This window comes from Neodiprion pinetum, chromosome 4 (genome assembly GCF_021155775.2).
Source record: "Neodiprion pinetum isolate iyNeoPine1 chromosome 4, iyNeoPine1.2, whole genome shotgun sequence".
Classification (NCBI taxonomy): domain Eukaryota; kingdom Metazoa; phylum Arthropoda; class Insecta; order Hymenoptera; family Diprionidae; genus Neodiprion; species Neodiprion pinetum.
Genome location: NC_060235.2, coordinates 1,379,170 through 1,610,647, shown reverse-complemented (window position 1 = coordinate 1,610,647; position 231,478 = coordinate 1,379,170). Strand labels below are relative to the sequence as shown.

The 231,478-nt window shown below is 42.7% G+C and overlaps 5 protein-coding genes and 1 non-coding gene across 10 annotated transcripts; 4 read left to right on the top strand and 2 right to left on the bottom strand.

Annotated features, from left to right (window-relative positions):
• The first annotated feature begins 7,036 nt into the window (after positions 1–7,036).
• LOC124215934 (uncharacterized) lies at positions 7,037–62,234 on the top strand. 4 transcript variants are annotated; one of them, XM_069135212.1, is made up of 11 exons: positions 7,037–7,302; positions 17,125–18,270; positions 38,016–38,194; positions 39,773–39,962; positions 42,072–42,693; positions 43,373–44,279; positions 45,810–46,099; positions 51,011–51,320; positions 54,775–55,087; positions 59,126–59,335; positions 59,416–62,234. In XM_069135212.1, exons 2-11 carry the CDS (start codon positions 17,455–17,457, stop codon positions 60,052–60,054), a joined length of 4,476 nt encoding a protein of 1,491 aa, XP_068991313.1. In that variant the 5' UTR covers positions 7,037–7,302; positions 17,125–17,454; the 3' UTR covers positions 60,055–62,234. The 4 variants fall into 4 exon arrangements, with proteins under 4 accessions (XP_068991313.1, XP_068991314.1, XP_068991312.1 ...); XM_069135213.1 differs by lacking the exon at positions 7,037–7,302 and adding an exon at positions 16,489–16,689 and having other exon boundaries at positions 17,133–18,270; XM_069135211.1 differs by lacking the exon at positions 7,037–7,302 and having other exon boundaries at positions 16,713–18,270.
• A 2,260-nt stretch (positions 62,235–64,494) lies between these two features.
• Positions 64,495–68,857, bottom strand: ZnT86D (zinc transporter 86D). 2 transcript variants are annotated; one of them, XM_046619872.2, is made up of 2 exons: positions 68,643–68,857; positions 64,495–67,745 (listed from the first exon to the last, which is right to left on the bottom strand). In XM_046619872.2, exon 2 carries the CDS (start codon positions 67,721–67,723, stop codon positions 66,671–66,673), a length of 1,053 nt encoding a protein of 350 aa, XP_046475828.1. In that variant the 5' UTR covers positions 67,724–67,745; positions 68,643–68,857; the 3' UTR covers positions 64,495–66,670. The 2 variants fall into 2 exon arrangements, with proteins under 2 accessions (XP_046475828.1, XP_046475827.1); XM_046619871.2 differs by having other exon boundaries at positions 68,647–68,857.
• Positions 68,858–69,308: 451 nt separating this feature from the next.
• On the top strand, positions 69,309–70,794 carry RpS25 (ribosomal protein S25). The gene is made up of 3 exons (XM_046619873.2): positions 69,309–69,452; positions 70,035–70,127; positions 70,466–70,794. Exons 1-3 carry the CDS (start codon positions 69,450–69,452, stop codon positions 70,727–70,729), a joined length of 360 nt encoding a protein of 119 aa, XP_046475829.1. The 5' UTR covers positions 69,309–69,449; the 3' UTR covers positions 70,730–70,794.
• On the top strand, positions 70,308–70,378 carry LOC124218338 (small nucleolar RNA SNORD57). The gene has a single exon (XR_006883039.1). It is a non-coding gene; the product is annotated as a small nucleolar RNA SNORD57 (small nucleolar RNA).
• Positions 70,795–72,605: 1,811 nt separating the features above from the next.
• Tssk (Testis-specific serine/threonine kinase) lies at positions 72,606–75,316 on the top strand. The gene is made up of 3 exons (XM_046622627.1): positions 72,606–72,689; positions 73,280–74,119; positions 75,131–75,316. The coding sequence occupies exons 1-3, from the start codon at positions 72,606–72,608 to the stop codon at positions 75,314–75,316; spliced, it is 1,110 nt and encodes a 369-aa protein (XP_046478583.1).
• A 20,106-nt stretch (positions 75,317–95,422) lies between these two features.
• LOC124217987 (uncharacterized) lies at positions 95,423–173,535 on the bottom strand. The gene is made up of 7 exons (XM_046624267.2): positions 172,479–173,535; positions 134,222–134,466; positions 132,760–132,986; positions 131,609–131,910; positions 131,238–131,515; positions 98,166–98,699; positions 95,423–97,133 (listed from the first exon to the last, which is right to left on the bottom strand). The coding sequence occupies exons 1-6, from the start codon at positions 172,531–172,533 to the stop codon at positions 98,445–98,447; spliced, it is 1,362 nt and encodes a 453-aa protein (XP_046480223.1). The 5' UTR covers positions 172,534–173,535; the 3' UTR covers positions 95,423–97,133; positions 98,166–98,444.
• Positions 173,536–231,478: the final 57,943 nt, after the last annotated feature.

Below are 231,478 nucleotides of genomic sequence, written 5' to 3'. Positions count from 1 at the left end.
AAACTTGAGCACGAAAGGAAATTGAATTTTGCGCAGGTATACGGATTCGCTGCCCTGCTCGATTAACGCTGACAATATCCTATACGTAGGTATATATCCGTCTCTATGTGTCGGTTATCAAAGGCTGAAGAACTCCGCCAAGCTGCTGTTTATTATACTTGTATGAAGCAAGCATGTTTTATTCGGGTTTCATGCTTTCCGTACGCAGTTTTCGTTTTTACGACCGTAGAGACAGTCTGCTGATGCGCATGCGCGGAGGTGTTGAAAGCGGTCCTTTCCGTACTCCGCGCATGCGCCGTCGGGAACAAGTCCGACATTACGTGACCCTAACCTCAATTTCGCGCATCGTGAAAAACGCGTAACATACTCGCGTTATGTAAAGAATCGTGTTTACCACTGAAATTGAACCGAAGTTAGACTTATATTTCACTCCGATTACGAAAGAAATCATTCCTGTACAAGCATTTCAATGAAATTCGAATCAGATTATGCAATAAATTTCCGCGCGTTGAAAATCTACAAAATATCACATTTTTGAAAATCCCATGCCGTAGCTCGATTCCATTTTCCGATCCATCGGCATTCTCACCCTCGGACGAAACTTCATAACGACGGTGTGAAACCGAGCTCAAGGACATATCGCCTTCCGAAATAATTGTATAATCTATCGAAGGATCCGCCCGACGTAGCCAGAGGCGAGAAAAGTTACGGGACGCGTCGTCGCGCGATTCGGTTGATCTATTCACAGTGCGAGGGTGGCATTTTACCCCCAGCATTGCGGGGGGTGAATCCCGGAGAGCCTCGGTCGCTGGCGTCTCTCGCTTCGTACGTGATGAGACTCCGGTCTCCGTAGCTCCATGCCGAACACGCGGACGACTTCCGGTGCGGAACACCTTCCCCGCGAAACCCCTCAACGGCCTCCGGATCCGGACTCGGGTGGCTCTACCCTGGGGAGCATTCGCCCAGCGAATCGTCGGCTGTTCCGCTAAACTCTGTGTTTAGGGTCGGCGTGTATACGTATAAGCTCCGAGTCACAAGTGCCGGGGTAATTGAAACGCTCACGCGATTCCGTAGTATGCTAAATAAATTGATGGTTAATCGTTGCAATAATCTTTGAAACGTCGTTGATATAACAAAAAAATATCCAGCAAAAAGTAACTGTTTAGTGTAGGTATACTTATAATATCCAATTATAAATTTATCGAATATTTTTTGATTGTAATAAATAATCAATATACACATATGAAATTTTCTCTCTGCGATGGCGACTTCTTTGTTTTTTCAGTCCATTTTCAACAAATTTTGTGCACCTATTTTACATACTTAAACGCAGACTTTTCTAATCCTGAGACACGGTTGCATAATTTGTTTATGTTGCATGTATATGTACGGCACTGAATAGCGAAGGGGCGAAAGTTGTGCGATAAAATTTGTCTTAATTTTATGGCAGGTTCCATATTTTGGCAGCCCTTTGGGCGCAGCCCTTGCCACGCGATGGGCATAAATACTAATTACCAACAAGTTTGCCACCTGCCGTTGGAAAATCCGCGAGGTAATTGAGCCTGAGACCCGACCCTCGAATTCGCGGCTAAGGATCATCCCTAGCAAGCCTCGAGAATAATATCCGACCTGGCTGGCTCCCGCGAGATCGCAGAGAGACAAACGGGGCGACATCGGCTTTAGTTAATCTTCGTTTGGACCGGTGGTTCTGTTACAGGGGCGAGAAATGACCCCGCGGGTCGAAAAATGGTCGACATTGACGTTCACCATCCGAATATCGCACGGTGTTTTTTTAAATTAATGTGATTCGTGTGAGGTGGAAATCGATGCATTTTGGTATTATTTCGATCACGGGCTTTATAATCTAATTAAATATCAAAAAATTGAGTACATTTCGTTTACTTCACTACAAGATAACTTGTACTTTGTTAGGAAAACTTTTTTTTTTTAAGGAAGAAATTCTCTGAAACGGAGCTCCTACTTCTTTCAATAGTCAACTAAATGTTGTTGTTTGTTGATAAAAAATGAATGTCAATGCAATCGTGAAAATTTAAATATTCGACGATACCGAAAACGTAGCGAAGAAAAAGGGGATCAATAAACTGCTGGGAATATAATCTTCTTATGGAAAGGGGGGTGAGGGTGAGAATGTGCGCCGTGCCAAAAGATCAGTAATCACTTGGTGAAATCGAACGAATCTGTTGGATTTTTAACTATTTTGAAACAATTCGAAATGCAAAATCAGCATAATAATATCTTGGTAGTTATTTAGTGATTTTTATTCTCCTTGGATTCTTTGTAAAAATTGAAGTTTCGCAAACAGTCGATGCACGATTATCTCTCAACGAAGAATCGTCGAAAAAGTATCGACCCTTGCCACTGCACGAACCCCTTCTCGACTCGAAGAAAACTGTGTAATATCTATTCTGCTTACCTGCCGACGAAGCGCACGAAATTTACTCGTTAGCTACGATAGGCGGTGCAGTGAGTCGAGGAGGTGGATTTCCGGAGAAGGAACAACTCGGCAAACAGGCAGGCAAATAATCCCATACCTCACCAGGCACAAGAACTCTCGAAGTATACCTCGAATTGTGGGGTGTGCGGGCAATAACCGTGAGAAAAGAAAAGAAAATCGCAACTGAAATTACGAGAGGGAAAATAAGGGGGAATTTCCAGCGTGTATGAGCCAATCAGCAAACTGCGCAACCCTCTCCCGCAGATGTGTCGGAAACAATTTGCGCCCCCCCGGCCATTCACCGCGGACAAGAACAACGTGGTCAGCATCCCAGATCGAGGGACTGTGCCAATCCTGAATTTCTGCGAGGATAACTCATTTACTTCCACTAAGGAAACGGTGCCGGATACCGAGCTGCGATCAGCTGGGAACAGAATTTCAACTCCACAGGTATAAAGGCACTTTTGTCCGTCTCAAAATCGGTTTAAAGAATTCTGATACTCGTTTCAAAAGGCGATGGGAAAACTCGATTTATACAAAGCTCTCTTTTCTTTTGCTGTGCGGTATGAAATATGTCTGATATTTCTTGGCCAATATTTGATAGTAACAATATTTGACACTTTTTGGTAGTTTACAATGCTGGGAACAACGATAAACGCAGGTTAATTGGCTCGGAGCGATAAAAGCTCGCTTTAAGAAAGGCGAGGATGTTTGATAGCAAGGATAGCGAGGAGAGGATCGGGCACCGCATATCGCATATCCTGCAGACAGTGACTAAATCGAGGCAGGCGGTGCATGGGGAGAGTTGCAAGTAAGGCCAAACCGCAAGCTCTGCTAATTAAGTCTGGCTCTGGCACACCGGGTTTATATATCAAGTCTAAAACCGCCGGGTGTGCACCGATGAAATTTGTTTGTTGCAGTGGTAACCGCGGTAATTAGCCGGGAACAAAGCACAACTCGTTGCAGTTGCAGGAAGGGATGAAAATTCCGGGACCAATGCATCTGAGTGTAATTAACGTTACAATGATGCATTAAGGAAAATCAAGCTCTTTGTGGAATCGCGTTTTGTTCGAGACAACTGACATACCAGAGACTTTAGGCTGCATCGCGACTAAACCAGCTGCGGTTTGTTCGTTCACTCGGTCATCCGATCTCCGTGGTTTCAATTCTACCGCCCCCGCTCAAAGCTCACTGTTATAGTTTCTCTCCAGCCAGTTGATGTATTCAGACCGAATTCAAACGCGGTGCCGTTTCATTCCTGACTGACTAACCCTCTTTGTTCTCGCTCCTTGATTGGTATCGAAGCGACCTGCAGGTAGCCGGCAGCGAATTTCACCTTGTTGTACCTAATTAGGATCATGAGAAGAGCGACTGATCAATGAGAAAGTGGAATTAATTTAAGACGGTTGAACCGTTGCTGGTTAATTGTCGAGACTTAAAAATTATTTCCCAAACCATTTCAATTCGATTTCGGCTACTTTGCCAATTTCGAGATCCTGTTTGGTCGGTGTTGAGAACAGACGGTGGATGACTGATGACGAATGACGCTGGAGTTTGGCTTTGACTGAGGAACAATCGGTGTGGGGACGGCTCACAACGATCGTCGACGAACTGGGTTGGGAATAGAGAGAACGAGGGAGTTGGAGAGGGTGAAAGGGAGGCTGGAGGTTCCCGCTGTGGCTTCAATTACTTATCAGCATCTCACGCGGATGACAGATCGCCTCAACCGATGTGATACAAACGTGAAAGTGTGAGGGAAACGGGAATCGAATCCGCATTAGGGACGGAGGGGAGGTTCAGAAGAGCGGGAACAGCTGGGATTCAAATCGCGATCAGAGTGGATAAATGATCGGGAAAATTCTCCCCGATTTCAACACGAATTAAGCGAATGTGCGTATCATACTTACGTCTGGCACAGGTGCAACAGTTTTGGGAGAAAAAGAGTAGCGAAATACGATGAAGAAGGAATGGCGAATTACTCCGTGGAACGGGTGTACAAAAAATTGAAAATCATTTTCTTCACTCAGCGATGTGTTGGAGTATATCGAAAAATATTGAACACGTATTTCTCATCACGTTCTAATTTCTCTATTTAAGGGGTAGAAGACAGCCTTGAACTTCACCCCCAATAAATAAGGGACGCAATTTATCGTCTGTTGATGATCAACGATGTTAATCGGTTTTATCAAAAAAATCATGGTCATTATCGAGAACTTTTACAATACCGATTTTTGGGGTCAAACTTTAAGGGCGCTTCTTTCCCTTTAACGGCTCAGTTGGCACGTGAAAAAAAATACCTGTCCAATCGTTTTTGATGTACAACAACATATCCCAAAATCAGTAAAATCGATGATGTACACTTCGAGTGCTTTCCACGCGAGTTGATCGCCCCTGTTTTTCTACTAGGCGTAGAATCATGGGCGACGGGTTTTTGCTACCGAAAATATCCGTCGAAAGGATAGTCCGTGACCCGTGGAAGATGTCGGAGGGCAGAGATCACGGGACGAGCTATCGTCTCGCAAAATCTGGGATGTCACCCACGGGACGAGGGGGATACATGGACATGAAATCAAATCGAACCACATGGTCGAGGTCTCGGGTGATCGGAGCGGAAAAACAGGAGCACATAGGAGGAGAAATAGAGATCAGTGGGACTTGGTTATTTCCCTGCATCGCGAGAATTCTCAACCCGCCCCCCTTATTGTCCCCGGCGTTAAAACCGACGCCGCTCGCGTGCTTCGCCGAGGTTATTAGACGTCCGGGTGTCGTTCCGGTAAAAAAGTGTCCCGGCACCTGGACCCGGGGTCTCGTTCCACGAGTTGATGGCCGTTGTTCGGCCATCGTGCAAGAGTCCGAGCCCCACTTCGTCGAATTGACTCTTACTTTTTATTATTCAAACTTTGCCACCCCGAAACCCTCCTCTCGTACCGCTTGTCAAATATTTATCGAGGTCGAATTCCGGCCAAAAATATACTATACGCACATAGGCTTGACCTTGAAATAAAGAGTTGCGCCACTATTTGATGTACCAAATCAGAACTCGTGTTCCACGCTTCAAACGGTGACATCCACGCGTCCTGATCAATGGACCTGGAAACTTATTCAGGATCACTCCGACCGGTGAACCTCGTTCACGGAATTCTTCCTTCGAAATCTCTCGCTGCTTTTTTTACGTATTTTGATACCGATTCAAAAACGGCCCCTTCGAATTCACCGGTTCACCGAGGAAAGAGCTTGGAACTGGATCGTTGATTTCGCCATTCAGACCGATTCCCGCAGTCTGCACCGTCACAGCTGCATTCGCCCGGAGGGCAGCGGCCTTTGGTGCTCTCTTGGTGTGTACCCTGGATGCTCCACGCTTCAGCCTCGCCGCTGACAATGGCTTCGAGATTGTCGAGGGCTCTTTGTGGCGAGGTGCACGACTGGTCTTGGCAGTCCTCCTCGCCTAGACCCCCGTCTCTGAAGATGAATTCCGGAGAATTTTCCGACTGCGGCAGGGCGTCAAGACAGCAAACGCTTCCTTCTTCCTCTCTCCGCCTAGCTATGATACAATTTCACGGCTAGGTGGGATCGCCGGCAATAAAACCACCCCGGCCGTGAATCCTTGACAAAACTCAACAGCACCCATACCCATCTTCGTAATTGGAGCTTGTTTCGCGGACTTTTTGCAAGGTGTTCCGTTACGGATCACAAAGTTCTCGGACCGCTGTTGCAAGCATCCGTACTCGCCGTTCAACCGACGAGCAAACTTTCTTACAGCCTATTTATAAACGTCCGTCGATTTCGCCACGTCTGCAATTAAGTTCAAAGGGGTAGCGATAAAAACTTCACCACCGACGATCGTTTCCTCTGGTTGTCGATTCGTTTCTCCTTATCTTTTTTTTTAACTTCACCCCATCGCCGGTATCCGCCAGTTATTGTATTCGCGAGTCGTCACGCCTCTGGAAGTCCGAGAAACGCGAATCGCGATAGGTGCTGTAAATCAGGAACCAGACGGACCGTGAGTCCTGGACGACGCGTACACCCCCAAGCCTGGTCATGGGACCCGGAGAAGGATCCACGGCACATCCGCACCATCAGCTCGGAGATTGGATTGAATCGTAGAAGGGCGAGAGCGGAGCGTCCGCCCTCGCGAATCAATTTGGTTGTGGCAGGTCATGCATCAAAACGCGAACCCGACACGACATTACCGCCGCCCTTGTCCAGACCACGGACTTCCCACATCAACCAGCCCATTTCCTGCATCCCTCGAGCTTGAGCCGGCGATGCGGAATCGACGGAATTCGGGGGCGAATCCAGCGATCGGTGTTTTCGAACTTGACACCCCATTGCGGATGGCTGCGATGACGTACATCCATACCCATAAATGTAATCCGAGAGACAATGCAGCGTTCGGATATGTCAGACGGTGCTGGCAACTTGTATTGTCCAGGACTACTGGTCTCCGGGTTGGCATTCCGCCTCCGGGACGCGTGCGTCGTGTCGGGTTGCTGTAGCAACCGTTGGGGATGAATCTGGCGACGCCGGGCGTCGCGTCGCGGGCGGGGCTGTTAGACTCTCAGTGCGCCTTGCGACGCCGGACTTGTTGGTACCGCGTTGGCGGTGGTCAGCCTGGGAGAATAGACTTGTTTTCGAAACGAATACTTCGAGACAAACTTTCTCGCTGGGTGAGAAAAGTCGCGTTAAAGTGCTTCGGTTCTGTGAAGTGCTGAGAATAGTACAATATCGAACTTATCGCGCGACGGAGGAATATACTTAGTTGAATGTACAGAAACGCGAAGTAAGGGAGACAACCGAGCGCGTCGCGATGAAAAGCGACGAACAATGAATTATCGTTTATTGCAATAGTAAGGACACGTCGTCGCTCCTTTATTCCTCGATGTGCGGACCATCAATCCTGAAACACATTTTGCACGTAGTCCGACCGGCTGGTTCCACGACCTCGCTATTCTCAACTTCCTCGTTTCTTCCAATATCTGTTCTTCGTTACACCTTGTAGGGAGAATTTTTTTTTTTTTTCTTCTCTTTTCTTGTTCAAAAAACTTGTTGTATTAATTTTTACTCGACGGGTACAATGCGACGCGGTACGACAGGGACGATCAACGACGGTTGAATCGTCGTTCCCGAAACGCACGAGCCAACAGGTTACTCACGCATTAACTCTGCCGAAATACACCGTCCCACGGTAAAAGTTCTGGCTTTAATTATAAGGGCGGAGAAGAACGGCTCGTTTCGGATTAACCCTCGTCCTTATCCCTTTTTACCACACGGCGCCATGCGCCCTAATTATAACCGATTTATTCACCTCCGATTTACTTTACTTTCCTGCATCTCACTGTCAAGATTTACCTGAAAATAATACACAACTAAAACCATTTTCGCACGAAATATAAGCAAGTGATAGTAAATGAAGAGACGGGTCGCGAAACAGTCCGTTTTTGACTTTTCATCCGAAATTAAGCTCCCGGAATTTTCAACACCCGTTAAGCTGGGTGCTTAGTTTAACCAACCGTGGTTTAATTAATTGAAAATACACGATGGGCGATCCCATCACCCTCTCGGCTCGACAATATTCGCGGCTTGTTGTTGGCGACTCCTAAGCCCCGTTCGTTTTCCTTTTTGATTTACCTTTATTCCCTATATTTTAAGTGCGCTTTTTTACCATTTCTTTCTTCTCACCCTCATTTTTCGCTTGAAGCAGCTGCTACAGCCGATGGTGGATGCCTGTCGTTTTCCCGTAAGTCCGGGGTAATTACAGGTTCATATTTTACGCGCGAATTACGATCTCTGGACAGCGGTTAACCGCATCGGCGTTAATGGGCAAAAATTTGTACAAACAGCTGCAAGCGTGCGATCGTATTACACGAAAACTGCAGTTTCGCACTTTATATCCTAGGCACTTTACGTTTTTTTTTTTTTTTTTTTTTTTTCATTTCCGATCCGTTCTACGTGTGTCGCCGCAGCGTTATTGTGAGCAAAATTTCCCTGCGGCGATGTTACGTTAAAATACGTACCTACGTCGGGAAAATGCAACAGAAGTAAAAAATATAAAATATAAAAGGAAAGAAAGAACAGAGTAAAACCGAAGAAGAATAATGAAATAAAGAGGAGGGGAAAATAAACAGGAATAAAAATCTGGTAAAATGTGGTCAGAGATATCGAAGAATTTTATACATTGTGGACATAACCGCGCGCATCTATGTATATATTTTATATACATATTATACGTATAGGTACAGGTATATCAGGATGTACAGGCATTCATAATATTTTCCAGAAACATTTCAAGCGAAAAATTTCGCTGGAGGATTTTTTTTCACAGCAACCGCGTCTTGTCGGTATATTTTTCCTATTTTACAAAAACAAAAAGTACGTGTCCATATTTTCTCACAATTTTTGATTCAAATTTTCGATTTTCCATGATATTAAAAAATACTCTCACGTGTTGCGTGCTACGGCAAGTACCGATGTAAATAATAATAATAATAATAATAATAATAGTATTATTAACAGAACGATAAGAACGCGAGCGTTGTTCAAACTGTACGGAAAATTGATTTATTAGTACAAATGGCAAAAATTCTATAGATAAAAAATGAAATATTGAACGTCGGGGTTGTTTATTTTGATATTTTTTTTCACCGATCGTTCATCGCGTGAAATTTTCATAATTAGCATAGTAACGGAGACGATTGTAAGGGAAGAGCGTTGATAATAATAACAGTTATTAATATTCGTATAATAAGAATGAAATAGCGGTAATTAAGAGACGGTCCTCTTGAATCGAAACTACCTAACCCAACGCTATCTCCACCCTCTCGTATAACTGCGCCTTTATGTGTGTATATACATATATATATATATATATATATTTACATATTTCCCTCTGTCTCGTTGTGAATAATGGGTTTTAAGGATTGGCCGCGAGAACTAAGAGAATTTATCGCGTGCTAGAGACGGATGCACCCGCTGCAGACATAAATGCATTTAAACAATTACGCTGCATCTGCTAGGAACGGAATTAATGCCTTTTGTGATATTCGTTCAACGACGTAATGATATTATTAGAAAATCCTTGAAAAGTTCGGTATATATTAATTACGGAAGTTGATTAAAGTCGATGTATTATACTCTTTTCGCTATATACAATCAGAATAAAATACTCCCTTTAATTATTTTCAATTACTCAACTTTGCGAGAGCGATCGAATTACAGCGGCGTAAGGTCGTTAAGGTATGATTCGAAAAAATTAGATCTCAAACTCTCGGGACACGTGAATAAGTAAGAAAAGAAAAGAGAAAATGAAAAATATATATATATATATATATATACTATATATAAGGCAAAATGAGAAAGGAGAGGGAAAATATTGCGCGACAAGATCGTGTCTCGCATTTAAGACGAGCCTGTCACTCTCTGGTAAAAGTCAAGCGGAAATTCTCTGCCGTTGAAGAAGAGCGATGAATTTAATATTAATTTATCCGGTTGTACCAACTCCGTCAGCCTCCGAGACGTCGGTGAATTTTCTTCCTCTTGCCAATTTCAGCGCAAAGCCTTCGCCCCTAAATGCCAATTCATTCCTTTGCTGCAAAATTCATGGTATGTAAGGGTACGATTAAAGAGCTCCGACTTGCGAATCGCTAATTGTTATACGTATAAGTAAAATGAATTTTACGGATTAAAAATTGTCGCCGAATCTCCTTAATTTTTTTCTTCATTCACTCTTCGCTCCTCTTTTCGCCGTATGCTCAGTAATGATCGCGATCGAAACATCTCCTTCAGCTCGGGCAACGATTAAGCGGTGAAACGAAATGAAAAAAAAAAAAAAAAAAATCTAAAAAAACCGTCCCAAGTGCCCGATTTTGCCCGGGGGAAAAGATAAATAATCTCGTGTCTGCGGTGTTGTGTGCACGCGAAAAGGGACCGAGGGGTGGGAATCGGTATGCTCGACGGGATAACTTCCGTCTCAGCGAAATATCCGTCGTATCCGGGACGCCGGGGCGTCGCGACGTGCACAAAGGGCGCGGATTCGAGCCAGAGTTATAGGTGTGTTGTATACATGTATATACCTAGGCGTATTTCAACCCTGGGAAAACTTTCATACAAGATCCTTAGGGGTGGCGTGGGACGAGTTCCTCGGACTGCAGAGACTGGATTCGATGCAGGGCGGCAAGAATTTACCCTCCGTGACGTGGGTAACTGACCCCGAGAAATCAACCTTCGGCTAAAGAGAAATAATGGCGTAAACACGTATATATATATGTGTATATATATAAGTCGGAAATTTTCCTCCCCAAGTCCATTTTGCTCTCCAGCTTTCAACGGATGACCAGGAAAGTATTACGAAACTTTTCGCTTATCGTTCATCAACCCTTGTGCTTATATTTTTTGGTTCAGTTCCCGTAGACGTTAAAAAAATTAAAAAACATATATATATATATCCAGCCCAGAGATGGATTCGATAGTGAAAGGTGAATGAAACGAATGAATTTTCGCACCCTCGGAGAGTTGGAATAAGAAAATGGGGTCCAGGAGAGCGATTACAGGAATAAGAAAAAAGGGATGAAATTAATTAGTGAAATTAACCGTTTGCGAGGGCTGGAAAAATTAACGTAAGGGGGCTACTCGATTTTCGGTTAAATTCGTTTCCGTGTGAAATTAGCAGCGAGTCCGCTTGTTGGATGTACCCGGCATCGAGGGTATCGAAAATCGAATCTCCGTACTATAAACATTCACCTTAACCCGCGTCAACCCCTGTCTGCTCGAAGCGAAGGTCTCCTACCCTCTTGCCGGCTATAGACGTCACTCCAAATCGCTCGTTTCGAGCTGTTTGAAAGCGACAATGACACATTAATCTCACTGCCATTCTGCCGGACAACGATCGCTTCGCTCATTTTTTCATTATCGCACAGGTCGATAAGAGAGAAATTTTTTTCTAGAGTTTTCATTGCGATAAATAAATTTCGATTCTATACATCGGGTGATAAACCAATACCTTTATTTGTTAATTATAAACTCGAAATTCGTGTTAACCGGTGTTATCGTTACCACTGCTATTACGTTCATTCTTTCCATAATTCTCCCCTCGTTTCGATTGTTATTCACACGTATTGTCTTCGCCACCCTGCATTGAATTCAGAATGTTTTCCTCTCGCGATTTCAATTAACACCTCAAATCCATTATGCATGTCTATATGTATGCGAGTGAACTCTGCATACGCGCGAGTTTCACCGCATTAAATAATATCTCGATGGCTGCACCGGGCGGCGGTTAAATTGGGGCTTAAATACCGGTCGCAAAACAACGGAGCTTTTGTCTAGCATCGTGGTGACCAGCTGTTTGCCAAACCGGATGATTGAGGAACTTTTTTAGTTTAATTTGCGCCCACATAAAGGAGCCAACTCCACGTGCCTCCGACTTTAATAACACCCCGTGTGCTTTATTCTATTTTCCTCGACCGTGAAACGTCGAACAATTTGTCCGAGAATCCATCCGAGGATTTCGATCCGAAAAATCCTCCAAATTTTCGACGCGCGATGTTCTAAACTCAAAAATGAAACGAAGAAAGGAAAAAAAAAAATATCAACGACGCAGTTTTCAACACGATTTACAAAGAAATGGACCAATTGTACGGAAATTAAATAATTGTCGGAACAAAATAAGTAATAAAGGAAAAGAAAGATTAGAGAGACGGAAAAATGTGAAGCTAGTTCAGCCGTGATGAGATATGGAAGTGAATGGCTCCGGTTTTCCGTTTTCAGCAGCAGTCGTGAAAGAAGCCTTGAAGTGCGCTCTGGTTGATTGCGAAATTACTGTGGCGAAGTGAAAGAATTTTCAAATTGTTCGTAGCGGGGAAATTTTGTCTAAACTCTTTGAGACCATCTGGTATCAACACAGTTAACGAAGAAATATTCATTAACGCGCGACGTTTTCTAATTTATTATAAAATAATTGCTCCGTATTACTCAAGCAGCCCGATAGCTGAGTCAACGAATTAGCCTCGTTCAATTCAACTCACGATCTGCAGAGTTGATTCGGGAACGATGAATTTTTTCCTTTTAATCAATCGATAATTGCGATACGAAATAAATCGTTCACGAAAGTTTCAACGGAAGAAGTGACAGAAATTTATACAATATTTGTTTAATTATGTAAAAAAATTTGAAAAAGCTCAATCATCTCAAAAAAGGAAAGTTGGAAGCCTCTTTACAACGGATGGAAAATTATATTAAAACGAAGATGATTAATTCCGTGTCCCGTTTTCGAAGATTATAAATTCCGAGGATCCAAGAAATACGAGGCTCGTGATCTAGATCCGTTCGCCGTTCGTGCAGCGCTTCGCTCTCAGCCGTCAAAAGTTTGAAAGTCTCGAAACTCACGGGGCTCGTTACAACCTCGGCTAATTATCTCTCCCTCTCTCTCTCTCTCTCTCTCTCTCTCTCTCTCTCTCTCTCTCTCTCTCTCTCTCTCTCTCTCTCTCTCTCTCTCTCTCTCTCTCTCGGAAGATTAGTAATTGCAAGTAAGTGAGCAACGGGGGAACAGGTACAAATTACGCAGCAATCTGGTCGAATTATCGTGCCGAACAAAAACTCGGCTCACTCGAACACGTCCGTGACTTTCTCAGATCATCCTTGTGAATTTTCAAACAGCGAGTTCTTTTTCTCTCTGTTAAAAACAGCGTCAACCGTCAATAATTTTCCACCCCACCTTAATTCTCTCCCTTTTCTTCGCGTAATATTTGACTTTCTGCCCCCGACGTTTTCAGAAATATACACATATACAATATATATATATATATAAATAATACCGCGACAATTGTGTGATGAACCGAAATCGGGGTTTTTCTCAGTTTCAGGGAAGCTTCTCGCCCCCATTGGGATTTCAAACATCCAAAACGAATTTGAATAATTTCGCCCTTCCGTAGCTTCACGATTTACGGTTCCGGTTTTTTTTTTTGGTTCTTTTTTTTTTGTTTTTTTTTTTCGACACGCTTCTTCCTCCCCTCGTCACCCGTATACGCTACACCTTTGAATTTCTCCTTTACTTCCACCCTCTCCACCCCCTCTCACTTTTTTCCGAATTACCGCAGGTGCGCGCCTCTTCTCCTCGCCTCGGCGTAATGTTATAGGCTTCTTGCATATTTCATCTCGGAAGGGAAAAGTGTCACGAGAAAAGTGGAAAGACAAGAGAGCGAGCTTGTCCCGGCTTCTTTTTCTTCCTATTATTGTTATTATTATTATTCTTCTTCTTCTTCTTCTTCTTCTTTCTCCTCGTCCCCTTTTATTCGCTTATTTCGCCCCAGCGAGCATTTGTTTTCGCGTTATAGAGACTCGATGGAAAGTTTTTCGTCTCGCGGGTTCTTCTTTCTTTTTTTTGCAAAATAAAATGAAAAGTAAAAAAATCTCGAGTCGCAAAATTCCTTCGGTAGAAACGCGTATAATTTTGAATGAATAAACGATGTTATTATACACGCGTAATATATTTATTATTATTGTTATTATTATACCTCCGCGGAAAGAGGAAAATTTCTCGAAAAGGAGTGTAATTTTCACGGAGCGTGACGCCTTCCAATGACCGCAAAAACTTTACTGCGAATAATAAGGAAACTCACGGCTCCGTCGCTTGTACAACGATAAGCGGCACGAACATGCGGAATTTCACTCAATGCGACCATGCTCGCCCTTTATTACAACGGATAATTAAATTCGGTCTACGTTTTGGCCGCGGCTTTATTTAACGCGTGCGAGAGATCGGCGGATAGCGGGAAAAGGGTTGAGAGAAAGTGCCAAAACTCGAGTACATTAAACGCGAGAATGGCGGGTTGAAACTGAACTTTAAAAATTTTAATCTCTGATCAGTAATTAATTGATGAGGGTTACGTGATTCCAATGATTTGATCAAGGTAGCAATTTATTGGTTTCAACGGGGTTGGGGTTGAAATTACGAATTTTGAAAGTTCCGGAAGCGTCTAATTGCGAATTAATTTTATGGCGAAACTTGAAGTAAAGGAATCATACTTTGAAGAAACAATAAAGATTCGTATGGTCGGAAATCAGACGGCTTAAAATTCCGCAATGCAAGATTCCAAAAATTCAAATTACGGTAGGGCAAAATTCTAAACAATAAAGTTTTGATACAGTAAAATTCTGAAAATTAAAATATACCAACATAGCGTAGTTTAATCAACGAGTCGGTGTGAAGAATCAGGAAAACTGAAAGTTAGAATGACCAGGATTCCGAACGTAAAAATATCAAAAATCCAAAACAAAAAAAGATAAAATTTGTGAAATTTCACCGAGCCATATATTCGCGGAACTGAAAACCGTGGATCATTCGGAATTTCGATGTTTCAGATTTTCAAATTTTCTCATTTTCGGAACTTTGAACGTCTCGTTTCGAATCATTCAAGACTTTGATGCTTCGTCAAAGTTTGATTTCCTTACTTTAGGTTTCGCCACAAGAAAATTCGAAATTTGGCGGTTTCGGAACTTTCAAAATTTTGAATTTCAACAGCACCCCGTATCAGAGCAATTAGATCCTACGCTAGAGTGTAGAAGTTTTTGCAGACCAGTAATGTAATAAATCGCAGCTCTTCGGTGAAAAGTATTTTAAACCGGATATCATAGTGACACGGGAAGCAGCGTGCGTCATTTTCCGTTCGAAGATAGGATTGAAATCCCTGCGGTTCCCAAGGGAGCATGGAGAGGAGGATCGAGTGTGGGAATAGAGGAAGGAAGGAAGGAAGGAAGGAAGGAAGGAAGGAAGGAAGGAAGGAAGAGAGGCGCAGAATGAGGTGGAGCAGCAGGTTGACGGGGCTAAGAAATCGTGGCACTGTTGGTTCCATTCCGTTTGTCGACGGGGGAAGAAAAAGTCGAGCTTTGCTCACGCGCCCGTTGTGCGAAGAAAAGGAAATGAAAGATTGCGTTAACCGGCGAAGCGTAAAAGTGGAAAATATGAAAATAGAGTTGAGGTTTTATCTGAAATACCACCACTGAACTCAATTTCCGTTTTCATCCGGTTCGCGGGTTATTGACGTTCCATCGAGTTACCGGAATGAAAAGCGAAGAAAGGAATATAGCTGAGGAGAAGCTGAGAGAGAGAGAGAAAAATATGAGAAAAAGGACCAAGTAAAATGGGGGAAAATGAAAGAGTACAGAAAAGAGCGTCTTAAAAGGTCAATAAAAATTCCCCCCCCTTTTTCATCCTCCTCAACGGGGATCAGAGAGTCACTCTCTCGTGTTTACCTCCCTTCCTATTTTTCCGTGCTTTTCCTTCACTCGAAAGAAAAAAGGAGAAAGAAACAAAGAAAGAAAAAAAAAAAAAAGAAAAAAAAGGAGAGATGGCGAGAGAGGAAAAACCGCAATCAACTAAAATAGAACGCAAAAAAAAAAAAAAAAAATTCTTCTCGATACTTTTCATCGGCAGCTCCATCGGGGGTTGCAATTCCGTTAATTGCGGGGGATGAAAAATTCGTAGATCATCGAGTTACCGGTGCAATTTTACGCGGTGGAAAACGCGACGACGAATGTAGCGGAAAACTACGGGAATGAAATTACATTGACCAGGGTTGTCGGCTCCCACCCCTCGGCTTCACCCCCCCCCCCCCCCCCCCCAGCCACCTCCCTCTTCCCGTATTATACAGGCGCGTTGGATCCGATGTTTTATTGAAATTTTCCAAGCCGTTCTTTAAACCCCGTTACGTGGCTTGCGGCTCGATCTTCTCCGCCTTCTTTCGAATATCCGAGCTCGGCCCCGTCTATAAGCTCGCTGAATTTATCACCGCGTTTCGAGAATATGATTCACCCTGTTCTAGACTATGGGGAAAATGCTTTCTCAGGAAAAAAAACGCAGGCTTTTCTTTCTTAAGATGGCAGTTTCTTTCAGGAAACTCTGTATCGACTCACTGAAAATAATCGTAGAATTATCCCAGCGCTTTTTTTGAACACAGAAAACAGGAATCGATTTTCGATCCCGCTACCGATGAAGCACTGCGTTATCTTTTTTTTTTTTTAGCGCGGGATTTCATTTCTGTACTTAAATACGAGTACATGAAATGATTTATAAGCTTGTAAGAATTAATCAAGTCATTACTTGAAGACATTTACGAAAGTTGATGAATTTCTACGAGCTACGTTAAAGTTGGTTACGTTATCGAGTGGCGAGACTTCAGGAAAGTGATCGCTGTTTTCCAGTTGTCGGACGACTGCGAAGGAGTCAAGTTGTCGTAACATGAGTACGTCTTACTTTGTTACGAAAATAATGGTTTTTGCTTTACATCGGTATAACAGCGTTGCTAATATTAACGGGGCGGGGTTGAAATGCCGAATTTGAAAAGTTCCGAAAGCTCCAAACTACGAATTTTTTGGTAGCGAAACTTGAAATAAAGAAATCAAACTTTTGACGAAATATCAAAATTTCAAATGGTCTGAAACCCGACAAGTCAAAGTTGCGATAGTGGAATTTTGGAATATAACTTTTTGAAAATTTGTTTTTCATAATTTTCCTCTATCGTAACTTGAATTTTCGGAATCTTGAATTCGGAACTTGGAGCCATCGGCTTTCCGAACATTCGAAATTTTGTCGTTTCGTGAGAGTTTGATCAATGCAGTTCAAGTTTCGCCAGCAAATAATTCGGAACTTGTCAAATTCGGAACTTCAATAAACTTAGTACTGCAGCTCGAGCCGATCTCAGAATTTTTATAAGAAACGAGGATGACCCTGTAAAGACCTAATTAATTATTCCCACGCGAGTGTAAGATCGTTGAAAAATCGTGCGAACCGAATTGACTTTGGTGTCAGCGGTGGGACGATCCTCCAGTGCGACAAAAAAAAATGTCGAAAAATCACTCTCCCGTTCCGGAGGGTTGCGGCACGATACCACGTCATTGAATTGCGAGGGTGAAGTCGTCCTCCCGAGTTCCGGGGGGGGCAAAGCGTCACGATAGGTTGCCTGCAGAGCGGGGGTGGCGGGTCTCGGGGGTTGGAGGAAGAGTCGAGCATGTGCTGCGTTCTTCAGGGTGCCGAGCGGGTCTTTCCGTCGACGGGGATGCGGCCGGGAAGCGGTTCGTTGTGTCCCGAAGGCGCGGACCTCCCGCTGGAGTCGCTCTGGGCAGCGGGCCTCGACGAAGGGATGGGTTTCCCTCAGCGTTGCTCCTACGCCCACCACTCTCTACCGACGCCGGAAGACCCGTGGCGGGACCGGAAGCCGGGCTGCAGCCGAACCCCGACGACGTCTACGGGTATCGGCTCCTCGGTGACGGACGAGATATGGACCTCGGCTCCGGAGCGTCGTCTGCTGCGAACCTCGACGACGTCGACGGGCCTCGGCTCGTCGTTGAACCTCCACGAGTCTCGCGACGCCGAGCTCGACGACTGCCGTCGCTTCTTTCCCGGCACTCCGGCGACTTCCGGCCTCGGATCTTCGTGCGAACGTCGCTCCGTCGGTCCCCCAGATCTACCCGACCACCTGTGGCCCGTCTCCGTCGACGACTCCGGCTGCTACTCGGCCCGCCTTAACGCGTCGCTTCGCAACACCGTCACCAGACAGCCAAGGCCCAACCACGATTGGATGCGCGCCGAGCGTGTGTCCAGGTTCAACAAGCATCGGACAATCGGAAGATCCCCGCAGAGGGAGCCCGAGGTTTGGAGGTCGAGGATCGACGATCTTGATCCTGGATACGCTACCGGCAGGATCACCCTGCCTCACAGGTGTCATCATCAGGCTAGACGCAGCTTTTCTACTTCCATTGTCGCCGACCTCGCAAACGCCTCGCCTAAGGGCTCCCAGCAGAGCCTCGGGAGTCGCGAGTTCATGGTGAGTTTTATGTGAACGTGAATTTCAGGACTTGACGAATGAACGTTGACGAATTAATCGATCTTGTTGATTTGTTTGTGATAAAAAAAAAAGAAAAATTAAAAAAACACCCATAGATGCTGTCAACGTTTCACCCCTTTGGTCGGAGTCCTCCTCGGCACTGTGACAAATTTTATTTCACATCACTTAAGTTATATATGGTCCGTTTGACAACGATCAAAAACGAGAAAAAAGAAAAACGAGGAACTACTTTTGCTATGTGGTACAACAATTCTCAAGAATCAGTAGGCGTTGCAGACACAATAAACAATTCAAAACCCGATAGTATACTTACTAATCTTGACATAAAAGGACCACTCAAGGTAAATTGCTGAACCTTAGATGAACGAACACCTGAAATTTGAAAAAATGGAAATTCTTTTTATTTTTTGGACCATCAGCGGCGCCGATGTGGAAATTTTATCGATTTTATTTCGTATAATTTTCTCTCAGTGTAAGATAAAATTCAGGATAATTTTCACAACAAAATTGAAAGGAACCCGATTTTTCTGCAGATTTTTCAAAATCCACAACGATAATCCGAAGCGTATAAACGATCTGTTAGAAATTCGATGATTCCGGCCTAAGCTTGTTACTCGGGGATTTTTGGGGTCGCTGATCACGAATCTGAAGTCATAATTTGATCGTTTCTAAATCCAAGATAGCGGATCCAACATGGCGAATGTAAAATCTAAAAACCTATAAAAATTCAATCACACCGTTCGAAACTTGTTACTAGGAGGTTTTTGGGGTTGTACGAAACAACAAAGATCTTTCGAAGTTGTACAATAAACTGTGATAAGGCTATAAGAACATGGACATTTTTTAAGTGATTGAAAGGGTTGATACATACACGGTTAAAAAAAAAAAATGTCCCGTTAAATCCACTAAAATTTTTGGGTTGATTAAAACCATTTGTTAGTATACGACTAAGTGGGGGAAAAAAAAAGTAAAAATTACAACTTGAAGATTGATATGATAATTCAATTGTAAAATTACCAAAAGTTTTTATCACACTCGTTAACAGAAACGTAAGAAATTTCGCAAATATGAAGTCAATCTCTTGTTGTTAGTCAAGTTTTTTCTAACAGTGATACGACGCGAGTATACACGACATATATATAAGTATATGTGCATTACATATGTATCAAGGATCACCGAACGGTATTAATTAACAGAAACTAGAGCCGTATTTACGGCGAGCTTACCAGTGTAAATTCTCGAGAAGTTGCCTGCGCGTGCATAACCGAATCCAATTACCGGCGGTACCGGTAAAAGGGGCGAAACTCGGTGACGCCGGGGGGTGGAAATGGCCGAGGGTAAAGCCCGTGGCCCGTGACGGGCGGATTCCGCGGGTTGCACCATCAAGGTTATACGGGAAATAGTGCGTCCCGTTAACGTCATCGAGTATACGGTAACGAAATTGCGTTCGCAAAACGGCTGCGAGCTCAAAGACCGAGAGCGCGAGGATGGGGTTGATTAAAAATTTTTAAACTTCGTGGCCCTGCATGCATGCGACCGTGTTCAAATTAAACGTGAATTTCTTCCTACTCCTGGAGGGCGGCTCTGAAATTGGAGAGGAGTTTGAAAAACGGAAGGTTGTAAAGTCGGAGGGGAAAAAAAAAAAACAATAAAAAACAGTAAATAAAAAATTTACACGACGGGTTAATTTTTGCAACGCAGCTTCTTTTTTTCAAATTCTTTTTACCGTTATCTAGGGGGGTGGGGGGAAAAAATTGCGGATGATCGATTTCAACTCTTCACCTACCGGCGTTTGTTAATTGATAGCCCGACTAAAACGGATCGCTCGGCAATTTGAGGGAAAAGTTCGACGCGTGGCTGCAATTGACGGTCCGAAAGAGAGATCGTTGAAAATTATCACGCCTGAGCGTAAAAATATTCCAATTTCGGGCGCAAGGCGTTTTCGTTACCAGGTGGAAAATCAAATTCGAAGGACGTCGACTTTGACCCGTTCGATATATGTTACAGTGTATCCTTCCCACTATCCTGCGGGATAGTTTAATAATCCCCATTTACGATAATCCAGTATAATCGGGATTAACTTGATCCCGTTTGCTCGATGGCGCGTAGCTTTGTCACCGCTTCGACGATATTGCCCCGAAGGCCTAAAAGACGACGCGATTCCCGGTTTGTGCTGAAGGAATTCAACCTACGGGATATTAATCATCGATGAAAAAATAAACAAACATTATCCTGCGATAGATTCTGCGAGAAGTTGACTTTATTCCAGATAATTGGAGAGAAGGATCGATAAAGACACAGCGGTTTTTAATTTAACGTAATTATATTCAATGTTGTTTATTTTGTCATTCTTTTTCTTCTTCTTCTTTTTCCCTCCGACGAATGACGAACGAGGGATGAACGCGACTTTCACTCCTTCTCTCTCTAACTTCCGTCTCTCGGGGGTTTACGTATAATTAGACTTGAATTTCAAAGCCCCCCGTAACTCTGCCATATTTTCATTTCATCCCATGAAAATCCGACTAATCCCGTAACCTTACCCGACAGAATATCGAGCCTCCTTTCGTTTTCACCTTCGCATCCGAAACGACGTTAAAACGGCTCGAGCTTCGTTAATCCGAGTATTTGAGATAAAAATTATTCTGCGGTGTTTCAAAGCTCGTTACAGTTATTTGAAAATTTTTGTCTCCAGATTCTGAAAAAAGAAGAACATTAAACTACTATAAATAACGAACCGTGCGGTGTGGGAAAAATCACAAATGCGAAAAGTACGAACGCGCGGTACGTATTGCAAGCGAAAACTCGGAGTAAATTGAGTTACAGTTTCCTCAGAAGAATAAAGTCGACTAGGTTATATTACGTGTACATATATAAGCGAGGAGACGAAGCAGAAGAAGAATAAAAAGAAGATAAATGAAAAGAAACACTGATGAAACAAGAAAAAATAAATAAAAAATAAAAAAAAAAAATGTTAAAAAAACTCTCGCGCTCACTCTTGCAGCTGCTTTTGCTTTTGCTGCAACTGCAGCGACGAAACTTTTATATTAAACCCCACGGACTCGTCTTCAACCCGTCGCCTCGCTTCAGTTCAAACTATTCCCCCGTGAAACGGTGTTTTCGTCGCCGTTTATTCCCAAGAATTTGCGAAAATGCGATCTTGCGATAAAACGATACGCGTAGCGTTTGTGCATTATTTATTTATTTATTTATTTTTTTTTTATTCATCTCACGTTCGACGAAACTTTGCTTTATTTATCTTTTATAACATACAACATCGACAAGTTTCCGAAATTCTTTTTCATCCGCAAAGTTCGGACCAGCTGGCGAGTAAGTGACAAATTGATGTGGTTTCGGAACGAGACGGAAGAAAGAAAGAAACAAAAATTTACAGAAACTTGAGCAAGTGGTGAGGAAATTGCGAAAAAGAAGCTCGAAGGTAGGAACAAGAAGAAAAATTAGCCGACAACTTTGAGGCCGTTTTTATTACGACTAGTCGAAAAAGAGAAGCGCGGATAAAACGAGTTGATATCCGAACCGGTACGTACGGAAGTTGAAAGTTCGTCATAATCGCGGATGAAAACACCGCGGTGCAATCTTGCGCTGCAGCAAAGTGCGGCAAAGCTTGACCCGATTTTCCGCAAGCTGCGTTATAGTTTCCAAGGGATATACGAGGTGGGAAATCCACCCGATATTAGCCGCCGTTTTCGCGATATTAAGAATGCGGCTATCGGAGCCTCGAGCTTTCATTATACACCCCGGTTAAATCGACTTCTCCGCGTCAAAAAAAAAAGCTCGGATTATACTTGAGCGGAATTTATGCGAGGCGTGCGAAATATTTCTTATTCTCATAACGGCAGCTCGTTTATATATGCGTGTATATATTTAATACTTCACATTTTCGGTCGTTAATGCTTCAACGTGGACTAGATATATTGCCGCAAACTTCAACGTTTGCCCTTCTCCGATTGTATATTAAAGCACGTATGTATTTGTCGTTGGTAAAATGTTAATTTATTATATTTACACGCGTGCGAATATTTATTTATAATAATTCATGTCGCGCTTGACCGTTTTCAAAATTACAAGAGAGACACGTAAAATCGATTAAGAATGTTGAGAATGAAAGTATACGCTCGATAAATCGATCGCCGCCATTCCAATGGGTGATATATGTATTTACACAATTATGAATTGAATCGCGAGGTTTTCAACCACGAGTTGAATTAAATTCGATAGATTGAACACTCGATTTGAATCAGTAATAACCATTAATTAAACCGGCAGGCGAGTTATTCTCTACGAATTAAATACGGTGAAATTTGGAATGAGGTGAAACTTTTTTAACGACGAACGAAATCAATCGAATGGGTAAAAATTTTCTGGCCATTAAAAGGAATAGGTCCAATTTTTCAACCGAAGCTTCGGAATGCGTTCTTAAACAGGCGAACGAAGAAATAACTTTTTGCAGATTGGAGGTGACACCGTTGAAAAACAGGTTTAAACGAAGAGACTTCTCACTCGCGCAGCTAGTGGAGGTCTATAATCTACACATGCAGCAGAACCAACGAACCGACCAAACGAGCCATGGCTGTAATAATCCTTGCGGGTGTCCGAGTAAGAGGAAAACTTTCTCGATGCAAATGTAATTAGTCGAGTCGAGGGTCAGCAATTCCTGCCGCGGATAGTAAAAGCTGCCGGATCGCGTTTTCCACGTACCAACAGTAAAATAACGTACACCACCGACGGTAAATTTCCACCAGGCCGGGTTTGAAATTCCCAAATTTGAGAAAGTTCCTGAAGCGGAATGTTTCAAATTATTTGATGGTGGAACTTGAAGTGAAGAAACCAAACTTTGACCAAACGTTAAGGTTTCGAATGGTCCGAAACTCGCCGCTCAAAGTTTCGAAAGGACAAAGTGCCGAAAGGGCGAGAATGAGAAAATTTGAAAATCTAAAGCATCGAAATTCCGAATGATCCAAGAATTTCAGGTCTGTGAATTTCTGGCTTGGCGAAATTTCACCAGTTTGATTCTTCTTTGCTTTGGATTTCCGATATTTTTGCGTTAGGAATCCTGGTCATTCGGCTTTTCTGTTTTTCTCATTTTCTCCACACCCACCCGTTGATTAAGCTACGCTGTGCGAGTATATTTTAATTTCCGGAATTTTGCTCTATCGAAACTTATTTTTCGGAACTTTGCTCTATCGTAACTTGAATTATCGGAATCTTGCATTTCGGAACTTTGATCCGTCGGCTTTCGAATCAATCGAAACTTTGTTGTTTCTTCAAAGTTTGATTCCTCAACTTCAAGTATCGCCAGCAAATAAATCAGAATTACGCGCTTTCGCAACTTTTCGAATTCGGAACTTCGACCCCATTTCCATTTCCTCTTTACTTGTCTTGTGACTGAACCATTTGGCTAGATTAAATAAAAAAAAGAAAAAAAAACCGATCAACTGAAATCCGAAAATTGTTCTCCCGCCACTCTCAGACCAACAGATTACACAAAAACCGTTCGAGATTCCCGATTCCATCCACACGAATCGTCTACATAAGTCGGCTACTAATAAGTGGACAAGAATAGACGCTGCGGTGTTTCGAAAATAGTAAATATTAAGGCACGAGGAGCCAGCTGCCGACCCGAAAATGGCGGGAAAATTGCGAATTCCGAGGGAAGACGGCTGGGTAGACGGGCGGAAGATCAAAGTCTCGTTGCACCTTCTTTCACCACCACCTCTGGGTCTCCACTCTGGCATTTCGCGATCACCGAGCGTAAGACGCGGTGGCGTGACAAACGGTGACTAAACGTGTTAAAATAGTGACAGAGGCCGGGAGCGGCGAGAAAAGGGGAACGAGAAAGAGAGAGAGAGAGAGAGAGAGAGAGAGGAGTTGCATTCCAGTCCAGGAGACCACCTTCTCGGAGTCGGCCGGCTTTCGTTTAGTCCGCGTTCCAAGTTTCGAATCGGGTCGAAATTAATCGGGAAACATTACAAATGGGCGAAAGAAAAATATTGTGGGATGTAACGAAGAGTTCAGTGCAGGTCTTGCGTATTTAACAAGTGAAGTGAATTCCTGCAGCCTATCTTCATCGGATGTGAGAAAATCTACGTTGTTTTGGCGAAAAAAATATACAATTAGACGGGGTGGAAAATTTATTAAAATTGGATAAGCGAATTTTGAGCACGAAGATTGCGATCTAAGTTTCGACCATGGGTGGTGACCGGAGTTTGTTCCGGTGTCTGGTCGCCGGAATTGCTTTCTCGAGTTGGAGCGTGAAGGATAATACGTAGTGCAGTCGGCGGATAGCGAAGTGCATTATACAGGTCACGTGGCATTTTGCAGAGCGTGAAGAACCGATACGGTATTCTTGTATTATTGTGTCGAGGAAGAGAAACGAGAGATCGAGTTTGCGCGGAAGGAATGCCCGCGTGCATCTTACGGAAAAAGGATTATTACAAGGATGTCGATAACGCGAGGTTCGCGGGATCGAATTTTTTGGCTGGCTGAATGGCGGGAACGGTGGCTTTTTCCTTTAATATACGTTTATATTTATTCCGAATAATGGAGAAGAGTAATTAGAAAACAATATGCCGCAGCAGAAGTTTTATTGCGGTGATCGTGACAGCGGACGATTACCAGATCTCAGAAGTGAACTTTGTCAGTTGATTTCTTACAGAAATCTTAACGGCACGATTGTAAGAACCGGTGAGGAACCGATCGTTGGAGAGAAAATCAAGGTACGAAGGGGCGAGGTTGGAGTTACGAATTTCAAAAGGTTCGAGAGCGCCTAATTATTTGGTGGCGAAACTTGAAGTTAATGAATCAAACTCTCACGAAGGAACAAAATTTTGAATGGTCGGAAAGCCGACGGCTCGAAATTTCGGATGCAAGATTCTGAAAATTCAAGTTACGATAGAGCAAAATTCCGGAAATTAAAATGACCAGGATTCCGAACGTAAAAATATCGATAATCCAAAACAAAGTAAGATCAAATTGGTGAAATTTTACCAAGCCAGAAATTCATGGAACTGAAAATCTTCGATCATTCGGAATTTCTCATTTTCGCACTTTCGGAACTTGGAGCCTTGATTTTCAGCCAATTCGAAACTTTGATTTCTTTACTTGAGCTTCGCCACCAAAACATTCGGAGTTTAGCGGTTTCAGAAATTTTCAATTTCAGAATTTCAACCCCGTCCCGTTATAAAATAATTTCGGCACTAATATGAAGGACACGGATGCTGTATTTTTTTGAAAACTTGCAGAGAGACAAAGAACGAACAATTTATACAATCTTGCCTCATTAGTTTTTCCGTATTCTAACTCAACGTACAACTCTGATTAATAACCATCCGCTCAGATTGTATAAAAGGAGCTAATGATCGTTTGTAATTCTCTTCTTATTTCGTACAATTTTCTCCTTTGTCTTATGAAGAAGACTGGCAAACATAAAAAGACGCTCCCCGATCAAAAAGTTGGAGCTACGCGTTTTCCTCGTTCTCTCGGGGTTTGTTTCTTCTCTCCGAGCGGTTGAATACTTTCTTATCGTTGGTGACAAAAAAATCTCGCTCTGATACCGAAAATATCGGACAAGAGTCAAGCAATTTTTGTATAAAAAATGCGAGACTACGTCGAAACTTTTTATCGTTACCGTGAATTGCGGATCTCCTCGCTAATTAAAAACTACGCGAATCGCGAGTCCCGGCTTCCCGTTCCCACGGTAAATGTTGACACGTTATAATTCAAGGCTCAACGGCCGTTCTAATTGTATAAAATACGAGTTTAAACAATTCATAGTGATAAAGCTCATCCCGCGGATTAGAGCCACGTACAGAAATCCGTACAGTCTGATTAACGCCGCGGGTTCTGCAAAATATGCTTCACACACACGCGCACACGGATATTAAATACGCGATTTTATCCCCGAGCTTACGTTCAACGCTGAAAAAATATGTCCAAAATAATAAATCACCGAAATGATTTATACATGGGGAATTCCATGCGGATCCGACCCTCGCCAATTCTGATTTAGTCGAAAATAATTTCTGTAATATTCTCAACTCTCAAACAATACGCTGAAATTTTTCAGATTTTTTATTCAGCGTCTCAATTATTCATAAATATTTAAAGTCATTTCGAAAATGAACTTGTTTAAGATTCTCAAAAAATTTTCACAAACTGTATCTTCTATTAAAAACATTTCAAGACCGGTTCTATAACGGGCCGAGTTTTTCCCATTTATTTTCAACACGTTCAATTTTTTTGGCACATTCAACTTTTTTTTTATCAAGTTCATAACGATCCCGTCTATAAATGTTTCAAGTGAAAAGCCAAAGTTTTGAGATTTTTTCGGGCATTCCCAAGCCGTTTAAACGATGTTTCGGTTGATCAAAAAAATTGAAGGTGCTTTAAAAAAATTGAAATAAAATCTGCTCATTATGCGCCTGGTCTCGGAATGTTTGGAAAATTAAATAAAGTTTTGAAAAGATATTTTGAGACTCATAAAAGAGGTTCTTTTTGAAATCATAAATAAGAGTTGTGTTCGCATGGCATTCCCCATATGCATATAAGTGTGACGCATGTGACACGAGTTTAAGTAAAAATCGTATTTCACTCGGTTGATTAACGCCCTACGTATATTTTGCGTCGATGAGCCGAGCGAGGGTGACGTCAAAAAATAAGGGCCACCCTAGAACTTTATCCCATGCTTTTTTACCCTGTAAAACCGTAATCGCCGATGCGGACGATAATCCGTTCACTATATTTAGGCACAAAGGAGAAACCCCCCGTTCACCTTAACCAGGAAAGTACCCCATGGCCAAGGAGTGGCTATTTTATATGCATTGTATACGTATACAGTGTACCACGTACGGTTAGACACAGGCGCGAAGATATTTCAAACCGTTGAGCGTGATTAATTCGACTGGACTTGCCGGACGGCGTATAATATGCGTAATATCATATTCGTTTTCGGCGAGTGAATTTAAAGTTCATAAAAACCACTTCGGAGTGAATTAAAAAGAGTAAATAAAGTATCGCAATATTTCCCCGTTTTCTAGCTGCAATACGTAGGTTATATCGTATTCGAAATTGGAATCGCTTTTCTTCCGACTCGCCGATAATTACATTCGTAGAACGACTTCTGACCTTCCACTCCCACTAAAACAATTTGTTTTACGCTGGAAATTCCGGCGTCTCAAAAATTTCATCAGTTTTTTCTCAGGTGGGCGGATCAATCCACGCGTAATGAGATCCGATCAAGCACATCTTTCCCGGCGGGCGTTAATTAGTACAGCGGGTGAATATCGTGTCCCGGTAATTTAATTAACGACGCTGACAGAGCAAGCGATACACCTGAAATTCGTACATATGTCTGCATAAATATACGTGGCTGGAAGCGAAGACGCTTCGGGACTCGGGATGAGAGATAGTTCGATATTTCTCCGGGGGATGGAGAGCGACGAATTAACCTGAAATCGTCTTCAATTTCGTCAGACAATTATACAGGGAGAGAATACCGGGTGCAGGGGATGCTTCGCAATTCTACAGCAGGTTGAAAGCGGCCGGGAGACTCGAGACGTTTGAAACCTAAATCAACCCGCGCCTCACACCCCCCTTTCCCACCTCGCCCCGCGAGTGTAATAAGAGAGATTACAATTCACGCGAACACCTCAAGCCCCTCGAGGAACTCGAATTATTTTCTTAATTCAACCCTCTCGATCTCCTTCTTACACAGGATCGCAAATTGTTACAGCTATTAGTTCTCAGTCTTCGTCCCTCTGTAAGGGTGAAATAGACTCGCTTTTCGGGGGGGGGGGGGGGGGGGGGGGGTGCGAGTTTTTGACAAGAAAAAGAAACGAGAAAAGGATATTCGATCGGAACCTTTATGATTTTATTGATGTAATTGGAAATTTGAAACGAATTAATATCGCGTTGTCAATAATTTTAAGGATATTATCCATCGCTGTATCGTTGTTTTAATGTTTTTTTTTTTGTTTTTTTCTTCAAATTGTCACACGTTTCGATTCGTGAATCAATTCTATCGATGTATACAATTATTGCAACTTTGTGTTGCAGTAATAAAGCAAATACAGCGAAACATAGAAGGTACAGGGCAAATTTTTATATCCAAGTAAATAAGTGCTCTCAAGTTAACGTTTAGAAAAATACTGTTTTTACAATAATAGCAACTGGCACGGCAACCAAGTAATTTATCTATTTTTAACATGCTTTCATCGCGAAGAGCTAAGATACCCTTGTTTAAATATACAGGGTGAGAAAGTATTTTCTTATTTCTAATTATTACTATTCTATACTCGTTAAATATTCTGTGAATAAAGTCCAACTCGAGAAGCTTGAGTTTCATTCTCCAGCCTCGATCATTGTTCGAATAGAGTTAATTTTCCGACCTGACTTCAGAGCTGATTTTACCCAAAAATAACTTTCAAGTTTGAAATTGGGGCTTTAAACAGCTGCTGTGCATCGAGAAGCGTCTTGATTGAATGCGGAAATACAGTTGAAGTAAAAGTTGAATCCATCTAAAGCCGGGAGTACCCGATGTTTGAAATCAGCGAGTTTGAAAGCGCAGCGGGGAAGAAGTTGAGGGGCGGAACCCCGCGAGAATTTAGATAGCCTTTAGACGATCGCGAAAGCGCGAAGAAGAAAGTTCGGATGTATCTGAAATGAAATCTAAAGTCGTTTAATTCCTGCACAGAAGAAAATATCTCCCCCTCTATACGTTGCATATATATATATATAAATATATAGGGTGAGCCGAAAAAAAAAAGAAAGAAAACGGGACCGATTTGAATCGTGAATAAAATATGAAACGACAGAATTAATTATCGTATCGCGATTTCAGAAGGAAATTTAGTTGAACGTTCATATTGAATGTTAATTTAATTTGTTTAATTTTCCCAGCGACTTTTTGAAAATCTGTTTTTTCCAAGAGCGTCTATCTGAACAACGAATGAAGATTTTTCATATTTTCAGACGCGAAATGAAAGATTCGTTCTTTTACTTTGAAGGGAAAAAATTTATTCACGTTTAAAATCGGTCCCGTCGTTTTTCCGCCCACCCTGTATACCTGCAGAGGCTCGATATTTGCGGATTGAGGATTACAGTTGTAAAAAAATATAATCCAGAAGCTATTTGCTCGGCTGTAGGTATAATAAGCAGTGGCGCTTTGTTTCCCTCGAATGCAACGTGCAGCAGCAGCAGCAGCAGCAACGCGAATGGCACTAATGGCAAAAGGCGTCCGTCGCCGAGTCGAGAGTCTACAATTTATAGTAATTAAGCTCGTAAAACGGCGCACACACCGTCTGTACCCTGTTATTGCGTTTCGAATACTCCGCGAGTTATGATCCTCCGTATTTCAGACCGTTTAAAACACCGCCGCCCTCTAGGGTGGGGAAAAGAGAGGGAGGAAAATGAAAAAAAAAAAACATCCCCCTTTTCAACCCGCATCAGACGCAAGGAAAAAGGGGGACGAACGGCTAATGCGAAAGCCACTGCACCTCTGATCTTCCTTTTACAGTTGGAACCAAAGTGAAATGTCTTCAATTTTCAACCCCCTTGAGATATCATTTTTCATATTTCATTCGCAGTAATCGGAGTGAAAGTGATCGGTACGTAACGAAATTTATTTATCTGAATAGAAGGTCTGAAATTTTTTTCTGTTCACCTGTGTAATTTTTTTTAACAACGATAAAAAAATGGCTCACGATCAAATATGGATCGTACAAAAATACGATCAGTTGCATGTTTGGCCAAACTATCCGGGTCAGAGAATTTTTGGCATCTCGTTTCGGTGCTCGGCGGTTTCAAAGGGACGAATCCCTGCGTGCCGGTCAAAAGGGCAAGGGGAGAAAAGGGACCCACGAGTTTTCCCGTGTCGGAAAATTTTACCGTATCTACGTGTTCGCCAAAACCAGGGTTAAAATTCATTCGAGGGGTCGTGAAAGTTTTCTTTTTTACGCCCGAGAAATTGACAAGTCTGACCGATTTATATCCGGCCGAAAATTCTCGATCTCTGTTTTTCTCTCATACACGTTATTATAATTATCGTTGTATCTTTCCTCATCTTATTAGTCAATTTTGCTAAATAAAATAAGCGAATTATTTTTACTCCGCAGGTGTTGAAATTCTCCTTTACAAATGAATCGGAACGTCTTCGTTTCAACAATTCTCTACATCTTTCAGCTTTCTATTTTGTATCTGTACACGAGCATCTTTTTTTTACTCAGAACTGCCAGAAATCTGTTTTCGCAAAGTTCAGCCTAACAAACTTCTCGGTGAAATCTAATAAAACGTCACGGCTCAGCCTCTGAACTTCTCAAGCTTATTTCGTACCGAGAATACGATACGTGTTTGTGATGTATATAATATGTGTGCGTATATATATATACATATATATTATATACTTGAACTGTTTGTATCGTTTTATCTCATTAGCCCGAAATCTGGAGACGAGCTACTCAGTATATTTGCTGTACTGAAATTGGACTAATTGCTGTTGAAAACCGCTGCGGAAAATTTATCCTAAACTTTGAGAAATTCCACTTACACCCGTATCAACTTGAAATTTCAACACAAGACGCAACGATATTACTTGAAATATAATCCATCAATTTAAAACCCCTCATATAACTCACCGAACTCTGCGGTGAATCGTTGAGACTGAATAAATATTTCGTATACGAGATGTTTAAATTTTAGCAACAACTTTTTTACACGTCAAACTTTTCTCGCTATCACGGTGAAAAGTTTGACAATGACGTTGAACAACATTCGCCGAATAGATCGTGAAAAGTATACAACGCAACGGCCGAACCTAAAGCCGCGATCCTTGCGATCGGAAATTCTGTCCTCGAGGAGGCAATTTTCACAACGTGTCGAGAAAATTCTTGAAACTTGGCCGGTATTGACGCAGCGATTTCTCGGCCTCCTCGCTCCTTAAACATCGGAAAAGTTTTTCGGCCGTGTGTGAATGCGTGTCTGTCACACCTACATCCGCGTCGATTCGGAAGCGAAAATTACGCGGCTAAGCGTTTCCAACTTCCTCGGCAACATGTACGCACGTGTATTAAGGTTCACCCACACATTGAGCACTCGTCGGATCGATCGTGAAACGTCCTGTTTTCGAACATCCGTGGAAAGGACTCAAGGACCAACGGATCCTGGACAAATACACGTGTTTATCTACGGTGACACCGCAGTGAACAGAGACCGTAACGGTTCGTTTCTTTTCGTTCTTTATTTTCATCGCTGTACCGATTTTACTGATTCCTTTTTTCGCTTCCAAGCCTCGTTGACTCGAAGTAATTATAATTCAGATTTTAAGACTTGTTCGGGGGTTTTTTTTTGTTTTTAACTCATTTTCTTTTACTTCTTACGTTTCGTCGTTCTCATTTTACTGATTTTCTGTAATTTTGAACTTCATTCCTAGAACCTGTAATATCCTATAAAACGACGCTGTAAAAGCTCTCTGATACGTGGTGAGATAATTCGACAAACTTTCGTGAAAAATCGCTTTTGTTGCGAACGAAGAATGAAAGGATCGATGATTCCTTTGGCGGTGCTGCCTGGACGTGTCAATCCTTAAACGATGCCCCGATTTTCGTCTTCGAAAAAACGCAACCGGACATCTCAGGTGGAACTCAGATATACTTTATTTTTTCATACGCGTTCAAACACAAAACAGAGTTCTTTGTGGCTTTCAAAAGAAACTCGAATTGATCGAATAGCTTTATTCGTTAAAAAATTTCATACGAAAAGCATTTTTTTTTTCTCCTCTCACTGGTCTTCTTATTTGTTCCTTATTTTCATGGTAAGAAAAAAAAAAAAAAAATGGTTTACTCAAATTTATGTAAATTAATATTCAAATTTTAAAGCGCGACGTATTTAGAAATTATAATTTAATTTTCCGATTCGTATTTTCACGCGTAACGTGTCACAAATAAATATGTACACACGGCATAGACGTAACTGAATTTGTTCGAAAAATTTTAGCCGCATTTTATTACAGGTAGGACATACACGTGCGAATATTTATAACCGTCGCAAGGCGATATGCTTCTATAATTTCTCGGGGGATCTAAAAGCCGTAGCCGGTTGCAATGTGTTTTATATCCCGCAAGGGACATTCGAGATCTTCGATCGGTCGGCTCGGTGCTCCGGACGTGTAATTTTCCATCCCCAAGGAAAAAAGGTGTCTGAAAAGTATGCGTATAAACGGCGAAACAAATGCAACAAAAATGTTCAATAAAAGAAAAAAAAAAAAACCGTGAATTATCCTCCCGGGATATATTGCCACTCTCTTTTTATCCTCCCGTGTTGAATTTGCATGTTCTAATCTTGGATATCAAATTTACGGAGCAGAATAAAAAAAAAATCTTCAAAAAACTGCATGCATGTTGCACCGCCGTTACACGGTGCAGATATATCGAGAGTACGAATGTTGACACGAGTAACAGGAGACGATGCAGAAAAAAGGAAAAAAGGTGGAGAGAGGGAGGAGAAATAATGGTGATAATAATAATAAAACGTAAAGGAATTGGAATAAAAAAGCAAATGCGGTAGCGAGTAAAGGAGAAACCGTGCGGGCAGAAATCAAGCTGATATGCGATAGTTTGTACATCAACGGCTCGAATAAACAGCATCTCATGTATTATACGTCAGGTGTATTATTTTGCAGCATATAATATCAGCTTGCCGTGTAAAGTTTTCAACGTGTTTTATACACAGGTATACGTCTGGTGTTAGTGACGTGTCCACATTGCACGCGTCGCGTTACGTTACGGCTCGTCTTACAGTCCTTCGCGAATTGAATTCGCATGTGCGTCGATACCTGCGTCACCTGACCAAATTGATTATCGATAACTCGCGAGAAATGAATTGGAAACGGGTGAATCGGTGTTGCGAGCAGTGGTGGAAGATTGTGGGAGACCAAAAAGTCTCCGAAGTCTGTCCGAAGTATCAGCCGATCTCAATTTTTAATTTCGGAACTTTCATTTTTCTACATCTTCATATTCTGTGCTTTATTCATTCGGGAACGCAGACTGCAATGAAAATGGTTTTTCAGATAAAAGAGGTTTTGGTTAAGTGAACTTTTGGGAAAACAGTTATTCTATTAGGTGATTTATCGAAACTCCCGATTACGTTGCACTGATTATTTGTAATTTTCAAAATTCGTGTCTCGAAAATTTCGGGTTTTCGACCAGTCGATTCCTCGACTTTTCGCTCTTCCGAGATTTTAAGCCCCACCCAAAGAAAAAGATAGAAAAGAAAAGAAAAGTAAAGAAAAAAAAAGACAGTGAAAAGGAAAATGCGCAAACATTGTAAAACAGAGATTTTTACTTCTGCAAAAGGAAGTAGAACGGGCGGGGGGGGGGGGGGGAGGGGAAGAGAGAAAGAAAAATTCACCCCACATTTTAATGTTATCCCAACCGTCGTGTAAATTTCGTGTATATAACCGCAGGCGGTCTAGTTGAAGAGGAAAATGGAGAATGAGTGATACAACGTACGTGCTTCGAGTTCAGCCTCCGTTTTTCCTTTTCTCTTTCTTTCTCTTTGCGTTCGCTGCTTTTTGCATTTTTTTCGTTCCTCATTTTTATTTTTTCCAACCGTCACGCCACCGAGCGGAGGGAAGAATATTTTCACCGCGTGAATATTCAGCAGCGCGTGTACCGAGGATATCGTTGATAGGAGTTGGGAACAAAACTCGGGACGATACACTGACTCGTTTTGCAGTTCCGAGCTTCCGGTTTTAACATCCGGACCGTTTAGGGAACGACGGTGCAATTTTCACCAGGCTCAAAGTCGGTAAACCGAAAACGTATACGGTTTGGAAAAAAAAGTCTGTCAATATTTGTCCTACGTTTTTTTTAAAACATTTTTTTCCCCACTTTTACTGTTCTTATTACCGTTTAACATCGAGTTTTACACGATTTCCGCAATTTTCCATCCTTGGCAAAATATCGGAGTCGTTTTAGGGAATCAAAGTGGATATTACCGAACTTCAACCCTTCGTGGGACGAGATAAAAATCGCTTCCTCTTTTCCCGGCCGTACACAACCCTCGATGTCCATCGTTCGATCTGTGTTCGTTCATGTCCCGCGTAGATGTGCGGACTTTGTTCGAAGGGTTGGGGGTAGTTTTGCGGGGCGCCAGCTCGTCGAACATCGCCGCACACAATCGCCTAACGCGGCTGTGTATAATAACTGATATACAGAAAAAGTATACGGCACGTCGAAGGATAATAATAATGATAAGAATAATAATAGTAATAGCGATACCGACAACATTTGCATATTGTAATAACAGCGAAACGTCTGGGGGAGAAAAATTGAGAGATAAGATAACCACGCTGATTCCTTATAATTCGCGGATTTGTCAGCACCAAAAAAGCCCGCGGCTTCCGGTAAAAGATGATCTTCCGTGGACCGGAAACGTACTCAATCACCGATCGTTTTTGATTTTTTTTTTTTTATCTCCAAGTATAAACCAGACTGCAGCAACTCGATGGAACGGGGTTGAAATTCTGAATTTAAAAGGTTCCGAAAGAGCCACATTCCGAAATATTTGATGGCGAAACTTGAAGTTAAGAAATCAAAGTTTGAGGGAACATCAAAGTTCCGAAAGTGCGAAAATGAGAAAATTTGAAAATCTGAAGCATCGAAATTCCGAGTGATCCAAAATTTTTAGTTCCATGAATTTCTGGCTTGGTGAAATTTCACCACTTTCTTTGTTTTGGATTTTCCATATTTTTACGTTTGTAACCCTGGTCATTCCGACTTTCGGTTTTTCCAATATTTTTTACACCCACTCGTCGAGTAAACCGCGCTGTGCGATTATGTTTTAATTTTCGGAATGTTACTTTATGGTAACTTTACTTTTTGTAACTCTGCTCCAGCGTAACATGAATTTTCGGAACTTCGAACCATCGGCCTTCCGACCATTCGAAACTCTGTTGTTTTTTCAAAGTATGATTTCTTAACTTAAAGTTTCGCGATCAAATAATTCGGAATTAGGCGCTTTCGGAACTTCATCCCCTCTGAATCTGATTTCAAATTCAGCCCCTCGGTTCATCATCCCTCACGGAAATATCGAGCGAGCTGCAAAACACGGTAGCTGGAGTCAAGTGTTATTCAGAGAGGAAGAGAGAAGGGCAAGAGTAACAAAGGTGAGGATTCTGAAGTCCGAAGAGAATGGCTACTGCCACTCAAAAAGGGGTGGAGGGCGGCCTCCCTTCGTTCTTTTATCATTCCGACGAAGGTGCAGAGAGCGCCGAGGGCACTCAGTGAGCACGAGAGTTCTCGACTTGACTCTCTCTCTCTCTCTCTCTCTCTCTCTCTCTCTCTCTCTCTCTCTCTCTCTCTCTCTCTCTCTCTCTCTCTCTCTCTCTCTCTCTCTCTCTCTCTCTCTCTCTCTCTCTCTCTCTCTCTCTCTCTCTCTCTCTCTCTCTCTCTTTGCTCTCAGCGAGGTATCATGCCTGCTTACAACTGAGCTTAATAAACAGCCCGGCCTCGAGAGCGCGCGAAACAAATCGCGATTTTTACCCCCGGCATGAAACTTTTCGGCGAGCTTTCACCCCCTCCTTATAAGACTTTTCTCCCGTCAACCGAGACGTGGACTTTAATGCCTGAGGGACAGTCTTGTTGCCTACAGATTGCGGAGGTACGCTTTATCGCTGAACCCTCTGAAGAATTCACCCGCCAAACGGAGGACGAAGGACGACGTCCTGCTGAAAAAAAAAAAAAAAACTTGGGGGAATTAGGAGGGAAAACTTATTCGACAGCTGTCTTGTTTTCACCGGAATTGTTTCCGCGGCAACTTGTAGACTTTAAGCTGTGTGCGTCGTGCGTCACGGATTCGCTGCGAACTGGAGAAACGGGCTTTTTCAACTTTTTTTTTGCATTCCTGCTTTGGTTAGTTATTTTTTTTTTTTTTTTTTTATTTTTTTTTTTTTTTGTTCTTCATTATTTTCCCCCCAGATCACGGCGAACTTGCATCGCCGACGTCGATGTTTCACTCCCCATTCGTTTCCTGGACATTGAAAAATGATCTCTTTCTTCTGCTGCCCGCGTCTCTGAATCGGGTTAATATTTTAAACCACTCGAGCCACCCGAAAGGCCAAAACCACCACCCCAGCTTTTGGTCCCATCCTCGGTACCGTGTCAGTGAAAAACTTGATTTTCTGAGGGGAAAAAATGTACGAAATACGTTGGTACATTCAGTCAACCCTAAAGAACCTCAAAGTGGATCCGTAATTGTGGAGAATTGCAAAAATTGCGAGGTTTTAGCAAAAGCTCTGTTATAAGTCCAATTAATTACCGGTATCTTTTAATTACTCGATGCTTTAATCCGGCTTAATCAATTCACCTTTCACCGTCCGCGAAAAAACCTCTCGTTGTTAAGCGTATAAATCTCTCGACGTTTCATCCGCTGCAGTCTTCGCTGTGCAGGATCATTCTATTGTTATGTGCAGATATTTTAATCGGGTAGAAAAGAAATCGCCAAGAAAGCTGCTCCTTGAGCCAACCTCTCGAAATTTCCAGCTATCTCTTTCGCCCTAAAAGTTTTCCCCCTTTTTTTCCCCGCTTCGCGGCGGCTTTTATTATTCCCGTACATAGCGTATTCCGCGATAACCGCGCTTCCAGAGCTTGCAACGAAAAGCGTATAGGTATACAATGAGAGCACTTCCACCATATAGATTCGGCATTCCACCTGGACCGTGTTCAGTTTTCTTCTTTCCGGTTCTATAAACTGGGGTTCTCGGTATTCGCGGAAATTCACGATTCTTGGCAAAGGATCCCAGGATTACGGATAACGCGGTGAATAAATATCAGGGACGATTTTCACGGCGTGGGAATGCCAAATTTTTTTCTACATTTTCTCTCATTCTTTGTTTGATACCCCGCCCCCCGGTTTAATTAAACTGATCCGACAAAGCTTTTATCGGAAATTATTAAACACTCGGAATCGTTCCTCGATTTTTATCCTCCGTTCTATTCACTCGCACATTCTTAATTCATTCCATTCATTTTCCCCTATCGCTTAATTATCCACTTATCAAGCATTTCATTCGCATTCGCGAGGATCTATGAATAAAATACGAAAAAATTTGTTACCCCAATTTTCACCGCGAAGTGGCTCATGCAGTTTTTAAATATAATTTCATCTCAATTTCCAGGAAGACTTTACACGTATAGTTGTACGTGGTTCCTGCTCTCGGGTCCTTTTCACTGCGGGCAGTTAATAATGCGCAAGCTCCTCTTACCGCAGTTTTCTTTCATTATAACAAGTGGTCAGCAGCAGCAGGTCTCGGTTAGAGCAACGAGGTCTAATCCCAGGCAATTAGTCTTCGCCCGGTTTTACCTCCAGGACTATTTTGTTCCTTTTATTTTATTTTTTTTACTTTTTTTATTTTTTCCCGTTCCGTCTCGTTTTTAGGACGATAAAGAAAGCCTCACGGTCAGCATTAGGTAATAAATAGGAGAAAAACACGAGCCCCTAATTAACACTCGTTGCGTGAAATTTGGCCGTTTATTCTGCCAGAGATAGCAATTTAAACCGAATTCAGTCAAAAATTATCACAATTGTAATTCGTTGCTTGCAAATGATATGTATGTTTTTACCATATGATTGAGAGAAAAACAAATAAACGAAATGAAAGTTGAATCTACGAAGGCAGGAAGTTAACTTTCGGTCTCTTTTATGGCTTGTTTAAGGAATTGGAGCGAAGCTACACCCTCTCAACACCTGGAGGCGGAAGTCCGATATGTTGTCCACCTTGCAGCCCGCCACCAGCACCAACGGCTTACATTTCGAGCGCCAGAGCGTCGTCTCGTCGTCTGGGAGTCGGAGGACCTTCATCCCCGGAAAGAGATCCGCTCGGAAGATTGCTCAGGTTAGCTTGAATCGGTGTATTTTTGTCTATTTATTTTATTTTTTTTTTTTTTTTTTTCTTTAGAATTAACGAGAGCAACGAAGTTGAGAAAGTAGTCGGTTTCGGTCTTTACTGACCGAAAATCCGGACGGCACGGTGCAACTTTGAACTAAAACGCGTTTCCGGACTTTTGAAATTTCGCGAACCGAACTCGGATAGTCAGCCGTTTGTCAATTGTAACAGTTTCCATCCAACCTTCGACCGAAACTCGGCCGGCATTCTGCGACCGGAACATCGTTTAATCTTCGACGATCCGCAGAGTGCAAAACTCTACAAATTGAAATTCGTCGAACGTACTTCTGCGAAGTCGGGATCGGACTCGTATATTGTGCGAATATTACAGAAGCGTGTTTTCCGTCCAACAAGGCATCGTTTCTGCGGTAGGTAAATAAATTCAAGAAAAAAGAAAGAAGCAATCAATAAGTGAATATAAATGAGGAGTAAAAAACCGCGAAGCTTGGTTCATTGTCGTCTGTTGGCGGAAGAAGGCATTACCATATCATGTTTACGGTATAAAGTACCGAAGCACATTTGCCGCGAGGTGCGCGGGGTGGGTATCTCGTTTGACTGATCAACCGAGTCAACATTTGTCGAATCCGGTTTCGCGTAGATCAAAGGTTACACGAGTACCTCAGCCGTGGTGGAAGGAGGAATAGATTTCAATTCGTGCTGAAATCGAACGGAATTGACGCTGCATCCATGATTCGGTCGCATGGCACTTTTTTCGCTACTAATTGCAGTAATCTTGAGGGGTTGTACGCAGTCAGGAGGCCCAAAAAAAAACAGCGATTTTTCAAGGATTTTTTACCAGGCAACAGTATCTCGATTTATTGATAGAAAAAGTTATGTACATATTGGGGTAATATTGAACTTCGTTCTGATATGTTTTATTTACAAAAATAATGATTTTTAAAACTGCTAGAGCACCTCTAAAAGAAGGCTTCTTCCGGTGAGCAAGATATCTCTGGACTGGATCATCCGAAGTGAAAAAACAAAAAAGATTTAGTTAGTACGAGGTATTATCTGATCATTGATCGAACGAATATGCATAGCATTAATTTCTCATAAAACGGTGGCTTCTCAAAAAAAAATTTCGCCTTTGTCTGTTTATGAAATGGAAAATATTTATCGGCGAGAAAAAGCCTTCGATCAAGGACTGGAAAATATATTCATAAAGCTTGCATAAAAATTTGATACTGATCGGTTCAGCCGTTTCCGAGAAATCTCGCTCACCGGCTTTGAAAACATTATTTTGAGAAAAACGCGTTCAAAGTTTCCAAAGCTCTTTCATACGCTCCGGGGTGTCTTTGAAAATATACGCGTAACTTTGAGAATATTTGTCGAATTGACGTGAAATTTTCTGCACATATACTTGAATGTATGAACATTACTGAAAAAAAATTTAAGAAAAATCGATTTATGAAATATCCAGACCAGGACCGACTGCATAATACAAGAAGAAAAATATCCCTCTGATTATTTTTGATTATGTATATAAGTTGTTGCATCGACCAATCCTCTCTCACGGCATTGTTGCAGATTCTTGAAGACCTTCTACAGGGAATTGGGGACCAGGGATCCACCCCACCTTCCGGCGTGGGCGGCTCCTCTACCTCTTGGCACCCTCTGCCCGGCTCATTTTCAGCCTCATCTACAGCTGATTCACAAAAGCGAGCAGGAGCATCGCCTCGAGAACATAAAAATCGACCAGATCTTCGCCCCCGTCAGGGTGAGTCGATTTTCGCTTTGGTTAATCAACCCCTTTTTGATACGTTTGCATTAAGATAACCGCTTTTAACCCCTTATTGCATAAATTGTGAAGGCAATGGAATAAAAATTGTACATTCACTCGAATAGTTAACGGAACAATTGGAGATATTTCTTGTGAAACCAGGCACATGGGGTACCTGAAATTTCACAGTATGTTTAGGGTTGGACCGGCCGATAGAGGACTGCGCAATATTACCGCGTGCACCGAACAAACAACACGCAAACGGTATCGCGAGTTTTCCGTGCCTGGGGGAAACGGAGGACGGTGGAAATTGGGCAGTGTGCCATTCCGACTGTTCATGTTATGATTATACAGATAATTGGAATTCCCCGGTCTACCACTGCATTACGAACGGCTTTTCGCAGCTGCAAACACTCGCGCATTGTACAGGCGACAGTTTCAATCAGATTAGAAAAGTGGTAGAGAAGGATTGAGGGATGATGTGACGCAGAAAAAACATTCAAGACTTTTGTACCACGGAAGTAATTGGAACCAATTTTACTCGTGAATGAGAAAGAGATACAATTTCCAAGGGGAGGTGGGATAATTTGCATGACGTCGACTGTATGATTAGCCCCGTTTTCACCGGTATAAAATATAACCGGAAGAAGTTCCCCGGGCGAAAGGGATCCTCGATTTTTACCGATCACGGTTCAAGGAAGGAATCAGGCGGTGGAAAAAGTCGAAACGGGGTGGGATTCGCGGGGTTCTTCAACCGTGGATAAACAGATGAGACGAGGCTACCTGGAGCGGATCAGAGAGTATCGCGGGATGTATTTTATTGTTGGAAAGATACAGGCACGGGAAGAGAGGAAGAAAGGAAGAAAGAAATAGACTTCCGTCGGTTTATAGCTTCAATCCTCCGAGTAGCGGGTAGCCAGTTCTGTTCTCCGAAACAAACCCCTACGCGAGAAGCGCGCACACACGCGATATAACGCAGCCCAAGATATCAAACCAAAGTATGATAAATTGGCAACGAAAAACGCGCACGCCAACATTTTTACGAGGAACGAATAATGCCGTTGGAATTGTAGTGTGCGTGCGGCGTATATTCATCGGTACCGATATTGCGATACCGAGAGTTCTGTGCACGTTTTTCTCGCTCTTCTGATGCATCACTTTGCTAATGGAACCAGCTCGAGAAGAAACGATTTTTCTCCAGTTTACGGTGCCTTCCTTTTTCTGATCATAGCGAATTGCGCGATTTCGAGGTTTACCTTTGTGCAAAAGTACCAGGCCTGGCTTGGGGGATATTATTTTCAATTTGTGTCTGACGTCGGGTGGAAACTGGGGGACAATTCTGTAAACTGGTTCATACTGTCGCTAATTATACTAATGCTTCCAAACTGCCACCGCGCTGGTCGCTTCAATGGAATGCAAATTAGTATCTGATGCAAAGGTGGAGAGGTTCCTGTGCCGGTTGGACATGTTACGTATAGGTATATGTATAAGTGTACCTCGAGAACTAAACTGTATTCAACGGTGCTTGGTTTACATGGAAATGTACTGCTGGGGGAGGGGCTGTATTATTTACATACTTATGCGTATCGCTATGCATATGATATAATATTATACACGACGTTCTCTCGGGAGAGTAGGTACATCCATGCTGTATATTTAAATTTACGAAAATTTGTGTTGCTGGGTGAATCGTGCCTCTGTAAATGATCTACATATGTATCTAGATATGTGAAATAATATCTGCAGCGCGGATACGGGCACTTGTAATGTAATTGCTTTACGCGTCGTTGCACAGAATCAGGTGAACCGTGCACGGTAATATTATTACCATATAAAGCTCGAAAATTGTCGAGATCAAACGGTAAGTTCGACTTTTTCCGAAGCTATCGAAACACTCTGGAGTTGCACTTCTTTAACCTTTATGGGTGACCCACACCTCTTAAACTTCTGAGTTGGCGCGTAAAAATAAAATACGTATCGAATATTTTTAGGTCCCCTGAAAAATATCGCAAAATGAATGAAATCGGCGATATGCATCTCGGGTATCTTCCAATGTACTCTCACATCGAGAGTAGACCTCAACCAACGAATATCAATGAATTCCAGCTCAGTGACGGCTCGGTGTCGGAAGCGCCTCGTCGAGTGGCTATCGAAGGAGGACCAGGAAGCGGTCGAACGACGCTGTGCCTGCGGCTTTTGCACCAATGGGCGACCCAGGTCGACGGCGGTTCACCGGCACTAGCGCTGATCGTGCCGCTCCGTGAACTCCGGGGAAGTTCGGTGCTGAGTTACCTGTCGCGAGAGCTACTGCCACGGACATCGGGGCTGGGGGACGCGGCTACCCAGGTGTGGAGAACGCTGCACCTGATGGAGGACCGCGTCCTCTTCGTCCTGGACGGGTACGACGAGTGCGTGGGAGGCCGGCCCTCCCTCAGCGACGCGATTGACCTCTTGGAGGGTCGCCTCTTCCCCGACGCCCGCATCCTGGTCACCTGCTCGCCCAAGAATTCCGGGGCCCTTTCGCCCCTCGTTCAGAGACGCGTTAACCTCGCTGGCCTCGAGTGGCCCCACGTCGAGAGATTATGCGCGGCCTATTTCATCCACAACGACATCGCCGATCGCGTACGCGACTTCCTCGAGGTCCTTAACGCCCAGCCGCAACCCGTTCGACAACTTGGACAACATCCCCTTGGATGGGTTATGCTGTGTTCGCTGTACCAGGCCTCGGGTACGTTGTACGCTATATTGAACTAATTTTTGGGGGAGGGTTCGATTCGAAAGGTGTAGGTTGGGCGACGGATTCGTTATTATTAACTCAGAGCACCAATGAACAGCTCGCATTTCAGGCAAACTAGATGAAATTAATTGTCCAAAACTTGTATTAAAGACAGTAAGTTCGACGTCCAGAGGATAGTTAATCGTTGTAATCGCGACGTACTTTGGTCACAACATCTTAGAAATTGCATGAAATCGATTTCATTTGTTCAAAATCATTTATAAACCGATCGCGATAGCTTGAAATAACTTTGAAAACGATTCTTGATCCGTAATTGCATAAACCTTTATTTCGCTTATAGGAATATTTGTAACGCGTAGATTGAAGTTATTGCATACGTAAATGAAAAACTTGAGGTACTAAATAAAATACATTTTTTTTTTTTTTATTGAAGAATACAAAAAGAAAAAAAAACAGTCAATTTTGAAGGTCGTATTTTTGCATTAACGAAAAGTCCAATTTTCCAATCACGAAGTAACCGAAAGCGAAACGAGACGTGAATTCTTCGCGGACGATTTTTTCGATTTTGGCAAAAGACTGAGAAAGAAATTCTCCATCCGACATTCCCCGTGTCATTTATTTTTCCACCTTCGCTCTCATGGCTAATTAAAAATTCCTTCACCCCCTTCAGGCAGCCTCCCGGAGGAAGGGAGCGCACTGGTCCAAGCAGCGGTGAAATGCATCGTAAAGCGAAGCCTGGACCCGCCACTCTCCTACACCGAAGAAATACCGGGTCACTGCAGAAAGCGGTTGGAGGACTTCGGCCGACTGGCTTTGGGAGCGCTCCGCGAGGGGCGCTGCTGCTACACGGAGGCGGAGCTTCGGGCCCGAGGTGGGGGGTTAGAAGTGACGCGTCTGGGTTTCCTCACGCGGGGCCTGACCTTTGGCCAGCGCAGGAAGCCCGAGCTTTTCACACCGATCCACGCGGCAGTCACCGAGTTCCTGGCCGCCTATTACCTAACCTCGGTTGCTCAGTACGCCAACATCCTGCGCCGAGAGCTGGAGGGCCTTCCCGCCGGTATAATCGGGCACCTCGCGGGCCTGCTGGGCCCCAAGACCCACCTGATCCTAAACCAGCTCTGCCCCCTCGAGGTTCCGCCGCGGGCCGTCTTCTCCCTCCTTAAATCGGCCGGCGCAAGTGACGGCAACATCACCGCCGTCTGCAGGCTCGTCGGTGCTGGCCCCGGGTTTGGGCCCGCTCCCAACGAGCCTCGCGTCGCTCCCCTCGTCCATACTGTTCCTATAGAGCTTGAGGGCTGGGCCCGCATCCTCGAGTCCTCCGCCTGCACGCTCGAGGCTCTCGAGGTCGTTTTTCAGGTCGAAAGAGGCTCGGATCCCAGGTTTCTTGACGACTTTTTTGAGGCCCTTGCCGCAAACGAGAGCGTCAGATTGGTCAGGATCACCTCGCTTCTCGGGCACGAGTTTCCGGTCGACGAGGCTCAGCGGCTTGCTCGTCACCTGAAGAGCGTACTCGGGAAAAATCGACTCAACGATTTCGAACTCGTCATTACCTGTCTGGAGGAGTCGGCGCATGACAGGTGAGTCGATTCGATTAATTCCACAACTCACCGTTTCTTTACGCTTATACATGTGTTAGAAAAATCTTGGTATCGGTAACTGTTGTAATCGTACGAGAAATGAAAAGTTCACTTTTTAAAATTTGGGAAATATGATAAGGCTTAATGTTATTTTCGCTGATAGTATCTAATATACAACTGCGTTATAAACTCGGTGGGTATTACTAAACAGCTGCAGTCAGCTGGACTTCGTAGATTTGTTTCAAAGCTGAAGCATTCCTTTTCAATTACAACACTCCTGCCGAAACGAGGCAAATTTCGCAGCACGGTATCAAGAATATTCAATTAAACCGGATTACTCCGCCTGCGTATACCGAAGTATACACCCTGTGACTATTCCGAAACCCAGATAACTCGAGGGTCACAATGCTCGGCGCCTCTACTCGCATATAGACTGCAGATTGTGCCGGAGAAGTTTGTCGAGTCGATGTAACGGCGAGGTTGCATATAATGCAGCGTGTGCATGCATTGTTAAATTTTCAGCTTATACCGTATCTGTATCCATATACCGTAGAGGTTTACGTAACTTTGCACGTAGAACTTGTCGCTCAAACTTCCGAGCAGCAAGTACTTTGAGTATGTATCCGAAGCGTTTGCCGCGATCCGTATCACCCGGTTCATCGTAGACATCATACACACGTCGACCTATCGTCGAACTTTCAAAGTACCCCGGGTCTTCCATCTCGTTAATAACACGCTTACCATTATACGCTGTAAGCCGAGAGTTTTCTGTGAAACTCAACGCTGAACGCCTGCCGACAGGCAACCGAAGCTGCACTTTGGATATTTCGCCGTGACTGATTTAGCTTCGGTTGCCTATCGGCAGGCGTTCAGCGTTGAGTTTCACAGAAATTCACCGGTATAATATAGAAATGCGAAATGTTTTATTATACTCGATTTACCCTTTGAAGCGTACACTTTTCGTTGCAGTTCAAATTTCTTGGAACTGTGTATTTAGGGGTTCTCGAGGTCATCAAAAATGGGGCCAGATCTGAGAAACTTTCGAAAGCGAAAATGGTGGGTCTAATATGAGCGAATAGAATCAAATTTTATATTTAGAGCCCGCCGTATTGGATCCGCCATCTTGAATTTTCAAATTCTGACGACGGATTCGTTTTCAGCGACCCCAAAAACCAAAGATTACCGAGTTCCACTTTTCTAGTCCCCACAGCTTTCCCGGAATTACATTTATCCTGCAAAAACAGACATTTTCAACACTTTGTTTATTTATTCATTTATAGCGCTAACTATATTCGCGGAATCATCATAATCCCTATTAAAACAACAACACTGAAGTCTCAGAAGTCCAATTGTGCAAAAAAATGACAGCGATATCTTAAAAGTTAAATATAAAACTTGAATAACCGATTCAAAAAAGGTGTCTCATATACGAGACGCTGTACCGCAAAGGGTTAAACGATAATCGAACACTCACTCGAAGTAGACGAGGGGACAATTTGTCAATTTTTTTTTTTTCGTTCTTCAATTCAGGCTCGAGTGCGTTGTCAGCGCACTCTGTCGGGGCTTGGCCAACGCCTCGCCGCAATTGGCTCGCTTAGTTTTGGACATGAATTTGTCCGGTGAACAAGTTTCAAGGGTCTGCGAGGCCCTAAGAAGCTGCGTCCAGGTCCAGGCTCTCCATTTGCCCCATCTGGGATGTGGCCGTGAAGGACTCGCCTCGGTCGCTGAACTCCTCAAGGAGCGGCCTCTCCTCGCCCTGAATCTCGCCGGAAGTTGGGGTGCCAAAAACGAGGATCCGTCAAGCTCGGGAATCAGCATGGGTGAGTTAATCTTTTGCCAACTTAAAAAATGAAGAAGAAATTTTATAATATAAATAATTAATACGTTATCAAGAATTTGATATATATAGATATATACAAATTATCGTACGGTGTTAAGTTTATAATTTCATTTTTAATTCTCGTTTCTTTTTCCTCTCTTTGTTTCTTTATCGTCGAAGATCGTAAAGTGAAGAAATCCTTGAAAACTTTATTCCCCTGTTTACGTATCGTCATCCTAGCCTGATGTGTAATTTTAATCCTAATATTTTCCGATACGAGGTGATCGTTGCCAAGGAATGAGAACAAAAATAATGGGAAAAATTATTGATACCAGTAAAAAAAAAATAAAAAAAAAAAAAATAAATAATAAACAAAAATAACGACGAAAAACACGAGAGGGAGAAAAAGGGGGGTTTGAATGCGGATATAAAGTTTGGATATACCTAAAGTGCGGACGGAGTTTGGGAAGCTGTATCAATTTCGGTGTACATACCTAAGCACGATTCCCGTTTCTCGATATATCGCTATCTTTTATATATACGGTTATACGTGCCGCAAGCCGAGAGATATCATTTGAATATCAGCGTGTCAGCAAACAGCCTATTTTCAAACTCTTCGAAAGAGGGAAAAAGAGAGAGAGAGAGAGAGAGAGAGAGAGAGAGTGAAAGATAGCCAAGGATATATATAATATATATATATATATATATTCCCGAATTTCAGCTTCCCGCATTCCGCGAGTTGTAGCTGCGTAAACATTTCTATACACACGTGATACGGGTGACGTTTGCGTATCTTTTGCCGGAGTTTATAGGATGAGTGATTCATGCAAATATCACATTTTTACTATAACACATCTGTACCTGACAAATTTGATTTCTCCATATCTTTCGCACAACTTGCGTCAATTTTTCTTTTTCAAATACGACGTGAACGTAATAAATTTAACGAATTTCGTTATACATACGATAAAATGATTGAAGTTTTCAATAATATCTTTAAACGCAACGTAGGTTGAATTTTTTTTGTTTTTTTGTTTTTCAAAAAATTTCAAGCTAACCATGGTGGTTTCCAGTGGTCCCGGAAGTCCTTGAGGTCCTGGAAATGTTCTTGAGTTTTCCTTATCCTTGAAAAGTCCTGGAAATAATCCATTTTTAAGATTTGCCGCGAATGATATATTTATTTGTGTTTACTGAGTAAAAGTATTTTTAAAAATTGGTTACTTTTACTTTGGCCGTATTTTTATTTCTTCCCGAATGATCTTGAAAACCAGAAAATGTCCTTAAAATGTCCTTGGATTTTTTGCGATCACGCGTAAAAAACTAGCAGCATAATTGTTAAACTTGACAAATCCCCCCCCCCCCCCCCCAAATTTTGTTGCGAATAACGCAAAATCAAGACTCTGTATACGTTATATATATATATATATATATATATTGACAGGGTTATTTAAATTTCGGCAAACTCATTTTCCCAGTATGTATTACGAAGGTATTATCTATCACACTGCATACATACATATATACATATATAAATATACTCTGTAGACTTCATGCGAGAAAATTGAAGATCCTTCTTCTACGGTAAAACAGGCTATATTATAATACAGGGTTAATATGAATAAAGATGAAGGCCTATTCGGTTAAAAGACGCCTGGCAGCTGAATGTTGACGAGAAGTGCGCAGGCTGGTACAGCTTTAAGCTTTGGCTTTATACCCGGGGAATAAATTCGCGATTTATAATTCGCGCGCAGCATCTCGCGGCTTTTCGACGCACCAGACAACGCCGATATTAATAACAATTTCGCGAATAAGGGGTGTGAAGGGGGTGAGATGCGTCAGGGAGCGGATCCCCGACAAATTCCGATTTCCAACCGCGAGTATATTCTCCCAACCCGCTTAATTCCACCGATTCGCAACTCGCGATTATCCCGCGTATTAATCAACAGTGTCAAGCCCCGTTCTCATCCCTCCTTAATGGGTTATACGCAATAGCTGGTTCCTCCATTTCCACCCCCTGTTTTACCGCCCCCGATTTTGCCCACCCTCACCGCGCCCCGTCTCATTCACTTAAGACGAACGAGAGTTCGCCAAAAGCACTCGGGATTGCGGTAATCTCGTTGCGCGTTGCTCTGGTTATACTCTGTAATGTTGTTCGTTATTCAAGTTCAACTTCTAGTAGATTAGAGAAAGGGTGAGAGGAGAGATTGAGATTCGGCGTGGCTAACAAACCGGAAGAATTAATTCTCTACGACTTGTGGAAATGATAACTTTCTAACGCGTTCATTGACGCGAGAATATTAAATTAACAATATTTACAAATATTTGCATTACAATATGTGCGTATACGTAAGTACGCGAGAGGAAATAATTAAAAACAGACTGAAAATATAACAACAATATCACCGAACAAATAACACCCGAAATTCTTCACCGAGATATTTTCGACAACGTTCAATATTGTTTTTCTCCTCGTCGAAAAGTTTCTCTAATACTTTTGCGTAGTCCTCCACTTGTTATTCCCGGCGAATTGATTGGTGCTATAAATCAAGGATTGCCGCGCGACCTAGAAACAAGCGGGGGAAAAATAACTCCTAGATCGTATTATTTTAGCGACGGTGTAATAATTTCTCGTCCACGAAATGAAACTGACGACGCACCGAAAATCCAATACTCGAACAACTTTTTATTGTATTTTTTTTTTTGCCGAAAATTAAACAAGAGAAGAAAGAAAGAGAAAAAAAAAAAAACACAGACACGGAGGATCCAATTCGGGTTGAAATTTATCGCCTAAACTATGCAGGCGACCCGATAATTGGCGCCTGCAGAATTTTTCCACGACTCATCCACGTCCCTCGGTCTCTTGTTTTTCACCCCTCCGACCTTACGGGTCTCTTTTTTTCCTCGTATTATTTTATTTATTTATTTCTTTCTCACGCCAATTAATCCGTCAGCGTTTTTCGCCCGTCTTTCTTTTTCCGCCAGTTTGGACTTTTATCGCGCGCGTTCCGGCGATCAGAAATACTCGACGTTGGGTCAGGTCTCTTCTTGTAATGATTTAGCGACTTCGGAATACAACCGCGTATCTGTCTTATCGCCGCTTTGAAATGGGTTGACGGATCGATTGACGACGGGAAAAAGAATCTGGACGATGAGTCGAAGACTCTTTTCTGTCCGCGTAACGCTGTCCCTTATTTTACGTGTATGAAACTCCTCGAGGCGACAGTTTACCGATAGTTTTCTTCCCCCTTCGCATTCTCTTCCACTTTTTGTTACTCTCTGCATTTTTTATGCCTCTTATCATCTTTCACCCCAACAGATACTTTCTCCCTTGTACAGTCCCTATTTCCCTCCTTTCTTTTATGTATATTTTTTCATCTTTCGTCTAACGCAGATTGAATTTTTGAAAAATCTGTCACACGTGTTCCTGCAGTGAAACTGCGAAAAGTCGTAAAATCGGGATAAAAGCGTTGACAGATAATTTGCAAAAATGGATAACAGTCAACGATTTTGGATATTCTTCGCCATTTTTATAATCATTTTTAGGGGGTGTCACAGCTGCGAGATAAAAGAAAATTTCATCCCCTGAGACGCGTCTCGCGTTTAGGTATAACTTATTTAATAGATAATTGTTTCGACAAGCAACGTAAAATTGTTGTGTCTAATATTGAAAATCCATGATAGATTTGTTATCGGTTGCGCACTTTGTCGGTAGGTATTTTTCCCGGAATTGCGAAACCACTCAGACCAATTGCCCCTCGCCTCGAGGTTTAAACTTGACGTAGACGTATTGCAGAACTGTCGGGTATTGAGGAAAGAGGGATAAAGAAAGAGAAGTTCAGACACCCGTTTTCAATTTACTTCTTCTATTATCGCGCCCGTCCGTCCGAAGGCTGATAATTGCCAATAGAAAACGATTTAGATACCTTCGGAGAGGTGGAAATGGAACTTTCCTCTTCGGGGAAATGCGAAAACGAATTCGTCAACGTCGCCGCGATTTTTCCTTCCCCGGAGAAATAAAACGAGCCGAAACGCTGAGGTGAAACTTCGTCAAAATACCTACCCAAGTTCGGAAGCGCGAGTTCGTGAAGTGGAGAAAATTTCGAGAGCTTTAACGCGAACGTGAGGGGGAATAAACGGAATAAGCGATCGAAACGACGCATTCTCAGGACTTGTTCACGAACTGCACGAACTGCAGTCGCTTTTGCAGATGAAAATAGAGGACGAGGAGCGAATTGCCACGTGTTGTGAATGTGCCACCGAACCAGGCACCTCACGTTTTCGTATGCTAACGCCGTATATCCACGGCCAGTGCAGGATCGAGAGATTAGGTAGAAGGCTTGAAATTCCAAATTTCAAAAGTTCAGAGATGCGAATTTTTTACCGTTGAAACTTAGTGAAAAGGAATCAAACGTTGAATAAACATAAATAAACTAGAAATGGCCACCAGGATAAATTTAATCGAGTCCAAAAAAATCATCCAACATGACTCGATTGAATCGATAAAAATTAATCTATTATTCGATTATTTCGTATTGTTTTGAAACGATGCATGTGAAACAAAAATTTCGTAAATTTCAGTATGCGGTCTTAATAGCGGAATTTTTTTTTTTTTGATAATTTACAGTTTCATTAAAAATATTTTTCAATTTCAGGTACAAATATTCAAATAGGTACTTATTGTTAGTAATTAAGACAATAATCGCATAAATTGACTGTGTATTGCATCGTTCGTGGTGTTAAAAAAACAAAAACCGATTGCGAGATAAAATTATCGAGTCTCTCGATCAATCAATTATAGTCGATGAATCGGGGAAAAAATGATCGATTTAATTCGAAAATCGTTTGTTCTTTCTCATTTTCATCTTAAACTGACCCCTGCAAGTTTCCATTGATCAGTGATTCCTTTTTTCAGGTTCCGGTTCTGGCTCGGGGAGCAGCGGTTGCGCTTCCAGCACCCTCGGAACTCTGCCTCTGAACCGATGCTACTCGTCGCTTCCTCGCGGAGCGCCAACGGCTTACGGAAGTCTGACGAGGCCCGCGACCCTTCCTCGACTTCCGCTGGGCCTTGGGCCTGTCCCTATGCCCACCGACAGGGAAAACGGCAGCAAACGCAACAGCGACAGCGTTCTCTGTCATCGACTACCCCTTCTTCATCCCCTGCCGACCTGCGATCTTCCGAGTCATCAGGGTACCGGTTTTCACGAGATATTCAGCGCCATAAGGTGAGCATTTCCCCTGGTATTTTTTTTCTTTGATTTTTTCCGGTGGAGGTCAAAGTATAAAGAAATCAAAAAATAGAAGGGTCACAATATCGAATTTTTAAAGGAGTAAAAACTTAATTTATTGAATTTAAAAGTAGGGAAAATCGAGGTATGAAGGAGTAGAAAAATAAAAAGGTCAGAACACGGAATTTCGAAATTTCAAATCTTCGCAATTCGTCTTGATATTAATATAAAGTCGTGTACGGATTTTAGAATTTTTTTTCTATGTTTTGACCTTTTTATATTTTGTTTTTCATTATTTCGACTTTCTATATTTTCGATTTTCTATACGTGGACTTTCTACATTTCGATAATTCTGCGAATTAGATTTTATAGTCTTTGAAAATTTGATATTTGGGTCCTTCTATTAATCGGCTATTCCTCCGTCTTCTGTTTGAACATCAATTTTTTCATCACCCTAATGAAGGGTTGTAAAATTTACATAGATTAAAGAATTTTTTAAGAAACTATTTTGCAGATTATTTTTCTTCTCTCAATTTTTAGTGACAAGTATCCGAAGAGTTTTTTATCCCGATAATTATTGTTTCCAAACGTTTCTGTTACTTTCCGATCTTTTCTCAACATTTTTGTTCCTCTCCAAAAGTGATGTGCAAATTTTTTTTACTCGTCTCATTCGTCATAACGACTTAATTCAAATCTATTAGAATCGAAATCCACATACCTCTGTTGATTTTAATATTACACATACGTATTATACATAATTCATAATTTGAGAAGTAAAAGAGTCGAAGAATCGACCGTGAAATAGTTCTGCATATATTTTTCTTGGGGGAAAATTTTACTTCTTCCACCTCGAGGAGTAAGACGCGAGAGTAAAAAATTCATGGATACCATTCGTGCTTCCCTTATATATGGCGGTTCTATAGAACGATGGATCTCTTGAAGGACCACCTCTCAGGCGGTATAATAAACCTGCAGGAAGCGTCTCTGGGGCAAACATTCTTAACCCAATTCCTAACGAACGATTGTAGAAAACTCACCCCTGATAAAACGTGCCACCGATATTCAGCCGCTGATCAGAAAGTAAGAGAAGAAGGAAAAAAAGATTGTTTCCACCGTCGAGTCGCGTCGCATGAAAAATTTGACGGGATTTTAATTAACTCATTATTACACGTGTGACAAAATCTACATTCGTATGTACGTACAACACAAACATTACCGTATATAATTCTAACACCTCGCGGAATCGATGAGATATTGCTTAAATATTTAACAAACAGATCAGCGAACTCTTACAGTTTTGTATGATAAAATACGGTTCGAAAATTTCAAACTGTTATAAATCAGTGAAGTATTGTTGATAAATTCACGGGGCCGGGTTTTAATTTCCGCACTTTTTTCCCGTTCACGTGTATAAAGAAGGTAGAGAGGAGAGAGCAAATTGCAGATGAAGTCAAGAAAGAGAGGCGAGTATTCGTTAAGGTCACAAAGTGATAATGATAATATAAATAATAATTATCTTTTCTCGCCGTGTAAAAATTTGCATTACTCGTCGCTGTGATAATTGAATGAATAATCTTGAAAAAAAGCGTTGCTGGCCCCTGTATAATTTCCCCTTATTTCCGCCTTCGTGTAAATTATATTGTAGTAAATCGATTATCTCCCCAAATCGATGAGGTAGACCCATTCTCTCGCCCGTTTACCCTCTCGAGTCTCCTTCTTCTCTCCTTTGCCAAGTTCCACGGCCGAACTCCTTAAAAGCATTCAGTGAATTGAGTGCCTAACTACCAAACGCCCGTCGAGCATCCATTAGCCAACGCTTCGTCATTTTCTACCCCTTAACGCCTCCCCGAGGCGTTTGCGGTTGTGCAAGTTTCAACAGGCAGGGGGAGAGTTTTCAAAAACGTTCGATTTTCGTCGAACGTCTCATTTACTCCACCGCGTTTTTCAAGCCTCGTGATAAAGTTCGCTGTCATTCCCTCCAACGATCCAAGAAGTCCGTGATAATAGCGCTAAGCGATTCTTCTGACGAAGAAAGAAAAAAAAAAAAAAAAAATGCTACAATAAATTGAATCACAGCGAACAAAGATAACAATCAGAACAGAGTTACACAAGAGCAGGAAGTCGGCAAAGCCTTCGCGGCTCAGAGTGTAATAATCGAAGAATTTCAACCGACGCGACGGTTGGATGTAAGGAAAGAGGGAATGATGAAAGGGGGAGTGGGCGGAAAATCATGGAAACAAAGAAGCAAGGAAATCCGGCAAAATTGTGGTAGTTGAAATCCTCCACCCCCTGGCGGCTAACCGTTGTTTTATTGTTCATTCAATTTGACGGGTTTGCGAGCGATGCGTCTGGTTACCTCTGACACTTATAACGCACGTATCACAGCCCTCGGTCCTTTTTCGTGATCGATGGGGCTTCGAAAGCAGCCCCATGCCGCGGTATCATGTCTGTCCATACGTCATGAGTGTGTATGAAATATCGCGAGGCGGGGGCGAGGAAAAGTTCTCCTTGAAAAAGCTTCAGAAATGTTTCGTTTCCTTTTATTTTTCACGAGAGGGAGCGAGGGCGCGTCGATGCTATATGTATATTCACGTGTTATACGTATGTACATACGTACGTATATTCGCCGCGGATGGGTTGGGAAATTTTCCAATTTTCCCATTTTCGCCAATGAAATTCAGAATTGTAAACAACCCTCGGCGGTGAGCCGGTGCAGATTACACGGATGACTCTCATTTGGCAGATCAGCAACAGCAAACGATTACATCCTCGATTTCCATTAATTCATACCCGTATTGCGTTACAACAATTTTGACCGCGTATTTCACGGTTTTGCTGTTCCGAAAGGATTTCCGCGAGTTTTACCACGCGCACTTGTTACGAGATATAAACTGCCTAACGAACAAACATTATTCGAAAAAAGATAAACAACCTGCTGTCGCGTTGTTATTGCACACGCCCCGCGATAAGGCAATATTTTTATTTATTTATTTATTTATTTTTTGAAAAACCGCGTAAACTCACGGGGTCGGGATATTAACGGGCTAAAATTATCCACCCCCCGGGGCTGATCGAAACTCGTCGTCGATCGTGCGTAACAGCGAGAGTATGAATTATAACTCAACGTCAAATGACGTTCCTACCGTCGAGTGCGGTAGCAACAATTTAACAGAGTACGGTAAATAACGCTTGGAAGCTAGAACCCCATTTTAATACTCGGGTTTGTAAAAAACGCGTCTGGAATAAATTTTACCCTACAATTTATTGTTCTCCTCGCGATTCGACTAATCACAACGGAATTAAATTTCGCTGCAAGCTCGAGTCACGCGGTCAAGTTAATTTCCCTTACATTTCTGCTCACCTTTTACGTGCGGCTATCAATTACCGCAATGCCCAAAATTCCGAGGAAAAAATTTTTGCCAACTCGTCGATGCTTTTCCGCCGCTTTCAGAGAGCCGAACTGCAAACTCCGGTCCTTGAACGTGTCCAAATGTCTTCTGGGAAGTCTCGATGCCGGATGTCTCGCCGAGACTATCAGACTGGCCCGAAATCTCGACGCTCTAAGGGCCGCAGGAGCCTCCCGACCAGCCGACATGATGCCCCTGGTTCTGGCCCTGACCGAGGCCCCCTGTCTTCAGCTCCTGGATCTGGCGAGTCCTCGATTAGCCCTCGACGATCATCCGTCCCGACTGCTGTGCCACGCACTCGCCAGAAATTCGACCCTAAAGCTGCTCAGTCTGGAAGGATGGACGTTCAGAATAGAGGTGAGTCTTTATTTTTTCTTTTATTAATTACAGATACAGATTCCTGCACCGACACAGTTACCGACAGTTAGCCAAAACACAAACCCTATTCTAGAACGATCGAGGATGGAGGATATCTTTTGTCAATTAACCGCGCGAATATTTTTGGATACAGATTCCTGTACCGACACAGTTACCGTCAGTTAGCCAAAACGCAAACCCTATTCTAGAATGCTTTAGGGTGGATGATATCTTTTATTAGCATTAATTAGCCACGCATCCAGTGATCGCAATTCCATCGTGGGGTGAGGGTGAGAATTTAGACATATTGAAGAATCCAATAGGATTTCAAAATTTAGACAATCTAAGGGGTAAAGGGTTGAAGATATAACAGAACTACAAAAAAATCTGAGATTGTCAGGATTATGAGAAATATATAAGATGAAAGTGCGCGTAGATTTCTATACTTTGTTGTTGCTGCATTTTGAAATTCTGGAAAACGTGTAATCTACATCTTTGCGTGTTTGAAGATTCGGTATTGTTACGGGAATTCTGTTACACAATGACGAAATTCGCCAGCATCGCTATGCGGTATGCATGCACGGTAATTAATTATCGATCAACGGAAAGAAGCGATTGTTTCGTGTCCTGCTAATTACCCGTCTCATACCGTCTATGGTTACATAATAGGTACACGCATACAAGGCAAACAACAATCTACCCCTCATACACACGAATGTGTACGTGTACGTACAAGTATACCGAATTTGCTCGCCTCATTCGCCTTAAACCATCGTCGTGCGTAGCCGAGGCAGCGGAGACAAACTCCTCAGCACCTCGAAACTTCCTGAAATAATGGCCGGTATTCTGTTATCCAAACCCCCGGCAGCACCAACTCGACGGTTAAGCTCCTCGCAATAGACGAACCTCGTTAAGGCATCCCCGAGTTTACCAACCCTTGGATTATACGCGGAATTCTTTGTAAGACCGCGGAGAACTTTGTAAGCGAAGAAACACGTGATTTTGTCAATTTTTTAAAAGACCCCCAAATTGTACTTCATTTTACATCGTATTTTTTTTTTCATTTTTCACTGGTAAATTGAAGCGGTAAATCATCGAGTAAATATAAATAAGTATTCCAATCGCTGAACGAGTATATTATACCTGTATGCCTATAATGCGCACGGCACGAGTTGGTAACAAGTTTTTTATTCCGTAACAATATATCCTTTTCCGTGATATTACCTGCAATAAATTTCACAGCTTGGTGGGGGCAAAGAGGCAGAGAGACGGGGTTTTTCGGGGTTGGTGGCCCCCCCCCAAATTTGCATGAGAATACGCGTTACTTAGCGGGCCCGTGGGTATAGAGCGAGATAGCTGAACAGCAGAGGTGTAATATAAAATACTTGTATAATATCTGGAGGCGGAAAATACGGTCAGCGCAAGAATAACACAAGCATAATAATTCGCAAATGAAATTGTTAGAAATTATTATATACCTATGGTGTGTGTATATATCGCAACTGCAAGCTGCCGCGCGATTCACGGCGGCGGTGGGATTCGAGCAACGAACAAAGGGAGATTTACCTGCGCCCTATTCACAATCTGCACCCCGCGATGCCGCCTGGTATAATACCTGCAACGATTCTCGAAACAATAGACCACCCCCGTAATTCCCACCCCCGCATTCCCCGACAGAATGCAGGGAACCATTTGGCTAGAAATATTAGCGAACGCCGAGATTTCAAACGCATCGAATCTGGATGTAGACAATAATACATCGTCCGATCGATGCTGAATTGCATTATGCAGGATTATTGTGGGCGGACCATTCCTGTTAATTTTATTTCTCTAAAGATAATTCTAGCTCAACAAGTAATCGTTAATTATATACATTGATCGATAAAATTCGAACTAGGTATACCAGAAGGGTTCCGGATACAGATTCCTGCACCGACGCAGTTACCGACAGTTAGGTATAGAAGAAGAGTTCTGGATAGAGATTCCTGCATCGACACAGTTACCGACAATTAGCGAAGACACAAACCCTATTCTAGAATGCTCGAGGATGGAGGATATCCTACACTCTTGAACATTTCATTCAAAACATCACGCAAGCAGCTCGGGCAGATAAAGACGCGCGTTTCTTCGGCTGGTTTTACTGAAATTCAAAATACATTGAAAATCCGTGTGAAATATTCCCTTCCCGGGGATTTACGAGGGTTTTGTGGAAATGATCCGACAGAATCGATTCGTCGATTTCGCCCGAATATGTATTCCTTCAAAACCAGTGGGGGGATGATTTAGCCGGCAAACACAGGGCAAACGCTGCGGTCTTGATGACGGGTATCTGAGCAGCAGCATATTGTTTGGTTTTGCGAGCAAAGCTGGCGAGGATCACGGAACTGAAATTGCCTCGAGTATAACAGGGGTCTAGAATCGAGATCAGGAGTCTGTGTGTTTGTGTAAAAAGGGAAAAGAACACACCCCGACGACATATTATTCCCCGCTCGAATATTCTTGCGAAGCTGCGAGCTTATCCGGGTTTCAGACGACCGCGGCCACTTTTCTCCTCCCGCGGTTTTTTACACCCGCAGACGGAAAAATCCCTGCCCGAATTTTCATCCGACTACGCGCAAGAAAATCCACTCTCAACCCTCCAACCATTAGTCATCGTATATACATATACGTCGAGTTTATCGCGGCGTGAATCAAAGAAATTGTACTACGGAGGTTAAAGCTTCTAGATAACTTATAATTGCTTCGATTGATTCGTAAATTATTCGCCCGAAAGTTCGCAAAGTTTTTGCGCTCATTTTGTACCCGACGAAACTCTCGTTTCTGATTTTTTTTCCGCCGTCGTGCGTTGCCCTGATATTACGCGAGGTCCTATATTTTTCCCTTTTCTCGCTTTTTCGTGTATACACACGCGGCTGTACAATTTCGAGAGGCCCTCTCAGCGATGGGGAGAACGAATCCCATAACCGTTATGTTTCATCGTCTTAATAGTGAGTTATCTCGAGGAGCAGTGCAGAGTCGCGTAGCGGGATTGTATAGCCCTGTATAATATTCCGCGAGGGAAATTTATACAAGCTTCCAGTATAAGGTATATTATACAGGGATATACCTACCGGCGGCGGCCGGCTCTGCAGGAGTTAACGAGGCGTTTAAAATCGCCGACATCGTTATTTAACCGGTATAATGAGAGGGTGTTAACGTTTTTAAGGACGTGAGAATATTATCTCTTATGTATACGTATTTTCGTACCAGCTACGTAGGCGTGTTGAACGGTTTTTTTTTTTTTTTTTCGTCACGAAAATTTACCTCCGCGCTGTATCGCGGGGAAGGGTCACGGAAGGGTGCGGATAAATATAATTAATCATTGTTAGTTTTGCCAGAATTATTCGATGAATATATTATACGTACGACGCGGAGATTGAAAATTCAATTCTATACACGAGATATACGAGTTATACGTGTACATAGTTACGCAATATAATAAGGAAATTTACACATACGTAGGTACACACGCGTACACACACCCAACTACTTTCAAAGAGAAACGAGAATAAACTACACAGCTAGCCTGTGCAAACGCCTGACCTTTTCAGGAACTAAATGAACGAATTAATTAATAATGAGTTTAATTAATTATCAGCGTATTAAAAACCGCACTATTCCAACGTTTGTACTTCAGTTATTAATTACTGCACGTGAATGCTGCAGTATAACCATTCGGCACAGTTTGCAGGTTTTTATCATCCCTAAAAGTAGTCGAGAATTTCATAAATTATAAATAATATATAATTTCATAAATTTTTATAAATATAGATCGATGCTTGTAGCAAATCAGTTAATAACCTTTTGAATAAGGCGAGCCAAAATCCTATAACGAAACCGAAGGAATCTGGTGGAATTTTCAGAAATTTTAAAGCAATTCGAAATGAGTCATTGATGCGACAAAGCTCTTTGAAAATCCAGTAAATATTATCCAATTACTTTCGTTCTTCCTTACGAATTCGGCAATTCGATGAAATACGAAAAAATCTTTTTCCCCAGGAATCCGACAGCCTGACGGTATTTTCCGAGCTTTTACGATGCACAAGTGTCCGGGAACTGAGCTTGTGCAACGCTCGACTTCACCTGGCAGTTCACGAAGGGCCTCTCTCGAGGTTGGGTCGTCGAGACGACGCGGGAGCCGAGCTTTTAAGGGCTGCGGAACCGCCGGCGTGCCCAGCGATAGTTTTCCTGAGACTGGCGGGTTTCCAGGTGAGTTTCGGGCGCCGATCCCTCCGCCAAAAGGTCCGTTTCACCCTTCGCACCCCGAGTAAAACCCCCGAATTCTCCAGGTGACCGTGAACGACCGGCTCGCCTTGCGAGGTCCGCTGCTGCTGCCGTTCCTGGGCGGTTTCACCGCGCTTAGCGAGCTCGATCTGTCTCTGGACAAATCGACGATCGGAGGAAACAGCGGTTCGCTTTTATTCATCGACGACAAGATCCTGACGAGCTTTTTCGGCTGCCTTTCTTCTAACTTCCGGAGCCTCCAGTCACTGAGGATGAACTTCTGGCGTGTCACGCTCGAGGATTGCGACCGGACGATGCGGCACATATCCAAATACCTAAAGCTCTGCGGGCTGAGCTTCCTCAAGATGAACGGTCTCATCGTTACCGACAGCGTCAAGAAGGTACAGGTCGAGCACAGCTTCCTCGGCACCGTCGTCGCCAGTCTCCAAGCACTCACCTGGCTCTGCATCGACGGTATCGAGCTTTCCGAGACGCAGGCCTCCTTTCTTGGCAAAATCCTCAGGGACCGTTTCCCCGGTTCTTCTCTCGAGATTAGCGCCAAGGACGTGAACGTCAAGGCCGTCAAGGCGCTCGTCGCTGCCGTCGAGGACGCCGGAAGGGCCGAGGTCCTGTACACCGGTGGCGCCCATTGCAGACTACGGTTAACGAAGGTCCAGAAGAACGGGAAGCACAAAAAGAAGTGAGACTCTACGTTGCGATTCGGCTAATACCGATTCGACACGTCTGATTGATGGACGAACTGTAATATCGATCTGCAGCAGCTCCGAGGGTTGCAGGGACTCAATTTCTGGTCATATTTCGATACCGGAATAAAGGGAGCTGCTAGGCGACTTTGATTCACGCTCGGAAGTTCATATCCTTTATCCGATCATAATATGTTATATATTATACGCGGTATCGTATATACATATAGCATACATATGGGTTTTTTTTTAGAGCGGATATAGATCGATGCGGCTTTTGACCCCGTTCGCTCGGTAAAATATCTGCAAACTTTCGTATCAGCGAGAAAAATGTCGAGAAATATTTTTTTTCTTCTTTTTCTTCTTCTTATTTTTCTCAAGATGTCACACGATATTCTTATTTTATTATACAAAGCTCGCGATCGATTCCGCATACGTAATTTTATTTCCCTCTTATGTAACATACAGTAAGGTATTAAAGCCATTTTTCTCTATCGTTTTTTTCTTTATCTCCTAACGTGACGTCTACGTAGATTAATATCGAGCGTTGCGTCGAATTTTCGGATGTTGAATATTTAAGTTATTCTGCAGTTTTTGAAATTGACCGTACATGCGATAAATCGACATTGAAAATGCAGAAAATAAAGAAATTAGTATATCGTTGAACGAGCCAAACTCGTTTTCTTTTTTTTTTAATGTTTTTAATCACCCAATTAACGTTTTAATTATATTTGTATTTAAACGCGGAGATTTCCGAATCGTCGGATTCGTAATTTAAGTTTTATCTATAACCGTGCCAAAATAAAATAAAAATATAGGTATAATAAAATTTAATACCAAATAGAGGCTACAATATAATTCATTAATCTAGAGGATGATAGTGTTTCAGAATCAAGTTTCAGGGACACATTGTTAAGGAAATATATTCATCGCAGGCTTAATTAGGCTGTATCAATATTTATTACTCTCAGAGTAATTAATGAACTAAAAAATTCTGCAAGATCTTTATTTCTATTTGCTAACCGAAAGCCGGTTGAATGTTTTTTCTACAATTATTTATCCAACGGATCGTCGAATCATTCGGACGCCTGAAAATTATATTACACATCAAGTGCAGACGCGTGCGCAGCCTTGTCCCAAAAATTATTTAGATACCTTATATATCGCTTTCTTATCTATCGTACAAAATGTCGTATCTTGTTTAATCGGGTCAACGCAAAGTAGAGATTTGTAGTCGCTTTGTAATAGACAATATACGTACAACACTCGAAGTGTAATTGTTAAAAATTTATCTTAGTTCGCCCAAGGGATTGCATAATATATATATTATTTATACATCTGTCTAGAGTCTACTTTATCCATCGTGGATAGAAAAAGTATTGTAAAAAGTTTACGCAGCAAGTAAATTCGTAATCCGTGTATATATAATAACATACGTATATACGTGACGTTGAACAAAATTTTGAAAAAATTTCTAGTTTTCTTTATCATTTGCAAAAAACAGGCTGTCCATGTTATATTATGATGAAAAGTACGAATTATCCGAAAAATCATTTGTTGCTTAGATGATAATATATGTGTATACTACGCAAAGTTTTAAATGACATTTTTCGAAGTATATTCGATGGATATTGGATCAGCTGAGCTCTGTATAATAGTAATTAATTATATATGCATTAGATAACTCAAAGATATATTATATATATATTAGAGTGTCCCAAAAAAACCGACTATTTTTTTTTTTTCAAAGAACATTGAAAAATCGTCAGAGTATCTCTAGAAAATGACCCTGTGAAAATATAAGCTCTTAGTATTAATATTTAGAGGTGGCGATTTGTAATTTTCTATTTCCCATTTAAATAACATGGGAAAATTTTTTTTTGAACTTTGGAATTTTGTGATGGGATAACGAGCTACTTCATAAGTATGACAAAATCAGGTCTTATAGGAAATTTGATGCTCTACAAAAAAGGTCTGATTGACATTTTGCGTAAATCCAGCCGTTTCAAAAATATCGAGCCTCAAACTTCGGACTGTTTAAAATTATGCTTTTTTTTTCGTAAATACAACAAAAATTAATTTATATGTATTATAAACCCAGAATCATCAACTGAACAATAAATATATGCATATATTTGACGGAATGCAGATCCGAAATTATTAATAATTTGACAAATGATAATTTTTATTGATTTTTTTTAGGTAAGTAAATATTTTTCGCTAAAAATCAATAAAAATTATCATTTGTCAAATTATTAATAATTTCGGATCTGCATTCCGTCAAATATATGCATATATTTATTGTTCAGTTGATGATTCTGGGTTTATAATACATATAAATTAATTTTTGTTGTATTTACGAAAAAAAAAGCATAATTTTAAACAGTCCGAAGTTTGAGGCTCGATATTTTTGAAACGGCTGGATTTACGCAAAATGTCAATCAGACCTTTTTTGTAGAGCATCAAATTTCCTATAAGACCTGATTTTGTCATACTTATGAAGTAGCTCGTTATCCCATCACAAAATTCCAAAGTTCAAAAAAAAATTTTCCCATGTTATTTAAATGGGAAATAGAAAATTACAAATCGCCACCTCTAAATATTAATATTAAGAGCTTATATTTTCACAGGGTCATTTTCTAGAGATACTCTGACGAATTTTCAATGTTCTTTGAAAAAAAAAAAAATAGTCGGTTTTTTTGGGACACTCTAATATATATATATATATATATATAATATATTTACGAGTGTGGGTGTACATATTATATATTATATATATATATATGTACGTATGCATGCGATATTGCTGATCAGATTGTTGGAAATTTAGAAATTTTATGAAATATGATACATAATACAGATTGTTGTTGTTGTTTTTATTATTATTATTATTATTATTATTATTATAGGTATATACACGTACGTATAAACACATAAAAGTTATCTTCAAAGAAAAAGGCTATTGTATAAATTTATAAACTGATCTTTCCTATATAGCGTATAAATTATAATCGCACGATGATACGATTATTATTATTACGAAAAAAAAAAAAAAAAAATTACAAGTAACGATTATTATTAGTATCGTACAAAACATGACAAATGAACCGATAACCGAGTGATTTATAAAATTGACTGCCAAACGATATTGTATAGTTGTATCATAGAATAGAATTTGAGATTCTTTATTGGTATATATATATATATATATATATATATATATATATATATATATATATATATATATATATATATATATATATATATATATATATATATGTATATTATATATAATATTATTATTATAACAGTATCATTATATTAATCAAAGGCATAATCCGTCGCTCGTGTATGCATATAATTATCGTAACTATATAATATATATTATGGACGTACGGTATAAAGTAATCACGACACAATTAGTAACAGGAACGATTGATAAATTTGTTTTTGCCTGTAAGCGTTGAAGTGATGAATTTTTAGGGTCGCACTAAATTTGATACAATATTGATTATTTTTATGACATATATATAATTCCAGAATGTATCGTAATAGTCGATTGTTATAGCTTTATGCGACAGAGACGAGATAATTAATCGATCATTTCAAACAGCGTGATATAATAATAATAATAATAATAATGATGATAATAATTGATTTGCAAAATTAATTATACGCGACAATTTGTATTTTTTTCCAACTTTTATATTATACTTTCGCATAGGTATTATAGGTATATTATACATGTAAATAAGGTGGAAAAAAGTAAAATAATGAAAAATCAATTCAACAATAATGAAGAAGATTCGAAGAGAATTGAAATACATAAATTTGTAAACAGACAAATGACCGTATGCAGATATACAAAGTATATTTCTGCATTGTATAATCTGTGAAAATATCAAATTGTGGTTTCTGCATAAATTTTACACAACTGAATCATGCTGCATGGGTATTAAAGTTTCAGCTTTGGAGAAAAAAAGAAATTATGAAGAACAGATGAGACTATAAGATTGAAATTATCCTGCGAAACGCGGAGCGAAAATCGTTCTTTTCTCCACGACGCTATTGTACCGTAGCTTGAAAGCGATTTTACTATGAAAAATATTTATGTATTTATATATGTATACACATATCCTCCAAATAAATGTAATACGTGTTTGAAGAGCCCGTTACTGCTTTGAAAACCCATTGATTATCATTTATACGTACGTTTTTAAATCACGGAAGGGATGTTTTTTTTTTCACTTGATACATTTTTCAACCGAAATACAGTCGACTTAATAATTCAGTATTCACGTAACAGGTAAAGAGATCAGAGATTGAATTGCTTCGCTGTGACGGTTTGAATTTGAAGACGTCTCTAAAAATCACAATATGATTTCTTCAGATTTTTTTTTTGTCCTTTAATGGAGTAGGAAGAAATAAGCAGAATCCAGATTTCAAAATTCTATATTGAGCGTTTCATTATCGTTCGTTTATTTGTTTTTAATTCTGTTATTTCTCAATCATTATTATTTACATCATTTTCGTGTGGTATATAAATTACAAAAATCAGAATGATGTTATTATTATTTCATAGATACATATTACAGTAAATTACAAAAATCAGAATGATATTATTATTATTTCATAGATACATATTACAGTAACCTGTTTAATAATCAATGACGGTATAATGATAATGACAAGAATGATTATAATTCAAACGGAACATTACAGTGAAAAATTAAATGCAGGAAACACCGATTGTGAGTTAAATTTATTCCCAAGTAGGAGCTGAAAAACCGCATCAATTTATTTATTAAATACGAATTGAAACGATAATGGGTAGCGATAAGAGAATCAGGATTGTACCTGATTTGCTTCTCCGTTTTACAACGTATAGCTAACTCAACGCGCTATTCGGATAATAATTTATATTACCATTTATAATCATATTACCATATTGTATTATAGAGGGCAATTGCGTATAATAAATATATTATTTATAGATAGAATATGCATTTACAATGTATTTACCTCGTCTACATAGAGTAAAATTTTTCATATCACTTTTAATCCTGTTTTACGATGGAATTCGCTACCTATTCGCACGTTTAACGACGAGGCGAAAATACGTGCAACCGAAACTATATAAGTTTCATCGTGATTAATGAATTATGCATGGAATGTTTCGATTCTCTTTATATTTATTTGTAGTATTGAACTAAAATTATCTATTACTTGCTGACGAAAATTTATCGGCGATATATATATATGTGTGTGTGTGTGTATTATTTTTTAAATAGATCATATATTTATTGTATATTACATGCACCGATTCGTTTATTACAATGTACATCATTTGTTTTACTTGTAATTATACATTTAGTGTCATTATTCCTGTAGAAATTTTTAGAATTTTACGTCAAGATGATAGCACGATTTAAATTATCCTAAATTTTGGTCCTAAGCGTGATAAATGCGGATTGATATAAAAAAATAATTAGGCAAGGGAGTAACAAAATGCAATTTGTATGTAATTAACTTGATGAATTTTTAACGAGGCGTTTGTTTCTTATTCTAAATTTAATTTTGACTGGCCTTTGATGATACTCCTAACTACGTTGAAGAAAAAGGAAACTAGAAATTTTTCAATATTAATTGTGTGCTATTTAACCACGTGTGCTAAGTTTAACGATAAATAATAATAACACTTAAATTACCTATTATACACTGTTGCACATATACAGATTAATATTGAGAACAACCTTTCTTTCTTTCATTTTTAATATATTAAATACATATTACGTGTTAAGCCAGTAAACGAAAAACTCAGCACCACGGATTAAACGGAACGAAAAACGATTTAATTATTACAACCATGATGCGTTTTTTAAGTAAAATTCTTTTCCTATTAAGATTACACAGTATATATAATATACACGTGATATATATATATATTTATATATTCTTAAAAAAGTAAAAATATTCAACGACAATATTACATATTGATTCTACGATATTCGCGCCCCGATGCGAAGACCGACGACAGGCTTAAATAATATTACAGTAAATTATACATGGTCTAATTTCACTACAATTTTTAACGTCGATCGTCTTCCGGCAGGACTCAGAAGTAATATTTTAAATTAAACGGTAAGATCTAAAAAAATATAATTATCTATGCTGACTCGAGTTCACTGCGAAATTGAACTGGAAATGGAATAGATCGATCGTGAACTAATTTGTGACAAGGAAAACTGTGATGCAGGAAAAAAAAAAACACAGGCAAGTTTGTCCATTAATTCGTCCATGCAAAAGCAAGGAATTGCGTGTTCATTGTGGTACGTATGAAAAAAGAAAATAAAAACAAACTCTGCATCGAGTCCCTGTTCTTTGATCGTTAAACGACTTGCAATCTAAGTTTGTAACCGCGTCTGCCTACCGCGTTAGAACCACAAAAATTGAATACAGTAAATAGGCTTTTAGCTAAGGCGACGTTCCTCGCCTTTTTGCCACAGGTGGCACAGACGAAAAGGGCATCCTCGTACCTCCAATTACAATTATTTGTAAAAAGTCCATCATCATCAACGTTGTCATTTCCTACTCCAATTTTACTATCGATCGTCGATCACATAGGCGCATAGTCGAGCTGAACGGTAAGCTGTTTGACGCCGGCAGCCTGGAATATCATCTGAGTATGCGCGACGACGTATTTTGGATCGACGGTCCTTGCGACCTCGAGTTTCAAACAGCCGACGTAAATGTCTGAGCACAGTGTCCAAAAGTGTGGCTCCTGCACGCTGTAGACCCCGGCCAACTGCGTGATCTTGTTATAGCACTGGGGAAGAACGTGATCGAGAGCTGCCGGCTGTCTCTGCATGAGAATGGTGACGGACTCGGAAATCAGTGACAAAACGCTGAGTGCTATCAGGACGGCAATGAACATCGAGCAGATCGGATCGGCTATCATCCAGCCGAACATCTGCATCAATACAGCCGATATTATTACCCCGACGGATCCGAGCGTGTCGGCCAGAATATGGAGGAACACTCCCTTCATTATCTGGGAATTACCACCGCCTTGGCTTCCATCTATCTCTATGTCGTGGTGGTCGTGGCTGTGGCCATGACCGTGGTTATGCGAGTGCCCGTGGCTGTCCCCGTGAGAGTGCCCATGGCCTCCGCCGTGGCTGTGACCGTGGCCGTGCTGAAAGGCGTAAACGCCGACAAGGTTTACGAGCAGTCCAAGGACGGAGACAACGAAGAGGCGTTCATGCTTCACTTCTGGGGGCTCAATGGCTCGTTCCACTGCCTCTGACATTATGAAGAAAGCGATGAAGAGGAGGAAGAGACCGTTTACAAAGCCAGCGAGAACCTCGGCTCTCACATAGCCATACGAGAAACGCTCGTTGGCGCGCCACTTGGTTATAACTGACGCCGCGAGTCCTGCTACAAGGCCTGTGCAATCGAAGAACATGTGAAAACTGTCCGATATCAGACCCAGACTGTTGGTCCATATTCCGTAAGTGAGTTCGACGAAGGCGAATGAGAGGTTCAGTATCAGGAAGAGAAACAAGTTCCGGGAGTTCTTGTCGGAGAATATCAGACGCTTCCAACTCAGGACCTTCTCCTTTATTCGACTACCTAATCCTCGAGAATCCTTGTGCGAGAGGGGAAGCATCCTTAACGATTGTACGAGCAATCTGAAATAGGAAAAAATTAATATCCGACAAGAGAGGATTTTCGCCAGTTTTCATTCTGTTTATTAGTATTTTATAAAAAATTTCGATTCACAAGATGTGAACCATACAGAGTAATGTATTCATCAAATACGAATGAATTTACTTGTAGTAACTACCTGAAGTCTGAAAGGACGATAATCTAATCGAAGCTAACCGAACAATTAACTCGATCCCATCAAGTCTTGATTTTATTAAATATAAACCTGAGCAACAAGTGGCAAAAAGAAAACTTTCCGAATTCCATACATTAATAATATCATACAAGCTATAATCAACCTTTAATTCCGATGCAAAATTGATTGTGTTCGCAAAGAAATACACTTCATTTATTTAATATTAGCCTATCTTAGAGACGACATCACACGGGATCACACACGATACAAACAAGTGTAGTCGTATAAATAGAAAATACCTATCGAATGTGCCCGCCAAGGACATAGCTCTCAAATAATGTGTCGATATCGCTACACGTAACAGCGAGATCCGACTTCGCGACAAGGGATTCCTTACTGATTTCACGACAGAGACCAGCAATATTTAAGTTGTTCTAGTATTTTTATTGTAATGTAGTTTTGGTACTTGGCGAATTTTTTTTAAATCTCTGATGTTTTTGCTTAAATTGGTATTCTACCTTATGGCAGAGGTTTGGCCGGCAGTTGGACAGTTTCAAATTCGAATACAGATATGTTTGGGGCAGTTTTACGAGCGTGCAATAAAACCGAGCTATCCGCGCTGAGATGACGGAAATCGTCAATGCTCCCTCTTTTCTATCAGACATTCGGTGAAATAGGCGAGCGACACGTCGTCCACGTAAACAGAAGGTTAAGAACCGGGAGTTCTTCCAATTTATGATCATACTTGCCAGGCTGACAGATGCGGTGAAACGTTGGAATCGTCGGTTGCGAGAAAGGCTTGTTTACTTCAGGCGTGCGGAGTCGCAAGACATCTTCGGGGCATCAAAATATCAGGAATCCCGGCGGCGGTAAGTCCAGCGAGTGCGCCATGTTCGCTGATTCGACTCGACACGCTTCTTCGAAAGCCCGCTGACTCGATCGCTGGCACTCTTGCCGCTCTTGCTGTCACCCATCGCAGTGGCAACTGGGTAACGGCAATTGCAGTATACTCTGTCTCTCTCGCGCTATGCTGTGATTGGCTGAGTCTTCTCGCTCTGCGCCGTGATAGGCTGAGCAGCCATGTAGCCCACCCAATCACGGCGCGGAGCAAGAGAGACAGAGTATACTGGAATTGCTTTTAACCGGTCACGCATGCGAGCATTGGTATGTATGTTATGTGTAAGTATAAAACTCGATGTGTCAATCTGACAACTCAGCTGACTGCGACACGCGATAATCCAGAGCAATGCTCGCACTCGCAACTCTCGATACTATCGAACTTCCTTCAAAAAGGAATTTTAATGATAGATAAAAAGCTGGTATAACCGAAAGGAAAATCGGAAATCTGAAACAAAAGCCTTTCATTCTTCTTCGTTCCTCGTTTCAATAAACCGTCTTGTAAACCAGTCGGGTTGACGCATCGTTATTCCTGAAAATCAAACGACTACGGAAGCCGGAAATCGACGAGCGAGAATCCAGAGGTCGCAGCGGTGGCGGATTTCCAGAATGGCTGAAGTCGGGTTTCCCTTTTCTTTCCGAGTCGTCAGCCATCATGGTGAGTGGATATTTCGCACGCTGTTCCGCGCTATTTTACCAGTTCTAGTGCCTCGAGGGGCTTCGATTATTCCCCAATTTAACCTCTGTCATTTAGTCCCGCTCTATTCGATCAGCCGCACTGGAAATACTCGCGCAAATATTCGCCAATAAATCACAAACCTCGAGCCTCGTTATCACGGCCACATGGTGTACACAACAAACCTGCACGCCTTTTGAATCGTTTTAAATAACCTCAGTTTTTCGTGTCGCGTGTGAGAATCTTGTGACGAGATTTTTATTAGGCTGGAAAAATATGATTTAACCACTCTCCAAGCTTCGGCTGGCCTTTTGACAGAGAACACGACAACCTAACCTCTCTGAATTCGGTCAGCAACGCGATTTAATTGTATTTTTCAGCTACTACAATTACTTCACGAATGACGAGACTTTACACTGCTAGACAAACACTGTGGTGGTTGAAACTGATTTAATGAGTCTGACGTACAGTTGGCAAACTACTGCCTAACGCTGAAGGATTCTTTCGCTCTCTGTCAAGCTCTAACGGTGGATGTTATTTAATTTTATATATTTCATTTTACAGCCGCCTAAGAAGGACACGAAGGGGTCTTCTAAGCAACCCCAGAAGACCCAGAAAAAGAAGGAGGGAGGATCCGGTGGCAAAGCCAAAAAGAAGGTTCGAAATTTTGTTCACTTTCTTCATTATTTGTTGTTACATGGCGCAAGCCAAAACAAATTTGCAGTTTAAAATTCTAAGGAGTGCAGACATTTTTACTACATCTTTTTGCACAATACAAACTGAAATAACTTCTCGTATACAATAATTCTTAAATCGTTCATTGTCAAGGATAATTATCTCAAATGACGATCATACCAATTGCCTGATATTCTATGAAGGCGAAAATACTGATTTAATGAGACTGATGAGAAAAATTTGAAACACAAGATTTTTGAATCAAGGATGTGTTGTGTAACAATTATGTAAACTTTTTTTTTGTGTTATCGTAATTGCAGAAGTGGTCCAAGGGAAAAGTTCGCGACAAGTTGAACAACCAGGTCCTGTTCGACAAAGGAACATACGAAAAATTGCTGAAAGAAGTGCCTCAGTACAAACTGATCACACCCTCAATCGTCAGTGAAAGATTGAAGATCCGTGGATCTCTGGCCAGGCGAGCGCTCAACGAACTTCAGCAGAAGGGACTGATCAAGCAGGTCGTTCAACACCACGCCCAACTTATCTACACCCGAACCACAAAGGGTGATGATCCAGCTGCATAAGCTGCTGTTTCCACCTTACCATGTATAATTTGGTTTAATAATAAATAAGGAAAAACCCAAATTAATTTTTACCCTGAGTATATTATACATCTTGAAAATATTTGCGAAATTCAGCGTCACCAATATAAAAGATAAACAACAGTTGCGATTTCAATATACAAGGGATAACCTTGACAATAAAGTAATTGTGGCATATTGTACAGGTAATTATTCTTAATAGTTAATTAAAATTATTTCGCTAGCAGTTGCGCGATACCGAAAAGTGTAGAAGCCAAAGCAGCCTTTTAATTTACGCCTGACGCGCTATCTGACAGCAACTTGCCATACAGGGGCGACTACCGCAAATTCGTTCGAAATCATTCGATGTTTGCAAGCGTGGGGAGACACTCGCAGCCGAGATTTGCACGCCACGTTATACAAATATTAAATCATTATCGTTTCTCGTTTACGAAATATAGGAAAATGACAACAAATATCGTTAAACGAACGGCTCCGTAAGATAAATACTGTCTGCGTCAAATTATTCGAAAACAAAGTATGATAAATTCGAATTCTTTGTCGTGGAATACACTTCCAGGGGATACCATGTTTAAAAAAATACGCTAAATGAATATTGAATTAATCAGGTAGAATTACCACCTTCGGTGGTGTGGAAACGAGTATATATTTGAAATAAGTATCAGTTTTTAATATTCCTCAAAATTGTTGTTCTGAGATAAATTTGTTGGTTGAAGGTCTGTGCGCAATTCATGACATTTCCTTTTATTGTAGATAGAATTTCACGACTTTATCCAATAACTGTTCAAACTTTTTTGGTGTTGAAAGTCAGTAAATAAACCGTCAACTGTGTGTTGATTTTTCGGTCCTTTAAGAAGGGCTATCCTCAGAGATTATCAATACACAGAAGCAAAGGAGAAAAATTAAAAACCCCTCGGGTTGGCGTCAAAAGGCAACGGGTGTCAACAAAGAAGGCGGGAATAGCAAAATTTACTCGTTGACAAAATAACAAAATAAAGTAAAATGACAAAGTGAAGTAGACCGCATATTTACTGACCTCCGACACCGAAAACGTTTCAATCATTTCCTTTCATTTCTTGTACGTTGCCAAATATCAGATTGCGAAACGCTCTGTACCTGATGACAAGGTTGTCAAACAACAGTTGAAGAAAATATGAAAAGTGTTTGACGGTTGACACAGGCAACGGAGAGCGATATTTTCGCGGTCGTAAATTAACCAGTAATTCATATGATCTCGAGTGAAAAAAAAATCCGTATTTCATGCAAACCGTACTTCTCTCGTTGAAATTAGATCTCTCCAAACCGTACGTAATGAGTAATCCGCAATCGTCAGAGAAAGTTGTTTAATTTTTTTCCCTACGTTACATTTCGGCATTATACGTATATTATCTGTGATAAACGAAACCCCCAGGTGAGAAATAGACAGATGGGGAGGCCGTGGCACCGGTCAATTGTTTATTGTTTTATTATGGCCACGGTTGAATGAGACAAGCATTTTTCTGTGCCAAATTTTCCTCCAGGTACAAGTTGGACTTAATGCCAAATTTCCAGTGATCTCTGCACCTGCCTCCAGCACAATCTTCAATGACAGGCCAGGTAGGCCTCCCCATTTCCGTATTGCAAGTGTTTCGCCTCGGTCTATGACCTGGATTCTAAAATTTGTTCACCAAAAAGAAGGGCACCGAAAAAGAGGTACATTCACGTAGTCTAAAGCGCTTTTCTTTCCCTTCAAACGATCGCTTTACTGTATCGTAACAAAGAAAAGATCGACAAATGCGAACAGACAGTCCAAAGAGGCTTGATAAAGTACATTGTCATTCCAAAGGAGTCAGGGCACCTCCAATGAAGAGCCTTTGGCATGGCCACGCGACTCAGCCCCCGAAATTCGGAGGTGAACGCGCTTGAACAGCGAGGCTATCTAATCGGGAAAAAAATTGGACAAGTAAGTAAACCATTTTATTTCCAAAAAATTCATGATTATTTGCACCACAGTTTTTTATGAATTAAATGTAAGTTTCAATAGAGTCTATGAATTGAGGTTCCGTAGAGAAAAATATAGAGATACTGGTACAACAATTTTCGTGTGAATTTCTGCTTCATTCTTGTCGCGCGATAGCTGCAGTTTATCGGTAGAACACAGATCTATGTGAAAACTTATCTGCACAATTCTCAAAACAAGAATGTATCGAGTCTTACGAAATATCAAATCACTGTTTTACCAGGGTAGCAGTATTCAATGGTTACAAAGTGATTGATTCACCCCAGTTAGCAAAACTTGAAATCGTCAAAATGACGTCTAAAGGATGTCTTATGCGCCATTTTTTGAAAAGATATCTTAATGCCTAAAAGATGTCCTTGGTACCTCATAGACGTCAGAAAATGGTGCATGAGACATCCTTTAGACGTCTTTTTTGACGACTTCAAGTTTTGTGCTATCTGGGTCTTCACTTACTTGCACCGCTATTTCAAAACTCAGTATGTTTGCTTGATAAATTCGATGCTCTGAATAAAGATGAATTGACCGATTCACAGGGATCGTACGCCACGGTCCATTTGGCCGACTATGTGGACGGAACGAGTCCAAAGAAGATGCGGCTGGCGTGCAAGATATTCGATAAGGAGAAGGCCCCCCGTGATTTCCTGGACAAGTTCTTCCCGCGAGAGTTGGAGATCCTGACGAAGATCGAGAACCCGCACATAATCCAGGTGCACAGCATCCTGCAGCGCGGTCCTCGGGTCTTCATCTTCATGAGGTACGCGGACAACGGCGATCTCCTGGACTTCGTGAAGAGGAACGGCGTGGTCCCGGAGCAGCAGTCGAAGTTGTGGTTCCGGCAGATGGCATCCGGGCTTCACTACCTCCACGGGAAGAACATCGCGCATCGGGACCTCAAGTGCGAGAATATCCTCCTCTCCCGTCGGTTCAACGTCAAGCTCGCGGATTTCGGGTTCGCCAGGTTCTGCGCCGACAACGATGGCCGTCGGGTGCTGAGCCAGACGTATTGCGGATCGGCGGCGTACGCGGCACCGGAAGTCGTCTCGGGGACGCCGTACAACCCGAAACTGGCCGACGTCTGGTCCCTCGGGATAATCCTCTTCATAATGCTGAACGCCTCGATGCCGTTCGACGATTCGAACCTCCGGAAGCTCCTCAAGGACCAGATGTCCAGGAACTGGGTCTTCCGCTCACGCGTTCGCGACACCGTCTCCGCCCTCGCCAAGAGCATCGTCCGTCACATCCTCGAGCCCGACATCACCCTCAGACTCACCCTCGACCGGGTCCTCGGTCACGAATGGGTTCGCACGAGGAAAGAAAAGCCCGGATCTCTCGGCAGCAGGCTAGTTCATTCTGCGCCCCCGATCCACCCCCAGGTGAATAGAACAAAACCAGTTAAGCCGAGGTCCTTGCAACGCGATCGCGACCTTTTACCTATCGACGCTAATGACGCAGCATCCACTCGCTCGCGTTCAGAGATCGGTCGGAAAATCGGGTCCGCTGTGACGAGCTTTGTCAGATATTGGGGGAGGATTTTCGGCTCCGGAGCTCAGTCTTCGTCTGCCTCATCTGCCGATCGGAAAGACCAACGAAATCTAACTTGCGGCCGGAAGTCGATCGTGTTTATCGCAGGGCCTTCCAGTTCTCGCTCGTTTCCGTCGACTGAAAAAGAATACGGTTTTCGTATCGCTGTCGAACCGCCGGAAAATTTCCCAAAATTTACAACGCTGGTATCTGAAGAGGTCAGGATCAAACAGTCGCAAAATATTGACACGGAATTTGCATACATTCCAGATCTTATAAGCGAATTAGTATTCCGGCGGCATCCGGTGCCTGAGAAACTTCAGTCATTGATCGACTCGATTCAAAAGGAAGCTGAATTATCTTTAAAACTTGATTTATCCTCGGCACCGTCTGCCCAAAATTCTATTGCTGCTTACTCCGTTGATCAGGAAACAGCCGTTCAGGTTTCTCTGGGGGAATTAGAACCAAGTCCGTTGATCGAGTCACATTCTAACGACAAATTTTTAAAGGTTGAGAAGTATGACGATCACAGTAAATTAAACGGAACCTCAAGTCGTCGGGCATCCGTGATATTTAAAGTGAAGGGATCAGTTTTCAGCCTTCGTCAGGCTAAAAACGTCCAAGTAACCCGATAATGCGCATGAAATTAAAGAAAGCTTGTATCAGGTGAATTTTTCTTCATTTATTTTTCTATTTCTTTCCAAAGTCGAGGCTTGGCAGAAAATGGGAGAAACAATTTTTTATCAATAAACTATTGTAACATGAAAAACTTGAGTATTTTATTCTTTTTTTCACAAACTCTTAGGATGCGGAAAAAATAGATTACGATATGTACATGCTAACGACAGTATTTTTGCCCAAAGGTCAGCGGGGGAGGCGTGAACATGGGTGGTTCGGGATTAGCACCGACCGGAAGTCCTCCAGCGGCGGCTAGAACGGGGATAACAATGTTCAAGAATCAAGAAAACGCCGTCCAAAGTACCGGTGCTAAGTCTATGGATGCAACGACTAAAGATTCAGCTGGACAGCCGCCAATTGTCGTTGAATAAGTGACAAGTGTGAATTGCTACTACAAATTAGAAAATAAAAAAAAGTTTTTACGAACGGACAATGAATTTACCATGTAGAAATTGAAACTACCAACCCTCGTACTTACTTCAATGTTGTTATATTCTTATACAATTTTATGATCAATTTATTATATGCCAAATAAACTTGTTAAGAACTGTCTGTGACAATTTGTTCGAATCTGTATTAGATTTAAGAGCAACCCAATGAACACTATGCATATCTCAAGTAACGTACGTCGGTACTCGATTTTGACTGATTCCATAACCCTATAATGAGAATTTCGATCACAGTGAATTGGAGCAAATCGTATTGACCGTGATTCAATTTTATTGCGGTGTATTTATTTTGATTTACATTATGGTGAACAATAAAAAAAAATATAATGCTCATAATTGGGATACTGAGATTCTGTTAACGGAGAAAGAAAAGAATCGCACCATTCATCAGCATAATTCGTGTTTTTGTGGCATTGGCTATATTTTCACATTTAGGAACTACAATAAATCAATTAGCTTGCGATCAGATGTAACAGCGAAAAAGTGCGAAGACTTTTATCTGGTTCCGGATGAGCTGGATTGAGGATCGCTGAATTTGAATTGATGGGTTCTTCCGGTCTAAATCGGTATGACGAAGCTCAACCGATTACGTGTTTTCAATGATTCGATGAACCTAGAATAACATGCAATGTCAAAAAGCATTGCTAAAGACGATTGCACACGATATGAGAACATTGTGAACAACAGATCGGACGCGAAAACGCAGAACATACAATTTCGTCGCATTTCTATGGTAATTTTTCAGGTATCGGTTCTACGGTCTTTTTGGAGTGTTTCGTGCAATTCCCAAGATTCCAGTTGGTCTAAGAGACGTCTGACGAATCAATTCTGAGACTAAAGACTTTGGGCTGACGAGAAAAGAAAGCTAACCCCTTTGCATTTTTGGCGAAAATTTTCGCGATTTTGAAAAGTGCTGGAATAAATTCTTTGATGTACTATACCGAAGTAATTTCGCGGGAAAAAACGATTGAGCGCAGTCCCAATACGCTGCGAGCAACAGATCAGGAGTTACAGCCAAAAAACGAAAACCTGAATTTTCGACATTTTACAGCAGGTGCTTTTGTCCTCGTATCTTCTCTCCCGTTGATCCCACGCTCCTTTTGCTGCGTTTTCTGAGTTCCTTGGAGTCCAATTGACCGGGAAAGAGTCATACGAATCAATTCTGAAACGAGAAATTTTTTGGTCAAAAAAAAAGGAAGGTTAACCCCTTTGTATTTTTGGCGAAAATTTTCGCGATTTTCAAAAGTGCTGGAATAAATTAATTGTGGCACTATTCCGACGTAATTTTGCGAGAGAAATCGATTGGGCGCAGTCCCGATACGCCGCGATCAACGCATCGAAAGTTACAGCCAAAACACGAAAACCTGAATTTTCGACATTTTTCAGCAGGTGCATTTTCGATCGTAACTTCTGTGCTGTTGATCCCAGGCCACTTTCGCTGTGTTTTCTGAGTTCCTGGGGGTCCAATCAGTCAGGAAAGGGTCATACGAATCGGATCTGAGACGGAAAATTTCCGGTCGAAAATTTGGCAAAAAAGTAAGGCTAACCCCTTTGCATTTTTGGCGAAAATTTACGCGATTTTCGAAGGTGCTGTATTAAATTAATTGTGGCACTATTCCGACGTAATTTTGCGAGAGAAATCGATTGGGCGCAGTCCCAATACGCTGCGATCAACGCATGGAAAGTTACAGCGAAAAAACGAAAACCTGAATTTTCGACATTTTTCAGCAGGTGCTTTTTTCCTCGTATCTTCTCTCCCGTTGATCCCACGCTCCTTTTGCTGCGTTTTCTGAGTTCCTTGGGGTCCAATTGGTCGGGTAGAAGTCGTACGAATCAATTCTGAGACGAAAAATTTTTTGGTCAAAAAAAAGGAAGGTTAACCCCTTTGTATTTTTGGCGAAAATTTTCGCGATTTTCAAAAGTGCTAGAATTAATTAATTGTGGCACTATTCCGACGTAATTTTGCGTGAGAAATCGATTGGGCGCAGTCCCGATACGCTGCGATCAACGCATCGAAAGTTACAGCCAAAAAACGAAAACCTGAATTTTCGACATTTTTCAGCAGGTGCTTTCTTCCTCGTATCTTCTCTCCCGTTGATCCCACGCTCCTTTTGCTGCGTTTTCTGAGTTCCTTGGGGTCCAATTGGTCGGGAAAGAGTCATACGAATCGATTCTGAGACGAAAAATTTTTTGGTCATAAAAAAGGAGGGTTAACCCCTCTGTATTTTTGGCGAAAATTTCCGCGATCATCAGAAGTGCTGGAATAAATCAATTGTGGCGCTATTCCGACGTAATTTTGCGAGAGAAATCGATTGGGCGCAGTCCCAATACGCTGCGATCAACGCATCGAAAGTTACAGCCAAAAAACGAAAACCTGAATTTTCGACATTTTTCAGCAGGTGCTTTTTTCCTCGTATCTTCTCTCTCGTTGATCCCACGCTCCTTTTGCTGCGTTTTCTGAGTTCCTTGGGGTCCAATTGGTCGGGTAAAAGTCATACGAATCAATTCTGAGACGAAAAATTTTTTGGTCAAAAAAAAAGGAAGGTTAACCCCTTTGTATTTTTGGCGAAAATTTTCGCGATTTTCAAAAGTGCTGGAATAAATTAATGGTGGCACTATTCCGACGTAATTTTGCGTGAGAAATCGATTGGGCGCAGTCCCAATACGCTGCGATCAACGCATCGAAAGTTACAGCCAAAAAACGAAAACCTGAATTTTCGACATTTTTCAGCAGGTGCTTTTTTCCTCGTATCTTCTCTCCCGTTGATCCCACGATCCTTTTGCTGCGTTTTCTGAGTTCCTTGGGGTCCAATTGGTCGGGTAGAAGTCATACGAATCAATTCTGAGACGAAAAATTTTTTGGTCAAAAAAAAAGGAAGGTTAACCCCTTTGTATTTTTGGCGAAAATTTTCGCGATTTTCAAAAGTGCTAGAATTAATTAATTGTGGCACTATTCCGACGTAATTTTGCGTGAGAAATCGATTGGGCGCAGTCCTGATACGCTGCGATCAACGCATCGAAAGTTACAGCCAAAAAACGAAAACCTGAATTTTCGACATTTTTCAGCAGGTGCTTTTTTCCTCGTATCTTCTCTCCCGTTGATCCCACGCTCCTTTTGCTGCGTTTTCTGAGTTCCTTGGGGTCCAATTGGTCGGGTAAAAGTCATACGAATCAATTCTGAGACGAAAAATTTTTTGGTCGAAAAAAAAGGAAGGTTAACCCCTTTGTATTTTTGGCGAAAATTTTCGCGATTTTCAAAAGTGCTGGAATAAATTAATTGTGGCACTATTTCGACGTAATTTTGCGAGAGAAATCGATTGGGCGCAGTCCCAATACGCTGCGATCAACGCATCGAAAGTAACAGCCAAAAAACGAAAACCTGAATTTTCGACATTTTTCAGCAGGTGCTTTTTTCCTCGTATCTTCTCTCCCGTTGATCCCACGCTCCTTTTGCTGCGTTTTCTGAGTTCCTTGGGGTCCAATTGGTCGGAAAAGAGTCATACGACTCAAGTCTGAGACGAAAAATTTTTTGGTCAAAAAAAAAGGAAGGTTAACCCCTTTGTATTTTTGGCGAATATTTTCGCGATTTTCAAAAGTGCTGGAATAAATTAATTGTGGCTTTATTCCGACGTAATTTTGCGAGAGAAATCGATTGGGCGCAGTCCCAATACGCTGCGATCAACGCGTCGAAAGTTGCAGCCAAAAAACGAAAACCTGAATTTTCGACATTTTTCAGCAGGTGCTTTTTTCCTCGTATCTTCTCTCCCGTTGATCGCACGCTCCTTTTGCTGCGTTTTCTGAGTTCCTTGGGGTCCAATTGGTCGGGAAAGAGTCATACGAATCAATTCTGAGACGACAAATTTTTTGGTCAGAAAAAAAAGGAAGGCTAACCCCTTTGTATTTTTGGCGAAAATTTACGCGATTTCTAAAAGTGCTGGAATAAATTAATTGTGGCGCTATTCCGACGTAATCTTGCGAGAGAAATCGATTGGGCGCAGTCCCAATACGCTGCGATCAACGCGTCGAAAGTTACAGCCAAAAAACGAAAACCTGAATTTTCGACATTTTTCAGCAGGTGCTTTTTTCCTCGTATCTTCTCTCCCGTTGATCCCACGCTCCTTTTGCTGCGTTTTCTGAGTTCCTTGGGGTCCAATTGGTCGGGTAAAAGTCATACGAATCAATTCTGAGACGAAAAATTTTTTGGTCAAAAAAAAAGGAAGGTTAACCCCTTTGTATTTTTGGCGAAAATTTTCGCGATTTTCAAAAGTGCTGGAATAAATTAATTGTGGCACTGTTCCTACGTAATTTTGCGAGAGAAATCGATTGGGCGCAGTCCCAATACGCTGCGATCAACGCATCGAAAGTTACAGCCAAAAAACGAAAACCTGAATTTTCGACATTTTTCAGCAGGTGCTTTTTTTCTCGTATTTTCTCTCCCGTTGATCCCACGCTCCTTTTGCTGCGTTTTCTGAGTTCCTTGGGGTCTAATTGGTCGGGTAAAAGTCATACGAATCAATTCTGAGACGAAAAATTTTTTGGTCAAAAAAAAAGGAAGGTGAACCCCTTTGTATTTTTGGCGAAAATTTTCGCGATTTTCAAAAGTGCTGGAATAAATTAATGGTGGCACTATTCCGACGTAATTTTGCGTGAGAAATCGATTGGGCGCAGTCCCAATACGCTGCGATCAACGCATCGAAAGTTACAGCCAAAAAACGAAAACCTGAATTTTCGACATTTTTCAGCAGGTGCTTTTTTCCTCGTATCTTCTCTCCCGTTGATCCCACGCTCCTTTAGCTGCGTTTTCTGAGTTCTTCGGGGTCCAATTGGTCGGGAAAGAGTCATACGACTCAATTCTGAGACGAAAAATTTTTTGGTCAAAAAAAAAGGAAGGTTAACTTTGTATTTTTGGCGAAAATTTTCGCGATTTTCAAAAGTGCTGGAATAAATTAATTGTGGCACTATTCCGACGTAATTTTGCGAGAGAAATCGATTAGGCGCAGTCCCAATACGCTGCGATCAACGCATCGAAAGTTACAGCCAAAAAACGAAAACCTGAATTTTCGACATTTTTCAGCAGGTGCTTTTTTCCTCGTATCTTCTCTCCCGTTGATCCCACGCTCCTTTTGCTGCGTTTTCTGAGTTCCTTGGGGTCCAATTGGTCGGGTAGAAGTCATACGAATCAATTCTGAGACGAAAAATTTTTTGGTCAAAAAAAAAGGAAGGTTAACCCCTTTGTATTTTTGGCGAAAATTTTCGCGATTTTCAAAAGTGCTAGAATTAATTAATTGTGGCACTATTCCGACGTAATTTTGCGTGAGAAATCGATTGGGCGCAGTCCCGATACGCTGCGATCAACGCATCGAAAGTTACAGCCAAAAAACGAAAACCTGAATTTTCGACATTTTTCAGCAGGTGCTTTCTTCCTCGTATCTTCTCTCCCGTTGATCCCACGCTCCTTTTGCTGCGTTTTCTGAGTTCCTTGGGGTCCAATTGGTCGGAAAAGAGTCATACGACTCAAGTCTGAGACGAAAAATTTTTTGGTCAAAAAAAAAGGAAGGTTAACCCCTTTGTATTTTTGGCGAAAATTTTCGCGATTCTCAAAAGTGCTGGAATTGATTAATTGTGGCACTATTCCGACGTAATTTTGCGAAAGAAATCGGTTGAGCGCAGTCCCAATACGCTGCGATCAACGCATCAAAAGTTACAGCCAAAAAACGAAAACCTGAATTTTCGACATTTTTCAGCAGGTGCTTTTTTCCTCGTATCTTCTCTCCCGTTGATCCCACGCTCCTTTTGCTGCGTTTTCTAAGTTCCTAGAAGTCCGATTGGTCGGGAAAGAGTCATACGAATCAATTCTGAGACGACAAATTTTTTGGTCAAAAAAAAAGGAAGGCTAACCCCTTTGTATTTTTGGCGAAAATTTACGCGATTTCTAAAAGTGCTGGAATAAATTAATTGTGGCGCTATTCCGACGTAATCTTGCGAGAGAAATCGATTGGGCGCAGTCCCAATACGCTGCGATCAACGCGTCGAAAGTTACAGCCAAAAAACGAAAACCTGAATTTTCGACATTTTTCAGCAGGTGCTTTTTTCCTCGTATCTTCTCTCCCGTTGATCCCACGCTCCTTTTGCTGCGTTTTCTGAGTTCCTTGGGGTCCAATTGGTCGGGTAAAAGTCATACGAATCAATTCTGAGACGAAAAATTTTTTGGTCAAAAAAAAAGGAAGGTTAACCCCTTTGTATTTTTGGCGAAAATTTTCGCGATTTTCAAAAGTGCTGGAATAAATTAATTGTGGCACTGTTCCGACGTAATTTTGCGAGAGAAATCGATTGGGCGCAGTCCCAATACGCTGCGATCAACGCATCGAAAGTTACAGCCAAAAAACGAAAACCTGAATTTTCGACATTTTTCAGCAGGTGCTTTTTTTCTCGTATTTTCTCTCCCGTTGATCCCACGCTCCTTTTGCTGCGTTTTCTGAGTTCCTTGGGGTCCAATTGGTCGGGTAAAAGTCATACGAATCAATTCTGAGACGAAAAATTTTTTGGTCAAAAAAAAAGGAAGGTTAACCCCTTTGTATTTTTGGCGAAAATTTTCGCGATTTTCAAAAGTGCTGGAATAAATTAATGGTGGCACTATTCCGACGTAATTTTGCGTGAGAAATCGATTGGGCGCAGTCCCAATACGCTGCGATCAACGCATCGAAAGTTACAGCCAAAAAACGAAAACCTGAATTTTCGACATTTTTCAGCAGGTGCTTTTTTCCTCGTATCTTCTCTCCCGTTGATCCCACGCTCCTTTTGCTGCGTTTTCTGAGTTCTTCGGGGTCCAATTGGTCGGGAAAGAGTCATACGACTCAATTCTGAGACGAAAAATTTTTTGGTCAAAAAAAAAGGAAGGTTAACTTTGTATTTTTGGCGAAAATTTTCGCGATTTTCAAAAGTGCTGGAATAAATTAATTGTGGCACTATTCCGACGTAATTTTGCGAGAGAAATCGATTAGGCGCAGTCCCAATACGCTGCGATCAACGCATCGAAAGTTACAGCCAAAAAACGAAAACCTGAATTTTCGACATTTTTCAGCAGGTGCTTTTTTCCTCGTATCTTCTCTTCCGTTGATCCCACGCTCCTTTTGCTGCGTTTTCTGAGTTCCTTGGGGTCCAATTGGTCGGGTAGAAGTCATACGAATCAATTCTGAGACGAAAAATTTTTTGGTCAAAAAAAAAGGAAGGTTAACCCCTTTGTATTTTTGGCGAAAATTTTCGCGATTTTCAAAAGTGCTAGAATTAATTAATTGTGGCACTATTCCGACGTAATTTTGCGTGAGAAATCGATTGGGCGCAGTCCCGATACGCTGCGATCAACGCATCGAAAGTTACAGCCAAAAAACGAAAACCTGAATTTTCGACATTTTTCAGCAGGTGCTTTCTTCCTCGTATCTTCTCTCCCGTTGATCCCACGCTCCTTTTGCTGCGTTTTCTGAGTTCCTTGGGGTCCAATTGGTCGGAAAAGAGTCATACGACTCAAGTCTGAGACGAAAAATTTTTTGGTCAAAAAAAAAGGAAGGTTAACCCCTTTGTATTTTTGGCGAAAATTTTCGCGATTCTCAAAAGTGCTGGAATTGATTAATTGTGGCACTATTCCGACGTAATTTTGCGAAAGAAATCGATTGAGCGCAGTCCCAATACGCTGCGATCAACGCATCAAAAGTTACAGCCAGAAAACGAAAACCTGAATTTTCGACATTTTTCAGCAGGTGCTTTTTTCCTCGTATCTTCTCTCCCGTTGATCCCACGCTCCTTTTGCTGCGTTTTCTAAGTTCCTAGAAGTCCGATTGGTCGGGAAAGAGTCATACGAATCGATTCTGAGACGAAAAATTTTTTGGTCAAAAAAAAAGGAAGGCTAACCCCTTTGTATTTTTGGCGAAAATTTTCGCGATTTTCAAAAGTGCTGGAATAAATGAATTGTGGCACTATTCCGACGTAATTTTGCGAGAGAAATCGATTGGGCGCAGTCCCAATACGCTGCGATCAACGCATCAAAAGTTACAGCCAAAAAACGAAAACCTGAATTTTCGACATTTTTCAGCAGGTGCTTTTTTCCTCGTATCTTCTCTCCCGTTGATCCCACGCTCCTTTTGCTGCGTTTTCTGAGTTCTTCGGGGTCCAATTGGTCGGGAAAGTCATACGACTCAATTCTGAGACGAAAAATTTTTTGGTCAAAAAAAAAGGAAGGTTAACCCCTTTGTATTTTTGGCGAAAATTTTCGCGATTTTCAAAAGTGCTGGAATAAATTAATTGTGGCACTATTCCAAAGTAATTTTGCGAGAGAAATCGATTGGGCGCAGTCCCAATACGCTGCGATCAACACATCAAAAGTTACAGCCAAAAAACGAAAACCTGAATTTTCAAAATTTTTCAGCAGGTGCTTTTTTCCTCGTATTTTCTCTCCCGTTGATCCCACGCTCCTTTTGCTGCGTTGTCTGAGTTCCTTGGGGTCCAATTGGTTGGGAAAGAGTCATACGAATCGATTCTGAGACGAAAAATTTTTTGGTCATAAAAAAGGAAGGTTAACCCCTTTGTATTTTTGGCGAAAATTTTGGCGATTTTCAAAAGTGCTGGAATAGATTAATTGTGGCACTATTCCGACGTAATTTTGCGAGAGAAATCGATTGGGCGCAGTCCCAATACGCTGCGATCAACGCATCAAAAGTAACAGCCAAAAAACGAAAACCTGAATTTTCAAAATTTTTCAGCAGGTTCTTTTTTCCTCGTATTTTCTCTCCCGTTGATCCCACGCTCCTTTTGCTGCGTTTTCTGAGTTCCTTGGGGTCCAATTGGTCGGGTAAAAGTCATACGAATCCATTCTAAGACGAGAAATTTTTTGGTCAAAAAAAAAGGAAGGTTAACCCCTTTGTATTTTTGGCGAAAATTTTCGCGATTTTCAAAAGTGCTAGAATTAATTAATTGTGGCACTATTCCGACGTAATTTTGCGTGAGAAATCGATTGGGCGCAGTCTCAATACGCTGCGATCAACGCATCGAAAGTTACAGCCAAAAAACGAAAACCTGAATTTTCGACATTTTTCAGCAGGTGCTTTTTTCCTCGTATCTTCTCTCCCGTTGATCCCACGCTCCTTTTGCTGCGTTTTCTGAGTTCTTCGGGGTCCAATTGGTCGGAAAAGAGTCATACGACTCAATTCTGAGACGAAAAATTTTTTGGTCAAAAAAAAAGGAAGGTTAACCCCTTTGTATTTTTGGCGAAAATTTTCGCGATTTTCAAAAGTGCTGGAATACATTAATTGTGGCACTATTCCGACGTAATTTTGCGTGAGAAATCGATTGGGCGCAGTCTCAATACGCTGCGATCAACGCATCGAAAGTTACAGCCAAAAAACGAAAACCTGAATTTTCGACATTTTTCAGCAGGTGCTTTTTTCCTCGTATCTTCTCTCCCGTTGATCCCACGCTCCTTTTGCTGCGTTTTCTGAGTTCTTCGGGGTCCAATTGGTCGGAAAAGAGTCATACGACTCAATTCTGAGACGAAAAATTTTTTGGTCAAAAAAAAAGGAAGGTTAACCCCTTTGTATTTTTGGCGAAAATTTTCGCGATTTTCAAAAGTGCTGGAGTAAATTAATTGTGGCACTATTCCGACGTAATTTTGCGAGAGAAATCGATTGGGCGCAGTCCCAATACGCTGCGATCAACGCATCGAAAGTTACAGCCAAAAAACGAAAACCCGAATTTTCGACATTTTTCAGCAGGTGCTTTTTTCCTCGTATCTTCTCTTCCGTTGATCCCACGCTCCTTTTGCTGCGTTTTCTGAGTTCCTTGAAGTCCAATTGGTCGGGTAAAAGTCATACGAATCAATTCTGAGACGACAAATTTTTTGGTCAAAAAAAAAGGAAGGCTAACCCCTTTGTATTTTTGGCGAAAATTTTCGCGATTTTCAAAAGTGCTGGAGTAAATTAATTGTGGCACTATTCCGACGTAATTTTGCGAGAGAAATCGATTGGGCGCAGTCCCAATACGCTGCGATCAACGCATCGAAAGTTACAGCCAAAAAACGAAAACCTGAATTTTCGACATTTTTCAGCAGGTGCTTTTTTCCTCGTATCTTCTCTCCCGTTGATCCCACGCTCCTTTTGCTGCGTTTTCTGAGTTCCTTGGGGTCCAATTGGTCGGGTGAAAGTCATACGAATCAATTCTGAGACGAAAAATTTTTTGGTCAAAAAAAAAGGAAGGTTAACCCCTTTGTATTTTTGGCGAAAATTTTCGCGATTTTCAAAAGTGCTGGGATAAATTATTGGTGGCACTATTCCGACGTAATTTTGCGTGAGAAATTGATTGGGCGCAGTCCCAATACGCTGCGATCAACGCATCGAAAGTTACAGCCAAAAAACGAAAACCCGAATTTTCGACATTTTTCAGCAGGTGCTTTTTTCCTCGTATCTTCTCTCCCGTTGATCCCACGCTCCTTTTGCTGCGTTTTCTGAGTTCCTTGGGGTCCAATAGGTCGGGTAAAAGTCATACGAATCAATTCTGAGACGAAAAATTTTTTGGTCAAAAAAAAAGGAAAGTTAACCCCTTTGTATTTTTGGCGAAAATTTTCGCGATTTTCAAAAGTGCTGGAGTAAATTAATTGTGGCACTATTCCGACGTAATTTTGCGAGAGAAATCGATTGGGCGCAGTCCCAATACGCTGCGATCAACGCATCGAAAGTTACAGCCAAAAAACGAAAACCCGAATTTTCGACATTTTTCAGCAGGTGCTTTTTTCCTCGTATCTTCTCTTCCGTTGATCCCACGCTCCTTTTGCTGCGTTTTCTGAGTTCCTTGAAGTCCAATTGGTCGGGTAAAAGTCATACGAATCAATTCTGAGACGACAAATTTTTTGGTCAAAAAAAAAGGAAGGCTAACCCCTTTGTATTTTTGGCGAAAATTTTCGCGATTTTCAAAAGTGCTGGAGTAAATTAATTGTGGCACTATTCCGACGTAATTTTGCGAGAGAAATCGATTGGGCGCAGTCCCAATACGCTGCGATCAACGCATCGAAAGTTACAGCCAAAAAACGGAAACCTGAATTTTCGACATTTTTCAGCAGGTGAATTTTTCCTCGTATCTTCTCTCCCGTTGATCCCACGCTCCTTTTGCTGCGTTTTCTGAGTTCCTTGGGGTCCAATTGGTCGGGTAAAAGTCATACGAATCAATTCTGAGACGAAAAATTTTTTGGTCAAAAAAAAAGGAAGGTTAACCCCTTTGTATTTTTGGCGAAAATTTTCGCGATTTTCAAAAGTGCTGGAATAAATTAATTGTGGCACTGTTCCGACGTAATTTTGCGAGAGAAATCGATTGGGCGCAGTCCCAATACGCTGCGATCAACGCATCGAAAGTTACAGCCAAAAAACGAAAACCTGAATTTTCGACATTTTTCAGCAGGTGCTTTTTTTCTCGTATTTTCTCTCCCGTTGATCCCACGCTCCTTTTGCTGCGTTTTCTGAGTTCCTTGGGGTCTAATTGGTCGGGTAAAAGTCATACGAATCAATTCTGAGACGAAAAATTTTTTGGTCAAAAAAAAAGGAAGGTTAACCCCTTTGTATTTTTGGCGAAAATTCTCGCGATTTTCAAAAGTGCTGGAATAAATTAATGGTGGCACTATTCCGACGTAATTTTGCGTGAGAAATCGATTGGGCGCAGTCCCAATACGCTGCGATCAACGCATCGAAAGTTACAGCCAAAAAACGAAAACCTGAATTTTCGACATTTTTCAGCAGGTGCTTTTTTCCTCGTATCTTCTCTCCCGTTGATCCCACGCTTCTTTAGCTGCGTTTTCTGAGTTCTTCGGGGTCCAATTGGTCGGGAAAGAGTCATACGACTCAATTCTGAGACGAAAAATTTTTTGGTCAAAAAAAAAGGAAGGTTAACTTTGTATTTTTGGCGAAAATTTTCGCGATTTTCAAAAGTGCTGGAATAAATTAATTGTGGCACTATTCCGACGTAATTTTGCGAGAGAAATCGATTAGGCGCAGTCCCAATACGCTGCGATCAACGCATCGAAAGTTACAGCCAAAAAACGAAAACCTGAATTTTCGACATTTTTCAGCAGGTGCTTTTTTCCTCGTATCTTCTCTCCCGTTGATCCCACGCTCCTTTTGCTGCGTTTTCTGAGTTCCTTGGGGTCCAATTGGTCGGGTAGAAGTCATACGAATCAATTCTGAGACGAAAAATTTTTTGGTCAAAAAAAAAGGAAGGTTAACCCCTTTGTATTTTTGGCGAAAATTTTCGCGATTTTCAAAAGTGCTAGAATTAATTAATTGTGGCACTATTCCGACGTAATTTTGCGTGAGAAATCGATTGGGCGCAGTCCCGATACGCTGCGATCAACGCATCGAAAGTTACAGTTAAAAAACGAAAACCTGAATTTTCGACATTTTTCAGCAGGTGCTTTTTTCCTCGTATCTTCTCTCCCGTTGATCCCACGCTCCTTTTGCTGCGTTTTCTGAGTTCCTTGGGGTCGAATTGGTCGGGTAAAAGTCATACGAATCAATTCTGAGACGAATAATTTTTTGGTCAAAAAAAAAGGAAGGTTAACCCCTTTGTATTTTTGGCGAAAATTTTCGCGATTTTCAAAAGTGCTGGAATTAATTAATTGTGGCACTATTCCGACGTAATTTTGCGAGAGAAATCGATTGGGCGCAGTCCCAATACGCTGCGATCAACGCATCGAAAGTAACAGCCAAAAAACGAAAACCTGAATTTTCGACATTTTTCAGCAGGTGCTTTTTTCCTCGTATCTTCTCTTCCGTTGATCCCACGCTCCTTTTGCTGCGTTTTCTGAGTTCCTTGGGGTCCAATTGGTCGGGTAGAAGTCATACGAATCAATTCTGAGACTAAAAATTTTTTGGTCAAAAAAAAGGAAGGTTAACCCCTTTGTATTTTTGGCGAAAATTTTCGCGATTTTCAAAAGTGCTAGAATTAATTAATTGTGGCACTATTCCGACGTAATTTTGCGTGAGAAATCGATTGAGCGCAGTCCCAATACGCTGCGATCAACGCATCAAAAGTTACAGCCAAAAAACGAAAACCTGAATTTTCGACATTTTTCAGCAGGTGCTTTTTTCCTCGTATCTTCTCTCCCGTTGATCCCACGCTCCTTTTGCTGCGTTTTCTGAGTTCCTTGGGGTCCAATAGGTCGGGTAAAAGTCATACGAATCAATTCTGAGACGAAAAATTTTTTGGTCAAAAAAAAAGGAAAGTTAACCCCTTTGTATTTTTGGCGAAAATTTTCGCGATTTTCAAAAGTGCTGGAGTAAATTAATTGTGGCACTATTCCGACGTAATTTTGCGAGAGAAATCGATTGGGCGCAGTCCCAATACGCTGCGATCAACGCATCGAAAGTTACAGCCAAAAAACGAAAACCCGAATTTTCGACATTTTTCAGCAGGTGCTTTTTTCCTCGTATCTTCTCTTCCGTTGATCCCACGCTCCTTTTGCTGCGTTTTCTGAGTTCCTTGAAGTCCAATTGGTCGGGTAAAAGTCATACGAATCAATTCTGAGACGACAAATTTTTTGGTCAAAAAAAAAGGAAGGCTAACCCCTTTGTATTTTTGGCGAAAATTTTCGCGATTTTCAAAAGTGCTGGAGTAAATTAATTGTGGCACTATTCCGACGTAATTTTGCGAGAGAAATCGATTGGGCGCAGTCCCAATACGCTGCGATCAACGCATCGAAAGTTACAGCCAAAAAACGGAAACCTGAATTTTCGACATTTTTCAGCAGGTGAATTTTTCCTCGTATCTTCTCTCCCGTTGATCCCACGCTCCTTTTGCTGCGTTTTCTGAGTTCCTTGGGGTCCAATTGGTCGGGTAAAAGTCATACGAATCAATTCTGAGACGAAAAATTTTTTGGTCAAAAAAAAAGGAAGGTTAACCCCTTTGTATTTTTGGCGAAAATTTTCGCGATTTTCAAAAGTGCTGGAATAAATTAATTGTGGCACTGTTCCGACGTAATTTTGCGAGAGAAATCGATTGGGCGCAGTCCCAATACGCTGCGATCAACGCATCGAAAGTTACAGCCAAAAAACGAAAACCTGAATTTTCGACATTTTTCAGCAGGTGCTTTTTTTCTCGTATTTTCTCTCCCGTTGATCCCACGCTCCTTTTGCTGCGTTTTCTGAGTTCCTTGGGGTCTAATTGGTCGGGTAAAAGTCATACGAATCAATTCTGAGACGAAAAATTTTTTGGTCAAAAAAAAAGGAAGGTTAACCCCTTTGTATTTTTGGCGAAAATTCTCGCGATTTTCAAAAGTGCTGGAATAAATTAATGGTGGCACTATTCCGACGTAATTTTGCGTGAGAAATCGATTGGGCGCAGTCCCAATACGCTGCGATCAACGCATCGAAAGTTACAGCCAAAAAACGAAAACCTGAATTTTCGACATTTTTTAGCAGGTGCTTTTTTCCTCGTATCTTCTCTCCCGTTGATCCCACGCTCCTTTAGCTGCGTTTTCTGAGTTCTTCGGGGTCCAATTGGTCGGGAAAGAGTCATACGACTCAATTCTGAGACGAAAAATTTTTTGGTCAAAAAAAAAGGAAGGTTAACTTTGTATTTTTGGCGAAAATTTTCGCGATTTTCAAAAGTGCTGGAATAAATTAATTGTGGCACTATTCCGACGTAATTTTGCGAGAGAAATCGATTAGGCGCAGTCCCAATACGCTGCGATCAACGCATCGAAAGTTACAGCCAAAAAACGAAAACCTGAATTTTCGACATTTTTCAGCAGGTGCTTTTTTCCTCGTATCTTCTCTCCCGTTGATCCCACGCTCCTTTTGCTGCGTTTTCTGAGTTCCTTGGGGTCCAATTGGTCGGGTAGAAGTCATACGAATCAATTCTGAGACGAAAAATTTTTTGGTCAAAAAAAAAGGAAGGTTAACCCCTTTGTATTTTTGGCGAAAATTTTCGCGATTTTCAAAAGTGCTAGAATTAATTAATTGTGGCACTATTCCGACGTAATTTTGCGTGAGAAATCGATTGGGCGCAGTCCCGATACGCTGCGATCAACGCATCGAAAGTTACAGTTAAAAAACGAAAACCTGAATTTTCGACATTTTTCAGCAGGTGCTTTTTTCCTCGTATCTTCTCTCCCGTTGATCCCACGCTCCTTTTGCTGCGTTTTCTGAGTTCCTTGGGGTCGAATTGGTCGGGTAAAAGTCATACGAATCAATTCTGAGACGAATAATTTTTTGGTCAAAAAAAAAGGAAGGTTAACCCCTTTGTATTTTTGGCGAAAATTTTCGCGATTTTCAAAAGTGCTGGAATTAATTAATTGTGGCACTATTCCGACGTAATTTTGCGAGAGAAATCGATTGGGCGCAGTCCCAATACGCTGCGATCAACGCATCGAAAGTAACAGCCAAAAAACGAAAACCCGAATTTTCGACATTTTTCAGCAGGTGCTTTTTTCCTCGTATCTTCTCTTTCGTTGATCCCACGCTCCTTTTGCTGCGTTTTCTGAGTTCCTTGGGGTCCAATTGGTCGGGTAGAAGTCATACGAATCAATTCTGAGACTAAAAATTTTTTGGTCAAAAAAAAGGAAGGTTAACCCCTTTGTATTTTTGGCGAAAATTTTCGCGATTTTCAAAAGTGCTGGAATTAATTAATTGTGGCACTATTCCGACGTAATTTTGCGAGAGAAATCGATTGGGCGCAGTCCCAATACGCTGCGATCAACGCATCGAAAGTAACAGCCAAAAAACGAAAACCCGAATTTTCGACATTTTTCAGCAGGTGCTTTTTTCCTCGTATCTTCTCTCCCGTTGATCCCACGCTCCTTTTGCTGCGTTTTCTAAGTTCCTAGAAGTCCGATTGGTCGGGAAAGAGTCATACGAATCAATTCTGAGACGACAAATTTTTTGGTCAAAAAAAAAGGAAGGCTAACCCCTTTGTATTTTTGGCGAAAATTTACGCGATTTCTAAAAGTGCTGGAATAAATTAATTGTGGCGCTATTCCGACGTAATCTTGCGAGAGAAATCGATTGGGCGCAGTCCCAATACGCTGCGATCAACGCGTCGAAAGTTACAGCCAAAAAACGAAAACCTGAATTTTCGACATTTTTCAGCAGGTGCTTTTTTCCTCGTATCTTCTCTCCCGTTGATCCCACGCTCCTTTTGCTGCGTTTTCTGAGTTCCTTGGGGTCCAATTGGTCGGGTAAAAGTCATACGAATCAATTCTGAGACGAAAAATTTTTTGGTCAAAAAAAAAGGAAGGTTAACCCCTTTGTATTTTTGGCGAAAATTTTCGCGATTTTCAAAAGTGCTGGAATAAATTAATTGTGGCACTGTTCCGACGTAATTTTGCGAGAGAAATCGATTGGGCGCAGTCCCAATACGCTGCGATCAACGCATCGAAAGTTACAGCCAAAAAACGAAAACCTGAATTTTCGACATTTTTCAGCAGGTGCTTTTTTTCTCGTATTTTCTCTCCCGTTGATCCCACGCTCCTTTTGCTGCGTTTTCTGAGTTCCTTGGGGTCCAATTGGTCGGGTAAAAGTCATACGAATCAATTCTGAGACGAAAAATTTTTTGGTCAAAAAAAAAGGAAGGTTAACCCCTTTGTATTTTTGGCGAAAATTTTCGCGATTTTCAAAAGTGCTGGAATAAATTAATGGTGGCACTATTCCGACGTAATTTTGCGTGAGAAATCGATTGGGCGCAGTCCCAATACGCTGCGATCAACGCATCGAAAGTTACAGCCAAAAAACGAAAACCTGAATTTTCGACATTTTTCAGCAGGTGCTTTTTTCCTCGTATCTTCTCTCCCGTTGATCCCACGCTCCTTTTGCTGCGTTTTCTGAGTTCCTTGAAGTCCAATTGGTCGGGTAAAAGTCATACGAATCAATTCTGAGACGACAAATTTTTTGGTCAAAAAAAAAGGAAGGCTAACCCCTTTGTATTTTTAGCGAAAATTTACGCGATTTCTAAAAGTGCTGGAATAAAATGATTGTGGCACTATTCCGACGTAATTTTGCGAGAGAAATCGATTGGGCGCAGTCCCAATACGCTGCGATCAACGCGTCAAAAGTTACAGCCAAAAAACGAAAACCTGAATTTTCGACATTTTTCAGCAGGTGCTTTTTTCCTCGTATCTTCTCTCCCGTTGATCTCACGCTCCTTTTGCTGCGTTTTCTGAGTTCCTTGGGGTCCAATTGGTCGGGTAAAAGTCATACGAATCAATTCTGAGACGAAAAATTTTTTGGTCAAAAAAAAAGGAAGGCTAACCCCTTTGTATTTTTGGCGAAAATTTACGCGATTTCTAAAAGTGCTGGAATAAATTGATTGTGGCACTATTCCGACGTAATTTCGCGAGAGAAATCGATTGGGCGCAGTCACAATACGCTGCGATCAACGCGTCAAAAGTTACAGCCAAAAAACGAAAACCTGAATTTTCGACATTTTTCAGCAGGTGCTTTTTTCCTCGTATCTTCTCTCCCGTTGATCTCACGCTCCTTTTGCTGCGTTTTCTGAGTTCCTTGGGGTCCAATTGGTCGGGAAAGAGTCATACGAATCAATTCTGAGACGACAAATTTTTTGGTCAAAAAAAAGGAAGGCTAACCCCTTTGTATTTTTAGCGAAAATTTACGCGATTTCTAAAAGTGCTGGAATAAATTAATTGTAGCACTATTTCGACGTAATTTTGCGAGAGAAATCGATTGGGCGCAGTCCCAATACCCTGCGATCAACGCATTGAAAGGTACAGCCGAAAAACGAAAACCTGAATTTTCGACATTTTTCAGCAGGTGCTTTTTTCCTTGTATCTTCTCTCCCGTTGATCCCACGCTCCTTTTGCTGCGTTTTCTGAGTTCCTTGGGGTCCAATTGGTCGGGTAAAAGTCATACGAATCAATTCTGAGACGGAAAATTTTTTGGTCAAAAAAAAAGGAAGGTTAACCCCTTTGTATTTTTGGCGAAAATTTTCGCGATTTTCAAAAGTGCTGAAATAAATTAATTGTGGCACTATTCCGACGTAATTTTGCGTGAGAAATCGATTGGGCGCAGTCCCAATACGCTGCGATCAACGCGTCGAAAGTTACAGCCAAAAAACGAAAACCTGAATTTTCGACATTTTTCAGCAGGTGCTTTTTTCCTCGTATCTTCTCTCCCGTTGATCTCACGCTCCTTTTGCTGCGTTTTCTGAGTTCCTTGGGGTCCAATTGGTCGGGTAAAAGTCATACGAATCAATTCTGAGACGAAAAATTTTTTGGTCAAAAAAAAAGGAAGGTTAACCCCTTTGTATTTTTGGCGAAAATTTTCGCGATTCTCAAAAGTGCTGGAATTGATTAATTGTGGCACTATTCCGACGTAATTTTGCGTGAGAAATCGATTGGGCGCAGTCCCAATACGCTGCGATCGACGCATCGAAAGTTACAGCAAAAAAACGAAAACCTGAATTTTCGACATTTTTCAGCAGGTGCTTTTTTCCTCGTATCTTCTCTCCCGTTGATCCCACGCTCCTTTTGCTGCGTCTTTTGAGTTCCTTGGGGTCCAATCGGTCGGGAAAGAGTCATACGAATCAATTCTGAGATCAAAAATTTTTTGGTCAAAAAAAAAGGAAGGTTAACCCCTTTGTATTTTTGGCGAAAATTTTCGCGATTTTCAAAAGTGCTGGAATAAATTAATTGTGGCTTTATTCCGACGTAATTTTGCGAGAGAAATCGATTGGGCGCAGTCCCAATACGCTGCGATCAACGCATCGAAAGTTACAGCCAAAAAACGAAAACCTGAATTTTCGACATTTTTCAGCAGGTGCTTTTTTCCTCGTATCTTGTCTCCCGTTGATCCCACGCTCCTTTTGCTGCGTTTTCTGAGTTCCTTGGGGTCCAATTGGTCGGGAAAGAGTCATACGAATCAATTCTGAGACGACAAATTTTTTGGTCAAAAAAAAAGGAAGGCTAACCCCTTTGTATTTTGGCGAAAATTTACGCGATTTCTAAAAGTGCTGGAATAAATCAATTGTGGCACTATTCCGACGTAATCCTGCGAGAGAAATCGATTGGGCGCAGTCCCAGTACGCTGCGAGCAACGGATCAAAAGTTAGAGCCGAAAAACGAGGACCTGAGTTTTCGACATTTTTCAGCAGGTGCATTTTCGATCGTAACTTTTGTGCTGTTGATCCCAGGCCACTTTTGCTGTGTTTTCTGAGTTCCCGGGGGTTGAATTAGTCAGGAAAGGGTCATACAAATCGAATCCGAGACGAAAAATTTCCGGTCTAAAATTTGGCATAAAAGCAAGGCCAACCCTTTTGCATTTTTGTCAAAAATTTTCGCGATTTTGAAAAGTGCTGGAATAAATTCTCCGATGCACTATACCGACAGAATTTTGCGAGAGAAAACTATTGAGCGCAGTCCCGATACGCTGCGAGCAACGGATGAAAAGTTGGAGCCGAAAAACGAGGACCTGAGTTTTCGACATCGTACAGCAGGTGCATTTTCGATCCTAACTCCTGTGCTGTTGATCCTAGGCCACTTTCGCTGTGTTTTCTGAGTTCCTGAAGGTCCAATCAGTCAGGAAAGGGTCATACAAATCGAATCTGAGACGAAAAATTTCCGGTCGAATATTTGGCAAAAAAGCAAGGCTAACCCCTTTGCATTTTTGGCAAAAATTTTCGCGATTTTGAAAAGTGCTGGAATAAATTCTTTGATGCACTATGCCGACGTAATTTTCCGAGAGAAAACGATTGAGCGCAGTCCCAATTAGCTGCGATCATTCTGTGAAAACTTACAGCTGAAGAACGAAGAATTTTATTTGCCATTTTTCTGCTGTTGGTCCTCAGCTCTCCCTGTCGCGTTTACTGAGTTTCTGGGGTTCCATTTAGTCAGGAAAAAGTCATACAAATCGAATGATTTTTGATATCATTTCCAAATTCAAGATGGTCTCATGACTGAGAAAGGATTTGAGAATCCGTTTGTAACAATGCAAGCTTAGAACCCCGCTGTGTTGCAGCATCCCAAAAGTAGCTACTCCCAAACAAAAATGGTTACATTTTGTCTCCAACAAGTTTATTTCAACAGAAACAATGCACTGTTCTCTCTTCACCAGTAATTTCTATTTTACATAATAATGACAGATTGTCTAATCGTAACGATAAACACTTATAGGTACACTGTCAGAGTTGTAGGGATTGGGAAATAGTAAATGTGAACTGTTGAAGAAGTCAGAGTAGTATCACAAAATTGACATAACGTAAGATGTATCTTGTATTAATGACTAAATAAAATACTACAGTTATAAGCATGGTATATAAATAAATGCTTAAGCAATATGTACATGTATGTATGCGTCTATTCGTTATGTAAGAATTAAGTAAAGGCCGCTGATTCATATTCTAGTATACAGTCGCCTATAATTTTCATTTCTCTATTACACAAGTTTGTTCATACAACGATATCAAAAATATTCATTAGGGACTAATAATTCAAACTCGATTACACTTTTCGTATAGAATAAATAAACTCAGTGTTATCAAAAATTTTATTTTTTCCTTTACGTCCGTATTGCAAACTCTATTCATTGTAGAAATTTACTGTACAGCTCACTCGTTTTATTTCAACCTCACCATACATGTTTCTCGTTAATTTTATCCTATATTGATTTTGATAGTTGAAGGATAGTAATTGTTAGAATGAATATAACCAGTGCCAGTTATATACAGACAAAAAAGGAAATTACATATAGTTTTGTTTGTACATCGGGATACTTTAGTAAATGTATTTACCGAATCGAATTGGAGCCATAAGTGTGGCGTCGATAACAACAAAAAAATAAAATAAAAATTATTCTCAATATGCAGTAAATTCAGCTGAAGGTATAAATCTAAAAATACTGCTCGAATAATAAACTGGGTCTACGTTTACATGATCCATGCATGTATAAGCTACTTGTGTCCCTTAAGACTATGTAATCGTGTAACTACTAAGTGTCCACTATCTTACTCTATAATACGTTCTAATTTTCCTCTCCACTTTACTTAGTTTTGAATACAATAAGGCAACGGTTATCCTCTAAATAAATAAAGACTTTTCAAATAATGTACATTATCCGCCCCAGCTAGATACCATTATTCATGTATCTTACATACAATCATAGCGCGCTCGCCTATAGTCGTAGACGAGATCATGATTTTTACAACGTAACTGGATTCCGTCCGTCGTGTGAGTGTGTGTGCATGTCTGCGCGCCTAGTTTGGTTTTCATTCGCAAGTTTTCTCAATATGTCTGTTTAAAAATTTTGCACGTAGAGAATGTTAGCAAAAATATAATTTAGTATATTATAATTATTATTCATTAATATATATATATATATTTATATATAGATATATAAAAACTTTGTTAAAATATAAAAAAAAAAGAAACAACGATTTGAGCAAATACGTATTTCCTATAAAGTTATATACATACACACTCATTATTATTATTTTATACTTCGCATATATATAATATACATATATATGTATATTCATATATTTATATATATCAAAATATTATTGTTATTGCACATGGGTATACATAATAGTACCGTTAATTTAGATATTTCTTTCTTCCCTCTTACAGTGTTCCAACTTCTTCCGATACTTTCTTCTTCGTCCCTTAAATATATACTTTAATTAAACTATATTCACATACGTAACATATTAATGTCCTCCTGTGGCCTCCGCACGTTGCATTTCTGTGTAATCGTTGACTTTCCTCCTGTGATAATTTATTTAACAAAATCAGGAATTGTATGAAAAAAATTTCTACACAACTACGGAGTGTATCGTGTGTAAATATATACAGATATATGAATATGTGTACATATTTTATGTACAATTGTTCTTAAGCGAACGCTCTACGATCGATTTTGATAAACAAATTTTTATCTCCAAGGCACTGTAGCATCTAGCAGGTAGGTATATTTATAATCAATATTTGTCAAACCATGTGTACAAAATATATACCATATTCTAATATTTGTTGCTGTCAGAGATACGTACGAATATACTCTCAATACTTTTATACGCGGTGCATATAATTTAAATGCCAGTTACACGGAAGACATGCTAGTAGAGTTTGCGATTCGTTTAATATTGTTGTAAGATATTGTTTCTCGCCCGTTTTCCGTTATTACCGAAAATTGTAACTCACCGTCACTAGTCACAGTTGCGTTACGAAATCTACATACGGTTATGAATGATTTGCAGTTGACGGTAAAAGTTCTGAATCAAAATTAGCAACGTGAAGTTAAAACGAAGTTCGATGCATAAGTAGGGCTACGATTCCTTTTAATTCCGACGTTCATGTTTTGACGCTAAGTACTATTCACGATCTAGAAAGTATGACAGTCTGTACTCGAAAAAATGATTAAGTAGTTCGTCGCGATGATTGAGGATCGATTATCATATACTTGAAATCAGTTCAATTGCTGTATGATGCAGTCTTTGAAACTCATCGTAAACAACTCGGACGTATGCGTGATTTTGAATACTGAACTAAGTCGGTGCAGTTTTCACTCGTAAAAATTGTGCAACAAACTTGACACAAAGACTAAAATTAAAGTTAAAATGTCAAGCGATGAAGTGGAACTTCAATTATTTGTCAACTTAACAATCGTTCGAATGAACGGCGGGTGGCGGACTTCGTAAGAGATATGAGGAAATGATTTGTAAAAAAAAAAAAAAAAATAGAGCACGTCTCTTTCTAATGAGAGAGAGAGAGAGAGAGAGGAGAGAGTCAAGTCCGTACCTCAATAAATATATCACTCGAAGTTTGACAGATACGTGTAGCTTTGAAGTACGCTCGCTCGGTGTGGAGGACGGGGGTTGCTCGAAGTGAAGATGTGGGTAAAAAAAAATGAAAATGGCGGAGTCTCCGGATCGCGGAGTTCGAAGAGAGCCGACGTCATTGCTTTATCGGCTTCTTGAAGACGACTTCCGGTTTTCGTACGGGCTTTGCAGCCCGGCGCTCTATTCTCAGGGCTCGATTCAGATCGACCTCAGGCCCCGGAGTCTCCGCCGCCATTTGTCAGTTTCCGGTACTGCTCGGCCGCCTTCCGGGTGTCTGCGTCGTCGCCACGGCGGCCGCCGCGGCGCTCAGCGCCGGAAGCGGGGTCTGGTGACAGTGGGCGCAGTGCAGACAAACCGTGCAGGCCCCGAGTTTCCGGGCCAGGAGGGCCCGCAGCTTCAGTGCCGGGCCCAACTTCATCCTCATCGGACCCGTCAGGTGGTCCTCGGAGAGAAGCGGAAGCGCGGCGCCGTCTATTCGGTGCTCCCGAAAGTTCTGAAAAATTAACATCAAGCGTACAGGGTTGGTTCACCAAAATTTTGAAAGTTTTTATAAAATGAAAGGAATTCGGAGGCCGCATAGACAAGGGGATGAATCAAACTGGCTGAACTTAATTGCTTGTTCAATGTATCTCTATGTATTATCAAAATTATTCGTCTAGATAAATTTATGCTACGTTATAAGCAGATAAAAGTTCATATTAATATGGAAAGTTAACTTCTATATTCGGAAAAGAAATACAGAATATTTCATCCTTCTCTTGTTATCTTTAGCGAGTCAAATTATTGAACCTCTTTCACAGATCATTCTTCAACTCGATGTTAATCTGGGAATTACCTTGTAACATTTTTAATCAGTTTGACAACTTTGACCGCTTTCTTCTGGATCATTGCAAACTTGTATTTTTGTTCTTGGCTAATATCTGCATTTTCGATCCATCCTATTAAGTTGACAGAGAAACGCCCGAGTAATTTACGATGCGTACTTTCATATTTATAGATCCGACTTTGTGCACACGTAACATAAAGAATTTGAACTGCGATATTTCTTTGCCTGGGACTAATATAAATGATTGAGTGAAATCGTAAGAAGAAAAAAAAAAAAAAAAAACCAGAGATAAGAATACACGCCGGTCTGCGTAATGGTTCGCGATGTTGAGTGAACGGGCGTGAATATCAACCGACTGAAGTGAGATGATTTTGTTAACAAACTTATAAATCCATTTGCTAAATTCAACAAATCCTATTTCTTCGCGTCTTTTTGTAGAAAATAAACCGAGGCTGTCGTCCTCGCTAATTTATGCTGATATTCGAAGTGAAAACGAACGTAAGGCGGCAACTGTGGTTTCGAGGCGTACGTACGCTCTTATTAGTGACGAACAACGGGTATATAGCTGCAGTGTACCTACGTTGTAATTAAACGTCTAAAAATATCGTCCCGGGCGATCCTGCAGTACCCACAGCGTGCATACACTATACGTATGTATATAATAACAAACCATCGGTCTGGACAGTTAATAACAAACGTGCGGTAAGACGGGCAGCGTCAGCATTTATACGATAGTATACCGGGTGAAATTTCTCTTTGAATAGATCACAGAAGGATGGTCGGTCGGGACACGCGATACATCTCTCAAGCCATATATTCACGAGGCAGCAGCATACGGCGGTGGCAAATAAATTTCTTGAAGCCGGAGAAAGAGGACCGGAGAACAATTTCATTCACCTGGGGGCAGAAGGTCCGCAGTCGGAACGAAGCAGGGGCGGGGTGAAGAAGCGAGTGCCCCGGGGATCCGGCCGAGAGTACCAGCCGGGCAATTAGAAGGAACAGCACTCACGGATGCTGGAAAGTGATCGAGCTGCCGGCTGGCCTGCTCCTCGTTCTTCGGGGAATACGACGAGGCCTCGCTACCAACTCACCGACACTCGTTATGAATGAAATATTCCGGGTGTTGTAGCAAACTCCGCCGGATGCTGCACGCAACTACCAACTTACGTGGGTATACGCCTTGCAGTCGTTCTTTCTCCGATCCAACCTTCTTCTTCTCCGGCTAGGCCATACGCACGAACCATCGACCAGCCCACAACCGGTCTCCACCACGGCAGAGCACGCGTGACTCGACCTCTTTGTGTTTATGATGCTGATGCTGCCGGTTACTCTCTAGGTGCTGCTGCCTTCAGCTCGAGTGATCGCTAATTACCGCGCCATAAAAGCGCTGGATAAGGGTTTCATTTTATGTAACTCATCCTCGGTCGCCCTCGATTGCGGGCACGGAACCATTCGGCGAGAATTGATTCGGCGGTAAGATGATATCCAACCTTGGATGAGTTGTTTGCGGGCGTTGCTTTTAACGGAGCTTCGCGATCTACGAGGCGGTTGTAATCCTCTGAAGCCGACATTTTTCATCGGAAATGATTTGTCGAATACTCGATTTCTGGTATATCTTTTGGTCAATTTATTTACAACTGGTCAGATTTACCTGAAACCCGGTTTTCGGTGATTTTTCTAACTGTGATTTCCAGTCGATCGTCTGGGTATTCGTGTTGTAGAAAATATGCACGAATTGCACTACCGAAACAACTTTCAAAATTTTGAGAACACTGGTTCCGATTCGTTTAATACGCTGGGTAGAAACGACCGTATCAGATGTCTCGGCTGAATATCGCAAGAAGATGAGATACGGGTGCGAGTTGGGGAGGAATGAGGAGGCGGAGGTAGATTCATTAGCATTTTTTGCGAAAGAAGCTATAAGAGGTAATTAAGTACGAACTGTACGACTGCAGCTCGCCATGCAGCGGCGAGCAATTAGCGAGAAGATGACGGGGGTTTCTTGCACATGCGAATGAATATTAGCGAATTAAACGAGGTTTGTTTTGCTGTGATTTTGCTACGCCCTTATGCGCGTCCCGCAGGACCCAGTTCCGAATATGAATCAACGAATTCGGAATACATGTGCGTAGAAATTCTCCTCTCTCCTGAATTAGCATACAGGTTGAACCCGATGTCAGGTCGCCTCGGGTTGGCATTTCGGTTATCCCGATCTTCGCGAGTAGGTGATTGCGTTATGGAACGATAGTTGCTAATAACGTGTTTGAAGAAGAAGTAATTGTTGCCGACCGAGTCGTCCGCAACATACGCTCGGGGGTCTTCGGGACGGATCCCGAGCCTGTGGAGTTTGGAACTGGGTGGAGAAAATACAGGTTGTCTTCCCAGGTCGCCCGCGGTGCAGCACGAAGATGATATATCCCTGTGACCGCAACTACGTCCGCTGTTGACCCTCGCCGCCGCGGCGCGAACCTATCGTATTAGTTTTCAAGGGGTTTCTTTACTCGGCGGATGCCTGGGCTGGCTCCCGCTCAGCTTCGGCCTCAACCGGTGGTCTCTCGCTTGCTTCTCGAATAAACGGAAGAGCTCCCAAGACACGTCTATAAAATACACGCCGAGTGACCATTGGGAGTGGAATTTTCAAATAATCAACGGTTTCACCTAGGACCGACAGATTTATTGATATATTCATGCGTCGCTGACCACTTGTCGGGCGAACTATAAAAACCACCGTACGAAATCTCCTTCGATCATCCGAAAACGCTGCTTCTCTATACAGTAAAGATATACATTTACGAACGGCGATGTCGCGAGTGGGTTGACCGTAATCAGCACGCGTACCTACCGCTGTCTGGTTCGAGAAATGGAATTTTCATTTTCGGGTCGAGTCGTGCAGCTAAAACGGATTTTGAGGAGAGTAATCCAATTATACGTGTCAGCATGAGTGGTTAAACTTATTTTAAAAAGTCTAAAACACCTTTGCGACATTTTACTCGTTCATCACTGCGCGTTACCATCCGTCTCATCAATTACGCAAATGCTGAAGTTACGGCCAGCAAGGGCACAATTTCATTCCAGTTAGTACAAACGGGAGAACTTGCGATTCCGCAGCCGATAAGTAATAACTTTTTGAAGAGTCGAAGGATATGCCTGTGATTGCCACTCAGCGTAAATCAAAATCCAACATGGCACTCTAAGGAACGGTAATTGGTTGGTACTGAAGTGGAAGAAGAAGATGAAGAAGAAAGATGAAAAACAACGCTTTGCGTGCTGCGCTATAGTCGCGCAGGACATCGAGATGCTCGGTATTCCAATTCGTTATATACCGCATGTTGTTCTCGAGCAATTATAATAAGTCCTCAAGAGTTTCGCATGTGATACTTTAAGCATAGACGAGAGATCGAGAACGTTCAGAAGTGGAGAATCGTTTAGGAATTATGCGCTTCTTCAGGCAAATCACTCTAAAGTTTTTTATCACTTTCAAATGTTCCAGCTAACTGGCCATTTGATTTCAACCCGCGAATGGCCATCCGTGCACACATTAACGCACAGTAGCGTAATATTTGCAGGTATACCATGCCAATAAGAGGTGTACAAAATCGTTAAATTGGAAAGCAGCAGAGACGGTAAATTAAAGCGCGCGGAGATTTGTCTCAGGAAATGGGGGTCAACAGGATATTGCGATCAGGCTCTCTCCGCGCTCGGGACAATACTTTCTGACATACTCGACGCACAGTTCAGCCAAACCCGCGTACACCTGTCTCGCGGGCAAGTTTAGCGAACGGAGCGAAGCTGGAAGAAATTGAATAACGCGCAAACGGTCGCGAAGAAACAAGAGAACGGGGGAGAGGAGGAGAGGGGGGAAGGGGGGGGCAAAAAGTATCGAAAATGTCAAACGACGTGCACGCGAGGTCCCGCATGTCGAACGGCGTGCAAAAAGTACCGCGAAGCGGTCAGCACCGGCAAACACACAGGTATCAACGCGAGAGCGGCTGGTGCGGCTGGATCAGGGGCCCGGGAAGCGGCCGGCTGCAGCAGCGTCGGGCGAAACGGGGTTACCTAAGGTTAGGCTGGGCCCCTGGGCCCTCGGCGGTTGGCTGGGTCGGGTGGGTCCGCGTCGCGACGACGACGCCGCGATCGGCTCGAGGACCGGTGACCCGCCACTCCCTGCCGAGGTCACCCCGCGACGCCCCGCGAGCGGCGGCTGGCGGGAGACGCGGACCACATAAGCCGCTGGCACCGGCCTAACCAGATCAACATCCCGGTGCTGCCGGGGCCCGGAGGCCTGCGTTCCCGGTGCTCCGGTTCGATCGGATCTGGGATCGTCGCCGGGTGACGGGCGGCGGGAGCGCCGCGGTGAGAAGCCGGGAGCCGGTGCGGCTTCCGACGTACGTCCGCGGCTATCGATTGTCGGCCGATGCCGAACTCATAGAGGCGGAGGGCCCGTATTTATTGCCTTGAGAAAATTATGTGCGATCGATCGACGATTTGAGTGCCGGCGCAGAGGTTTCGTCCTCTTCTTCTTCTCTTCGTCTTCCATCTTCTTGTTTTAATGAACTTGGAACGTTTCTTCGCTCGCGGGACTCACGATATCCTGCACACACGCCGGCGACGGGACTCTCCAGAGATTTAAGAAGTATAAATATGCTAATGCAGTACGCAGGTTTCGTCCGTATGTATATGCAGCGCCACACCGGTGAACGGCGAAATGTTAATTGATTCAGTTTTTAAATCACGCTACTATGCACCACCTCATCTGCCCACGTATTCTCGATCCGCTCGGCTGTTTCGTTTTATTTAGTTGTTGCCTTTTTTCTTTCTCCGTTGCTCTTTCGACCGACGACGCTGCAACAGCCTTGAAATAATTAACATTTTACGCCCGTTCAGCCTCACTTTATACGTCCATGTAATGCAATGGAGTTGACAATTTTTTTTCCTCCTTAATTTACATTTCTTGTTTTTTTTTTATCTCCTTCTTCTGAATATCTGTATTTACGACCGAGGTGGCTCCTTGGCAAAAGGTTACATTTTAAATCAGTTGAGCATAATTCCACGGTATTCAACGTACAGGTCTGTATTTCGTCAATTTAAACCACAGGGAGAGGGGCAACGATAATGAGGACTCGTAGAGGCGTTTGAGTTTCTGCTAGAGGAAGTCATTCTCCCGATTATCCCGTCGGCGTCGTCGCTGCGTCAGCCTGAAGCAAATGGAACACAAGGACGAGGACTGCACCTCGGTCCGTCCGGTGCTCGGCTCAAGTTTTACTTCAGCGTAATGATCTGAATCTAGATCCGTGTCTCACTTGCTCGCGGTCACCGCGTACGCGGTGTATCTACTCTGATGATGGTAACAAAATATTACTCGGACCGATACGAAGCGCATGTTGAAAATTCATCAACAAATAGCGTAGGGATGAGCGACGAGTACCTAATGGTACGCACAGACGGACAACAAACCGTGTAAAGTGTTTTTTTTATTAATATCACGAGCCTCGGAGATTCAACTGTTCTGTGAAGCCATGCAACCGATCCTGTTGTAAGAAACTTTTCAGTGGGACATGAATACCGTCGTTTTCAAGAGAAGTGCACATCTGGCCGAGTGCGGTCTACGGTGAAAAAAGAAGAGGAGTTTCGCCCTGGTCCCTGTCACCGTATAATTGAGGGACATTCAAAGAACATTAGCGAAGACTAGCGGAGCGAAGGGAGGGCAGTCGAGAGAGCAGGTGGGCAGTCAGGCGTATTAATTGCTCATCAGCAGTAATGAAGGGTTTATAAGTTGATATTAGCATAACTAACTGGTTTCCTGGTAATGAAGCAGCTATACGCTTTCGCGAACACGTCTTATTCATATGATCTGGCCTGGTTGCTGGCTCGCCGCGTGCCTCTCCCGGTTCCCTGATTCTAGACCAACCGAGCGACGGCCTGCATGCGACGAGGATATTCACCGAGGCACCTGAACCCAAGCAAACTGCACACCGGAAACGTGCGATGACCATCGTTTAGGGGTTAGAACATCTTCGACACGCGATTATCCGTTACGAAAACATCCGTGGTTCAGTTCTGGCACCGATTATCATTTCCGCATTCAGGCACAACAATTCTCCGCAGATAATTCCATTCTCTCGTTTCGGTTTACAGTAAACATTGATCCCATCTGTACAATCGAGCGCAGAGAAGAAAATTCCCAACCGGTATTGGACTATGAAAATTTCGTACCGTAAGCAAATTGCCAGATACAATGCAAAATTCCACAATGTAGAAATGTTGTAAATAACGTAAACAGTCGTGGAATTCCAATATCTGCTCTACGATTTCATATTTCAAGACACCCGAGAGAGATTCGAAAGATATTCAAGCCTTTCAGGTCGCCGAACACCCTGTAAACGTCCTTGCGGTACACATGGAGTCATTATCGAGGTAATATACGACGTGAACGAGAGAGAGAGGGAGAGAGAGAGAGAACGGGATGCAGAAAGTGGCGAAGTAGGCGACGAGGAGAAACACGGAAGAACATAAGCCGAGGAAACCTCGTAGAACAACCGCGTGCTCGAGAACACGGTTTCCTTCGAATCGTGTTCCCACATCGGATCACGCTGAATAGTAGTTAAATGTATTATTATCATACAAGACATTCGTACAGGTACAGCAGAGATTCCCATGGACGAGAGGAGCTGCATCGGGGGCTACTCACGAGCTGACGTACCTAAGCTCTCCTGATCCGCCGCCCCGCCGCAACAAGGATCAGCGCCGATCATTGAGATTTGTCTCCGACAATGAGCGGCTACCATTTGCTTCATCCATCCGGGTGACTCGACCGCGGTTGCTTCTCCCCGTTCGTCGATCATACGATAAAAGTGATTGACTTTTGAAACGGGTCCAGAAGCTACCTTCGGACCGACTGTCCGACGGCTGCTTCGTCCGATATTTTTTATACATTTTCTTCTTACTCTCTCCCTCTCTCTCTTCTCATCTTCAATTAGCATCACTATATGATGCTCGTTATATTCTACCATAGGTACTTATACAAATTCCAGCTATCCCCATTACTTCATCGTCACTGTCCTGCACGACCCCAGATGAAAATATGCCAACTATCCTGGTTATCCACTTCGACTATCCACCGTGCTGGAAATTTTTAGGCAATCACAGTAAGGGCTTATACTCTCAAACTGCGACAGAAATTTTTTGCGGTTTTTACTTGCCTGGCATTTCTTCACGCTGATAGCGAGATCGATATGCGGCTGATACCAGTGATACAGAAACTCCTGAGCTCTTGCTGTATAATTTCCTTAATTGCCAGGGTAAGAAGTGCTAATGCCACCAGAAACTAGTGTTTTGGGACTATGCGTAAATACTGCGGATGGCGAATTGATTGTTGGATAGAAACGCGGAGGAATATAGATGCTCGCATACTTCCTAGGAGGGAGAAGAGCTGGGCGGCTAGATGCGATGGAGTGCGAAGCGGGCACGGCGCGGCGTGGCGAGACTCGGGCTGGTTGGTGTGTCTTGAAAGGCAACCTTGCAATGACCTCAGGTGAACCCGGGTACTCGACATGTGGTGCGACCGTACTCTGCACGGCGACTAGACCTCCGGGAGGTTGGATAGATATCGCGGCAAGATCTACTCTGGTAGGCACGTGAGTCCGGGCTATGCGCAGCACCTCGGACGGCCAGTAGTTGCAACGTCGAGGAATTTCACCAATGCGAAATTCGCACTGATATCCCGCACCAAAATGCGCATAGACTGCTCGACGACGGCGATGGTCCAAGCGATACAAGATATCATCCCGAGTTACACGTTGTTCGCCACCAGGATGGAACCTATACACCACCTACTCGGTTCATCGAGCTTGTTGGCGATGCTTTCTGGCCAGGGGGTCGAGTTGACAATAGGACCGGTAGTATTCTCGATCTGAAGAGTCGACGGGGTCCGCGGGGACGATCCGGGAAACAACGCAGAGCGAAGTGGTGGTGGTGGTTGTTTTGGGAGTTGGTATGTAGGCTGCAGCGCTATCGCTTATCGTTGCAGGCGAACAGAACCGACTGTAACTGGGATCCTGATTCCCATCTGCCCGATGCTGTGCTGCGGGTGGGGCACCGAAAGAGTAGCGAGAGTTAGCGGCAGAACGACATCGATCACCGTCTCCTCGAACGCGACTGACATTTTGGTGCCCGACGAGAGGGCCGGCGAGCCGATCGTTCATGTGTGTATAAAAATGACGCGTATAATGTCACGGAGGCTACCTACGCCCGAGACTATAAAAAGTAACGCAAGGTTGGCCGGGGCCGGACGATCCCAGCCTGCAGGTGTTGCGCAAATGCCGACGAAGATATCTTGAGTCGAAGAGGTTTTGACTGTAAGCTGACGGAGAAAGACATTTGTGGAACCCCGGTGAGATACTTGAAATTAATTTACACAGCAACTGAATTGTAGTAATTATGGGAAAATGACTTCGGCGACGAGGTGCAAGAAACTGTTTGTCCGGATAGTATATAACCGAAATCACGGAGCATGTCCGTTTAGTCTTGATTGTTTCTAAACATCTCGTGCTTGTGGACACGTCGTGTATAGAGAGTCACGAACGAGGATTTAATTGCCCCTTTGAAGAGATGTAAACGCGGTATCATTCAAAAGCTTGCATGTGTAGACATGTAAATAACTAATTGCTTGTTCGCTGCTAATAACTCTGGAGACACCTTGTACTACTGTCCAATAGAGAGAGTAACCAACAGCGTTTCAAACGAAGCCCTGGCGAGTCGCGGCAACCTTTGATCTTTCGAGACACAACAAGTTCTCCGACAGTTTGGTCGCTCCGATCTCCCCCTACCCCTTCCCCTTTCTTGAGTTCCTTGAACCCACCTTTTGCCAAATGTTTCTACTGCATTTCGGCCCTCTGCCATACATGGATTTCATCTTGAGAGTATCCCAGGAAGTGAAAAAGCTCGACAAGTTGAAACCACCGTTTTCTCCATCTTAAGATTAGCTCGCGATCAAGCTTTGCACGAAGATCGAGCTCGTTCACGATGTGTGGTTAATTTTTCGAGTCGAATTTTAGTAGTCGAATACCTACGACGATATCGGTACATCGGGATAGCTTTTGATTTGAAGAATTGGTTCGTAGTTTATCCTTCGTTTCCTTCGATCGGTCTCGGTGTTCTCGAGAAGATTTCGAAAACGCCGATTCACAAGTTCCGACGAACCGAATAAGCTTTAAGCGATCTTTAGGAAGCGGTTAATCCGGCATAAATGGGTCGTATGATCGTGAGACCTCGCGAAGAGGCGAGGCCCGGTCATTCCGTCAGGCGCTACATCATCGGACGTGATTCAAGACGCTGCGCGCTGGTCACTTCTTTGACTCAGATCGTTGTTTCAGTCCTAATTGATTAACTTTGTACTCCATGTCGAACCAGCGGAGAAGATCGCTCGATCCTCTCAACGAAACAGAACCCTAGAGAGCCGGCAGCGGGACGAAGAGAGAGAACGCCGTGCCGTCCTCTCGGCACTCTTTGCTCACGCTCACGCTCACCGGCTCCCGGTCAAGCGTGACCCGAACTGATGTCGCGCACTTTCGTGTCCGTCCTACACCGGGTTCACAACGTTGTCATTCTTTTTGTGATCTTCATCGCTCTTCCCGTTACACTTGACGGTTATTGGTTCTCCCCGGTATCTTCGATCCAAAAAACCGAGACAAAAAGATGCTTCATTTTTTGTCAAACAATTAATCTCGAGTAACAGAGTCCGGGAGAGGCCCGGTTCAATTAGATCATGGACATTGGCATTCACTGCTCAGTAAGAATCGATACTGATTTCAGATCCAATTTTCTCGAAAATGCGACGTGATAGACAGCATCTGTCAACGGTATAAAAAGAGTCACGCTGAACAGTCAACTCCATGCATGATGCAAAAACCGTGTAGGACCATGAATATATTCAGTGCCAACTGATCCGTGACTAGTGATGATTGCCGGTAGTTCGAGTTGTGCGTTATACGGAAAAAAATAAAATACACACACGTGTGTGGATACTCGTACTTTTGTTCCCAAAGATTTTCTCCTCTTCTTCTCGTAATACACACTGCGGTGGATAAGAAATTCTGCATGTACATGTAAGAATGCGAGTGCAGCTTTCGAGGAGTTGGTCGTTCGGTCCAAGAGGTGACGTACGTGGCCAGGCAGATCTCATCGTCGTGACGTAACGAGCCGGAGTCTCCAACACACATGTATCAGCCGGCAATCCTACGTTGAGTTGTTAGGGTACCGGGGAATTGCATCTAGTGCGCCACTGGAGCGCACCGTGGTCGTAAGTCAAGAGGCGCGAGGCTCTGCTCGGGCACCTTTCCAATATGCCTGGGTGTACAACCCGAGGAGGAGAAGGTAGGAAGGTAGGCATAACGCCGCATGCAGCATGCAGCTAAACAGTCCGACCGACCGCGGAGTGAGATATAAACTGTCTAATCCGTATCACATTTTACGCGAGATCGAATCACGCTGCCTGGCAAACCGGCGTTGACTACGAGAACAGAAGGCGAACAGCCCCGTTTCGAACGTGACGTAGGTATCTACCTACCTTCCTACCTCCTACCTACCTACCTACTCGTTGCAACAGAGACTCTATAAATATGACAAAGTGTCATGTTCTCCAGCAAGTATACTGCGTCCCTCGATAGTACTGCCAAGGTATTAGGTATTATGCATGCTGTTACCATGAACAAAAATCAACGGCAATACCTCCACAACTCAACCATTGTATCTATCAGCTCTTTTCATTCGAGATAAAGACCCGAGGGATTCGATATCCGGTGATATTACCGCGGTCGTTGCGCGTGGAACGCGTACTGATGCTTATATGTATACCGATGCCGATTTTTACAGACTGGGTATTCAAAGTCTCCGGAAATCGGCAACGGGTACTATAAATGGTTTATACAAAAAGTTCCTTTTTTTTAAACGGATTTATAGCCGTTTTCAAGCATTGTCGAAACTGATCAGTGCTAAAGATTACGTGTCACCAATTATTAGTTAGCTCTAAGCGAAAGATAAAAGAATAATGATTCTGAGTTAGGCCGTGAAATATTCGAAATGAGAAGAAAAATGGGAGGTACTGGATGATATCCTCTTACAGGCGGTTCCGCGGCAGTTGTACGAACACAAGTACGAAGGCAATAAAAGCAGAAAAATCAATCGAGCCCGCATTACCATACGTTATTGGTCGGCATCGGTCGCCGTGGGGTCGGACTGACTCAGCGTTGCCATAACTCTAAATAAATAAACCCTAGGACAGATAAATCTGCGATGCCGTGAGCGTGTTTAATGCAAATGCAATCATGTCCGAAGAGCTCCAGACGGTGCTTAAAACTTAGGTTCTTACCGGACGGAGAGGCTGAAGCCGTACGCGGTCTCGAAGAGATATTTGCGGATCGTTTGCCATCGGGCAAGTGACGCGACCCACGCACTGCCCTCGTTGACCCGATCCCATAGCCGATGTGCCTCCCATGTACAAACAAGAATCAGACTCGCGAACACGTACGTACGCGTCGGATCCAAGGCAACATCGTTGAGGTAATATTCCCTGGCACGCTTAACAGTGGCGCGCGTTCTTCTTGCTACACGGTAGCATGATGAACACTACTTATGTTTCCCCGACGGAAATGAGCGGCGCACACGTGCCGCTCCGAGTAAACCGTGCGAATGATAAACTGGTATTGTTTGCCTCATAGTCGCAGCCCGAGGTTTCTCGACTTATACATCTGTAGACTGCAGAAGCCATCATTGGTAACAAGAAGCACGCTTTGCGATCCGCACGCGTATGACACCAGTCCGATAAACATCCATTACGAAACATTCCTACCGGACTATTGGAGCATTTGACATTTATCTAACTTGTCTACTACCGGACTTCGGTGCTTCCGCCATCGGGGGTCGGTAACAGCAACATTTCGTAAGGAATCCTTTTGCTGCGCAAGAAGCACTTCATGAGCGTTAGTGATCGTTCGCAATGACGGATGACGATTCAAGTCGCCGATACGACACAGAGTCCCTGTCGGGGGCTCCTCTTCACGCACAGCAACTCTGGCTCCGGGAGAAGAGCCGGAGACTGTCGCATACGGTGCACACCTGCAGCCGCCTTCGACGAGAAGCAAGGAGGAGGTGGAGGACGGCAAAGTAAATCTTAACGATCTGTTGACAACGCTCAGTTACGAGGAGCGATGCGATCTCGAGTCGAAGACGACGACGACGACGACGTCGAGGTTGGAGCCTTATATACCTTCTAATAGACAAATATGCCTTAATGCCTCGAGAAATGAGATTTACGCTCGGTCCTTTAAGCCAACTTCAACAACGTGTATCCGATTACTTCACCCGCCTCTACAACATCCGAGGCTTAATGCCCTCGTCGATTTCTCTAGTCCCCACCCCCATACCCCACCCCCTACCCATATTTTTTTTTTTGCTCCCTCACTTTTGCAAAATTTGCAATTATATAATTATTTTTTCTTTTCTCTTTCGACATAAGCACGCTGCTTCGTTCTCGCGGTGTTCAAACAAGCCGGTTGAAAGCGTGCATGAATTGCCTGTACCAACTGTGAGTAATGGAGGTCAACACTTACAGACGAAGGATTGTAACCGAGTCTAGTTTAAATTAGGTACTTACGGCTGCCAGTCGAGGTATTGGCGGCGCAAAGCATTAAGCAGTAATGGATTCTTACCTGCAACAAAGAAGGTATTACATGTATACTAAATTGAAGAAAAATGACAGCCGGTGTGCAAAAAGTTCGCCAACGTTCCCCAGTGTTTCTACACTATAACGCATACCCAAAGAAGAAATTGCCGCACACCTGGCCACCTAGTGTGTACGTACAAGAGCGCCTCCACATAATTCTCGTCAAAATGATCGATCAATTTGCAGGCTCTCCGAGGCGCATTAGGTTACTCATTTACTACATACCACCCGATTTGACTTGACTCATACACAAAGGTGAAACCAGTTCGCGAATGATTCACCACGAATACGTACTCGCCGCGTTCCGATTTATTTCCGAGAACGTCGTGTCGCGGGCAATGCTAGCACCACGATAGCTAGGAACTTGCTAACTAACCGAGTGCCTACAATCCAGCCAGCTAACGAACTAACTAACTGTTATATTGAAAAGAAACAAGTGTAACGAAGGTGCAGGATAATTTGAAAAGCACTTTCAGAGATCGTCAGAAGCGGGGGTCGATCTTCGGGCACAAAGAGCTTGCTATGTTATTAATTACAGGGCAGCAGGGGGTAGCCCAGTGATAATTATTACCACCGAGGCATCTGCCCGCAGCAATAACGCGGCTAATTGTTCGGAGCGTCCAGTGGAGAAGTCTAGTCGTTCAGTACGGTGAGTTGCAGGTTAGATTTCCTGGTACCCGTTTCTTGTCAAATAAAATTCACCCACAATCGGCAGGAAGGAAATGTTTTCACGACGGTAGGCAAGTCCTCAAATTATTATTTGTTTTTCAAATATCAGCACAGAAAGGTGGCGGTTATATTCAATTCTGCTTCCGAATTCCAATTCAAAAGTTTGCAGATGCGGAAATCATCATCGATGATAGATATATACAGAGGGTAGATTCCCGAAAATGTGTTTGATCACTCGGAGGCGCTTTGAAAAGATTAGAACGGCGCCTGAGGGCCGATTGTGACCGAGCGTTGAGTTTGCGCTCTCGTCAAAAGTTTCAGAGTCGCCTGTATGCCCTTCCACGTAAGGAGCAGGTACACAGCTCGGCAGCACCACCTTCTTTGATTACATTTTAATCGATACTATTTCACTCGTTGATTGAGTTTTTGTCGGGACCTGAGGCAGCGCCGCGCCACGCCGCGGCAGGCCGCATTGCGCAAGACGGGTTAGAGAAAACCGAATTAATGCGTAAGTGGATCAACGCGAAGCCACCATTCCAAAAGAACCGACAGAGGACAATGGACAATGTTGTCTCGAGATCCCATGATACCTAAGCTGGAAGCTATCTGAGTTACGGCTCTCCAAGAATCTAGCCGTTTCCACGAGTCCGCCAACTCCAGAGCCCTATGACCGGGCACTCAGAGAGTTTCTACTATTTCCGCTTAATAAGGGCGGCAGTCACGCCGGCGACGTTTCGGCTCCAGAGAATCGATTCCACGGGGCAGTTGAATCGGGGGACAAGGTCAGATTTATAAGAGCTAGTCGGAGTTAACAAGCCAAGCGAGTAACGCGGGTTGCGATGGCGGCGCTGTGCTTCTACGAGCTCAAAGTCAAAGTGCATCTCGATCGACGAGGCCACGTTCCACTGCTGCCTCTTGACGTCCTGAGCCGAGAGAGAGACGAAGGCTGAGGGACGCTCCAGGGGAAGCGAGGATCTGATCGCATCGTGTGTGGTCGACTCTAAAGAGGTTAAGATGGGGTGCCGCGCGCTCCACCCACGCAATCCGCTTCGATTTACTAATCTTTATATACAGTCTGCTGCTGCCGCTTCTCCTTGCGGCCGACTAATTTCTCAATATGTGCTTCAACTACGTTGAGTACCTATTTCGGAAAATTTCAGCTGTCGATGACTCATGTTTGCGGCAAGTGTTCATTAACGAAGTTGCAATAACGTACCTCAACTCCAAGACAAAAAAACTCCAAAACTTGTACACACGTTGACTTTGAACCGTAAATAAAGCGTATCGCAATGGTGTACAGTCGAGGCAATTTCCCGCTTCATTTTCGCATCACCAGTTTATTTATTTGACACATCTGCTGAGCGGGATAAGGTTACTAACGAACTCGTGTTAATTAATGCCAGTTGTAAGTGAGAGAGCTACCGCCTCTTGGGTTCTGCACTTTTCCGACCACGCTGGTTAGATTGCAGTTTGTTTGCATGTGTGTACGTACCTCTTCGCGACTCTTCGCTTTACCTTTTGCAGCTCGAGCTTATCTCGCGCCAACTCACAGTGAGTGCAGAGGTCGCGACTCGTGCGGTGAAACACTGTCCGCGGTTCAACGAGCCGCGTGCTCTTTTTGTAACCGCGATATCTGATACGAATTCACTCGAGGAAAAAGTACTCGGTCGAAGGGAGTATACATCAACTAAATACATGGAAAATTCTAACGATTTTATACCGATGCAAACAACGTGAACTTTTTCTTCTTCCTCATTGATACCACACAAATCAATTTACTGGATCATCGCGCGCGTGAAAATTCCAAGCGTTGCAGTTTCACCATACATAGGTTCGTACACATACCAACCTGCACAGGTATCTCGCGATCATTAATACGCGCTGTGATCATTAAAAACTGTAATGATCGATCGGATCTAACGCGCAATCATTAACCTGGAAAGATGAAGGTGCGGTTGCAAGAGAACATGCGTACCCTCCCTCGATATGCCTTTCACCCGACAGTGGTGAAGCAAAAAAAAATAAAATTATGAAAAACTTTGGGCAAAGTATGTGGTACCTTTCCGCGTGATCGGTCCTTCATTTCTCAACCCCATTGTTAGACATTTACATTATAAGTATATTTGTATTGTATACATACGCAGCTTGCGTACACGGCATCAATCGGCCTTTCTTTCTTTGGTTTATTAGAATTTTTCATTCTCTATTTAGTCAGTTTGTTTTTTTTCCTTTTCCTTTTTTTTTTATTGTTCTCTTTTCGCACCGTAATTACTTCTAGTCTGCTCGCGGTGGTTCAATAGCCAAACTTATAATTTAATGGTTAATTATATAAGAGTCTCCCGCGGTTGGGACGCGGGTAGCCACTGGGCGGCCACGGTGACGTGCAGGAATGTTTTCTCTTATCTCCCTCGCACTCTTCCTATCCCTCGTGCCCTCCTTATTCCTCCCTGCCTCCCTCCAGTTGGTTTTATAGTCGCGAGCGGTCGGCATTGGCCGACGAGTCAGTGAGGACCAATCAGTGCATAACAGCTTCCCTTTTTGTGTACACATGTATATACATACACGTGTGTGTAGGCTGCTGCTGGTTTGTTGTTCAGTTTTACCTCCTTCGAAGATTGTTTATAATACTGCCGAGAACGTGCACTGTAATACTTTCTTCACGTATTCAGGCTAACGCAAACAATGCCTAATGTTTTTATGCAATAACGGATAAAAAAACAGAACGAGAAAATGATGGCTCGAGTGATGGAGAGTGCAGGAGACGAAGAACACACAAGGTACGGATAGAAGTCCCTGCAATGCATTAGATCTTTCCGTGGATCTGGCGTAGAAATAAGATCTTTCTTCTTCTTCTTCTTCATCTTCATCTTCGTCTTCATCTTGTTCTTCTTCTTCTCAGATTCGCGTCACTGCGGCAGATCTACGCAGGGTTTCAGCAGAAGTCGAGCCCGAGAGATTGAGAACGGGTTTCACCGTGGAAATAATTACGCTCTGCGACGAGGATACGGGCGTCCATCCTCTCCGACGTTCACCACCGTATGCCGCGCGCGTCGCGTCGATGCTGTACACACCGATGCACGCCGATGTAATTAACGGCTCTGTAAATCAGCACCGGTTAACGCCGCCGCGAACCACAGAAGTTATGGTCTTGGCAGTTTTCCGATTTGTTAGCCAACTTGTTTATGAATGGGGCACGATAGGATAGGATGGGATAGGACAGGACAGGACAGGATAGGATAGGTGGGTGGATGAGTGTTGTACTGGGCACCTGACTGGCCTGTTGCACTCTTCCATGCTCTTTAATATCACTGCAGAAGACACCGAGTGAGTTTTGACTCTTATTACACATTTTTAAGCATGCTTGCTTTTTCGATAATGGATCGTACTTGGGAGTTGAATACGGCATTTGCGGAATGCAATATAAATATAGGTAGTCGTTGGTTACACATTCTTCAAGATTTCCGTAAGATCATTTAACCGTTCATCCGATCATCAACGTCTATCAGATCCGTTCCAGATGAGTGTATGTATACTTTATACGACGCGGTTTTTTCCCGTTCATGCAGCTGAGCTCACCGATCCGTACCCTGTAAAGGACATTAGGGTAAAGGCAGGTTGGTACGTTCCGTCGAAATGGCTATATTATAACAGTACTGATCGCGACCAGGCGAGAAGGGATATCGTGTAAAGTGAAGAAAATGACAAAAATAGTTGTCGGCTCTGCAGAGTTGATACAAGACGGTGGGTACGTAGGTACACAGATACCATTGAGATGAGGTGATACAGATCTGTCCATGAGCATCGCGGTGGGTGGTTCTCCGGAGTAGGGGGAGGTACGGACGTTCGGTCAACCTGCAGATCGTTCCGCGTCCTCGAACATCGCGCACAGTTTATTTCTCTATCCATCTATCCGGCTATCCTCCTCTGTGTCGTGTACACCGTGCCCTCCCCCCGCCATTGCGCGAAGATGGGGCCCAGGGGATCGGAGGAGAACGTCGCGCGGTAATCGTCAAACAAATTTCTTCCTCTTCTTATTTTTCTTCTCTTTTTTCCTCTTCGTTTTTTTTTTTTTTTTTTTTTTATCTTCTACTTCTAGCTCTCAGCTCTCCGCCGCATCCCCGGAGGGCCTTCCGTTGAGGACGCCATCCGTCGATGATGAGTGTGTGTCCACGTAGCGAGCCTACCTGCTACACAAACACCTCCTCGTCGAGACAGGGCAAGTGTGCGTATGTACCCGAGCACTTTGGCGACCGTTGTATGTAGCAGCGACTAGGCGTATTCCAAACGATAATTGGACTCCTTGGGTTGATTGCAGCGTCTTGGCGTTGCGCGGAAAGAAAAAGCATGGCATAAACGATGCGCGGCTTGTGGCACAGGTGGTCGACTTTCCGTGTGCTGTACCCGAGACGACGGCTTGGTATCCCAGAGCAGTATTCCGCGCTGGATATACACTTCTATGTCAGCAATTTGGTACCGTTAGGTTCGCGCGTTGAGGGTTACGCTGCGGGCTTATTCAAGGATTGATCAATTTCGTCTACCACTATTTTCGTCTTATCTAACCGGGTACATTGCAATGTTTTCAGATACTGCAACGCCCTGCACGAGTTTGCGCAAAATCGTCAGGATCACAAGGGGATCAACTTCGAGCGAACCCCCCCCCCCCGAAGATGAGACCAGAGTCATTCGATAACGCGACAGTACCGGCGAGATATCTCTCAGAGTTGTTTTGGCCCTTGGGGAGTCTCAGCGTTACTGGGTGCTTTTATAAAATGTTGGACAGTAGGTGGAGGGAGAGGAAGAGTGTTCTCTCTTCTGGAAGTAATCGATTCCGGTTAACATCGCGGAGGAGAGGAACCTGAAGGAGCGACACGGGTCCCACGTGATATCATCTATATGGACCGTTCGCAGGGCCCCTGCTCCTCATCTCCGAGAAGTCCAATAAAAGGAGTGTCAATGAGACCATGGGGACCAGCCCAGAGAGCGACTAGTCAGTCCCCCTAACTCACCGTATAATCACCGCCATTGTATTATTGACAGCGCGACAGGGCGACATTGCAGCGAGAGAAAAAAGAGCACACGAGAAATAATAACAAAATGGAAATAAAGAAAAAGTAGCTCCGTCGTTACGGCGACGTGGCAGGAGCCGTCGGATGAGATCGAACCGGCAGCAGCTTCTCCACCTCTGGCCGAAATTACCGCGGGTTAATACACCTCCGTGCCGTAGTCTTCGAGAGATTAAAATTATGATAAAAGTCGGAACATTTATGAGCGTCGGTGTGTACACGACAGGTCTTCGCCTGGTCAACAGGAGCGGAAGGTGAAAGAATTCCTGATTAAATTGCCGATTTATGTTAATTTTGCTTATGTATACCGCGGGTGTTCAACGTCGCAATTCAAGGCTGTTCGTCTTGTGGTATACGGTCAAAGGTTGTGGGCTTTACTTGTAATGAAGGTGATTAATCTGTGAAACATAATTTAGAAACTTTTTTTTATGCAATATAGGCATTTAATTCTTCTCGCAACCAAGGTCGTTACACGAATCCAGCTTTCGTTTATTGTTGTCATGTTAGTTTTGCTTCGCATCTATAGGATATATTAAAAAATGCGTCAGATAAGACAGGTATGTAATGCACATATCTATTTACTGCTGCACTTAAATCACCTATTTGTACTAACATATTTCATATATAGTTAAATCAATGTGCTCGCCGTGTTGGGAATGTGTTCATAAATATTACATAAGACGTTACATGGATTAATTTTATTAGTTACATCGTTAAAGAAAGATATATGCATTGATAGGTGTGTGAGTCTTAAACAAAATCAAGCGGCGATATCAAGGTGTATTCGTACGACAACTTTAAACTTTTACTTCTGTCTTCTCTATGAATAATACATCCTCGCGATTGAGACGGCAAATCAGATATACAAACTTCAGTAGTTATTACTGTTCGCTACGATGATAGCTATGCTAATTGTAATCAATACTTTATCCAATGCCTTCGCGAATGTAACCCATAAGCACCTTAACCGGCCAGTTAGTTCGAATTACCGGTTCTTATAAACACATTACCACAAATCGTGGATTTGCACATAACTTTCCGTAATCTTACTGGTGAAACTGACGAGGAAGAAAAAATCCGAAAATTAATGTTTTGTAACTGGAGAATGTGTTTTGTCATCTTCATGCCAAAAAGTCGTGTAATGTGCTGGGTAATCAAGTAATGAATCAAATAGTTCGCGTTTAATGATTGTCGTGCAATTTCCTACGTGTCGTTATGCTATAATTATAGCAAATACAACACCCAGAACACAAACAAATCAAAATCTCACTTTACGTGTATTACATACTAAGTCTACTTGATGACACGAGAGCACACCTTAAAAGTCTTCTTTAATCATCTACTTGATCAAAAACAGAAAACGAGTGAAAAGTAAGAAAAATTTAATGAAGTTCCCCGTGGGAAGCACCACAGAAGTAAGAAAATAAGTTGAAAAAGGATTTGATAAAAGAGAAAAAGAAAAAGAAGGAGAAGAAGAAGAACGGGAAGAGAAATGTTATCGAAATCAATTGTTGGGCCAATAAACAGGGAGTCAAAAAGAGGCTAATTGTCGGTATACAGTACCGTGGAACCACCACGTCCTTTCCCCCCCTGCCCCTCTGCCGTCGGTTGCCCCAACCCCACTGTTGGTTGCGGTATGTAATTACAAGGGAGTGACTCGCCGCGATGGAGGTGCTTATCGGTTCGGTCCCATAAGAGAGAGAGAGGAGAAGATGGGGCCTGATCCAGCCCGTGGGACCACCGGTCATTTAATCCCATGACACTGTGCATTGTGGCCTGAAAGGCTTCCAGCACCGCGTACCTACCAACTTTACCGAGTGAAATTTCTCGTCACTTCTCGGAGTTACGATCCACTACTCATAATGCGATCGGGTAAACTAAATCGTCGCAGTAACATTACCGTGGACGTAAATATTTTACATAAATATGTCAGAGTGGAGACGCATTGAAGGGAATGAAACTGACGCGTAATCATTGCTGCGCCGTTGAGATCTCGATTTGTAATGACAAATGGCTAATGACTGGTGACTAATGATCAATTTCTATCCCCGTCCATGTATTGCCGCGTTAGGGAAACTGAGAGCCAAGCCGGGTGAACCGCGTATCTCTTTACACAAGAAATCGAGGCTGCTGCAGTATATGCAGGGAATCGTGGACAATGAATCGTGACCGAGTCCCGACAAGAAACGTGTTGTTTCATTCCCTGCTACGGAGCGAGAGAGACGAACGGTGGGTAATGTGTTAGATAACAAACAATGACGACGGCATATATAGCGGATCGGTAAAGAATTGAGAAGGGTTACAGAGGCGACGATATATCTTTGGGGAAATGGGTAGTCGTTGACGTCTCGTGTAGAGGCACTCCGTGTGGTGGGACGACTGCGCACCAGATTAGGACCGGCGATAGCTGGAGGAGTGAATGTCCCGAGATTTTTTGCACTTAGGAGGAGAGGTGAATATTCACTCCGATCGAGCGAATGGGACGAATACGATGAGAGGGGGGTCGGCTGACCCCAAAATAGCGGAGCACTTCCTATCCCGGTGACTCGGTCCCGATAGAGTTCCAGTCCGTTCGCGAATCAAGTCCATATGGTTCCATTAGCGAAGATGCAAGACCGGCGAACAATGTTTACCAGGGTAAACGCTCCGGGAGGTTAGTTGCAGTGTCTGAGCGCCACGTGGCCGGTCTCTCGGGCTGCCGTGATTGCAGCGTTGGGGTCCGTCATTACGAGACCTCGAGATGACCTTCTGCGGACCCCCGTGCCCGCAGGGACGCGCACGGCGGACGGACACGTACGAATGCAGTTCACCGGGGAATCTCGATCTGCGCTCGGGAGATGCATTCGGCGTCTGCGGACGCGAAGATCGAGCGGGTAAAGCGGATTTCACAAAGGGCGCAGAGCGGAGCCCCCAGGTGGTGCAATTTCGGCGGGTCGATTTCCCGTCGCGAGAGATTCAAGATTCGCTGAAACGAACGCTCCGAGGTTCAGCTCCGCGGTTGGATGGAGAGAGGACCTATTGTGTTCCGGACGTAGGTACCGTCGCCGGCGCGGTAATCAGAGCATGATTATTTGTGAACAAAGAGGATAATTTATGATCACGTGATCTTTGATTGGGATCGGACCAGGCTGCGGCTGAGGGTGCCCCGTTGAGATGAAGAAATGGCAGGACTCAGGGGGAGGGCATCGCCAGCTCCGTTCCAGGGGCCAGGGGGCGGGGAGAAAGAGGGAGGAGGGCAGGTGAAGAGCATCAGAGTCATGCGAGCTCCCTCAGGGGTCTGACCCCCTGACCCTATCAGCCTGCTCGCGCCGGCCGAGTGCTCGGCATTGTTCTTCCATAACCGTACCCTGCGCAATACACAGCCGCCGAACGGCATTGTCTTTTCGTTGAGCAAAAGCTCGCCGCCTATGCTGTCTGCTGCAGAACGACGTAATTTATTGACTTATAAGCCGCCTAATTATCCCTAGGTAATTGCTCAATTTTCGATCGATCGGTGCACCTACCAATAATAAAGCTACCTGAATACATCTCCTCCTTCTGTGCATGACCTATGACCAGGTCTCGGACCCTCGTCCTTGTCTCAACTCGATACCGCAAACAGGTGGAGAAGATGAAAAAATTTTCAACATAGACCCTCTTTTGTTGGCCAATTGTAAATAGAGTGACTCACTGACTGGCGGTGTAACTTTTCTGAAGGAATAAAACAAAAAAGTACATAAGAACCCAATCGAAACGAAGTAAAAAAGGCGAAGAGAAAAAAGTAATGCCTCCAAACTATTACCCACGAGCTCTTACGGGGGTAACAAAGCCACAAATGTCAGAGGTCGCTCCGGGCACGTTCAGCCCGCACCACAGCTCGATCCATCCAACCTCTCAGCTCGAGATCAAGAACAACGCGGAGGCGAGCAAACAGTATACTGTTTGACGTAGCGATATTATTTCGTTACCATTCTCCTGTTTCCAATCAGAAGATATTGCGCTGCTGCAGGTGACACGCAATTTCGTCAACCAGCCCATAGCACGATATCGGTAATCGTTATCCTAATTCATCCAAGTTTGTAAGTTCCGAACAACTCTCAAGATGCTTTCCAACTTCGCGCGCGATGTTCGCAAGATGTACCGGAGACCGCTACCTCCCGCAGGGCTGTGTCATCGGCACCATTTACGCACGGATGGGCTTAAGACCGTGAAGGCGCGGTTTCTCCGGGCGACGTAGAAGCCGGCGATCATCATAGCATCGATCTAGATTGGAGGTGTCATTATGGAGGTCGGTTCGCCTCGCGTCATCGAATCCGTGAGCATAGCTGCCGGTGGAGCAGGAGGAGTTGGCGACGGTCATCACGGCTGTGTAGAGGCCAACCTCACAAACCACCTTGCACGAAGCTTGCGGCTTTTTCCCCGTCTTCTTAGTCGAGGCTCGAGTCTTCTTCGCGGTGCCTTCAGCCCGTGGAATTTCCCGATGACTGTTATTAGGTCGACGATGCCGTGTTGTCCTCGCATCGCTTCGCGCGCTACTTTTTACATTTCGGTCGACTTGATTTTACGCGCCGGTGCATATCCGTTGCCGTTGCCGTTGCCGTTGCCACAACGATTCAGGGTCGTCGTTGTCGCGGATCAAATCATACCATCATTCCGTGGATAACCATCATTCCCATCATTATTTCTCATCTCAATTATCCCCAGTATACTCTCATACTCGTCTTCCTAGCCCGCTCTGCTTCCGTTAGCGCATCACCGCGAGCTGGAGGCGGATTACCCGCTGCCAGAAGTGGCCATTTGTCCGTGAAGATACATCGATGATCGAGATGGCCCCGCCATGCGGCGTATCAGGAGAGCTCACCCAATTCTCCCGCAATAAAACTCTCCTTCGAACGGGGGACGAAGAGACGGGTGGACGGTCGACGGCGGTCGAGAGCCAGTTCTTAGAACTTGGAGGCTTCGAAGCTCCGAGGCTTCGAGGCTTCGAGCTCGGGTACAGGAGGATGATGGCTGACGGGACGTGAACGTGAACTCGAACGCACGCGCCAGGGGCAAGCAGAGGCTCGAGCTCTGTAATCACTCGGCGAGCACGCACACCCGCAAGCTCACACGGATGAGAGTATAAGCCCACACTCCGGATCTTCCGCATACTAATTCCCCGAGGTGGTTGGGCCGCGAAGCGTGTATCTACGTCGCGTAGGTGCGCGCCGTACGCGTCTGGGCCCAGGAGGGCCCCTCGACGGCACGCCAGGCTCACGCTCACGCGCGTCCTCCCAGCCGCACATCTGCGTAATTGTCCCCGCCGGCAGCATTCGAACGGGTCTACGTTCAGCAGCCCGAAGTAGAAGAAGAAGAAGAAGAAGACGAAGAAGAAAAAAAAAGAAGAAGACGAAGAGTGGGCAGAGGAGGGTCCGACGTACAGTATAGTTTCTTTCAAAACAGCGGGTACTCTGTGCCTGGGAAGTCGGTCCTGGCTCTATCGTTTCCAAGGAGAACATTGTCAGTCATTTTTCTCAACTTCTGAGCAATTACTGGCGTCGTCGTTTCCATCCAACAAAGTCGGAACTGCGACATTGTATACTTATCGGCAGTGGTCGGGGTTTAATTTTGCAGTTCTGCGTTACGGGCGTATTGTTTGTGGTGGGAAAAGATTGCAGATTCCATTAAAACATCAGGTGGTTTGTTGCACACGAAGCCCGGCGTCGACTGAACCACCGTATTTTGGTCCAAAAGGTTTTTAACTTTACTTTCAGGAAACGAACACGCAGTTTTCGAGTTTTCATTCCCTTTCCAAAGAGTTTACATGTCACGAATGTTGAATCAGTCAATTCTTCCCTTGTATAACGCCGTAACCTCTGCACCTATCCGTATTTAAGTGAGTTTTGAATTCACAAGTACCCCCGAGGCGATGAGGCCAGTGGTGGGTTGGGTAACCACCGGTCTACCATTTCTCAGCACGCGGTCTGCATAATCCCTCCAAGCTACGCAAAGTTCTTGCGCCTGCCTCGCCCCGGGACGAAACGCGGGCTTAATGATCAGCGTTTCGTGATTTATTTTTGGAAGAGGGTTAAATCGGCGCCGTACGCTGCTCCTCTTCTTAAGCTCTTCACCAGCATCTCGACCAGCGTATACCAAGAGACGTATTTTCCGCCGCGGCATCAGCCTGCTGCCGTAGCCGGAAGCAACGCCACAGATTACACGGGTACAGCGCGCGTCATTCCGGTTATTTCACCCCTTCTACCATTTCATAATTGCTCTGCAGTTACTGTCACAAGCTTAACGCGGAGATCTTATCGGTTTGATTCAAAACCACGATTCCACGCAGTCGAGGATTTTTTTTTGCACCATATATCAATGTAGTTCCTAGCCTTAGCTTCGCTAATATGCAGCTGCAATCTAACGTTAGTGATCATATCCAACGACTGGAAATCGTTTACTAGACGCGTGTGGTCCCCATATACTATGACGCAACAGTATCGCCCCATCATTGTACATGAGGCAGATGAAAAGCGACATAATACGAATGGATCGATATTTCTTATTTTTTGGATTCACGGAAAAACTGACCGAGTAATGTAGTAATCACGTTTTGTTAAATTGGCACCAGCAACGCTATCTGGCGCACCAAAGGGGAAACACGGGGTATCATGTTTATCATATGCTCAAATAACGCGGCTGGTTAGCAGCTAGCTAGATCAGAAGCAATGTTGCACGACTCTGTGTACAAGTAAAGAAAGCTGGTGGCGTCTGTGGCGTTACCATAGGTGAGGTGCATGAGCTGGCTGGTCGTCGGGTATGTGTTCTTCTCTCTTTCTCCTACTCCATAGCGATGCGCGCATGCATGCATGCATGCATTATACGTGGTGTATGATATATCACTGCAGCAAACACGGGTATATAACGACGTACGAACAGCTCGGCCTATATTTGTAGATGTGTTGAAGATATCAGAGCCGAGCAAAAGGCGTACATATGGGTACAACCGGCGGGGTCACATGCCTCGCACGTCTCTCACAATCAGACACATGTTCCACGTTGTGTGATTTCGACACGGCCGCATTTCTAAATCATGTCGATGCCTGACTGCCTCAGACTGCCATGCTCGGTGGTATATAGGCGATGGCGATCCCATCCCCGGTACCACCGGGTTGTTACCTCATTGTGTTCATACGATATGCTCAATTCGCTTTAAATAGCATTATCTTGTTCGCTTATTCAGACGGCAGTCGGTCAGGTACTGGGAAAGTATCCTCCATCCGTCCCGTATGTCGGTTGGATCGATCGGCAGCGGCGCCACCACCGTCGCTGCCTGTTATACCGGGGGTAATAAATCTTCTTAACACTTTAGGCTTGCCGATATTCTTATATGTTAGACTGCTGCCTTTACGCGCCAACACCGAAGAACGCTACAGCTAGGAACATGTACCAGTCAAACCGACTTACCAAGACAGTTGATTATTTTTACTACTCGATGGAGCTCGAAGGGCCTGCAGATATTTCGACAAATAAGTCATGCTCACAGACCGAGACGGTAAGACGAACAACATCGATGATTGGAAGAGCTGCTGATTGTCGTTGCATTAGCGCTGGTACAGGATCTGGACATGGTCTTCACGCGGTTACTATTACCAAGCACATGGAGTCCGTCGCAGGAAACGTGAGTGAGACCATGACTGAGTCGACAAAATTACAGAAGACATGACGGCGAGTAGAGGTGACACAAGTACCAAGAGGTAAGGTAGAGGATATGAGTGTTAACGGATTCTTTCAAGTGTCGGAAGAATGAATTTGACATAGACGTTTTATCATAATCCCCGAAGAAGTGACGCGCTTTCCAACGTTTAATTTCATGACAATAAGTCGCCCGAGAAGAGTAAGCAATGTTCGTGCAGTAATGGCTAATAGGATTGAGTGAATCGAGGGAATCGCGAGGCTGCCTTGGTGCTAATGCCTTCTTTCCTTCCTGTCACAATCGCTTATACTCATCGAGCTCTCCTCTTAACAGGCAAAGTTAACGATCCCCATTAGGGCACGCCACGCTTGCTTGACTAATCGCAATGCGCATGACTTCATAGTTCACGTAGAAAGGCTATTCGTCTCGTACATCCTCGAAACTGTCAGCCTGATTCTATACCTCCCACACAGATGCAAAAGCCTTTTCCTTTATCTGAGCGTACATAAATATGATCAATACATTATAGAGTTCAGCATTACTCGGACAAAGACGAGCACTGCATGAACCGTAAAAGCTGTCTCCCCTTCTCGATTTTCTCTATTTTTGCTGAATCGAATACTTAAGGTGCCCTCACGTTTATCCGCAATGCTAGTACGTGATAAATACAAGGAAGGGTTGGCAAAGTGATGCAATGTAACGTAACGCAAGTGAGCTCGTCTAAGAGCGAAATGGCGTGACGACGTGTAGCGCAACCCAGATCTGTCACACGGAAGGGACCTCCGCGTTGGTGGATCACGTGATCAGGTAGGTAGGTATCGAGGTGAAGCAAAGGTGAGGGCAGCTCATTCATCAACCACGTTTAACTACGCGGTTCGTTCTACGTATTACGAGCGTCAGCCGAAGAGGAAAAGGGGGCACATATCAGAGCACGTGATTCGTGATTCCCAGCTCGTTTACGCCGCCGCGCGTATTGCAATCGAGCGCTTCAAAGCAGCCGCGCGCCGGTTGCATAATGCCTTGCAAATGATAACGAGATAGGTATCCATCCTTCTCTACGTGTCTTCCGTAGGGAAAGTTAAAGGTTCAATCTAGGCATAGAGCGGAATTCTTTGACCGAAGAAAAATTCCACGATCACTTGATGTATTCACGTGGGAATCCGTACAGCCTCTGGTGACTGAGATTTTCCCGAAGTAGTTTCGTCGGTCAGTACGGGAAATCTCAAAGAGAAATCCAGCCCGTCTCTCAGACACCTGCAAACTCGAGATGACATTCAGTTCCGATGAGTCCGACCTCGGCAAGGTCGAATAAGGAACCCTGACGTCCGCTTCGACTGGCAGGTGTCGTTCGTGAGGAACATGATTGGTGACTCTCGTTCTTGACGCAGCGGGATGCCGCCTAGCTGCATAACAGTACAACGTTCCGTTATAACTGCACACCGTTTTACTGTTCCCGGCCAAAGAAGTTCGAGATAAGATGTATTGCTATCTAGTTAACTCATATTCGTGTATCGTTTGGATAAAAACAAAACACAAAATTATCACTCTTTGAAGGAGAATAATTAGGATAAAAGTAATAAATCTGAAAAACGAATCGAGATAAACAGCTCAGAATATCTGTATCTGAAATTTCTAATCGCGTGCCGGCCTACAGGCTTGAACGATGACACAGTGCTGGCCGTAGTATCGTTTGATGGCCAGTGTATGGGACTCGATTCAGGAAGACAGTGGAGACAGGGGTTGACACGAGCACAATGCGCGAGTTGACGGAGTTTTTACGTCAAACAATAGATGGTTCAGCAGAAGGAAAACATCCTTTGTGTCGCGTGAACGAAGTGTGAAATGGAAACACTTCTTTGGATAGTGGAATTATCCGGGTAAGCTACTGCAAGTGGACAAGAAGTTATACGAGTGATGAGCACCAGACGCAACCTTTAAAGTGATTACGAGCATTCCTCTTCCCCCGGTTTTCACCCTTGAATTGTATAATCATTTAAAGAAATCCCGGACGTGAAACTCTGGGTCTTTGGAAAAAGCTTCCTAATAATATATGGCACCAATTTATAGCGATCTCTCAGATTCAGTGATAATTCATTCGGATTATTGTTACTTCTAACCTCGGGCTATGGCATTCATCACCGATGTGATTCCATGCCTGGTCATTACTGCGGCCCTCGGTATAACAATGGTGCATATCTTCTAGCTGGTTCATGTGTGGGTTATACGTAGCAGAGCATATGATCGTGGCTGATCTCGCGGCATAATGGCGTTGCAGTGAAAACGACTCACCGCCAGCTGGCGATGGAGGAGTCATCGTGAAGCAACCACGAGTATGAAAACGTGAGTGATGGCTCGAGGATGGGGAACACGATCTACAGCTCATTACCATTATCTATCTCGTATCGGCGTACATATAACAGTTATACACTAGGAAATTAGGACCGCGGCAAGTTCGACGAAGAACATTGTACGGTTGCAGAAGAGTACGTAACGTTTAGTGAGCACAAGTGTAACAGTGCAGAGTAAAAGGGAATGGCGTATGAAATCAAACATAGAGAGAGAAATTGAGAGAAAAAAGCGTGGAAGAATCAGGGGAATCCAGAATATTTTTTTTTAATCGGCTTGCGCAATATCAAGAATTGTTGATGCTTGCCTGAAACGATCGGTTGAATGCTTGATAGACATCGGATTATTGACAGATGATGAGATGAAGCGGGTTGAAAGAGAGAAAGCGCGCACGTGGCTGAACGGACCAATTAGTCCCAGCGACGAGATTGTAGTCGCGGTTAGGAGGAAACCAGGCCCGCCGATCGCTGACCGATGACCGACCACGCGCTGCTCCATCAGAAACCATTAACGGCCGCCAAAGTAGTGGTCAAAATCCATTCACATGAGAAAATACCGCTTTCTACTTATTCGGATTTGCATAGGCCAAAAATTAGAAACCGATATTATTAAGATGTTGCGTTTTTTTTTGTTTTTTTTTGATGATACGTGCAGTGGCACGTGCTAATGCAGCGGGCGATAGTTGATCAAGATTCTTCGCAATTATGTAAGTAAAAATTCACCGCAAAAACTTTGCATTTGGCATTTAGCTTTGCATTATATTAAACACAGCTGTAATCTCAGTTTTCTTCGCCTCGAAACTTGTGATTAGCTAACAATCAGATTATTACTGCCACACACCGTGGCGGCTCCATCAGCTCCTAGCCCGGTGGCCCGGTGGTGCCGAGTAAAGGTCTCTCTCTCTCGGTAAATTACAGGAAGCTGCGGACCACCCGGAAGGTCTTCAGATTACTACCAAGGGTGGTCCAAGACCAATTCGTACTTGCAATCAAGCTCGGAATCAAGGACCCTCCAAGGTCAGCCGAATTAATCGGACGAAAGCAAGATGGGTTTGGTCCATGATGAAGAAGAGGAATGAAGGTGTAGATATAGTATTGAAATCGGCTGATGAATATTTTCTTCCCATCGGTTGCCGCGATGCGATGTTATGCGATGCTATGCAATGTAATGCAAAGCGTTCGTGCTTTGTCTCGACTCACGATTATCGCTTATTAATGATTAATTGATTGCTGCGGCAAGCCCGTTGCAGAGTGTGGTACGTGTGTGAAGGTGTTACATGTTAACTCCGATGTAACAAGAGGTCAACTTGGTTCAGATCATGCTCTGCTCTTGCTCGTTAGAAAGTATGGGTAGGTATACCCTACGCGACGTGCGCCAGTCGATCACCCAAAGAACGGGACGAACTCGTATGGGAAGAGGCCGAGAAACGGATACGGAATTGAAACCCTTTTCCACCGTCAAAGCTTACCCGGAGGCGCACCTTGATATCCTATCGCTTTTTAGTTTCTCAATTACGGAACTTCGTTACACGTCTTTGCTCGACATTGATCCCATTAAAAAGCGATAATGAAACTATTTCCCTCAAGTACCCCGATCTGTATTTGGTAACCCTCAATAATGATCTAAGGAGTCTAGCCGTTCATTTAACGTAACAAAAAGTTGCTGGACGTAAAAAATGTGCTTTTCAAAAAAATGAAAGATAACCTTTTCGCGCATCAGCAGAGAACGAATGCGAATGTTTCTTGGACTTTGGACAGGAAATCCGTGATAGGTAGTAGCGTGAAGCAGGGTTTGGTGGAAGCGCAATGTCGCCGGAAGAGATTACCTTAGCGGAGATGAAGGTAGGAGGAAGAGAAGACTTTAGCAGACCGTTGCACAATTCTCAAGTTTTATTTAGTAAGTATGTATATACGTCCATACATACGTATATATACGACGGGATGAACCACGGCGGGGAAAGTTGAATCTTGCGAGACTTGATTTAGTAGACAAAATCCTTAACTGGATCTCTCGCTCGACTAGAGTCGAGCGGAGTGGAGTGGATTGAAGCAAACTCGAGACTCCGTTCGAGTCGTCACATTGGTGCTGAGAGTGGGTATAAACCTCTCGAGATAGATCGGTTGTGTAACCCCCCCTACAAGCTATCCAAGTATCCACACATCGTGGAATAGATTTTATTATACACGCGCGATCACGCAACCGATTGGCTACACGTTGTGCTACACGAACCTCTGTGCCGACGTCTCTGTTGTTCTCCCCTCTTTTTTTTTCACCTAATATCTTTTTTCCTCGAGTGACAATACAAGGACGCAGACCGACCAGGTGCTCCGCGATTAAATATAACACCGACCGCATGCAACGGTATCCGAGAAAGTGACGGGACTCAGTTCTCTTATCCTGCAAACACCTCCACAAGGGGAAACTCGAGCAAAATGAACAATTGAGATATTTTTTTATCTCTGGCGAGTATTGCACAGTATCGGTGAGACACGTTTCAGGCTGACTTCAGAAACTCTCGGTAATGGTGTATAACGATCGATGAACAATGTTCATGGACGAATTTTAACACGCTTCGATTCGCAACTAAGCGACGATTCTCAACGCATATGTTTATGCCAGATTTTATCAGGTAAAAAATCTATTTTCCTAACCGTAAATTTTATCGGCCTAGCACGTGTCCCGTTAAATTGTCTAATTAGCATACCTAATTACAACGAATAGCCTAATGTGTCACTTGGGCAGATGATACCTGCAAGGATGCGTAGTGTAGAGTTTCCAGAACTTTTTCATTTCAAAAACGGAAATGACTTGTACTTTTGACATTAATTTTTTTCCCAATTTTCTTCGCGTCTATTTGCAAATAAATTGATACCATACTACCGTAAGAGCTGTCAATCTTTTCCAATGCGCGATTTCAACTCTCTAGGCAATGTTCAACCTTAAAAAACATGTGTCAAACAGTCAACCAACGAATCTCTTTATTTCCGTATTTTCTATCATGTCGTCGTGTCTACGTCTTTAAACTGCAGAGTATCTGCCACGGAAATAAGTTCGTTTTTTTCTTCTTGTTATTTTCTTACTTTTGTTACAACCGAAGCACGAAAGACCGCGAATAAACCGATAATAAAAACTGTATCACAATTTCTGCACATGCGGCAGCTGACTGCGGCGCGTGTTATATATGGCGCATGCATGGAACCTAGACGACAGGGAAATTTCACCCGTACAATCTCGCTATGCCGAGGTCCCTGTATGTTCGAGAGAAAGCGAGTCAGGGACTAAGTCTCGTGTATCCGAGGTGTCCGGAAGGTAAGAACACGTCGGGATGTTGAAGGCACCGCTGCAAGTCCCCACTGCATGCAGCGGGGTCATTACAACGCTCCCTGGGACCGCGACGTCGACGGAATGGACCCGTACGTCTTCCTGCTCCTGTCCAATTGACTGATGTGTCTATACCCGCGGCACTACTTTATTCGCTGAAATACCTACTCCGCAGCTGCATCGAGTACTGCCTATTCCCCGATCGAGGATAAATCGAAATATCGTCTGCATAGCCGTAACAGTAATCGCGATTTTCCACGACGGACACTACTGATCACACCATGGGGACTTGGACTGATTTCTAGTAAGTGCAAAGTAGTCGAGCTGTATATACAGTCGGTGGTTAACGTTTAGGTTGTCTGTCGACGCGTGGCATGCGAAGTTCATGGAATGTTACGAACAAGAATAGCTAAGATAATAGTGGTGGAGAAACTCACCTGGGCATACTCGGAGCATATATCGATGGACGAGACGTAGTTGACGACATCGTCGACGGACCACCTGTTGACGGACTGACCATCGCCGCAAGGCATGTGACCGCACAATGATGGACACCTGACGGGTGGCGGTGTGCTGGTACGTTGGGCTGGTTTTGGCTTGGGCGAGACGCTTTCCGGCCTCTTAATTTCAGTCCGCTGTCTCTTACGGGGTGCGAATCCCCCGGAATTCGAGAGATCGAGAGGACTCGTCACAGCCGCGTCCCTCTTGTTAGCTCCTGGTGATCGGGACAAATGCGAAGAGGACGGGTTCAGAACTCCGATATCGAGAAAGGTGACCAAAGGCAAGTCAAGAAAAGATAGGCACTCACCCTTCAGGTAAGTCTCGAGCTCGGCTACGTTCTGCGCCGCGTTGGCGGTCCTGACCATGTGGATGAGGGCCTGCGTCGAGGACATATCGAGCATCGCTGGGAAGACTGGATTGTTGAACACTGTTTCCTGCTTCTGCTCTTTCGCGTCGTTATTCGACAGAGGTGAGGTCGTCGGGACAGTTTGTGGCTGAGGTGCGACCAGGGGTGCCATGAGGCCCACAAATGGCGCTGATCCGGCCTTGAAAGCCGGAAACCTCGGATCGAGACCGGGTGTAAACCCGTTTCTCGGGGTGCTGAAGTAGCTGAAAGAGAGAAAAAGATATTCTCGTTCACGATGTGTGCAAGGAGAAACGACAGGTTTTTCCGCGATGACAGATTCCCGATGCTGCGCGTACACGGAACGCGTTTTATATCGCGTGCGGAATGCGACAGGCGAGGTGTGGACAGATATTCCAATTTTTCTAATTACCATTGCGTGATCGTTTGGCGATCATTTGAAATTCTTTGCCGGTTACAGACACGCGTTACGTGCAGTTAGGTACACATTTCATCTGTACCTACGAGTCTCTCGTACCTCGCAGCTATATCGCCTCACAGATACGATCGCGCACTGTCGAACGAATTATGAAATTATAAACCCGTGCGACACGGTTCAGCCGTGCGACGCCTAGCCGGCCAACGCGCGATATGTGTGTAATGCATGTGTACAATATTTGTACCGTGGAATTAGGCGTCACCAACTGTGCAGACCACTGATAAGATCGAGAAACCCGATTTGTCACCTCGCCTCGTCGTGTCGGTAAACGGGTATGTCGGATAATTTGAATTTTGTTTTGCTCTATTCTTTTTTCACGTGTATCTCTCTACGATATAGCTATATTATACAATCACGATTTATCGATGTATACACAAATGTGTATATATATATATATATATATATGTATATATACACATATATCAGTTTTCCCAATGTGACAAATCGTCGCAGATCTTGGTTCTAGATTAATAAAGTCTCAACGAATGAGAACGAGTATTTAAATAATTCGTAATAATTCAGCCTGTTATTACTGTTTATCCAAAGTTGAAAGACTCTCCGAACGAGTTAATGAGAGACAAAGATAATAAGAATATAACTTGTGTGTCTCGCTTACTCGTTCGGATGGGCGTTATTGTACTTCGCTGCGAGACTCCTCATGAAGTCGCTGTAGTTTCTGCCCATCATCTGCTCCATGTGCTTGAGATGATGCGGAGGCTGGGGGCCTTCCGGTCCCCCGAGTGACGTCGCATTAGGAGGCGTACCTGGATGACTCAGCGACAGCGGGGTCACGCTCCTTGACGACGTCGAATTATTGTCGGGTGTTAGCCGCTCCGTTTTTACCTGTAATACAAAATTCAAGCCCCGTTGTCATCTACTCACGCTTCAAAGGGAAAATCAGTTGAAGAAGAAGAAAAATCGTAAGAAATAGGGACCGTGGTGGAAAATTTCAGGCGATTATTGGACACGCGTCGAACACAGCGCCATGCTTATCCGGCACATGAGATTAGACTTATTGTTCGTTGATAATCCGACGTTATCCGACAGCCGTCTACCGGTAACAGGGTAAATTCTGTCTAGATTCACTTAGAAAGACCTCAAGGTAGGTAAGCACATACATGCACGGACATAGTCAGAAGCAGGGAAATATCTCCTAGCATTATTCCTACGAACAGATTGCATCTGAGATATGGTAATGAAGGCAGCGTGTGGCGTAACAGTTGACTCCTCGCGGGCAACACCGCCGTGACACTAAGCGTCTCGCGCAAGTCTCGCTTCTTCTTATAATACTGCTGCTGATGCTGACGCTGATGCTGACGCTGCTTCCACTCGGTGCACATACTGTCCTTTCCACAATACACATTGCAAGTCTCTCTACGTGTACAATACAAACACACTCTACAGAAAAGACAACAGAATAAACAAACGAATCGTTACTCGTCTCTCGCAGCGGTCTGACAAGGAAGGTATTCCATGTCGATCTCATGATCTTGCCGATTGGATTTATTTTTTAACGTGTCGTATTAGAGTAAAAACTATGCGACACGTTTTTTTTGTTTACCTGCCATTAAACACTTGGAGGGGGTGAAAACGACCCCTAAATATGGATACTCAACGGGGTGATTTCTTAATGCACTTGATGGATTTTAATGAAACCAACGCTGAAATGTTTTACTGATATGAATAGCCGGTAGATTCTATGAATAGCAACATTACAGCGTTGGTTTGATTCAAATCCGTCTACCACATGAAGAGATGAACCCATCGGGTGCCCATCTTTGGGGATCGTTTTCACCCCCTTAAAGTGTGTTTAATAGTAGATAAAAACAAATACGTGCCAAAAAAATTCCAAAAAAAATTAAATCAGAGAGATCGACCTGAGATACCTTCCTTGTGAGTGAGAAGCCTGTAACCCAGATTTCGAACGGCCTGTCAATAAGTCTGAAAAGTATATGAAAAGAATATTCTGGGGGTGAAAAATCTGGCACAAAAATTAATGCACGATCACCAGCCTCTGGTGGACTATCGTGGGGTTTGACTTGACCAATCCTGATGGACTTGGAGCACAGTTATCTCACCTGAGCGGTGTCGAGTCCGTTTTGGTTCTGCCGCCTGCGACCCCGAGGCGGCCTGGGGGTTGCGGCTCCAGAAAGGTGCGCACCCTGAGGGCTGCCGCCCCGGGCGTCCCTGCCGTCCACCGCTGCGTTAGCAGCCAGGGTGTCACCGTCGTTCGTCTCCGTGTGAGTCGCTAGATCAGCCGCTTCACCGCGGTCCCCAACTCGAGTACCGCCACCCGAGGATACGGTCTCACCCGCCACCTCACCTGAAACAATAAAAAAACCCTTAATTGCAGCTAATTTTACGCTGGACGCAGGACAAAGTGAGGAGGGGACAGAATCGTTCACGTTTCCAACTGCAGTCATCCGTCGCACACCTTCGTTCAAGCTGGCTTTGAGTTTCCACATGTCAAAACCTGGTTCTGTTCATTCGTCATACTTGCATTATAATACATGAGAACAAGGAGATTGACTACCGTTGAGGCAGATGTACCGTGTACATCGCTCTGAATTCTTTGATGCTGTGTATTTCCGAAGCAGAGTTATACCGCAGTGCGGATCGTCATGCACCAGTGAAAATATGGTCGACCGTTCGACTCGAATGATTACAAACTGTAACGAATGGCCGCTGCCGTCGTCGTCGTTGAGTATCGATCTTGGTTGGCAAGAAACGACCGCTTATTGGTATCCAGAGGTCGCCTTGTGGTTAGAGTTTACGTGTATCTAATTATTCCGCCGCATATTTCGACCTTCAATGCCTTCTGTCGATCAGTCCACTTCCTGCTTATCCATGAGATTCATTCCAGAAGCGAAAAATTCCGAGAGATTCAAATACAGGGCACTTTACGGACAAAAATGCCGCAAGCTTTCTTGAATTTCTCAGGTAAAAAGAAATTCTACAGCTCTGTCTTTTCTTTTTGTTTGTCATTTTCTACAATATATCTGAGATCGACCGCGACTGAGCATAGAACTTGAATGATCCTGGTTGACAATCAGATAGCAGAAATGTCGGAGGTGCTGGATCGTAAGGAAGGTACAGCATGGACGCGTACATATGAGAATAAGTTTATTATCTACTCGAAGATAAAGATAAGCAAGGCATTCGGAGTCCGCGGTATGAGGTTGTATAAACATCATGCCTCGGAGATGCAGAAGTCAATTAATTTTACAGTGACAATTTCTAAAGATAATTAATCGGCGTAGTACTAAGTATACGAAGTGCGCATGCTCGTATATATTGGTAAGACCCGGGTGCGTGTGTACATTTCTAACGTCTAATACCGCGCACGACTCGATTTCAACTCGTGTGTGTGTGTGTGTGTGTGAGTGTCTGTGCCTGCGTTTGTTTTTCAATATACGTGCGCAAAGGAATAAGATCAGAATCAAGTTCCCACCGCGGGTAATTACCGTAATTAAAATCTTGTCGGTTGTAAATTTGTCCTCCCTTCTTTCGTTCTCTACTCGCTTTTTCGTACGTACCTACACGTATCCCATGGATGCAATGCGCGTGTATAATGAACGGACGAGCGTGTACCTGAAAACCAATAAATGACAAGGAAATGTCTCCACGCGGGGGAATATGAGCCAACGAGTGGATAAAATACCACCGCATAAAATAGAACCTAATTATTCGAAGGCCTTCGTTACACGCTTTGCCGATCTTCTTGGTTTCTCGCGCGTACACGCATGCGGTAATGTAGTATATTCTGAAATGAAGATATAAACCGCGCTCATTCCGCACCGCGTTTTCCGATTGACTACTACTAGGCACTTGTGAATAAGCCCTGCACCTAATTAAAAAATACAATCCGAGAACTTCGCTCGCTGTAATCAGATTTTCGGAGAGTATGACAGACGCTGTTATCCTGCGTGTACAGTACAGGCACCTGAATACCTGTTATAAAACTAAAAAACTGCATCCTCGGCGACGCCCGAAGGCGCGCACGCTCGAAGTCTCACAAGGCAATAAACTTGCGCAGCGCGTAAAGTTGGTTTAGTGCTTTTCACTCGTTTTTTCCCATTCGTTTCTTCATTTTTCCTCACTTTGCTTTCTCCTTCTTCTTATTTCACATTATATCAGGATCCAATGTCCGCAGCCGCGGTACGCGAAGAAAGAAATGACATCGTATCTCTCTTGGATATCTCACTCACGCATTAAAATTTCAGTTTTATTTTTCACCCCGGTCAGGTGTATTTTAATACTATATACTGTTACATCGCGGATGATACCGCATGGGTGGCATGTATGAAATTTTCAGCAGTCAAAAATTCCCAAAGTATAGATTTATACGCCTGACGCAGAAAATATAAACTTGTACTGTACCCACACAATAATTTCGTAACCTAATCAACATCGCTGCACAAGTTTTCATCAGTATTTATCGTGACTGGTTAATTGTAAAAACTTCACATACCTACGTGTTCATATAAGATTGAGTTATTTACTCCAAATGTTATGATTGGTAGATTTTTGTATACCTAGAACTACCATGAATTGTTGATTGTCAATAAACTAAAACAAGTCTGAGAACCTGAGTTCGCCAAGAAAACTAATTACGTAAGCAAGTCTCCTCAGTGAACGCTTTTTCACTTGAACATTTCAATTGAATCAGTTATAGGAATGAACAGCGAAAATGTTTTGAAATCATTTTTTCTCTTTCCTTCTTGTCTACGTTTCAAAAACCTGTCCCGCGTAAAGCAGGTGGACTTATTTGTCACAGTTTTTTGTCACCTGTTTACTTAACTCTCTCATACTCATCCGGGAGTTCGATGTGGTTGACAACTGGCAAGTAGTTGCAGAGTAGCACTGCAAGACGACAAGATGTTTAAACTATTTACGTACAAAGTGGCTCCTCGGAACGGTGAAGAATAATTATGATTATTTCACCAGCTCTCGGATACACACGCGCGGGTAAACCAGTGAAGTCGCCGAGTGGTTCTAGGCGGGCATCCATCGGTTCTATAGTCACGTTCGCAATGAGCCCGAATATCATTTAAATAGCGTTAATAGCAGGTGCACGTTTCGGTTAAACACACCTCGTATTACCCGAACACAACTTGCGTGGGATTGTATGGTAGCTACTTCGGTATATCCGACGTCTTTCTTGTTGCGCACCACACGCGACCGCGCCTACTCAAAGATCCACTCGACGTCGTCACACTCTTTTTCATGCAGCCGGTAATCGAAACGAGAGGTATATTTTCTCCAATCAAATAAAATATAGATTTCACCAAGAGGGGGAGAGAGAGAGAAATAGGAGGAGAACGAAACGAGAAGCTCGGAAAGGTTGCGAGATCGATCCACGAATGGATAAATAATCAAATTTTCTCGTTATGTAAGTTATCATCCGTACATAGATGAAAAAAATTATATGCTTCTCGTGGGGAATGCGAGGTGGCAGAAACGGATTCATTAGCCGGTACGAATTTCCATAATTGGGCAGTAATTCGGAGTCGTAAACTTTCCGAGGTTGTTAGGAACGTTTCGCCCCGGTGGACATAATCCTTGCGTAGTAAACTAACACGTGGCGTTAATTCTCTGTCTCTTTCTCTTTCTCTCTCTCTCTCTCTCTCTTCCTCAATCCAAATACGTGACAATTCTTGTAACCTCTTCTAGGAACCGCTCGACAAAAATATACTAGGTGATAAAAATTTCAATCACGATGAACGATCAAGCTACTCAATGAAATTCCGTGTATGGAGAAAAAAAAAAAAAAAACACTTCGGTTGCAAGAAGTTCAATAAAATTGTCCCGCGACTCAATGACAAGGATCAAGAAAGTTAAAGAAATGAAGAAAAATTAAACGTCACCATATCTCTCCGCATTCCATCGGACCGTGATCGGAATTGATCGAATCGCCAATCGATTTACCAAGACCTGACCGACCGTTTCAAAGTTCCGCGAGCTGACACAGCCGCCCTGATCCCTGAACAAACGCGCACTCCTCGTTCAAGGATCCTGTGCAAGGAATCCACGACAAGTGGCGCTAGGATGGGAGGATTTATGTTGGCAATAAATGGAGGGATCGGTATTACCCGTAATTCTTGGCCGCAGCGATTGCCCAGTGTTACGTGTAGCTTTGCGGTAGTTTCCCGCTTTGTATTCATCCGAAAGAGGGACAAAGGTCAGTGTCCGGTAGCCGCTCGGAATACATCCGATAATTTATGGCAGTCGTTAACGGCGCAGAATCTTCGCCGAGCAAGGCGAACTCCCCTACCTTCAGAGCCGAAACTGCACTCCGTCGGCGATCTTATCAGGTCGCGCACCTTGGCTCCTTCGTTCGCCAAAGATAACCCAACCAGCTATCTCCACCGTCTTTTCGGAGTTTGCGGGAGGCGGGAATGCAGCCCCTTCGGGCATTGTTGTTGTCGTAAAATGGCACCCCCAGCCTGCGGGTGATGCAAGGTGTGCGTCAGGTTGACCATGGTGCTCGCATGGCGATCAAGATAGCTTTGACAAATCGGAAAAATTTATGGCCGCTCGGTCAAGTCGGGTAATCACTTTGCTGTGGTGATCGTCAGAAATTGACGATGGGTCGTAGGTCATACTTTATACCGTATAAGACGATAAAATTACCGTTTTAGAACAAGGTTAACGAATACTCGGTTTGCATAAAGTTCGTTCCAGTTAGTTGACCGTTGATCCGATTCCGCTACACGATATTTATCGTCAATGAACATCTTCTATTTTTCCCATCAGCTGTCAAAGTCGACTCTTCTCTTACCGCTCATGATTTCCCCTCGCGTCAGTCCGTACATAAAATTCCTTCTATCGTTTTTGACGTTTTTTTTTTTTCTTCGAAATATAAGTATCAGAGAGCGTTGGCGTGGCAGTCGTCATCGCACGGAAGGTTTGCCTGTCCGATCGGCGTTGGCATACACGGGAGAGATCGAGGAAAGACGCGTGGTCGAACGTAAGAGCGTGAATGGTTATCGAATGGTAGCATCGATATTTGAATAATTTTAACGAGCAGACAACCTGCACAAGCGATATCGCGTCGCTGCGCATACTGTGGTACAGGTATCGATGGCCGCGTGTTGGTCAGAGAATCTGATGACGATGACGATAATTGCCGCGTTTCGTATATATGCAGGTACCCGCGTATGAGATATACAAGGTACGAGGACACGTCGTACCCAAAATTACACCAGCAGCCCGTCAACACTCCGTCGTTTCGGTTACAAGTCACATTAAAGTTACAACGGGAACAAGTCACTCGGAAATACTCGCGCCAGCATCGACGATGTGATAAATCATTCAACTTTTCGACCCATGGTTCACAAAGTTATCCCGATGAACGAGGGGACATTCGTCTGAACGATAAATATTTGAATAAAATTCGAGTCACTTTAGTAGGATCTTTCAGTCCTTCTTGAAGCGTGTTTCGTAAATGGGCATAAAAGGCGATAATATGCGTAGCTGTATGCACATCTTGTAGACCTAAACCCGGGAAAAAAACTCGAGATAAATATATTTTTAAAATCGGTTAGCTGCTGGGGCGATTTGTGTACGGTGTGTGTGTGTGCGTATGTGTAAACTAGAAATAACCGCGTAGGCTTAAGGCACGCCTTGTACGGAATCAACGATTAGGTTGGTTCGTGGTTAGAAGAAGCGGACCCTCAACGCCAGAGTCCGTCAACCGTGGCAAAGCTCTTCTTTTGCTTACTCCCATCAACGCTGTTCGACATCGTCGTCCAGCTGTCTGTCGGCAGTTCATATGTAATAAGATCCGTAAGTTGGTAATGTATTATACGTGTGTAGAGGAGGTATGTTATACGAATATAACACACGTCAGGTCGGATGTCGAAACGCATTGAATGGGATGGAATCTTGTCTTCCTTTTCACTTCCTCTATTTCTTAGATATATTGGAAAACCGAACAAATTGCAATTCCTCTTTCATCTGTCCACGTGTGCTTCTACTTCTTCTTCTTCTTCTTCTTCATCTTCATTTTCTTCTTTCCCCTTTTCTCCATCGGCAGCAACGGGTCCGCGATTTGATATATTCACTCGTCGAGAGAACGAGGATAAAAAAGAAACGAGAAAGAAGGGAGACAGTGTGTTTGCTACGGAGGATGGAGAAGAAGCGCGACTTGCGATCCAGCAGCAAGACATACCTGCACCCGGTCCGAAGCAGGGCGAGATAACAACGCGGGTAACTTGGGATCGCAATTAAACGGCACAAAAAGGTCGGCCCTTGGGGCACGCGACACGACTTGCCACTCAGCGATACTCGTTCAACTGACGTTCCTGTGATCCGCTTCGTAGTTTGCGGTCACTCCTGCCGGTGCAGCAGCTGCCGACGAGACGAGGAGATCATGCGGGGTTGATTGAACCGTGATTATAGCTTCGGGTACGCACAATGCAGCTGGTATCTCTAACAAACTGCAAAATTCTGGAGCTACGTAAGCTCAGTGATAATCACGCGTACCACAGAGTGGAGAATCGCAGTGTCGACGACATCGCGCCACGCGAGGATACAAGATGTAGGATACAGGTACTCGTGTCTTTTCGGATACGAACGTTACTTGCGGTATCCGTCGCGGTTATACTCGCTGCAAATCGAGAGCCGTGGGCAACGAAATCAGAGAAATGACACCTGGGTCGTTTGTCACTGGCTCTACGTAACTCTGCAGGGCTTACAACTCGGTGTTTTTCTTATACTTACTCCGCAGCAGCACCCGGTCTCTCTGCCTGCTATCCGTCTCTCGACAGACGTGTACATACATAATACTTGATCGCAGTTAGGTATACTTGGTATACTTGAACAGGTGCGTAATATACTTACACACTGCACTATATGGCGTACATAATTCGTATATGCATATTTGCTTACGCACACGAACGAACACAGAGGCAAATGGGTGCGTGCATTAGAACACGCCGTCAACTCGTACAGATGCAGGCATGATCTACGTTTCGCATACAAATATAAGTATAACGTGGCACAACATATGCGGAGAGCCGGTGATGAGTATTACACACGGGATCCATTCCATACCGTTTTTCAGGCTGGTCAAATATTCACAGGGCAAAGCCCGCGTCGGGCAAGCAAATAACTCGACGGACTACTATAACCAGGAGTCGAAAGCTCCGACGGTTATGATATTTGCTGAACGTGTTCGGGCTAGTCCACCACCACCAGCCGTGTAGCTACCGCCGCTTCTATATGGAGTTGGTTCGTTCGTTCGTTCGTTCATTTGGTCGACTTTAACACAAGTGGGTACCTAATTAAAAAGCCGTTCAAGCACAGGTACATGTCCTGGGTACAAAAACGGCTCTATTGCGCACAGTGAAACACGCACGTTTCATCGGCTGGCGTGCAGACTTTTCAACACGGGGAAAACAATGTGGTAGCGGAAAACGGGACTGACGAATTAATTACGTACGCGATTCCGATCAACTCCGCACGAGACTCCCTAATTCGAATTTTTTAATCGACAAGTCGACGTTTTCGAGCACAGTCCGAATACACGGCAATCCTACCGCGTTCCTCGAGTATTATGGGCGCAATGTCGAAAAATGCGACCAGACAATCGTACCTACTTGGACCAAGACGTAAGATGACCCCTTAGGCGCAAACGTTCCACGGCGGTACCGAGACGACAAATGAGTTCTGCTTTGTAGCCAGTTAGTAATGGTAAGAGAAAGGTGTAGCAATCTATAAGAGGCTTACCGTTGTTAACGATAGCTGTAACACGTGAGCGATGTTAGTTGATTTTAACACGTCGTTACGAGATTTCACACCCTGGGTGTACCTTCGCGAAGAGAAGAGAAGGTTTTCTAAGGCGTCCACCAAATCGGTCCGACCAGAACGTCCGTCCATCTCCGGGGTGGTGCAGCGAGGTACGGGGCGAACAATGCTCAGGCTGTTGGTTCAATTTCTCGCACATCTATTTCCAAACAATTTTACTCGTGTGTTTTATTTCCCTTCGTATCTTTTTTTCCTTTTATTTATTATTATTATTCTTATTTTATATATTTTTTTTTATCACACGTCCGCGGCTTTCAGAAGACGCACGTGATGCAGCTCGACTGCCACCGCCGCATCATCGGGAGCGATTCAACGACGAAGTTTACTTTACGATCACACCGAGCAAAGGGGGAGGTCGTGCTCAGAAGCAGAAGTAGCAGCAGCAAAAGCATACCTGCCTACCACACTGTACCGTCGGTTTTTATTTATTTATTGACGTGTTAGTTTACCGGTGCGACGTTTATACCTCCTCCTCAGTAAGAAGAAGATAAAGATGAAGAAAAAGAAGGTGAGTTTCTGCAGTTTGTTCACAAAATCATCACGCCCCGCCGCCTCATCTCCTAAACCCGTATTTATAGGTGCTACTTCTTCGGCGTCAGGTGAGTATACACACAGACTCTCGACACCCGTTCGTTTCTCTTCTTTCTGCAGAGCTCTCATCCGCGGAGATTCAGCGCTGCGATACAGTTAGGCAAATAGAGGATTCGGGTTCCTAGATTTGATTCATATACTCTCCTACGGTGCGTATTATATGTAGTGCGTGCCTGTAATAGGCGTGCTACAAGAAAAATACGAGTTCTCGTAAACGGTAACAAGCTTCATACCCTTCACGTCGTATATTCGACGGCTAATTGTTCCGACTCGTCACGACTCGAGATATCTATCTGACGAAATAGCCGAGAATCTTCCGTAAGAGCGTGCAAGGCATCTGAATAAAATCGCATACGAATACACCACGCAAGGCGTCAGCTTAAGCCGACCCACCTGAATTCGTACAATCCGGTTTCAGTTACGCACGAAGAGATTTAGGAGGTACTTTTTCTTATTCTACGTTAAATTCGCTGAATTAAATACCATATCATAGAAGCGAATACGTTGGTGAACTCTGATGCCGAAAAAATTTTGTTCATCATCGCGGTTAATCGACGCGCAACTTCCGCCGGTTATTCTACGAAGTAAACACTTGAAAAAGAAAACAAAAAGGAATAGAGAGAAGAAGAGGGAGAAAATAGAATAAAATAAAATAAAATAAAATACAGAAATAAATAGGTGTGCGGCTAGGACGTAGCCGAATACAGTGTGATCGGAGGAACCCGAAGTAGTAGCCAGACGGTGCCGAATGGCGGTGTGGTGGGGAGCATAAATTATCCTGCACAGCCTCTTGGTAAACGAATTGACCCGCGGGGTCAAAAAAGAAGTGCTGTGTGACAGGAATAATAATTGCCGGGGAATGTGTTTTGGGTAGCATTAATTATTCCCGCGTTAAAAGCTTCTTCGGATAGATTATTATATTATATTATACATTAGTAAAGCAAAGAATGTCGCGTATAGCCCCGATGACCCTGCATACCAACCCTGGTTTGACCTCCGAATAATTTTGAAGATAAGTATTTTCCGTTCGTCGACGAAGCATCTGTATCTTGTCGTTTTCAACAATCACGGATGTAAATCTAAACAATGAATCATTACGGGACTAGAATGCGGAGATGAAATTTTCAATCAAGGTTTAATTCCGGACGGCATAATTAACCAGTCACCATAGCGAAGACAGCGATCGCTGTTCAAAGCCACGGAAAACGTGAACGGAACGCTTTCACCGCAAGGTGCGAGTAGCCATTTACTGGATATTTAATTAGTAAGGTGATATTCTCAAATTTCTCCAAACGGACCGAGATCTTTAGCGCCACTATATGCCAGTCTCTGACAAATTATCGATCAAATAAGAATAAGAAATGGAAGAAGATAACGAGGAAGAGATTCGGAAGCCAAGATATATTCGAGTCGCTGCTTTGCCACGAACATACTTATGAGGAACCTGAGCCGGATGTATTTCCGTATCGGAGTCGCTTCCTTTCAGACGACGTCACGTCGTTTCCGATACATCCGGGGGCAACTATGCAGTCCAAGTATATCAATTCAATCCCGGAAGACCGTGCAAAGTCAATACTTTCGTAAAATTTAGTCAATTTCTTAGGGAATCTTTATTGATTCTATTCTGTGTCAATTGCCTGCCAAAAAACTATCAATAGCTTCTACATTTAGCACCGCAATTTCTTTTGTAGTTTTCATATAAACCAACCAGAAGTTTTCATCAAGAAATCGTACTTGACTTTTGATCGTGCCTCGAATCATTATATTGGACAGTACACCGTACAAAATTGAAGAAAATTCGTCCTGTTACAGGCACCAGATTGATGTCTATTTCCTGTGAACTTCCTAGTTTCAGAAACGAACAATCGTATTCGTAATTTTCAAACAATCTTTCCATCAGATGTGCGACCACGTTGAAAAATGTTATACATCCAACAATGTAAATGAACAATATTGTGCTATTTTTGCGCAATACGATGCTAGTAATACCTTCCACTCGTTCGACGACCTGGTTCATTTGAATACATCGCTTTGATCGGCATACCGCAAAGCACTAAATTTTTTTTTGCCGACATTCTGCATTAATTTGTGTAAATATTTGAAATGGTGAACTGTCGTAGGTACTTACCGCTAAAAGGTCATGTGAAAAAGCGTAACCGTTATTCAGCATAATGAAAATCGAGTGCACTAGGAGCGAATGGAGTGGATAGTATCGACGACGCCGACGTCCGTAGGACCGTGGCGTTAAAATCTCTTATGCGACCGTAATGACCTTGGGTCGGCCGGGCATGAGGCGCTCTTTAACAAAGCACGTCAGCTGTTTACAGTCGGAGATATAGCGGGAACGTGTCAGGGAACACAGCTAAAAGAGCGAAGGTGCGACACAATGGCACGGCCACGTGATCGGCAAGTGTTTATTACTGGCGTGGCGGCGGCGCGGAGCATCGCGGTGTCAGGCGTCCAGGTAGCCGCGCCCCGAGTTTGGAGCGAAGGTCAAACGATGACGGCGACGACGACGACGACGATTCAGTGTCGCTGTCGCTGTCGCTGTCGTTTTCCTCCTCAGCCGAGTTGCTGACTCGAAAAGGAGGCCGCATTCGTGCCATCCAATAAGCAACGCATTCCTCAAACCGATTAGCTCCCATTGTCTCGGTCGGCGTTACCTTCCATACGTTCTTAAACAATTAAGGAAGACTCTCAACCCTGCAGACTCTGGTTGAAAGATTCTAGCTTTTCGCCGACGTTCGGTGGTTCAACCTTTAATCTACGCGGCGGCAAAACTTGGGATCTTTTTTTTTCAAAAGAAGATAGATTTAAAGATTTTGTGTTAGGTAAAAGTTCCCGTCATCCCTGCATTAGAATCTGTAAAACAGATCTCTATCGGACAGCAATAGCGAAGAGTTAATCAGTGGCCTCGACTCATCGCTCGATTACGGATTCAACCGGTGTGTCAATCTTACCGATTCAATATACCGCAACACTCTACTGCGTGTTGCATTGGATTACTATTCACTGTTTCGTATACTTATCACTATTGATCAGTAACTGTTCACTGATTGATATTTAGAGAATGGTGGAGTAGCTCACTACTTTAATTTGTTAAATTTCTAATTCACTCCGATTGCAAAACGACTGTTTACTATTGTGAGTGGCATAACACTTCTAAGAAAACGTCCCTTATAATTAGATTAATTCTTTTCCAAGTCTAAATTTAAAAGCCTGATGGATTTAGGGTTGATTTTTAGCGTTAATCGCACCAAACTTTAATAAGAGAACTCGTACCTACAATTCACCATTAACTTTTCGCCGCACAGACCTCATCCTCGTCCATTTCAGCACACAAAGAGCCGCTTCACGGTTACCACGGAAAAGAAACTTCCTGATACTCGACAGTTGAAAGAAATGGCTTTTGGCTTTCAGGATCGTGATCGTCCGAGACCCCATGGTAGAGAAAATAAGAAACTGGAGAGGTTGAGAAGAAGAAGAAGAAGAAGAAGCGAATTAAGAGACAGTCCTCGGGAAGCAAAGTAAGGATATTTTTTACCGGGATCTTGGATAACGGTTAGAAAAGGATGTACTAAAAACTCTGGTAATTACCGAACGAAAGTTTGGAAGATCCGCGAGCGGGAGTCACAAAGGGACGCCGTCAAGGACCTGATCCCTTGTACACTATAAGGTGGAAATAAAGAAGGAGCCGAGATGGCGGCGGCCTCTTGGCGAGCCTGAAAGAGGGACGCGGGATCCTTGACAGGGCCGGTAATTTTGGTTACCGAGTACCGGGACCGGACGACTACGCGACGTCTCAATCGTACATTCACGGCATTCTCAAGAATCGTCGTAGGGCCCCAGGTGGGTACGGTGACCCCGGTTACGGCCGGAGAAAAACGGCCACGAGGTCATGCCGAGTTGCATTTCGCGAGCGCATCGGACAGATGTCGGCTCGTAAAACAGGGACGAAGCGTTGTCTTCCCATCGTAACTTCCGACTGCAGGATGGCGGCAGGTACCTGCGGCACTCGAAGACCTGCTCCGCGAAGAGAAACCGAGTATAAAAGGCACCGTTGCAGCATAGCATGCAGCGTTGCATCTTGCACCTCGTGCGATGACGCGGCTACTCACCAAGATGGATTATTATAGTGGTTTCTTCGAGGGTTTCTTCTTATTCCTCGGTGAGAAGCGTCGTCACGGCGACAAAGGGTCGAGGCTGCCATAGGTCATCCGAAGGTCATGGTAGCCTACCCGACGCCACTGGCAGCCGGTCTACGAGTCATCTTTGCAGGTACCCACTACTAGCGCATTGCCAATTGTCTGTGTCATTTCGCGTTTTGCGTCAGCTGCGCTGACGTTCCTACCGGGAGACGAATACCTTCCTAGCTGGTTCACAATCAGCGCACAGGTCACCGCGTAGCTGGTACGAGCTATCGCAAAAATTGCTTCGCCATTTTCGTAAACGAGTGAAGTGCGGTGAGTCCTACACGGCGGTAGGAACTTCCCGAATGCTCGCTCCGTGTTCTACTGGCAGCCTTTTATCGACGGTTCCAGTTCACTGGAAACAGATTATTGTGCCGTTTCTTCATCTCAGAGTCAGCCTGCGAAGACATTTGTGTAGGTAAAGGTGAGGTGAGGTGAGGTGAGGTAAGGTAAGGAACGAGGCGAGACACGAAGTGAAAACACGTTTTGGGTCGCTCGGAGGACACGCGGCACCTCGACTCTCCCTTCCACCTTTGCCCTCTCCTCATATTCCACCATTCCATTAACCAGCCGCCTTCACCCTTGTACCCGCCTGGTGAAGACCGTGCGCCAAATCATTATTCATCGTGGATGTGGACAAGCTGGATGAAACTGAGGAGTTAAGAGGATTAGCAGACGACGTCGTCGCTTATTCTCTGGTCCTCCTCAGATTCTCACCACCGCCAACTACCTAACTACCTGACCAAAAATGTCGGTGACGCCTCTGGGTGACTGCATGATATTTCAAGATACTTCGCAGTCATAAATTTGCTTCTAATGACTCTCAAGTACGTCTGCATGTCACGATTTAGACAGACTGCATCAACAAGACGTGTTGAATTGTACTCGGGGCGGGGGGGGGGGGGGGGGGGGGAATTTTCACTTTTTTAAACGAACAATTTAGTGTTCATACATTCTCGCAGTACGCAGTAGTCTCCGAAGAGTTGCAATATCCGACTTTTGCGCTACTACCAAGTCAAGCCTACCAAAGCTTTACGGTTTCTAACATAAAGACAGAGTAGAATTTCAAACTTATAAAGTTGAAGAATCACTCCACGTCCCTTTTGCCCAAGTGTCATGTTCCTCGATTTATCGTAATTATATATGCAAATAAGAAGAGATGAACATGACGGATGATTAATAATATCAGAGAAGACATCTCAATTCTACTTGTGCCAAAAATCCGCTGATATATACAGTAAGTATCAAGTTATGTTAACATAGCAAAACACGGTCATCCCAAGAGATTCGATTATTTCCTTCTGCCCAAGTATTCCCTTTTTCCCCAATCTCGTCCCTTCTAGTCATCACATGGCGGCATGATTAATTACGAATTTGATAAAAGACGTTGTGAATCGGATATACCAGCTTGTCTTCATTACGCCCGTCTTGTAACCCCGTGGAAGCACGAGCAACAGCCTTCAGCTTTAGAAATTTTCCGTTTATTTTCGTTCAGGGAGCGTGAGGATAGTTGGACGCGTAAACACATATGGTAGGGAAAGTGTGAAGTGATATTAATTAGCGCGCGACGTAAGCGCATGCATATACGGTGGTGGACGAGGATATTCTCAACTTTTCTGCTAGCTCAGAGGCACGGAATTATCTTACGCATGATCAGAAGGACGTGATGAGGAGATGAGAATCGTTGATGTATATGTATAAACGCTGCTGCCCCGCGTGCCGAGCCGTAGGAGAAGTGAAACGGCTGATGTATTTTTCGAGACACCCGATACACGAAAGTTACCTGGGTCGGGACCCTGAACTCCCTCTCGCGATGACCCCGGACGGTCGAAAGGTCGTCCCGAGGAATGTCGGGCTCTGATATACCGCGCTAATGAACCGTCGCGGCGCTTCCAACTCCGTTTCGGTATCCAACAGGGAAACTTATCTGCAATAGGGGCCTAACCGCCAGTTTTCGGCCCACCTTCCATTTCTCATCATTTATTTCGACCCGAGAAAAAGGCTCCCAAAACCTTCCAACTTCACAATTCAGCAGTTCAAAAGGTTTTACAAAGTATTTGGAATGCTTTCCATCCGAACAAGTGTCTCCGCTTATTATCGCTGTCAGGTAACCCAATAATAATAAAAAAAAATAAAAAACAAACTTGGAATAACTCTAGGCGATACACTGAACTATCGTAGGATTGAACTAATTACAAATTCATTATACATTTTTTTACCCTTCCCGAATAGTTGTGTAATACCTACGTGTTTTACATGCATCGTATTTTTAGGAGGCATATAACACTGAAGTCTGCATACAAGTGAGCGTGGAAAAGTTGTTTCCGTCTTGTCGGTGGCGTGGCGCAAAAATTTCAATATAGATATGGATGTATGAGCGAGTGTGCGGCGTGGGTAATTGAATACTCGTTTCACAGTGATTCGTGCCGACCAAGGACGTTGAGGAAGTGAAGAAGACTCGGGACCTGGTGGCGCGATGTAACATGTGTTTGACGCGGCTGTCGCGAGTCGGCGACGACCTGCAGATCCTTGATAATACAGCCTGACTCGGCTTACGGCCTGCGGCGAGTCTTATCCTCGCCCCGGGCCCCGGGTCTCGACGCCGCGGTTGATCCTTCCTTTCAGCCCAACCTTTGACCCGGCCGGAGGCGCGCTTATGGCCAACGGTCTCGCTTGCGCGAGTGTCGTTAAAAATTCTCCAAGACTGCATTGCCTGGACGTCGGTATAAAATATTCGCAAAAAGGCGCGGGAGTGACGATTGGCCGAGTAATAATACGCGCTGAGTTATAGATCGTAGATCAGAGATAACCGTTTGGAGGAAGTGTTGGTGTAAAATAAGACGAGGAGAAAAACAAAATTATCAAACGGCCACACGGCATATGGTCAATTGAGCAGTTTAGGAAAAAAATAAGATGCGAGGAACGGGATATCGCGCGAGAGCGCAACATTTACTTGTAAATTGGAGAGATCTGACTGGGAATTGTGAAAACTAGATTCATGTTTTATGTAAAACGGCTGTGGTGGTGTAATCGTGCGGTACAGAAAATTCCGGAGAGTTATTGGGGCGTGATGGAGAAGAACCCATAAATGGGCCCACGCCGTACATCGCGAGGAAAAGCGATAAAATTCGACGACTAGCACCTACTCTGGTCTTCTGTCTCTGGTTCATGATCCTTTGGGCCTGCAGCGAACTGCGAAGCGCTCGAGTTAAATTATTTCATGAAGAAGCTGTGCAACGGCATGCAGCCGCAACGACTCCAGGGATAAGTTTAGCACAGCACGGACTCCTTTGCGATATCTCGTCACGACCATCTGCCGACAGACACGCCTTGACACACAACAATGCATGCATGAATTAATAGCTCCTGCCACGTACCACCTCTTGTTACAACAAGATCCACATCTTCATTATACCACCGGGAGGTCGAATCTCTTTGTTTCGTTATCGCGTGCACGAGTAAAATACCGATGCAAATTTTTTGCACAAAACAGGCGCATTGATTCTTCACCTTTGGTGATATAAGAAACGTACTGATTATGGTCGAGAATCATTTTTTCTAATCTCAACGAATGTTCACGTTTTCGAAACTTGATAATACGAAAAACAGGTTTTTAGAAAAATGAATATCTGTCGTTCTGTTCAACAAACTCCTGCGTAGATCTCGAAAGCGGCTGGATGAAAAAATTTTAAACTTACAGGATTTTAAAATCAAATGATAGTCATAAAAAATTGGCATATCCGGTTTAATTTGAAGTTCCGGCTTTACCTTAAATTAATCGATTCTCAACGTTTAACCGAGAAACCTATACTTTTACTTCATAATTATTTTTTCTCGTTGAACAACTATCGCGAAAGTTAGTCAGACAGACCGACAGACTCTTCCCTTTTCATTCTAATGAAAAGTATCGCGAAAATACTGTTTTACCAGCTTGTTTTGTCTCTTTATCCATAATACCATTAAAAAAACTAAAGACTAAGCAAGAATTAATATCGTAATTATAAACTTGCCGTGGGTGGAATGGATAAGAGTAAAATTTGAGAAAAATCATTCTAAAGTTGAGGTTGCAAACTTTCAAGATGCCTTTTCTACATTCTTCTATCCATAACCATTCGCAAGGTTACAGACATATTTAGATAACTCAAAGTTCAGAATTTGGAGCTAAATGAAAGTGGTTAAACACCTAATTCCTCTCGCAAGTATCACATAGATATATCTAAAAAAAAAAAAAAACTCACAAGATTATAGTCACCGGGATTTTTTGTTTTTTGACGTGTCTCGTGAGCGGAAGACGCGTTATAGGATGTGGCCGAAGAGAGCTTACCTGTAACAAACAAAGAGAAGAAAAAGAGATTATTTCTATGCATGTATGTGCGTATAAATAAGTCAAAGTGTTTCAAGCCTCTTGAACTTTAATCTATAAACCTACCACAAGCATTTTAATAAACATAAAATAGAGAAAGTGGAAACTTCCTATGTGAATTCTACGACGTATATTTTTCACCCGTACCATACGCCCCACGCTTTATGCAGCCAACCTGCCTGTGTGTATGTATACATATAGGTATATAATACTTGTACATACATATGTAGCGAGCGAACTAACACACGTGTCAAAAATGATTTCACGGTTGATAAGAAGCAATTGTTAAAGACTTCCAGCTTCGAAACGTCGTCGATGGACAACTCATTGTCTCTGTTTCAATAACTTGTTGTCACACGTAAGTCTTCGCCGTGACTCATACCCGCTCAACTCGTTTCGGTGCAGTTCTAAATCAGTGTCGAAAAATTCACGCATGGGAATTTACTCATTTCTCCTCAAATGTCAGGCAAAAAGATTGACAAAAAAAATAAAAAAATTTCGAAACGGAATAATATTACACTTTCATTGCTATTTAATTTTATTCTCCTTTTTATTAGCTTTTATCGTCACGCACTTATTCGCGCAGTTTCTAGGTATAGGATAAAATAATCCGAGCATCTCGCGGCGCAGATTTATTGCACGATGAAATTAATTGCTTTACGACTATTAAAAACTTGCCAACTCATTTACTCTCAATTTTAAGGCTATTCAATTTAAGCGACGAAAAACGTGGAATGCAAGCTATGATACACATCAAATGACCCAGGATTTATTGTATCAAGAGTAGGTAACTTCTCGAAAATTTTATTGCCAAAAGAAGAGAAACGAATCCTGATTTTAACATCGCAAATATCTCTCAACTCTAAAAGCTCCATAAATCAATGGACGGAGTGAAAAAAAAATGTCGCGTATAAATAATAATAATAAAAAAAACATTCGAGATGTTCTCCCGTCTTTCGGATCCACGAGGGAACGAGGAGACGAGAAAAGGAACAAGAAACACGGGGAATAGTTGGGTTACGGCGACGTGGGAACGAAGAGGGGGGAGGGGGAGGGCAGAGAGTGACATGAATGACGACGCGTACTCCCGTCACGTGGGCAGGGCACAATGCGGGGTGCGGCATCACCTCTGACACGGTGAGGTCGAGACCTCAGATCGGTGACTGCTGGAGGCTAGAGTCCTCCGCAAACGGGTATAAGGTGTATACGCGAGTGTCGAGAGTCTGGCATATACGGCGCATCGGGACGAGGGACTTCACTCGTAGTTGCGTGTAGGCATGGGATATATGTTATTGTGCAGCAGTGCTCTGCCCAACCCACACACACCGACGCCAACACACTAATCCTCGAGGAATTTCACCGGGACCGGAATACAAATAACAATTTAGACAAGATAGACTCTGCGCTCGAAACACGATCGGTCCACATCCGATCGTCTGGCAGGCACCGCTCAACTTTACCGTCTTCGAAGAAGGTCGAACCGACGATATTGAATGGTTCCAGCTTAAGCCTGTCAGCTAATGAAAGCCGAGGATCGATTCGATGCAGTGAGACCGGCGCCTGTATGCGACGACGACCTTATTGTTAGAAAAAATTGATAATCTTATTCGCTCAAGTTACATTACAAAAGTATGTGAAACTATCGTAAACGTTCAAGCACAATACCTCAATTGCAAATGTTGTGTTACTGCGGTATTTTCAAAAAAAAAAAAAAAAGAAAAGAAAGAAAATTGAGCGATAGGCAAAGTAATTGACCGTAAGTAATTCAGGTCACTTGACAACCGTACGCTGCTACTGCGAAATACAAATCAAACTAAAAATTCAACGGACCAGGGGAATTTAACCAAGATATTTCCTTGGGTGTACAATTTCGGTTGAGGTGCAGTTTCCTGATATCGTATGACAGAACCCGAACGGGAGTGAAACCCTATGGATACGAATGGCCTTCCTATGGTATAACAGAACACAAGGTGCGTCCTGCACGTCCTGCGCCACACGCAAGTAAAGTACAATAGAGTGGTATGGAGGTACGGACGTACACATGCATACGGTACCCCACCTCGTAAAGGTTAAACGCGCGATCTCGCCCACGGCGACTCGTATCTTACGGATGAAGACGTTTATGACGAACCTCGTGCCATATCTACACGCACCCCACCTTCTTCCTCCTCTCCCTTCGGGAGGACGCGAAGCGCCGCGGCATCACTCCTTCGACCAACATGGGTTATCTGTCTCTCGGGAGTGTCGCGTAGTCGTGGAAATTTCACACGTAGATGGGTGTCGTAGAATGACGCAATCGAAGAAAAGGACGCGGATTAAATAGTGGATTAAACTCGTTCTCGAATATACATGTATATCGTAGACGTATATGTAGTGATAAGCGATACAAAATGCGAGATCCAAAATAAGATACTTGTCCACTTTGACAATGATCGCAGGAATAAGAGGAACGTCGTGTTGCAAAATTCACAGCGATCCAAGCACCGTATCCAGAGACTGGAGAGTACGCGCGGCAGTGGACTGTGACTTTGGGATGAAAGAGCGAAGATAGTTGATGGCAGGAATTATGCACGGTGAGTCTGACCAGCTGGACCGCAAGAGGTTAGACCTCGCTGTCGCCGGGGTCAAAATCGCTGACGCAAAACCTCCTCTCCGCATTGTGCGTACATATAAGTATGTACGTGGGTACATATAGCGCTTCGCGAACGCAACCGAGGAGGAACGAGCGAGTCGCGAAGCCAAGACGACGGCAAACACGAGCGCCACACATGACGAGCGTTACACACGTATCCGTACATGCCTTATGCATACGTATAGGCAGATACACGCCCGGTGTCAACAGCGCTCCGCAAAAGTCAGAGGTGACACTGTTATAAAGGTGACGATGGTTTACCGTTGCGTAACTCTTCACTCTCTCGTCAGCTCTCTGTCCCCCTCGGAGAGTCTCTCCTCTCCGCCTCTCGCGGTCCCTGCTTCCAGCTTGACGGTAAACAGAAACCACGACACGTAGATATACGTCTGGAGGTAAGCTACGGCCTGCTTCGACGAGTGTGAAGAAAAATCGTTCATTTTGCCACCTTCTTTCTTTGTCCCAGACACACGTTCGCCAATAACCATTATCCATTATTCCTGGGCTGCAATTCGCGAACGTTGTTACGGAATATCTTTCTCCTACATAAGTACCGAAAGTTTTTACCCCTTATAAAATAACAGTGTCGATTAGAAAAAGCATCGGACATCCAGCTACTCACGAATCACGGAAAGTCAAGCGTGCAGCAGCTATACTGAGAAGATAGATCTTTAATGAGGATCTACAGAACTGGTTTGAAATTGAACAGGCGTAACGCGACGGCTAGCCAAGAATTTATTTATTTCTTTCTTTTTCGCAGACTTTGTTCAATCTATTATTTTATCCTTCTCCTTGCCCGTAGCCGTTCAGTCTTCACATAATTGGAAAGAATGGTATCTGCACGGTTAGACGGTACCGTGAGGTGATCGATCAACGTCGTACAAGCGCGGGCAATTGCGCCTGTCGTTAGACTTATCTTGCGAATTGATAAACTGAAACTGATCTCTTGTTATCGATTAAATCAAACACTTTAACGCCCTGGTTGTGCTACGCGACTGTCGATCGTAGGATCGGAGGTTGCGGTATCAATCGACAAAGTGTTAAAGGTTCCCTTCAATGGGGACACTAAAGAACGTGAAAATGTTTATCACGGAGCACAACGAGCAATGAATTCCGACGAAGGCGTCGATACTTTGTTACCATGCCCCACTCCCACGCTGATTTAACGTCCTCTAAAACCGATCGTATACACGACATGGCTTAATAAGCATTGGCAAGAGATCGGGTAACCCGAGTCCCCTCGTCAATCCCAGAAATAACGACCTAACTACGAGGATCCAAACAGCTTTACCTCGGGGCAGTTTAACGGCGACACGCACCTCCTCGATTTCTAAAAGCTCGAATAAAAATCGGAGTGCCGCAAGTGTGAAGAGCGGATGAATTGTCCACAAGTCGACCGAAGGAAGGAAGGAAGACGAGCCTATTATTTCGTATCAATCGCAGGTATCATTTATCGCAACGTCGACTTAAGGCGCGCATGATAGCAAGAGGCGTACGTACGTAGGCCGGTGTCGAAAGAGAGGCCAAGGATACGTATCGATCTGTATAACGGTTACAAAATTAGCGTTCCCGGGTCTGGCACCCGAGCTCACTGAGAACACACAAGCGAACAAACAAGCAAACGAGCAATACGAAAGATAGTAGGTAGGTAGTAGCCTAAAAAGTAATAATTTTTTACGTTACGCCACGCGTCTCGGGTTCTACCAATACCTACATCTAACTTACTTTCTCTTTTTAGTGAGAAACAATTCAGCCCGAATAAACCTGCGGACACTCAGCACGAACGCGTTCCCGATTCCTCCAGTATCGTAAATCGTTCGCGGTCACGGCGTGTAGCTCAGTGAGCAATCGCGTACCGGCTGAGAACCGCTGCTCCACATCGGACGCAGGGCGGACCGGTTCGGGTCATCGAGGTTCTCCGGTGAGGTCAGGCAGGCGTCCTCTGAACGTGCGCGCTGCAAAGGAGGCGCACACCCCTGATCACCAACACGTGGAAACGGTGTCGCTCCACTTCTGGAACGATTTATGCTGCACACTGGCCGCGCCCAGCCGCCGCGTCGCGTCATCCAGGTGTGCATTCGCAGTTCGCACACGTGTCCAAGGCGTCCGCCTCGACTTCGTGCCGGTGTGTCGCGGTGCTGCGGGCAGGTGATAAGCCCACGAGCTGCACGGAGCCCGGACCGTGTCGAACCGAGAGAAGGAATATCGCCGTGAGATGTCCCCAGATATCGGTGCCGGGCTGCCAGGTCTGTGGGACCCGCCCGCCCGCGGCCGAGATCCTGGGTCAAGATAACGCCGGACTAATGTCACGCCCGACCTGACACTTCGAGATCGAGAGACGAGGTTGTAAAGTGATATTAAAGGATTAGCGTTTCTCTAACGCCGGACGAAACCACCTGACACCTTTGTTCGGACACCCGGTACCTGAGCGTTGAGATATACGTTAAAAAGGCACTCGCCTAACCGCGAATTTCATTCCTTCTTCTCACCTCTCGTGATACGTCCCAACAATTCTAAGCTCACAATTCTTCCAATAGATTTGACCTCTGCACTCCTTATGCGATATTCAAGCATGATGGTTAGCTACCAAAAACTTATTGCTATAGATCGTCGCATCGTACTGCTGGAAAGTCAACAATTTTTCCGTATAATCTTATCCGTATGATTCTGAATCGTCGAGGAAATGTCATATTCGTAGCGGCGCGGTAAGAAGGTAGATTTCTCCATTCCGAGTTCAACGTTTACATCCAACTCCGACGTAACATCTACATGCGCAACAGTTTGTCGCCGCTAGTCTCTTCCTGCCTTCGACTGCATAAGCTATCCCTAATAGGACAAACAAGTGACATTAACGACAAATAACAATTGAGATATCCAACCATTACCCGGCACCGACGTCGTAGCGGCGGCCGAGTACCACAGTACGAGCATTCATTACGTGTACCATAAATATGAAGAAATTAACTTTCAAAGATGTCGACGCGAGGCTGTCACTTGGGTGAAAAACGAAGCTGCAGAAGCGGGCTGAACGGTAATTGAAAAAAAAGCTCTTCGTACGCGGTTCAATCCGCCTCGGGGAGAACCAAGGCCGCGTATCAACGACCTGCGTGACCCCGCACCGTTTGAACCCTCAGCCCTGGTGCAGACACGCTAACAATACAACGGACAGAGACCCATACACTGTGGCCTAAGTGCGTTTACACTGCAGCGAAGCGCGTGCGGCGGGCCCCTGGTGCCGACGACGCACTGCAAGTAAGGAGGCAAGGAGCTGCGCAGACCATCGGGCCCACTCAAGTCACGAGTCACAAGTCTGGAGTCACACGTCGCATAAGGCAATGGTATGTGCTCGTCCGGCCTGCCTGTCTGCCTAGCTGCCCGACCGACTATCAGCTCGGCGGCCTACCTCCGGCTGGATGAATGGTTTTGTCTTCGCGATCTGACGTTACGGTCTAAAAGGTTTTGGGCATATTATATAGAGTTGTCCTTTATCTGTGCTGGACCACCACCCCCCAAACCGCCTTTCCGTTCCTTTTTTTCCTCTAGACTTTAGAATTCAACAGCTCTATCTCCTCCATTATTTTTCTTTTGCTTCAGCCTAGGTCATATGTAAAGCTTTTCAATTGACGTTAACCCAGTAGGTCACACCTCAGTAGAATCGCATAGCGGTCACACTGTGGTGAAATTCAACCCAAACGTAATATATTGCTTCAAAAATGAGATCTAGCAATCTGAAAAATAAGATATCTAAGTATTGTTTAAGGATCGCAGAAAAAGCTCTCTCTCAGTTTTCTTAGCCAAAATTCATTGTTTATATACTGTAAAACAGCGGCAAAGTTGAAGAAAGTGTCAAACATGTTGAAGAGCAGGTCGTTATTTCATGTGAAGAATGGCGCCATGAGGCCCATTTCCCATTTTCACGACTAAGGGACTCTACGACGAGTTTGAATCATATTTGGGGTGAAATTCACCCCAAGTGACCTATTGGGTCTTATCGATGAACTTTGGATCAAGGTTTTCGCAGTGAATAATGACTGAGGTCATGTCGTCAAAAAAGCATCTCGACTCTCGTCACACGAATCAGTAAAGAACCATCAGCTCCTCGTCAGATCACGAAGGACTCTCTCCACCTGCGTTTGCAGCGGTGCCCTCATTAAGCGACATTGTTCGGACGTCCATGTTCCGGGTTGAGGTCGAGGCGAATATACAGCTATGCCTTGGACAGGAGTCGTAGGGTGGGGCGCAGTGAGCGAAGCGCAGGAGTGCGGCTGCAGCGGTGGCAACCGCGGGTGCAATCTCCTGGACAATTAGCCTGGAGTTCGTGACGGGCCCCTCCTCGTCGCTGGCTTGAAACAACTTCTGTTCGCGTTCAGGAAGAGAGCTGCTCAAGCCAGGTTCCCCGCCCGCTTCAATCCGCAGTCCTAGTTTCTTACCTGTCGCTTAGGTCCGATCGACCGGCGGCAGGTGAACGTCACGTAGCGACACGACAACGGTGATGGGACCGGTTCAAAATAGGCGTTATATATTCAGTTCGGTTTTTTTTTTTTTCTTTTTTTGTTTCGCTTCCCTCGATCATCACAACATTTCTACGGTCAAGATTGATTCAAGTTAATACTTTCGATCTTGGACCCAGAGAACGTAGCGTTAAGTCTTATGTAAGGATTTAGTTTTAGCGGGTGGAAAGTCCTGGAAACATGACACAATTAATGATATACGATCTGCAATCCAAACAATTTCCCACTTTGTTTTACCTTTATTTCGCAAGCTCGTATTTACGATCGACGGCAAGTTTTTGATACTCCGGGACTTAAGTGCAGGATACAAGGTGCACACATAACATGATTGAATTTTAGACGTCAGCGGCTCATATAGTAGCTGATAGAGGAAATCAACGAGGCGCGGCGAGTGCTCCTCCCAAACGATCCTTGCTCGAGAGCTCCTGCCCAGCGATCGCTCAAGATAATTAATTACCCGAAGCCTTTCACACGCCATACGGTATAATATGAGATTCGAGGTGTAGAGCCGGACGGGCGGAGAGGCAGTCAGGCGTGGGCGAGGCGCGAAAGATCCATTCATTACTACAGGAGCAACTGGCTGTTTCGGGCGCACAGCATCGCCCGCTGGCAAACGATGCGACTCCGATAAGCGTAGATTAGTCGCACATTCCCCCTCTCAAAAACAAAAGATGTAAAAAAAAAAGGTGGAAAGACTAAATATAAAACATATTTGCCGGCTGTCGTACATGCGGATTATCGTAATACACGGAAATCTCACAATCAGTGTACCTATTCACGCACAATCGGTACAAAAATATTGCGCGATGAGTTTGTTTCTCCTCATCTTTGATCTCTCCGTGACGTTGGCATCGTATTACGAATAAAAACTGAGCAAGATCGGAATCGGTTCCTGATTCAGCCGTGCAGCTCACTTCTTGAAGTATCACGCCGATCGGAGTTCGTTCGGTTGGCCGTAGTTGAGAATACGAAGGAGGACCCCCTGTTGGCGCCGTCGCTTAAACACTCCTCGATCAAGCTCGGGAAACGATCTATGGGATCCATCGGTGCCCCGGAGTCCCCTTACCGAGATATCTTACCAGTCGTATAGCCGCTGCGTGGGCAGTCGCTGTTTGTCTTGCCCTCGACTCCTCGCGGCGCTGCAGATACTCGAGATCGTAACCACCTCGAGCACGCGGACACGCACAGACATGTAGATACTTACATTTGTATCCGAGCTTACACACCTCCGTTGCAAAGCAACACCGCCAGACTCTGTTTGACAGCTGTTGACAGTTGAGCAAGTATCTATTGCTCGCTCTTGTTAACCAGGAAGGCGGCAGCACCCCTCTACCTGGTGCATGCTCACCGTATATCACCGTGAAATTATGACAACCGTAGACGCCATACGATAGGTACACGATACCAGAGAAAATCTGATACCTGGCTAACACAGCGTCTGGAATTAATTCACTGGCTGCGGTCGTTTCGAACAAATGTAATATCATTACCGGATTTGATAGATTCTTGAAAATGCGTTCCTCTCAAATTCCGGTATAAGCGTTGTAGGAGCAGCGGTAGATTTGAACCGCTGAATCGAACCTGAATTCTGAACTCGAGGCTACGAACCATGCAAACTCGTCGACGCGTGGGAGTTTTGATGGATCGCTATTCACGACCTTTTGCACATATATTATACCCGTACCCGTACACGTCTACGCTATCGCACAATGGTAGATTAAATAGCATCGATCGATTCCGATAGTGGCAAGGTTATACATTGATCTGTGTTTCAGGCAGTGGATTTCTACGGCAACATCCCACATGCAGGCTTGGCATATCAACGTTTGATCTTCGGCGCTATAAGAACCTCAATATCCGTCAGTTGGGAATAATGAAGATAATACTGGAAAGTATAAGTGGGTGGTCATTTAAACTCTGCCACTCGTCGCGATCTAAGTAGGCGAGTTGATCGATCAACTCGTTGCATGCATCACTTGGCTTGGGAGAACTCGGTGTAAAAAGAGACCACACGGTACACCTGATTAATTACCGACAATTATTGAAGGTAGGCAGATAAACTCCCTTGCCCGGTCTGTCCCAGATACATATAACATCGATTTACGCAGTTGATACTGCAGAGGAGAACGAGTTTCACCGCGCACTGAACGCTGTTCGAAATCCATCACGTCCAAGGAGAGAGAAAGAGAGAGAGACCAAGTGCAACTTGTAAACTTTGGCACCGCGCAGTTCGTGTCTTTTGGATTGGTAATACCTACCATAAGCAAAGCAGCACTGAATACGTGTTACGAAAACGTGATATATCAGTGAACTGATCGCGATGAAAAGTCGATGCAAGTTTCTTGTAAATCAAGAATAGCAAAACTACTTGTCACCAGTTGCACTATCACGGTGAACATGCCGAGCGTCGAAGAAGCCATGCCGATGTTGCACCCCGTCGCTTACGACGCGCGGTGAAGTCGGAGCAGAGCACAAGAGTCAGAGAAGAAGAAGCGGTAGGAGAAGGTGAGGTTGGCCGAGGTGCCCCCGGGGCGGCGGGTCACCCAGATTTCAATCTAGATACAGCATTCCTCAGTTAATTAGTACTGCCTGCCCAGCCAGCGATCTCCATCACTGACTGAACTGCTGTCCAGCCACCACTTCGCTCCTACACGCATGTGCCTAACCCGAGGTTACCTACACCTCGAGGAACGAAGGTGTGCGCCCGTCACCCATAAGACCGCATCGATGATCACGTATGTGTGCAACCTGTCCGTACACGCGTATAGATCAGAGCACGAGTGCAGTTGGCCCGGCGTCGGCGGGTCTTCGAGGCGTCCGGCAATCAACCTTCGATGATGATGCTGCCCGTGCTGCCGTTACGGCAGCCCTCTTCTTGCCTTCTTAGTTAAATGTTTATCCGGTTTATTTTTCATCACTCTTTGTCTTTTTTTATACTGCTTTCTATGCACTTTTTTCTATCCTTTTCATCTCAAGGCCGCTTCCAGGTCTGCTTCTCTTACATGGCACATCGAACAGTAGCCCCGGAGGAGAAATTCCTGCCTGTTGTGCTAACCGCGTTCATCGTTTGGCTACGATATTATCACAACCGGAAAAAAACGTCGCAACGATATTGATTCAGTTATGATTTCGTAACTGTAATAATAGCATCTATAGTTCATGAGTTGTGGATTCGTTGTAGCAAATTGATTTCTATTTAAATGCTCAAATTGCGTAGCGACAATTTCTAAAACTTGTTGGAACACTCCAACACCGGAATACTCACCAATAGGTGTCATTGCGGACATATAACATATTTATTACACAAAGCGTTAGGTTTCGAGAAACGTTTAGAAATCGGGTTATCTTCTTGACATAGTGCGCGATCGGCGATGTATCGAAAGTAAATCGACGGATCAGATATAACAGTTCCACAGTTGTACCTATTCATCTTTCTGTGTTACTGGTATATACGCATGTAGGAGTATAAAATAGCGTTAAAGAATCCTTGCTAATTTCAGCCACGAATGGTATTCTGTAAGCTTTACGTATACAACGTGTGCGTGTTTGTGCGTGTGTTTGGATCGTATGGTTACGAGGTGAATTAGAATGATTTACAATGATTAGCTCAGCCATAAATATTCACGCCACCAATAGCGTAAGTAGCGACGGAGCAGGCTAGCCAACATGTACAGGCATGTATGAGTGTACCACATTCGAGGGTCAATTAATTATCGATACAACTTCCGTCAAATTGGCATCGAAACTCAACTAATGGCCGATGAACTTACCCGATATAACACAAGTACAAAACCAGATGCTGCGTGTGACCCACGGCATTAATCACCCCAGTTTGTATCATTTTTGATTACCACTGACGATACATAATTCCGACCTAGGTCGATAAATTTTACCAATTTTCTGACATTTTTATACGTTTCAGATAAAGCCGATTCCTAATGCTCCTAGGTACGTTAGACGCCTGCCCGAAGCGATATCGTGCCTCGAATGTCGAAGAAAGTAATAAATGATAATAACCGAGAACTTGAAGACACTAAATAACGTTTATCAAACGCGATTACCGGGACTTCGTACGGATCGTAATAAGTTTTCGCTTCTTCGATACCAGCAACCAGAGTTAAAATTTCATGTTTTCTCACCGACGCGAGAGCACCCGAGTTAACGATCTCGTTTTATCGCTACGGCCTCTCCGCGTTCATCGCCGATCTCGAATAGCCGGCTATAGGCTGAGAAATGCGTGGCTGAGAAGCGACCCGGTGGTCACCACCTACTCGACTCGGCGATCAATGCCTGCTAATTGAAACGCAATGTCACATGCAGGCCCGCGACGAAGCCCCCGGCTAATGAACCAATTGTGAAATGCGTCGTTAATTTGGCCCCGTCGCGTCAGAGTCGTCCGGCTATGCTGTGATTAGACAGAACGGTTCGAAAACAAGTCGGGATAACGATCCTTCCGCTGATAAACAAATTTCTCCAAAATAAAAGTTGACAAGTTATACGCGCACCTGCACATTTCACCTTCGGTTACGTGAAAAATTAACAATATTGCGAAAGATTATTACAAGTAATAATATAAGATCGTTCCTTGAGGATGCAGACCGGGTTGAAATTCGCTAATTGACAGATTCGCGGTGCAAATATCGCCTCCCTGGATAAGCTTGACGGTAAGATCGTTGGGCCCGAATTTTTATTGGTCAAAGGTTGATGCCGCTCTATAGTGCAGTAAGAAAGTAAAGTCGACCGCACTGTCGCGGGCTGAGCTAATTATACCCGACAACTTCTTTCATGCAATTCTGCAGCCCTCGTGCAGTAATAAACGTTAAAGTAACTGTTCAAATATTTCCCTCTTTACGATCCTCGAGACGCGTATATGCATGTAAGGGAATTATCTTCAACAGAATTACCGTTTGCGGTGGTTCCGGATTTTTGCCGCAAGAAGAAAAATCGGTCAATCCGATACTTTTAAATCGTGCATTTTTACACGTACACCCAGAGAAAGCTATTCACTCTTTCGATAAAATCGATTCATAGCTTTATTTTCTGGAATTCTTTTTTCCACTCAGAATCGATTTGTAGCCAGCATTATGGACTAATAAGCACCTCGTAAACTCAAGAATAACATCCAGGAAATTTCCCTAAAGAGTACAAATGATTCGAAAAGCTTTTGAGAACACATTTAAAATACTGGTCGAGAAGCCAGATATTGAGCTTAAAAAAAAAGTATTTGGAGCCGGAAGGGATTACGAATAATGGGCGCAGTTGATAATGGCTGAAATTGCCGAACGAACAAATTGACCATGGTATTTGTTTATCCATTTGTTTGTACGATGTTGACCCGACAAGAAATAACTGCATGTCGTAATTCGGTGCAGAGCACGTATTATTGTCAGCAAATTACCACCGAATAATAGCTCGGGGCTACGACGTGGCGGCGAACGGAATCTGTCTTATGGTTTTTCTTTAGCCGGTGGTGTGCAGCAGACTCAAATATCCCTGAGTCAGAACGGCGGTGACTCAGGTGTGTCCACGTTCTAACGAAAGCGGTCAATCGAGTTTTTCTTCGCGTAGTATAAAGTCGATTAAAAAACAATAGAATTCAGCCTCGTGTTCTGGATCGAAACGGGGCCCGTTGCATAATGCCTTGACAAATTACCGGAGGATGCTGAGAGGTGAAACGATTCGTGATGAACGATTAGCGAGCAAGGATTGAAAATTCGGCAAGTATAATAATTTTCGTTCATGCGAGAATCGCAACAATTCCAATATTAATCGGCAGGCTTCGGGTTTATATACCTGCAAGCCGGAAGATCGAAGGTTAATCAAAAGAGTCCAGTGCCGCGACTAACGTTCTTGCACCTCTTTATTGCACCATCTTTCACATTCATGGATTCACTGAAAGGCCGGGTTTCAGCACTCACCTCGGTGGTTGAGTAGAACTCACAATCGGCGTTAAGTGGCTCCAAACGGCTCTACTATACGGAGTGAAGTTCACGATGTGTAAAAAGAAATAGGAACGAGACGAAGTAGAAAAGAAAAAACAAATCTCTGACAAACCAAAATGCGTGGATATTTTTTCAAACCTTTTATTTTCGACGTGGGACTTTTTTTACGACCAACGGAAGGTCCGCAAGAATAACGGAACTGACTTGAAAGAGTTACACCTGACCATGTCGCTAAGTTCATATCGCTAGAATTTTGGATTTTTATAACGCTTTGGCTATTTCGAAAGGATAAGAAGGCGCTGATTCTGATGTACGAGATCTGGCTTGGAGAATAAAGAGAAATAAATATCGAACGAGAAAAACTGAACACATGGAGAGATTGACGGAAGACGAGCAGGAGTTTGTTAAAGACTGTCACGTTTCGGGGTTTTTCTACATCATCACCACAGGCACATCAAATTGAAGGTAGAAAAAATTTGTAAGATTGAATTCGAAAGAGTTTGCTGCCCTGAAAATCTACCAACGATCTATGCGTGTCGAAATAGACGATAAGTACCATCTTTGTTATGGGTTACGTAACCTTGTGAAGGATTTCGGACCTGCGAACCCAAGTGCAACCTGATACAGGTTGTAGGCGGAGAATGATGTCGAATGCTTGGGTTAATAAAATACATGGGACTAGGTGGTTCGAAAAATAACGGACAGACGTTGTTCTTGAGTCGGTAAAAAAAAAAAAAAAAAAGAAAGGATAAGAAAAAAAATCAACGAACACTTCGATTGCATGAAAATGTGCGAATTTCAATAAAATTTACCGTTCACCGCCCATTTCGAGGTGGTACATACGTGTAAACTTGTACAGGATAACGGAGGAGAAAAAAATGCCAACGTTCACACACAGATTATTTCCAGCAGCAGAGTACTGGATGGTGGTGGGATTACGGTACTTAGATACACAGGGATAATGTAAGTTGGAACTTGGTTGGGAACGTTTTCTCTGATCGGGCATGGAAGCTGAGCGTTAGGTGAGTTGTCAACCAGTAGAGAGCCGGGTGCGGTTCACTCGGGGAGGCAATACAGGCTCGTATTCCCAGGACGTAGCATTAACCGTGGAATCATCCTGAAATATGGGGAGATAAAAACAGCAGGCTACGAGGAGGAGGAGGAGGAAGAGGAGGAAAGCCGCGGTCTTCTCTTCCTCCCTGGCAGCAGCACCCTGCAGTTGCAGTCAGGTCAGGTTACACGCTTCGGCGGCGAGTGTCATCCTCGCGACTTAACAAGCAACTAACCTTCGCCCGACCAATCGCCTCTCCTTACTTGAAAAAGACGTTAATATCCTCATCCCGTTTCGCGCATGCCATCGTCAAAGGTGCACTGGTTGACTTTCCACTCTCCGAATCCCCAGGATGAGTGAAGTAAGATAGTTTACGATACTTTTGAAAGAAAGATGATTCATCAAAGGTAGATTTTATCGACGTCTCTAAGTGATCATTTCGCGATGCATTTCGATTGGTCTGTATCAATGATTTTTCAAAACACCAAAAACGTTGAAAGCGTCTAAACCGTGAGAAAGGATCACCCCGTTTACAGGTATTCAAGCGAACAGAGCGTCGTTGTTGTTCACTGGAAATAATTCCAACGGTCCATTCGCGCCCATACAAAAAATGTTGGATTTCATTTTATCTTCGAGGGTGCAGCGATGGATTGAATTGCCGTCCGATGTTAACAACACAACGCATAGTGTAATGAGATTCGAATTCCACGACCGACTCGCTAAGAATTATGCATATTGGGAACTCCGGTACAGTCTTAAATACAATTAGGCGTATTAGGAAGTTGAAGGGCCGCGTAAGAGCGTTCCAAGGGTCGTAGACGTCCTTAAGAAAGTGTCGAGTTGAAATAATGGCTGAAAACACGTCTATATCAACCCAGAGATCTCCATCGCCTCATTTTCACGATCGTCCCCGTCCTTTCTCGTCCATGGGAGCCTCTTCCGCTCCTCTCGCAGCCCCCCCCCCCCCCCCCCCCCTCCCGCTTCACATAAGACGATCCTCGTAAACTCGCCGTTTTACCGCATCTCCAGGCATATTTACAGCATTTAAACATATTTACGGTGCACCCTTCTTGATTTTCACTCACATATTTCTCTCCTTCCCTCCCTCCAGAGTCTAAATTAAGTCACGCTTGAGGCGGGCTGCGGCCGTCCTCTCGCAAATTCTCAATTTCTCGCTTTTCCAGTATCCGATGAAAATCACGCCTCGCGCCGTATTCCTATCTCTTTTACATTCTCAGCCCTACGTTGAATAGCGTTGAGAATATTCGACGTCCCTAGGAATGGGGAAAAACTAAACAAAGCGTGGGCGTGTTCCGAGTCGTCGTGGTACACAAAACGAAATACAAGATAAGTAAAAATAGTGTTTGAATTTACGTACAGGAAGTTGACTGGACAACAAAGGGTTTTTAGAGACCGGCTGCGGGGGCTGAGGCAAACGCCTTCGGGCTATTTGGTATTCGAAAGGGACGCTCAAGCCAGACGTCATACCAACACGGTGCCAAGTGCCGGTCATCGTGGGATGCAGACGTCGTCGGTGACATCTAAATATGCGGAGACTCAAGTACCTCGCACTTACCGTCGCTTCACGCTACTTGCCGATAAGAAAGATTAAGCAATTTCTACTATCGACAGTGTCAAAAAAAAAAATGCAAGGTTGCAAGTTGATCTGATTCCTAATCGCCAAGGTTTCCGCATTTGCGAAAAAGGTGCTTTCAAAATATAAACGGCGGAAACGGCTATGCAGTTTTCTCTGGACAGAGTTCCTTTGGAGAAACGACACATTTTTCATATCGTGAGAGAGGGAGAGACATAGAGAGAGAGAGAAGCTACCGCATGATCAATTTGGAAGCGAACCACCTGAACAGCCGAATGATTCGGGATGAATGGTCGGTCACTGCATAGTGGATACATACATCTGTTTGGTATCATTACCGACTGGCTCGACGCGTCCGTAAAAATACAGCCACTCATCCGTGACGTAAAGTTGAAAATATATTTTTCCCACAATTCCATACCAAACAGGTGATTTTAAGAATTCGAGTCTACAGTACATATATAAACCATTAAGCTGAGGGATTACGTGAGTTGAAAGGAGAATATTGAGGTGTATTTAGGGGGTCGGTGAAAGAAGACGCTTAGACAAACCCTCGCCAAAGTAAACGAAGGTATAATTTACCAGCTTTTTTCGAACTTTCCCTATTTCTTTTCTCTAGAGCTCCCACTCTCTTTCTATTTCTCTTTCTCTCTCTGGCTCTCTCACACTCTGTCTTTTCTGTCATTCTCGAACTACCGAGGACTAGTGAACGACAAGATTTCCGAGCGATAAAATTGGCAGCTCCAACCATAGCGCCTTGAAATTCGCAGAGAAAGTTAAGCTTGCACATCGTTTGTGAAAAAAATGAATTCGATCCAAATTTCTTGGCTAGAAAATTAACCCTAGAATACAAACACAAGCGACATGAAATACCTACACTTACGAGTCCATTAATAACACGAGACTGAGAATCAAAATCTAATAAAATACCGAACTGAATTTTTCTAATTCCAAAAACTTGAAAAGGTTGGGCTGGAAATTTTGGCTGCCAGCTTCAGCTTCGTTCAATAACCGATAGCTTCGATCGAGTTTTGAAACATCCTGATTTTCGCACTACCACCATTCTTCGACTCCCCAAGCCGTGTGGCCAAGCGAGTGTGACGTTAATCTTTGATGAAACGGTCAAACCTATCGATCGCAGTTACTCAACCGGGTTCACAGATCAATCGTCGAATCGCAAGACTGCGGCTACAATAAGCCGATAACACAATAAGACATTGGCTGAAAAGATTCAAGGATAGTAATCGGTGCGCGTGTAAGCCGCAGCTACCATATCATAATTGTAATCAGCAACCATATCTGCAGTACAATGCAAAGCCCAAGTAGAAGGTACGTTAGGTTCTTGCGTACAACACGTGCAGCATGAGCGGTACAACTGGTAGATACGTTTACACGGGGGTACAAAATAAAGTTTTGACCGACGCCAAAGAGACCAGCGGTTCTTGTACTTGGGCTAATGGACTCGGCTGTAATGCAGTTTGTATCCGCTAACGATCTCTCTTTTTACACACACACACACACATACAATGATTAACCCCGTTTGCCCGATCGCCTTTACACTCGACCCTTTCACGATATGACATTTACCGTGATTGCTGAACTAGGATTTGTGGTTTTCTTCAAATACCAAATTTAGCAGGTAATATCTCTTTGTTCGACTTAATTAGCGGTTTCTGGCATACAATAATTTGTCACTTACGTAAGGAGTATAGGTATTGGTTAATTAGTTGGGTCAGCTGTTCGTTTAGCTGACCACAATAGCTCTTAGCGTCACCGAAGGAATATGATTTTTTTTCACAGAGCACCCTTTCATCCGTAGGCTTTACTTCTGTCCGTTCCAAAACCCTCGACACGGGACTCGACGACGCTTAGATTACGGATTTCAAACCTTGGAGGAAAAATCGTATAATCATGCATCGCGGAGTGAGATTCGATGATTAAAAAACCTCTTTCGGCATAAATTTAACAGCTTTTTCGACCTTCGCACAAATCAATTCAAATAGGAAAAAAGTTTCAAAATCCCGAGAAGATAGAAAAAAAAATTGATTATAAGGTTCGATTCAGCGTTAATTGCATGACTGTTAGGACAAAATATGTAACCTGACCTGTAAACCATCTATGAATGAGTAAGTTTCTGTAGAATACTCAACATACTTCGACGATTAGAAATGGACTAGCCGCTGCTGCTACACTAATTCAACTCCTCTGTAAGTCATAGTCCAAAAAGCAGTTGTTGCTGTTGTCCAGGGAAGCCACGCTGTTTGAAACTAATAGCTTCGCTATTATTGCCGAAAATGACTTGCCAGCTTTCGTTTGAGGCCCGGATCGCCGCCGCTATACCGAATGCCGATAGTGATAGACTCGCCCAATTTTCTCAGCATTGGAGGATTCATGCTTGAGGTGATGAATGCGGTTGTCGAAAAATACGTCAAGTTTCATTTTTGCTCCACAGTCGATTAGAACGAAGTCTGAACTTTACCTACCCAAAACCGAAATGAAGGAAAAAAAAAAAAACCACAACAACGAGCAACGTACCTGCAATAGCTGTGCATTCTCTACGATTGCGAATCATTCCGAGACCCATAAAAAAAGCGACACTAGTCTGTCAAATAAATAACGAAACAGTTGATTGGGTTTCTATACACGAATGTCAGCGGCTAACGTTTCTTCAACTCCGTCTCGGTGCCGAACCACCGCAACTCTGTGTAAATTAAGGTGGTTCATTTTTTAACTTTTTTTTTAAAGACGATACTCGAAAATTTGGTAGCAAAGATATTTAGAGATCGCTACCAATTGTTGTAATATTTTTTATTTATTTTTATGTGTACGCCTTACGGTATTTTACATGTATAAAGGTGTTTGATTTGAATATCCGAATGTCGAAGCGAGGTCTTTCTTCCGTGTGACTTAACCAGCGCGCAGCGAGTACCTACAGCATTAGGTACGTACATCCGGAGTAAATTATTAATCCAACAGTGGGCCGTGTGCGGTGTTCGGTGAGCACGTCGATCATTACAGACGAAAAGTTTTTAATACGAACCCACGGGGCTAGGCAAACGCGATTGGATTCGCTTTACCGTTTGAAACCAGAGCCAAAAAAGAAACCTTTTACCAGCGGTGAGCGCCGACAAAAAACGTTAATTTATGGCCTGTGTACACTGCATAATTCGACTTTTAGCCGGGGTCAGCGGGAGCCGCGACCTGCAGGCTCCTAGGCAATGCTGGTGTTAATTTCTACACGAGGTTCCCGTGCCTGTATTGGTGCAACGCGCATCGCCCGTAATGTATCGAAAAAAATAGAATCGAGAATAGAACGCCTCGGACCTTAAGGTATTACACGCACCGGCGAACGTAGAGCAAAAAGCAATTTACGATTAAAAACTTTGTACGCAATCAATCATTCGTCATATTCGACGGTACGTAATATCGGTACCTGCGTGTAAATGCCTGACGGCGGCGTACAGCTGCGCTAAAATCATCTCCGTCAACATTATACGTACGCATACATACCTACCTACATTTTCTTTGTCACTGTGTATGTTCTTCGTTCCGTATATATACCCTTCTTACCCGCTTCGTACCAACAAAATTCTACTCCTCTCTCCGTTATTACAATACAATACCGACGGCTTTATCGTCGTCGGGATCTTTTAGTTTTATTTCTATTCGACTGGTTTACTCCCCACCTCCCGCGGAATTGAAAACGGTACATTTGATTAGCCAAAGTAAATACACTTTGACGCAAGGGCTATAATACTCGAGATTTTTTAGCGAGCTTTCGAGGACTTTGAGTATAATGAGCGGCGTCCTTTGGAGACTCGAATAATCATATGCGTATGCGTATGTAGGTGTTTTTGTGTGTAGGTATATATTATACTTGTTTATGCCAAGTGTCGGTAATTAAATTTTTTCTCATTTGCTTTCTTCTCAACGGCTGACCGTTTAACCCGCTGTAATGACATTAATTTCCACAAGTAATTGCCGTCATACGCCTGCTACACGCGAATACGATGATAACAGGTGATTGAAACTTCTTGGAACTTAATTAAAATATAATACACTCGCGACAATGTTTCAGTTAATATTCCCCGAGGCTCTGATAAAAAACGTGACGATTTTTTTCTTGGCAGCAGCAGCAGCAGCAGCAAATTACTTGATAGGCCGAGAGCAAACAAGAACGGAAAAAAAAAAAAAAAAACAACAGTCAATTCTCAATCCGGTTATTCGATTATTGCGAATTCTTCTGTAATCTATAATCATCGCGTTCTCGTCGCGAATCTTTATTCTTCTAGCATATACTTGTTTGCTTTGTAAATTTTCAATAGAATTCCAGTGAAATATTCAATTTCTGCTATCATAAAATACGAATTTTATGATTAATTCAAATAATGATTAAGTGCAAAAATAAAAATGCGGCAAAAACCAAACTTTGAACGATCGAAAGTTTGTTATTGCTTCAATTATCAATTGAATGTGTTACTTATACACAAACTTTTCAAGTCCGATGTAATATTATACGAAAATAAAATCTATTTGTCTGTTAATGTAAATTAACTAAATCACTTGTAAAAAATATCATTTCGATTGATCATAAATTTAATACAAACACCGGCGTACATGCAAAGGATTAGAATAACCGAGTGAGACGTCGGCTAGAATCGACCGCTGTGGCAGAGAATTCTCGCGGTATTTTTCGATTAGTTCCTAATTTCGTATATTTGAAGGTATAAGAATTAGGAGAAGAGGAAGCACGGTTCTAAGCGTGAAAACTCGTCAATGCGGAGTCCGCGATATACGTTCCGGCTCAGCGAACCGCGCTAGTATTATCTCTCGATTTATAGATCTCCGATCCAGGCCGAGGCTGCAACCTCAAAATCACGCCAGTTTTTTCGGGCAACAAATCACCAAATCGCAACGTCATCACAAAGTTTTCCCAATTAATCAAATTAGCAAGCGCTATACGATAAATCGCAGCGAGTTGATTTCTGCGACGGCTTAATTATCATCGGTGTATCGATTTTCCACGCGTGACGGTCAACTAATTGTCGCCAAGCAACAAGCAAGAATTATTATTAGGACTTGAAGAATTTGACTGAAAATTGACGAGCTAATTTTTCTCACAAAAATATTATACACATTCAACGGTTACTCTGCACTCTGCAGACGAATATACTATCAGTGACTTAGCGAAGGGTTGTATTTGACGACATTGCCTCAAAGACGCGATAATTCTGGACACTTTGAGATCGAAGGAAACCTTGACAATATTTTGGAAAGATCGAGAAAAGGAATGAGGCTGAATTTATTAAGGTTAACGCAACGAAACGTGACGAAAAAAAATCATTATTGCACAATTTTACAACGACTTTGAAGAAGTTGATTTTCAAAAATAAGATTACGTTTTCTCTATCACGATTTACTAAAATTCCAACATTCTCGAAGGTGCGAAATAACGATTTTTCCCAAACACGCGTGATCGTTACAGCAACGTTACCGACCTAATCCTCGTGAAAAGGAATAAACGATTGAAATAGAGACTCGAGCGAGCGTTTAGAATGAAAGCGCCGTTTCTTTTCGACGACTTAAAATTAGAGGAAGATGGGGGAGGGTAAAGAAAAAAAAAAAAAAATCCGAAGGCAAGTAAATCGACTCACCAGTATAGCACCAAGCCGGCCAGACGACGGGGCTCTCGGTGTCGAGCTCCCTCATCCTCTCAACGACCCGCGGACATCGCCACTCCGATCGTCCCGGTGTAACGTTCGTCAAAATGTCCAGTTTGCAAATGTTTACCCGCAGCCTCAGCGTTGAAACAAGGGATGGAGGTAGGCAGGGAGGTGGGATTTCTCTCCGACGATCGATCGATTGATTCCTTCGACGACGATTAGGATTCGTCGCGATAAACCGGGAAGAGAGCGAGAGAGAGAGAGAGAGAGAGAGAGAGAGAGAAAGAGAGAAAGAGAGAGAGAGGAGACACTTCAGGCCTTAGGGTGAGATCGAGGCGTACGGAGAAAGGGCTTGAAGGCAACGTTCGTCCTTCCGGAGCGTCGTCGACCTTGGCCGATGCACCTGTCGACTTATCCCACGGTTCGAACTGTCACTTAATTAGCTTGGCGACGGTGGCGGCGTTCCGGGTCTGAGGATGGCTAATTCATGGACCCGGCCTAGCCGGTGGGTCCTTTAATTAAGCTCGACGCGTCGTCGTCCTCCGGCGTAAATCCCATGTGACATGCGCTGCACGTGGCGCGGTCAGGCAGGATGGGCGGTGGTTAAAAAAAAATATATCGTTCACTGTTTCACACAGATGCATTGGTGATGATGATAATGAGGATGACGACGGCGAATCGCGGAGGTAATTTTCTCCGACTCGTAAACGTGTCTCTCGATGATCGAATTATTAAGACGGTGGTGATAACGAAGTAAAATCACTGTTTCACAAGTAGTAACAGGAGGTACGATATCGGACGCCTTATCGATAACAGCGACATAGAGGGTCGTCGGTTGGTTCGTTCCTCACTCCCTCCTCCTCGTCCTCGCGCGGAGCACACCGGCAATTCCCGTTTCCTTACAGCCGTTATAATTATGACAATTGTAAAATAGACCGCGCGTCTCGGGGATGACGGAAACCCGCGAAATATGCGACACTTGCGATGCGACAGAGGAGATGATCCAGCAGAGCGCAGGTTGGCGCAGCACTTGGTTCGGTGCACCTGCCGCGAGGGTCCGCGTCGGAATGGGAGCGGGGCAACGGGCGGCAGGTAGGCAGGCCCTCGTCCCGCAGGTACAACGGAATTAGGTGGGGGATCGGTCACATGGGGAGTCGCTTCGGCCACACGGAGCTCCGTCTCGCCCTGAAGGAGTAGGAGCACAATCGTCCGCGACGCACGGCCGAACGAACGCTCTATGCCTGTCACTGCGACTCCCTCCCTCCCGCCCTCCGCCGTACTCTTTATGCATACATCCCTGCTCGCATTCGGTTCAATCATGTTCCTCTGTCTCACCGTCAACTTGTTTTATCGTTGCTTCTATCTCTTCTCTTTCTTCTATCTTTGCTTGCTTTCATCTATGTATTCATCTTTCTAACTTATTGCTAATATCTGTAGTATTCACTTTTACCTACTTTTATCAACTCTCTGTTATACTTTCTCAACTTTGCTTCTAATCTTCTTGTCGGTTTTATGGTATTTTATACCTGTTCACATTTTACGTTTACATCGATGTTCTACACAATGCCCGAGGGGACTTGTCTCAGGGCGAATAAACGTTTCTCCCTTCCTCTCTCTCTCTCTCTCTCTCTCTCTCTCTATTTTACTAATGTAAACTTCTCATTCTGTCGTCATGTTCTACTTTTAAATAATTCAGCTTTTCTCTCTTTCTTCCCGTCTTGTACTTACATTTGTATTTATTTATTTTTCTTCCCTCTTTTTGCAAAACTACTTATTTTCTTTCTATTTTTCTTTTTTATATCGTATTTCACTCAATTATCCACGATGTTGTACCTCAACCAAATTGCCTCAGGGCTTAATATTAGGCTACGGCATTGATAAACCCACATATGATTTGATCTTTTTTTTTTAATTTCCTAACCGATATCAGAATACAAAAACAATTATTTTTCAATAATCTATTCGAGAGAAATTCTGTTATAATTGTCGATAACTGTCTAAACCCTAAAGATTTTTGCCTCACGCTAGCGTGTAGATATAATTTTCACTTTATTATAGCTCGTCGCGATTTTACAATCATATCCCGATATTTCACTCGGAAGTGAGAACAACATTTTTTTGGAATCGCGAATCGCGGTTTTACGCCTATGAAACGAACAAATCCGCGATATAAATCGTGACAATATGTCAAACTCGTGCGGAGAATCACAGCTGTCACGTATGTTGATGTATAATTTATGTGTGCCAGATATAATCGGAATTGACCACTGGTCGAGACACGAACGAAACTCGAGCCGGAGAAGATTCGTATCGTGACATTATAGATTTGCGAACTATAACGAAAAATTCAGTGGCAGACTTTTCAGATCGCAATTTTGCTCATTTAAAATCATGTTCCACTTAAATAATTAGTCACTTTGTTTTTGTTTTTCTATGTATATAAGATTTGAAATTATTAAATAAATTTTATTATGAAAAAAAATAAATAAATAAATGATTAAAAAAAAAATCATTGAGATGTGAGACTGCCACCTGAATTTCGGACACTCCTAAAGTTTCAAGATATCGATACTTCAGAAAAAATAAATAAATAAATAAATAAAATAAACGTATCGTTTATGCACACCGACGTCGCTGACTTCAACCTCGTTGAAATTCCGTATCCGACGTACTTTTTGTGCTACCGTGAATTGAATTTCTTTAAAAATCCTCGCCATCATCACTCGCAGTGTCGTTAAATTCGTATGATTGAAACTTCGCGTGTAACATGAGTGGCGGTCGAGTGCAGTAATAAGCCGTGAGTGCATTTATCCAGAAAACCGGAGGCCAGCGCACAGTGCCTATACCAACCGGTGGCGTATATCGAGCGTGTATTTATTCCAATGATTTACGACCGCGGTCTGGATAGGCGCGTTCAGGTTCCTGAGGAAGCTCCTGCGAGACAAGGGGCTACAACGTCTTCATGTGCCGCAGCTTCCCTGCGCCCACTTTTTGCTAACGGTACAAATTAATTGCAGAGGATTCAGACAAAAGCGATTTTAACATCGGCGATGATTTATGTCCAGTTCACGCGCCTCGGACGCTCCCGTATTGATAAAATGGATAATTTCCGTGGTTGTTTCTTTTTTTTTTTCTATTTGCATACCGTTCTTACAATAAAACGTGTCAGAAATAATGGGACTCATTTTCACAGTGCACGATTTGAAAATTTTCTAAAAATCGTTCCTGATTAGTACTAGATAAAAAAAATATGATTGTTGTTTTCAACCTGCCTTTGTAGACGTCGAACCTGCGCTCATTTTGACTTTTGTTCTTCGGTGTAAATTTTTTCTTTTAACTCTCGGCACTGATGCCGGTTTTACGTATCTCAGTGCAAGTCAACCACCATTACATTCTATTCTTCTTCCTTTTCTTTCTCTTCGAATTCTGTTGTAAAATGTGTTTTGAGGAATTGCCATTAGGGCCGAAACGTCCATTCTCATCAAGTTTTTCTTCATTTTAACCCGACAACAGCTTGAAAAATTTTCAAATTAAATATAAAATTCTCTGAAAGAATTATCACGAGATTTCGGGTCGGATTAATCATTATTATTATTATTGATCAACCAACAATAAATTACAAATGTAAGAAACCTGAAGGAAGTTACAGGAACCTGTGCGTAAGACTGGTGTACTAACAACAAAAAATCAAAATAAATCCTAAAACAACCATGCAACTGAAGAAAAAAAAAAAAAAAAAAAACGACCGTAAACGAATGACATCGAAAATTCACCGATACGCTACCGAGGGTAATAAAATGTGACACGTCGGCTCGTGGAGGCAGCTTTTGCCGGCTACCGGCGGCAGGTTGACTCGGATTCGAAGGCTGTAGCGATATAACGGCAAGAGCTGAGAGGCCGCAAATACGCAGGTATATATCCTCGCCCAACTATTAAACCAGATATCCACCGCGCACTTGTTAAGCGTGTACTCCACACGCGTAGTAACGCCGCGTAGCCACTTAGAGAGAAAGAGTAGGTAGGTACTGGAATGGAAGTGGTGGTCGTGACACGATCCAGCGATGCGTGAGCGCTGGATGGACGGACGATACCTACTTTTCGTTCATTTTATTGCCACATTATTCCTCTTCTTCTTCTTCTTCCTCTTCTGGTCCTTTTCCTCCTCCGTTTTCTTCTTATTCTGCTTCTTCGTAAGGAATTACGTGTTTAAAATTATACGTTTTGAGAGTAGAATCCGGCGCGCGCGCGCCTCGCGAGCTGCCTCGAGTCCATTCCGTTCCCCATGCATATCCATGTAACGTGTGCTTACGTGGGGACACGCGAGTGGGCCGTGATGGCGACGGTAATTAAAATCGTTTTAATCGTCGTACCTATGCAGCTACATTATCGAGGAGAAAATTAACCGCTTCTAACTGCAGCGTCGCGACGACGTGCGGCGAACTGAGCTGTATCCGTTAATCGCGGTGATTAACCTTGCGGCTTTGAAAAAAATCCCAACTCATTCGCCCGCGATAACGAATTGCGCGAATTAACCTTTAAAGTGAAACATGGAGTGTTTCGCGCTCGCGTGATTTCTTGCCATGTGTATATATATTTTGCAAACAAGAAGGCGCGCGGCGTTCTCCCCTCTACGAAAATAAAAAAAACCCCAGACTGTCGGATCTTGGACTAGAAGCCTCGAAGAAGTTGCCTGAATTTTTTCAGAATTTTTGGATCCCTTTAAATGGCGAAAACAACGGCAAGACGCGAAAGATGTCCGCATGTTTCACTTTAATGGTTAAAGGTCAAATCGAACCCTGTGCAAGGTGTTTTCATTGCCGATGAGGTTGTTGAATATCAGCCTGAAGATCACAACTAAAAGCAACAGCTGCAGCAAATTGAATCAATGATCGATGAATTGATCCTAACGGTATATTTTGACGCGAAGACGTTCGGAATTTATCAATCAATATGATGAATTATTGCGCTGCGTTTTAGCCGTTCGGGCAGAAACGATAATACCTACTGTAGACAGTAATTTGGCAATTATTCAAATAGAGTTTGAAACAATTCGCGGCTGTAGTCTTGTTGCAGGTGCAACTTGTTCAATGAGTTTTGTATAACCTAATACCGTTAGCAAAGAATATACCGTTTGCGGGCTTTGCCACTCGTCGAAAATATCTCTAAATAACGGCAGAAGGATCAACACTTGTTAACAACCACCGTGTACTGAAAAAAAAACGAATAAGAAAATTAGCGAAAAAACGTTACGTCCACGGTGTAAGAACACCTGTACAAAATTATTACGTTCTCCATATATATACATTACATTCAAGTATGATATTTCGGACTGACGATTTAAGCCGGAGAAAAGAGTTTACAAAAGACAAAAAGATCTGAGGCTAATTTATTTCGACTCGCTTCTGGCAAATTTCGTAACGCACATGTCAGAGCGGCCATTAAATCTCTATCACGAAATTCCCCGACTTTTCCAAGTTTTCGAAACGAAAATCTGAACAATTCGGGTAAATTGGTTATAGCAAATTGAAAAAGTATATACTCGTTTTCCATACAATTTTCTTTTTTTTTTCTGTCATTTGGGTCACACTGTCTCATCCGGCCGATGAGTAAAATCTTTTGTAAGTTGATATTTCGGAATATTCAAAGTTTGATGAAAATCTTCCGGCAATGGTAAAGAAAAAGTGTGTTGTCGATCTAATTTATCTGAAGCTTAAAAAAAAATCAAGAGACGTATTTGTGCGAAGAAAAAAATACAGTAGACGATTTTCCGACTTTTCGCAAAAACCTCCGACATTTCCCTGACCGTTGCAGAAGTTTCGAATACCGTGACATTTCCAGATTTTCCAGAATTCTCTGACCAGTAGCGTGGATAGGTAATTTGCATTGTACAAGAAGATCCGTAGTCAAGGAGAAAGAACGCCGTGAGGATAAATGTAAGAAAAAAAAAAAAAAATCATTATCGACTTGACCAGTAAAATTATCAGAGGGTTTATCGCGTTACGGAAAGCAAAGTATCCCTAATTACGAGGTCATGGTACGAAACGCGGTGCGATGAACAATCGCGAAGTATATTAGTGCACGCATATATACACCAGCTGCACTATAATAAACCGAAACAGGTACACGAAGAAACTGTAATTGTTCCTGCAATTAGTTTCTGTAAATACATATATTGCCATCATGACGTATTAACCGACAAAAGCGTTTTCTACGCTCATTTTTACAACCTTACGACTGCTTGCTTGGTTGAGCAGATATTACGGGCAGATACCTTATACATTATGTCTGTAAATGCATACGTGCTTAGGGATCCGTCCAATGTTAGTGCAGGATGCAAGCAAATACTTGTACAGTTTAAGTACTTAAACCCATTGGGCAATGGATAATAATATGAATTGGAATATATAGTAAATAATGATGATTATTGAATCAAGCTTTCGAGAAAAGAGAAAAAGAAAATAAAAGCAAACTGTTGATTGTGGAATAATTCTCACTTAAATCTAGGTATAATTTCTTCTTTCGTTATTATTGTTATTGTTATCAATATTATGTTTTTTTCATCAATTTCACATCATCGCGTGATGGACCATTTCAAGTTACTTCCTTCTAATCAAACGGGATCTCTCCATCGAGAATTCAAGAGTCTTTATATTAATCCCTCATAAAACTGACACTTCCACGTCGACGTCCCGTTCCAGCCTCGTTTCCTAACCACGTTTATCGGTCCAAAAGGATGAAAACACGAGGAAGAGGAGAGAAAAAAAGCTACCACCAGACACCTAAAAGCATTTCGATATATAGCGTAAACAAATATACATACATATATATGTGTGAGGAGTTAATTGAGACGTCGTATTGAGCGCGTCGCAACGGCACTAAAATCCGGAGAAAAGATAGGATATCCTGAGCAGGCGGCGTGTTTCGGGTTCGAATCAGGGCGGATACCCTGAAACCTGGGATGTCGTCTGGATCGGGTTTTTTACGTCCATAGACAACCCGGAGCTGTTACGGCGGGAAACTTAAGATCGTCATCAACGTCGTTCGTGGGGAAAAACGGAACGAGTCGCTGGAAATGGAAATTACGTTTGTTCCGATTTTTAACTGAATAAATTATGAGTTGATTGAAAAATTATTTATTATGTATTTTACGATTTATTCTTAAACAGAAGTAAGAAATCACTTTTGCATTGGATTTTTCGAATCAAGAATACAGGATACTAGATTTTCAATTAAACATGAGTTGAACTCTAAATGAAACTACGAATATAAGTTCAAGAAAAAAACCTGACGTGGAACTTTTTGAGTATTTTTCCGGTTTGACTGAGTAAAAGTCTATAAGTTACAGTGTAAAAATCTGTGCAGTCTTTTGATTGCAGACCTGTGTTATTTGTAAGAATTTTTCAAGCTTAATATTGAACCTTTCTTTTCCTCCAAATGAGTTCAAAATGTATACCGCCGGTTTCTTTATTAATTTATCGTCCGATCGAGAGAAAATAAATGAGTACGAATATGTGATATTATACTATTAGAAGAAACGAGCAGATATATACAACTATTCAAACATGGATATAACGGATTTTTCTCACTTGTGCCGTGATTATCCACTGATCAAGATTCGCGGTATTTTCGTAAGAGTTGATTCGCGTCAAAAATATTCGCCAGATTTTTAGTCACGCCCTTTTACGCAACAGTATTGTAGTTTATTGCTGTATACACGCCGCGCATAATTATACGCCTGTAATTTATTTTCATTCCTTACTCCGGCTAATTATCATTGGTTTATAAGCGAGCGTTGAACAGACCTCGCCTTTTTACGACAAATCTTGCATGTAAGTTTGTAAGGTATATAAATTGAGACGTCCGTAGCGTCGAAAGTGTAGATCGAACGAACGTCAAACATCAATCGTAAATTTGTTATACCGAATCGTTTCTCGGGAATAATGAATTGGAGATTCACCGTTTCAATTAACGACAATTTTAATACATACCTTCTCGCTACAAGTTTAAAATTTTCGTGTTTGCGTTATAATACGACGGAGAATGTTTTTTCAACTGTAATCACGTCGTTGTCGTCGTCTCGACAACACCGTCAAAATTGACTCTACTTGCAAATTTTACAACCTGAATATAATTACTTTCGCGACTTTTTCCATACAGACGTGCAGGAATCCATATATTCTTATGCCGCGGTATATGTGTGTAAATAAATGAATCGAGTGAACTTAGGAGGAGAAAAAACGTCACGTAAAATATACGCCTCGCATATTCTCGCAATGTATTGATAAATGAATCGTAGTTTAGTATAAAGACGATCGCGATATTTACGCGACTTCGTAACAGCCGGTAAGACATCGATAAATTAAATTTAGTGCAGCTGCAGAGTGTATATATACGTCACGGGCCGAATTTACACCGAGAAAAGGAGAGAATGAAAGAGACGGAGAAAGAAGAAAGAATGAGAGAATGAGAGAGAAAGAGAGAGAGATTTCGGGGTTACAAAAGTCATTGATAAAAGCGGCCGATCTGGTTGAATGGACAGAGCTGGAACGATTGACGTTAACAAATTTTACATGGTTGACTTTTAACTCTCCGCGTTCGATCCTGCATCACGACACAGAAATCCCTCCCCCAGGATGACCGATGAAAATTAGAGTAGTACCGTTGAACCTCGAACGAAATGAAAGAGAAGAAGAAGAGAGAAAGAAAAAAAAAGAATAAGAAAAATAACGATGATAAAGAACCGAAGAAGCGGAGACCGGATGTCGAAGTGACAATAAAACTGATCCAGCCTCGAGCGAGAGGAAAAAAAAAACAAACAAACCGATAAATAAATGACATAAATGTGTAAGTCTAATTGAATTAGAACAAGAAATGCGTACCTGATAACCAGTTTCAAAAAAAAAAAAGAAAAAATCATTTTGAAATTTTTTAATGAATAAGAAGGGGGGAGGGGGGGGTGGGAGAAACACACGGAGAACGAGGGTCGATAAAATATGTCCGAGCATCAGATTCTAACGTTCATCGAGCAATCAGATAACATTATTAGACCAGGGTTGCCGGCCGTGTTTGCATCGATATCCAATTAGTAACGCGAGGTAATCCGAGACTAGGCGATTAATTTTCTGCGGCCGCGTCTCCGAAATGCCCGAGGATAGGAGAGAAAAAGATGGGGGGGAGAGAGAGAGGGAAACTCGTGTCGCCTATGGGACGACCGTCGTCAGAGAGGATAAACCGATAATAGGAGATTTACGATTAATAACTCCGAAGCGCTGCAGCGGCAATGAAGACGTTCGACGTCCCACGGAATGCGCTTTTTTTTCCACATAATATTCACGAGACGCCATCATCGACGCGTGACGCGTTTACGCGGCCGCGCGCGTTCGAATCAAGACTCGAGTCGACTTAAAATATCGTAAAGCGACTCAACGGGCTCTCTCACTTAATTACGACCCTATGAAATATACTGCGCAATTATAATACACCGTATATATACAAAATGACGGACAAGTGAATTTAGTGTCTTTCGGATAACTCGAAGCTCCGCCAGGCCATTTCCTATTACGCCCATTTTGATATCATTATACGGGCATCCATGCTCTTACGGTATCGCCGTATGCGATTTCAGACAAGGCTACGAAATGAAGACGAGTTTATTTTTTCTTTTTTTTTTTTCTTATCAGTGATCATAAATTCTATGGTGGTGAAATTTTTGATTCTAGAAGAAAGTGATTTCAAGATCTTGCGTTCGTCAGAAAAAATTGCAGCCCAATGAACACACAGATTCGTAATGCTTCAACAGTCATCAAACGTAGCATCAGCAACTGTATAATCATACTAACAAGAAGCCACCAATTGTATACATTTATTTTTGCAATTCGAACAATGTTTGAAAATTACACTTCAACGATGCTGATTTTACTGTGGTTACACTCATTTCCAAATGAAAAACAACAAAATGAGACTTTTCTTACAATTAGTATAACCAGTCGAACTCGATGTTTCGAATCACGGTGCGGTGAGCCTAAGCCGCATGATCGGAGATGAATGACTCGGACCCGACGTCGGAGAATCGCTTCGGAGTAAAATCAAAGGATGATATACTTTTATTGCGATTAATGGTGGAACATGGTCCCGGCAAGAGTGGCGGGCACGGATGGATACGTCACGTGAAAAGAGAGCTTTGAGTTGAACTCGGTTCTCGATTCTTGGTTCTCTTCTGTTCTTAGGAAGCACGGACTGGCCGACCCGCCGCTCGAGCAGCACAAAGTGCAATTTAATAATTTTTGCGTCATAAAATCGGAGGAATGAGCGAGGCTAAAAATGAATAACTGGAAGATCGTTCACCCTGGAGGGCAGCATCGGCATCAACGGCAAAAGCGGCAGCAGCAGAGAGCAGTTCGTCCAGTTCGTCCGTTCGCCGTTGAAAGTGGCGCTCGAATGCGCCTCGCCGAGACAAACTGACCCGAAGCCGCATTGTTCATTTTTTTTATCTTCCGGGTGGAATAGATTATCTTTTATTTACGAGCGATCCGCACCGCTCTGGAGACGAGAAAATTGTTTGGGAAGGTGCCTCGGGGGTAGCTTGAACCGAGAGAAGAAGATTGTAAGAGTGGGCATACCCACTTCCAGAGAAAAGAGATCTGCGGAGTGGTCATGGACGGAGGAGAGAAGGATCTAGAATTTTATTCTAAAAGCTGTAAACCATTCAATATACCGACACTACCAAGGTGAGATCTACTCAAGATCCATCACCTGCCTTCCCTTGGCCACCTTTGCAGTACTCTTGATGATCAGTGGTACAAGTGTTTCTCCTTTCGTGTACAACTGACGAGTAGGTGACCGATGTGTGCCCAGTTATAAAGCTGTACAAGCATAATTCACTTCCCAGGTAATCTTCAAAGACCCGTTCACGCGTTTCACCTCGATGGCTTGTGTAACGATGCTAGAACTGTGTTTTTTCACTCATCTGGTTCCTTGTCTCCGTTCGCCGCGGCCTCGTTTCTCCTCAAGGAGTTTCGTGAGTTGGGAATAATTGACTACTTTCCGGTAAATTCATTAGTCCGGATTATGAGAATGTAGTCATCCGACAAATAATCACCGCTATCTCGGTTCAATTACCCTCTTCTAACAAGGAAGGTATCCCGGGTCGATCTCTGCGATTTTTTTTTTGCAATGTGTTACAGTGGACTAAAAACTAAGCGACATGTATTTTTTTTCATGTGCCATTAAACACTTTAAGGGAGGGTGCCAAATCGCACCTTAAGGTGCATTACTTTGAAGGGTGGTTCTACCCCTTTAAAGTATTTTATGGTTGATAAAAAAATACGTGTCGCTTACATATTACAAAAGCAATCGAATCGGAGATATCGACCTGGGATTATACCTTCCCTGTAAAAGACTGGCAAGAATCTTATTGTTAGATCGGAAATGGTGAAGACCAGTGGATCAACCTCGTCTCTACAGTATCCTACAATAATTCATTCTATGTTACAAGGCTCGTCAAGGATCACCTGTCGGACAGTCGAACGGACGTGATGACCCGCAGAGAGAGAGAGAGAGAAAGAGAGAGAGAGAGAGAGAGAACAGGAAGAAGAAGAAAAAGAAGAGGAAGAAGAAGATGAAATTGGGCCGAAAAAATGGGGCTTCAATCTAGTGTATTGTTGCGGTCACTCGATGCGCAGTCCGTGATCTGCCAAGAACGACTGGCTCCGCTATAATGATACTCCGGGAGTATTAAAGTCCGGTCGCAAAAAGAAGTACCAGAGATGGATGGTAAACTTAGCTCGCGATTCAAGCTCAGCTAGTTCTTCAGTCGCGACGCGAGTCAAGTTCATCAGGATCTCCGTTCCTTGCGATGAATATACAGGTTCGTTGTTGAAGACATCTAAAAGAAGAAAAGAAAAACAAAAAAAATTGGTCAATGAAAGTTCCCGGTGCATTATATCGAGGACGGTCTGCAGGCATAGTTCTGGGTACGCGAAGCGTGATCCGAATCAACCAGGGAAGAAAAATACTAGAAACGAACGAGAGAAGAAACACGTGGAACTTTGAATAAAGTTCAATCGAGACGGTGAAAAATTTCCACGTGTTTTACGACAAGTCAACGGCCTCCAAAATCAATCAAGGTAATTTCAGAATATCTGATCTTTTACGCAGATTACATATAAAAATGTGACGCGCACGTACGAGATAATGTCAACATTACACATCCTCTTCTTTACATACACACACACACACACACACACACACACACTCGCCCGAGAGTTAATATGCTCGACAAATAGAATATATTTTTTAATAATGAGGGGGGGGGGGGGGGGGGGAGGAAGAGACCCAATGACGACAATTCTTCAATCCGCTATCGCTTTGATGGAATGGCTAACGACGGCGGCCATCGCGAGACGTTCCTCACCATGAGTTTGCTGCCCACCTTGTTCCATACATGCGGCGATTCAATTCGGCAAACCGATACGGTGTAACCTGCCGCTCGAGTACGCGGCCGCCCTTCTCTCTCTCTCTCTCTCTCTCTCTCTATCTCCTTCTTCGGCTTGCCAACAATCGATGTAATCTTCGATCTAGAAAGAACAACCCGTGCCCAGGAGGCGGGGCTCCGGTTCCTCGGGTGCCGCGTTAAGCCGGGAAGCACTTGGCAGCTTCTTTCCTCGATGTGAGAGAGAAGGAGAGATCGATGTGTCGGGTCCAGAGAACGGATCGCCGATCCCATTCGCAAACTCTGTAACATCGACTCGCGGATACCTCCGTCCAACGATGCACGTGATCCTTGAACCCGGAATCGAAAATGCAGTATGACGGAAAGATATGGTGGAACTGAACCTTGATTAATGGTTTGACATGCCCAAGCCATGGTCAACTTTTAGACCATTTTCACGGTCGGTATGACGTACATCTTGTATCGCATAGGCCCTAAACCAAGATCCAAGACAATTACCATTCATTTATACGCTTGAATTGTAATTTTGCGAAGAACCATTAATTTTGAACACAAAGTTTGATTGGTCCCATGGAATTAACACACTTCCATTCTGGAAGGGGACGAGAAGAAGCGTGTACAGCATAAATGAGCACGTAGATCTGAACTGAGCTGAGTGGAATTGAGATGATATCGCGGCTCGGCATGGTTATCGAAGCGCTGAGTGTAGGCCCAGCTGGTTCTCTCGGTGCCGCACGTCCGCCAATGACGCACTTCCGGTCACCTCAACCCATGCTGGCCGGCAAGCTATGCTTGGCTCCACAATAATAGCCGAGAGCCGTTGCTATAGATTTATCCAGCGTGACTTTTTGCCCCATGACGACCCCGCGGAGAGATATTTGCTCCTCTTCCTCCGCAGCTGTATTTCCTCCGTTTCCCTTACTTTTCGTTGTCATGTTTTTTTTATTCGACTTTAATGCCCTTCCTGGTTCTCTGTAAATGTTGCGCTTCCGCCGCGGGACGCGAATTCGCATTGATTCGTACGAGAATAGGACAGGAATGTAAGTAGAGTGACGCGATTTTTTTTCCTTTTTCTTATGATGTACCAAGCCGGCGATCACAGCCTCTGTTTGTAATTTCAAAAAACTTGACATCCTCGATTGATCGCTAATTATAAGAAAGTATGAAAGTGAAAGAAATAAGAGACGAGATGAAGGAGGAAAAGAAAGTGATAGATTTCGTCGTGACAAATAATTCCCAAATTCCCCGGGTGACGATAAGAAAAGACATTGACAAGAAATGTTTTCTGATTGCTCGCCAATTTCTCTCTCAATCTGAACTGCCTGTTTTTCTCACTACTCTGTCATGCCATCGAGAAGCGAACGTTTCAATTCACCTCTGAATAAGACTGATGAATCGTACAAACATAATTGATTCATTATCAGAAAACTGTTCGACGTAATTATTTGGCAAAATGAAGTATATTATACTCAAGTGTACGCATATTTCTAGTAATTGAACAACACGACACATTTACATTCTGCTTTTTACCAACGTACAGAAAAAGTGAAGAATAAAATATAAGAGAAGAACGAAACTCGGAACTGATCGGACGATAAAATATTTCTTATGTTAACAGCGAAGAAATATTCTTATGCTTACCCATGTATACATATAATATATACATATACCTATTCGTCTATACATGCATTCAATTATAGATCAATGTACCAACAACGCGATTGTGTCTGTGATCCAAATTTTTTTACACTACCTTTTTCAAATCAAAGAAATTGATGGGCCAGCAGCATTATTGCGCAATTACTTCACGCGGATGTACCATTATATTGGATCATTATCGATCGATCTGTATCTTTCTCACCTCGGCTTTCACTCGCGTTGCTTTTATACACGTAGAAGATAGATAGATAGATATGAATAGGTACACCGTCTACGTGAGGAGAATCAGATCTATTTGACACGTACGGATTATAATTGGAACAGAAGTTATACGTATACTCTATAAGCCGATGCTCAATAATCAATTGGCTAAGTTCCTGAAACCAATATTGTAGACTAGAGAGTCTAGATTCACCATCGATCTTATTTGCTTTCACAACAATATTAAAATCTTCCTAACACTTGTCTATTTTATTTTCCAAGAATTAGATTACTTTAATTTCCATCAAATCATAAAAAAAGTCATGTCAGATCTCGATTTTTCGAGTACAAAATGAAAATCGAACCCGAGAATTACATCGTATGAATTATGCTAATTCTGACTACATTTTTCGACGAGAAAAAAAAAAAAAAAAAAAAAAAAAAACATTTTTACTACGTAATATTGCTAATGAATTATTGCGGCGCTATAATAATTCACTCCATCACATCTGTTCCGGTATAGTCGAGTGATTCGAAAAACCCGTTAAGTCTATAGTTACAGGTGTTTGTACTGCTTTCTACACTTATAACGATTCACCGCGCGCAATCGTAGTAATTTCATAAAAACTAATGAATAACACTTGAATGGGATAAAAATAAGTCTATGGAAAAAATGCGCCCTCGATAATATATTTATAATATAGATATGAGTACGAGAAGGAAAAAATTACAGTAGGATACCTTTAACAATTTTTTTCAGGCGTACGTGACTCGTACGTATAGATACATAGAGACACATATAAATATATGTATATGAGGCGTTCCAAAATCTTTGATAAGATTTTGAAAGAAATCGTAAATCTGTTTAAAAAATCATTCATCAAATCAGAGATACGGTATCTATTATAATAGATTTTTAACAGGTGTGCAAGTAGAAAAATCGATTTAAAAGAAATAGAAAAAAACGAGGTCCTACTCTGAATCTTGTGTGAAAATATTTCATATCGGTAACGAAATATTTTTTTTTTTCCTTATTTCATAAAAATCAATTTGGATTTTTTCAGATGGGTTTAAAAAATCATAGCGTAAAGACGAGCGATTGAAAAAATTTGAGCCCTTTTTTCGTAAGCTTTTCAAGGATCGTACTAATGTAAGAAAAATCCTTGGTGAAATTAAAAAATGTCACGGTCAACCGTTTACTGAGTTGGCGTGGAATACCCCATATATATGTATATATACACACACACACACACATATATGTATATACATATTATACATATCCCGCTCATACTACCGGTGAGAGTAACGGCCAAAGGCAGAGATTATCAACGGACATTAATGCTTAATTGTTTCAATATAAATTAACTTGGATAAAATGCATTTTCAATTATATCTACCGGATAATAAACGTCGTCGTATTTTATGAATTACATAATAACGTCCCGCGTAGCCCACAGCATAATATGTGTACGTATACATATAATATTACGACACGGAGGTAAAACGATTCGCTTTCTGTTCTCTTTTAACACGCACTGAAACGTAGAACATTGCATATATTCACCGTATATTAAAATGGAAAAGATTTCACTCGTCGCTGAAAAAGGTATCATATTCATATATACAATCGACTAAATCGATATGAATCTAAATTTTCGAGAATAGTAAATAAGTTTGGCTTGAAAAATAAATTCATTTTCAGACCCCGACGATCGTTTAATAACCAGGTGTAAGAAAATTAAATTACCACCGCGAAACGACTGAAGTTTACGAACTATCGGAACAACAACGCGACTTAGCTAAAGATTTGGCCAGTGATTTGAGTTGCAAGATACGGCCACTTTGACGGGAATATGCGTTACGCCTCGACAAAGAAGCGGAGAAACATTTTGTACAAGAAGAAGCTTCGCCTGGGGGAAAACCCCGGGCATAACAAAGTTACGTTGAATCGTTTTTACGGAAACGTCCGCTGATTTACAGACCATGAATATACATTCGACGTCCGTAAGATCTCAATTAAAACGCCAATGTGGATTGAGCGAGGTGCGTTGCAGCCTCGGCGAGTTTTCCGGTTTGAAGATACGGATAACAGGAGGTTTAAGTCAAACTCGTACACGCACTATTACGTAAATATAATATAAGGTGTACGTGGCTAAGCCGTTTAACGTCAGGTTTATCACCTTCTTTTTCTCGTATTATGAAAAATAAATAAAAAAAAAAAAAGAGACGATAATACACTCTCCGCAGTGATTTCATGGAGCAACAGACCAAACTCTCCGTGCTCTTCCAGATATGTATATTATAAGTATAGATAATATTTACCCGCATATAAGCGATAATGTATTCAAATTCATTTCATACAGCCGTTCTTCACACATCGCATACACCCAGCTTAAAGAGCGGGCGCGTCTCTTGAGTAGTTTTAAATTTCAAAAGATCCATCCGTAGTGAAGATAGGTAGGTAAGTACCTGCAGGCGGGCTCTTGCCGAGCTGCATCTGTGGGCATTATATACCAGTTCGTTCGAAATATCTGTCACCGAGTTCAATGTATGTATAATTATCAAGTGTAAAGAGCAGCCGTTCTTCCCTCTTCTATGTTCCGTAAGTCTGATTTCTAAATGAAACGTACGATGAAAAAAAAAAAAAAAGAAATAAAGAAAAGATTACGTAGAATTTTGGAAATGTTTAGATTTTCAGGTAAAGAGAATATCCGCGAATCGCGTAATTTGAAATTATGTCTTTTTCCAAATAATGGTATCTCTCTTCCGTCAAACTTTGACGAATGATAAGGTTTTCGATTGCGCTTTTAGCGAATTAAAAGAAATCACTCGACTATTCGCGTCTAGCTTATTTTCCCTCGATTTAAGGTTACAATTAAACACCGGGCAAAGAGTGCATGTATTTGAACATGGCGAAATACACGTTTTGTTACTATTTAAAAATCTGAGTTTAGCCAAATAGCGATCGATAGAGATCAGTTAACAGCTAAAAAATTCTATTTGGCTCAACTAAAATCTGTTAATAATAACGTAACATTTATATCACCATATTCAAACCTACGTTTGTCAACAGTAAATAAACTCTCTTCTCAACGTACTTTACCGCGGAATAAAATCAAATATCTTCGGCATCTTATATTCAATTTTCCGAATTCTTTTCATCCAACCGACGATCACAATCGTACCTAAAACGAGTAATTAAACAAAGATCCGCGATCATCCCCTAAAAATCTGGAGAGCAATATAACGGCTGATAATTTCTTATGGTATTAGTCGCGGGTTTCGGTAGTCGGCGTAGCGGCGCGTTACACAATTGTAACAAGTCTCCCTGCGGTAGCTTATTGTTAGATCACCGCTGCACCTAAGCGCGGTCCGCGTCCCAAGAAGAAGCCCGACATGTTCGAGAATCGTGCACGTGAGCGATGGACAAGCGGTCCAGAATACATCCGGCGTATCGTTACACGTGCGATGGTGTAGGTGAGTAATCGAGGTGTAAAACTGTTGATTGCCGGCGCAGCATCTCAGCTTCTCTCTTCCCTCCGGACCCGCAGTGGTAGCCGTGGGCGTGCCGGGCACGACCGAAGGGAGACTTCCAAGACCCGAGGAAGCCCTCCTCCTCCTCCACCTCCTCCTCCTCCTCTTCCTGCCGCGCCGCAGCGGAGCTACCGGCAAGAGCGCCGTGCGCACGCGGGTAAAGGAACAAATAGAGAAGCAAAAAAATTTTAAAAAATAAACTAAAAAACAGAAACAACAACAACAACAACAACGAAAGGGAGTAAATAAAGTTCCACACATCCCCGGGTTATACGGTCAACTCGCGTGCGTGTATAGCGATCGGGACGGTGGATTATACGGAAAAGCTACGAAGTGAAATAAAAAGAAGATGAGGGAGGGAGGGACCGCAAAACAAACAGGTTGAAAAAAAAAGAAAAAATATTTGCTCGAGGTAAAAAAGAGAACCGGGGCACGCAGGCCGGCGGGATCCGAGCTCTCTCTCCCATGCCCTTATTATTAATACCTGGAGGTTGTCTTATGTACGTACGTACGAATCGCCTTTAACTGATGGCGCAGTTCCAAGTATAACGCTTCGCGTCGTCGCGGTATTAACTGTTGGGTACATTTGTTTCGTCCTCTACGCCCATCTTGAAATTATTATTATTCTTTCTTTTTTTTTTTTTTTATTCTTACCACAAAACTGAACGTCGGGAGAAAAAGAAGGAGGAAGAGATAATTAAATTTGGAATTTATTTAACTTGGGACAAGTTCCCCCAAGGTGGCATGAAAAGTCGACGTAGTGAAGGAAAAACGTAATGGAACGGAAAAAAAAAAGAAAACATGATAATGTAATAAGATAAAATTTGAAAAGTTTAGTAAATAAATAAGGAAAGTAACGATGAAGAAATAAACGTACCAATAAAAAGAGATAGATAGGTAGATAGATTAGATTTATTTTACCACAACGATGTTGGACAAGAATTAGAAACACAAGTGAAGCAGTAATAGGAAAATTGAAAGAGGTGAGACTAAATGTAAAGGTATAAAGGAATGTACGCGTAGAACAAGGTAAAACTGAAATAAAATAAGAGAGAGAGAAAGAGTCTGACTTCTCATACATTGTCGAGGCGAACTTCATTGCCTATGCGGGTGATTCAAAATTGCATTCAAGGAAAAATTCCTTACCGAAATTTTGTACACTTCGCAGTTGTTTGATCCGCGCAAATTACAGAGTCCAAACTTCTTATACCGACAATGAGACAATTTGATCATTCCTACCCGAGATAGAGTAGCGATCCGTTTATAACCCTTTGAGAAACAAGTTTAACGGTGAAAAATAATTGTGAAAAAGGACGAATGATTTCTTTCGTTTTGTGAAATCGCATTAATGATTTAGTATATATCGGGTATTAATTCTCTTGTTAATTAGACTGAATTTCACATTTCAAGTTGCATATACATGCAATTCTGGTACAACGTACAAGTTAAGACCATAAATCGAAGCAAGTGATCTCAAGTTATGCAGAAACAGTGGAGCAGCGGCAGTAGCAGCAGAAGACGTCGATGTTAATCGAGTTTTTGTACTATAAATCAAAGCGAACGATATCCAGATTGAATGACACCGGTATTATACAGCCGTCGCGCTCTTAAGTTATCGCCGGTACTTTATCCGCGGATAATATTAAGTCTCCGACCGTATATACGCGTTATACGAAAACACACACATATACATATATGTATGTAGAGAAGCTGGCAGAGGGATTATAAATACACAATCTAATTGCTCAATTGACAGTTTGAACGGAGTATTAAACCCGCAGGATACAGACAGAGCTGAAGCTGGAAATATATGCATCGGTTCTCGCTGTCGAGGCGTAACACAAGAAAAAGATCATTCCGTGGCAGGAAAGTGTAGATACGGTAATAAAAATAAAGAAATAAAAGAAATAGAAAAAAAAAAAATAATAATCTCGAATCAGAGCCTGCCGCGACTGAGGTGAAAAAATTCAGCTTGAGCTAATTTATAGCATCGCGTGCAAATCATCCGAAGCATGCACACACGCGTATATATATTATATGTCTTTGGCACGGTACGCGGTAGCTGCATCGGCGATGGAAGTTCATCGGAGAGACTCGCAGCACACGCGTGCAATGCGAGGATCCGCTGCCTTCCATCCCATCCTGCAAAAGCTGCTCACGCGGGACGCGCGAGACGGTCGCTCGCATTTTCATGCTTTGCCTCTTGGATCGCTTTTATTACCGTCTTCCGGTCCCTTGCCTCCAACATACGAAGGTAGGCAAGTAACTCTATCGTCGCGAGGAAAGAAGTGTAATTACATGAAACAATAAATTTTTCTCTACGTACCAACTGTGTGTTTACGGTTACTGCGTGTGTAAAACCGTGATCTCGTTGAGGATTGCGAAATTTTAAAACGTTTCGTCGAACGGTCGTTTGTAGAAAAGGACATCAGCATTGAAAACATGCTCGGTGTGCAGACGTAAGCCCAAATGCCGAAGCACGAATGGTTTCGAATCGACGATTTCAGACGACGAACGATTAGATAAACGCTAAAGAGTAGCCGTTGCATGGTTTGGCCTCACTTTTGATGAGGTTCTTTGTAAGGGTCGGACTAAGTATTTCATAAAGATCCATCGTTTTCATTATAGGTCTAAACGATCCCCGGAACTCTTCCGTTTTTATAGCACTAATCTGATCAGTAGGGCCTAGATTAGATATGTGTTTGGTTTTGTATACGTACGAAGTACGATGTTTGGAGCCAGAAAATGCGGTTTTTATTTTCCATATTTTAGTTGATCGAGTCTACGTTACATTTATGTTTTGTAATTTTTAATACATATTTATCAGACCCCTACTGATCAGTGTACGGGTGAATCGGGTTGGGTCGCGAGCCCTTCGTCGAAACCGTGTTGAAAAAGGAATTAGAAAGACCAGCGTGGTGCAATCGGGAGTAATTTTCACGGAAAGGCAGTTTATACCCTTGGTAAATTATATCGGTAAAACGATCGTTCCGTGGCATAAAATTGTTGCAGCTTCTGCTCGTAACTCAGTAGCAGAGATTTCAGTTCCTAGAATCTACCTCAGCTGCGCACAGTGGCATCAGCACGGAGTTAGTTTGCGAGAAAGAAAGGAACGAAATAGTATTTCAACGATTAGCAAATCACCGTTACGTACATTAAAGGATAAGTTAAAGTCGAGGTTCGAAGACTCACCGAAAGGGTTACCGACGGAGGTGTCATCCGACGCTGCGTTGATCTCGGAATCTGTAAGAGAAAACAAAATATCGTAAGACGTTAAACGACGGAGGTCACACACAGATTGGCGATTAATTTCGAGACGAGTTTGTCCCAATTCCATGAAGGGCAGAGACAAGAAGGACTATCTCCGAGTACAAAAAGTGTCCGTAAAGTGCAGGGAAATCAATTACGACGGCGTTGCTGCAGTCAAAAGTTCGACAAAGCGCCAATCAGATTGAATCCAATCGAACCCTGATTGCTAAGCACCGATCAGATCGAAGCCTTGTCGCTTATAAGCGCCGTTCCGATGACTCGTTGAACGACTATTTCCTGCTTTTTGTCGTACACTTTTTCAGTCGACAAACTCGTACGTGAGATATTTCTCCTCACCTCTGCCCTCCGTAACGATCCCATCGTAATGAGTCGATTCGTATTTTGAATATCACAAGATCCGAACCGAACGACTCGATCGCGGCGTTTGAAATTTCGACAAAGCCTCGATGCCGATCGGATTGATCAACGTCGATACGTCAATAAGCGCGTATCGTCAGGTCCGGTTGAGCCCAGCTTTAAATGCAGACGCCACCCACGAAGCCGAACACTGTTTAGCATGCTGGACCCGGAGGATCGATCCAGGAGCACGAAGCTGGCAGCCGGTGCACCCGGCTATCCGACAACGTTAACTAATACCGATTCAGGGGTCCTCCGGTGCCCTTCGCATAGCCGGCTAGTTGATTAGAAATACGTTGATAAATCAGGGCAGCCCTCGTAATTGATCAGTGATGTATACGAGACTGACCACCGAGGATCGGATGCCTTGCAGAAGAAGAAGAAGGAGGCGGAGGAGGAGGAGGAGGAAGAGGAGAGATGCAGGGTGGTTGTTAACCGCGGACGGTGTATGTAAGACGGCGAAGATTTTTCTAACCTCCTCCCACTCTCTCTCTCTCTCTCTCTCTATCTCTGTCTCTCTCTCTCTCTCTCTTTCGTTTTTCCGAACTAATTTTTTACGCCTCTTTTAATTTTCCAACCGCGTCTCATTAACGAGTCAATTAAGCGAATGAAAAAATGTCACAACTATATGTATAATGCAATGGAAGACGCCCGTTTAATTGGACCACGCGAACTTAATGCCGCGACTACGATTTCCATATATCGTGCATGTCTCGTATGTGCTTTGTGTATGTACCTAGACGTTGTCACGAATGGCTCAGTCTGTTAATTGTAAGTCCTTTAACCTTTTGCGGCACAGAGTCTCGTATATCAGACACCTTTTTCGAATCGGTTATTCAAGATTTATATTCAATTTTTTATATATCGCTGTCTGTTTTTTTTTTTTTTTTTTATTTTGCGCATAACTGGACTTCGAAGATTTCGAAGATGTTGATGTTTCAAGAAGGATTACGATGATTCCGCGAATACAGTGAGCGCTATAAATAAACAAAATGTTGAAAACGCCTGTTTTTACAGAATAAATGTAACTGTGGGAAGGTTATGGGGATTAGAAAAGTATAACTCGGTAATGTTGTTTTTTGGGGTCCTTAAAAACGAATCCGACGTCAAAATTTCAAAATTAAAAATATCGGATCCAATATGGCGGACTCAAAATACAAAAATTTTATTTTAGGAAAAAAGCTTCAAAGTTTTAAGTTGACGTATGGCCGTAACACTCGGATCGTGTAAAACCGTTGACCGTTTCCACGATTTTCGTACTGCACCTCTAATAAGCTGATAGTTCGTGGAATTTTTCGGCCTCTTTGTATAATGAGACGGCCGGCCCGACATTTTTATTATGTTACTTTCCGTTCGTCGGCGATATTACGGTGACGTTGATGATGCGAGGTGAAGAAGAGTCATTCACCGATTCGTCGTGTTTTTTTACCACCTATTTTTTATATCGCCTCTTGTACCTTGATTACTAACCACTGGAATTCCGTGTTTTCGAAGCTTTTTTGAATTCTTGCAATATATGCAAATCACTCGCGGACGTAGCGCCGGTAATTATTACACGAATATATCCTTTCGAAAACCGGTCTCTATATTATACGTGTACATTTTTTTTTTTCTTCTTGTTCTCAGAAAATTATTGATAAAATACACTTCAAATTTATCGTTGCATCAAATGGAACTTCCAATTAACCAGGAAAATGACTAATTTATCGATCCACACGTGTAAGCAAGGAGATTGAAAAGTGCCTGAAGAGAAGAGAAAAACGAAGTTTGGACTATTTTACCACAATTATATCCGAAACCAGCATATACCTAACAAGTATATAAAATTCTGCAGAGACTCGGAGAATTTCAGGTAATAAAACTTACAGATTACATGGCACAGCGAATAATGTTAGCTCTGAAGTAATCGGACAAAATTCGAAATCCGCAGCCAAGATCGAACATGGCGCGTTGCAAGTTGAATAGCCGAAAATTTCAATGGTAGATCGACGAATTCATAACATTTCTAAATATCACGCATAATCGAAAAGTTGACGAGTTGAAGTAATTATAATAATAACGTCACGCGTATCACACGGATCATATTCAATGCGGTTATCAAAGGTGGTACAGCCATGCTCTGATCGAATAACACGCGTCGGCTTGCAGCGAGTGTGTCCGAGGTGCGTTTTAACACTCGATAAAGTCGCCAGCTCGCGCGTAAACCTTGTCTGTCAAACCACGCGGCGTCGGTATGCATAAATACACTTCACGCGATAAGGTCTATTAGTCCCTGTCTACCGTAACACTGTCAACTAAACTGTACCTGTACACGCATAATGTGGTAACAAGCGGGTAAATGCCGCCCTCTGAATTATAATATTATAGAATTGCTGAAATCTCTGGATGTCACGGCTCGGAATAATGTTGAAGAGTTATTCGTTCGCACGCAGCTTCGTATACCACGTATGGTGTATGCGTACATACCGCTAAATTTTAAACTAAAAATTCAATAATCCAAGCACTTGCAAAAGTCTCTATGTATGTAAATTATAGACAAGGAATTATTTATTTATTTACCCGGGAGAATAATACACTAGTTACGGAATCGATTTTCTTTTCTCTTTAAATTCGTGTAAACTTAATTTTTCGATTACTGATTGATCGTTCTAACGTTTCGACGACTCTGCTACAGTTGATAAAAGAAACTTTTACTATGTAAAAACTATGTGTGTACAATAAGTGCTGTATAATGTATAAACACAACACACACACGCACACATATGTTCTCCGTTTCCATACAGCAAGTTAAATGGTACAATGAATTATGGCGGGTATTTTACCGTTTTTATTCATATTTCTCTTTCTCTTTTGTCTCCTTTTTTTCTTTCCTTTTCGTTCTTGCTAAACGTTTATATAATACAGGCACACCACTCTCGTCGCATGTCTTGGCTAATGAGAATTATTTCTTACGAGTGAAATGCGTTCAGCCACGGTGTTTCGAGCTACGTTGTATATTATTACAGGTTTGCACACATGCGTATAAATATTATACGTGTATCCTTCGGTGCAAAACTTGGTGTATATAAATACGTGAAATGCATGTACACGAAATAACTATTTGCGAGCTTAAACGCACGTGTGAACATACGTATTATGTACACACGGAAGATCGTTGAGTAAAATAAACCTCAACTAATTTTCTGCACATTAGTTGGTAAATTTATTACACGCGTTGGTGAAATGTGACGCAGTCGTGTGTATCACACATGACCGTCATTGCGTCTTCAACTGCTGGATTACGGTATACGGTTATTAAAATCCTTCTGTACTTAAATCACCATTTTTTTCCCCCTTTTTTACTTTTCATTTTTCTTCCTCTCTTTCAATTTAATTACTAGTTTACAGCAAGTTTATTTTATGAAATATACAAGGATCTTGTAACACGTATGGAGAAAAAGAAATACTATACAGATCGTTTGTCGTTTCGAAGGGATTTTAAATTGCAAATCTACATCATGTCTACAAGATCTACAAAAAAAAAAAAAAATCAAACCAAAATGATCCGTTCAAATTCAAGCATCGCTATAAATCCCTTCGATCGTTATATATAAATAGATATTTCATTTCTTATTTCTTATTCATCTCTCATCCAAATTCATGCGGGATTACATTAGGATAAATGAAATTCCAATAAGGCTCCAAAGAATCGATCACCCGGGTTAACATTTCGCTTTTAAAATCAGCGAATCCTCGTACGGCCGATTTCGGTCGAATTCGCGCGTTAATCCCCGAAGGTGGGTCGCACGGTTTTAATCGGCGCGACGTGAGCGGAGGATGCTGGGTGGGTCCGGGTCCGGCATCCTAACGCGAGCCTCCATAGGTAGGCATAAACGTAAGAGCTACAAAAGCGCGCGAGATGAAAGAGAGGCTGTATCGCGGCGCGAGGCGAGAGGCTGGGAGAAGAGAGTCGAGATCGAGATCGAGCGCGTCGCGTGGGAGTTCGCGGCGAGCAAAGAAGCCCCGGGATCGAGGAGGACCCCGGTGGGCGGACCTCCGGGAGGTGGCGGAGGCTGGATAGGAGGAGGCGTTGTCGAGGAGCGCCGCTCTTCCAGGCCATGCACGAATAAAGCGTATCTGCCTCGATCCTCGCGTGTATCTCGAAATTCGGCGAGAATCGAACTCGAAATCCGTTTATACCGCGAATCGCAGCAGCTGTACAAAAATCGTTGCTTCGATCAGAAAGGGTCATACAAATCGAATCTGAGACCAGAAATTTTTTGGTCGAAAAATGAAAAAAAAGTAAGGCTAACCCCTTTGCATTTTTGGCGAAAATTTTCGCGATTTTGAAAAGTGATGGAATAAATTCTTTGATGCACTATTCCGACGTAATTTTGCGGGAGAAAACGATTGGGCGCGGTACCAATACGCTGCGAGCAACGTACGAAGAGTTAGAGCCGAAAAACGAGAACCTGAGTTTTCGACTTTTCTCAGCTGGTGATTTTTCCATCGTAACTTCGTCGCTGTTGATCCTAGGCTACTTTTGCTGCGTTTCCTGAGTTCCTGGGGTTCCAATTAGCCAGGAAAGGCAAGGCCGGATTTAATGTGCAAGGGGCCTGTGGTTACACACATTTTTCGGGGCCCTGCGTAAGGACAATGTCTTTGCAAATAGAAGAAAACTTTCAAAGTTAAATGCTTCGTATTCGGGTTATTAATTTTGGTAGTTAATACAGTCCAACGACGGGTAGAAGCCGAAAAAGAAGCATACAATTTTTGCAAAAACGTAAAAAACTTTGTCGACTCTCCGCATGATTCAGCACTACTCTGCCCAAATAAGTTCAATGAATGAGCAGCGCTGCAGAATCGAGAAAAGAACTGTATCAATCAATAAAAAAATTAATATTTTGATAATAATATTGATATCACATTTTTGACATTTTAAATTATTTGAATTGGTTTCTGGAGATGAAAAATGAAAAAAAAAATTCCAAAAAAAAACAACCGGAATTTAATTCAGTAATCCGTTTTAAAAGAGCCTTCAATTTTGTTTTTTAAAGTGCCAGTTGCAAATTTGGGGGCCCTTGAGCGTGCGGGGCCCGGGGCTATAGCCCCTGTAGCCCCCCCCCTTAAATCCATACCTGCTTCGATGATGAAATGGTAGTCCACGCTTTGTATTGTGCGGTTGGAAAGAGTGAAATCACCCGTGTTGCTCTTTTTTCTTATCTAGTAGTCGTCGCAGATAAAATACGCATGAAAACTTTCACACGTCACACAAAATGAATAAAGTTGCTGCATCGACCAATATTATAGTAAAAACAGACTTGTTTCCGACTTCGAACTGTAATCACGTATTTTCCCATTAAAGCATTTTTTTGCCCAACAATTAATTTGTACTTGTACTTGTGTTCGTGAGGATATGTACTATGACATATTAAAAATCTAGTCAATTTAACCGGGAGTCAATTTCCATAAGAATTCCGCGGAGGGCCTTTCCGAGATTTTTTGTTACCGTATATAATTGTTCTAAGAAATGTGTATACAACGCTTGATGATGTTTACGCAGTTTTAACAAAATAGAAAGCGAAAAAAAACATCATTCTCTATAAATATTGAAATGTATAAATGTACCTACAAATTATAGCAGATCTGTGAAAAAGAATAAAAATTTCTCACGTACAAAGTCAAAGTTGTAGAAATTAAGCGATTAAATTTTCACGAGTGCGCGCATAACAATCGTGCAATTAACCGATCTGTAACCGTATAATCGGATAAAGACTTAACAATGGTGCGGAAGTGTTGAAGTACGATGTATACTGCAATCTTAAGTCTTCCACGACACGCGCAATGGAAGTTGGTCGCGGTAATTTTGCGCGTTGGTATAAGAATTTCCTTACGGCTTAGGCAAACCGCACACGCGCAAAAACGTGCATACCTCTACTAATAGATATATGGTAGATGCGAACTTCACGCAGTGCGGCAAGCAAAGGAGGACCTCGAGGCATCCTTTTATACAAAGTCGGAGAATAAAATTAAGATGAGACAAGGTAGCGAGCGATCCGCGTGGGCGTTTCAGCCACGCGCCGTAATAATTATGCAAATAATCGTCAAACGCGACATTATCGACTGAAATCCATACGTGAATATCACTCGTGCGGAAACAAGTTGCGTGTAAAAGAAGAAGTAAATTAATCGACGAGACAAAAATCTACAACCGAATACGTCGGATGTATATTCATACGTGTATGTTGCTTACACTGTCCGATATTTTCCATCAAAGCATATTTATATATACTATATATGGGGAATTCCATGCAAACCCGACCAACGTCTGATCCTCACGATTTCTGATGCAGTTGAAAAAAAAAAAAATTCTGCAATTGTCCCAACTCTGAAATGGTATCCTGAATTTTTCCAAATTTCATATTCAACTGTTCAATTAATTATAAATATTCGAAGTGATTTTGATAAGGACCCCTTTTAAAATTCTCAACAAATTATCAGAAACTGTATTTTCTATTCCAAACATTTCAAGACCGGACCCATGATGAGCCGATTTTTTCAATTTTTTTTTTTCAGCATGATCTGAAAGTTTCCGAAATATTCTCAAAACTTCTACTTTTCACTTAAAACATTTCTAGACTGATTCCTTTATCGAGCAATTCTTGTCTATTTTTTTTAGCGCATTCAATTTTTGCTATCAACTTCGTAATGAAACCGATCTAGAAATGCTGTAAAGGAAGAATAGAAGTTTTGAGAATTTTTTTGTATTTTCATACCGTCTGAACAATGTTTTCGTTGATCAGAAAAATTGAGAGTGCTGAAACAAAAAAAAATAGAAAAAAACGGGCCAGTCTTGAAATGTTTGGAAAAGAAAGATACAGTTTTTGAGTATTTCCCAAAAGGTCCTTTTCACAATCATTCTCAATAATTATAAACAATCAACCAGTCAAATAAAAAATCTGAAAAAATTCAGGGTACTGTTTCAGGATTGGAAAAGTCGCAGAAAAAAATTTGAGCAACGAAATGAAAAATGGTGAAGATCAGAACTGCGTTGGTTGGGTTCGCACAGAATTCCCCGTGAACATAATTCTTGGAGTGCATATTTTGTCATAACGAAAGAAGCACAAATCATTGAGTACCATAATCGACATGCAAATTTGACATTAAAAATCTTGCAAAAAATAATCGTACTGTGTTGCATCAATTCATCCTGAAATGGACTGAGGTAGGTGCGCAAATATGACTGCAAAGATCCAGGTTAAAATGCGAGCGAATTGTACACGCAAACTGAGGGAATAATTCGTCATATTTCGTCGAATATGCAACCAATATTTATATATATACACACATATATGCGAACACAGAAATATACGTATAATGCGTGAAAAGCAGAAAAGCAGTTGGTGGTATAAGGTGGCATTTGCCTACAATGAGCTAGCCTTATGACACTTGAACTTTGACACGACATTTGACGTCTATTATCTTATACGAGAACGACGACGACGTGCCGGGTATAAGTCGAGAGCCGCCGAGCCTTCGACCTACACCAAACGGGGATGGCAAAAAATACAAACCGTATATATACGTACATCAACGAGTCTTGCTTGACCGTAGTGAAAGCGTCGAATGTTGCTCGATAACGATGTCGATCAACAAAAACATACACATATACATAATGACAATAATGTTGATCAAATTGGAGACCAACAATTCTCGACCAGTAAAAACCCAAGACGTATGCGCGATATTTCACAGCTTAAAATCGATCAAGTTTCGCGTTCGCAATGAAATCTGCATTTCTGTTTCAAAACGTAAAAACACAGCTTATCGTTAATAAAAAGCAACACTGCTTCGACAAGAATGAATACTCTGATTTATACTCAACGTTACACCTTCATAATACTCGAGGTATAATTAACGCCTGCCGACTGGAAGCTCCGATTCGTAAACCACGTTCTTGAGCCACGGCATTACTGTTACACATTTAACGTTTCTTTACAAATCTCGTTTACGTACGTTATTACAAATATCAATGCTGATCGCGCCGCGTACCTGACAGACCTAATCGCAGGTTATTACAGACATAGCGCAGGTCTAGAGGAGCGATTCGGTGACAGGTGTTGGGGAGTTAACGTACATGCACTGTTAAATAATTGGCAGTAAAAAGAAAACTAGGAAAACCTCGCAGGCTGCATCACCTATCCAACACAAGTCACCGTGCAACTTCTAACCAGCAGAAACAATCAACTTTCCAAGTCGTTCTAGATTCCATCGGAAAATCTGTCACACACTTCCACCTGGAGCACTTTACACGTTAGAGGCGCGATAAAGAACCAAAAAAAAAAGATTAGAAACGATTGGAATAAAAGCAAAAATAAAATAAATAAAAACAATAAAAATAAAAAAAAAAACATACGCGGGAAGAAGAAACGCGCGACTTAGATTTCCATATTTCGTTATCGATTCGGAGCGACGCAATTAGGCGAGTGTATTCGGCAAACGCGTCACGACGGCTGGTTTCTTTCGATTCGTACTGGTTGTGAACCTGATCTCGTAGCCGCAGGCGGCACCCGTCGCGACGGAGTTTCTCGTACGGTTTTGGATCAGGGTAGGGGGGAGGGATGGATGGGCCAAGGGTCAGGGCTGCGCTCGACGCGCGACCTACGCGACCTTCCTGACCCACGCTCTTGTCAAATGTCAAACGACGACGATGACGGCAGAGGCGGAATGCCCGCTGATCCAGATGCGCTGCGAACGATCCGTTGCACGTTGCAAGCTCAATTTATACCTACGCGTGTCATCCTTCGTACTGGCGGAACCGAAATCTTCGAGTCCTATTCTTTTAACCCTTTAATTCACGCCGGTACGCCCAGCGTTCCGCATGTTTTTTTTTTTTTTACATCTCTTTACGAATTAAACCAAATTTTTTTGTAACAAATGCTGAGTTTTTTCGATTGCACACGGTATCCGGAATATTGCCGAGTCTAAAAAGTCATGTAAAATTTATTTATTTATTTATTTATTGTTAAAATGGTAAGTGTAAATAAATGGTCGAAACTCGTACTTTTCCACGAAAAACAAACAGTCTCTGTTAATCTGTTGTGAAAATCCAAATGCCAATTTTTGCACATACTTAATAAACACCGAAAAATTTCACAGAATTATTTGAAAAATTTTCTCGTTGTTGTTTTTGCCTGTCCGCCAATTTTAATTTTCGAATTTTGAAACCAGATTCATAAACAGCGATCTCAAAAGCCCATTTATGCAAAATATCGAGTGAATCGCATGCGAGGAAAAACACGTGACTTTTCACATAACAATTCGATCATTAAATTCGTTAATAAAATTCAACTGGTTTGACGAAGTTTTCGCTGGAAAGTTTCAACATTCAATTATATACACTTTGTTATTTAAAAAATGAGTGTTCATGTACGCATGGTACAGATCAAAACACCTAATTTTATTTTAACCTCATAAACTTTGATTGCACAGTAGTCAAAATGGCGACGATGAAACAGATGGTAGAAATTTCCGAACTAATAAAAAATCTAGTCTTACTTTAATGGGATGTGTTTCATCGATCGAATAAAACGTCGCTAAATTCTACAAAAATCGATCATGTAGAAACATTGACAGTCTGTATCGTCAAGTGAAAATGCACATTGTTTCAAAAAAAAGAAAAAAAAACACAATTCCTGTTCAGCGTGTGCGAGCCAAAAAAAGTCACAACTTTCGAGTATCTTCCACGTGGTCCCCTATAATAAGCATTATTACCCTGCGTAATAGACGTGACAGAGAAACTCAATAAAATCCAAGATTTCCGTGAAATTTTCCGTCCGGAAATATGCGGCATGGTGCAAGCTGCGCCGGTCTTGACGATCATCTCCAGACGCGTAAGATATCGCGGTAAAATACGGCCTGTGGGATTCGAAGGAGACCCCGAAGACCCGGAGCATCGGATCCGAGCTGAACGGGTCGAAGCTCTGGAGGGTCCATAAGCCAACCTCGAAAGCGGAGAACGTGTGACCCCGGCGACCCGGCGACCTATGAACCGGGCTCCATGAGGCACCGAGAACGTCGAACACCCTGCCGCACTCTCGTATCGTTTCTTTGACGTCCTCGTATTATACTCCATGAAAATGCTTATCGCGTCCAAGTTATGCTGCGTACGCGGTAGCCACTAAAAATAAGCTAACAGATTCCCTGACGAAATTGTAATTTTTGCAATAACTAAAGACCGAAATTACAGGCTGTCAAAATTTAAAAGACGCATTACGTTTTCAGTCGATCTAATAGAAGAATTTCTTTCATGCGTTCCGGCATCAAACTGGTGATGCTGTGGAGGATGGAGCAGTTTTTTTTAAAATGGAATTATACATTTTTCTTTCAAATCGAATATACTTCATTGGAAAATATACAACTTCCTCAGGAAATGTGTTTTTTTTTTTTTTTTTTTATAAAGTAAATAGTTTCAGGCAGATATATAAATTCAGGAAGACACGTGGGAGGTGGATTCAAAAGTATTGCTCTTGGAATTCATCTGCACGTATTACTAACTCTATTATAATACTCATCTGTACACACCCCAGCCCCCGTTAAAGAATACCTAAGATGACTTTTTGGAGTCAGTTCACGGCAGCACATAAATTCCAAATCCCGTTGAACCTCTATTGAACCGATAATCTCAAATTACCAAATTTCTGCTCATCCTGCAATTTTGTAGATATCTCGCGTATACGTTTGAAGATTTTTTGCTAACTATAAACATCGCGTGAAGTATATATATATTTGTATATATATATAGGTATTACGTACGTACATACGTACATAATATATTCGCGACATGGCCGTAATGACGTAATTTATGCGATACACGAAGCAACGACAACGCGTGCAGCCCGGAACCCGATAAATGGCAGCGTATTTTCCCGTTTTATATGTACAGGGGGAACCGCGTCCAGGATTAAAGGTCATCGAGGTCTCCTGGATCCTCGGGGGTCGTCTCCCAGGTCCCCGGGGGCCACGTGTTACATGTCGCGGTGGGAACTCGCGACGTGACCGTCTCGATTATCCATCCGTCCGCCTCCGGCTCCGGGGGGCCAGCGATGTAACTGGACCATGGATTTAGATCGGAGATTAGGACTTTTCGAGCGGATTTACGGGCCAGAAAATCCCGAAAAAATACGTACGAAGGCCGGATTGCGAGGGGAATGGGTTCATCTTTCGAACTTCCATGCTGGGTAGGTACGTTTCTCGTGATAGAGTTTCGGTAGGGGATGTCCTGGTCGATTTCGACATTGCGATGTGTAAGTCTCCAAACCTGGAGGTCGACGTAGCTCAAACGCAGAAATAGGCTCAACAGCCCCATTCTGAAGAAAAACACTCGAACGCATTTTCATTTGATGTAGAAATAAAGAAATGGCGTGCCATTTCTTCACTTCTGCGTCAGATAAAACTGGATTGGAGTTTTCTTGTTGCTCAGAATTGTGTGTACAGAATGGGGATGTCAAGCACTTCTTTGCATTTGACAATGAGATACGTAGACGTCGATATTCGAAGATGAAAATTTAGAAATTGGCATTGTTACTCCGCGATTTCCTATGGATCTTCAAGTTTCGTTCTATTTGTCGTCTTTTATTTATGTCGGTTATTTATATTCGCGATAAATCTCAACATACCGAGGGTCAACAACGTTAAGTGGCTATAAAACGTCGCATAGTGCGGGGTTCCATAATCGTCTTTCAAATCTCGCCGAGATATGCAGGTTTCGCAATGTTTAGAATCTCATGAGAGAAATCTACAGTCTGCGGCGTGGCAATTTGCATCAAACTATCTCTGTTAAAAATTATTGTCAATTCACTGTACAAAAGAATCGTCGATTAACGAAATCGGGTTGCAAATTTAAAAATTCTGTGCTACGACGTAAATTACTACATATATTTTTTTTGAATTTACAATGAAAATTTTTGATTTAACCAAAATGTATCGGCAAAATATTTTTGTTCTTCCTTCATTAAAAAGTGTGACAAATCGACGCGCTGTTCAAGTCACAGGTGTGTGTGTGTGTGTACGAGAAATAGAGAGAGAGAGAGACGATATATTCGTTAATTGGTTAATTAAGAGGAACTAGACCACCGCGAGCAGCGAGGCGCGGTGAACTGAATGAAAATGCGTTTCCTTATCTCACCCGTAAGGTTTACCTGCATGTATATCTATATATGCTTGCGCGTGTGTGGTATATGTATAGTATACGAGTGTGGATGAGAAACGTTTTTACGTGTATATCATTAATACATTTACAATTGTGAACCTATTACTCGCATGTCTCTGATTGTATAAGGTACCTCTCCGCAGGCCGTATCAAACAATACACCGAGAGTAATTAACACCTGACATTTCAAAGCTCATCCACAGATCCGTGCGGTTAGATATACGGGAAGATACTTGACATACGTACATACGTGCTTAAATTTACAGAGTATTTAATCTGTAAATTTACAAGGGTTTAATTTTTGTTTTTTTTTTTTCCATTTTATTTATTTATTTATTTATTTCACTTTTCGTTTTTTTCTTCCACACTCCTTAATACTTCCCCTTCACCTGATTCGTTCCGTCTAATTTCTCAATTCGTCGTTTTTCTCAAATTTCACGGACTTTATATACGCACAGTGTACACCTCGTACTCCCGCGGCTCTACACACAACGTTTGGTTGATCGAGAGCTCGGCGTAATCGCGTTGGACGTTTAATCGAGGAGTCATTCTCGGCTACCTTTACATTACACCTCGCGACTTAGGCATGTGCCTCCCGTATCGTGTATATGTAACTTACCCACCGACAACAACCTTCCAACGAATTAATGGTATCAAATTATAATGCCAGTGGTATAATTGATTACGTACGTTGGTTTAATTGCACCTATTAATAAACGCGGTTTCGTTGGCCCGTCGTTGTGTCCCTCAATAAATGCTTCTTGCTACCGTAAATACCGCTCAATGAGATACATTAATTTTGAATCACGTTGCTGCTGCTGCCGCAGCTCGTTTCGCCGCACGGACATTAAACATAAAATTATATTGGTCTTATTTTTCATCATTATTTTTTTTTTTTATATGCATCTGCGACAAGTTCACTTTTATTATCATTTTTCTTATTTCTTTGCTTACACCGTGATTCGGCTCAACTTATACTGTTACAATACATCTACCTGTAAATTTTTTTGATCTTTTTGATAATTTTTTTTTTTGCACATATTACGTACCGTTTTTTCGGTAAAATAATTGAACATATTTGTTTTTCCAATGAGTTTATTTTTATCCTCTCACTTATGCGCAATTTTTTTTTACCGCGTAAGTTATCTTTTTCTATTCATCGTCGAAGAACGTTGGGCGAAGGCGAACCTTTACTGTTCAGGAGCCGATTTCTTTTATGCAGGTATCATGCGGTATATATATATATATATATATATATATATATATATATAAGAGAGAAGTAGCAAAAAAATAAATAAATAAAACATGGGGGAAAAAAACCCGGCTGAATAAATGAAAGGAAAAAAGAAACAAAGAAAGACGAGAAAAAAAAAAGAAAAATTGCGACAAAAAGAGTAAAAATCTGAAATGCGCCAACAGTCAGAGCGAAACCCTTCAGACGCGGACTCGCTAGACTTGAAGAGACAATGGCATTGTTTTTAGACTTCAAAGAGCTCGGCCGCTGCAAGGTGGACCTTTGCGCTCGCCGTCGCGTCGTCCCTAAATTCTTCTACATATCAACCTTCGCCGTCCCCGAAAGAGCTCGGGACACCCGAAATCCCGAACCAAAACTCAAGATTCGATGTCTGATCGTTCACTACCTATTCTTGTTAGCGTGTCAACAGCGGTTTTCGTCAGAACCTCATCAAGCCAGATCTGAATTTCTAAAAATCAGTTCAGTATCTATCAAACCATAATACGTAACAATCGCATGCGCCAAATATTGAGGGAAAGAAATCCGTTCAAAGATTTTAACGATCTGCTCTACGAGGAATTTTTTCATAACTCAGCAGTAAAGCAATTTATATATATAAGCATATTAGTATTATCAATAATGAGATATTATTCAAGAAAAAAATATACATCAAACAGATCAATGTTGTATCGATGAATGTAATTTAACTATAACTTTCAAATTACACCGACGAGGTTAAATTTTTTACCGCAAGTTTGCGAGCAGTTGTATAAATTTCGAGAATTTCCCTGGTGGTTAAAGCTGATCGGGCCCGTTGAGACTGAACCCTCCGAAACGTGGGACCGCAACGGAGTTGAATATTTCGCGATTGGATCTGAAGCCGCTGCTACTCGGTATGCGGTGAGCTTTGTCAAGTGGGGAGAAGTAAAGGAGGGATAAAGGGGGGTAGGGATGGTCGCTGGGCCCGTCAGAATACAAAATTCGGCAAAATTGAAGCGCGGCGAAGAGCTACGGAGAAGGAGAAGAAGAAGAAGAAGAAGAAGAAGCAGCAGCAGAACGGAAGGGAAGAAGGAAGAAGAGGGGCCCGAGAGGTCCGAGAAGCCACCGCGGGCGGCCCAGTAATTGCTAGGGAAGCGGGGCCCCTCCAATAAGGCCCATATACTCTTCGGCGGGCCCGGCCCGCGCGGCGTATGTAAATGCGTATTGTCTTACTCGGTCGATAAAAAGACTCGACGCCGCGCTGCGTTACCGGCTCTCTCGGCACTACGGCCGCGCAGCTCCGCAGTCCGCGGTATATTAGCCGCCCTTTGATTTATACCCCACTGCCTTATATGCACCACAATGTCCCAACAAATGCATACGGTGCATGCGCCCCCCTCTCCTCACTTGGATGAGAGACGGGCGCGATAGCCGCGCGGGAAAACGGCGGACATTCGAATACGAATTACATACCAAAACCACACCCTTTGAGTGTTGTTTTTCTCGTTATTGCTGCTCGAATTTTCACCGTACACTCACGTTCTTTGGAAAGGGTGGTGATCCTAGAAATGAAGGTCAAACGGTACGAAACGAATCTTGTTCACGTTTCGGCCCGAGTGGGGGATAGTGTGGTTCATTTTTTTACTTTTTTTTTAAGGACCACTCAAGAAATTTGTTACAAATACCGAAAACAAATTGTTGTAAAACCTGGAGAGGGTAGGAAAATTTTTATAGGTCGCTACCAATTATTGTAATATTTTTCATTTATTTTTATGTCTACAACTTACGGACTTGTATATAGGTATATATTAGTTGTTTTTTTTTGTATCATGTTCCAATTAATCGTTCTCCAATCAACAGCAAACTGCGCCTAACAATTCCGCAGTTGACTGTTCTTGTCTTTTATCCGAAAGATTAATCCTCGCGGAGAAATTTGGATAACAGTTTTTGTTACCGAGATAGAAGTATCTATCGGATCACCTTGACGTCCCTATTTCGTTTTCAGTACTGATTTTTATGAACAATGATTACTTGGACTACGGTACGAAATAAAGAATACCACCATTTTCAACATATTAAGCTCAAAAATCAACTTTTACAATCACGTTCTTTGGTTATTTTGTTGCAGAAGTTTTTGGTTGTATTTAACCAGAGATTCTACAGACTGAATTGGTGCAATAATCGACTGTGCACATGTACAGAATATCCATAAGTCTAATCCTCTGAATGAATTTTAAATAAAGAATGGAAAATAGATAGTAGATTGAAATTGAAAATTGAAGATAAAAAAAGATGCTTTTGTAAAAATTTCTCGCTATCCTCATCTCTTCTTCTCATTGCAACGAATCTATCGTTCCTATAAGGGATTGAATAAAACTCGCGAACAATGCCGCAGCTACCTCGGCTAGAACGCGCATAGCTCGGAGTATCCGATCCGGTCCATTTGCATCACGTGCTCCGAGTGAGTGCAGGATATCGTCCCGCATCTAACCCCCTCGACAATTAATAAATATCCTTCCATTAATGGTTAAACGCTGTTTACTCATTTATTTATTCATAACCCAGCTGCGCGATATCAATCTAGCCTCTCGTATGCTCCGCAACATGGATATGTACGTAAGTATATGCTGTGTGTATATCCGTCTTGAAAGCACTTCTACGCTCTGAACGGAGGTACAGGTGGCCGTGTGTATAATCGCGGTAAACGGAACGCCCCGAAGACCGCCCTTCCATCGGAAGAGATTTTTCAACGCGCAGAGTTTAAAATCCAATTTTCAAATTGATCTCACTAAGGAGGGGGAGTAGAGCTTGGACGGTCTAAAATCATACCTATTTACAGGAGTTTTTTTTTTTTTAAGGGAACGAAAACACTTGGAGCAATTTCAGTTTGAGGGCTTTATTATTTATAGTTTCAAGGACATTTTAGAATCTTTCTAAAATTCAAATTAATAACAAACGGCGGCAGTATTTTCATTTTCTTTAACAAAAAAACTCCTAAAACTAGGTATGATTTTTAACTGTCCAAGCTGTACTCCCCTTGAACAAATAAGTTGTTACTATGTGATTATACAATTCCTCGGTTAACTTCAAGATTCATTTCTGCATACCAAGATAGTGTCATTGGATGATGGCAATCTAGCTAATGGCTTCCTTCTTCTAGGACGCAAATGATCCCAGAATATGATGCGATCGACTCGAAAATCTCGTGAAATTCTCCAAGAATTATTCACGAAACTATTCACAATTTGAAATTGACTTGTAGTTACTCGACATCAAGAAACAGCGACGAACGCTTGTTTCGCGTATTCAACCGCAGATGACAAGTATCGGTACACCAGGCATGTATCTACCGATAAGATTTGGATGAAAAGGAATTCCCTAACAAGTCGAAGGAACGGGATGTCACAGAGGGATTCGAGGCAAGTAAAGTTGCAGGTGCTCGAAGTAGAATTGGCGATGCTGCAGGTAGGGGGATGAGGAGGAGAATAAGAAGCGGGATGAAGAGGAGGAAGAGGAGGAAGGAGAGGCAGCGCGGTAGCCTGCCAGAGACCTCGTTATCGGTCCAGTGTTGATATATGGCGCGTATTGCTCCTCCATCCACGCCCTTCTTGCCTCTTGCCGACGATCCTTATTATAGTTACGCACAGCAGCCGACTCTCGACTCTGCCTCGCCTCTCTGTACTCCATTGTTCTGACCGCGAACTGCGGACACATCCGCGCCCAGGATCGTAGCCTCTGACCATATAATACCCGCCTTCCTATGTAAAACTTATAAAGACGACGGCGACGTGATATCAGGGAGTAACCTTGAAAGCTTTTTGTTCCCACGTTTCAGACTAAAAACTGGGAATAAATAATTACGCCCATTTTTTCACCCTCAACATCCTCCGAGAGCACCGAAAAGAAAATTTATTCCAATCCGCATACCGCATATTCGGGGAAAAACATTTTTTGCAACCGTAATTTCGGAGAATATAAACTAATTATAAACAATGATCGAGCCGTGTATTTTTACTTTGGTATTCGACGGTTGCCAAAGTGAATGGTTTATTTATTCAAGCGTGAAGATATATTGAGGTAATTTGCGAGGAAGGTGAAAAAATTATATACCTTTCAACTTTAATTAACATACACGATCGCTTTCATTTACGAATTTTATGCATCAGAGTTTTTTTTTGTAGAGCTTTCAATTCTCTACAAAAATATGTACCTTCTTTGTTAAAATACAGAAAACGACTTATAAAATTTCAAGGAGCAAAAACATACTTCGATCACAAAGCAGACTATTTAACAATTAGAGTTGACATTAGAGAGAGCTGAAATTTTCTGGAAATTTTTTTTTGTTTTACACTTAATTTTCAAGCGTTTAAGCCCCTGGGAGTATAAAAATTTAAAAACAACCAAACAACAAATAATATATATATATACACACACACATATATATGTATACATTATACAGCGATAGCTTTGAGGGGCATCGGAATCCGTTACAACATGGCATGTTTTAACGTATGGTGGAATTAGTCCAGGTCGAGAAGCTGCCGCGACTTTTCTTCTTCTTCTTCTTCTTCTTCTTCCCGATCTTTAATGCGAGGTGGGGGTCAGGGCGTCGTCGCAGGCAGTATAAGCTATATCGCATCGGAATACAGGTTGCACGAGGGTATAAAAAGGTCTGGTGTTGGTTTAACCAGCTCTCTACGTTCTCCTCGACGCGGCGTTATGATGAGAAATGTAATTTAAATTATCCACGCTTTTTGCCCGAGCAAAGATGAAGAAGAAGTGGCCACAACACATTTTTTACAACCCCTTTCTTTTTCTCCTCTTCAATTTTTATCCCACGTAGGAAGCAAACAACGATATTAAGTCGGGCGCCCGTGCGGGCACGGCGCCCAGTCGAACGGTAAAAACGAGCCTACGCGAAACAGGATCAAACAACGAACGCTAAGGTCCTCGAAGCAAGTGTTAAGCCTAGGTGAAGACATTGATGCCTCTTGGGATAAATTCGAAAAATCACCATATATATATACCGATCATCGTGAATCGACAGAATCACGCGCAGTCGGACGGTTTTTACGTTGGGACAAGCATGAATTTATTAGCCTGAATTTCTCAAGAATATATACAATGAGAAAGCATAGAAAGAATTTTGAAAAAACTGGTTAAGGTACATCTGCATTCAGTTGTCGAATCGACGGTGTGAAGAACCAAAAATAAAAAAATAAAATAATAAACAAACTACGTACGGGAGAATCTACCGTACTAATTTACGATAGAATCCGGAAATCTTTGCAAGGATAATCAATTAATTATATCCTGTGGCTCGCGAACTTGCGTACATATAAGACATGTGCGAAGCGTGGGTAGGTATGCTGTATATACGTATATATATATAACCCTCTGAGGTGAAGGAAATTTCGGAGGACGATGAACCGTAATTACCAGTCTAGATAGAGCACAAGGCGTGCCGTTCTGCCCGGGCAAATGTGCGTGGTTTTCTTTCTTTCTTTTTCTTTTTTTTTTGTTTATTCTCTGTTTGTTTCGTTTTTACTATTTGTCTCAAGCGGATTCCTTTCCGGCCGTATTCGTGAACCGATGGAAGCCAAGGAAGAAGAAATCGGAATCGCGGGAGGCGATGAGACGAGGTAAAAACGATGAGATAAAAATTTCCAAGCTTGTTAGGATAACGTAAATACAATACGTGGGTAGGTACGTGGAAGGATGAATGAACGTAGAAATGGATGAATGAACGAACGGATGAATGAATCGCGTGCAGGAGGTGGAGTTGGTCGGAGGACCCTGACGTCGCGATGCGAAGTTCCTAGTGCAGCCCGGCTGCCTACATCTGGCCGAGAGGAAGTCTTCTTCACTCAACTTCCTGTCCACCGTTCGTCGACGCTCTCATGTCCAACATTAGCCATTATAATATCATCTCTCCTCTCATGCCGCTCCTCCTCGTTGTGGGAGAGTAAGCATTACTCACGTGTACTTACTTACGTCGACTCCACAACCTGGGACCATGCACCGACTTATGGCATTACGTGACCGAGCCTCGACGGAGGAAGAGGTTCATTCAGTTTCATCCAAGTTCATTCAGAACCACCATCCAGTCCATGCGATCCTTCCAGCGAAAAGATAACCATGAGAAAACCTCTTCGCACTGGGTTGTTTCCCACATCCAAATCGATACCATCGATCCAGTGCCCAACAAAGAGGAGCGAGTTGGTTGGAGGTTCGTTTGGTTTCACCCAAATTCATTCATAGACAACCTGCAGTCCATCTGATCGTCCCAGCGAAAAGACAACCATAAGAAAATCTCGTCACACTGGGTAGTTTTCCACATCTGGATCGATACTCATCGACGCAATGTCCAACAAAGAGGAGCAAGTTGGACCGAACGAAAAGCTTATAGCTCGGCCGGTATTATCAAGCAGTCTTTATTCTCTAATCTGAATCCAGTTGCACCATCATGTTTATGCGAATCAACGCGTTGTATATCGTTTATCGTTGAGATCGCAAGACATAAAGTATATTTATAAAACGGCGCAACGCGTTTCGAATTCCGTCATGCAACCCCGCCTCGGGTGCATTATAAGCGCGCGTTGATCTCGTTAATGCGCGTAACACCCGCCGCAATATCCGGCTGACGTGGAGGAGTTTAGAGGCTTAGATGCAACCTCGATGCTGTCCGCGACTCGATTTTTATCATTTTTACACTACTAGCGGTTACGTCGCGGTGTCGGGGCACGGTTACCTACGTGTATACGGTCATTAAGAAGAGGAGAGGGGGAGGAAGGAAGGGAGCCTGCAGCACCGCGGAGGAATCGTTTATAAAATGACAGCGAAATAAACCACGCAAAGCCCACGCAGCCCGGCGCTCCACCGAGCAAACCGATAATACCCATACGAACCTGCCCCATTGGACGGCAACAACATGCGCTATATATTTGCCTGGTACATGACAGCGACACGTACAGCAAGTTCCACCGATCGACTGTCCTTAATCGTGACTTTCAATCACCCGTTTCTTCGTCACCCTCATATTCGAAATGAACAAACAACGCCGAGCCCTCTCTCTCTCCTTCTCTCTCATGGGCTGCATCTGCCATACCACTTGAAAACAAGACTAGGTACTAGGATGGTTCATTTTTCAACTTTTTTTTCTTTCAAACGTGTGTCTCGAAAATTTTTTGATAAATAGAGTTAAAAAAAAACTGTTGTAAAACCTGGTGGAGGTAGGAAAATATTTATAGGTCGCTACCAATTATTGTAATATTTTTTATTTATTTTTATGTCTACACCTTACGGATTTATACATACATATTAGTTTATTCTTTTTGTATCGTGTTCCGATCAACCGTTCACCAATCAACAGCAAACTGCGCCTATTCGAAAGATTAATCGTTTCGGAGAAATTTGGATAACAGTTGTTGTTACCGAAAGAGGACTGTCGCATCACCTCAATATCTAAATATTTTCCTACCTCCTCTAGGTTTTACGACAATTTTTTTTCCCCGCATTTGTCACAAATTTTCGAATGGCAGCTTAGAAAAAAAAAAGTCAAAAAATGAACCACCCTACTAGATACCCGCATCACTGGAGATTTGTTTAAATTGGAAAAGGAACAACTGACACGAAGAAGGTACCTCAAGAAAGATACTCGAGGAATTAACGCGTTGACGAGGCAAACTCTATAGGTTCTTGTATAAAATGTGAATTGTGTAAACAGTAAATTGTAGGAGTGGCTAAGTTATGGGCGACTGGGATGGCTGTGGTATATGTACTCACGTGTCTTGTTAACGATAGAAATCTGATCGGTACGGAGGTACAATACTATTATTTTGTTTCTATGCTTCGCAGCCATTAGCTGCTGCCGAGAGACGTTGGAGACCGCCTGACACTAATGATTCCATTCCGCGCACCCGCGTTGACACGATTGGTAGTAGGAATTGCGCACTGCGCAACCGGGCCTCGTATCCTATGTGCCCGTTTCCACATACGCCTAGATCCTTAAGAAAACCGGCGCAGTGCGTGTCCGCCTATTTTCGCAATTCCATAAGCTGGCCGCCTCGCCGTGCGAATATAATAACGTCTCCTGCACACGCAACTCGAGCATTCGTCTATCGACGAAAGGTTTATGAATAACAACGAACTCGATGTTCTCCGGAACGTATAATAATTCGCACATCTTTCAATCGTTCGTGATAATTGATCCCGCGACGCGGAGGGAATGGGGAAATTAATCGTTTACCATCTCGGTTCGAAAGTTTTAAAACAGAACGCCGGAAGCAAATGTTTGATTCTTATGCTCATATATATATATACAGTTTGAACCGTTTTGACCTTTAATTAGCTGCTACGGACCTCGCAGAATTAACAGCTTCCTGCAGCCGGTAAATAAATATACCTACCCGGAGAAGAGAGGAAACCTGAGGCGTTTTTGGTGTAAAGTTGTTGTGCAGGTACATGACGCACACTTTACGTTACACATATATGTAAGAAATCAATCGTAAACATTTTTCTGCACCGTTCAAAAATTGAAAGAAGAAGAAGCTGCAGGGATTGAATCAAACGTACATCGTACAAGTTGCCGAAAGTTTACTGCGTTAAAAGTTTAATAAGTTCACAACTAGGACGATATAATACGCTTCGAGTAAGTAGTAAAACTAATTTGATCAAGTAGGAAATAAACAAAGAGAGAGGAAAATCCCGTAGTGCCGGCATTTACTGCGCAATGCGCGCTGCTGCATACAATTGGAATTCTGATTAAATTTACAGTTCTTGAATTTCCTTCGACCAAAGAACAAGATGAGATGACACAGTTCTGCAACCAATACTGTTTCTTATAAAGTTTTACTCACTGAAATCGGGAAAAACACTCAAATAATTCCATCACGTCAGGTTTTTTCCTTTGAACTCGTGTTTGTAGTTTCATTCAGAGTGAAACTGACACAGAGAAATGTAAGTCATATGGATTCAGCACACTCGAAAACACGATATTCGCCAAAAGCATCCCATGCAGCTGATATAAAATATTTTTTTTCCCGACCTGTGTAATGGAATAACGAATTGAACAATTCCCTGTAGATTTCAGTACGCAAATGCCATTGGCTAATCGAGATCCCTATCGATCGGAAAAGGTACTCCTGGAATCCAAGCGGCGCAGCACTTTGACTATACTGCAAGTTCCTACCGCAGGTACACAAGTCGTCTCTGGCTAATTACAGAGCCGGTGTCTTATAAAACCGTGCATAGTTTCCCGGGGTGAATAAGGGGTTGAGATTATTTCAGTATAAGTAACCAGGTATATAAATTATGCCGCGATAAGATTGGAGGAGAGGCCCCCAGGTGCCTAGGTGCCCCAGCATGGATGAACTATCAGGTAACCAGCATGGATCGATGCGGACGTAATCGGACGGGGTAATTAAGATTAGCGCTGGACTCGGTTGGTTCGTTTAGTTTTCAGCATTCTTACCGACTTCGTACAGTGATCGCGGCTCCTTTCCTGCTACTGTTTCTGCTGCTGCAGGAGCTGCACGAGAGGCTTGGACGACGGTCTTAATTATTGCACGGATACCGAGCACCTCGGGTATGGTCGTGAGGTGGACGCAGACCTGCCCCAACCCAACCGTCACGGCGTTGATCCTAATTAAGTTACAGTTAATTAAGATCAAACTTTAATGTACGCGCTCGTTATTATACTCTCTCAAAATAATTAATTCCACACGGCACAATCGAGGTCAGTCACGTACGGTGTACGTATACCTCGCGCTCGAGCCGCTCTTTCGCTCTTCGTATCTATCCAGTTTGATGCCCGATCTGCCCCGCTGATTTCTAGGCTGTTAAAGCCACGCTATTTCCTAGCGGATATTCGTACAAATGGAATACTGTTTGTTCCCGTAAACTCGACGCGCCAGAAAAACGACAACACAAACACGTACCGTCAAGGTTTTCCCCATCGTTCGTATTGTGTCAATGCGTGATACCGCAACAACATTTCATCATCGGGGAATCAATTCGCATTTTATTTTTTCCCTAGACAAATTTCAAGAGAAGGAGTAAATAAATTCGTAGAACACAAATGATGGAGCGAACGTGTACATCCATACAAGAAGCAAGTTGACGGAATGATGTTTTTCGTTTTCGTTCTTTTTTTTTCTCTTCCTTTTCTCTCATTGGTCGAAAAGTCCGACGCATGGCGCATAATGAATTCCTCGCGGTAGGTACTGGGTACACATTACATTCCAACAGGCATCTATACATAATAGGAAAGTGGAAACAGGGTGACGTTCTCGTCTATTTGAACTCCGGCCAGAGGCATGCGATGCTAAACCAACATTGGGTGCGGTTTGGTTTGGTTTGGTTTGGTTTCTAGGAAAACACTTCACGAACCGGGTAATCTAATCTGATCGGTTATGCCTCTGCCGAACTGACGGAAATTGAGCAAAAGATAATCGATTTGTCTGCAATAATAATTAAAGAGAATGTCGGTACGAGACTGAGATAAATTGCGGATTGACGAAAGCCTGAAAGAAGATAAATGTGATCCAAAAATCAATCCGCATGGATGGAAGGGAAAATATCCAGGTGTATTACACCATTAAGGTAAGTGATACGTGCGCGAATAGGTGTACCTGCCTATAAAGAGGCGTGTTACCCATGAGCATGCAAGAACGCGTGCATGGGGGTACGATAAATTATAAAATCAAGATGACTATCTAAGTTTATATCTAGGATCTGGTTTCTAGTAAAGCAACCTAAAGCGCAGCGAGCTTACAGTATCATTAGTGACTCGCGAAGCGGAATACATATTAAAGTTTCACCGAGGATGGTATATACTATCTATCGAGAAGAGGAAGAGGTTGGTTATGTAATACGGCTGGTATCCGAGTAGTTGCGAGGGCGGTAAAACCGCGTACCGCGGCTAAAAGGTATCAGCCGCGTTACAAGAAGGGCTCTCCAGGATACGGGCATTATACCAGGCAGGAATGAATCGGATCCGGACACGACACGAACCACACCTGGCATGGTACTCAAGCGTACAAGGTGGCCGCGTTCAGCAACCGTTTCGGAAACCTCTAATAAACTCTACGCCAATACGAGCCAGCGGTATATAAGCCCGTAATAACACGGGGGGAGGCGCTAATTATTATAAGGAGAAGAGGAAAAGGTGTAGTTTAACAGAAACAGAAGTGGAATAAGAAGAGGAAGGAGGAACCACCGACCGTCATACCCTGAGCCAAGAAACACATGGAACCCGTGTTCCCCTGTGTTCGATGTTTAGCGCTGAGGATGAACCTTCTCTTCTCCTCTTCCCCGGATAGGTAGATAGGTAGGTATATCTCAACTCTTCGACCGCGTTCACGGTTCGCGCACCGAGTAATGGTGGCACACGCCGTTACCGCATATCTCTCCCTCCCTCCCTCCTTCTCTCTCGCTCTCTCTCTCTCACTCCCACACGCAAACTTACACATGAAAAATCATACCCACCTACGATATTTAGAATAATTAACATGATTGCCATCATAATATGTACCTACATACATGACGGATGCAGGGGGCGGTGTGTGCAAGCACGCACAAACACCAAAGGACTGCATCTCCACCGTACCGAGAGGCAAATTGCATGCCCAGTCTACACCCTCCCATCATAATCAATTGCGAAATAGTTGTAGGTACAGCGTGTTCGTGGAGTATACGATTCAAGTTGGTAACGTTACTGTAAAAATGCATGTTCGGGAAAGATCTTTACTTTGTGTCGTTGGAATTGTATGAAACTACATAAGTAAATCATACTGAACCAAACGTACCCATATTTTTCAAAAACCAACTCCTTGAAAGTCATTATAAAATTGCAAGTTCATTAATTTTTTTCTCTTTTTTTGTGACGTTAACGTTACTTTCTTCAACCTGGTGATGGAATCGCTTGAACTGTTCAAGCAATCCCTGATTTATCTTTCTACGCGATATTCTTGATGGACGAAAAAATTCAACACTACGTCTATACTCTTGGATTCACGGAGAGAATCAAAGATCACATTTTACTAAAAACTGCAGGAAAAGAAGGACACGTCAGGTTTTTTAGTCAAACATTTTCTTTTTAATGAAAACCACTGTGTGTCGAGTAAAATCTGCTACATTTACGGTAAAAAATAAATATAATTGACACGGGTATTTTTTTTTTACCAAAAACCTCGACGTCTCCCTCTTTTCCTGCAGTTTTGAGTAAAGTCTGGAATTTTTCTTCTCTCCATGGAGTTGAGTAACATAAATATCTGTTCGTGTAATTACTTGATTTCAAGAAAGGAAAACAAGTGTACGGTAAGCCTTATAATAATATATAATATTGGGCACGAATTTAACTTTTTACCGTTTAATCAGCGAAATCCGATCATTAGCTATTTCCGTACAACAAGCGAATCGCAGGCTGCGCTGATGCCCTGAACTTTTGTGAAGCGGTGGATGCATCCGAGCCGGTCAGCGGCGATCATTAGGCTTACGCTTCGGTGGCTGCAGAGCCGAGACCAGACCGGGAGGGCATCATCGCCGACCCGCAAACCCGCTCGCCTATTCTCTCTATACTTTCGTTCCCCTCTTTTCTCCACCCTTCCTTTTTCTTCCTCTCTCTCTCTCTCTGCTGCTCTGTGCAGCAGTTTGTACTCGACAGTCGTATATTGTTAGTTAGTTAATTTAATACCAGCCACTGCACACCGCGGAATTAAGTTCTTATCCTGTTTCTTCGTCTTCTTCTTCCTCGAGAACTTATTACACAGGCACGCGATACAGAGTCAGAAATTAAACAACAGCTACGCCCCTGCATTGCACGCCTTATACCCCTAATGATGTATGTATCGAGCGATCTTTCGTCAGTTTTATCTCTAACATTAACAATAAACACTACGTATTGTAGATATAATTGGAGTCGAAGCGTAAACTTTACAATCAGCGCTGGTAGAGTGAAAACTTGAACGAAAATAATGTTTGCAACGAATGTCACGACCTGATTCGAAAACAACCTCAATCCTTTGAAATGATCGAATAATCTGCTGATTTGTAATTGGTTGGTGTATCAGAGTATTCAACTGAATCGATCAAAATTTTCATAATTCCAGTAACAAATTTGTCAGATTTTTTACTTTCAATAGAAAAAATTAACGAAGAAATCATAAATATATATATATATATAAGAAATTATCAACCACTCGTAAAAATGTATCTACTGACTGAAATTGTATAATACGCGATACGCAAATTCTGTCAAAGGAAGTCGCTAGCCCGAATCAGTGACCTCATTTCCTTCCGTTTGGCCACACCTCACATCACATCCGCGCCAAATACGTATATAACGCGTAGTTGCAACAACTAAACTGGGAAAAAAAAACCCGCGAGTCGTTCCGTCTGCGCGAAACTGTTTGTCTGTGAAACGTCAAAAAGAATGACTAATTATAGCTGAATTGAAACAGAAAAGCTCACAGGGATGAATTGAGAATTCTATTCTGTATTGGAATGGGAAGTTGAATTTTTTAACCGACGCATTCGAGTTACGAGAAATTCTGGAAATTTAGAATAGTTAAAATAACTGTTCACCGAGCAAGCCTCGAGGAAGAAATTTTTTTCCTAAGTATGGAAATGATCGGACTATATTGAATCGATGTCTGGATCAAGCGGTAAGAAACAGGTGGTGAAAATCACCACATCGAATTCCAAGAGGTTCTTGGAACAGAAGCCAATTGCATCGGAGCCAAGAATTGCAAAATTGCGTGTAGGCCGATAATTACGGCCCAATATGCAACCGGAGTAAGCACGCCACGGGAATCCAACTAATTTTAAAACGCAGCTAAAAAGTACCGGCAACTCTGACAACAAGTTTTATTAGCACATCAGGTACGATAACACCGTGAATCAACTTTTCTTACCACGATTCACAAAGTATTTTTCTTGGATAGCTATCATGAGGCGGGGTTGAAATTCCCAATTTGAAAACTTCCGAAACCGCCAAATTCCGAATTTTTTGGTTGCGAAACTTGAAGTAAAGAAATCGAACTATGACGAAACATCAAAATTTCGAATGAACCGAAACCCGACGCTCAAAGTTCCAAAAGTGCGAGAATGAGAAAATTAAAAAATCGGAAAAATGAGAATTCCGAATGATACATTTTCAATTCTGTGAATTTCTGGCTTGGTGAAATTTCACCACTTTGATCTTCCCTTGTTTTGGGTTTTCGATATTTTTACGTTCAGAATCCTGGTCATTCTGATTTTCAGTTTTTCTCATTTTTCACACCCACTCGTTGATTAAACTACGCTATGTGAGTATGTTTTAATTTCCGGAAGTTTACACTATCGAAACTTTACCATTCGAAACTTTGTTATTTTCTAACAGTTCGATTTCCATACTTCAAGTGTCGCCTCCAAATAATTCGGAATTAGGCACTTTCAGAACTTAATACCCCGCCACGCTAGCACAATTATCTACCACCATACCAGCCTACAATTATAACATACCTATACTTCCAATTACCGCAAAAAAAAACTTTAATCGTGCATCTACATCAAACCCTGCAGCACAAATCCGCGAGGCTTCTTGACCGGGGTTTTAAAGTCGTTCGTTAGCTCAGATCTGTCATTACAAGACTTATTACATTACAGAGATCAGCCTGGACGTCGCTTCGAGTCGCGTCGCGGCTCTTTGGTCATGCTTTTACACATGCATACGTACAACGCAGAGCCGCGAATAAACGAGAAGCGGATCCGCAGTCTCTCGGAAATATATAACGTATAGTATAGAATACATACACACACGAGATGCACACGTTCGCGCCGCTTTGCTGCACCCACGCACCGCACACGGTCACAATGTAAAGCAGCTCTCGGCTGCAGATGTCGGAAGATATGCACGCCTGTTCCGTAATTAATTACCCTTTCGATATTGCGGGAGCAGCTTGCGCGACTCGTTCGAATGGGTTATATACGTATAGAGGGAGGTAGATTGGTACACAGGTACGTAATGTACAGGAATTATGTATATGCTGTGTGGTAAACGCAATCTGGTGAACGAGCTCGGCGTGGATCGCATCATTTTTTTTTTTTATTTTTTTCACTCCATGCTGTACTTGGGTTTTCGTCCCGTCTTTTCCGTAACATTATTTGCGATAAATTATTACTTCATTCTTCTCTTTCGGTCACTCACTTTTCGTTCATTTCGTAGGACGTAGGTGAATTCAATAATTGTGCTATTTATTGCGAAGGGAAAAAATATTTAGAAAAAAATTAAATAAACGTACGAGTAAATGAACTAGAGACAGAGTTCTTTTATGAAAAAAAAAAAAAAAAAATCCCCCCCCCCCCCCCCCCCCTCCCCCCCAACATGGATCCTTGCGCATATCGCAACTACCTAATCGGAATTTTCAACGAAATTTAAAAACGTAACTCGACAACGTGGGTTACTGTCGCCGCTTTACATACTACATTATATCATGTATGGATACATGTTTACGTACCTATAGATACACACCCAGCGCCTAGAAGCGATAATAATTATCGATCAATATTTTATTCCGCGGAATTCCGCCGGTCTTAAGGCTTTCAGAAAATAACTTTACGAGCATCGATACGGATAGCCGAGCGGTTAATTGCCTTAGACGGTATCGTCGCATGCCCGCGTCTATAAGGCAAGGGTGGCTGGCGATCGGAGTTGCAAGAATTATGCATTATACGCTGGTACGCAGGTTTTGCCGTGTAAAATGGAAATTAAAAATTTCGCATCGCTGCATCCTTCGTTGCAAATTGTCACGTGTTTTTTTTTAAATTACACTGGCAAAATAACAGGAAAAATGAACAAGTTTAATCAAGTGAAAAGAAAAAATTACGCACCACTGTATGTACTTAAAAAATTTGGCGTATTTTTTTTTCAACAATCCCCCGCTCCAAAAAAAAAAAAAAAAAAAAAAAAAAAAACAATCAATAAAAGTCACGATAATTTGAAAAACTGCGTATCATCATTCAGCGTAAATTGAACAGTTTTTCTAATTTTGTTTTTCAATTCTTTCATTCATCCACCCGTATAACCAGACATAATCACTTGGCGAATTATCATTATATCACGCATTGTGTATCGCGTAAATACGTGTGTCATAAGTCGGACAATTACAACCGGCACGTTCCACAGCTGCAGCCAGCACATATGTAATGCTGTAAGCCTCTGGTTTTTAACGGAGTATAAACGCTCATTAGCATTCACCGTTCCTCGTATCCAGTGCAGGCTGGATTCTCTTATATGCCTCGGAGTTGCGAGGATAATAAACGCGTTCTATAACAGGTGAGCGATACAATTAAAAGTTGGAGAATCTACTCGTCCGCAGAAAATAGATCGAACTCCAATCAATCGCATTTTACAAAGGCGACAAAAAATTCGCGTTGTCGGGGCGGAGTGGAAATTCCGAATTGCAAAAGTTCCGGAAGCACCGAATTCCGATCTTTTTGTGGTGAAACTTGAAGTGAAGAAGTCACACTTTGACGAAACATCAAAGCTTCGAATGATCCAAAACCCGACGCTCAAAGTACCGAAAGGACAAAATGCCGAAAGGGCTTAATTCGGACAAGTCAAAGTTCGGAAAGTGCGAGAATGAGAAAATTTGAAAATTTGAAGCACCAAAATTCCGAGTGATCGAAGATTTTCAGTCCCCTGAATTTCTGACTTGGCGAAACGTCACCTCTTTGATCTTTCTTCATTTTGGATTTTGAATATTTTTACGTTTTGAATCCTGATCTTTCTGATTTTCGGCTTTTCTCATTTTTTACACCCACTCGTCGATTAAACTACACTGTGTGTTCGAAATTTTACTCTATCAAAACTTTATTTTTCCGAACTTTATTCTATCGGAACTTTACTTTTCGGAACTTTGCTCTGTCGCAGCATAAATTTTCGGAATCTTGAGCCATCGGCTTTCCGACCATTCGAAACTCTGTTATTTCTTCAAAGTTTTATTTCTCAACTACAAGTTTCGCCAGCAAATAATTCAAAATTAGGCGCCCTCGGAACTTTTCAAATTCGAAACTTCAACCCCGCCCCCGCGTCGGCGTAAAGTTTTGAGGAATTGATAATGACTTGGACATGTACCTATAGATACGCAGAGTCATTCATAACGAGTATCCGTTTGATCGTGTCACAATTACCGGTCGTACAAATTGCCCGTCAATTTCGCAAATTGCAGGTTTGCAGAATGAAATCTCACAATCTGGAGCCTCGTGCAACAGCGGCGGCGGCGGCGGCGATAAGGAGGAAGGAAGCCCCCGTCAATGGTGTATACATATATATATATATACATAACTAAGTATAGAAACGTCGTTATAAAAGGATCCGGAGCTCGGCCATAATCCCGATCGAACGGTACACCGATGCCCAACTCACTGTGTCTATTTTCCATTTGTATAATCCACACTCGTAAAGCACGTATCCATACGATACAAGAAGCAGGTATTCATTCAGCGAGAAAGGTTGCGCGCCTAGACATCCGCAGGACAAGGCCGTGATGCAATATCGGTGTAACGATCGTTGTATTCTTTCTCATCGTCACCGACGAGCGTGCGAAATAACGAGACGAAATAGAAAGGAAAAAAAACCAACAGCCAAATCGAATGATTTACTGAAATCGATCGCCTGGTTATTGATAATAAACTGCTGTGAGTATCTACTTTCCATTTCAATGACTAGATTTGAACTTCATTTTTAACCCTTACTCACCAAATTTCTGTAAAATCACTTACTCGAACATTCTTACTTGAAATTTTTTTTAGAACAAATTAAAAGTTTACTTCAAAGTATCAAGTGGTTAACGTAGTCAAAAATTAAATTCAAGTATACTAAAAACAATACAATAGAAGAAAAAAAAATGGCTATATATACAAAAAAAAATGTACAATTTTTTTATTATTCAATATCAGGGGTTCAAATTTTAACTGACCCGTTTAGGTAATTAAAATTAAAGGATTTTTATAATAAGGATAATTATAATCTTCATTATTCCCAATCAGTAATTGTTGTAAGGCTCCCTAATTTTTTTTTTCGGGGGAAGGGTTCTTTTTCTAACTGTAAGAGGCCTGAATTTGACTGAAAAAAATCAGATCTAGAATTGTGGATTATTTTCAACAGAAATTTGATTGTTGAATTGAAATACAATTGAAATGGGCAATTGAATTAATTTTTCATCCTCTATCTCTCTCTCTCTCTCTCTCTCTCTCTCTCTTTCTCTCTCTCTCTCTCTTTTGCTTTGAAGACAGCACAAAGACTACAGTCGAAGCGTAACGCGCGATAGATTTCTCTGGGCGATAAATTATAGAGTCAAAAGAAGGGAAAAAAACAGAAAAAAGAAGAAGGACGAGAAAAAACGGAAGCGGCTGAACCAGAAGCCGCGACAAAGATCGTCAATAACGGGGCAACCATCGATTTGGGTTTGGACCGGTGAGATTCTTCTGACAAAAATGAAGACAAGAACGAACGTAACTCTTCTTTCTTTGCAACTCGATGGCAGATTAACGTTCGGGGAAAAATAATATTGCGTATATTTTTCGACCGTACGCGTACGATTTTAACGCAATTGGTTCGCGTACCTTGTAACTACGCATAACGACGGCCGTCGAGTTATGGACCGCGAACAAGTGTTCGTTAATGGTTTTTCGCTTATGGTTTAACACCTTGTGCCCATACCGGCTCACAGGTATATATTATATATATATATATATATATACAGGCCATTCCACGCCAACTCAGTAAACGGTTGATCATGACATTTTTGAATTACCTCAAGAATTTTTTTTACGCTAGTACGTTCACTGAAAAGCTTCTAAAAAATTTTCACACATTTTTAATCACTCGTCTTTACCCTATGATTTTTGAAACCCATCTCAAAAACACCTCGTTTATTTCCAAGTTTTTAGATCGTTTTTTCTATTTTCATACCTGTTACAAATTTATTATAAAAATTTGCAAAAAAATCGGGATTGTATTTTAGAACCAGAAAATCAATTGAAAAAAATCAGTAATCAAATCGGAGATGCGGTACGTATTATCATAGATTTTCGACGGGTATGAAACTAAAGAAAACGATTCAAAACTAGAAAAAAAACGAAGTCTCACTCTGAATCTTGCGTAAAAATATTTCGTTTTAGAAACGAAATGTTTATTTCTTTTTTTCTAGTTTCATAATATCAGTTTGGATGTTTTTAAGGTAGATTTAAAAAAATCACAGGGTTAAGACGAGTGATTAAAAAAATGTGAAAATTTTTTTAGATTCTTTCAGAGACCGTACCAAGGTAGGAAAAATCCTTGGTGAAATTAAAAAATGTCGCTGTCAACCGTTTACTGATTCGGGCTGGAATGGCCCATATACGCGCGTTGAATATACTCGGCAAAGTTATACATTTAAACGGTGCGAAGTTGCCGATCAACGTTCGATCGCTGCCCCGCGGTTCGATCGTGCAATTAAAACTTATACGTTATGACCCCTGGCCTACGTTTCTCGCGTTTTATACTTAATTGGCAACTCCCGACGAGATGAACAGAACAGGCATACAGTGTCTGGGTGACTTCGTGGCGATGATTATTCTTCACGCTGTAAACCCGCATAGAGTGTTCGCAAAAATAATTCACGAACATAACTCAGCCGGAGTATAATATGATCTGTTATTCATCATATCCGGCAAAATGAAAGCGACCGCATGGACATTTCGTCATCGCGGGACGTGTTAAGGATCCAGGGATGTACAGTCAGGTCTAAAGTCTGTCGAAACGAGAACATGCGCAGCTGAACGAAGGTTCGAAATGTGCAACTTACGAGGCTGATCAAGTTTAATATACCTGTAATATAATTGAAATCGTCCCTGCGAAACGGTAAAAAAAAATTTGCAACACTAGAAATGTATTACGAATTACTGATTTTATAATACAGATAAAGAGCCTCACTGTTCTACTATTATTTCATAACAAAAAAAAAAAAAAACAATTTTCACTCGAAAATAAATTCGGCCCCGAAAATTATTCCGGACAGATTTTTTACACAGTTTGTAAAAAACCATTTGTACAATCGTTATAATTAAGAGAAAATAAATTTTTTATTCGTCAAAAAGAAAAATATAATATTGTTATCCAAAATTTAAGTCTGGCATAATTTCTGACCTGACTGTAAATATGTCTTACATTATACATCCATTAAGTTATAATCTGGGCCATCGTAAAAGTTCAAATTCATCTTCCTTTTCTCCGTACAATTTTTCAATCCTACTACCGTGCAAAAAGGTCCGTTACGCATTAGTCTTAAATGCGTGAAGATCCGAAATCGAAAAACTAGAACTAAAGCGAGGAAGTTTCGGTATATGTAATGATATATATATATAAAAAAAAAAACAACCCAGCCAAATCAGGCAACAATTCTGAGAAAAGATAGCGAGAGAGAGAGAGAGAGAGTGAGAAACAACTAGAATCAGGCCAACTATAAAGCGTCCGGACTACCTGTAACAATGATCATCATCATCATCGCATCGTTATTAATACGATGTGACGTATTATTATGACGGATCACGAGCCGGCGGGATCGAGAAGATCCATATGAATTTTTATTATACCATCGTAGCCCCGCAGCTCCGATCCTCGATTATCGGCATATGCAGCCTACTTACTCTTTGATCGAAGAGGGCAGAGCCGTTCCGATAGATCGATGACTCTGTAGGTACACCAACGCTGGTAAACAGCTGCGAGATCACTCGGTGACCTCTTGACGATCCGAGGTTGATCGATAGCTTAGTACCGAGCGACCCACGGCTGAGATCCAGCGATCACCGATCGCCCATCAACGATAACCGATCTTCGCCGCTCCGATGCCGGGGGATTTTTTCTTTTTTTTCCGATCTTTGAATAGTCTGCGATACACGCTGTACGTGCAATAATTAACCGGTATGTACGACAACGAATCTGATCTCGAAATAAGAGTGGTAGGGGAAAAGAATTGCGAGTCGATTACATGGATCTCTTATTTTTAATGAATCGGATTGAAAAGTGAAAGGATGTATTTTTTTTTAACGCGTTAATGCATCAGAACTATTTATTAATCGTTGAGAACTTTTTTTTTCAACTCACTGTGTTGCAACGCTGCACCTGATCAATTCGAAATGGTGGATTCGAGGCGAGAGAAAAAGAATTTTTTCGATCTCAACGTTACGGTAACAAGGACCTGTGGTATTTACCTGTCACAGAACCTGCAGCAGTTTCGTTCGCGGTGAAATTATTTCGTAAGAATTAACTAACGACCGCGGAACTGTAAAAGGGAGGGAGGGGGGAAGAAGTTGGTGAAAGAAAATAAAGACAAATAAACACAAATATCGTTTGGGTAAAATAAGGCTTGTCGCCGACGAGATCGTTTATATATACGGCAAATATTGGTACACATAGAGAGACGTCGACGGCGGAGGTAAATAATTACGCCTACCTGCCGTCGTCGTCGGGGTAAACTTGACTCTGCATCACCGTCGGAAGCTGAACAGGTAGAGTAGAAAATATTTGGTTACATCACCGTTGGGCACATTTTTAATGTGGATTTAACGTAAACAGGTGGCGAGATCGTATACATTGAATAACAAATGTGAAATAAGTAAATATATAAATATGGGTATGTGTAATTACACGCAATGTCAGATACGCGTGATGTTATAACGTATTCCTGTATTTCATGCATAGAAAATGTATACCGCACTGTTAAATGCACACTGCAATCAAATACGCTACATGAATTATTGTACATTCGTTATACATATATAATCATGCACACACCTTCAAGCATTTCCTAAGAATATAAGCACCCCCTATATTTTTTTAAAAACGACAAAATATATAAACAAACAACGAACAGCCCGCGTTGTGCAATCAACGAGCGGTAAATGTTTACGCGTCAAGCTCTCGAGAAGCGTTTATAACACACGACAAATAACGAATAGGATACGTATTTGAAATTTGTTTGCATACAAGTACCTGCGCATAGTTCGTTTGTAGTAATGACGAGAATTTTTTCGATAATCGTAGCGTAACGATTAAAGGTTCAATTTTAAGCAAAGTTGCATTATTCCAATAATCGATATAATACTTGAATTATCCAAACTATTATCCAAATCATTTTTGTCCCTTGATCAATAGTGGCGTGAAATAAAATCGTCCGGATCCGTGAACATTTTTGTACGCTATAATGTACAATATTGATTATTGTTTTTTATACGATTTTTGCACATTAAATAATTGTCAAGTATCATGAAATAGGGGCAAAATTTTCTGAAAAATCGATTGCCGCTATTTATTTTTCACAACTATTCTCACACCGCGGGAAAAATGGAAATTCTGAGAGAAAAAAAAAACAACTCAATTTCTCAAACATGTCCAAAACATTTCAAAACCGTTCAAAAAGTCTTTCTTTACACAAATAAAGGCGTTTTGAGTAAATATTTTAATTTGGAAGCCAACGGAATGATTCGTTCGCGAATTCGAGATAGCATCCATGTATAAGGAATAAAGGATATCGAAAAGTTGGGATCGTAAATGATGGGGACGAAAGAATTCCCAGAGAGCATTTTCTCCACCCTAAATAAATGTATCCTGATCGCTTCGCCGACCGCGGCGAGGCCCAACGACTTTTTACTCCGACAGCCCATGTAGGGAACGAACGACGAGGACGAGACGGGGACCCCGTCAAGTCCGAGGGGCCCGAAAGGGAGTCGAAGAGAAACCGAGCACGTTGAATCAGACCCTCAAATCCTTCCTTCCTTCTTTCCTTCCGTTCTTCGATCGTTCGACTTGATTTCATTCTGAGACCGTATTTGCAGGATATTGCAATTCGTGGAAAAGGATAAACAGAAGGAGAAACAGTACGATTAAAAAATGTGAACCTTGAACCGAACGTCTGCCAAAGTCACGAATAAATTTTGCGAACATTACGTTCCATGAAAATTATACATAACCTAACCTAACCTAACCTGACCAGCATCATCAAAAATTGGTACTCCAATTTTCCCAGCTTATCCAGCCTCCCGTAATTCACACTGATCTCTCATTTTGATCTTGATATTCTTTTACATATTACATGATTTTTCATGTAAACGTATAGATCATCCAATTCTTTGAGTCATCAATTTTACCCTCAATTTGTAATGTTGTCTGCTTGTCTTTCAGTTTAAAAACGATAAAATCTAATCTGATACATTTTTATAGAGTTAATAATTGCACGAAGTATAATCGGATGGTAAAATTTCTCTCCAGGCAGTGATTTCGAAATCATCCATAAAGACATGTACACACGTAAAGTATGTACTCGATGCCATTCCTCATCGTAGCGCGGAACGTGCTCCAATTTTGTTCAACGGTTAAGCACCGTAGGTAAACCTATAGGTATGTTAGAGCGTCGATTCATCCATCATCTGAAAAAGTGTGTACATAAGTACACAGCCAGGATATAACTATGCATGTATATAAATCTTACCCACTTCTGTGTATAATATACATGTATATAATGCCCTGCATTGACCGAGACGGAACATTAATAACATTACGGTTAACCGAGATTTTCTATACGATGATCGTCCGTCATCGGAACCTCGATGATCCATGAAGTCTTCCTGTTCCTGACGCACCGGTTTGGTGATATAAATTTTCACCTGATTAATTCACCCGGGATCGAGAATAATTTATATTCAAATCTAGCCGTCACAACTTTGGTGCCACGTGCTTATACATGAAGGAAAAACTTTGTAGAAGCTTCGAGGACCCGAATCGTTGTAAGTATAACCGCAGCGTCGGCTCGTTTTGGGTATAAGAAACGGCTCTGTAGAGAGACTTTTAGTACCTGGTAGATAATTTTTTTAAATTCCAATAAACGGTTTGTTGTAGCTGTATTAACCGACAAACGGAGTCTGTAAGCCATAAGCTCAACTCTTCGAACCTACGGCGGCATCAGGCATGATGAGAGCGGGTTTTTTGAGATAGGTGAAAGAATAAAAGAATAAGAAAAAAAAAGTAAAACGCCACTTTTACGAGTCCTCTCGTTACG

Bases quoted from the DNA above. Each gene is read 5' to 3' on its own strand.
- LOC124215934 (XM_069135212.1), top strand. From the start codon at position 17,455: ATGTGCTGCGTTCTTCAGGGTGCCGAGCGGGTCTTTCCGTCGACGGGG. The intron at 46,100-51,010 runs GTGAGTTAATCT...TCCTTTTTTCAG, and splicing joins AAGCTCGGGAATCAGCATGG to GTTCCGGTTCTGGCTCGGGG. The intron at 51,321-54,774 runs GTGAGCATTTCC...CGCCGCTTTCAG, and splicing joins GAGATATTCAGCGCCATAAG to AGAGCCGAACTGCAAACTCC.
- LOC124217987 (XM_046624267.2), bottom strand. From the start codon at position 172,533: ATGAGGGAGCTCGACACCGAGAGCCCCGTCGTCTGGCCGGCTTGGTGC. The intron at 134,467-172,478 runs GTGAGTCGATTT...TTATTGTTTCAG, and splicing joins GCCGGCTTGGTGCTATACTG to GTGAGGTGGCGGGTGAGACC. The intron at 98,700-131,237 runs GTGAGTTTCTCC...TTAATTTTTCAG, and splicing joins TATGCTCCGAGTATGCCCAG to AACTTTCGGGAGCACCGAAT.
- RpS25 (XM_046619873.2), top strand. The intron at 70,128-70,465 runs GTTCGAAATTTT...TCGTAATTGCAG, and splicing joins GTGGCAAAGCCAAAAAGAAG to AAGTGGTCCAAGGGAAAAGT.
- ZnT86D (XM_046619872.2), bottom strand. From the start codon at position 67,723: ATGCTTCCCCTCTCGCACAAGGATTCTCGAGGATTAGGTAGTCGAATA.
- Tssk (XM_046622627.1), top strand. From the start codon at position 72,606: ATGGCCACGCGACTCAGCCCCCGAAATTCGGAGGTGAACGCGCTTGAA. The intron at 72,690-73,279 runs GTAAGTAAACCA...ACCGATTCACAG, and splicing joins TCGGGAAAAAAATTGGACAA to GGATCGTACGCCACGGTCCA. The intron at 74,120-75,130 runs GTGAATAGAACA...TTTTGCCCAAAG, and splicing joins CGCCCCCGATCCACCCCCAG to GTCAGCGGGGGAGGCGTGAA.